This window comes from Amyelois transitella, chromosome 13 (assembly GCF_032362555.1).
Source record: "Amyelois transitella isolate CPQ chromosome 13, ilAmyTran1.1, whole genome shotgun sequence".
NCBI lineage: Eukaryota > Metazoa > Arthropoda > Insecta > Lepidoptera > Pyralidae > Amyelois > Amyelois transitella.
The window spans coordinates 1,666,538-1,945,748 of NC_083516.1; the positions used below are offsets into that span (position 1 = coordinate 1,666,538).

Here is a 279,211-nt window from a genome sequence, read left to right on the forward strand (position 1 = left end):
TGAGTTACGTTTTATCAAAAAATGGTGAAGTGACTTAATTAGTCGATTTCTGTGTGCGGGTCTTTTCTCAAAACCGCCATGAAACCAATCTTAAAATATGAGAAAAAATCTTCCATTTATTTCCTGACAGTCAAAAAAGACCTCCTGTCAAAATAAAATAATACACAAGAATGTAATTCATTGTAGTTTAATTATTTAAAAAATTAGGTACATTTTTACAATTGTATTTTGTGATAACAATCCGGAGTTTCAGACAACAGCACTATTCAGTCTCAACAGAAATGATTAACGCACATCTCTTACGTGACCTAACTTGGGAAGTATATTTAACATTCCGACTTTTTATATAAGAAATTTTGCCTATCTATTGTCACCATAGAAATCAGAATAACATATTGATACTATTCCGATTAGATTTCTGTAATTGTTACCAATTTATATACCTAAAGATACATGTGCACATCGACAACTATAAAAAAAGGAAGACTTCCAAAGAGAACCATCAAAGTGGCGTTTTATATTAGGGCATGTACAATTTAAAACAATCTACAAAAATGGTGATCAACGATCCTGTTAACTTTAAACACAAACATTTCTGTAACTATTCTCGAAAAAATGTAAACGCCTGATTTTTGTCAAAGTTGGCAAAAACAATTTTTCACTTAATATTACTTTACCGTACTGAATTTTACTCTATATCGAAAATTGCATACATGCACACTGTAATATACATATCCTTAACATGTGTAGACAGAGCCTTAGTTTTTAGGTCAAGTAATAATTTCCCATATCAACAACAACACATGACGTACAAACATATTGCCGAAACTCCACATTGCTTGCGTCTTTTTAACCTATATATTACAAGGGACTTGGTCTTTAGCCGATCTACATACTGGTCTTTTGCTTCGGGAAACAAACTTGTTTAGACTAGATCTAACACACTAAAAAGGGCCTTTGTTACAAACAATCAGGTTACCAGAAAAAAAAATTGGGGGACCTATACACAACAGGAAGCAGATAATTTTGACTAATTCATGTTAACCCATCATTTTGTTATAAAGGAACTTTTTGATTGAACTTACTCAAAGAAGACTTTATTTGATATTAAATAATGCTTAAAAGAAGTGTTATTACGTACCTCTAAACAAAATACAATAACAGCTCGTAACAAAGGCGAATAACATTCAATTTAACAAACAAAAACATCCGAAATCACGTTTCATTGGCGACTTAAAACAAAAGTATACAATTATCGTTCTCCGAAGCATTAACAAATTGTTCTGACAAGACACTTGGAAATGCAGGGACAGTCGCTTGGCGGGTCGCGACACAGACAGTTGGTCACTTTCGCAAATTGCCAATATTCAAAAAATATAATTTTTTTAAGGGATACGTACTTTTGCAAAAAGGCAAAGTGCAAGGAAACTCATATTGCAATCTACATTGTATGAAATTATATGATTATTCATATTCAAATTGAATAATTTGATATTATATATCACATAATGTGAAAACCTCTCTTTCGCGATGGGGAGGTAGAAACACATCTAAAATTGGGGCAAAATATGAAAGGAGTAATTAATGTTTCAGCTATTTTTGCGAAAATAAGGAACCGTGCCACAACCGCTTGACCTACATGCTACACACCAAACACTCAATCCTTGGAAGAATATGGTACAACGAAATTCGTGACAGAAACTCAGTGTTGCCACTAACAAAATAATATTAAATTCATTAAAATAGTCTCACAATTTGTCTTACATGAAACATTAGAAGATTGAATTATGACATCATGCTATGCTGTTAAATATAAAAAAAAATATTGTTCTAATGTTAAACTAGCGCTATCTGGTGGTAGAAATTTTCACAAATACCTTTATTTCCTGGACTATTATTGTTCTAGATGTATTGTAAGCTTGTAATAAAACGATAAGTAAACTAACATAATTTATAAGAAATCAACAATTTTAAACCTTTTCTGAGAAACTTTCACCTACTCATTTTTTATTTATTAGTGACAACACTGGACATGTCAATAAACAATATTAAAAAAAAACTTAAAAATACGCAACCAACTATCCTCGCATACATATTATTTACAATTCTTCACGTTACAAAAATAATAGCGAATGTACACCGTATGATATTTTAAACATTTGTGAAGTCTCAACAGCACGATATATTACTTAAATCTACAAAACATCACTATATGCATTGCCGGTTGCCGACATAAATATACAACATTATTAATTAATACTTACATAAATGCCAACTATAAGGACCTAATTCCTATTGGGAATCCACAACTGATGATTCCTTGAAATAAATACAGCCAATTCCACTTGTCTTTAGTTCTGCATTCACAGATTTCTAGGCATATTAACGTGTACGTTATTGGTAATGGGATAAAACATTTATTGCATTCCGTAATTTTACATACATACATAAACTCACGCCATTTTCCCGGAGGGGTAGGCAGAGACTACATCTTTACACTTGCCACGATCTCTGCATACTTCCTCCTTACTCGCTCGATAAATTGAATTCAAAACGGCAGATGCGGTTGTAAAACGAATCGCGGGTTCGGTAACTCAAGAGGTTAAGCCGTTAGTCCCGGGTGTAATCACAAGATGGCTGACGTAAACCTATGTCAGATGCCATTAGGCCGCCTGAAACATGACACCAGTGTTACACCACTTAGACACACGATTGTAGAGAACCCGGTGAAAGGTAATAAGAGGGTATAGATCCCTCGTGACTGTATACTTGAGCCAGAACGAGGATAGTTACCAAAAATGATCGTTCTCTTGAAATAACGTGATTATTCAGTTTTCTTTATATCCTTAACCTTTATATTATCTGTAAATATGGGACATATCTGTATCTACACAGCTTTTAAGGCGATTAGTTTATTTACCAATGTAACATTTTAAAATAGAAATCTATTTTATATGTGAATTAAAGATCTGTTAATGCACATAAAAAACTAGCCTTTATTATCCTCATAATAAAACCTGTGATTGCACGAATTATTAACTACACGATCATACATGAACCATGTTATTCGACATTACTAACATAAAATCACGCCTCTTCCCCAGAGGGGCAGGCAGAGACTACATCTATCCACGATCTCTGCATACTTATTTCGCTCCATCCTCATTCGTAACAGCAAATATTATGTTCGCTTGCCAAACGACTTGTTCTTACATGTCTAACTAATATATACATTTATATACATTTTTTTCTGCGACCGCAGATACTACTTCTATTTCCACTTTGGTTAATATAATTTTATAATTTTGGTACGCGTTTTGCACGTCATTCGGAAGATTGCCGTAATCGAGGCGGGCGTAGAAACATGGTTACATCAAGGTGTTGCCACATAAACAAATAATATTCCTGTCGTTCAGGAGTGTTGCCATTAAAATAATATTAACTACATAGTAGAAAGGGAATATAATAATGAGAAATAGGACCGCCTGTGTAGTATGTCAACGGCAGAAAAACCATTTGGTTTTGGCTTGTTTAAACAAACAGGTCAAATTTATCTACCATAAATTATACATTTTGAGCAAATAAATTATTTTTTGCAATTTATAATGGCATTTTATTAATTACTACATATGTATCTAATTATTTTAGATTCAATAATAATGATGAATTAAGCCTTTCGTTCGAGAATCGAAGTACCATTGTCAACTAGTTATATGTAGGTAACAAATAACGCTTATATTTTTTACTAGAAAATAATGTTAAAAAAGGAGAAAATAAATATTTTTAACACTTAAGCAATATTCTATTCAAATAGCTTTTTCTAAACAATTTAAACCTACTAATTCTTTCGATAGTTATTGCCATATCGGAAATTTTTGAACAAAAATGTCAATTTAAAATGTCTGCAGTGTAGTGCCTTTGAATGCGACTTCTCAGATTTGGTCTTTCATCCAGATAAGGTTATTATTCTAATTGGCCTGGGTCTTATTTAAATAAATTAACTATTTATTGCACTAAAAGAAAAGCAAATTCAGTCTTCTTATACTCGAATTAAATTCCAAGTAAATTTTCAAAATAAAAATAAACATGTGGTCTATACACCACATAAGATCATGTAGTGCGTCTGTCTTATTCAGTCTTTATGTTTTGTAGATCAAATTCAAAACCATTTTAGGTTCAATACTAGGTGAAAATAAAACTGTACCTTGAAATGGAGCCCAATTGGATCTTGATTTCACAGCCAATTGCTCGAAATTAGAGCAATTTAAAATAATTAATAATTCATTTATTTAAGCGTACTCCATAGGTTTTGATACCAAAAATGCTGAAGGAACCAAGATATTTCAAATAATACAAAGTTTATGTTTAAGAAGTATATATTAAATCGTCAGTCATTAAAGTGTTGACATTTAGCCGTCGACATTAAAAATACTCATTCGAAACTGTAAGTGCCGGCCCAAGGCAGGTTTAAAACATAGTGCGAGATGCAATCATGGCGCCCCTCTTCTAATTTTAATTTCATTTCTACATATTTACAATTATACGTGCACGTGCAAAAGGACTGGGAAGATCTCAATATTAATTTATTTCTAGTACATACATCGTTTAATTACACTTATCACGAAGCAAATTCACTAAACGTTTGGTAGGCACATGGAATGAGTTGTCTATGAATATTCCAAACGAACAGTTATATACATCTAGAACTTGAATTAACATATATTTAGAGCTCTAGTCACTGTTATCCACCCAAATCAAGCCGATCTTAGGTCTAATTTGTCAATTGAAACACCAATGAACTCTACTTAGGGCGTCCTTTGGCATTTGGCACCTCAGATTTGTCGTATGGTAGGGCCGGCCCCCTCAGTAACCGTTTCTACGCCGCCCCCGGACCATGTAACCCATACTTAATTAAATCACAAAGTCAATTGGTCTACTAAAGCACCGTTATGTCTCACAAATAGTACTGTTTCTTTCCACAGTAATAGTACATATGCTATTTCACTTGCCCCACTGTCTCCGGATTGGGCTCTGTCGGTTTGAACCCGCTCTCGGCCTTGTAGTTGTCCGTTTTGAAGTCGGGCTGGTCGTTTTTGAAGTTGGGGTCTTTCTCGTCGAAGTATTTGGGCTTGCCCTGCTGGTCCTGCTGCTCTCGCTGCTGCCGCCGGCGCTGCTTGGACCACAGCTCGTGGCAGTCCTGCCACGTCGGCAGCTCTGGGGCCGGCATTCTGTAAGCGCTCAATCAGTTTTCATCGAACATAGAGATCTTTTAAGCTTGGATTTGGTACCAGATGGGTCAGTAATGTAATACATATGTACATAAAAATCACGCCTCTTTCCCGGAGGGGTAGGCAGAGACTACATCTTTCCACTTGCCACGATCTCTGCATATTTCCTTCGCTTCATCCACATTCATAACTCTGATCATGCAAGCTCGGCGGTTTCATTATAATGTAACAATAAATTAACATCCAAATAAACTAACATCTTCAATTTGAAAACTCCCTTTACATAAATTCTCATAGGATAAAAACGTTAAATGCATGTGCATGACATGTAGGCTTCGTGTTGAGAAGAATTACGAAATGAACTGAAAACTTTCAAAGTCAATATAGCTATGTATGAAACTGTTCCCAGGCATATCTCTTGAAACCTTTAAGGCCTAGCCTAGATTAACATTTTTCCATGTGAAGCTATCAAACCCATGGCCTCAGAATGAAAAACTAAAAACTTACTGATCAGGCACAACATTCTTCAACCACGGACTCTTCAAAGCCTCCTCGGCCGTAATCCTCTTATCCGGATCCAACTCCAACATCCGATCCAGCAGATTCAAAGCCGGTGTGGGCATGAACGAGAACTGTTCCCGGACACAACGTTTGTGGAACCTCTTCGGCCTTAACGTGTGCCAGAGTGGCAGGTTGACCACGTTCGGCCAAACTCCAGGCACCGGTGTACCACACACTCGTGATATCATCTCCAGTTGCATCATTTCCACATTCGCCTGAAATAACAGTGTTCATGATTATTTTAACTACCAGTCTTGTCAAATGGTACTTTGTTAAAATATATGCATGCATATGGTCACGTCTTTATCCCTTGCGCGGGAGACAGAGCCAACAGTCTTGTAAAGACTGACACGCTCAGCTATTTGGCTTAATGATAGAATTGAGATTCAAAAAAGAATCCCAAGTTTGGAAGCTTATCCCTTAGTCGCCTTTTACGACATCCATGGAAAGATATGGAGTGGTCCTATTCTTTTTGTACTGGTGCCAGGAACCACACGGCACCATTGTTATTTTTAAAATGGATTTAACATCCACTGTTAAATTCTCTTTTCTTTTAGATATTTACGTATTATTTTGCACCGCCCAATGCTATATGCTCAGACAGAGCCCAAAGGCTCTGTCTACCCCGCAAGGGATATAGACGTGACCATATGTATGTATGCATGTGCAAATAACAAAAACTAACCTGGAACAGCGGATGCTTCAGAAACAGCTCACCCAGTATACAGCCCATGGACCACACGTCTACGGCTGGTCCGTAACGTTCTTCGCCTAACAACAATTCCGGTGGCCTGTACCACAGCGTGATCACTTTGTTTGTGTAAGGCCGTTGCCTGTCCTCGGCGGACCACAATCTCGCCAGACCAAAGTCACCGAGTTTCACTTCGCCCCTGAAATAAATAAATTTAAGTGTTATTGAACAGAGCTGATGTGGTGCGGAAAGTGACTTTAGTTTATAATTAGTAGTGTGAAAATGATTCTTCTTCATCCTTGCTTTAACACATACATAATATATAATCATGTCTACATCCCCTGCGAAGTAGACAGAGCCAACAATCTTGAAAAGACTGGTAGGCCACGTTTAGCTGTTTGGCTCAATGATACAATTGAGATTCAAATAATGACAGGTGGCTAGCCTATCGCCTAAAATAAGTGGTTACTTATAGTACTAGTTCATAAGCCTATTCCTTAGTCGACTTTTACACCACACCCATGGAAAATAGATGGATTGGTCCTATTCTTTACTATAGTCTAGGAGCCTGGGGTTGCCTTAGGGCCTTTTGACTATTGTAGTCTGAGTGAATTTTATTCAATGTAAACGTTACGAAAGGTTTTAATGAAGATTTTAAATAGCCTTAGAACTAAGCTGAAACTAGTTATCAACTAACTAACTCCTTATACATAAACTTGTACCGCTACAATGTTAGCAGATGAATATAAAATAGGCATTTTATATTCATCTGCTAACAAACTCGTTTATAACATTGATATTGAATTTTCAAAAAATTCTTACTCGACCAAAACATGTAAATGTACTATAGCATAGCAGCTGTTCACGCAGACGCATCGCTCACCCAAGTAGGAGAGAGACGGATGTCGAACGCTGCCGAACACGAAGGCCGATTGTGCCTCTTTGTCGCTCGTTCCGCGCTCTCGCTTGCACGTAAGCCTTACATGGAACGCCTCAGAGCGAGGTAACGCCGCATGAGTCATGCTTTATCGTGCGTGCAGCCAGCTCAATCGAATTTTAAGACGTTGTCGCGTCAAATTGATTCAATGTGGATGAAGCGAAGGAAATATGCAGAGATCGTGGCAAGTGGAAAGAGGTAGTCTCTGCCTACCCCTCCGGGAAAGAGGCGTGATTTTATGTATGTATGTATGTATGTCGCGTCAAAAACAATTACAAAACGGCACACGACTCACTTATTGTTCATAAGTATTGATTCAATGTGGATGAAGCGAAGGAAATATGCAGAGATCGTGGCAAGTGGAAAGAGGTAGTCTCTGCCTACCCCTCCGGGAAAGAGGCGTGATTTTATGTATGTATGTATGTATGTCGCGTCAAAAACAAATACAAAACCGCACACGACTCACTTATTGTTCATAAGTATATTACTACACTTGATGTCTCGATGCAAGAAGTTCTTCCTGTGACAGTAGGCGAGGCCGTCTAGCAACTGACGCATTATGGACGCGTTGTGAGACTCTGTGAAGTCCACCATCTTGGATTCCAGGAGCCCCATGAGATCGTGGTCCATGTACTCGAAGACTAGGTAGAACGAGCCCTTGTCCTGGAACGAACGTTATTAATTAAAACTAAAGCGATATTTGTCACAGATATCGTATAGAATAGACAATCGTGAGTGACATAAATAAAATATAAAAGAAATATATACGGGACATACTACACGGATTTAGTTAGCCTCGAAGTAAGTTAAGAAACTTGTGTTACGAGATACTTACTAAATGATACTATATTTTATTATAAATACTTACATAGATAAACATCCAAGACCCAGGCCAATCAGAGAAAGACTATAACTTTGTTTAGAAAAGTTTCTTTCGAACATTTAAAACAGGAACCAATTCTGTTCGCAACTTTCCGAAATAAGCACATCTATACTGACAAAACAAAGGGAGACTTTATAATATGTAGTGAAGTGACTGAAGTGACTGAATATGTAGAGTACTTACATACATATAATTATGTCTAAATCCCTTGCGTGGAAGACAGAGCCAACAGTCTTCAAGGCACTGAAAGATCATGTTAAGCTGCATGGCTTAATGATAGAATTGAGATAAAAGAAGAAACCAAACTTTTATACGCCTATCCCTTAGTCGCTTTTTACTACACCCATGGCAAAGATATTGAGTTGTCCTATTATTTTTTCTATTGTTGCCGGGAACCACACGGCACTTACTGATACGCACATAGTTTGTTTGTTATATCTTTATTGCACAAAAATTTACACAGTCACAAGAAACAATATAACTTACTTTCCTAAAGTCCATAGCGTCCTGCTTGTCCGTGACAATCTCCCGCAAGTTGACAATGTTCTTGTGGTTGAGCTGCCTCAGGATCTTGATCTCCCTCACCGCGGTGATGGGGAAGCCCTCCTTCTCGTTCTCCAGCCGGACCTTCTTCAGGGCAACCAGTTGGTCGGTGTTCTTGTCAAGAGCTTTGTACACCTGCCCGTATGTGCCCTCGCCGATTTGGATGATCACCTGAAAAATTTATACATACATACATAAAATCACGTCTATATCCCTTCCTTCCGGGGTTGACAGAGCCAACAGTCTTAAAAAAGACTGATAGGCCACGTTCAGCTGTTTGGTTTAAATGAGAGAATTGAGATTTAAATAGCGACAGGTTGCTAGCCCATCGCCTAAAAGAAGAATCTCAAATTTATAAGTCTTTCCCTTAGTCGCCTTTTACCATGGGAACGAGATGGAGTGGTCTTAATTTTTTTTATTGGTGCCGGGAACCACACCCTTCAAAATTTATCCTTATTAGTATTTATCACTATATAGTAAAAAGCAAAGTAGCTTCCCGGTTGTCCCTACGTCTCTATGTATAGTTAGATCTTTAAAACTAAACAACGGATTTAGATGCCGTTTCTTTTTGAAAGACAAAGTGATTCAAGAAGAAGGTTTATATGTATAAATGCTACTCGTGTGAAGCCGGGTCAGTTCACTAGTTGATAAAAAGCAACCAGTAAAATATTGCGTGTTGATGTACTTAATTAAACCAGAGATAACATCTTTCCACTTGCCACAATCCCTGCATACTTCTTTCGCTTCATCCACATTCATACAAGTAACTACATAAATTTTAATCCACTTTCCGACTCATTTGAATCTGTCAAACACCTATCCATGAATAGGTTGAACAGCCAAGGCGACGTATTGCATCCATACTATTATAAATGCTTAAGTGAATTTGCTAAGTTGTTTGTGACCTCTTCACAGTTAAACCACTGAACTGCACTGCATGAAACTGTGTGTGCGTGCAAACACATATAACGATGAATTCGTAGAAGGACATTTATTACCTTTCATCCTGGTAAAAATTAAGTTCCCGAAGGATTTGCGAAAAACCTATATTCTTTTGCCGGGTGGCCGCTTAATTCGTGCGTAAGAAGCTGCTGGTATAAGCTATAGTGTGAGTATGAAATTACCTGAAACCCGTCGACGCACTTCTCGCCCCAGTCCTTGGCGTGGTGCGCGGGCGTCGCCACGGGGACCACCTTCGACCCGCGCCGCTTCAGTATGCGGGGCCTCTTCAGTTTTGATCCCATCTGGTTATGAATGAATGGATGAATGATTTTTTTTATTATACTGTTTTTATTGTACTGGTAATGAAAGAATTAATGTTTTTTTTATAATTTCAAGTACTTAAGTATATATATATATATATATATATATATATATATATATATAATACGCCTCACGCAGTCTCACCAATACTGTGACATTCGGCTGCGGTTACGTCATAGATGCGAGATAGATTATCTCACGAAATGGCAAATTTTGTTACACACACATAGGTACAACGCCGCACAGCTTTGTAGTAGACGAATCTGTGACTTCTCTCCTAGAGGAAGATATAGTTATCTTCCTCTAGGAGAGAAGGTGTGGTTTGGTGTGCAGGGTCGATATACTCACGTTATTGGCCGAGGCGGCTCTGTTGCTGAACACGTGTGAGTATTGGTCTCGTCTCGACGCCGGCGGAGGAGTGGACGCTTCCAACTCATCGCCTGATAGCTCTTCAGATCCGGGAATCACTGGGGAAGAAATACATACATAAAAACACGCTCCTTTCACAGAGGGGTAGGCAGAGACTAAACCTTTCCACCTGCCACAATCACGGAGTACTTGTACCGCTTCATCCACATTCATAACTCTCTTCATGAAAAGCTCATCAGTTATACAGTCCGCTCATATTGTTTTATTAAATTTACACCAAGAAAGGAGACTTGGTCCTTCGAGCCGGATAAATTTGATGATTCGTGCGTTCGTCTAGGCCTTCCCACTCCAAAGTTCCCATTCAGTCTCGTATATTTGCTAAGTCAACCTGCTCTCATTCATCCTCTCCACATGAGCAAATCATCTAAGTATTCCCTTTTCTACTATCATCAATATATCTTAAGTAAGTATAGACATACCTGGAGGCATTGGAAGGTTCATTATGCCAGTCTTCTTTTTCTCCGGCTTCTTCACGGGGCTCGGGGACGGTGTGCTCAATGGACTCTCATTGGCAAGCGTTTTTAGATCCTCCACCTACAAAATAAAAGCAATTGAAAACCCTCAAGATAGAGTCAATAAAATTTATTAAACTCGCGAGGCCACCTTCAGGAGAATAGCTTAGTCAAAAATTAGAGATTCAACTAACGACAGGTTTCTATAATTCCAAGTAAAGTTAAGTAACATTTTATAAGTGTGTTGTAGTAAAACCGTTATGTTATCAGATTCCGAAATCTATTATTGAACTAACTCGTATAGGTAAAAATATGATTGGTGCGTAATCATATGCATTACATACTTTTGGCGTTCAAGAGAATAGGAACTTTCTTTTACTTGACGGATGTGCTATCACTCAAAATTTCAAAATAGATGGTAATAATTTGTTTCAATAATATAAGATCCATTAAATTTTGCTCTCATCTGTGAATAGAGTTCTAGATCTAGATTCATTGAAGGCTGTAAACATTGATCGAAGGTAAATAAAGTAAAACGTACATGTGTATTGGGCGGCATGGGTAATGTAGTGAGGCTCCTCTTGGGCGGAGGCGGCGGCGGCGGCTGCAACAAAAACATTGCTAGTATATTCACGTCCTTAACACGTTAGACAATAGAATTTAACAGATTCATTTCGAAATTGGATACAAGGTATCACTTATTGACGTCAACATAACTTTAATCTAATTATATCTATCTACTTCCGCTTAGCGTAGGAACAAACTACACTGCAGCATTTTCACCGGACGCCAATTTACAAATATAGGTTAAATCTAAATCGCGGACGAATGCATTGGTGTACATTAAAAAAAAACAATAGCAACAGAGCCAAATCTCCAAAACAATAAAAGCCTACATTCAGCTGCATAACTTAATTACAGAATTGAGAGCATGCAATGCTTGCAAGCCCATCATGTAAAAGATGAATCCTAAATTTACAACATTTCAACATTGAAAACGGAATTGAGATTCAAATAGTGACAAGTTGCAAGCTCATCATGTAAAAGATGAATCCTAAATTTGCAACATTTCAACATTGAAAAAGTACTCGGTATATGTTTTCATCTTTTTAAACAGAATAAGGTTCAGAACTGTTGATTAAAAATCAAAAACCATATATCAACCAACCTCAGCCCCGTTGCTCAGCTGCTTCTCTCCGTTAGTGTGGTCCGCACTGATGCTGGGCTCGGGCTCGTTCACACTGGATGGCATCGGAATGTCCAAAGTCACTTGGCTCTCAATCGGAACATCGCCGTTCTCTTTTGATGGCTGCAACAAAATATATATATTATTAAAAAAAAATAAGTGTAAAAGATAACCTCAATTTTTTTATATTATAAATATTTAAACCGAAACCGCCGAGCTTGCATGAAGAGAGTTATGAATGTGGATGAAGCGAAGGAAGTATGCAGAGATCGTGGCAAGTGGAAAGAGGTAGTCTCTGCCTACCCCTCCGGGAAAGAGGCGTGATTTTATGTATATATAAATATGTAAATTTTAATGTAAGTTTATATCTTATTAATTACTAGCTCTGTCCCGGCAAACGTTGTTTTGCCATATAAATAATCTTTAAGACATTTCTAGTTACAAAAAAATGTTAAGGGTGGACAACCCTTATCACTAAGGGGTATGAAAAATAGATGTTGGCCGATTCTCAGACCTACGCAATATGCTCAAAAAATTTCATGAGAATCGCCCATGCCGTTTCAGAGGAGTACGGGAACGAAAACGAGAATTCTATATATAAGATGTGCACAAGGCAATGCCTTTCTTTAGAAATGTAATGACAAGACTTTCTTTACAAATAATGACAGAATAATTCATGTCGTGAGCCTACTGGAAGAAATTTCTATAAATGGTGACCTTGTACTTAATTTCTCCTTAGTCTCAGTTCTAATCGTAATCATTTCCCTGATATACATAAATATATAAAAAAATAGATATTTAGAAAGAGGTGAGGTCAATAAAGTGCAAGTAAAGGTTTGTTTCTTTTGTTTGTATGAACATACTTAACTACTACTGAACATGTTCTGATATTTGGTCCTGATCTAAGTCAGATTGGGAGTTCCGAAATGACAAGTGAGCCAATTATATAAAAATCTATACAATCACCTGTGTAGACCTTTATGATTTTAATTAGTAACAAAATGTTAATTTGAAATAATCTATACAACATACATACATACAAATGGTCTCGTCTATATCCCTTGCGGGGTAGACAGAGCCAACAGTCTTGAAAAGACTGAATGGCCACGTTCAGCTATTTGGCTTAATGATAGAATTGAGATTCAAATAGTGACAGGTTGCTAGCCCATCGCCTAAAAAAAGAATCACAAGTTTGTAAGCCTATCCCTTAGTCGCCTTTTACGACATCCATTGGAAAGAGATGGAGTGGTCCTATTCTTTTTTGTATTGGTGCCGGGAACCACACGGCACTAACACACTATAATCTTAAAAATACCTGTGTGGTACTGTCTGCAGTAGCGTTTGAGAGCTCGTCAATGGTAAGCACCTCCTGGTTGTTGAGGGAAGTGCTGGAGTTGGCGCCCTGGGACTCCTCCTCTTTTTGGTTCAGGATCTCTTGTAATTTCTGCAAACAATTTTTTTATTTATATGAGAGGCGTTTTGTTTTATAATCTCTTGTAATTTTTGCAAAAATATGTTGGTATATAAGAGAAAAGAGTGAATTTTTTAAACATAAATCAACAATTTCGGTTACAAAGAGACAAAGTTCTGCCGAAACTACTGGACAGAGGAAATTTGGCTCATACGATCCTTGTACTGCAGTGTAGTTTGTTTCACTGCTTCTTCTACACATGCGCTTTGGAAGCGGTAGTAAATATAATTAGATTTAAGTGACGTGACGTCAATAAGTGATAACTTGTATCCAATGGTAAAAAATATTCTATTCTTAGGGCACATAGAGAACTGAAATTTGAAAAACACAGAAAATTTCCGAATTTTTAAAAATACTCTTTTAAAGGACAGGACACAGGAATCAGTCGCAAGTGGATAGATTAAGCTCTGCTGACCCTATATGGGAAAAAAGTATTAAGTACGATCAAGTGTATGCAAATACCTTGGCTCTCTTGTGCTTATCCTTGACAAGTTCCGCGAATAGGCTGGTATCGCTAATTTTCTCCTTGAAATCAAATTTACGCTGCAACACAGGCGTAGGCGGGCTCGGCGACTCGTGTTTTGGCCTGTCATTAATGAATAAGCATTATTTGTTTGAAAACAGCTATATTTTGGCTTACAGTTCTGATGAAAAATGCACTTGTTTGGAATAATACATTTTTTTTTAACTACATTAACGTCATACATACATACATACATATGATCACGTCTATATCCCTTGCGGGGTAGACAGAGCCAACAGTCTTGAAAAGACTGAATGGCCACGTTCAGCTATTTGGCTTAATGATAGAACCGAGATTCAAATAGTGACAGGTTGCTAGCCCATCGCCTAAAAGAGGAATCCTAAGTTTATAAGCCTATCCCTTAGTCGCCTTTTACGACATCCATGGGAAAGAGATGGAGTGGTCCTATTCTTTTTTGTAATAGTGCCGGGAACCACACGGCACTATTAACGTCATCTATTGGCAAATATATGTTTATATGTGGTAGATGTCGGCAAAATGAACTAACGCCATCTGTCGGCATAGAGGAGGGAAAACATCGTAGGGAAACCTGCATATTCAGGCAACTGAATGTGTAACCATGATCCAATATGAGTTAGACCTTCACAATTGCACATTCGAGCAACTGAATAGGTTAACATGATCTAATACGTAGTAAGGTTTCCCAGCCAAGGTGGCGGAGGTCCATAGGAGTCACTTCGTCCAAAAACCTGACTCACCCAATCCACACGGACGTAAAAGGACTTGGGCTTCTCTCCAGAGGGGTGAGGATTTTACAGGAACAAACGCCAGGAGGAAGAAGAAGCAATCTAATGGCATAGTTGCTGCGGTAATAGCATTTATTTTGTTAGTCTGGTGTGAGACATGACATAGATTCAAATCGCCTATTTGAAGACTGAAAAATATCGCTCCTTCGGTGCAAGAAAGTCACAACAACTCTTTTTAAAATTTTACAGGTGAATACTTTTAATTTTTTTCTCATGTATTTTTTCATTTCTGGATTACTATTTATAGTAGGTTTAACATCTTTGCAATATTAATTGAGATACTTTCGCAGATGTTTTTGTTGCCCCAAGTAAAGGTATGATTCAAAAACAATTTGGCATACTTAGTTCGTTTTTGCAATTTTGGCTATTTGTGACTTTGTTGCACCGAAGGTGCGTAATCATTTTCTATAACTACTCAAAATCCCTAAACAAATATAATCCTTCCTATAAATCTTTAAACCAATATTTAAAGGCTTTGAATCTCAAAGTGCAGCAGTCCGTTCGTGTACCCACCTGGGCCGCTCGCGCTCGTCGCGGTGTCGCGCGCGGTGCCGCGGCGGCGAGGCGGTGGAGCCGCGCCGCCGCCCGCGCGACACCGACCGCCGCCGCTTCAGCGAGCTGCGGCTGTGAGACCTGGACGAGTAGAGCTCAATGAAACACTTCAATCATAGACTTAAGAAAAAAACTGTACGGCAAAATGAAGAACCAATAGTATAATATGTATATCCACGATTTAGATTTCAGAGATCTATATTTGTAAATTGACGTCCGGTGAAAATGCTGCAGTGTAGTTTGTTCCGCCGCTTCTTCTACACATGCGCTTTGGAAGCGGTATACGATTAAGATTATAAATTAATTATTAATTTAAGATCTAAATCTAAAGATCTAAATTAATAAGATTTAAGTGATGTGACGTCAATAAGTGATACCGTGTATTCAATTTTGAAAATAAATCTATTCAATACAACCCTCACGCACACAATCTCACCAATAGTGTGACAGTCGGCCGCGATTACGTCAAAGATTATCTCACGGAATTGCGACTGTCACTCACACATGCGTACAACGCCACTATTACGATGCTTCACTTTTTTTAAGCTACACTCCGTCCGCCTTTTTTTCTACGTCTATGACTTCAATATACACGTGATAACCCTTCAAATGTAATATATGACTAACAAGTTAATAGACGATCGCAAGCGCAGTCTAGAACGACTGACATGATACAAAATTCTATCATTAAGCCAAACAGCTGAACACAGCCTATCAGTATTTTCAAGAAGTTGGTTCTGTGTTTACCGCGCAAGACGTGATTATTATGTATGTATGTATGTGTGTATAAATCTTAGCACAACTGTACCTATGTGAACCCCGGACCTCCCGATGCCTCTCCTTATCCCTACTTCGATGCCTACGACTGCGGCTCCGGCGGCGATGCGACCTCCGGGGGCTGTAGTCTCGGGCACGCACTTCGTGTATTGGCGAATCTGAAAACATTACATTGAATAATTACATCTGAATATTCAACATCAAATGCAGTTGAAATCATCATTGGAAGATTTAATAGAAAAGAATAGATTTATCTTCAATATTGGACACAAGGTATCACTTACTGACGTCACATCACATAAATCTGATTATATCTTATACCGTGTCCAAAGCGCATGTGTAGAAGAAGCGGCGAGCCAAACTACACTGCAGCATTTTCGCCAGTCATCAATTTACAAAATATAGATCTTTAATATCTAAATCACGGACAAATAACCAATGTTTACATTTTAAAAAAAATATTGGAAAAAAGTTTAAAATTAATGTTTTCAATACGAATATTATATCAAATAGTATACTAAGATAGGTATGTACAATTTTACATACTGTACACATACTGTAAGAATTCACATGCATTAAAGAGGCCGTGATGTTAAGCTCAAGCCACACATATTTAACATTAAGCCTCCATGCTATAATAGGCTTTCCTACAAAGCTCATTAATAACATACTTTTTGAATTTATTATACTTTACATTGAATAATTACATCTGAATATACAACATCAGTGATAGTTGAAAACGTCAATGGATGATTAAAATTTCATTGCAATCCGGTGAATAGCGATTGGCCAAATCTTTTATTACCCCCATAATACGGAAATTCCCTCCCCGCGTCCATTCCACGATGTTCACAACATCAGAATTTTCAAAGCATGTTTTCGCTCACAAGCGAGCCTCTGTTAGCAATGCAATTTACATACCACAAACTATAATACACAGACTATAATTTGTTATATTTATTTTTATGTACAATAATTACAAACAAACAGTTTACAGTTTTATCATAAAGCTGAACAGCTGAACGTGGCCTACCAGTCTCTTCAAGACTTTTGACTCTGTCTACCCCGCAAGGGATATAGACGTGACTATATGAATGAATCATTTTACTGACCTGACACCATAATAGGCGACTGCACCCTCTGCTCATGCCACGGCATGTAATCCGCCCTCCTACCACGCTCGTATTCCGGCTCGTTGTCGGAATCTATTGTGACCGTATCATGGTAGGGGGGGACCAATGGTGTGTGCGGAGTAGATGATTTCTGTCGCCTCCTGAAATTAATAATAAATTCAAATTTTTGATGTAATAAATCAGGTTGCTAGCCCATCGCCTTCATGACGAATCCCAAGTTTATAAGAATATCCCACAGTCGCCTTGTACGACATCCATGGGAAAGATATGGAGTGGTTCTATTATATTTCGGGTTCTATTATATTTCGTCCATGATTTAGATTTAAGAGATTTATATTTGTACATTGACGTCCGATGAAAATGCTGCAGTGTAGTTTGTTCCGCCGCTTCTTCTACACATGCGCTTTGGAAGCGGTAGTAGTTATAATTAGATTTAAGTGATGCGACGTCAATAAGTGATACCTTGTATCCAATTTTGAAAATAAATCTATTCTATTCTATAAAGTGCCAGAGAGTATGGATATTTATGAAAAAAAAAAAAACAAAATATAATTTTCAAAGTTTATCAAAACCTCTAAGTTCACCATAAAGAGGATAAAATTGTGGTTTTCTATGTTTATTTGTAATGCTTACACTCAACATCTACTGGAACAATTTTCCTCACATTCAGCACAGAGACATGCATAACAACAGAGAACAAAAAAGAAACATTGCTTATTTTGGAAATTCCCACGGGAGCAAAACCTCGCGTAGAAGCTAGTCTGTAATAATTGTCAAATCAAATTAACAATATAGTAGTTTAAGTGCCAAATATTATATACGCATTGCAAATATACAAACATAAAATAAAGCAAAAGATTGTGATAAAAACAAAATGATTGACCTATATGTGCCTATACATAAAACTGATAAGACCTTTTTAATTGTTATGCGCTTATAAGGGTAAAAAGCTACTCAACAACAGTGTTAGTTAATTTTTCATACAAATTTCTAATGTGTTTTTAGTAATCTGATGAGTAAGTTAATTTGTACCAAAAATAAATTTTTTATCATGATCTATGAAAGATAATCAATATCATTAAGAATATTAGAAAATTGAAGTAAAAATTGTATTCATGAATTTTCTGTAAATTTTCATAACAAATAGGTATAATAATTACCTAATATGTATAATAATTATTATAATATAATTATATATATATATAGTATAATTCTTTCAATAGATTCTTTTGTTAATAAGTTAATTTGATTGCTATCAGCTGTCCACACAATCGAAAACAATTAGGATTCTTTAATGGGAGTAGGTACTTTTGGTTATATTCATTATTAATGTACAGACAGCAAAAAAAAATTTAATTTGTGCAATATTGTTAGGTGTGAAATAAAAAAATACTCATTACAAAATAAATTTCCTATGCAAATTTCTAATTTATAGGACTTTGAATTTGTGATGTCAAAAATAATTTTGCTTATGCGGTTCTTTCTCAGTTTTGCAGAAACATGACGTCAAAGATTATCTTAAGACAGAAATAGGTGAAAGGCACTGGTATACCTAATTACCAATACATATGTAACATCAATATTTATCTGTCTAAATGTCATAATAATAATGTTTTTCTTTCTTATTGTTATGAATTTGAGAATATAGTAGTTTTTGTCAATCAAAAAGAAGTCTAACACTCACCTGACAGGTGATCTGTCCCGATGTGGCGAGAATGGGATGGGGTTGCGGTGCAAAGTCTCCGGGTGAGGCGCCCGGTGTCTCGGGGACAACTCATGGCGGGGCGGAGGCGTCGACGGCGACACCGGCGAGCAAGACCCGTTTGGCAGCGGGGATGATCCTTTCTCCCACTCACTGATAGGAACCCTCTGATATCTTTGAGGACTAGGCGGTCGCACCGGCGTCTCTGTGGGAATTATCTCATCTGGAGACACACTCTCCAAACTAGCAGACCTCGACTGGTGCTTAGACTTCTTCTTCCTCTTCTTTTTTTCTTTCTTCCTTTTCTCCTTCTTTTTCTTATATCGGTGCTTATCGAAGTCCGGGTCTGCCTCCACATACTCCAACCTTCGGCCGCGAGACGCCGACGCTTCCATCGTATACTCGTCTGGCCGATGGCTCATAGTTGTGACTGATATAGTATTATCTACAAATGTACGGATATGGTGAGACTTCCTCGTTCGGTCTAAGTCATCTGCAAAGTGCCGACTGATCGAGCTAGCCTCACTCTCAATTTCCCCAGCCTCTGGGGCAGAAAGAGCCTCCGAACTGACATCGGAATATTCAACCAGAGGTTTGACAGAATTAACAGTAGCATAAGATTGGTCATGACTACCACTTGGAGAACGGTACTTCTTGTGAGCCCGTTTCTTGTGCTTTTCCTTGTGGTGCTTTCCATGCCGTTTGTCGTAGCTTCGTTCCATGATTGATTAAGGGGGCGGGGCGCCCGCCCGTGTCCCCTCTTCACATTACATAAACTGAAACAAGATATGTGACGTAGAATTAAATTAGTATCAAAAAAAAAACTTAGAAAAATAAAAACGTATTACTACTTGTACGATGATTTTGCCGACTGTACCTATTGTGCTAAAAAAAACCTAAATTTTTAAATTGTTTCAATGAACCGAATTTCATATGTTATCAAAAATCAGCAATTAGGCAGGTACGACGACAAAAAAAGAATAAAATCTAAAAATAATCACACGAAGACATTTTACAGGCATTTCGTTTGATCACGTTAATATGATTCAGAAAGATAAATTCATGCACAACATAAGAAAAATTACAAAGCACTTACCTGAGATGTTAACGAACGTGCGCCGATCCCGAACACTCACAATAAATTTTATTTTGAATGAGAATTGTGTAAGCTAGATTTTAGGATTACTTTTCAGAGTAGGGCAGGATTTCTGCCAGGAATATTCAATAATCTTTGTTCTTTATATATCTTAGATTGTTATTTCGCTAATCATGATCATAAAGAGCGCATAATTCATGTAATTACATCGGATTATTTTATCAGGATTTCTAGAATGGCGATTTCAAGCAGGCAGCCATTTGCTTGCTTGCTATTTCATCATGATTGACATAGTGCTGTGCAACATTTCGATATTTATGATGACACAATATCGATTAACTGTACATCGATTTGTACTTATTTTACACTATATATATAATTATTATATTATAATATTAATGTGTGAGTCTTATTTTACACTATATATATATATATAATTATTATAATTATTTTATTTTATATTTTGTGTAGGTATAAATATATTTATTTAGTTTAAACCCACATTAAGTTCTCTATAAGACCCAATGGTTGACTGGTAGATAATGCTTCTAGCATTAAGTCCGCCAATTGTGCTATACATTTGTATTTTGTGCAATGAAGTTTAAATAAATAAATAATTATAAATTATATTATAGTAATTATATATACAGTGTAAAATAAGTTAGTACTTACTTATCTTTATTCATTTAGAGGAAAGTTAAACATGGAAGTTAGTGGAATAACATTAACACATTAATTTTCAATATTGTGGCCCCAAATTTAATAAATTCGGTACGTATAAAACAAACACACTCAATACTTAAAAATTTACTTACATTACATCATAAATACTAGTTAGATACTAGTTTCGGAACATAATCCTGGCTTATCGCATTATGATTTTAATCTAATTAAGAAAAAAATATCGACAGGTCGACCTTTCAAGTTAATCAAAAGTTTCGACTTGTTATCGATAGTAACTGGGATTTGGATGGAGTTAAGAGCATCACTTTACTTGGTCTGTTTTGCGTAAAAAAAAGAAAACAAACGACACACCGCGAATATTTAAATTGATAAATTAAAACCATTCCCGACAGAACAGTGATTCAAGCAAGACTGTGAGTCTTAATGACCTATAAAAGCTATACATTATTTCATTATAAAATAATTACAAATACCTACATGTGAATTTGCTTTTGCAATCTTTGATTTTCTTAATTCTCAAATATAACAATTCTACTTTAATGAAATGATGTGATTCGGAAGAAATGGAACGTAACTTAATATTAACAGCCGAGTTTGCCAGAAGTTATGTATAGAGTTACCCAAATTGCCAGGAGATTGTAAATTGTGTGTAGCAAATCAAATAAATGAATTATCTATCTATCAGATGATTCCTCAAGTATTTAATGTACCTTCACTTCATATTTTTATGAAAGGGGGCCGGCCAGATAAAGATAATCGTAGATGGCGCTCTTACCTTGTCATTTGTTGCTTGTTACTTGTTACAATGTCATTTGTTTTTAAGTAAGTAGTAGTGCAGTCGTTATAAGGGTTACGTGTTTTTTTTAAGGGTTTGACCACTGTTTACTGTGTTTTCTACTAGGCAAGTTCAAGAAATTAAAGGTGAACTGAAAAGATGAGGAGCTTTCATGCGAGGAAACAAGGCAGATCTAATAGATATGTAAAATGGTCTAACCTTTAATATAGTTTGGAATGTAATTTTAACCCTCACGCGCTTTAATTTTATTCAAAATATAATTATAACACTAGCCCCTGTAAATGGCCCGCGCGACGCCGTTTTTATTGCGCGTAAATCTTCCCTGTCCCGTTTCACAACGCAATAAAAAGCGAAAGAGCAATAGTTTTTCGCGCGATAAAAGCGGCATCGCGCGTGCCAAGCTACGGGGGCTGATGAAGTAGCTTATTGGCAGATCCACGCATAAGAAGTCGCTGGCAACAGCTAATAAGAAAAATGATCATTTCACCGCACAATAAAATTATATATGGTTTAATGGAAAATGGATACACCTAGCCATAGCAACACTGTAAGTTTTGCGTACGATTTGCGTCCCCTGTGTTCTGCCGTATTCGCTATGTTCATATATTTTGTTTTATGAAAAATTATATATAAATCTTAATATTTGCGCTCAAGTAACAAATAAGAGTAATAAGACCAAAGCGTTCTTTTTTCTTTAGATAATATGAGTGATTTTGTTAGTTATCAATTAATTAGTCACAATGACCCCTGAGTTCACGGCTGCAGCTTGCGCATCGTGATGTTACTCAATTTACCGAAATTCCAGGCATTCTAGACTTTCTTGTTTTATTTGGAAGCCTTTTCGCAGTTTCTCGAATGTAAAGGACTGAGCAGGTGAAGATTTAGCCTGCTTCTCGGTTATGATGAAGGAATTTGTGGCTTGCAATCTGCTCGCGGCGTGGTGACAGTGCTGTGACTTGTGAATCGTAAATATGTAAATAAACATGAATGATATAAGCGTGAAAATTGAGGAATCTCTGAAGGACCACCCGGTAGCTAAGGAAACCACGGTGGCTGAGTCAAATGGTGAAAATGAAGGGGATCCATTGGCAATAGATGAAAGCGATGCAGAGCCTGGTAAAGCTCCGTCAATAGAGCAGGCGCTAACGGAAAATAGCGAGGAAGTGAAAACCGCGGGAAACTGTGATGAAAATGCCAAAGAAGTGAGTTTAGAAGGGGAAAATGATGCTGAAGAAACATTGACACAGAGTGTAGAGAAAGTTCAAGGTAATGTATTGTGTAAATGAATGCCACTATTATTTGTATCAAAAAGTATAGCTCCAAACAAGTAACACCAACATTTTACTTTTAATTGCAACGGGTTGTTTATATTAAAACAGGAATCATAAATTTCACCATGAGCTGTTCAGAGAAGAGAGGTTAGGATGCTAATGAGACAAATTCTAGGAGGGCTATAAACAGCAGAAACAATAATTATTTAAGTATTTTTTAAAAATAAAAAATGTCATAATTAATATAAATATAAGTGTATGTATTTTCTTCACCTGGTGTTTTTACAGTGAGCTAAGTCAAAATGACTGGGAACATGGTCAAGTTATTAAATTCAAACAAAATTAAAATACATACATAAATACTAATAAGTTCCGGACAAATTACACATATAAAGTCATCCTTAAAGTTAAACAGCTGAATGTGGCCTATCAGTCTTACCATAAATTCTTACAATACTATATTTTCTTATTGAATATTGAATATATAGATAAAAAAAACTGATGTAGACTCAGACCAATTAGAAAATGTTTGTTTCACATAATGCCTTATTAGAACCTGGGACAGTGTGCCCCAGGCATGTGCACTACCGCTATGCCAAAGAGGCTTTCAATATGGGATGATGCAATCATGTTAACTTATATAGCTTATCTCATTTTTATTAATATAACACTTCCCATTTTAGATGAGCCATTAAATAATGATGACAGACCAACAAACACCCCTATAGCTGTTGAGATTGAAGACGAGATACCTCAAACAGCTGTTGATGAACTGCCAAAAATACAGAAGGATCCGGAGTCTGATCCCATCTCAGCTCCAGTTGAAGAAGCTTCTGAGGACATCGGAGTAGTACCAGAGTCTTTGCAAGATATACCTAAAGCAGTAACACATAAAGTAAGGATTAACTTATTAAATATTCCAGGAGAAAACCTGTGATCCTGTTGACTAAAAATGAACCCTGTTGGCATAGCACTGCATCCTAAAGGATTCATTACAATACTTCTTTGAGTAGTGGTCTTGCTGGTCTGGTAGTGAATAAAAAACATAGTGTGTACCTACCAGCTGCTTCTCTTCCATTACATACTGTGAAACTCTACTACAGTCTTTCCCAAAGTGGGCGATAACGCCCCCTTGTGGGCGCTGCAGGTCTCAAGGGTAAGAGACCCAGAAAGAAAATGGGGGTGTTGTGTAGAGGCGGGGGGGAGTGATTTGTTATTTTATTTAGCTAGGAGGCCTCTTAAACAACGACTTCAAGAGCTCTCGACTCACAACAACTGGTGAACATCAACTTATATGAATTAAAAGATTGCTCAAACTCAAATAGGAGAAAAAATGGGGGCGCTAAAAAAATATTTATTCTCAAAGTGGGCAGTAGACAAAATAAGTTTGGGACTCTCTGCTCTACTAGATATGACAATTATTAAGTAATATGAAATGACCTATAACAAAATGAATAAAAATTTTGAATTTTGACTCAATCAAGGGGAAGGCTTATAAATTGATGACCATTTCGCTCACATCTGGCATCTCAATGACTATGGAGCGTTTTGTTTAAATTTTTTGGATCTTTTCTATTGTTTCGTGTCAATTCTGTATTTTTTTTACTCACAATTGATTCCTCAAATTATTTTGATTTCGACGATGATGTTTATAATATTGAGCGAGATTTAGGTAATGAGGAACATGCATTATTTCTTAGCTTTTGTATTAACAATTCTTCTCAAAAACTACCACGATGTTGCCAAGGTAAAAAATGAGATGTTTAACTAAGACATGACTTAACTGGTTTTATGAATAACAAAATTAAAGAGTCTTAATCAACATTTTAGTTGAGAGGTTCTTAAGAGACTAATTAGGAAATTTTTATGAATAAGGCTGTAAGTCTTAAAGCTGAAAGTGATCTTTCAGTCTTTTCAAAACTGTTTGTGTTTACTGTCTACCCCGTAAGGCATAATGACGTGATTATATGTATGTTTGTTGAACTGTTCAGCTAATACTTTTTCAACTTGTGTTGAAAATAAGAAAAATTTGGAGTAGATTTAATATCATTCATTAGTCCATCATTTATTGAGTTGATGCCGGCATTGTTGAGACAGGGAAGCAAATTTTGTAAAATTATTTCGCAGCAAATTATTATGAGTCTTTGCCTCCGAAGAGACTACAACAAATCCATATGTTCTTTTCACATATTTTCTACGACATTTCATTCATTCTATTTTCAACCATCATCTTCACCACAGCCCCCAAAAGAGCCAAGCCCTCTCAAAGAGGTCCCAGTTCAAACATCCAGCGAAACTTCACCACCATTAAAAGAAAATACAGATGTAGAGATGATTGAAGATGCTTCGAAAGTTGCTCAGAACGCCAACTCCACGGTTCAGGAGAAAGAGACAGTCGTTAAGGAGAAAGAGGTCAAGTCGGCGCCTTCTCCTGTTAACGGGGATGTCATTAAGGTAATGTACCGTCTTCTTACTCCTGGCTTGAGTCCCGGATGCATTCTTACCACTCGGTAGAAAAGCCCCTGGGCTCCTTATATGTTTAAAGGCATACTCCGGTATGCCTTGGAATATAGATCCTGGATTGGATGAGTCGGAGGTTTTTAAACGAGGCGACTTCCATCTGACCACAACCTTTGCAGAGGAACCTAACCTAAATAATTGTGCAGGTAATGTGGTTACTTAGTTAGTATTCAAACTAACGTACATAACTACGAAAATAGTCATTGGTACACGGCCGAGGTTAGATTTGAACCTGTGCCTTTTATGCTTATCACGGTTTTAAACCAGGCACCATGCAGGTCGACCACCGTTGCTCTCAAAGTTTCCCTGCATTCAACTGTAATTACAAACATAATATTTATCAGGCTTTACAAAAACATGGGGGATGACATTTCTCTTCCTTCAGGCGTTCGTCCCGGTTACAGCCTCGCCTTTCTGAACATGAGCTTAGAGTGCGCCTGTTTGACCATGATATAGGATTTGGGTGAGTCAGGTTTTTACTTGAGACAACTTTTTTTATATAGCAACCTTTGCAGGGTCTATTTGCATAGTCCGTACTGGATCATGGTTTCTTTCCCCGTCAGTGTATTGGTAAGCAATAAAACTATGTATTTTTTCCCCCTGTTTAGGAGGAGCATCCCATAAAAAGACGTGCTAGCGAAGACGTAGAGACAGAGTCCCCTCTGAAGAGGCTCTGTCAAGAAGTAGAAAAGACATTTCCACAACATGACACCATGATAAATGACTACATACAAACCGCCACAAAAAATAACATTGACGAAATACAAAGGCATACAGAACAGCTTCTATCCGAGATACAGACTTTAAGAGAATTGGCACAGAAGAAAGAACACGAATGGAACAATATACTACATCTGAAGAAAGTGAAAGAAGAAATCCTACTAAGGCTATTGAGGCGGAAACAGGTGTTATCGTTCGAGAAAGCCGCTGATGTGAACGGAGCGGAGAGAACGGATCCGTTTGACTATTTGAATCAAGCCAAGAACTTGGCCATAGACAAGAGTGATGAGATCTCTGGGCTGGCGATCAAACAGCCCGGGTCCACGATGAGCCCCATGATGCAACAGACTCCGGTCATGCCGGTCACAACCCACTTCAATCCGATGGCCGGATTACCTCCTCCGTATGATAAAGCAGCTCATTTGCAAGCTATGCCCAAACCGGTGTTTCCACAGGCTATGATGTTACCTGGTCCAATGCAGAGTATACCAGGATTTCCGAGGGATATGAATGGGCAGTTGCCGGGTAGTTTTGGGATGCCGATGGGTAGGCAAGGTCCTACGAAGGATGTGAAGTCGATAATAGCGGACTATCGCCAAAGGAATCCCGACGTGACGCCCAGGAGAGGCAGGAGAATGAAGTCCATTCTCAATCCTAACATGATGAACCCACCGAGGCCAATAGCACCGAAAATTGACAGTTTAAATAGTTTGAACAATATGCTGTTGAATAACATGGATATGGTGAGTCTGTAATTGTCGTTTTTTTTTTTTTTAATTTAGTGTCCTATTTCTATAAAAACTATCGCTTTCCCGTTTCAAGTTAAAATAAAAAGTGAAACAGCTATAGTTTTTCGTGTGTCATGCACAGTTGATGTATTTCTAGGTACTAATTAGTTAATCATAAGATAATATATAGATAGATATTTAAGAAACTCCAATCCTGATACAGTATTACCAAGTCGGGTTGAAGTTGTGCAATTATATTTGCTTAAGTAGCCATTAATTACTCAGTTTAAACATACTAAAGACTTTCCATCTCCTAACAAGTGGTGGGACAGACTCTTGAGATACAGACTTACTTAAACTTAATATCCTGTCACGTAGGCATGGATCACTTAAGCTCCCAGAAATCAATAAACACCAATAATGTTTGTTACTTTTATTGTAAACTTTGTTCTATTAAAGATTTTTCTTTTTTTTAAACATGTACCTAATTTCTTGTGCTTTTTTCATTCGGGGCTTGTGAAAAGCTTATACTTATAAAAAAGGCGAACACAACCCGTTTCAATGTCACAACGTAATTGTTACATGAAATCGTCATTTGGCTGTGGTGAAGGACGTATTGCTTATATGTATGTTGGGTAGTATAGTTTTAGACGCACGTGAGACACGACGCGGCGCGACGCGACACGATGCGACGCGACTTTAGCACGCGTCGGTATTGATTGTTGCGTACGCTTACAGATAATGTAAAACTATAAACTTTCACATAAATAATCATGGTAATGATTAGCATTATATCAGTGATTGTCTTTACTTTAAAGAGCTTATGTACGTTCAACTTGCGTCGATTGTTTTAGTTATTATGTACTAGCTTTTGCGCAGGGCGTCGGTATCGTGGGAATTTCTAATAAAAAAAAAAAATAAAGCTTATTTCAGTCCTGAAGATCTATTCTATATCTATGCCAAATTTTGACTAATTCAGTCCAGTACTTTTTGAGTTAATTTGTTATAAACATACAAAAATAACATTCTTTTTATTATTAGTGTGGATTTATGTGAATTTATGACCACAAATTATTCTGATAGCAATAAAAAATAAAAACTAGCAAAATTGGTGGTATGGTCTTATCTTGACTACTGTTTGTCAAAAGAAAAACCTGTAGAAATACAATTTTTAATTTCAGAGCCAAAAGGCGATGTTAGAACGGCTACAGCAATTCCAGGCTGGCGGTCTACTCAACGGCGTTTCGTTTAAAGACGTGTTAGTCCAATACGCCAATATGCAACAAGGCCCCAGCCTTGTTCCCAATAGGCCCATGGAAATGAACCGGCCCGAACACCACATAAGGCCCGAAGGTCGCCGGCGACAAGAGAGGAACCTCGAAGAACCCCACGCTAGCACCACGAAGCAAGCGGAGAGAGTAGCCCCGTCAAGTCCAAGGCTACCCCCACCACCGCCTTATCCAGAAATTTCTCTCCTGCCAGTCACAACCAGCCAGGAAACCGCTACAACCTCACAGACTCAAAACTCCTTGCTCCACGGCATACTAACAAAGGTAACTTTCAAATTATCACTGGCCGTTTATAAAACATTCGATTTTTGAAGCTTCTAGAATCATATTCATTTATTGATATCTCTATCAGCTGTATTATTTAAGTACAATATTGCTTGCGCGCTGTTTGTCCTGCGCGAGCGTTGCGATCGCACCTATTATTTTAGAATTATGAGTGAGATGTGAATGACACTTTTATTTGTGTAATAAATTTGTGTGTAAAGGTCAATGAGTCATAGTCGTTCGCCCGCGTGCGACGGAACTGGAGGCTTATTCACGAACTTACACTTGGTACATGTCATATCTTCTACGACAATTTATAACTATAGGATAGGATTTGGATAGGGAGAGTCGGAAGATGAGACATATGCCTTATTGACGTTCGTGAATAATCCATGGCTGGTCGCAATCCTCAGTAGAAGAAACTTTGTGATTTATTATGTACCATACCGCCTTACACACCTTTTATGTATTTATTCGGTTTTAAGATGTTATACTGATGAATGTGACAAAAAGTAGCTGCATTTAAGGTTCGTTGCCCGTGTTGACAACGAACGTTTTAAAAAAAACATATTCTTTGGAAATTTTCAGCCAACAGAAATTTAGTCTGAATTTAATACCACTACTTGGATTACTGACATCGACTTTTATTCTGCCGCGCGGTGTCGTACACATGAGTAACGACCTTTACATTGCTCACGCGGGACACAGCGCATCTACTGCATTCCAAATTTGAAATAGCTTGAATGGGTGTTGCCAACCTTCCAGCAGGTGTCACCTGCGTCTCAGAGTTACTCGCCGACGTTGGCTAAACTGCTCACGTCACCGGAACGGAAACAGAGCGCGCCACCGTTGCCAACTTTCGGTCAGGCCAAGGTACCACCTCAATGTGTACGAAAGAAAACCCAATTGGTGTTCTAATTGGCCTCGATCAATCCAAATTCAAAATTTAGATTTAAGTTCTATTTTGTTTTTTAAATAGTTTGAGTTTTAATAAGGCCAAACGGCCAGTGTCTGAAATATAACAATTGAAACAGTTTTAACTATTTACAAAGCAAATTATGTTGAATATACAATTTGATTTGAACAAGTATATTTTACAAAGTGCAGAGAATGGCAATGCTCATTGCAAAATCAAATACGCCACCTCATAATCATGTTTACATATCACAAATAACATTCAAATTTACACAATGTATTATCGCGATAAGATTCTAAGGCAATGCTTCAATGATTACTAGAATGGGTGGGTTTCCTCATAATAGGGACAAGGCGTGAATATATAATAAAGTCATCTCAAATTAAGTACATACAAAAGCTATATTTTATAGGCAAATCACTCGAGTTAATAAAAAACGGATGGGTGTACTATTGGCGGTGAGTTTGGCGTTCTTCCCTGAGATTTTGTACTTAATTTGAAATCTGAGCTATTTAATATGTAGATATTATATAGTATAGTGGGAAATAGCATGGCTGTTTTGGGATCAAACGCTGCTTACGAGCTTGTTATATGCCTCTCACTTGCACTTGGGGACAAGCGGGAAATAAAGTCTGTATTATGCAATTTTAGTATCGAAAGAATTGTAATTCGTAAAGCTGGCGGCAAAATTTAGAGTTGTATAAGCATGTTGGCTTCCTTTTAAAGCAATATTTCTAAGTATATTATATATGCGGTTATATTTATAACAAAGAAAATAATTTAAAAAAAGAACACATACATTTTTACCGCCTGTTCCAGAAACAAAAAAATAATGCAATACATTATGTTCTTTGTATCGTATTTTTCTTATTTCTCGACTGCCAGTGTTAAAAAATTATATAACGTATGTATTGGTATTACGATTTGTGAATGTTGGCAGAACTGCGGCGAGATTACGATAACGCCAGTGCAGCCAACCCCACCGCCCGATTCCCAGCCGGAAAAACCGGAAGAAGTTGTGCAGTTGGTAAGTTTTAGTACAAAAATCAGAATTTATTTGCCAGAATACATATAATGTTGGTTGAAGTATTGAAGCGGAGATTGCTATTCAATGTGGATCGGGTTCCCCTTCAAAATTCTGACCTTATAGTCAGACGGAAGTCGCTTCGTGTAAAAACTTGACCTATCCAATCCAGGATCATGATTAAAAGGCGCACCCCGGGCTCCTCTCCAGAGAGGTGGACTATACTTCCCGTAAGATTATTGAAAAATCTCAATCTTTTGAATCTTTTGTATGTTGCGTTAAGTTCACGCGTGGGCTCCTCTCCAGAGAGGTGGACTATAGTTCCCGTGGGATTTGTGTAAAATCTTCAATCTTTTGAATTTTTTGTAAGTTGCGTTAAATTCGCGCGTGGGCCCTCTCCAGAAAGGTGGACTATTGTTCCCGTGGGATTTGTGTAAAATCTTCAATCTTTTGTATCTAATCTACTAAAGATTCGCTTGCTACAAAAGGTTGCGCTTAATTAGCTCTTGTAGGCGTAGCGTAAATACTAGTTGACCACACAATAAAAAAAATATGTACCTACCTATTTCATTTTAAAATACTTATAGCATTAACATTGACTGTTTACACTCTCACAGGTTAAAATAGGTGCATACTTATGGCAAGACTAAGTACATAATTAACTGGTTTTTTTATTCTCGCAGGATGATGAGGAGAGCGCTTCGTCCGCGTCAGAAGCGGACTCTCCGCCGGGCGCCGGGTCGGGGCGGCTGGTGATCGACGAGGCGGGCGCGGAGCCCGAGCGCGCGGACGCGCCGCTGTGCCAGGGCTGCAAGCGGCGCCACGCGCAGTTCGTGTGCGCCGGCTGCGCCAACCAGTGGTACTGCTCCAGGGACTGTCAGGTCGATACATATATTTACATATACCTACATACCTATACATATATATATATATATGTTACAGTTAAAACTAGTTTTTAGATAGAACGCGTTTTCCCTAGTTAGAACTAGTTTTTACTAAATGCCTTTGTTAAAACTAGAATTAACTAATGCTCTAAATTAAATATCAGTTAAAACTAGTTCTTACTAGACAACACGCGTTTTTCCGAAGAGAGCCAGTTAAAACTGTTCCGACCAAGGTCAAAAAGGTGTCTCTGCAAGAAAAATGGTTGCCTTTGTAACTCAAAGTGCTACGATAGTTTGTCTTGTAATAACAAGTAGATCCTCATCCTTTTTATAAATTTAAGATTGTTTAATTTTTATATTGTATGACGGAGTTGAGAGGAATGAATTGTGGTCAGCACTTTCTATGCATGGGGTAAGCAGTCTCTTAATACGAGCACTGAAATCCTTATATGAGGATTCGAGTGCTTGTGTCAGGATAAACCTTTCTCAATTTTAAACCACTCAGTGTGCGCTCGCACACTGAATGGTTAGGTGAAAAGACACTCATTCCTCTCAACTCTGTCAAACAATATAAAAATTAAACAATCTTAAATTTATACGGCCTCTGTGGCTCAGCGGTACTACGCTTGCTGTGACACCGGAGGTCCCGGGTTCGAATCCCGGTCAAGGCATGATGAGAAAAGAACTTTTTCTGATTGTCCTGGGTCTTGGATGTTTATCTATATAAGTATTTATTATAAAATATAGTATCGTTGAGTTAGTATCTCGTAACACAAGTTTCGAACTTACTTCGAGGCTAACTCAATCAGTGTAATTTGTCCCGTATATATTAATATTTATTTATTTATTTATGTATACACAACGTACATAGGGGAATCTTACGGTGAAGGAAAACATACTATGTACATACATACATATGGTCACGTCTATATCCCTTGCGGGGTAGACAGAGCCAACAGTCTTGAAAAGACTGATAAGCCACGTTCAGCTTTTTCGCTTGATGATAGTATTGAGATTCAAATAGTGACAGGTTGCTAGCCCATCGCCTATGAGAAGAATCCCAAGTTTATAAGCCTCTCCCTAAGTCACCTTTTACGGCATCCATGGTAATGGGATGGAGTGAGAATATCAATATTGCTATTACTTGCTGTCACCCATAGTTGGATATCATAGGTCCAGACTGGTTTGAATACAATTTTGTACACTGCCGTTTTTCTCTCATTTGAAAGTTGTGACATAAGTGACGTCACATCACTTAAATCGAATTATATCTACTACCACTTCCAAAGAATGTGTAGAAGAAGCGGCGGAACAAACTACACTGTAGTAATTAAATTCTAATCATTGATCTAAGTGACGTCACATCACTTAAATCTAATAATATCTACTACCGCTTTCAAAGCGCACGTGTAGGAGAAGCGGCAGAACAAACTACACTGTAGTAAATTAAATTCTAATCAATGCTTTTATTATTTTTACAGGTGGCGGCGTGGGACGAACATTCGGAAATGTGTTCCGGTTAATAAATAGTAAGTGCTATATTATGTATAGCATTGTTGACAAAGCTATATATACATATTGTAGTGTTATTGGCCTTATTTGGTAATGAATCTCTGAAGGCGACGTTCCTAAGGAAAAGGGCATTAGGGTCTATAGAAAAATGTACTTGAATCGTCGATAGATTGTAATGAAATAGTTTTTGACATTTAATAGTCTGTACCAGAGATGTTACAAAACTTTGACTCTGATGAGGCTGGACTTCACTACATAGTATAAAACAAAGAAGCTATTTTAGTCTGTTTGTCTGTATGCTTAAATCTTAAAAATTACGCAACGGATTTTGATGCGGTTTTTTGTAACAGGTAGAGTGATTCAAGAGGAAGGTTTTTATGTATAATAACATTTATAATTTTGCACCCGTGCGAAGCCGGGGCGGGTCGCTAGTTTAATATAATAACTTCTGGGCTTAGGTTTATAAACTTGGGATTCTTATTTAAGGCGATGGGCTAGCAACCTGTCACTATTTGAATCTCAATTCTATCATTAAGCCAAATAGCTGAACGTGGCCGTTCAGTCTTTTCAAGACTGCTGGCTCTGTCTGCCCCGCAAGGGATATAGACGTGACCATATGTATGTATGTATGAGCATAAATACAACCTAGGACTTAACATGGTCTGTTGCGCGGTTCCCCAGGCATCACACCAACCTAAAACCTTCCCTTTGGGTCGCTCTAGCCCGAATCATCACTCCACAGAACAGAGTTATTGGTGGAATAAATTGACAGCTTCTGTGGCGCAGCGGTAGTGCGCTTGTCTGTGATACCGGAGGTCCCGGGTTCGAATCCCGGCCAGGGCATGATGAGAAACGAACTTTCTCTGCATGGCCTGGGTCTTGGATTTTTATTTATATAAGTATTTATTATAAAATATAGCACCGTTGAGTTAGTATCTCGTAACACAAGTCTCGAACTTACTTCGAGGCTAACTCAATCTGTGTAATTTGTCCCGTATATATTTATTTATTAAGTGTTCCAACTATTTTCTGCCACCTTTTTTGTCCATGACTCCGAATCCGATAAAATGACCACCATAAACATCTCTGGTATAACAAATGACAAAAAATGTTCCATTTAATCTATTGACTCGATAAAGACGCATTTTTTTTACAGACATAACGCCCAGGGTTGATGGGGGTTTGGTCGGAATATTATATTTACTGAAAAGTTTGTGAGAAAAAGAGTTTTGAAGTTGTAAGTGACATGCTTCGCGGCAGATTGAAATGTTTACTGAAAAAATATGGCGCCGTTATATTTAATATTCCACTACATAGGTATGCCTTTTACCTTATTTTTTAATGTTTTCAAAGAATTTAACTTAAATAAATGAATGAATGAAATTTCTATTAATATTTTGACCAACACCTCCTGTGCGATGTTCCAAATTATTATTATTATTATTTTTTTTGCTGAAAAATATACTTAGTGAAAGCTGTGTCATAATGCCTACTTTTGTATTTTAGTCTTAAGTAAGATGCGAATTAATATTATATTTCGATATGGCAACTTTTAAGTTTATTTGAACCAGAACGTTCTACCAACATAAGATTTTCTGTCATTTTTTAAAAAATTAGTTCTGTGCGTTTTTTCATGCACACAAAATTGTTCCTATGTATAAAATACCTTATTTAGTATATTTTGTTTTTTTTTTTTTGACAAAGTACCGCATAATAATAAATATTTGTTTCCTGGTTGTGGAAAGACTTTGGTTATAATGACATCTTATAATTATAGTATGTTTTTTGACAGATTTAAAATGATAATATAATTTTATAGGTCCTGTAAATCTAAGTCTCAAACATCTGAATGTATTGTATGATCTTATCTTATCACGTAGAACAACGATATTTATTTTAAACCGATCAACATAAAATGTTTTGAATGTCGATATAATGTGGGTTTATTTAATCCACGTGTAACTCCTAAATGAATGTTTTTCGAAAATTACGTTATTTCGGCATTCTTATGGTGCACTCCTATTTTCGGTTGTATTTTTTTATTTTCGTGTTTTATTTTTATTTCTGTATCAACAAATTTCTCTAAGAAGATCATTTATTTTGTATCAACTGTGCTGTAGCAAAGAATAAGTTAAGGCAACAATTATGAGTGAGCTAAAAGTGAAAATATGTATGATAGTCTAAAAGTTCTGAATTACTTCTGAATAGAAAATTTTGCTTAGTAATTCCTCAGCAAAGTTATAAACTTTTTGATTTTTGAAGGGAAATTAATTTTAAATAAATTCAATTCATATTAAAACGCTCCATAACAAATAGTTACGCAAAATGTCATTCATGACGGCCTCTGTTGCGCAGCGGGAGTGCGCTTATCTGTGGTGAACCCGTGGGTGTGTGAGGTCCCAGATTCCAATCCAGGCCAGGGCATGATGAGACACGAATTTTTCTGATTGGCCTGTATCTTGTTTGTTTATCTATAAAATATAGTATCGTTGAGTTAGTATGTTGTAACGCAAGTCTCGAACTTCGAGGCTAAATTTCAATCTGTGTAATTTACAGTAAATATGTAATTTTTAACGTAAAAGATATGCTGGATCGTATTAACAAATTAGATAAGTGGCTCCTGGACTTATTTTTTTTTATTTAAACGAAATAATAAACTTTTATGATATTTTGCGTATTTGAAAGAACGTGAAAATTATATTCCTATTTATATTAATTTGTCCGAGTCGTGTACATAGAATGCATTGAGATTACCAAATATTTTCAGAATAATTCAGAACAGCGTGCCTGATGAGTGTATTATAAATATGCAAAACTATTGTATAAGTTATTTAATAGTAGGCATACATGAATATTGTAAAGTTATGATGGAGTATCATATAAATTATACATTGTAACTATATGTATCGGAATCAGATTATTTTGTATACTGACAGAGAACGCTTCGCTGGATTATTCAGGCACTGTCAAAGTGGTTAATTGTCATATTTACAAACATTGAAATTATTTAAATGAATATTTTGGTATACCTATACTTATGAAAGTCAATGTGCAATCTCAATGTCAATAAAGAATTATTACCGAGAACAATATAAAATTGATTTAAAAAATAAATAAATAACCTATTGGCTGACCCCCATTAAAATGTTTCATTCCTTTTTTTAATTGTATAAGGAAACTTACTATATTTGTATTCCCGTGGGGTTCTTACAATCTATTAATTGGCTACGTTTATTTATTAAAAAACATTTTGCACAAAAAAATGTACAAAAGGCGAACTTAATGCCGTTTGGCATATTGCATTAACTTATTTATGATGTTGTTTGATATTTTTATTTCTGAAAGATAGTATTTTAAGAAACTAATTTAATTACTTCAGAGATTGTAAAAAAATCAGCAGTGAATGCCTTGTGGCATTAAGTCCACGTTTTGTACAGTTAACGTGCATAAAGTTTAAATAATAAAATAAATATAGTTAGATAGATTGCTTAAAGAGCCGCATGAGACAAAATAGGTAGAAATTATGTTAATGCCAAGATAATTTTTGGTAACAAATATGCTTTAAACTTAACGGTACAGAAATAAAGTTTATTATTTATTATTATAAATTTGTACGGTTTCTTTTTTATCATTTTTATTATTATTAGGTCCTAAACAACTTAGACATTCATTATTTTAATGAAATGTTTGTAAATATGAACAAAAGAATAATGTCGATATCATGATAAGAATATATGATTTATTGTAAGAAATACTGACATAACCCATTATAAGGTTATCGAGTGAAGTGCCTGGTTGCAAGAAGGATTGTGGTTGTGACGACTTATTATAGTTTTTTTTTAAATACTTGGTTTGTGTATAACTTTCGCTCGCAGCTCCGGCCGCGTAAGTCGAAAATCGCGCTAATTTCCATTCCCGCGGGTATTTGAGGAATTCCTTAGTACCTATAATAAACCTAAATATAGTGACGTTTAAATCACCCGCGGGGTAGACAGATGCAATAGTCTCCAAAAGGCCGAAAGGTCGTGTGATTAAATGAATGTATAATTATTTTAATTAAAATAAAACACTATTCTCTAGTGCCGGGAACCACACGGCACGGCATATATAGATAATGTATCGTTTGAACAGTCAACAGCATATCAAGCTTCCAAAATTCACTGCAAATTCACCTCTATTAACGCGTGATTGAGTTATGTGCAGGATAACTTGATATGCGGCTGACTGTACACTGTTCATGGAAATATAACTTGGCATTTAACAAAAGCTTAAGACGGAAAAATTACTTTAAAAATTTTTCGTACCGATCCAGTCTGTTGGATGGCCAGAGCACGGCATGCGCGATGCAGTTTTTATCGCGCGATAAACTATCGCTGTTCCGTTTCACGTCACTATAAAAAAAGCGAAAAAGCGATAGTTTTTCGCGTGATAGAAAAAAATGGCGGGTGCCGTACTAAATGCGCGTTTACTTGCTGGGCGCGTTTGATCGAGTTAAACTCTCACTAAAACCCTCTGACATAGTTTTCACTTATATAAATATATTTTAATATACTATGTCCGAGATTTAGTAATATGATATAATTACAATAAAACAAATAGTTTCTCATCATAATAGAATAAAATCTATGGATAAGTTGCCACAATCAAATATATAAATTATATTTACTAAAGTAACACAAATATAAATACAGACATTCTACTTTTCTATACACACTGTGCCAAAATATCTGACCGTATGTACATAGTATTCTAACCACTACTCCCCCTCACCCCCTCTTAAGGGCCGTTACCGGCTGGTTATTTCACTAAATATTAATATGTTGACATCTGGACTTATTTACAATAATAACATACAATAACTAAGTGAATGTTGTGATTTTCAATAGTAAGAGTAATTTTCGGATACTCTTGTGACTTTTCCTTTTATTTATTCAATTTATTTTTGTGGCCTATCAATGTACACTCGACTTTATGTTTATGTAATTAAGGATGACATTAACGTTCATTGAAATGAACGAAATGTGGATATTGTAATAATAAAATGAAGTTTTTGTTTCTTGCTTTTAAATTAAGGCTGAAATACCTATCTAAACTGACTGAATGTCAAAACTGCAACAAATATATAATTTTTTTCTACAATTTAAATTACTTGAATATATGGTGAAAGGCACTGAATTTTTTGAGACTTTTCTAATAAAATAGACCTTATATGTACAGTCAACGGTATAACAATCCGCCCAAATTCACTGCGAATTCGTCTCTATTACTGCGTCAGACAGTTTCATTTAGTTAAGATTGTTATGCGGTTGACTTTATAAACGGACCTCTGTATAATATTATTTTGAAATCAAACTGGAAAGATATTACCGATATTTAGATATTTTTGAAATATACCGCCTAAACTATTTTTGTGCAGTCTCGTAGGCCATATTTTTCTCCTAACCTCAAACCCACGGCTGGGACCCTCGTGACGTCCGTCGCAACCTTTCTGCAAGGCTAGTCACGTTTTGTTACCTATATAACTGTTTATGTATTATGTAACTTATATGATGTTATATAAGAATGTATTAAAGCAGTACTGTCTTTGATTTGTGGTTTTTTCTTTAAATATTACTAGCGACCCGCCCCGGCTTCGCACGGGTGCAAAATTCGGAAAAAATTATACATAAAATCCTTCCTCTTGAATCACTCTACCTGTTACAAAAAATAGTAAATAAAGTAATAGTAGTAATCGCATATTTTCGATGGAGAATATATTCATACATATGTATAAATGTTATTATTCTCCATCGAAAATATACCGTCATTTCCCATTCCCACGAATGTACTGTAGCCCCCGTTGTGTGCCACGCGCGATGCCATTTTTATAGCGCGAAAAACGATCGCTGTTTCCCTTTTTCATAAGACGTGAAATGGGACAGCAATAGTTTATCGCGCGCAAAAATTCAATCCAATTCCAATTTTTTTTAAATTTATTTTTTAATAATATAATCTTTATAAATGTATCTTCTTCCTCCTGGCCTTAGTCCCGGTTGCATCCTCATCACTATGGTGAGGAGCCCGGGTGTGCCTTTGAAAATAGACCCTGGATTGGGTGAGGTAGAACACAAAGCATCTCCCATCTCATCCCCGCAATGGTTGCAGGTGTAAACCTAACCCGTATTGGATCGATCATGGTTACACATCCAGTTGCTTGAATGTGCAGATTTCCTCAGGGAAGAGGTAGGAGGAGGAGAAGATAAGAGCATCGGTAAGTATTCGATCTACTGTACATAACTTCGAAAATAGAATAAATAAAACTTCGCTTTTACAAGAAATAATTATAATTAGTCTCTTATACACAAAATAACATTGAACATATTAATCGTATAGTGTTTAAAACCTCGTTAAATCCTCTGAGAAATAATCAACGAACTGAACAAATGTGGTGATAATCTCTTAACGTCAACATGATTTATCGATGAAAAAATCATACAAAACAAGAATAAGGCACAAAATTCAAGTGGACTAGTCAAATTACAACAATTGTTACACACGACACACTGTCTTTAATTAAATCTTAATAACAAAAATATGGAAAGGCATTCTGCATGCATAATGTGGGTCTGAAGTTACAGCCAATCACTCAGAAAGCTTACAAAACAAATCAATATACTGAAAACCAAAATACATTTTTTTACAGCTTTTCTCTTTATAACATTAATTTGGAAGTAGGTATGTAAGTTACAAAATAAGACAAGTGTGTGTGCCATATATTTAACAAAACAACAAATAGAAACAGAAATACAGTAACATAGGTACATAATAATTTTACGACTAGATCTCACATAATGATCCGACGTAAGATTTATTTTATGAGGACTCCTAAGACCTAGACTTACTTACAAAATATGACTTCTGAAAACAAATAAGTACGAATTAATAAGAAAACTTACATAAAGTCAATGAAAAAAGTAAACAAACTGATGAATTATATGAAAACCGTAGAAAATATAAAAATGTGTTAAATTACTTCTTAAAAAATTTGGGTTTCTGTGGCAAAGTTTTCTGGTGGCTGGTTAAATTTTAGTTATGCCACACGTAAACTTTGCAATGTGCTGGAGCGAAGTACTTTACAAATATTTCCACACGTTTTTAACCTTTCTCACCTTTTCTAATATTTATTTATTCAATATAAGTATATAAATATAATTTGACAAAAGGTAACCAAGCGAATCGTTGATTACGAGAAGATTACAAGAAAGCAATTTTTAACTGATTTACAAGATGAAACGCAATATAACTGATTTTTTTGTAAATAAAGGTTAATCATACTCATTTGGTTCCCATAGACGTAGAAAAAAATATTTTATCGTATCTCTTATCTACCTCTAGGATTAAGCTCTCGTAAAAATAATTTACAATCATGTCCGAAAATCGGTGGGTTGAATATTTGGGCAGTTTATTTTATTTATATAGGTACTTAATTAACAATAAAAAATTACAAAGTTTATAGCACCTTCATAGACATTTACATAAATTGTACATCATTTACAAATATAATCTTAAATTATGAATATTGAGCAGTTCGAAAAATGTATAATATACGCATAAAATTAATTATAGTAATATATTTGTATAAAGTCAAAAAAATTAATCAAAAATAGACAAACTAGCTTTCTATAGAGAGGAAGCAAAAATATACAGGCTTTTATGTACTTTATATTATTTTAACCAACTACCATATGATTCTTTGAAAGCACGATTATATGCGTTAACAATTGTGAGCTTTTTTTGCATTTTCGTTTAATAGATTATTTATGTTCACATCACGTCGCGTCTTGATGCCCAACGGCGTAGACAAATTAAACTTGTGGCCTAGCGAAAAAAATTTATATTCTGGTAGTTTTAAAATTTTTAATTTATAGGTATAGCCGGGGCCAATCGAATTATGCACTTAATCTATATTTATATACTTTCTAAACTAAACTTACATTATATTATGTTACAACAGACGTTTTGGTTATTCTGACTATAATAATATCTGCACATATCAGAAAATAGGTCTTTATGTTTTGTCAATTTTTTTTAATCAATATTTACGTCTTCCTTTTTTATTGAGTAAATAATTATATCATTTCATTAAATTTAAATAGGCCCATTCCATTATTACTAGATATAGGTTCATAAAAGACGTTTATAAAAATATTATTTGATCTTCGGTTATTTTTTAGTCCGCAATATATTTTTATCAATATGACATCTACTGAGATCTTACAATTTGTGCTTAACTTACGAATATTGCAGGACTAGAATGTTGTAAAATTAAGAATAATGACATTAGAAATAAATTGAACTCGAATTATTGTTTAAAATTATCAATAGTCAGAATATTATTTGAAAACCACTATGTTTTAAATAATGTTAACTTCTTCATGACAAACATATACATTTAGAGATTTAGTCCCATGATTTAATTCAATTTCAAATAGTATTAATTGTATTTTCAATATTCAAAGTTGCATCTCCATTAGTCGACCGTAATCCACCGACGAACAAGATATATTTTTGGAATGCTCTTCAATAACAATTCGTCAGCAATCAACTTTACATCGAGGAGGAAGGAAAATTATTGTTTGGCCTATTTAAAAATAAAGAAACAGACATACAAAGCATACACATTTTCTTCTGAATCCGCAATATTTCAGTAGATATCAACATTACATTCCCCCACCCCAAGTCGTAAAAATCTTACTGAGTGAAAACATTAGGCGATGAACACACAACGCTACGGTCGTCTCTCTCATTTGACTATGAACACGACGTTGCTGTCCCTTTCTAGCTGTTCTTCTAATTGTACGGCGGTGAGCCCGCCCTGGCAACACAGCTCGTCTAGGCACACGAGGCCGTTGTAAGTGCGGACTAAGGGTTGACTATGTTCGCTTTGGACTGAGGCAGTGTCGTCGTTGTTCAGCGTTATGGGATACTGAAAAAGAAAAATATTTATGTCGTGTGTCCATGTATGTCGTGTAAGGTGACTAAGGGGTAGGCTTATAAACTTGAGGTTCTTCTTGTAGGCGATGGGCTAGCAACCTGTCACTATTTGAATCTCAATTCTATCATTAAGCCAAACAGCTGGACGTGACTAATCAGTCTTTTCAGAACTGTCGGTTCAATCTACCCCGTAAGGGATATAGACGTGATTATATGTATATATGTAGTAGGTTTTCCGTCCGTTCCGTTAACCACTCCCATTAGTTTGAATCATTTTATTTTAACTGAGTACCCAATGACATACATACCTACATACGGTCACATCTATATCCCTTGCGGGGTAAACAGAGCCAACAGTCTTGAAAAGACTGAATGGCCACGTTAATACACAACGACACCATATCATTATCATATTGTCATCGGAAAACCCACCTTATACACCCGCCTGATGAGCCCCTCCAGTACTCCGAAGAGGACCAGTTTCCTCTCGTTGATGGCCAGGTCCTGGGGCTTCATGCGCCTGCACAGGTCCCTCACCGTGCTGCCGTACGTCATGCCGGCGTACATGCGGAATATGTCGCTAACTCTCGGCTGCTGGCGAGCTGATATATGTATAGAAAAAATAATTTGTCAAGAACGTAGTAGTACCTACTAAGAGAGACAATAATTTGCATTAAAATTAAAATACATACATATAAGAAAAATAAAAAGTCAAGAACGTACATAGTTCTAAACGCGACAATAATTTGCATTGAAATATATACGTATAATCATGTCTATATCCCTTGTGGGGTAGACAGAGCCAACAGTCTTAAAAGACTGAATGGCCACGTTCAGCTATTTGGCTTAATGATAGAATTGAGATTCAACGAGTGTCAGGTTGTTAGCCCATCGCCTAAAAAAGAATCCCAAGTTTGTAAGCCTATCCCTTAGTCGTCTTTTACGAAATCCATGGGAAAGAGATGGAGTGGTCCTATTCTTTTATGTATTGGTGCCGGGAACCACACGGCACATATAGAAAAAATGTTTTGTCAAGAACGTAGTAGTACTAAGAGAGACAATAATTTGCATTGAAATATATACGTATAATAATGTCTATATCCCTTGCTGGGTAGACAGAGCCAACAGTCTTGAATAAGTCCACGTTCCGCTGATAGAATTGAGATTCAAATAGTGACAGGTTGCTAGCCCAACGCCAATAAGAATCCCAAGTTTATAAGCCTATCCCTTAATCGTCTTTAACGTCATCAATCAGAAGTGGCCTCGCAGTCTTTCAATACTGCTGCCTCTGTCTACCCCGTAAGGGATATAGACGTGATTATATGTATGTATTAAATAAATAATTAGTAACAAACCAACACATCGGTAGATGGATCGATGTTTTTTTGCGAATGATTAATTGTTATTCGATCATTTACTCGATTAGAAGCGATCGTGACTAAGTAGTTCATATAGTTATATTGCTCGGTAATGTGAGCAGAATGTACTTGTAGAAACATTTAGCAGAATGAATGAAGCGAAGGAAGTATGCAGAGATCGTGGCAAGTGGAAAGAGGTAGTCTCTGCCTACCCCTCCGGGAAAGAGGCGTGATTTTTATGTATGTATGTATGATTCATTAGTTTTGTGTGTTATATTGGCTATGGTGTGGTTGGTTGTCTTGTCACAAAAGATGTAAGCATACTACGTGCACAAACTAAATAGAGATAGCTATGTGTGGGCACTCATATAGCCATCTCACAGTGCATTTCCTTTTTTTTATGTGACTGAAATTGAATAATCAATAAGCAAAGGATATAAATAGTACATCCTTAATACAAGGTTTTTAAACATTACAAAAAAAGTTTTGAAAATTAATATGGGGTCAATGTACTTGACATATTTTGATAGGCATTAAAAAAAATTCAATTTCACAACATTCGCAGGGGAACTTAACGCTGAGCTTTTTAGGAAAGCCTATTAAAGCACGGAGGAATATATGAATGATAAACATGCGTGGCCCGAGCTTGACATTATGACCTCTTAAATGAATGTGATTTTTTGACATGGTATTGACATCATTTGTACAGTATCTTATTTTATCCATATATATTTGACAAAATATTCGTATTAAAATCTTTAGTTTTATACTCATTCACATTTTTTAATGTAGAATATGTGCATTCGTTTACGATATAGATTTAAGAGATCTAGTATATTTGTAAATTGACGTATGGTGCAAATGCTGCAGTGTTGTTTGTTCCGCTTTCTTTTACAAATGCGCTTTGGTAGCGGTAGTAGATATAATTAGATTTAAATAATGTGACGTCAATAAGTGTTACCTTGTATCCAATTTTGAAAACAACTAATTAAAACTATTCTATTCTTACTCATATTGAATCATGGTTACACAATAAGCTGCCTAAATGTACAGGTTTCGCTCAAACTAATATAGGTAATAAATAATAATAAATCTTTAGATACTACGTCGATGATGTATTGACAAGAAGATGAACTCACACGACCTAGCGCAGAATTCCACGCACTGCCGCTGAAGACCAGCGCACCTCGTCAGCTGCCTCAGCTTAGGAGTTGCGCTGTACACCTGAGACAATGTGGTTAAACAACTTGATTAAAATTATATAAGAGGAATTAAAATTGTAACATGAAGAGAGTTATGAATGGGGATGAAGCGAAGGAAGTATGCAGAGATCGTGGCAAGTGGAAAGATGTAGTCTCTGCGTGACCCCTCCGGGAATGAGGCGTGATTTTATGTATGTACGAGTATGTATGGAAAATTATATATCAGAAGTGGGACTAAATAAGGGAAGACATACAAAAATATCTATACATACATACATACATACATAAGGTCACGTCTATATCCCTTGCGGGGTAGACAGAGCCAATAGTCTAAAAAAAATATCTATAGTGGGATAAATGCTGCAGTGCTGCAGTTTGTTACCGCTTATTCTGCACTGACTGACGCTTTGAAATCTGCAGTTAACTTAGTGTTAAGTAATTTATTTGACGACAACCAATGTTGTGAAACCAAAAGATATATGACATTTATTAAGTGATATGAAGTATACCATAATAATATATAAAATTTTTGAATTTGAATTAGAATTTTGAATTTGATATAAAATTTACATCATTAAATTACATTATATATTATGACGTCTATATCCCGTTCGGGGTAGACAGAGCCAACATTTTTGAAAAGAACGAAAGGCCGCGTACAGCATTACGGCTTTATAATGGAATGGAAAAAGTTACATACAGAGAAAAATAATTAAAAAAATATTTGTTTATGTACATACATACACATAATCACGTCTATATGCCTTGAGGTACCCCCCTAATAGTCTAGCTAGAAAATACTGAAATTGACACTGTTGATTTTTATTTAAAGTAATAAAAGATACATGAGTCATATTTAAAATTAATATTAAAAATGACTGAGCTGAGAAGTAACCTTTACCTTTGTTTTAGGTCTTCTAAATGTAAAAAATGTTTTATGTTCAGATAACAATATAATATATAACAATGAGAACTAAACAACAATTCATAAATACAACATTTAATACAAACACTAAGGTTTGAATAGTGCCTACTTAAAAGCGAAAATTACTCAAAGCTTGTTAAGCCCACTAAATTTACAAGGATATCAGGATTAAAGGGTGTATTTATTATAAGGCCTATCTTATCCTTTTAAGAGATTAACCTTTCATTCTACAGTAAATAATTTTGGACACAGTGATAAATGTAGGTAGAATAGAATAGAGCCCACCCTTAATCTATATACTGCCTTGTAATAAAAATAAAAAGAGAAAATTTTTGTCTCTTTATCTGTTTTTTATATCTAGAAGTACTGAAGCAATTTACATAAAAAAATTAAACTAATAAATACTAACTAACTAAATAGAAGCGATTTACATAAACACTTTTTAAGTATTCACTCGGGAGGAAAACATTGAAAGTGTGTTTCATCAAAATCGTTCCATTAAATAGCAACATTTGAACTCAAATATATTTGACATAGTGGGCAAATTTCAAACGGACAAGTAAGTCTTTTTGTAATCCAAATAATAATTAAAATTCTAGCGTAAAAAAGAAGACGCGTGTCTTCTCCCGCGAAGTACCAACCTCGCAAATTAGCTTAATACTCAAAGTTCATTCATTCATATAGTCACGTCTATATCACTTGCGAGGTAGACAGAGCCAACAGCCTTGAAGAGGCTGAAAGGCCACGTTCAGCTGTTTGACTTTATGATAGAATTGAGATTCATATAGTGACAGGTTGCTAGCCCATCGCCTAAAATAAGAATCCTAATTTTATAAGCTTATCCCTTAGTCGCCTCTTACGATATCCATGGGAAATTGGATGGAGTGGTCCTATTATTTTTTATATTGGTCCCGGGAACCACACGGCCAAATACTCAAAGTAAATGTACAATACTCACAGCGCAGTATTGAAAGATAGGCACTAGAGTCACCACTCCATAGTAGACCAGGTTCTGCACGCATGCGCGAACTAGACTGATCTCCACGTCCGTCAGGGCCGCTATTTTGGCCACGTGATTGAATCCATCTATGTACGGGAGGATCTGAAACAATATAAAGAAAACTATAAGACATTTCTAGCTAGAACAGCTGAGCGAGGCCTTTCAGTCTTTGCAAGACTGTTGGCTCTGTCTACCCCGCAAAGGATAAAGACATGACTATATGTATGTATAAGACTAGTTTATGTTGATTTATTTTTATTTATATATTCTTTATTGTAACATTTACAATTTATAAAGTACGATAGGCGGAATCAATGCTAATAGCATTATCTAACAGTTATTTGGTTAAGCAGAGAACCTTTATGCGGGTAATTCATTTGTATTTTAATATGACAGTGTCAAATCATGATTTGACAATAAATATGTTTGTATACTATACTAGCTGTGCCCGCGACTTCGTTCGCGTGGAATAGTTATTTTGGGCATCATTGAAGGCCTCAAGGATGAATAATTTTCCTCGTTTTTTTCACATTTTCCATTATGTATACTTCGTTCCTAATAGTTGCAGCGTGATATTATATAGCCTAAAGCCTTCCCGATAAACGGTCTATTCAATTCGAAAATAATTTTTCAATTTGAACCAGTAGTTCCTGAGATTAGCGCGTTCAAACAAACAAACTCTTCAGCTTTATAATATTAGTATAGATTAAAATTGCTATCTACATAATTGTTTGGTCGTCTGCTGACCTCAATACTCCACTTAAGGTCCATGGCTATTTTGGGAGTGCGACGACCCAGCACAATGGTCCGGACTGGTCGGGTGGCAACCGGCCGTGCGACATAGTGTAATATTTAAACATACATACATATATACTTATATGTGACCGGGAAATAACAAGAACTAACTAATATATAACTTTCGTATGGATTATGAACGAGAAATGTATTGTGTATCTAGGTACATTTTATCAAATTGGTTTAAGTACATACCGAATTTACCCGTACACTATATATATAATAAATAGGCGTTGAGCTGGTTAACGAAGTTAAATTTACCTCAGAGTTACGAAAGTTTCATAGTAGCCATGACAAAAATAATAGGTCCAAGATGGTGGTGAATCTTGATCCATTACGGGGTAGACAGTCTCAAAAAAGACGGTGATTCAGTGTATTTGTTCGGTAAATATTGTCAAAATGGATTTACATAAAAAGGTACACATGACCCTTGTCATTTGTCACATAATATTAAAGCCTCGTTTTCACTAAGGGACATATGTTAAATTTTTGTTTGTTCCCACACACATATCACGTGTTTATTATTTCAATTTATACTTTACGAGATAGACAGAGCCAAGCCGTGTGGTTCCCGGCACCAATAAAATAAAAAAGAATAGGACTCTCGTTCCCATGGATGTTGTAAAAGGCGACTGAGGGATAGGCTAATAAACTTGGGATTCTTCTTTTAGGCGATGGGCTAGCAACCTGTTACTATTTGAATCTCAATTCTATCATTAAGCCAAACAGCTGAAAGTGGCTTATCAGTCAGTTCAAGACTGTTGGCTCCCGCAAGGGATATAGACGTGATTATATGTTTGTATGTACAGAGCCAAGTCACAAGGCGAGAGGTCACTTTGATAGAATGACTGACTGACATTTGATAGAATGACTGACTGACATATCAACTCACAGCTCAAACCGCTGGTTCTAGACTTGAAATTTAGCGTTTCGATTCTTTACGTGGTCTAGGTGTGCACCAAGAGAGGATTTCCCGAAATTAAATAATAATTAAAATATACGGGACAAATTACACAGATCGAGTTAGCCTCGAAGTAAGTTCGAAACTTGTGTTACGAGATACAACGATACTATATATTTTATAATTAATACTTATATAGATAAACATCCATGACTCAGGCCAATCGGAGAAAGTTCGTTTCTCATCATGCCCCGGCCGAGATTCGAACCCGGGGTCTCCGGTGTCACAGCACAGACAATCGCAGTACCGCTGCGCCACAGAGGCCGTCGAACAGAATTCCCGCGGGAACGGTTTACCGCGGGTGGACCCGCGCGCCTGCTGTAGTACATACATAAAATCACGCCTTTTTCCCGGAGGGGTAGGCAGAGACTACGTCTTTCCACTTGCCACGATCTCCGAATACTTCCTTCGCTTCATCCACATTCATAACTCTCTCCATGCAAGCTCCGGGTACTCTCGACCTGACCGTTTACCAGGACGTCCTTAATTTGATCAAGATACGTTCGTCTAGGTCTTCCCACTCCGACCTTTCCCTCCACACTCTCCTTGTATATCTGCTTAGTCAACCTGCTTACATTCACCCTCTCCACATGACCAAACCATCTTAACATGCCCTTTTCTATTCCTGTAACTACATCTTCTTTCACATCACAACATTCCCTTATCACACCTCTATCCCTACTGTTGTAACTAACATGTTGTAACAATGCCAGGATAACAATGTTGTCTATTTTAATCTCGTCTGTGGGTGTTCGCGTTACTGGAACCCATATCCAATGTCCATTTTAATACAATCAAAGCGGAAAACAATGTCAAACATTGGAGACGGCATTATTATACGTACATATTTATCTGTCTGTTCTTCAAAAGAATTCAGTTTGCAAATTGCAGTTTGTAATTCTAATGATATGAATTTATTCATATGGCGTTGAGATTGCCACCCCTGATTTATTACTAGCTATTTATAAATAATACATACATACATACATATAATCACGTCTATATCCCTTGCGGGGAAGACAGAGCCAACAGTCTTGGAAAGACTGTAAGGCCACGTTCAGCTGTTTGGCTTAATGATACAATTAAGATTCTGTAACTACATCTTTCACATCACAACATTCCCTTATCACACCTCTCTATCCCTAATGTTATAACTAACATGTAATGCCAGGATAACAATGTTGTCTATTTTAATCTCGGCTGTGGGTGTTTGCGTTACTGGTGGAACCCATATCCAATGTCCATTTTAATACAATCAAAGCGGAAAAATACTCGCAAAATACTATAATTAAACGGTCGTGATGGCATCAAAATAATCTTATCGAACGAACACTTCTCGTCTGCTTTCGATAAAGCGTATCATATAACATTCGTTATATTTCAATGCAAAAATAACATACACAAAGATACATTTTAATATCGAAATCATATTGTTTTTTTTTTTTGATAATATATTCATTCACATAATCACGTCTATATCCCTTGAGGGGTCCCCAGCAGTTTTGAACGATACTTTATTTTATAATAAATGCTTATACAGATAAACATCCAAGACCCAAAACAATCAGAAAAAGATCTTTTCTCATGATGCCCTGGTCGGGATTCGAACCCGGGACCTCCGGTGTCACTGACAAGCGTACTACCGTGCTGCGCCACAGGGTCCGTCAATTATTATTTATCAAAAAAATGTGCTGTGCCGTGTGGTTCCCGGCACCAATACAAAAAAGAATAGGACAACTCCATCTCTTTCCCATGGATGTCGCAAAAGGCGACTAAGGGATAGGCTTATAAATTTTATAAGCCCATCTCTTAGTCGCCTTGGTACAAATGGTTTCCATTTAATTTTGACAAATTAGAGAAATTATAATGTTCAAAAATGATCCGTTATAAAGCTTACCGACGCTCTAGCGCCACTTACACGCACGATAACGCGAAAACAAACAAATAAACTTACTTTCGCATTTTAATACCTATAAGTATTACATTAACCAGTTCAGGTACGAGAAGCATACATACATACATACATACATAAAATCACGCCTTTTTCCCGGAGGGGTAGGCGGAGACTACCTCATTCCACTTGCCACGATCTCTGCATACTACCTTCGCTTCATCCACATTCATAACTCTCTTCATGCAAGCTCGGCGGTGTCGGGTACTTTTGACCTGACCCTTTACGAGAAGCAATCAGAATTGATGTCAACAACGATCAATCAAATATAGGTACACGGTAAATAGCCAAAGGGCCGCCTATGTTGACCGATAATGTTTGACCAACCATAACACTAGGCCTACCGATGATGGCCATGCTAATACCAACCAATCATATTATGCCATTTTGTACGAACCCTACCCACCTTTCATGACGGTCAATGTTTGAACGATCGTAATCACTGCTCAACTTACAAGGAGTCCATACATACATATGTATAATCACGTTTATATCCCTCGCGGGGTAAACAGAGTCAACGGTCTCTAAAATACCAACAGGCGAAGTTACACAATTGAAAAGAGAACAGGACAACTCCAGATCGTTCCTATGGATGCCGTAATAAGGGATAGGCTTGTAAACTTTGGATTCTTCTTTTAGGCGATGGGCTAGCAACCTGTCACTATTTGAATCTAAATTCTATCATTAAGCCAAATAGCTGAACGTGGCCTGTCAAACTTTACAAGACTGTTGGCTCTGTCTACCCCACAAGGGATATAGACGTGACTAAATGGTATGTATGTACATTAAAGTAAAACTGCGTTGTTTAAACATGACTACATTATTTCTTCTTTATTTGACAAAAAACTCACGAACCAACTTTTTCAGTAGATTTTACGGTCGAGCATGCGCATAAAAAATGTTTGACAACAGGTTAATTTTTGACCCTTTTATGGGTCTAGCCAAATCATAACTGAACCGATGATGTTGTTAGTTTTTTTTTGTCATTGGTCTAGGATAATGATGATACTTTGTAATTGTGTCTAGTCCAGTCTAGACAGTGCAGAATACACTGTGCATTCGCGACACGTGCAGAACAAGGTCACTCGGGGAATTGATAACGTTGGTGACACTCCCCGTTGTATTAATAACGCTAATTAATCGTATTAAGTACTTACATTCATACGTACATACATACATAAAATCATATCGTCTATATACCTTGCGGGTTTATACAGCGCCAACAATGTTGAAAATTCAGATAGGCCACCTCTCTGGGGAGCCCAGGGTTTTCCTTTTGACCACGATGTTATGTTGACGTCAATAAGCGATAACATCCTATTTTGAAAACGGATTCTTCTATTTGACCATGCACTTTTACACGACGTGACTCCCGAGTGAGTCTGATCTTCGCAAACGTTCGATCATGGTAAATGCTGCACAAAATTAATGTACCTAATACTAACTACGCCAACCCTGGGAAAGAGACGGAGTGGTACTATTCTAAAGTGTCGGGAACCACACGGTTATTTGATAACACACGGTAACACTCCTTGCGGCTGTATACAGAAATAATAGTTTTGTTTTAACACACTAAAAATAATTTTAATTGCGCTTCTGGATCTGTCCATCCTGCAAGTGATATAGACGTGACTATATGTATGTATGTTACGTAGTCATGTGGGCATACTGCAGGCTCCCCCCCAGAGAGGTGAGGGCGAAGATGAACTACCGCCGGGACCACGATGGTATAAAAAATACATACATACATATAATCCCTTGCGGGGTAGACAGAGCCAACAGTCCCGTAAAGACTGATAGGCCACGTTCAGCTATTTGGCTTTATGATAGAATTGAGATTCAAATAGTGACAGGTTGCTAGCCTATCGCCTAAAAAAGAATCCCAAGTATGTAAGCCTACCCCTTAGTCGCCTTTTACGACATCCATGGGAAAGAGATGGAGCGGTCCGATTCTTTTTTGTAATGGTGCCGGGAACCACACGCACACTAAGAAAGAAAGAAAGAAAGAAAAAATCTTTATTTGGCGCAAAAGGTAACATTACATTGTTTATAATCATAGAAATAAAAATTACATGATGCGACCAAAAGGGTTTCCATTCAGCATGTGTATATGTAGGTATGATGAGGTTACACAATGCGTTGATTTTTCAGGAAAACCTAGTACGGATTAGGTTTTCGTTTTACCTTTTTTCTACAGAACCAAGCAAGAGTAGCCTTCTATTTCATAAAAAGGTACCTCCCTATGTATACTCGTACATATTTTTATAATTAAAATAGTCATTAACTAACTATAGCAATAAACAAATCTTGTGCAACACCAATAAATATGTGATGACGACTCACGAACACAGGAAAACAACGATAACGGGGGTTGAACGATAACCTTCTTTTTTACAGCTGGTTGAAAATAGCCAGCGCGGTGCTATGACCTTGAACTTCCACGTGTAGTGAATGTTAGTATGCGCAGGAGTGCACGTACCGTAAACAACACGATAATGTATGGAAATTCATTGCAATTAAGTCATTGTTACTTGATGAATAAGAGTTATGTTCGATATGTGCCGTGTAATTATATTTTGTACTAGAGGCCGCCCGCGACTTCGTCCGCTTGGAAACCCTATCATTACTTAACAATCAATCCCGCGGGAACTATGTGTTATTAAAAGTAGCTATGTGTTATTCTGGGTCTTCAGCGACCTACATACCAAATTTCATCGTAATCGGATTAGTAGTTTTTGCGTGAAAGAGTAACAAACATCCATACGGACATCTTAACATACTCACAAACTTTCGCATTTATAATATTAGTAGGATATAAGGACGTGATTTGCTCTAATGCATCAGATTTCATAAATAAAAATGATAAATGGAAACCTTGGGATTCCTCTTGTGGGCGATGTGCTAGTAACCCGTCACGATTCGAATCTCAGTCACATCATGGAGCCATACAATTAAGCGTGGCTCTTTTCAGGACTGTTGGCTCTGTCTACCCCAACAGGGACATAGATATGACTATTTTATTATATTAATGTATGTTTTTTTTATTTGCGCGAACCTATAACTGTCTCTCTGATCTATACTAAAATTATAAAGCTGAAGCTGTTTGAACGCGCTAATCTCAGGAACTACTAGTTGGAATTGAAAAATTATTTTTGCGTAATGAACGGGGAAAATTATTCATCCTTGGGGGCTTCAATGATGCCCAAAATAACTATTCCACGCGGACGGTGTCGCGGGCACAGCTAGTCATAGATAAAATAATTTTTAATCAAAAGCTTTCCCAATTTTTTTAGTGACCTTATCCTAGGGTGGGACGGCCCCAACATGGCTCTACAACGCTTAATCTTCTTCTAAAGAATTTTTTTTCCTATATGTCATGTGGTTAATTTAATAATTGTCTTATAAACAGAAAGAAGAAACCCGCTATTGGGCAAAAATGTAAATTTCTCATTTTACGAGTATAAATTTAAAACACGGAAACAGTTTCGCTGGCGCCAAAACAACGTAATACGTCACATCATCGCGAATTATTGACGTACACCGAAATAGACTGCGCAGACATTAAAAATTGAGCCGATTCGAACATTTCAATACATAAGCCAAAGTGCCGTGTGGTTCACTGATACAAAAAAAGAATAGGACCACTCCACCCCTTTCTCATGGATGTCGTAAAAGGCGACTTAGCGATAGGCTTATTATACTTGAGATTTCTCTTTTAGGCGATGGGCTAGAAAACTGTCACTATTTGAATCTCAATTCTATCATTAAGCCAAACAGCTGAATGTGGCCTATCAGTATTTTCAAGACTGTTGGCTCTGTCTACCCAGCGAGGGATGCATACATATACATATAATCACGTCTATATCTTTTACGAGGTAGACAGATGGAATTGAGATTGAATAGTGAAGGTTTCTAGCGTATTGCCTACCAGAGGAATCCCAAGTTTATAAGCCTTACCGCCTTTTACGACTTCCATGGGAAAATGAGTGGTTCTGTTCTAAAGTGCTGGAAACCACACGGCATATTGTATGCGAAAAAACGCAAGATCTATTTATATGTAGATCTGTGCTACCGAATGCAGTAATCAGAATAATTAGTAATTCGTAGTAATGACCACAACACATTGTAATTCTTTGGCGTCGACCTTGAGCCGCACGGAGACTAATGAATTAATTTGCATAACAAGAGATTCAGAAATTTTTATTGTTCAGCTACGTTTTATTAAGAATATTAAAAAAAAAAATTTAATAATTTTCTTTCACTAGCACTAGCACCCTGGGGTTTCGCTTCCTTGGAAATTTTAGTGATAAAAACACTTATTATGATATTCCAGGTTATATTCCTAGATTACATACAAAAATACATCAAAATCTGTCCAGTACTTTTTGCGTGGAAGAGTAACAAACACCATTCACATTGTAGCATCCACGAATCTCCTTTTAAACTTTCGCTATTATAAAAATAGTAGAAATTAAATGGAAAAAGTGTTTTATGTCAGTTTTTATGTATGCAAATTGCAGCTTTCGAAATTTAAACCTCAATCTCCAAAAAAAAAATGGTGACACACGAACAGCCACGACGGAACTAATAAGGGTTCCGATTTTGCCAATTAATTACGGCATCCGTGCCGTGTGCCGTGTGGTTCCCGTCACCATTACAAAAAAGGCTCCTCTTTTAGGCGATGGGCTAGCAACCTGTCACTATTTGAATCTCAATTCTATCACTAAGCCAAACAGCTGAGCGTGGCCTATCAGTCTTTTAAAGACTGGTGGCTCTGTCTACCCCGCTAGGGATATAGACGTGATCATATGTATGTATTACGGAATCCTAAAAAGACGTTCTGGCAAAAGGTCAGGTCAAGAGTGCCCGAAACCGACTAGGTTTCATGAAAACAGTTATGAATGTTGATGTGGCGAAAGAAGTGTGCAGGGATCGTTGCAAATGAGATGATGTGGTGCCTGCCTACCCCTAAGGGAAAGAGGCGTGATTTATGTATGTATGTATCCAAAAAAAACACATATAATACACTTTTTTTCTTTTTTAATTCCATAAGACTATAAGCGTTTCTAAGGTGTCAAGTTACACTGGACTTTTTTGATTATAATTCAAGGTTGAATTTATTGAATGGAACTATTCTGAAACGGTACATTAATTTAGGTTTTTTTACATATAATTATACCATTTTTTATAATGAGGAAGCTGCGGTTTGAGTAGTCATATGAAACTGACCTAGGTCACTTATTTATTTATTTCTATATGTATGTAACCATGGGAAAAACATCAAGAAATTTGACCAAAAAAGAACTTTGTACAAGCGCACTACGTTATTAATACGACTAGTCGTTAGCCGCTTTTTTGTTTATTTTTTACAAAATTGAAAAAATACATAAACTCACTTTTTTCCCGGAGGGTTAAGTGCAAAATTGTTAATACTATCTCAAAAACTACTTAACCGATTTTGTTGCCCCCATGAACTTAAAAATTATATTAACAGATATTTTATTTTTCATATTAAACTCGTATCGAACTATAATCCAAGTGTATAATATTCGAGAAATCTCGAATGAAATGATACGGGCGACCTTCGCGCAATTAACAATCGTTTCATTTGCATGCTTACTACAATTTAGGTCAACTGGTTAAATACATATAAATGTGTACAATTTTAGATTAAACAAGGCGAGACTCGCTTTTAATAGTTTAAAAATTTAATTTGGGCAAAATTTTCCTCCTTGGATAAGCTTATAAGCTTGGGGATTCCTCTTTAAGGCTCTGTCTACCCCGCAAGGGAAAAAGACGTGATTATATGTATGTATAGTAGCGACATCTCTACGCCATAAGACATAACAACCAATAACGCGACGCTATCAGTCAATAACAGCGAATAGTCTAAATCGCGCAAGCAAAGATTTCACGGATTGGAGCATATGAACAACCTTCGACACAACATCGTCGGAGCCGCCGCGGCTCCCCAGGCATAACACCTAGCCTGGCGGAAGATCTTCCCTTTTGGTGGCGGTCGAGCCTAATCATCGCTCCCGCTACAGTATAATTGCCCGGCCGGGGCATGATGAGAAAAGAACTTTTTCTAATTGGCTTGGATGTTTATTGTTTATGTATCTAAGTATTTATTATAAAATATAGTATCGTTGAGTTAGTATCTCGTAACACAAGTCTCGAACTTACTTCGAGGCTAACTCAATCTGTGTAATTTGTCCCGTAAAAAAATAATAATAAAAATAAAAAAAAATTGTCACAAAATACACACAAGACGCCATATTCCAATGAAATCATGTTATTTGCAACAAAATTTTAGTCAAAAACGCCCAACTCTGATTATCATTGTACCAATATACCAAAGAAGGAAGTGGGTTACAAGGTCTCCCGGGGCCCTCGCGAGCGCGCCACGGAGACCTCTTGTTACTAACCGAAAATGAAGTACATCTATACTAATATTATAACGCTAAAAGAGTTTGTTTGCTTGTTTGTTTGAACGCGCTAATCTCAGGAACTACTGGTTCGAATTGAAAAATTCTTTTTGTGTTGAATAGACCATTTATCGAGGAAGCCTTTAGGCTATATAACATCACGCTGCAACTATAAGGAGCGAAGAAATGATGGTAAATGTGAAAACCATCGAGGTAAATTATTCAGCCTTGTGGGCTTCACTGATGCCCAAAATAACTATTCCACGCGGACGAAGTTGCGGTTAAAGCTAGTACTTACACGCTTATTTTTAAAAGACTGGCCAAATTTGAGGAGCAGATTTCTTTGTTGAACATATATGTAACTGTGCCGTTTGGCATTCTCTACCAGTCGACCGAACAGAAACTTTAAGTTGGTGGTGCGATAAAGTGCACATGCATACTGCAAAATAAATACATTACAAACAAAAAATGCATAAATACATACAAGATACATAAAATAAATTATAAATACATACATACATAAAATATCAAATAAGGATGACCCATTATAGATCTGCCGAATGAAGAATCCATCTGTTCTCATTGTAATAATAAATAATAGGCCACCTTTCGTAACCGTAATAGTAGGTAACGAAGTGGTCGATTCTGTAAGCGCCCGTGACGAACGAACGGGAATTGTTTACGCGGTCGGTTGCAATAGACAGACAAACGGGCCGATGAACTGTTTATGACGGTGAAGTGATCGGCCGTATCGGAAACGGGAGCTTATTGTCAGGTTTTTTCGATCTTCGAAGCTATATCCTACTAATCATATTATAAATGCGAAAGTTTGTATGTTAGGATGTCAGTATGGTTGTTTGTTACACTTTCACGCAAAAACTACTGAACCGATTACGATGAAATTTGGTATGTAGGTAACTGAATACCCAGAATAACATATAGGCTGCGTTTTATCCCGTAGTTCCCGCGGGATTGATTCTACGCGGACGAAGTTGCGGGCGGCCTCTAGTATATATATTTATCACGTTTTTATCCTTTACAAGGATGACGGAGCCAACAGTCTCGAAATGGTCACATTCAGCTGAATGGATTATTCATGGAATTGAGATTCAGATAGGTTCCAGCCCATCCCCTTAACAAAGAATCCAAAGTTTTAATCAAAGATGATAAAGATAAAGGAGACTGAGGGAATGGCTTATAATTTGGAATGTTTATTTAAGTTTCTTGTAAAAACAAATAAACTGTCAGTCAAGTTGTCATTTTCCACCTGGATATCGGATTTATATAATGTAGCAAAGAAATTACCGGATAGTCCCCATCAATAGGTCGTATGATAAAACAGTAAATTAAAAAGAAATTTATGTGCTCACATTAATAAACTATATTATATACCACATAACACAAAGATTACATGTAATCTCTGTGTTTAAGTAGAATTGGAAAATATACTATAACTAAGTATTTAAAAATGACTCCAAATATAATTCAGCCACGCGAAGCGAACTTCAACTACTTAGTAAAAAAAAATTAGGTGGGTATATTCCTACAGGATTTCTGTTTCACATATGTAGGCAACCCTGCTAATGCTGGAGAGACACATACATACAAACATATGGTCACGTCTATATCCCTTGCGGGGCAGACAGAGCCAACAGTCTTGAAAAGACTGAATGGCCACGTTCAGCTATTTGGCTTAATGATAGAATTGAGATTCAAATAGTGACAGGTTGCTAAAATATCGCCTAAAAAACCACACGGCACTAAATCAGAACAAATGAAACAGAATCAAATGGAGAGAGATAGTAAATCAATAACCATAAAATCGGCAATACAACAAATAAAACAAATGAAAGCGTATTCAATAATGCGTCTTATTTATAGAATACACCATCGTAGCCAAATATTCCATTAGATTGCGAAATGTACTTTCAACGTATGTTATGTTTCAAACAAAACATAGTGACATTATTCGTATTTTTTTTGAGCAAACAAAAAAATTTCTTTTTAATTAAAATGTTTTTAGTTTTTTTTCCTGCCAACGAGCGGGAATTTAAAAATACTTGTCTTACGCCGCAAAATTGGACTTAGAAAACACATTTTTTTTTTTACAAAATTGTGAATATCTCAAAATTCACTTAACCGATTTCAATGCCATATAAACTTAAAATGTCCATTGCCAGATCCTACACACAATTTCATTAAGGGAACTATATTTTCTATCACCAAAATTTATATTTGTCATCAAGTTGTATCACCTAATAAATAGATCTATCGCCACGAAATATTTTCGTTCTCAGATGAACAAAAATTGTTCCCAGGTATGAATTATCAAATTAATGTTAATATATGTGTAAAATAAGAGATCGATAACCAATAAAATTATATTGAATTACATAAATATAAACTTCGTTCTTATAATAATAGTTTTGTTACTTAAATAATAGCTCTGTGCTCAGAATGGTAGATCTGTCACCAAATAAATCGATTATCGATCCCTGACTGCGACTCCTTTTTATTTGATATTTTGTCACCAATGCAGTAGTAACATTTTATTTCGTTCAGATATTAAATTAATAGTATTCGTTACCAATTTAATACATCAATTTATAATTTTAATGAAAAAATGATCAAAGGGGCGGAGACAAATTGGCGCGCTTTAAAAATTGACCAATCCGGCCTCAACGATGGGTAGTAGTTAACTATTGATTATTTTAACTTTAATTAAGTGTTTTATCTACTATTCTGCTAGCCATAAGCCAGCTATTTTAAACCAGCGCTGATTGTTTAGTGGTTATTATTTTTAAGAATAAATATTGATTATTTTAACTTTAATTAAGTGTTTTATCTACTATTCTGCTAGCCATAAGCCAGCTATTTTAAACCAGCGCTGATTGTTCAGTGGTAATTATTTTCAACAATAAATATTGATTATTTTAACTTTAATTGTTTTATTTACTACTCTGCTAAAAATTTTATTTAAATATAATTTATACTACCAGTGGAAATTTAGAACCTTGGGAGTCTAGTTAAGTAGCAGAATCTTTTGGTTGAAACGATGATGACAACCCTAATTTTTTATTTGAACTTAATGCAATTTTCTAGTAACATAATATGATTTATTGGTGATCTCTTTAAATTAGTTTGCTTAAATACTTATAAGGACACACCTATTATAATACATACAAAAACATTTATTTGGTACTAGACCTTATATCTCAGGATTTTAGGTGATTTATTGTGGAACTGATTTTGCATTGTTTGGTGACTACATTTTGGTGACAGATCTACTATGTTGAGGACAAACCCTATTATTTAAGAAACACAAAACTAATTAAATTGGTGATAGCTTAAATGATACCCTTTCATTAAAATCAGACCAAGAAGGCTTCGAAAGTTATCGCATTACAAACTTACTTTCGTATTTATATATATAACATTGGTTGGTATATTATGCAGTAAAAACCACTCCAGCAAAGTATATACTACATATACTATCAGAAGATTAGCTCTCCAGACCGTCTGTCGTTATAATTTTTGCCCAAACCTCTTATCAGTTTATCAATTTACATATTATATCAGTGCTTGAAGTATCACGTTTCCTCATTTACTTGTTTTTGATTAGATATAAACAGGTACTTCAGATACTAAATAGATATGGTAGGCGTTACATACTCGCATATAGCGAAATATTTAGACTTAGAGGGATCATTACTATATTTCTATCAAGGTATGGTCTAGTTACAAGTAAAATTTGTATGTTTTTCTTTTTGTAAAACACAAACATTAAATCAAGCCAGTTAAGCAGAATTTACGACTTTGAAACTTAAATTTCAAACAGACGAATTCGCGAGCAATAACTCGTCAACTACATACATATGTATATTTTTACATACATACATATGGCCACGTCTATATCCCTTGTGGGCTAGACAGAGCCAACAGTCTTGAAAAGACTGATGGGCCACGCTCAGCTATTTGGCTTAATGATAGAATTGAGATTCAAGTAGTGATAGGTTGCTAGCCCATCGCCTAAGAAGAATTTCAAGTTTGTAAGCCTATCCCTTAGTCGCCTTTTACGACATCCATGGGAAAGAGATGGAGTGGTCCTATTCTTTTTTGGATTGGTGCTGGGAACCACACGGCACATGTATATATTTAGTCGCGCAAATTCAGCTGTGATATTCATTAACTAAAATACTAGATTGTCAAACGGTAGTGATTGTGTCATGATGATGTACAATACAAACAGACGAACTCCGACGCAGGACATGAGGACCTTGACAAGGCGAGGCGCCGATCGTAATAAAAATAATCGCCCGTGATCGTTGCCAACTCCGATTTTGTGGCGTAAACCATAAGCTGTTGACTAATTCTGGGCCGTATAACATCAAATAATGTTTTTAGGGCACTTGTTTAGGTATAAGCAGCTATTAGTACATACATATGGTTAGCTATTAGTATATACACTGATTGGCCACGTTCAGCTATTTGGCTTAATGATAGAATTGAAATTTGAACGGTCATTTAGGTCTCGTCTAAATAAAAAAGAATTTTGGCTGTTCAAGATGTCTTATCGTCGTCTCGTCTTGGTGTCGATTGTCCTTTTTTTCACAAGTCTGTCAGTTGGTTTTAGTCATCTAAATTGTCAAGTCAAAGAGTCTCGTTTGTCCATGGAGGCTGAACAGCCGCTACAAGATTTAAATAGTGACAGGTTGATAACCCATCGCCTAAAAGAGAATTCCTAATTTGTAAGCCTATCCCTTAGTCGCCTTTTACGACATCCATGGGAAAGAGATGGAGTGGTCCTATTCTTTTTTGTATTGGTGCCGGGAACCACACGGCATAGCTATTAGTCATAAAGGTTTATCCATTCTTATTCAAAGGTTACATGGAATATATAGTCTTTTGTTATAAATGTTACATACGAGTATAATATATGTACATATAGGTTATGGATATAAATGTTAATTCGTTCTGTAAGTAATTTGTTGTTGGAATAACAAAGTGTAATTATGACACACAATACAACAGTATTTTATGAATTCATGCAGTCCACTTCATACAAAAATAAGATCTTAGTACCGCTCGTTTCATAATATTATTAATATTTAAGATTAGCATTAAACTGCTATAAGAGTACATAATTGATTCATAAGTTATTGTTTTTTCACAGAAAATAGACAAATTAATAATAAATTTTATTCTACCAAGAAAATAAAGTCATAACGGAAAAATACCAAACTATTCCGTACCGTATCTACGTAATAAAATAAGATTTGTTTTGCTTTACACGACACGAGCAGAACTGTGGCTAACCTTAAAACTATGTTAATAATAATGACAACAATGCACACGCGAACTTCTCGCTAAAACAATGACTAAAACTTGCAAATTATAGACAAGACTTGTTACTTAAAAAATAAGTTATTGTTACTCTTCCTATATACATATCTTCCCATAACTATATTTCTAAATTGACGTCGTGTGATAATGGTGCAGTGTAGTTTGTTCCGCTCATGCGCTTCGGAAGCGGTAGTAAATATAATTAGATTTGGGTGATGAGACGTTAATAAGTGAAACCATGTATTCAATTTTAAATATAAATCTTTTCTATTCTATTCTATTATCCGCTGCCGCCTATCACCTATGCTCCAGAAATAAAACCAGTGTGTTGACTTTTAGTGGCGCTAATGAACTGACCACTTTTGCTCTCTTAACACTCATCTACACTAATATTATAAAGCTCAAGAGTTTGTTTGTTTGTTTGTTTGAAAGCGCTAATCTCAGGATTTACTGGTTCGAATTGAAGAATTCTTTTTGCGTTGAATAGACCTTTTATCGAGGAAGGCTTTATATAACATCACGCTGCAACTATAAGGAGCAAAGAAATAATGGAAAATGTGAAAAAACGGGGAAACTTATTCATCCTTGAGGGCTTCAATGATGCCCAAAATAACTATTCCGCGCGGACGATGTCGCGGGCGGCCTCTAGTTATGTAATACATTGAAATAGACCATTACATGTGATAACGATCTCCTTATCAGCTTTATAATGTTAACAATAATGACGGGATTAGAACGACACGTGTTGTCATAGTAACGAAGATAGTAGATTCGTTGAGATTGCGCGATCACGCGTTGCGAAGAAATGCCAGTCAAATTGTTTTTGTTTGTTTAGTTCTGATGATGTAGTGCCAATGACCTCCTGAGACACTTTATAAGGCCGTTGCACACTAAGTTCATAAGAGAATTAACGGCCATGGATACAAGTAATGAAAGATCTTAATTAAATTAATACTTGTTGACTGCTTAGACTTGTGTGTGTATACATATAATAACGTCTCTATATCCCTTGCGGGGTAGACAGAGCCAACAGTCTTGAAAAGACTGATAGGGCCAGTTCAGATGTTTGGCTTAATGCTAGAATTGAGATTCAAATAGTGACAGATTGCTAGCCCAACGCCTAAAAAAGGAATCCCAAGTTTGTAAGCCTATCCCTGAATCGCCTTTTACAACATCCATGGGAAAGAGATGGAGTGGTCCTATTCTTTTTGTATTGGTTCCGGGAACCACACGGCAATAACATTATGTTCAGGTAAATATTGTAATTAATAAAGAGAAGTTGTTTACATCGTGTCGCGGCTGCGATTCAAGGAAAATGGCGCAAGTTCAAGGTATCGCACCATATAAACAAAAAAAAAACAAAACAAGTGTGACTCATTAAAGTGATTCTATTTTATAAACAGACAATTAATATTGGGGTAAATAGTTATAAACATATATGTAGCATGAGCTCTGTCTACCCCGCAAGGGATATAGACGTGACTATATGTATGTATCGATACTAATATTGTTTGTAATTTGTTTGTTTGTTTGAACGCGCTAATCTCAGCAACCACTGGTTCGAATTGAAAAATTATTTTTGTGTTAAATAGACCATTTAGTGAGGAAGGCTTTAGGCTACAACATCACGCTTCAACTATTAGGAGCGAAGAAATAATGGAATATGTGAAAAAAAGGGAAAAATTATTCAACCTTCAGAGCTTCAGAGATGCCATGATGAAAAAACTATTCCACGCGGATGGAGTCGCGGGCACAGGTAGTGTATATGTAGTATATGTAGTTAACAAATCAAGCCATTACTCTCTTTGGACAGAGGTTGGTGCGTGTATGACCAAGATTCTGCTTCAAGAATTAAGTCCGCCAATTGTGCTGTAAGTACATTTGTATTTTGTAAAATGTCATGTTTTCACACGAAGAGACACCCGTCTGACCTCCGCAACCTACGCAGGGGAAACTAACCCATATACTGTTATATAACAAGCTGAAAACATAGTCCATCCTTTTGTCAAAGTCAAGCAAGTCAACAATACCTATATGTATTGCATAATATCACGACATAGAAAACAAGAATGCAGATTTCTTAAATTAACATTTATAAGTGTCTGTTACAAACATAAAAAAAACATTTGCATAAAAATAAAAAATAAAGACAGTATGTCTTTACGAGTATTTTATGCGTGCACAGAATAGAATAGATAACATACATACATATGATCACGTCTATATCCCTAGCGGGGTAGACAGAGCCATCAGTCTTGAAAATACTGATAGGCCACGCTGAGCAGTTTGGCTTTGTGATAGACTTGAGATTCAAATAGTGACAGGTTGCTAGCCCATCGCCTAAAAGAGGAATCCCAAGTTTATAAGCCTAACCCTTAGCCGCCTTTTACGACATCCATGGGAAAGAGATGGAGTGGTCCTATTCTTTTTTGTAATGGTGCCGGGAACCACACGGCAAGTAGACTAGTAGAATAGATTTATTTTCAAAATTGGAAATATGAATCGTATCGAGTACATCCGAGCAACTCACAGGGAAACAAACAAGAAGGTAAATTCATTATAGCGTCATCAATATACAAATTACTTTGTGTACAAATTCTCAGACGTAACTATTTTCCATCGAATAGAAATAATACATTTTATTTCAAAATTGAAAACAAGGTATCACTCATTGACGTCACATCACTTGAATCAGATTATATCTACCTACTACCGCTTCCAAAGCGCATGTGTAGAAGAAGCGGCGGAACAAACTACGCTGCAGCATTTTTTTACAATATAGATCTCTTAAATCTAAATCGTGGACGAATGCACATTGTCTTTGCCACAAGTGTTGTTGTTGAAGGCGGTAAAGCATTCCATTAAAAGTTAAGCTTGGATATGGTAATAAACTGGGTGATGATCTTGGGACGAAGTACTCGTAAAACTGCACTTTGGTTTAACTTTAAATATGCACTGAAATAAACCGCTGAACTTATTGATACAATAGCTTTAAAACAATTTGATATGTACTAGACATAACATTGTAAAAAAGAATCAAATGCACACAAAAAATAATTATTCAATTATCCCCGTTTTTTTTTCACATTTTCCATTATTTCTTTGCTCCTTATAGTTACAGCGTGATGTTATACAGCCTAAAGCCTTCCTCGATAAATGGTATATTCAACGCAAAAATATTTATTTTAATAAAACCAGTAATTCATGAGATTAGCGCGTTCAAAAAAACAAACAAACTCTTCAACTTTATAATATTAGTATAGATAAAATAAATTAACATATTATTGTCAACAAACATTTAACGAAGTCTCATTACGAACACGGTACGAGGCCAATTTAACTTTTGCACTAATAAAGTGTAGAAATAAGAACAAGATGGAGTTTTATTGGCGTTCTAGATGTTACGAATAAATTTATTCAAAAGCCACCCACGTGCCACCAAATTGTTACGAATTCTCCGTTATATTGGAATCCGAGATTGACAATCCGTCAGTACAAAATATAGATAGTAAAGATAGATACATTTCATACACATATACATAAAATATAACTTAAAATAACATACGAGTATATAAACATAAATCCACGCCTTTTTTCCCCGGAGGGGAAGACAGAGACTACATGTTTCCACTTGCCACGATCTCTGCATACTTCCTTCACTCCATCCACATTCATAACTCTTCTCATGCAAGCTCGGTGGTTTCGGGTACTCTTGACCTGACCCTATGCCAGGACGTCCTTAATTTGATCAAGATACGTTAGTCTAGGCCTTCCCACTCCGACCTTTGACTTGATCACATTGACATCATAGATTTCAGGGCTTCAGATTTTGCAATTGTCAAGTGGCGGGTGAGAAATAACAAATTAAGTTGTTTTATTAGAATCATAGTCAACAAGTACCCAATTAAATTTTTTATATTTATTCTTTTAAATAAGGCATCATATCGTCATACAGACGATATATAATATACTAGCTGACCCGCGCAACTTCGTTTGCGTGTATCCCGCTACTTCGACAAATACAGTCAACGCACCAACACATATTGGATACTAATTTTCAATTCACAATAACTTCTCTTTCCCTTAACCGCGTTTAAAATATTAAAATGTTTTTTGGTTTCTGTGACTCTTCTTTGATCCCCTATCAGTTTTTGGAAAAAATATTTAAGTAATGTACAGATTTTTTTTGTAAATATCAATCCATAAATTACGGTTTTATATTTTAAAAAACTAATCTTACTAATAAGTGCGATTTAATACTACCTTAGAATACAATACCTACTATTATCTTACAATTATTGTTGTCGCGCTGAAAAGCACGTTTTATTTTTCTCAAAGAGCTGCGATAAATAAACGCGTAGTGCTAATGGGGAGCCGCTGTTTTTTTTTTTTTTTTTTGACTATGAGAACATAGTTTGCCTGAGGGGCATTTACTATTACAGCGGGACGTAGGGGAGCAAAAACCTGTCGGAGAAAATACTCTTTCTATTAGTGAAAACCGCATCAAAATCCGTTGCGTAGTTTTAAAGTTTTATGCATACGAAGGGACTACAGACAAAATGGGCGACTTTGTTTTATACTATGTAGTGATGATATATCTCATATAAACATAATAACAACACTTGATATAAGATGAATATATAAATGAGTGTACGATTAGCAGTCTTGGGTGCTTTAAAGTGACGTTAAAGTGAGCTTTAACTTTACATTTCAGACTGAGCATCCAGGCATTTCTATAAGTAGTTACACTATATTTAGTCTTGCATGTATATAACAAGAATGGAACGAAATACAGAGTCCGTTTTACGCAAGAAAGAAATTGTTTGAAAGGTAATCCCTCGGGAAAAAGGCATGATATTATGTATGTATGTAATCCCTAAGGTTGTCAGTAAGAAATAGGCTGAGTAAAGTTTTCGAAAAAAAAAAACCTACGTGTTGTTCTATTTTTCTTTGAAATTAAAACAGTAATATCATGGTATTCATTAAATTCTCTTAATGTAGCGTCTCACTTTTGTGTTGACAATTTACGGATCGGACATTGAGCATTAGTGGTGTGTCCCGCAAAATGTGTAATTTGTCTGGAAAGGCTCATCACTTTAACATTTCAAGTCTTCGTCAATTGAGTCTCATTCAATTAATTACGATCTGAACCTGATCTGTATGGATTCTTTTATTAATATGATGAAAAAAACTTTGAAATAAATGGGCAAATTTATACGGATAAAAAAGTTTTTCTTTTTTAAATTCAGTAAATTTCAAGTTTTTATTTCTCAGTGTTTTAAAAACTGTATACTTATTTATTACACACTACTAAAAAATGCTTATTATGTATTTTTTTTAATGATCTGGCTAACCGAAATGGTTCTTATTAAAATTTATATTAGATTACTCATGATCTATGTTCTTAACATACGAGTACATACATACCAAATCATGTCCAAATCCCATGCGGGGAACACAGAGCACGCAGTCTTGAAAAGACTAATAGGCCTCGGCTCAGCTCTCAGCTGTTTCGCTTAATAATAGAATGTACTAATCATTCACACATTTGTGTAATAAGGAATAAGGTACATACAATTACAAGGAAGAATAATGGATAGGAATTGGATTCTGAAGACTACAGTTCCGGGCAACGATAGCGCAGTCGGGACAAGAATCTATTGTTTTATATCTAGCACAGCAACAGATGAACCAAATAAACAACCTAGCGATTTAAAGGTCACAAAAGGTTATTCCTTGAGCCCGCAGTATTCGATTACATCTCGGAGCATTTGATCTTACATTTCGCCTCCGCCCTGTTACCATAGTCAAACGGAGAATCAATAGACAATATATTTTAATACAAGCTTTTGCGCGGGAATTCGCTCCCGTGGGAAAATCCAGATAAAGGAGCCAATGTTACTACTGAAGGTCTATTCTATTTTTGTGGCTTTCGTGCAAGTCAATTCTGCAGTCATAAAGACGTATGTTGAAGTCATAAAGACGATTGTAATATAGTATATTTATTTATTTATATAAAACTTTATTGCACAAAAAAAATGTGCAAAAGGCAGACTTAATGCCGTTTGGCATTCTCTACCAGTCAACCAGCTGACCAAACAGAAAAACTTTAAGTTTATATAAATGTAAGTTATAAACGAGAAAATTTATTTATAACGGACAGCTACAAGCGGGGTCGCAGGCTGAAACTAGTGTCAATTAAAAGATTATTGAAATTTAAACATTCAAAAGCCCTTAAAAATTCCTTAAATTTTATTTTTTTATGTAAGTCGGTGAAATTATAGCCAGAGGTGCGTGAAATATAAGAGCTTTCAAAATGGTAGAAATAATGGGATTTTGTCCCAAGAGCACTCTCAAAGAATAATAAAATTACCCATTTAATTCGTGTAACTTTGAATCTCAACGCAAAAATACGAAGTTTATAAATAAATTACTTTTCTATGACTCTCCTTTGTTGTGCGTTAATAAATTTTTGTCAATTTGTGTAAAAAGGAATGTAGCATGATTTTGAAATGAAGTTCACTAAGGCGCTGGACACATTGAAATGCGCAAATAGGTATGTCTCCTTCATCGCAAAAAAATATTGGTTTATAGAGGAAGTAAGTTATTTCCCCTTCACTGTTATATCACTGAACCGATCTTAATGAACTTTTACATAAGTACATAAAGAGTAAAGTAATACAGTTTACCTATTATAATGTGATTTGTGTGACTTTCATATCAAGGGAGCTAAATGGATAAAGTTATTAACATTTTCCGGATTCCAATATCTCATGGCTGACTAAAATAGAGTGTGTTGGTAACACAATGATGAAATAATAGGTGACCTTCGTTCTGTTTATATTCTGTTGATCTGACGGCCTGTGACGCAATGGTTGCGTCTTTGCCTCTAAAGAACAGGGTTCGATCTTTGGTCAGGTCACAATTAAAAGCTTTTCTGATTGGCCTGATCCTTGGCTGTTTATCTATGTAAGCACCCACTTATTAATTATATAAAAAATATTATATAAAGTCACTGGCGGTTATCTTCACTGCACTGCAACAAACTACAGTGCAACATTTTCACCGGACGTCAATTAGTCTCAGTAAAAGTTTATAAGTAGCTGTTGTAAACATCAAGACTTCACAGCGAAATTTACAACCACACACTGTTTATACATTTTGAGCCTAATGATATTTGCCTAATCATCATTTGAAGGAGCATCTGGTTTCTCTAAATCATGAGCGAAAAGAGAGCGTTAACTGGATTATTTTTCTTTCGTTTCAATAAACCAGACGAGGAAGCTTTTATGTTATTTTAGCATTTTTAAACAAAAAGTGGGTTCAACTGTCTGCGTATTGTGGTTTCGGCAGACAGATAGCTATTTGAAGCGGTTAATTGCTTTCAACCGTCTCGAAAAGTAGAGGTAATCAATTCGACTGTATATTTTTTATATAAGTATATTTATGTATGTATGTGTAGTTTTTATTTATGTATGTGTATGAATATTGGCCTATATCGACTCATTTTTTTAGTTATTGTAGATATACATACATTATTGTGATTATGCTCTTACGGTGAGGGAAAACATCGTGAGGAAAATAAGGAGGAAACCTGCACATTCAGGTATGAGTAACCATGATATGGACAAGATTCTCCCACGAGGGATTCGGAGGTCGGATCAGATGAAGTCGCGTAGAACTGGACTAGGTCCTCAATTAAATTACGTGGTGATAGAAGAAAAACGAGGGCGGTATGGGCCAAACGGACGAGGGACCGATTTTGATAAAATTTCGAATGGAGATAGTCCAATACCCGGATCAAGTAATATGCTACATTTTCACAGGTGAAAATGTTGTTAACAGCTAGTTCTTTTCATTTTAACATTTTTTTTACAAATAAATAACCCGCCCTATTCTCGGCAGTCGGGTAATGTCAAAATATTTTATCACTCCGGTCCAGAAATAAGCCGTGATACGCGGGTCAACGACCCGTTTATCGGCAATATGTTTTCCACGTCGCTCTATACATACGTTTAAAAATCGCTAATGTCTAGCTAAAACCGTCGCGCGAGACTAGAAAGTGTGCCCAGGCGCAGTTTCTTTCTTGTGCGTCTAAATAACCCCATTATACTCCCCGCATAACAGAACATTTTACAAAGAAAATTTTACATATTTTGTGAAGCAATGTCGCTTCTCGCGTCTGTCACTATGTCTGTATGTATGTATGGTAAGAAGATCTTTAAAACTACACGACGCAGTTTGTTACCGCTTCTTCAGCACTGACGCCTTGAAAGCGGCAGTAAACTTAGTTTTGAGTAATTTATTTGACGTCAACCAATGTTGTGAAACCAAAAGTTTTGACAATTATTAAGCGATATGAAGTATACTATAATAATGAATAACAATTTTGAATTTGACACGACGGATTTAATGCAGTTTTTAATAGAGTAAAAGCTTCACCCAGAGAAAAGATAAGAAGGCGGCGCTGATTTAATTTATAGCCTGTTCTGTTCTATTGTCAATATATCTACTACAGACTACTATGAAGGTTTATAATATTTACAACACATTTATGTTGTAAATATTATAAACCTTCATAAAAATACATAATATAAATCACATACCCAGGATGGAAATTACACCAATACTATAAGTTGGAGGTTATGAAAAAAGAAAATAAAGTTTAACAAGATTTTGAAAGCTATTTAGGGTTTACATTTATAGGTAGAATTGTACAATTTTTGTTTTAATATTATACCCGTCAGCCTATTGCTTTTCTATGCTTTAGAACCTCTCGTTATACTCTAAATAACGCAAATTATTTATCGATCGACTGTTATGTCACGTCAAATTAATACCATTTTACCAAACCAATGATCTGGGCATGTAGATTAACACAATACAATAAGCTCAACCGAGCGAGAATCACGCGACGATTTTTGCATAAAATTACAATAAATATGCCATATATGTATGTCCGTGCATCAAAACTTGCTTCAGCCGTTTTGGCGTGAAAACGGAATAAACACAAGCATTAGCATTTATAAATAGGAAAGTAGGTAAGATTGTTTATGGTAAAGTAATGGTTGAATGAATGTTTATCTATTGTAACAAAAATCTTTTTTGTAATTGATGCTTTGTGAAGACGGTGGAATGAAGTTTGTTCTGTCGGTTCTCTTATACTTTTTTACACTTTGGAAACGGTAGTTAACTTAATATATAAGCGTTTTCAATAAAATCTAAGTTTGAAGTCAATAAATGATATCTTGTATTCTTTGCTCATAATTAAAAAAAACTAAACTTATAGTAGTTTATTGAAACCTAGAATACAGAAACTAAAAACCTTTCAGACAAAGAAACCCTTTAAAAAAATTGAAGATGACGTTCTTTTCTTAAGCGAGGATCACTATTCGAATCTCAATCCATACAACTGCATATTGGCAACACCTTTTCAAAAGACTGTTGGCCCAGTTTAATACGTAAGAGACAAAAACGTGATTACTTAGTATTAATTGAAATCTCAATTCTATCATCGAGCCAAAAAGCTGAACGTGGCCTGTCAGTCTTTTCAAGACTGTTGGCTTTGTCTACCCCGCAAGGGATATAGACGTGACTATATGTATGTATGTTCAATGAAATCTCTTACGGGAGCGTACCTAGCCGCGAGTAATAGTATGTGTTGTTGCCCATACACTGCAACTGGCAGTTCATCGACCCTCCTTTATTGGCACAAGTGTTGCCAACATAAAAGAAGTTATAAAACATTTTTCACATTACGCGGCATTGTTTGTTTCACGGCCGCGGACTTGTTATCGGCTAGAGAGAACGTTCAGCTGAATTTTACCGGATTGAACCGGTTCCAAATGTTTCAGAACAAAATGTGCTTGAAATAAGCGTGTGCCTTTCTTTTCCTAGGATGTGGTTAAAGGCGACAAAGGGAAAGATTAATAAACGTGAGATTCTTCTTGTAGGCGTTAGGCTTAATAAGTTCTAGACAGTACCGTTTTCCGTGTACAAAGTCGCGGGACACAGCTAGCCCGAAATAATATTAAAAAGACAAATATAAATGTGTTTGTACCGAATAATCTGAAAAAGTACAGCAAATTTTAGTTTTCTTTATATTTTGGTTGACTGTAAGAAATCTCAATTGGGATAAGTCCGCCATTGTACATATTCTTCTTAATCCAAAGACCGTTTTGTAATTTGTTTTATATTTCTTTTTATGTGCAAAAAAGGGTTTACAAACAAACAAACAAACAAAATTTACACAGACATAAGTAGAAAAGTGTACCACTGGATGTATGGTGAAGGATGATTCATATTTTTAATGTAGACAATGTGCATTCGGCCACGATATATGTAGATTTACGAGATCTATATTTGTAAATTGACGCCCGGTAAAAATGCTACAGTGCAGTTTGTTCCGCCGCTTCTTCTACACATGCGCTTTGGAAGCGGTATTAAATATAATTAGATTTAAGTGATGTGACGTCAATAAGTGATACCTCGTATCCAATTTTGAAATAAAATCTATTCTATTCGATGGAAAATAGTTACGTCTGAGAATATGTACAGTACACAAAGTAATTTGTATATTGATGACGCTATAATGAATCTACCTTCTAGTTTGTTTCCCTGTGAGTCGCTCGGATGTACTCGCATAATTCACACGATTCATATTTCTTCAATATGCATTAGGATATTAATATGTACGAGTATACTGGCTTGCACGTGTAAACGTTGATTGTATGATGATTAATACAAGAACAATCTATACTAATATTGGTACACAAGGTAAAGATTATTTTTAAGTTTTTTTGACGAGCGTCGGTGGCCGAATCGGTAAGGTGCCAAGTTAAAAATGCGTGTGGCGCTAAAAGGCACATTCTTTAAAAAACAACTTGAAGGCCAAGTTTCTTCCTCCTGGCTCTAGTCCCGGTTGCATCTTCATTACTCTGGAGAGAAGCCCGGGGTATGCCTTTGACCATGGATCCTGGATTGGGCGAGTCAGATTTTTACACGAAGCGACTCCCATCTGATCTCCAGATCGATCGTGATTACACACATCCAGTTGCCTGAATGTGCAGGTTTTCACACAATGTTTTCCCTCGCCGTTAGAGCATCGGTTAGTATTCAAACTAATGTACATAACTTCGAAAATAATCATTGGTACATGGCCGTGGTGGGATCTAAAATCATCATCATTTCAGCCGTAGGACGTCCACTGCTGAATCAGCCTATGAATTAAATACCTAACTATTACTATTTAGGCTTCAATTACCTTCCGCCATTATAGATGCTAGGACACCAAGGTAAGTAACACTTACTAACACTTAAGATACACTTACTAGTGTGTGTAAGGTAGGTAAGTAAGTTTGTAAGCTTATCCCTTAGTCGCCTTTTACGACATCCATGGGAAAGAGATGGAGTGGTCCTATTCTTTTTTGTATTGGTGCCGGGAACCGCACTTAAGTGTCTTGTGTTTCTAGGCAAGTTCCTATCAAGTCTACATAGAGAAGTAAATTATCAATCCGCCCATACATGATCGAATTCGTTTAATTGAAGTTGACGCTGTTGAAGAAAATGCTGCAGTGCAGTTTGTTACCGCTTCTTCTGCACTGACGCCTTGGAAGCGGGAGTAAACTTAGTAACCAATGTTGTTAAACTATACGTTTTGACAATTATTAAGCGATATGAAGTATCCTATAATAATGAATAAAACTTTTGAATTTGAATTTAAATCAGTCTATGAAACTCAACAACTTTCCCCAACGGGCATAGCTACATACCAAAAAAAAAAAATATCTAATCAATCACTACGAGAGTACATCTTTTTCGGATTCCGATCCAATTTCCTTGATCCATTGTCCATGAAGCTGAACAACTTCAGCTTCATTCATGGACCGGTTCGATCTTACGCGATATGTAACTAACCCCCCTTTACGTCACGCCCTGTACCTATCTTCTTCTTCTTCTTCTTCTTCTCAGCATATTTTTGTCCACTGCTGAACGTATGCCTCTATACAATATAAATATCCAATTTCCTTGATCCATTGTCCATGAAGCTGAACAACTTCAGCTTCATTCATGGACTGATTCGATCTTGTGCGATATTTAACCCCCCTTTACGTCACGCCCTCAATGTACCTATACATATATCAATTACTTAATCAACCCTACCTGGTTGGTGGTGAGGTCCCACTGGTCGGCCACGAAGGAGTGTCTGCTGTACAGGAACACAGGCACCTGGTGGTCCTTCACGGGCGCAGGGTCCGTGTTCACCCTGACCACGGTCAGGTGGGTGGTGGTCGTGCCCACTGGTGGGGGAGAAAAAGCCAAGAATCAATATTATGTGTTGTGTGATTCCCGGCACCAGTACAAAAACAGAATAGTACCACTGCCATCTCTTTCCTATGGATGTCGTAAAAGGCGACTAAGGGATAGGCTTGCAAACTTGGGATTCTTTGTTTTAGGCGATGGGCTAGCAACCTGTCACTATTTGAATCTCAATTCTATCATTGAACCGAATAGCTGAGCGTGGCCTATCAGTTTTTTCAAGACTGTTTACTCTGTCTACCCCACAAGGGATATAGACGTGACCATATGTATGTATGTATGTAATCAATATTTATATACTTCAACTTGATCAGATATAGCTGTATAGTTGAATGATACATACGTACATACATATGTATAATCACATCTATCTCCCTTGCGGGGTAGACAGAGCCAAACAGTCATCACAAGACTGAAAGGCCACGCTCAGCCGTTTGGCTCAATATAATAATATGTCATTTGTTTTTATGCAATTCGTTATTATATTAAAGTATTTTTAAAACTAACACCGTTTACCATCATAAAAATGATTACGAACAAACTGATAAAATGATTATTGTCGACCAGACAGACCGTGTTCCCAAAATGTATAATAATTTAATAGATATCGTCTGTTTTGCTGATAACTTACTGATAGATAAATTGTTTTTATTATACATACATACATACATATAATCACGTCTATATCCCTTGCGGCAGCTGAGCGTGGCCTATCAGTCTTTTCAAGACTGGTGGCTCTGTCTTCCCCGTTAGGGATATAGACGTGATCATATGTATGTATGTATACAGTTGCCTGAATGTGCAGGTTTTCTTACGATGTTTTCATTTATTCTCGACCTTATAGACCTGCTATTCGGAATTAAAAGGAGTTATCGTTATTTGTTTACGCGGAGCACAAATACGAGTAAGGTTTTAATTATAAAACTTGAATAAAAACTTTTTTATAAAAATTGAATTTGTTTCACAGTAAGTACTTTAAAATAACATATAACTACAACGTTTATACATATAACGCCACGATTAATTACATTAATAGGCTGAACATATAAGTGGCCAACAGCAGGAAGTATTGTAGAATATCATGACGATTTGTATGCAAATAGTGTCGGACCGCGATTCTAAAAAGCAGGTTTTTCAATAGCAGTTTTATTTACAAAACTATAAAGTTACTATCTTATGATATGACCTTGCAAGTAGACGCCGTACAAATGAATCGTTTTTTGATGTTCGGCTTAGTTTAAAAGAACGACTCTTAATGGATACACAAAAATAGAAAGAGACGACTAAGGATAACCGTCAGGCCCGCCCCCGTAGTCGGGCACGAGCGACGCCGTTTTTATCGCGCGAAAAACTATCGCTGTCCCGTTTCAAGTCATAATAAAAAGCGAAACAGCGATAGTATACCATGCCTCGGGGATTTAGTTAAAAGCGAGCAGAGCTGAGAACGATAGCTAGTAAAGAGTAAAAAGACAATTAACTATCTATTTTCTTATATATGTGTGACCTGCGGGTTCACACGAGTCTGTCTATGCAGCAAACATATGATATAACGCACGTTGGCAACATAACATCACGCAATGATAAGAGATAAGAGGCTATTATGCTGATACGAGTATGTCTGAAGTCTGAACCCAGCGGGCAGGTATATTCTTAGATTGTAGGTACCTACCTTTTTTGTTGACGAAGGTGAAATTCTGGTTACAATAACTGGAGTATTTTTAATTAGTTAATTTAGACAGACGGGCAATAAAGTCTTAGTAATAGGGTCCCATTTTTACCTTTTGGGTACGGAACCCAAGAAATAGGGTCTTTTGAAGGTAAAGATAAGTAAAATTTACTGTTTGTTTACGTATCATATCATAATTACTAAACGAAAGAGGTTTTAATGTAAACCAGAGATATTAAAAAAAATCTTGCTGACGTTCCTTACATAAAGTCGGTTGTTCCCGCAATTTTAACTACAAAATCGTAAATAATTAATAAATAAATACTAATATATACGTGACAAATGACACAGATCAAGTTAGCCTCGATGTAATTGTTCTAACAATTCGATGATGAATGTAAGTGTTCGAAACTTGTGTTGAAACGAGATACCAACTCAACGATACTATATTTTATAATAAAAACTTAAATATTGATTAACTTCAAATACCCAGACCAATTGAAAAAAGTTCCGATTCCCATCGTGGCTTTGCCGGGATTCGAACCCGGGACCTCCAGTGCACAGACAAGCGCTCTACCGCTGCGCCACTGAGGCCGTCAAATTAAGTAAGTTTTTGTATTTTCTGTGCTAGAATATAATAAAATGATTTCAACAACCAGTTAAAACTATATCTTTGAACAAGAAACTGCCATATAATTTTAATTAATGTAAACAACGGTAGGTTAATAGCATTATCAATCTAGTTTTGTTTATCTCCCGTCTGGACATTTTGTCACGATAAGTGAGCCTGCTTTTAGTAGGTATTAAAAGGGATTGAAATTAATAATTTTTGAAATGGAGAAAGAAATGACAGCCCTATTTTGATTGGAGGAGAAAAAGTTTACATCAGATGGCAAGTGTGATAGTGATATTGAAAGGAGTGAACGCGGGGAACATGGTGAATGGAGCTTTGCATGCCTTTATGAGCAGTCAGAAACTTTCCAAAAAGGCTCGACTGGCTGTGCATAGGGGCGTGTTGGTCCCGACATTAATTATGACATAGTATGGCAAAAGAAGCACGAAAGCAGAATAAATGGGGTGGAAATGGGAGCGTTAAGGAGTATGATGGGTGTGAAATTGAGTGACCGGATAAGGAACAGCGTGATTAGGGAATGCTGTGAGGTGAAAGAAGATGAAGTTACAGGAATAGAAAAGGGTATGTTAAGATGGTTTAGTCATGTGGAGAGGATGAATGAAAGCAGGTTGACTAAGCAGATATACAAGTAGAATGTGGAGGGAAAGGTCGGAGAAGGAAGACCTAGACGAACGTATCTTGATCAAATTAAGGACGTCCTGGCAAAGGGTCAGGTCAATAGTACCCGAAACCGCCGGGGATGCATGAAAAGAGGTATGATTTTGGATGAAGCGAAGGAAGTATGCAGAGATTGTGGCAAGTAAAAAGATGTCTCTGCTGCCTGTGTGATGGGAACCCTTCCTAGGGATCAAAATTTAAAATTTATATAATAATATTTTTAGTCTGTTAATTAAAAATTCAAATTCTAAATTTTTATTCCTTATTATAGGATTTTGCTTAATAATAGTCAAATCTTTTGGTTTCACAACAATGGTTGACGTCAAATAAATTACTTAAAACAAAGTTTACTGCCGCTTTCAAGGCGTCAGTGCAGAAGAAGCGGTAAAAAACTGCACTGCAGCATTTTCTTCAACAACGTCATCTTCATAAATATCCAAACTAAGAATAGAATGTGGATGAGAGAATACATTGTTCAGATTAATTTATTTATATGAGATTTTGAGAATAAATAAAAAAAATATATAAAATTTAGAAAAGTTTTCTATTGTTATTATTAATTAATATTGGTTGTATTTTTAGTAATAGGTTAAGATTAGTAATGTCATTTTCTTAGTTCACAATCTGTAAACATTCTTTGTTGATGAAAATATAATTCTACTAATGTTTACCAGTAGCTCACTTATACCTGAGATTTAAAATCTCCGTGTTATCGTCACATTTGAGAATATTAATGAAACTCGATTGCGACACGTTCATTTAATGTCCATCCCCGTTTAAGTCTCTATTTACTAGTGATATAGAGATCATTATTCAACAACCGGCGTGTCTGTTCACATTGGTCTCCCGTACGTAGCAACAGCATTAGAAATAACTTTGTTATGTGTTTTATACGTGCCTTCGGTTAAAAATATGATTGTTCAAAACTGTGGATGTTTATTTACGCGTGAGTTTGCTAAGCCGATTTCGTTATTGTTACAAGTTTCAATAGAGTACCCACAGATGTTTTAAGAAGATTCGGTTAAGGATCCTTTGTTTACGGAAATACAATAAAACACAAATAACATTTACTGTGTTCAAAAAATATTTAAAATTCAAACATCGAAAAATGAGATTTTCATTTATTTACTAACTAGCTTTCACAAGCTGCTTCGCCTGCGCAAATTTAGCGCCATCTACAACACGTTTTGCGCAAATTCACACGGGAACTATAGTTTTTACCGGGATGAAAAGTACTCTATGTCCTTCTCCACAATTTTGTATTTTTATATATTATCACTACATCACTACATAGTATAAAACAAAGTCGGTATTTTAGTCTGTTTTTCTGTATGCTTAAATCTTTAAAATTACGCAACGGATGATGCGGTTTTTTGTAACAGGTAGAGTGATTCAAGAGGAAGGTTTTTATGTATAATAACATTTATAATTTTGCACCCGTGCGAAGCCGGGGCGGGTGGCTAGTATATTATATTTATATTATATTGTTGAACATTCAGTTGTCTAGAAAAAGCTTATTTCGCTAAAAACGTAGTCGAGCTAAGCCACTCCCGACAGGCAATGAATACACGTGTATGTATGTTTGTTTATAACATTAGATCTCGAAGCATCTTCATTAGAGTTAGCATCAAACTGCTTAGCACTCACAAACTTCGTGATTAGTGTTCCACAATCGATTTCAACACTTATTTCAAAAGCGAAAAGGCATAAAATAGAACAAAATATCTAACAATAGATCACATAATATGTAATGTATGTGAAGTCTGTACAAAAATGTTCAACATAGCAATATTTTAACTGCTATTTACATTGTATTGTATGTACAAGTTTTCCTTTTGTTCATAAATCAATATTGCAAATATTAAAAAGTAGATTTCGCCCGCGCCATATCACTCAAGTGAAAGAGGGAATACAATAAATCACGTCTTTAACCCATATTGGGTGGGCAGAGCCTGTAGTCTCGAAAAGTCTGAAAGGTGACCTTTCAGTTTTCAGGTTAGCTGTATGGCTTAATGTTATTGAGATTCAAACAGTGACAGGTTGTAAGGTCATAGACAAGAAGAACACCAAGTTTATTAGCCTACAGGCATTGACATATCACCATCGGGAACAGCTCTAGGCCCAGTTCTATGTAATAAAGATCTTAGACCAATAGCTTACGCAAGCAGACCGTTGAACAAAGCTGAACTTAACTACTTAACTACCCAGTCATTCAAAAGGAATTATTAGCGATAGTATGGAGCTTTAAATATTTAAGGCCCTATTTATACGGTATTTACTATAATGACTGACCACAAATCCTTAATTTATTTATTTGGTATGAAAGACCCGTCTAGTCGATTATTAAATTTTGACTACAACTGGAAGAATACGATAACAATGTTGTTTATATCAGAGGTAAAGATAATAGCGTAGCTGACGCACTGAGTAGGATCCCAACACACATCAATTATATACTTATAAATACGTCTTATACTACACTACACTTTCCCTTGACAGAGCCTCCTCACCAGTCAGCGTGCACATCCTGCGACTGTTGATGTCCTGCATGACCTGCCTCATCAGCCCGCTGAGCTGCTTCGCGTCCCCGGAGGTCGACTGCTTCGAGAGCCATTCAGTCTCCAGCTCCATCGATAACTAAAGAGAATTATTTATAATACTTTAAAATATATATATATATATATATATATATATATATATATATATATATATATATATATATATATTTTAAATTCATGCAAGCTCGGCGGTTTCGGGTACCTACTTTTGATTACATATATATATATATATATATATATATATGTAATCAAAAGTAGGTACCCGAAACCGCCGAGCTTGCATGAAGAGAGTTATGAATGTGGATGAAGCGAAGGAAATATGCAGAGATCGTGGCAAGTGGAAAGAGGTTGTCTCTGCCCACCCCTCCGGGAAAGAGGCGTGATTTTATGTGTGTATGTATGTATGTAAAAAATATATACATACATAAAATCACGCCTCTTTCCACTTGCCACGATCTCTGCAAACTTCCTTCGCTTCATCCACATTCATAACTCTCTTCATGCAAGCTCGGCGGTTTCGGGTACTCTTGACCTGACCATTTACCAGGACGTCCTTCATTTGATCAAGATACGTTCGTCTAGGTCTTCCCACTATATACTCTCATGTTAGCTTTATATGTGTGAATGGTAACCATTGTCTTATGATCTCGTTTTTTTTGTGTCAAATTTTACGTCCTCCAAAGGTAAGATTCGGGGCTCTAGAGGGCATTGTGGTGGAATGCCTGCGATGCCATGACACCCTAACTAAGGCAAGAAGGAGAGAGAGGAAGAGGAGAGGAAGAGAATGGCACGGAGGAGTTTTATTGGCACATTAGGTGCCAGGAGATCCACACTCTCCCGGGCCAAGACTCGGGGAGTCGGTTGTAAAAATGATTTCCCCTTCGATAACAAAAAAAGGTCTGCAGAAGCTGAGTACAGAGACCACTGAAAATAATTATAATGGGTTGATATCTTTTGAGTAAATTAGGTTGATAATGCAACCCACACTTCACTTCGACTGGACGGTTACTCGCTGGGGTAACCACTGGGCCGTTTTGTTTCAAAAAGACCTCTCATGTGAAAGAATATATAGAAAACATAAATCACGCCTCTTTCCCGGTAGGCAGAGACCACATCTGTCCACTTGCCACCATCCCTGCACACTTCTTTCGCTTCGTCCACATTCATAACTCTTTTCATTCAAGCTAGTCGGTTTCGAGTACTCTTGACCAAACCTTTTACTAGAACGTCTCCGACCAGCCAGTTCGTAATAATTCCATATATGTGAGAGGAATAATTGTATTCAGGTTAATGAAGTGACAAGATAGAGTTGCTACGACAAAGTAAACTAATTAGTTTTGTTTACGATGATACCAATATAAATATTGACGGCATTTTTAAGCACGTGATCCTATGGCATTTCATATTTGTTATACTCACGGTATTTTATTTACACTTGCCTTTGACAAACGATACTTTTTACATGGAAATGTTGACGTTAAATTACTTGAACTTTGAATATGGATGAAAGAAATGAAGTGCCTATGCAGAACGTTGCGACATTTAGGCACACGGTAATTTGGGGCCCCTTTGGATCAGGCAAGACCTTATGACGGCCTCTGTGGCGCAGCGGTAGTGCGCTTGTCTGTGTCACCGGAGGTCCCGGTTTCGAATCCCGGCCAGGGCATGATGAGAAACGAACTTTCTCTGATTGGCCTGGGTCTTGGATGTTTATCTATATACGTATTTATTATAAAATATAGTATCGTTGAGTTAGTATCTCGTAACACAAGTTTCGAACTTACTTCGAGGCTAACTCAATCTGTGTAATTTGTCCAAAAAAAAAGACCTTTTTTTTGATATGGTGGTTGGATATATATACCATGTGCCTTTCGTTATCAGATCGGACCATTTTAGATTGGTAGTGGCGTTTCTTATATACGGCAGACTTTTTGTCGGGGTGACCCTACAAATTTTGAAGAATTATTGGTCTCTTGAGTAGGAAGAAGGGAGCCCATGTATAGTAAGGACGGTAAAGACGAGGGATAATGGCAGGTTTTAGCTTACTTCTTCGGGATAGATACGTAAGAATGCGATCCTTTATAATACATAAAATCACGCGTCTTTCTCGGAGAGATAGACAGAGATTAAATCTTTCTACGTTTACGATCCCTGCATACTTCTTCCGCTTCATCCACATTCATAGAATAAAATAGAATAGATTTATTTTCTAAATTGGATACGGGGTATCACTTATTGACGTCACAACTTGGAATACATAGATATCCCTTGTGGGATACAAAGCCAACAGTCTTAAGAAGACCACATGACTATATGGCTTAACAATGGAGTAACTTTTAATACATACATACATATCATCACGTCTATATCCCACGAGGAAGACAGAGCCAACAGTTTTGAAAAGGCTGAACGGCCACGTTCAGTTGTTTGGCTTTTTGATAGAATTGAGATTCAAATAGTGACAGGTTGCTAGCCCATCGCCTAAAATAAGAATCCCAAGTTTAAAAACCAATCCCTTAGTGGCCTTTTACGACATTCGTGGGGAAGGGATGACTATTCTTTTTTCTATTGGTGCCGGGAACCACATGACACAATAACTATTAATACTTAATAATAACTTTTAATACTTACAATATATTCTGTCAGTTTCTTCACCAGAGGCTCCAGGTGCACTGTCCTGGCCCAGTCATCGCATACAAAGCACAGGTTGAAGTAGAACGCGTTCCTTGCGTACTTCTTATTGTCTATGCGCACTGGGAAGCCTAGGATTTTTGAGCCCAGTAATGTACTGCAAAAGAAAATAAAATAACAGTCCTTCTCATTTCTTTAGGTACTGTGCCGTGTGGTTTTCGGCACTTTAGAATTGAACTATTCCATATCTTTCCCATGGTTGTCGTAAAAGGCGACTAAGGGATAGGTTTATAAACTTGGGATTCCTCTTGTAATCTTAATTCAATCATTAAGCTAAACAGCTGAACGTGGCCTTTGAGTGTTTCCTTCCCGCAAGTCTTCTCCTTCCCCGCAAGGGATATAAATGTGGCTATATGTATGTATGTGAGGTACTCAAATAAAAGTCAATAATCTTGAACTGTTATTTGTACCTATATCTGGTAAGTGGCAGTATAAAAAGGAAATGATGATAAGGTACATTACATTTTATCTATCTTTATTTGTTTTGCACTATTTGGTAAATCTATACTTTAATATTATAAAGCTGAAGAGTTTGTTTGTTTGTTTGAATGCGCTAATCTCAGGAACTTCTGGTTTGAATTGAAAAATTATTTTGTGTTGAATAGATCATTTATCGAGGAAGACTTATGCTTTATAACATCACGTTGCAACTATTAGGAGCGAAAAAATAAAGGAAATTGTGAAAAAACAGGGAAAATTATTCATCCTTGAGGGCTCAATGATGCCCAAAATAACTATTCCACGCAGACAAAGTTGCTGGCACAGCTATATATAATATACCTATGTAACATGTATAAGAATTATAGATATAAATTTTTTTCAATAATTAAACTTATTGAAAAAAATTTATATCTATAATTCTTATAACTATATGTTTAAGTTTAATTTAGTTTCTTACATATCATATAATAAAATTTTATTTACGGCATATAAAATTACCACAAATTGGCTTACTTAGTGATACTGTAATTATGTAAAAAAAAAAATATATGTACTATTTAATTTTAATACAAAGATAAAGGAACAAAAAAATTACTAATAGTTTTCTTTAATCAGTGGGCTTTTTAAGGAACTTAGATATAAAAAATTATAATTATATCATGATTTAAAAAAAGACATTTTTTTAATATAGAGAAATCAATATCTATTTTCAATTAAAAGTTTCGCGCCCTTAACGATGTGCAAGAGTAGGTGTTTATATCATTTATTTTCCTTCCCGGTAATAAATAATGAAAAATCTTGAAAAATATGAATTCAACTACTACAAGGGGGGTAGTTCATTGAACTTACACAGTCAGAGTGCAGCGATGCAGTTGCACTTTCGGTATGATATAGTGACTGACCATGTCAAAAATATCTTTCGACACATGATCTTCGGGCACTTGGCAAGTTATCTTGGGCCCTTGCGTTGGATGGAATTCACACAAAAATATACAGCGAATCGGTCCTTCCTGTCCACAGCCCTCGTAATATTTCGAATTCGCATCCATCGTAAACAACAACTCAATTAAAACTTAATAACACTTCAACACATTTCTAACTTTTAAATCGGTCATTCTCAGTCACGGCACCATTTAAAAACAATACAAACGATTTGACACACTAACACGATTCAAATAGCGTAAATCGTAATAATCCTGCAAATATCCTTCCTTCTCAACATTTACGAATCGACTAATTTTTTGCAATAATTTTGTTTGTACACCTCCTACCTTTACTCAGGCAGGTTGACAATTATTTGACAGTGACATATCCTTAAAAGTGTTGCCAATATTATTTTCCACCATTAGGTTTTCTTTTATATTTTTGATTTATAATAATAAACCAATAACAATTCGGGGTATACCCTTTATTAACTGTGTAAATGAAATAAAGGAAGATTTGAAGTCCAGACACTAAGACATTAGACTGAAACATCAGAATATTTCTTTTAAAAATAAAACATTTGGCTTAATAAATTTAAGAAAATGGTAACACTGCAATCAGCTGTCCTGTATTATATCACGTCAAATTTGTAAACAAAAACAATAGATAACTTTTACAGTAACAAACATCACTGAATTGTGCTGTAAGCTGTAATAATCATGGTTTTATTTAAAATTCTTATTGGTGCAACAGGAAGTGTAGCAGCTATCAAAATACCTGTTTTATCTAAATTATTAATTGATTCCAAAGAACAGGGTTTTGATTTTGAGGTTAGTATCAGTAATACAAATTAAATTTTTTCTATGTGCATATTATGAGTACAACGTCTTAAATTTACACAATTATATAAACCCTTCCGGATAAAACTATTAAACCTTTTACTTGTTGCTAATTACAATTTGATTGCTCTCTTAGAAGACTGAACTAGATACAAGTTACAGGTGAGAATAATAATGACTGAAAATGCGAAGCATTTCTTCGAATTATCCGAACTTCCTCCTTTAGTGGATGTGTATGATGATGCTTCAGAATGGAATTCGTGGAAGGGCCGAGGAGACCCTGTATTACACATCGAACTTGGCAAGTGGGCTGATTTGATGGTGATTGCTCCTTTGGATGCTAACACTCTTGCGAAAATGGCACAGGTACCTAATGATTTTTTTCATACCATATTAAATAATTCTGATGTATATCTTACTTGCAAGACATTATAAACTAGAGGTTGTAAAATGCTCACAAACAGTTGTTAGTGTTTACCTTGGAATTCTGGAGATAATACCACTTTGAAAGATTGAGTCAATATTTATCACCAAGATTTTATTACATACATACATAGAATCACGCCTCTTTCCCGGAGGGGTAGGCAGAGACTACCTCTTTCCACTTGCCACAATCTCTGCATACTTCCTTCGCTTCATCCACATTCATACAAGCTCGGCGGTTTCGGGTACTTTTGACCTGGCCCTTTACCAGGACATCCTTAATTTGATCAAGATACGTTTGACCTTTCCCTCCACACTCTCCTTGTATATCTGCTTTATTAGCTCCTCTTATTTAAGATAAATGCTTTTATATTAAGTAAACACCTAGGTGAAAAGATAAAATGGAAAAAACACAAAAAGTATGAATGATGATAGAATGATGTTGCCGTAGCAAAACTATGTGCTTCCTGGCACTCTTCCATTGGATGTAATAAAAGGCGACAATAGAAAAGGCTAATAACATAGTATTATTTTCTTAGGTGATAGGCTAGCAACCTGACACAATTTGAATCTCGATTCTGTCATCAAGCTATAGACAAGATCAAGATATTTGAGATTGTTGACTTTGTCTACCTCATGAGAGATAAACACATAACTATATGTATGAATAATTTCTTACAGGGAATTTGCGACAACCTCCTCACATGTACAACTCGAGCATGGGACCTCTCCAAACCACTTCTCTTCTGCCCAGCAATGAACACAAGGATGTGGGAGCACCCTATTACCTCCAAACAGATTACCACTTTGAAGGAATGGGGTCATATAGAGATCCCTCCAATAGAGAAGACGTTGATGTGCGGAGACAAGGGAGTGGGGGCAATGGCTGAGGTCACGACTATTGTGGACAGGATAAAGACAGTTGTTAGTTCAAAATCATGATATTTGTGTGTTGTTTACGAAACTACTTAATTCCTAGATGCGGTTATGGGAAATTAAATTATTTGTATAAATATGTATGTGAAATGGAGATTGAAATGTGATAATTTATTGTAGTTGTTTTGTTATATTTTTTGTTATTATATAAAATAAATACTTATTTATACTTTTTTTCTTTTTTTGTGTACTAATTTAAATCTGCAGGAGGCCTATGGATTATTTTCCCATGGCAATTTCTGAGAAAAAAATACCTGTTGTTACATGAAGATCTATCATACATTTGTGTCAAAATCCGGCAAATTTGTGCAGTAGTTTTTTGGTATATATATATATATATAGTAACCAAAAGACTACTGCACATAATATATATATATATTTATTTATTTATTTATTCTTAAGATTGACTTAATTTTATATCTGTTTCTCACACATTACTTGTTTTCACAATTTTGTTGCATTTCAATGTATAAAAACGCAGAATTCTCACCTATTTCACATCCAGGGGGAAAAGAATCTATTTTCAGATACGAGAAATGAAAATCTTTGTAATGTATTATTTCTTTATTGCATCACTGAATACTGTTTCTAATGCTAGCGTACATGCAATACAAACAGAACTATATATAAACCAATTATAACTCTCATTACATCACATACAAATAACTATACAGAAAAACATTACAATAAATTTCTACTAAAACTTAGAAACAGCTTTCCAAATATAAAATTCAGGACATGTCCTATAAAGATATTAAAAACGGTTTAAAATACGGTCTAAAATTAAAGGTTTGTCATGCATATTTTATTTTATAAATATCTTGCCTTGTTTTTATTCTTCTTATATATTTGTTAATAGGTGTTTTGAATTTCAAAAGTACATATTTTAACAAACCGTTTGGGCACATTCTATATTTTGTATTTGGTTAGCAGTTAGAACCAGAAACGTAACTTGAAATGATTTGTCTCGTAAAACGTAACACTCGAATATTCAAACGCATTTGGCGTCCTCAATTCTCATTCCGTCTCCGTCTATTCGACTTAACGAGATAAAGATAAAAAAGCAGGCAGTGATAGTTCCATAGAATTCGGATTTATTATTTCAATTTTAGAGCTTGTAGGGATTTTTACAATTTATTAATTTTAATAGTTTTAATTGTAAATATGTACATCAAATAATAAATAAAATTATATTTTAGTAATAAACGGACAACCTATATCACCTCATACGCGGAACTCTTTCGTCCTGCCATAAATTCGGCGGACAAGTAAAATGAAAAAATGACAGTTTGACAAGTGTCAATCTTATTGCATTTCTAGGCCCGTTTATTGCTTTACGTTTAAATATTAATTTTCAGATTTCAGATTCAAATCTTTTATTTCATCCTATATCCATTTCCCTATTCTCTTACTCTGACTGCGCTTCACCTTCTATCAAGTAAGCTTTGAATCTATCGCTACATTGGTGACCCCGTTTTAACACGATGTCGCAATCAAAGAGTGAGAACAAAGGAGCCGGAGAGCCGCTTTCCTTGGATCGCGTAGGCGTAAGAGTACCTCCTTTTTATCCGTCGAAACCCAAGCTTTGGTTTGCTTCGCTGGAAAGCCAATTTGTTCTAGCTGGAGTTACGTCAGAGGCGACGAAATATCACTATGCAGTATCGCATCTAGAACCTCAGTACGTGGAGATCGTCGAAGATATCATCGAGGCGCCCGCTACGGCAGATAAGTATGAGACGCTTAAATCGGAGCTCGTAAAGAGGTTGTCAGCGTCCCGCGAAAAGCAGGTCCAGCAACTACTTCATCATGAAGAATTGGGAGATCACAAACCTTCGCAGTTCCTGCGGCGGTTAAGGGGATTAGCTGGTTCTGAGGTGCCAGACGATTTACTCAGAACTCTCTGGGCCAGCCGTTTACCCAACAGCGTACAACCCATCATTGCGTCGCAGGCTAGGATGAAACTCGACGAGGTCGCCGAGCTAGCTGATCAAGTGCTGGATGCAGTATCACCGAATTTGCAAGCAGCAGGAGTTTCCACAAAACACGATAGTGGGTCGAGTGAGATTGCTGCGTTAACACGACAACTCGAAGCGCTTGCTGACAAGGTCGACCGTATGTCGCGGTCAAAGTCAAGAACCAGGCAGTCTTCAAGTCGGCGAGGTCGCTCTACGTCAACAAGATCGCACTCGAATTACAGGAAGTTCCCGACATGCTGGTATCACTACAAGTTCGGTGATAAAGCAAAAAGTTGTGTCAAGCCGTGTGACTATACGGGAAATGCGTAAGGCAGTCGATAATGGCGACCGACGACTGCCCAAGTACCGGTCGCTTGTTTGTTACGGACAAACGGACGAAATTACAATTGTTAGTAGATACAGGTAGTGATTTGTGTGTATTTCCTCGCAAATTTTTAAAAGATTATCGTGCGAAAACAAATTTTGAATTGTGTGCCGCTAACGGGTCAATCATAAACACGTACGGTTTCTATCATTGCGTACTAAACCTAGGGCTGCGTCGTGACTTTGCTTGGCATTTTATTGTAGCCGACGTAACGAGGGCGATAATAGGCGTGGATTTCTTATCACATTACAATATTATAGTAGATGTCCGAAATCAACGCCTTATCGACGGTAACACTATGGTCGCGACCGTGGCTTCGCTTGCCTTTAGTAACGAAAGTATTTCTTCCGTGAAGGTGGTTTCTGGTAACTCTGTCTATCACAACATACTAGCAAAATTTCCCGAAATCACTCGCCCACATGGAATACATCGTACACTGCACCACAACACTGTCCATCACATCCGCACTACACCTGGGCCACCGGTCTCTTGCACTCCCCGTAGGCTTGCGCCTGATAAACTGAAAATTGCTAAATCGGAATTCGAGTCTATGTTACAGAATGGTACTTGTCGGCCTTCCGAATCAGCATGGGCTTCACCCCTTCATCTTGCGCCCAAGAAGGACAATGGGTGGCGTCCTTGTGGGGATTACCGCATGCTGAATGCCCGGACAATACCCGACAGATACCCCATTAAACACATTCATGATTTTTCCCACTCTTTATCAGGCTGCACCGTATTCTCTACCATTGATTTGGTGAAGGCCTACAACCAGATCCCGGTCAATCCAGACGACATAGCGAAGACAGCGATCACAACGCCGTTCGGTCTTTACGAATTTCCGTTCATGACGTTCGGACTTCGTAATGCCGGACAGACGTTTCAGCGATTTGTCGATGAGATGCTGCGGGGCCTTGATTTTACCTATGCATATCTGGACGATTTTCTGGTCTTCTCGAAGGATCAGAAGACCCACGAAGAGCACCTTCGTCAACTCTTCGAAAGACTCAAGCAGTACGGCATGGTCGTCAACACGGCGAAGTGTGTCTTTGGCGCGTCTGAGGTAACCTTTTTAGGCTATAGAATTTCAGGTAAAGGTACCACACCCCTACCTGAGAAGGTCGAAGCCATCACCAATTTCCCTGTCCCAAAGACGGTAAAGGAACTACGCCGCTTCTTGGGTATGGTGAACTTTTATCGTAGGTTTATTTCAGGCGCCGCTAAACAACAAGGTCCTCTAAACGCACTGCTGACAGGATCAGTGAAAGGTTCACACCCGGTACATATTACTGGTAAGTCACTTGAGGCTTTTGAAGCCTGCAAAGAAGGTCTATGTCAGGCCGCCTTGCTGGCTCATCCCAAGTGTGACGCAAGGTTGGCGCTTGTTACTGATGCGTCAGACAGAGCTATCGGTTCGGTGTTACAGCAACAGTCTGATGGTGAGTCCTGGGAGCCATTGGCATTTTTCTCTCGTGGGCTGAGTCCTTCCCAGCAGAAATACTCACCCTACGATCGAGAATTGCTCGCCATTTATGAGAGCATAAAATATTTTAGGCACATGCTCGAAGCTAGAACTTTTACGATCTACACCGACCACAAGCCCCTGACTTTTGCCTTCCAAAGTCGAAAGGAAAACTGCTCGCCAAGACAGTTCCGACACCTGGATCTGATTGCGCAGTTTACCACTGACATACGTCACATCTCTGGTAAGGACAACGTGGTAGCTGATACCCTCTCGCGAGTTGAGGAAATTTCCCAGCCAATCGATTCAGAACAGCTGGCTGCTGCTCAACGTTCTGATCCTGAGCTTAGGCAACTTGCAGAAGGTACGACTTCACTGTGCCTTAAGAAAGTCAAGATTCCAGGTTCCAACACAGAGCTGTTTTGTGACACCAGCACGCACATGGTTCGACCGTTTGTTCCCAAGCTGTTACGGAGAAGGGTGTTCGAGAGTCTACATTGTCTCAGCCACCCTGGTGCCAAGGCAACAGCCAGATTGGTCTCTGAACGTTATGTTTGGCCGGAGGTGAAAAAGGACTGTAGGAACTGGGTGAGAGCATGCATAGCGTGCCAACAGTCTAAGATCACGCGTCATACTAGTGCTCCTCTCAGCAACTTCAAACTTCCTTCAGCTCGCTTCAAATTCGTCCATATTGACCTGATCGGACCATTACCTTCATGCCAAGGTTACAAGTATTGTCTCACAGCCATTGATCGTTTTACGCGTTGGCCTGAGGCAATACCCTTAGAAGAAATTACGGCCGAGGCAGTTGCAAAAGCCTTACTCAGTGGCTGGATTTCTAGGTTTGGTTGCCCTGCTGATATCGTGACAGATCGTGGCAGACAGTTTGAATCAGCGTTATTCGGAAATCTTTCACGCATCGCTGGATTTACTCATCGCCGAACAACCGCCTATCATCCCGCCTGTAATGGCCTCGTGGAAAGATTCCATCGGCAGCTGAAATCTGCCATAATCTGCCACGGTAACACAAATTGGATCGAGTCTCTCCCTCTTGTATTGTTGGGTGTCCGCAGCGCGTTCAAGGACGACTTACGAACTACCTCAGCAGAAATGGTGTATGGCGAACCATTGCGTCTGCCAGGTGAATTTTTTGATTCTGTAACTGACTATCCCTTAGATTTGACGGAGTTCACTTCAAGACTTAGGGATATAGTCCAAAGCCTGAAGCCCACACCAGCCTCTCATCATGGCGGAAAACGTCCAACATTCGTTTTCAAGGAATTAACCACTTGCACTCACGTATTTTTGCGTGATTGCACGGTTGGTGGCGCCTTGAAACCTGCGTATTCCGGACCATATGAGGTACTTCAGCGAGATAATAAGGTATTCACTATCTTGGTTAGGGGTAAAAGAGTCACGGTATCGATAGACCGAGTCAAGCCGGCCTACATACTGTGTGACCCAGACACCACTCCACACATACCTTCAGATCACGCATCAGACAAACATACTTCACAAAAGCATGACAAACACGACACCGATACACGTCATGTACCACAGTCAGAGAATCAGAACCCACCTGATCGAGAAGTAAATACTAAAACTAGATCAGGTCGTAAGGTAAGATTCCCCGACTATTATCGCCCTTGACGGTCTCAAGGGGGGGCTGATGTAGGGATTTTTACAATTTATTAATTTTAATAGTTTTAATTGTAAATATGTACATCAAATAATAAATAAAATTATATTTTAGTAATAAACGGACAACCTATATCACCTCATACGCGGAACTCTTTCGTCCTGCCATAAATTCGGCGGACAAGTAAAATGAAAAAATGACAGTTTGACAAGTGTCAATCTTATTGCATTTCTAGGCCCGTTTATTGCTTTACGTTTAAATATTAATTTTCAGATTTCAGATTCAAATCTTTTATTTCATCCTATATCCATTTCCCTATTCTCTTACTCTGACTGCGCTTCACCTTCTATCAAGTAAGCTTTGAATCTATCGCTACAAGCTTAAATATTTAATTAGTTTCACTCAGACAACTTTATCGAAGATTCCAAATGTATTTGAATACACTAGCGTATGAACAATGCAATTTTACGCACTTATGTTCGAGACAAATTAGAACCCTGTCTTATAAATTAACTAGACTTATCGTACATACCGATTCATCCTAGAAATAATTAAATAAACAGGTATAACATTGGAGATTAACGTCAGTTTTGAATAGAAAAAATATTATTAAAATGAGTTTAATTATTCGACCATCGCAAAATTATAAATTCAATATATTAAATTACCTCTCATTTTTACTTACATTAAAGATAAGAAATAAATGATAAAAAAAACTTAAATTACCGCGTAATAGTACCAGTGTTTCAGACAAATCATAAATACATACTTACAAAACATACCATATCTTACTCAAGTATCTTGAGTGAATTATAAAAATACTATTTACATACTATATATGCGATTCTTACATGTTGGGATTTATGAAAACTGGCAAAGTAAAATATTTACAAATTAATTTGACCCATCAAGCGTCACTGACAACTATTCAACTTCCACTTTTGTTTATTTTTAATTTTATTGCACCATTAAATTGTCTTTTTACGACTACTATGTTTGAACTTCAATACGCGGTAATCAGTTTTAAAAACTATTTTAAGCGGTATTGATAATATTCTCATATTTAAATGATTACACTCTTACAAATGCTCAGAAGACTGATGATTTAAAAGCTAGTCAATGGCATTATGATAATAATAAAGAAGCACATATTTTATATAATATTTTTGACACTCACAGGCGCCGGTGACGCTTCAAAGGTAAACAGTGATTCATTTAATATAAATAATTAAAAACCACAAATAATAAACCATTTTTTGTTTGAACAATGAAATCATACATACAATATTAATTAAATTAACTTAAAATTACTGGAATTTTATTACATAAATTACTAGGACTACGCGTGTCATGGATACATTGTATAATTTTAATAATTATAACAAAAATCGTACAATCTTAGAACCATAAAGAGCTATCACACAAATATTGGTACGTATAAAATGCTAAATACGTGTAAATGCTTGTAATTATATATTTTATAAAAATTACTTCGGTCGGAGGTTTATATCGTATTTTCTAGAAAAAAATGTTGAAATACAGAATAACCCAAGTTAGTTAACATTTCACAATCATTTGTATAATTCAGTTAGTCGGTTTTTCGCGCAGAAAAAGACAGCATTATATTATGCTGTCTTGGTCACACAGTATATTAGCCAATCTCGTTACGTGATCATAGAAGGAAGGGCTGTTATTGACAGCCAGAAGCCACTATTGGATTCGTCATCTAAGATTGGAATGCACTATGAATGCTGAGCTAAAGCATCGTAAAATATTCGCAATGTAACGTCAAAAATTCTATTGATTCCTTATTTCAACAATCTTCCTTAATATTATAGATAAATATATAGAGTTATATACGTGTATATCATATTAAGGTCACTGATAATTTATCATCTAAATATTACGTGTAAAAAAATTACATATCGAAAAACTTGGGTAAAAAACTTGGTTAAAGGCCGTATGAACTAGCGGTACTAAAATGCCCAACCTAAATGCTTTGTCTCCCTCTAATACCAATAAGAGAAGAGGACAGCAATACGCTATGGACATTCGTATAAAACTATGAAGCCAAGCTTTTGTATACAAATTGAAAACTTTGTAAATTGTTCGTAACAAAATATTGCGTTCGTGTTGCGTTGGAATTGGATTTTATAAGCTTACAAAATACGACTTTTAGGCGTACATCGCACCATAAAAAATAGGCAAGACGGCGCACCAAAACTTTGTGCGTAAGTGTTTTAAAACCATTATTAAAGAAATATAATCACGAATCAGGCACATCATTCAAACGACGGCATCGTTCTGTTTATCGAACATGGCTCGCGTATACTTCGATATAACATCGTAAGTGGACTTGATTATCTCGCATCTCTCTTCCACCTCACACTCGCTAGGCGCTACTCTATACGTGGACATTTTAGGCTTCCTGTGCGCAGTAACATTGGCATCATCATTGAAAACGGACATTGGTTTCTTATATTTGTGCACCATTTCTAAATCTTTGCGTCGTTTCTCGCGCGCATTGATAGATTTCACTGCGTTTTGTACGGTCGTTTTGCAATCCAGTTCGCCACTGGATTGGTGTTCGTATCATACCTCAAGTTCTTCCAGCCCTTTGGAGAGACGGTGCGAGTTGATCCTGCGCCGGTGGGAGCGCCGCACGGCGTCCGCCCGCCGGTAGGGCTCCGAGCGGAGACCGTGCAGGATGTCCTCTAGGGCTCCGTTGTACACCTCGTCCTGGTGAAGCAGTTTCTTTTCGCCGACGGCTTGCGATTTCGTTTTTAACTCGTTGATTACAGCCTCCTGGAATTTTTAGGGTTTTTGTTAAAAAAAAAATTGTTAATTATACATATGAAAAATACTATGGAGATACGTGAACTATTTGTGATAGTTAAATGAGGTCTTGGATTTGTATAAAAAATATGTTTTGATTATACTACCTACTAAGAAATGTGGCTTCAGTTGAATAATTACCGGCAAAATAAAAAGGATTTATATCTAAGTAAATTACAGTAAGCACAGAAACAGTCAAAAGCAGACAAAAGCCTTATTACAGCATACACTGAGCTTATAAAGAATTGAAACCGAAATTAGTGTATTAAATTATTAGAAAATAAATTATACAATCAAAAATTGTTGTTTTTGAAGAAAAATGCACTAAAACTTTTAAAATACTCCAAAATTCACAGATTTAATTTTTTTTAGATTACTCTCAATAACATGATTGAAATAATATTCGATGGCAAGAGGTTTCTTTAATTTTGTTAAATATATAAAGTACATATTTTCTATTCCCAAAATAGATTTACAGCTAATAATTACAAAAAAAAATATTATATTGAGAATCTACTTTTTCGAAGCCGGGCAAAAAGCGATTAGCTTGCTACAGCCAAACAGAAAGATAATAAAAATATATTTTATTAGTAAGTATATAAACACATTCCCTGTTATAATTCCATGCATGGTGCAGCAAGGGAGAAATATATACACATTATTTTATACGAGTATACTTATTATAGTATTACAAATATAGAATATATACAAGTCCTTACAACTATGTATAAAAAAGGCGTGTTTAAACACTTTGTTATTGCATGCCTTTTCTACAATGACAAGTATACATTACAACGTTACTAATGCCTTTATTTTAATTCTTAATTCTAATATTTGTGGTCTCTAAATGTAAATAACACTAAGTCTCTGTGAAAACTGTTTTAAATTATACTTAATCTACAAACACTATAAATTAATTCTTTCTTGAATTATTTCTATATATAGTATCACACGCGAATGGCCTTACAATTTTTAACTAAGTTTGTAAATTGTTATAAAGATTTGTGCAGTTTTGGTGTGACATGCTCAAAATTCGTGTACGGATTATAAATCAACCTCCCAACAAAAGAGTGCGCTCACACAGAACCGAATGCCCAAACCCACCAATCACAGCGCTTCGTTCTTCGAGAACGCAACCTGATTGGTTGATTTCAGGACGAATCCGCTACTGTATCAACGTACCGTAGGTAACAATAACAATCCGGAATGAACCCCTGATTGGACCCAAGTCATGCGTCTATCTAAAGAAACCGTTAAACACACTAGGACTCGAAACACTGCATTTAATTTGTTATTATTAATAAATATTTTTATTTTATTTATTTCACTTCATCACTTTTTTATTATATTTATTATAATATTTTCAGTCTTATTTATCACATTACTACAAAAGACCCAAGCGTTTTTCGAATAATAAAGAAATAACTGATGGGGCTAGTTTTTACCTCATTACCTATTCAAGAAACGCTCATCTCAATTAATGATGGACCAAAAAAGCTCATTCTGTCAAGGATGTCATTAAAAATGGATCACAATCTCTCCAAAAATGTTGGTACACTTTTAAGAGTTTGGGTTTGTCAATACTGGTTGGTACCTGTTCAGTTGTGATATACTCAGAAAATGGTATGCAATGTTGGTTTACGCGTGATACGCGTTGACTGTTGTGGCATCAAATGATAAAGAAATATATACGCGGAAAATCACATAGATTGAGCCCCAAAGTAAGTCCGAGACTTGTGGGATACCAACTCATTGATACTATATTTCATAATAAACACATAAATAAATAGATTTTTCTTTAAATTGTGTCTAAAGAGGAGTCTTGGGATTCACTAGTAATTAATTTTTTTTTTCTAAATAATGCTGTAGATTTTAAAATCAATAGTGTTTCGAGTCTACTATCCTCTCACACACACACACACAACCATGTTAGTACACGCACACAGTGTAAAGGCCCCGTAACAACGTGTCAACGACTTACTCCTAGATTAGGGCTAGACATAGCCTAGATCGGGTCTAGACTGTGCCTCAACTGAGACAAGTGTTGCTGCAATAGGCCAGCGCTCACCGCCGCGTAGTTAAACCTCTGTGACAAATTTTACGGTGTTACCATCACCTCTACTTTCGTGTTTTATACGGCGATCATGGCAACACTTTATTGAGATTTAATAAGAAATGTTGAAAAAAAGAAACACGACTAATGAAAATCTAAATGTAGAGCAGATTTGTCAAGCAGTAAGAACAGAGTTATTAATACGGAGTTGTTATTATGTTTAACTGTTACAAAAAATATATCTAGCTTTTAAAAAATAACGGAGAACACAAATTGACTTATCCATGATACACGACAAAATCATTTTAAACCTAAAAAAAATTGAGCAAAGCGCTTTTATGTTGCCATATCGTCGCATAAAAATTACCATCACCAAATACCAATATATTTCCAATATGTAATGATGTCTAGCCTTTTTTTCTCAAAATACTATAAATACTTAAAAAAAATATATACACATTCTGAAATGCGTAACGCATGATCATCAAGTGTAATATAAACTTGTGTGTGAGTGATATATTAGAAAAATTGTACATTACAACATTATACCTTTACCAAAAAATAAGCCTTTAATAGGTAAGCTATATTAAGGAATTGGTCTCGACTGACTCTAAAGGCTTGCGTTTGGTCGATTACATAGTCCATTTCTTTAGGTACTAATATAATGATAAAATCTTGATACAAATTAAGGATGTCCTGGCAAAAGGTCAGGTCAAGAGTACCCGAAACCGCCGAGCTTGCATGAAGAGAGTTATGAATGTGGACGAAGCGAAACAGTTTGCAGAGTTCGTGGCAAGTGGAAAGATGTAGTCTCCGCCTACCCTTCCAGGATAGAGGCCTGGTTTAATGTATGTAATCTAGATACGTTTTATTTATTATTGAAAAATACCTTTTTGAAATAAATTTTGGTTTATTAGCAAGGCAATTATTTATGATTTCTGTTATTTAATTTAGTATTTTTAAATTTTTCAATAAAAAGCCGTATCAAGATTGCTTAACTTTATTTCAGTACCTAAAGGAATTGACTTTATGTATATATTTATTTGTTTTTATAAATTACCATCCTTGAGATAAATTTAATGTTAGAGTTAATTATTAATAATAATTTTAATATGACCATTTTTGGCGACAAAATTGGCACTTTTGGCATATTAAAGTTTAAAACACATTAGTAGAAAATGTTACAAATTTTCAGATCAAGTTCCGAGCCATTGGCTACAAAAGAGAATGCAGCAAAAAGACTACTAATAAGATAATAATAATAAAAAAAAACACTGCATCACTTCATTCACCATTGAAGCATAATACACAGAGCGGACAACTACACACTTTATGCAAATGTACAGACGTTTAAAAGAAAATTCCATTCTGTATTATAAAAAAAAAGATGACGTTTCCGTTTTAAAAAAAGAAACAGGTTTTTATCACCCGACTTGAAATGTAAGATGTTATGTTTGTAGGACGGACGTGTTGGTTTGGTGAATCCTCTACTGGGATCACAAAATTTGGAAATAGATTCTCAAATACACGGGAAAAAGTTCACGTAAACTACTTTAGTGAGCTGTTTTTCCAGAGACTCACAACCAGCGCATTTGTATTGAGATTAAACATGGCTGTGAATTTCAAGAATACATAAAATGTACTAAAACAATTTTTTTTTTTAACGAGACATTTTGATTGCGCGTAAATTGGATATATGCTTTTATGTGGCTGCATAATATACCTGTTGTTTCTTCTGCGTGAGTTTCGCCTTGTTGGGGTCGACAGAGTCCGCCATCTGCGATGCCTGCTCTAGTCGACGTCGTTGTTCGTTCTCCGTGTCCGCTTGCTGTAGACGCAAATTTTATTACATACATACATAAAATTACGTCTGTATCCCTTGCGGGGTAGACATGGCTAACAGTCTCGAAAAGATTAATGGGCCACGTTCAGCTGTTTGGATTAATTATGGAATTGGGATTCCAATAGTGACAGGTTGCCAGCCTATCGCCTAAAAGATGAATACCTACCAAGTTTATAAGCCTATCTTTTAGTCGCCTTTTACGATATCCATGGTAACGAGATGGAACGGTCCTATTCTTTTTTTTTATCATAACCGGAAACCAGACTGATTATAAAGGAATAAAGTTAATATAAAGTTTTCTTTGATCGAAATCACTTTGTGAAATATAAAATGAGTATCCTAAAAAAATATAGATGCCCTTAATTTGGTCTTCTTTTAGGATTGTCATGTGTTTTATCTTTGCCGTAAGGTGTAATAAAATAAAGACATTTCATAACTGACAGATATTTTTTTTTGTTTTTTATTTGACAGGTGAACTTTTGTTTTTATTTTCCTTTCATAAAAGAATTTGTACTCATTTAACCAAAAAAGTTCTTTGTTTTTATAAAAGAAGTAAATAAAATATAAAAAAAAAAACAAATACTTTTTCAATGAAATTATTATAAAAAATCACTTAACTTCAGTGGCATAGCCAATTTCCTATGGAAGAGTCTACAGTCCACCACCACAATCCAGGTCTACCTATGATACAATCCAGATACACACAAAAACTGGTCTTTATTGATTGCTAAAGGTAGGATCTTTCGACGACCTCTGTGGCGCAGCTGTAATACGCTTGTCTGTGACACCGGAGGTCCCGGGTTCGAATCCCGGTCACGGTATGATGAGTAACGAACTTTCTCTGATTGGTTTGGAGCTTGGATGTTTATCTATCTAAGTATCACTACATAGTATAAAACAAAGTCGCTATCTTAGTCTGTTTGTCTGTATGCCTAAATCTAAAATTACGCAACGGATTTTGATGCGGTTTTTTGTAACAGGCAGAGTGATTCAAGAGGAAGGTTTTTATGTATAATTTTTTCCGAATTTTGCACCCGTGCGAAGCCGGGGCGGGTCGCTAATTTATTATAAAATAGAGTATCGTTGAGTTAGTATCTCGTAACACAAGTCTCGAACTTACTTCGAGGCTAACTCAATCTGTGTAATTTGTCCCGTATATATTTATTATTATTTATTTATTATTACCTTGAACGCCCTCGTGAACCTGACGAGCAGCGAGAAGAAAGCGTTCGCGTCGCAGCCCCGAGGCGCCTCGCCGAAATACTCCACGCAGCTCGCGAACGAGTCCTGTAAACAAATCAGTTTATTTGTTACCTTTTTTTAAGGGACGACATGAGGATCTTTAAAAATATGTGTTTAAAATGTTATCTTCCTTTTAACAACAAAAAAAAAAATGGCGTCTTATACCGTGTTCAATTATGAAAGACGAACAACATTATTCAAATTAAGCACGCTTAGAGCAAACTTATTTTTTTTAACATTATCTACTTATCGTCGTCTCGTCGTTCTTTTGAGAGCAGCTCGGAGCGCCAACTATGACTACAATCCTGGATTTGTAAGTCTAGTATTTACAAGAAGCGACTCCCATCCATTTACTATATCGAATCAATCCTTGTTCCTGAACTTGCGCTCGCGCCGGACCAACTCCATTCTGCTTGCAGTCAGTCAGTCAGTGTCCCCCGTCACTGTATACACACCTGAGCATGCTTGGTCTCCGCCCGCAGCCGCCGCAGCTTGTCGGCGGCGTTGCTGAGGAAGTCCCGCAGCAGCAGCAGGTTGGTGGCGCGGTGCTGGTCTCGCAGCTCGCACTCGCGCCGCACCAGCTCCATTCCGCGCTCTAGTTCGCACACGTCTGCTACAACGTTCTCTAGGGAGACTGGAATTGACACGAATTAATCGATAAAGCGTGAATAAAAATAGAGCAATCCTGCAATAGAGATGATGAATGTGGAAAAAAGTATGCAGGAATCATGAGAAACGTGAAGATTTTACGAGTATATCTTCATATACTTCGCGTAATCTTTCTTAACCACACTATTAATAAAGAGAAAAAATTCATATTTTGATATGTTTGTAACGAATAAACTCAAAAACTTCTGACTGATTTTAATCTTCGGGACTGACACCTACTATTTTCTGAAATTTTTTTTCTTTCCTTCTTCGATAACTTTGAGCGCCATCAAACGTCTAAAAACGTCAGTCAACCGCATATGTTACAACTCTATGAGGCGGTAATAGAGGCGAATTTGCAGACAATTTCGGTAAGTTTATATGCTGTTGACTGTACGAGTAATTCTGGTATCTGACCAGTAACCAAAAGGTATCGCGATCGCCAGGACGATGACAGGGAAGGATAGAATTATTTAGACGCTACGATGGTACAAACAGACACGTCAAACAAACTAAAAATAATATAAATTCCTCACCTTGCGCAGCCTTATCAATATACAGCAACTCAGTATCAAAGTTCATCAGTTCTGGAAAGTTCTGCCGTATCGTCCCCACAATATAATGCAACAGCGACATTCTCTTATCAGTCGATTTGGTATCCATCAGCGTATCCAAAGACTGCAACTTGAAACCGTAGGCCGGCCCTCTTTTACTACTATTCAGGTAATTACCGAACGCCAAAATAATTTCCAGAACGTTCCTCAACTTCTGTGACGATTTCACTGATGAAGAACCGGATATAATCGCGTGTATTTGTGGCGTTATCAGATGTATATTGTCGAAGAAATTCCCCATGTAACTCATTATTGATAATTTCGCCGATATTCTTTCTACTTTTGCAAGTTGCATGAGGAATTTGTCTTCCTCTGTGAGTTGGTTGATATTCTTCTTCTCTGCTACGTATTCTTTGTAAGCTTTCTGCTCCGCCTCCGTGGGTACCATTCGCTGGAGGATTTCTACGCTTTCTAAAGGCAATTGTTTCAAGTCCAAGTTGTTGACGGCCGCTATCACTTTCTCGACGGGCGTGTCTAGTTTCCTTCTGGATATTGCTGTAAAAAATAAAGAAGAATTGGTAGAGATCATATTTAGAAGAGCATCGGTAGTGGGCGGTTAATATTTATTTATTTGATTAATTTTATGACCCACACCCAATGTCGCCAATACGGAACTAAATCATCAATCCATGAGAGTGGATGCCACTGACGTGAATTGACAAGACCAAATTACGGCTCGTTTTTGGCTCCAATTTGAAGCTTTCCTTCAGGTTCTCGGACACCAAAAATTACATTTGTTGCAAATCCTTGAATACTCACGTCATTATCATCATGCTTTTTTCGATCGCCAATAAACCATATATAGCACATAACAGAGGTTATTGTCAGATACTCACCAATATTCCTCAGCCTGGTGTGTTCCAACAACGACACAGTGTCGGGTTTCCTGAACCTCTTGCTCGGGAAGGAGGCCAGCGTGTCGGTGTCGCAGTCCACGCTGCCCGCGCCGCTAGCGCCGCCGATGCGGAACTTTTCCTCGAACTCTGCAAAGTTGATGCGCCGCCGGGGACGCTCTTCGTCTAACTCGTTGAATATCGTGCCTCGCACCTGAAATAACAGTAATTTTAGAGCACTTTTAAACAATTTGGTAACCTACAGGATAGGAAAGTGAATTATCGGTTTTACGTCGTCAGAGATGATGTTAGCTATATTGTTTTATTTCGTGATAAAATTCAAAATTTTTATTCATTATTATAGGATATTTTATATCGCTTAATAATTGTCAATTCTTTTGGTTTCACAACATTGGTTGACGTCAAATCAAATTACTTAAAACTAAGTTTACTGCCGCTTCCAAGGCGTCAGTGCAGAAGAAGCGGTAACAAGCTGCATTGATACTTGCATTATATATTTATATAGTTTGACCCCACATATAGCGATGATTCGACTGAGTGATATTGAGTAGGAGTTTATATTTGTGTTCCAATGCGTGAAACCTTTTTAGGCGATTTAGATTCTTCGTTGCTATTGGCCGTGCGCGTCACATTATTCGCTATAATTGACCCTTGGAGTGTGACATTACTGATGTCGCCACAATATTATTTCGCCTGAGATCCGATAAGTGATTGGAAAAGATAATAACATACATACATAAAATCACGCCTCTTTCCCGGAGGGGTAGGCAGAGACTACCTCTTTCCACTTGCCACGATCTCTGCATATTTCCTTTGCTTCATCCACATTCATAACTCTCTTCATGCAAGCTCGGCGGTTTCGGGTACTTTTGACCTGACCCTATGAACAACATTTTATATATATATATATGTTCAACTCACCTGATTAGGCTTCAAAGCGATCCAATTCAACGTGGGCAGCTTGTACTTGGTGTCGACTTTCCTTTTGATCGTCATCGCGTCGTGTTGGTGCGGCGGCGGCATCATGCCGGGTGCGGGGGGCGCGGGCGGCGGGGGGGCGAACGATCCTAGTGGAGGCGGGGGCGGCGCTGCGGGCGGCGCGGGCGCGGGGGGAGGCGGCGGCGGGGGGGCGGGGGCCAGGGACGGGGCGGGGGCCGGCGGGGCGGGGGGCTGCGGAGGGGGGGACGGCGTGTGGTGCCCGTTGGGGAGGCCGTTGCCGTTGGTGGCGCCGTTTCCGTTGCACAACGCGTGTGTGGAGATTGCGCCCACTAGAAAGAATATAAATAGTTTTCTAATTCATTGCGATTGGAATGGTAGTCACGTCTATATCCCTTGCGGGGAAGAGAAGGTCAACAATGCTGGAAGTACTTAAAAAAGGGCATTATCAGTTATTATACCTCTTTAAAATTACAAATGTAAAAATACAAAAATGGACTTTATATAATTGACTGACATATCAATGCATACTCCAAACCGCTGGGTTCGAAATGTCATGTAAATTACTTATAAGGTCTGGTGACAACAAAATTCAAGTCCTAAAAACTAAAAGATTTCTCTCAATTATAAAGGTACTCAGTTCTCATAGTTCAGCACCAGTCTCCACTCAGTCCAGAAAATGAATATAACACTTACTTGAAGCACCTCTGGGCAGTGACTTGGTGAGCGACTCCAACTCCTGAACCTTGGACTCCAACATCGACTGTCGGTTGCGGGAGTCTTGCTGAGCGCGCCGTAACGTCGAAACCTGACCAATACATACTCATAAAGATTTAAAACATAAACATAAAGTGATAAGAAATACTATAAATTAACTTTTTTTTATGTCATAATACATTTGCAACAAAAGACGACCTTATCACCAACAGCGATCTCAGGGTCAGGTCACGAGTACCCAAAACCGCCGAGCTTTCATGAAGAGAGTTATGAATGTGGACGAAGCGAAGGAAGTATGCAGTGATCGTGGCAAGTGGAAAGATGTAGTCTCTGCTGCCTACCCCTCCGGGAAAAAGGCGTCATTTTACCTATACTAATATTATAAAGCTGAAGAGTTTGTTTGAACTACTGGTCCGAATTAAAAAATTATCGAGGAAGGCTATAGGTTATATAAAAACACGCTGCAACTATAACGAGCAAAGAAATAATGGAAATGTGAAATAAAACGGGGAAAATTATTATCATCCTTGAGGTCTTCAATGGTGCCCATAATAACTATTCTATTATTAACTTGGTATTCATATTTTAGTCGATGGGCTAGCAACCTGTCACTATTTGAATCTCAATTCTATCATAAAACCAAACAGCTGAACGTGGCCTATCAGTTTTAACAAGACTGTTAGCTCTGTCTACCCCGCAAGGGATATAGACGTGATTATATGTATGAACATGTACGACGGCCTCTGTGGCGCAGCGGTAGTATGCTTGTCTGTGACACCGGAGGTCCCGGGTTCGAATCCCAGCCAGGGCATGATGAGAAAAGAACTTTTTCTGATTGGCCTGGGGGTCTTGGAGGTTTATCTATATAAGTATTTATTATAAAATACAGTAGCCGTTGAGTTAGTCTCTCGTAACACAAGTCTCGAACTTACTTCGAGGCTAACTCAATCTGTGTAATTTGTCCCGTATATATATATATATATATTTTAAAAAATATGTGTAGCATGCGCGCGCGCACCTCCTCGGCGACCTGGCGGCGCGCCTCGGCCAGCTGGTCGCGCTCGCGGCGCGCGGCCGCCAGCTCGGCCTCCAGCGAGCCCAGCTTGGCCATCGCCTCGCGCTCCAGCGCCGCCATCCGCTCGTGCGCCTGCAACACCACATTGCGTTCGTTCATTTGTGACTAAGTTAAAAAAATGGCATCTTTGCTTGGGCGATTAAGAGCGAGTCATAACAGCATCCTGAAAACTGTAGCGAATAGACCGGATGCACCAATAATGGACCACCTTGCGCGGGGGACTATGCCGATAGCTGTATATGGCCAAATATGTAGCCGAGTTTTCAACGGCACCCCGGTGTACAGTTGTTCTTTTTTTATTGGGTACCTTTTAAAATTTCATTTTTGCATATGTTTTACTAACACTGTCTCTAAGATTTCTGTATTACTAACAAAGTGGATCATGATATCTGAATAATAAATAAATTAAAAATTATTAAATTAAATTAGTGCCGTGTAGTTCCCGGAAGCGATATAAAAAAATGGTCCATTCCATCTCTTTTTCATCTATTTCATTCCCATGGATGTCGTTAAAGGCGACTAAGGGATAGGCTTAACTTGGGATTCTTAATTTAGACGTTGGACTAGCAACCTGTCAATTCTCAACTCTATCATTAAGCCTAACAGCCTTTCAAAACTGTTGGATATAGAGAAGTGTTTATATGAATAACTTTTTTGCATTAAACAATATACGTATATGCCGCATGGCTCCCGATAGTTCAGAATAGGTCAACTTAATTTATTGCAAATTTCGTAAGACAAGTCTAATAAGATGTTTGACTAAGACCAGTCATCTATTTTTACAATCACGATCAAGTTTCTCTTTTACTGAGTCGAAGATGATATTTTTTTATGGCCGTCTTGCGAATGATTTTCAGGAAGTCACATCAGAAACCAATATCTACCTTATTGGGTTTCTAAGAAGGCCTGACCTGATAAATTTGTTACAATTTTATGTGCACTAAAATGTATTCTGTCTATAGACATATATGCCGTGTGGTTCCCGGCACCAATAGAAAAAACAATAGGACCACTCCATCTCTTTCCCATGGATGTCGTAAAAGACGACATAGGGATAGGCTTAAATACTTGGGATTCCTGTTTTAGAAAGAGCCCATTAATATAAGCCCATAGCGGCTTACCAACAAACCAAACAGCTTGAAACGTGGCCTTTCAGTCTTTTGATGACTGCTAGCTCTGTCCACCCCGCAAGGGATATAGAAGTGATTAAATGTCATGTCATGTCTATATAGACACAGATTTGATCATAATACTGACATGTCCGAGCTCGTCCTCCAGCTCGTTGACTTTCTCCAGCGCCGCAGTCTTGGTCTCGCTGTCCTCCATCAGCGTGGCGACGTCGAACACATTGTCTAAGTACGCGGAGATTTGCACCTGTCAAACAAAATATATACCTAATCATCAAACAATTTGTAAGTTTCTCGCCTGGAAACTTCTATAATTAAAACCGTTCTTAAAAAAAAAAAAAATTATTTGCCACAATAGAACACAGTTTACAATAAAATTTCCTTATATGACATCTTTCACTGATCTCATAATAAAAACCTGTCACTATTTTGATATCAATTCTATCATGAAGTCATACAGCTGAATGTGGTTGGTCAGTATTTTCGATACTGTTCTGTCTACGCCGTATGGAAAAAAGCCGTGATTATATTATGGTCCGAATACGGTCAACCAATCGCTCTTCTCTGAGTAACGTCCATTAGTTTCATTGTTAACAGATGCGAGAAATAATGAAATCACGAGGGAATCTGCACATTAAGACAATAACAATGGTAAGCTGTTAGATAATGCTATTAGCATTAAGTCCACCTATTATACAAATTCAAATTGTAACAAAAAATAATAAATAAGTGTTAGTACAGTGCCGAGTGGTTCCCGGCACCATTACAAAAAAGAATAGGACCACTCCATCTATTTCCCACGGATGTCGTAAAAGGCGACTAAGGGATAGGCTAGCAACCTGTCACTATTTGAATCTCAATTCTATCACTAAGCCAAACAGCTGAGCGTAGCCTATCAGTCTTTTCATGACTGGTAGCTCTGTCTAGCCCGCTAGGGATAAAGACGTGATCATATGTATGTAATAATAAATAAATAAAAATATTAAGACAAAGATGTGTACACATCATCTTATATGGGTAAATTACCTGTAGATCTTCGCTCTCACAATGCCTCAGTCTCTCGAGGTACTCGTCAAGCTTGAGCGCTGTGAACTCGTATTGAAGGTGAACCCTGAAGTTCATATCTTCAACGGAATGCACGATGATGTTCACGAACTGCATACACGCCACCTGGTGGAGAAAACATTAAAAATATAAATGTAATACTTAATAAATATATACGTGACAAATTACACAGATTGAGTTAGCGTCGAAGTGCACATGCGCTTTGGAAGCGGTAGTAGTTATAATTAGATTTAAGTGATGTGACGTCAATAAGTGATACCTTGTATCCAATTTTGAAAATAAATCTATTCTATTCTATTCTATTCTAGTAAGTTCGAAACTTGTATTACGAGATACTAACCCAAAGATACTATATAATATAAAAAATACTTTTACATAGGTCTTCTTTAAGTAAGATATAGCCGGGAAATACTAAAACAAGTTGATGATGGAACAAAATAAAAAGACACTAAGAACAAAAAAAAAATAGACACTCACCATAAACTCGATGTGGAAGGTGTCATAATTCATGAAGTACTCCATCAGCGTGTGGAACCTCCTCGGCTCCCCCACCACCTCCTTAAAGTTGTCGAACGCGGACAATATGATCTGATGGCCGCCCTTCACCAGGCATATCGCTGCCAGTAGCTCTAGGACCAGGGCTTTTGTTCTTAGGGAATGGTGCACCAGGGATAAGGCAATGCTGTTGATCGCTTCCCGATGTTGGATCACCATGTTGAAGCCGTACTGGACAGAAGAGAAGAATATAAGATGGCAATATAGTAAATAAACATATAGGGGACAAATAACACAGATTGAGTTAGCATCGAAGTTCGAAAGTTCGAAACTGGTGTTACGAGATACTAACTCAACGATACTATATTTTTTTGATAAATACTCATTATTTAATTTATGTTAGTGTTTCGCATCTTTTACCAAACATATTTACATGTTTCTCTGATTTAATAAATGAGAAACAGATTTGTACTGGAGTTTCTCACTTATCTTTACTAGTTTCTCACGTTGCAAAATGTGTATGGGTTCTAACTTGTTATTTATTATATAAATATATGACTTTATTAATGTCACAGGGCTTCGAAAGCTCGAAAGCAATATAGTTTCTCTTACTTGCAAACTTTCTTTACAATGCCTTACTTTTTGATTAATGCGTGTGGGCGCATAAAGGCACGAAGAAAACTTTTTTAAATTCACTCACCTTATTGTTCATAATAGCTCTCATACACATAATGCACACGTGTATATCGTCGGTGGAGGCGCCCATGTTGAGTCTGGCGGCGTGTCTAGTTCTCCGTCTGGCCACGGCGGGGCTGGCAGCACTGTCCTCGGTGTCGGAAGATCTCGCTCGCCTTCTCCATGAGGCGTTTAGGGTAGCAGAGGGGTCTGGTGTTGCGCTGCAGTCGGAAGTCGTTGTGTTCGCAACTGAAAATAAAGAATAAATTGTATTAGTCGGGACTCTTCACTCATCTATCTTTATCTTTCAGAATCAGAATACCTCTAAAAATGGATGAAACATACTTAGCGGAAATAGTTTCAATTAATTTCTCAGTTAAATAATTGTGTGATCCGATATGATATGTACGATTACTGTAAATTTGATATTTTCCGACTAATCTATCACTGTGCACAGCCAAATAACCACGCGTAAAAAACTGAAATTTTAGCATCAGAAATTTAGGAAAGAGCTATGAGAAGATTTTTAAAACAGAATTTTTGAAGAATTTTACAAACGTGATTCTTTTGGCTTCGGCTTATGTATAACTAAGTTTATAATCATAATCATTAGCAATATTTGCAAATACCTTGGTTGATACCATCACTGGACTGGCTCCTGGCAAGCGCTATCCTCTGCTCGTGCCGCATCATGCTCAACCTGAAGCTCAGGTAGTCGATCAGCACGTCCAGACCCTGGTTCTGTTCGTTGAGAAACTCGCGGACCCATCTGTAGGACGTTAACTTTTTTTGTTAGACTATGGGTTGGTTTTAAATGAAATAGCAGAGACAGTGGTAAGTGTAAGTGCAATATCCAAGAAATAGGCGTTATTATGTCTATGTGTGTAGTTATTTGTTTACATTATTAAAAAAGATAAATGATTGTGTTTCTCATAAGTTGAAGTCATCTATACTAATATTATAAAGCTGAAGAGTTTGTTTTGTTTGTTTGTTTGTTTGTTTAAACGCGCTAATCTCAGAAACTACTGAACCGATTTGAATAATTCTTTCACTGTTAGATAGTCTATTTATCGAGGAAGGCTATAGGCTACATTTTATCCCGGATTTCCTACGGGAAACGTCAACAATGCAGGTGAAAGTTGAATGAGTCGGCTATCTGCGAGCTTTCCACGCGAACGCTGCGCAAACCAACAAAGATATAGTAAAACAATGTACTAAAGATGTGAAGTACTCATTTTTTGTCACAAAAAAGTCCGCGAGAGCATATATCTATCTCTTAAGGTTTACTTACAATAACCACTTTTATGTTCATTTTTTAAGATTATTTTTTCATTACAAACATAAGTTATTTTGAAACCAAATTTCTTTAATTCAGTATTAATCCTTATCCAAATAAATATGTTTATTACTTTCGGCTTTTCATGTAGACTAAAATTGCCATTTACAGTATATAAATCAAACGAATAGGTTTTGAGATATAGTCGTTATAAGCAATTTGCAGCGAAACATTTAATCCAAGCGAACCAGCGTTCTTTCTAATACGCGTGACCGCCTACTCCATCTCTTTCCCACGGATGTCGTAAAAGGCGACTAAGGGATTGGCACATAAACTTGGGATTCTTCTTTTAGGCGATGGGCTAGCAACCTGTCACTATTTGAATCTCAATTCTATCATTAAGCTAAACAGCTGAACGTGGCCTATCGGTCTTTGCAAGACTGTTGGCTCTGTCTTCCCCGCCAGGGATATAGACGTGATAATATGTATGTATGTATGTATTTATTGTACAGATATACATATCTTTCTAGCACAGCCGTCTGTCAGGTACAATTTATAGGGAAGTCAAGTCGTGCCTTTGACCACAACCCTGAACTGCGCAAGTCAGATTTTGTACACAAAACGACGTCTGATTCTGATCTCATTTATAGCGAAACTTTAAAATCCATCCATCCTATAAATAATATATATCTATACTAATATTATAAAGCTGAAGAGTTTGTTTGTTTGAACGCGCTAATCTCAGGAACTTCTGATTCGAATTGAAAAATTATTTTTGCGTCAAATATACCATTTATAGAGGAAGGCTTTAGGCTATATAACATCACGCTGCAACTATATCTAAGGAGCAAAGAAATAATGGAAAATGTGAAAAAAACGGGGAAAATTATGCAATGATGCCCATAATAACTATTCCACGCGGACGAAGTCGCGGGTACAGCTAGTTCATTATAATTATAGGAAACACAATTACAGGATGTGAAACGCGAGACAAAAAAAGAAAAACTAAAATGAAAATAAAAAATGCAATAATAACTTTATAAGAGACTAATACTGTGAATAATAACATACATACATACATAAAATAATTATTTAAAAGAAAGAGTGAGAAATTATGAGAAGCATAGGAAAAAAACTGAGAAACAGACAAATTAACATGCAAACTTTTTTTTATATTCGTTTTCTCTGCTTAAATTTAGACTGAAGTGCCTGATATATATAATGTTTTCATTAGCACATAAATATTACGAGATCAATGACTAAAGTGTATTGTTCTCACCCTTAGCTGTAGATTTCTAAGCTCGCTTTACATACCCCGGAGCTTTTAAGGCCGGCTGCCTAGTTAATTTCAATTCACAACAAATATAATATTTAAAAACTTAAAAAAGACAGTGCACTTACTCTATGTGATTGGTTCGCAGGGAGATCTCCAAGTCCCTGAGGACTTGGGTCGATGTGGAATCGCCCACCATTTTTCGTTTCTGTAATGATAAAAAATATCTCATTAGGTAGGTGCCGTGTAGTTCCCGGCAAAAATAGAAAAAAGAATAGGTACTCCATCTCTTTCCCATGGATGCCGTAAAAGGCGACTAAGGGATAGGCTTACAAATTTGGGATTCTTTTTTAGGCGATGGGCTAGCAACCTGTCGCTATTTGAATCTCGATTATATCATTATGCCAAACAGCTGAACATGGTCTTTCAGTCTTTTCAAGACTGTTGGCTCTGTCTACTCTGCAAGGGAAGTAGACGTGATGATATGTATGTATTTATGTATCTCATTAGGTACACCTGGTGTATTTGTTTTAAGTAAGATATTTTATAGTTATGCTGACAGACGTTCTGAGCCAGATAGTCGCCAAGAAACTTGTACACACAGTTAATATAAAACTATATAAAGGAATTCTAAACGCTATAAAGGAAATAATACGATGCTACGGCGGTATTATAAAACCTATTGCAAAATCGACAATTACTTCTTAATGTGTTAATTACGAGGCGCTATTTAATTATCCAAGGTTATTTTACGACGTGACTCATAAAGTGTGACCTGACCTTCCAATTGCGAATAAAAAGGGCTCGATTGCTGGTAATGATAACAAATTGAGACGTAATAATTCTCATCATAATCGAGGTTGCTATCGGTGTGTTTTAATTCGGCAAGGTTATTTTTTTGTGCAGCTTATGGCATTGGTAAAATGAGTGTTGTAAAGTCTAAATATAGCAAAGGGTTAATGGTTACATTTCACTTCACTTTAGTGTGAATGCAGACCATAAACTCAAAGATTTTTTTTCTTTTTTTTTAGTACCCAAAACTGACGAGATTACATGAAGGGAATTGTGATTGTGTATGAAGTGAAAGATATATGCAAAGATGTAATGATGGCAAATGGAAAGATGTCGCTGCCTATCCCTCAGGGAAAGAGGCGAGATTTTGTGTATAAGTATACGTATGATGATAAATATGATGATTACCTTAATGATAAAAACATCTGGCTCGAGCTTGGCACAGGAACCTCGTAATTAATTGTAGTTTAATTTGAACTTAAATCAAAATTTCAGTACACTCTGTACATAAATCTTTTTAAAATTGGCAATCCATAATATATATATATATATATATATATATATATTTTTCTTTTTTCAATATTAAATCTCATAAATATATAAATCTCCCGTGAACAATGTATTCTCCCGTCCACATTCTATTCTAAGTATAATTTAATATTGTGAAGTTGACGTTGTTGATGAAAATGCTGCAGTGCAGTTTGTTACCGCTTCTTCTGCACTGACGCCTTGGAAGCGGCAGTAAACTTAGTTTTTAAGTAATTTATTTGACGTCAACCAAGTTGTTAAACCATACGACAATTATTAAGCGATATAATAATATCCTATAATAATGAATAAAAATTTTGAATTTTGAATTTGAATTTTTTAGAAGATTATTATTTTGAATATAGGTATTTACTGTATACAACTACTTTACCCAAACAAAGTGAGTTGTTTATATTTTTACAACAATTAAAATAATTGTTTTTATCATCTTCAGAATCATACAAGACATAATGATACACGGACACGGAACACTACAGTAGAAAGACTTACAGGAAGCTGACACGCTAATATTAGCTAAGAGTGTATAATTTAAACGCGAGTGAAGTCGGGGCGGGGCGCCTGTATGCCTTTATCCGGTAAACACGTGCAATAAAGACAATAAGAGAATAAAAACATCCGATTACATGTTTTCCTCTATTTATTTATGTACCTCATCTATGCCATTGTACCGGATAACCTGTTTTTACTGAATTTATTATTTAGTCTATTTTCTGCTTCGCCACGGGTAGAATGGGATGAACTGCCTGCGTCTATTATCTCGGACAAGAACTGTGCGCGAAAATTCAAAAGAAGAATAAATGGGTATCTCTCCGATCCCCGATATGGTGAGATGGAAGACCGCAATGCCTAATCCAATATTAAAAAAAAGGGACAACATATGTATTTCGTTCACATTCCTTGATTTGTGGAGCAGATTAAATTAAAATTGAATTATATTTTTGTTTAATTTTTAGTATGTTAGAAATTTTTGTGCATGTCATCTAACATGCTTGCGTGCATGCTTCTTTCCTTAAATCGTCAGCCTTACTGACATATTATCATGTCTGTGTTACACAGGTTTATTTACCTGAAAAAACCTCATACGAACTTCTATAAAACCCACCCAAAATCATTGCAATTTATAACACACTCATTCACACACATAATCACGTCTTTATCCCTAGTGGGTTATACAGAGTCAGCAGTCTTGAAAGACTGACAGGCCACGTTTAGCTTAGGCTTAATGATAGAAGAAATAGTGACAGATTGCTAACACGTCGCCTACATGAAGGATCCCAAGTTGGTAAGCCTATCACTTAGACGCTTTTAACAACACATGTGGGCACGAGATGGAGTGATCCTATTCTTTTTTATTGGTGCCGGGAACCACACGTTACTTGTAATATTTGCTTAATATCTACCTTAATACATATTCTCACGAAACAATCTTAGCTTCTTTCACATCACCATATTCCCCTACCACGCTGCTCCTTATCCTATCATTCAATCCCAATTCTATTCCGATCTCATCTTCTTCTTCCTTCTGACTATAGTCCCGGTTGCATCCTCACCACTCTGGAGAGAAGCCCGGGGTAAGCCTTTGATCATGCATCCTGGATTGAGTGAGTCAGGTTTTTACACGAAGCGCCTCCCGTCTGACCTCCGCATTCCAATCTCATCTATATTTATTTATTTTATTTTTAATTTATGATTATTGTTATTTGCAATTTTATTATCATTTTATATAGATACTAGCTGTCCCGGCAAACGTTGTTTTGCCATATTAATAATTTTATAAGTAATGTCTAGTTAAAAAAATGTTAAGGGTGGACAACCCTTAACACTTAGGGGTATGAAAAATAGATGTTAGCCGATTCTCAGACCTATTGAATATGCAGGCAAAATTTGGTTAAAATCGGTAAAGCCGTTTCGGAGGAGTACGGAGACAAACATTGTGACAAGAGAATTTTATATATAAGATACAATCTTATTTTATTTTAAACATTTTTGTAACTATGGATCTCTGTGTCTGCAATAAAGATATATTATTATTATACTAATATTATAAAGCTGAGGGGTTTGTTTGTTTGAACGCGCTAATCTCAAGAACTACTGGTTCGAATTGAAAAATAATTTTTGCGTTGAATAGACCATCCATCGAGGAAGGCTTTAGGCTATATAACATAACGCTGCAACTATTAGGAGCAAAGAAATAATGGAAAAAGTGCAAAAAAACGGGGTGAATTATTCATCCTTAAGGGCTTCAATGATGCCCAAAATAACTATTCCACGCCGACGTAATCGCGGGCACAGCTAGTATTTACATACAACTAAAAAATGTAACATCCTCCAACACGAGAAACTAGAGCGAGACAGACAAATGAATCCGCCCACAGCTTCAATTTCATCAGTAATTACAGGTGGGCGGTAATCGTCAGTTATGTGGTTACTGCATTCGTCACTAACACACCTCGGGCCGATTACCATCTCAAATGGACATGTCATTACTATTAAGATGATGAATACGCTATTAAATCAAGTAACTTTTAACTTATTTAAATAGAAAAATACATAAAAAACTCGTATCAATAAAGTATGACTTAAGTTTAATCTATGATATGTGTAATATATGGTACCCGGCAGTAAAGAAAAGGACCACTTCAAAACTTCCCATGGATGTCAAAGGCGACTAAGGGATAGGCTAATAACTGCTGGCAATCTGTCACTATTTTAATCTCAATTCCATTGAAAAGCCATACAGCTGAACGTGGCCTTTCGGTTTTTTCGAGACTGATGGTTCTGTCTACCCCGCAAGGGATATAGACGTGATAATATGTATGTATATGTAATATAGTCGAAGAACGAAATTCATTCAGCTGCAGCTGTCTCAGATTATATCGCAGCTTCCGTTCGAAGTTAGTTTAAAACCAAACAACAAAATTGACTTTCCAAAATTTCCCACCGCTCTGCGGATCATCGACCTATATATTTCTTTTGTTACCATCCCGCGTAGTTTTTGGACAGTATGTGAGTGACGAGCCACCATTTTCCTGTTCAAACAATACTATCCAGCCAGGTTAACGTGTCCCACAAAACGGTACCATAGTTCACAACCTGCGCGCCGCGTGTACCGTTACCATAGACGTCAATGTATTAGACTTTATAAGTGCTTAAAGTTGCACTAACATAAGGAATGATTCTCATTAGAGCGCGGAAGGGATTTGAAATGTTACATAGATTATGTATGTGACGCCAGATAACCTGGGAAGAAGGTTGGGACAAAGAAAGAGGATTGTGTATGAAACAATTTATATTGCACATTGCATTATCCGGGCCGCTCAAAACCACATCGAGATCACTCATCCTACTATCAAAGCTTTAGAAGCAAGTTTAATATTTTTAAAAATCGCTTCCTTATTAAGGATGGAACAAAAATGACAGCTCAAATGCATGATTGGTAGACCTAAACGTCAATGTGTAACGTGTATGTAAAAGCGTGAGACTAAGACATCAGTGCGAGTAACGTAGTACGTGGTCAGAGCACGTAGGTCAAGTTGTACATTCCAGGTAAAAGATATAAGTAACAACCGTACACATCCAATACGAACTGTAAGAAATATCTTGTAGTGTTATCCAAATTCAATTCAAATTCAAAATTTTTATTCATTACTATAGGATACTATATATCGCTTAATAATTGTCAAAACGTATGGTTTAACAACATTGGTTGACGTCAAATAAATTACTTAAAAACTAAGTTTACTGCCGCTTCCAAGGCGTCAGTGCAGAAGAAGCGGTAACAAACTGCAGCATTTTCTTCAACAACGTCAACTTCACAATATTAATTATACTTAGAATAGAATAGAAATAAATATCCCTTCAAGATATTTCTGATCGTGATTGTATAAGAATTATCTTTATATGTGTATGTAAGCCCTTCTGGCAAATAGGCGACCAATACTGGAAGAGTTTCTTCACCTGGTGCACCTTCTCCTTCAAGTAATCATTAGTTTGCCGAAGTACCAGCCCCCTTTTGGGGAGGGTATTCTTTTTCTGTCTCTTAAAGGGATTCTGTGTTCGTTTTGAAGTGCGTTCCGTTCTGTTCGTTGAAGAGGACGATAGCCTCAGGGGGGTTAAATGCTAAGGTAGTTTGTACTTGTAGATTGTAGCTTTTTGGCAAACACGAATATATTAGATATAATAACTTAAATTTGATATTGAAATGTAAAATGACGTGAAAAAGTGTTTGCAACGGTCTATTTTCTGAATAAAAAATTTGATTTTGTAAATGAGAACTAGTTTCAAAAGACACGGAACAAGAGATTCAGTATCCAGTGTGATATTAGTCTCTTTGAGATCTCCGTCCATTTATTAATATTATAAATGTTAATGTACTTTTTTACGATTGTAATTTACACAGGGTTTAACAATACCTTTCTATAGTTAACATTTCGACATCGCAAATCGGGCAGAACTTTAGCGATACAACTGTCGAAATGCGGGCGTGGCAATATGAAAAGCTTTTTCATATTCGCAATGAGTAATTTTTATGAAATGTTATTAATTCGATTCACCATCAACCCTCTTGTGGTTAATAGTCTCGTTTGGTTCCTCACCACATTCGAGGAGCCCGAGGTCCAGCTATGAACTGAGTAAATCTGGTTTCTGATCTGAGTAAAGCGGCTCCCGTCTGACTTCCGGAAACTTTGCAGAAGAAAGGTTAGATTATCATTTAAATAAATATATATATTTCTAAAACCAAGCAAACCAAAAAATATGAAACTGTACCTGAAACTGTTACCAATAACAAAACACCTAACCAAAACAATGAAATTCAGGCATCAAAACTAACAGGGCATTCGCACGCTGCACGTTTGTCCGTACGTACGCATGATCGCATCACAATAGATAGTGATGTAACAGAGTTACTCGATAAGTTCAATCACCGACCTGTATGAGTCATCGCGTGAGATCATATGGTTGCGCGATTCGTCTCGATTCGATTGTGGCACGATTATTGTATCGTTTGGGTAAATATTGACTGCAGGTGCTTCAGACTGCACTAGATATGGTTACATTTTGAAGAAAGCGGAATGTACTATATTGGTAATGATTAATAAACCGAATTTTGTCAATTTTATGGAATTATATGGGTGTGATAACCATGCCCTGAATTGAAATTTGCCCAAGTAGGAACTAGGAATAAACAAACAAGAGATCTATAATTAAAATGTCTACTGAAAGAGATGCTTAAAAGGTATCAAAATATTTTTCGTTCATTTGCCAATCGAATCATCAATCCATCATTTGGATTAACTTGATAAAGCGAATACAATTATATTGTGATATAACACAGAAACATTTCGATTACTACTTATACAAAAATAACAAATCATTCAACATCAGGTGTACTGTAGCTTATACATTTGCCGAAAAGCATTGATCGTTTTTAATTACACTCAACATCAGATTTTTTTGTGGATAACCAAACAGGTTTACTAATGGTTTAGCTATTACTTGCGATTATTTAGCCCAGTCAAAACACGTTGAAGTCGATTGATACAACACTTTTAATCAACTAGAATTAACGTTACTTGTATTACTAACGGGACTATGTCAAAGTTTTATCGAAGTATTAGCGTATGAGAAAAAGAAATTTGGTGTTCGTTATCATCCGTTATGGTACTTACTACTTATGATTTTGGAATTTTGAACATTCGTTTAAACTAACTGTACTTTAAATAATATGTCTTGTCACGTCTCATGAATATTTAATTACCGAAAATGCTGGTGAAGCAGAACGAAACTCGTAATATATTTTATTGGTGTTTTTTCTTCAGGTTTTATTATTTCTTTTTAAGGCCTGAACAGACCTATTCTCAGCTTTTGTCAGTGAGAAAAAATCCTTACGTTTGCCTTGAAATTGTAGATTGTATTTCATAAATCAAATTCAAACTTTGATCAATCTCATATATGTACATATTTTGATCAATACATTCATTTCTACTATTATTTAATTAACCACATGCATCATTTGACCTCACGCTACCCTGGTTATAGATACATACGTATATCACGCCTTTATCCTTATTAACGGGGTGGACAGGGACTACAGGTAGGAAACGACAGAAAGGCGACATTCAGTTGGATGACTTGGATAAAAGTGATATTCAGATATTGACAGGTTGCTTAACCCTAAAATGAGAATCTAAAATGAGAATACCAAGTTCAAGACCATTCCTCATGACTGACTTTCCAATGAGCTCGCAAATGGAAGCACCTGACACACACTATGTTTTTTTTACTACCAGACGAGCATGGAGTCTTGCAATAGGCAGATAAATAAAACTCGGACAATTATAACAGGTACATACATACATACATATGGTCACGTCTATATCACTTGCGGGGTAGACAGAGCCAACAGTCTTGAAAAGACTAAATGGCCACGTTCAGCTATTTGGCTTAACGATAGAATTGGGATGCAACTAGTGACAGGTTGCTAGCCTATCGCCTAAAAAAGAATCCCAACTTTGTAAGCCTATCCCTTAGTCGCCTTTTACGACATCCATGGGAAAGAGATGAAGTGGTCCTATTCTTTTTTGTATTGGTGCCGGGAACCACACGGCACATAATGGGTACCACTAGCTAAATCCAGACATACAGCCACATCTGTACATCACCACGACAGAGATGACAACGATAACCCGTCTCATTACTTCGCAAACGGTGGGCGTGCCTACACGCTTGACCTCTGGTACTAATGAAAATTCACATTCACTGTTCTTACAACCAAGAGTCATGCTCTTAGATGTGAAATCTTTAGGTTCTGTATGGTTGTTTGTATTCGTTTTTCATTTTACCCTTCCTCTTTTTATATTACCTCTTTTCCGAAGTGGTAGGCAGACATTTCAACTTTCCACTTGCTGCCTGCATCCTTATTATTTAACTACATCGCTATCACATTCATAACTCTCTTCATGAGTCTTGACGTGAATTTTTGTCAGGACGGAACCTTGTTGATAAAGGGAAAGTCTAGGTCTTTTCCCTTCTAACGCGACCGTTCAAACCCTCCTTATACACCAACCTGCTATCATTCATCTTCTCCACACGACCATCTACCTTCACAACTATATACTCTTAATAACAAGTAGTTAAGTAACATTATTATAATGGAAAATTAAGTTCAAATATTTACCCGCGGCGGTTAGAAATTATTTAGCCTTGGGCCACCACTGGTGTGGTGTGTTTGGTCAATAAAGAATACTTCAATTCAACATGACGAGACGGTTAAATAAACCAAACGAAAGAGAGAATGCTACTACTTCGCCCACATGATCAATAACATCATTTTGTGGGAGGAGAATTAAATTTCCATAACCAAGGAAAACTAAAAAACGTGGGCGAATCCTCTGTATTGTTAAATTTATGCCAGTTTTTGAAAAATGGTTACATTGGAGGTGGATTTTCTCTTCTGAGACATCTATTACTTTCCTTTCGTTTACTGAAAAGATTATTCATGTCAACTTTACCCAAACGTCACAGCTTTGTACAAAACCTGCTTTATTATTTTTAAAAAGCGCATCCCATTACCTCCAGAGTGATGCGTATGAAATCGGAATTGACGCCAGGAGAAAGAAGATATTATCGTTGAGTATTCCATAATAAAGTCTCACATACATATAATCACGTCTGTATCCCTTGCGGGTAGACAGAAATAACAGTCTTGCAAAGACTGATAGGCCTCGTTCAGCTATTTAGCTTTAAGATAGAATTGAGATTCAAATAGTGACAGGTTGCTAGCCCATCGCCTAAAAAAGAATCCCAAGTATGTAAGCCTATCCCTTAGTCGCCTTTTACGACATCCTTGGGAAAGAGGTGGAGTGGTCTCATTCTTTTTTGTATTGGTGCCGGGAACCACACGGCTCGTAAAAATAAATTGTTAAAAACTTACTCTATGACTTCTGGAGGCCTTTGGGTCGAGGTAGGTCCGCAGCTTGTTGAGGTAGTGGGCCGGGGAGTCCTTCGCCTGCACCATGTCCTGGTCGCAGATGATCTCCCACTTCTTCTCCAGGTCGTAGTTCCGAAGAAGCTTCGCTTTGTCCGGCGGCAAATCCATTGAGGCCTGATGGAGAAAAACAGGTATTAAACACTACTATTAAAAAAAAAAGAGGATAGCACAGCTATTAACGAAATACCAGTAAGGCTTGTGTAGTTTGCTAGAATAACACTAGAACATCCAGAACACATAAATTCATATTCATAAATGTAATCAAATTAATGTGAGAGTAACGGTAATTTTTCCTTCAAAGTCTTGAATGATAATTTAAGTCTTATTATATTTAGAAAGGCAACTTTGTCCGCAGTATAGCTGTATCCATAACAATATATTAAACGCGATCATAAATATCCAAGACCCGTATTTAGAAATTCTGTCTTTTAAAAGTGTTCCCGAACAAATAAGGACAATTTTATAGCTTCCTCGCTGGACATAACGATCGTGGTACATAAGTATCATTAGAATACATTAGTAAGTAACGCATGGTCATATTATATGCGGAGCTTAATCAAGAATACAATAGAATGTTCGTTACCATCATAGACTTCAGAATAATAAAGTCTAGAAGTGATAATTACTGGTAAATGTATTGTCGAAAACTGGGGGTAATCACCGCCATCATTTACCATAACATATTTGACATGTTCACAACTGCGTTGAAAATTGCGTGCGTTGCCATACCGCGACACATCATTCCTATAGATTTAAGATCCATATTTGTAAAGTGACGTCTAAGTCGAAAATGAGAAATGTGAAAATAAAATAGTGTAGTTTATACCACCGTCTAAACATGCGCTTTGGAAGTGGCAGTAGATTTAATTACAAGTTGTGTTTACATTATTAAGTGATGCCTTGGATCCTTTTTTAAATCCTTGATCCTTTGTTTTAATGTGGCATTTCTATTGTCATATTTGATTCCGATTTCTATGGTTGTCGTAGTGATTATTCAAACACTGGAGTCCTGACGCGTATCTGAACAAGAATCGCAGCCTACGCTAGACCAGTTTCCAGCTTGGGCCGTGTACTGATGGCGGTAACGGTACACAAATCTGCCGTCTTGTAACACTGGGCTTCATAGAAGTTCGTGTTTTGTCTTAGAGAAATAATATAAAATCTATTTGTTGTAACATAAGCTCCTTGCAAAACAACCTTCGTGACCTAGGCACATTTATTTATTTTTAAATTCGACTAAGCCTGAAACGTATAACAGGTTTACTTAATGCTAAAATTTAATAATATCAAATGAAATTAATTATAACATGTTGTTACATACGCATACAAATGCTTGTTAGTTAATACCTATGAATTAATTTAACATTAGGTCGTAAAGTTTTAATTACATATATTTTATCTGGTACTGCGCATTACGCCATCATTATACGATATATTTTTATGAATACTTCACTTTATGCTTTAATTTTCACATAAAATGTGAAATGTAATAGTAACTTGCCGACAAGTTAATTTCTAAGCTGGCGGAACTTCTCGTTCAGTCAAGTCCAGCTTATTAAATTGTTGGCGGTTATGAGATTTTACGAGATATTAAATTTGTTGCAGAAAACCCAAGAAAATAATGTTCTTCCATGTTAGTTACATTAAAATGTACATTAAATTACATTAAATTTTGATTTATTATTTATTTATAGCAATTTGAAGCTTTTTTTTTTCATTTCTTTACCCAGATCACAAAAACTCAGCTCTCGCTCATCTCTAGACTATGATAGAATCTTTATTTGCTTTTGATAAGGGTTTACAAAAGGTTTACTTTCCCAGTCGCACCCTTCGCTACTATGCCTCCTGTTATAGGGTCCGCTTTCCGACTTTTGATTTCTACTTCTTCCAGTCTACAGTATAATCAGTTCTTAGACCAGATCACAAAATCTAATAATGGACTAGTGTCGTTACCTGTAGGCACTCATTGGTCATCAAAAGTTCAAATATTCACTCAATCACTTATTAAAGATGCAAGAATGCACAAAAACACGAGTGGGCGCAACCCCCCAATTAGTAATGGTCGATCAGGCAAATCCAATATTTGCAGTTAGCTGTAGGTCGTTAACCTGATGATGAGTAGTTTTTACTTCATACGCATCATGTGGTACATTATAGAGGCTACCGGCGAACTTGATTTGTTAGATTAGAATCACTCATTTCCTTTGTTAATTGGTTTTGTGTGGTAGATATATCCGTACTTACAACCAGATTTATTTTTTATCGTTATATTTCATAAACGTTTTGCAAATCAGGCTTTTTATGTTAATAACATCTAAGAATTTAATTACACGTCTATGATATAGATTGGCATTGTTTTAGACCAGAGTTCTTTACAGAATGACTTACAACATCCTACAGGCGAAAACATTGGTCGTAAGAAGCTGAAAGTTCGCTTATAATGAGTAGGATATATCTTTAAATTCTAATGGAGACGGAAATAAAACGAAATTTAGTTTTTTGCGAGTAAAGTTAAATGTAAAATAACCAAAAATTATTCTCTATTTAAATCACAATATGTATTTTAAAGGTGTTCTCCTGCAATTTAGACCACGCAAGAAGCGCAGGAGTGGGATCACGCCTCAGCGTTATAATTGAGGTGACCATCATGTGCCGATCTATGTTAATGCGGGCTCCATTACAAAGCACTTCTGCGACCTGAATACCACCTTATACATCAACATCATCCTTATTGATATTAACACAAGAACCGTAATTTCAAATGTACTTACTTAGGACATGCAACTTGTTAACACAAAGTTTAATCGGAGACAGTTCAGTAGAAGTATTGGAAGTGTTGATAACATTATCTTGAACGTTAGGTAGAGTTTTCAAGACATTTCTTTCTTTATCAGACAAAAAAAATAGGTATCATTTTAATTAAAATGATAATAAATATATAAATGAGGACACTGATTGACTGACATATCCAAAACTGCTAGGTTTGAAATTTGGCATGTAAATAAGGTCTAGAAAAGAGGATTTTTAACTCTGTTTAGATTAGTTTTAAATAAATGAAGTAATTTAATGCCGGCCAACGTAAGAAAACAACATATTCAAGTCGGTTCCTGCTAACTATAGATGGCAATAGAATTCAAATGGTCTCTTCAGTGTTGTCTGTTCAGTTTTTCTGGACTCGCTATGGTCTTAATTGAGTTTAACTTTTTACGAGCGGAAATTCTTAGACTTGTCAAAGAGAAGAATCTGGTTGAAAAAATCTTTGAGATTCATCATAAAAGGCTTCAGAATAGAAAAATGAAAAAAATAAATTGTGAACAGCTGTTGTGTAAGTTAATTTGCTAATTATGTGGCTTTAGGATTATGATCAGAGGACAGCGCATTATTTATTCCTAAATTGATACAGATTAGTGTCGCATGAGTCAAGTTGAATTTTATCAATGTATCTTCATCTCTTTCATCATTATACTTCACACTTCTTTCTATTAGAACAAGGTTCCTCGTGGCTATAGAGTTAACCCAATTCGTTGAAAACAATAGCGTGACGATCAATTTGCTATTGACATCACCGCTTAATTGCCATTCTGTGCGGATAACTAGTTTGGCCTCAGTCAACAAGGCCATTGAAAATAATATGAAAGGATTTATCATTAATTGTATTAAGGACTAACGACACGGCACAGCTTCGCACAGATAATATTTATACATATAAACCTTCATCTATCTTTTAAAAAAACTGCATCAAAATCTGTAGTGTAGTTTTAAAAATCTAAGCATATATACATTCATACAGAGGGGCATATGCGGGAAGCGACTTTATTTTATACTTTGTAGTGATAGCGACGTTACAGACATTTTATACAATTGGCGATTTGTTGGTTTCATGCTCATTTTTGCAAAAGTTTATATTATTAGTCTTCAAAGTATCACATATTTTACAATGTTTCACAGTGCATTTACAAGGTAGACGAAGCTCTCTGAGCTGAGGGTCCATTTCGTGATATAAAATTTAACCTGATGCGCCACTGATGTCTTCAAATTCTTGCTCATCGTAATTCTGTTCTTCTTGTTAACCATACGTTGTTCACAACACAAGACGATGTGTATGACAAATGGTTTCAGTTTGAGATACGACCCGGAGTCAATTGTTATCAATTCTACTTTGATTGGAAGCGACACGCGATTTGAGAAATTTGAAGAGATTATTTTTACTTGTAAAGTGGAAAGAAAGGACTTTCGTAAAGTTGTGGTGAGTAGAATGATTTTTTTATTTAATTAAATATATAATATTTTTTTTTTTTAATTATTGAGCGATAATTGGAGCGCGTAATTAGATTACAAAGAAGAGCGCACAACACGAGAACTAATCTTTAGATAAATGTAAAAGGGTAAAAAAAGTAAAAATACTTAATGTAACTTTTACAAAAACTCGATTCTTTGGTATTTTGCGCCACTATTGTGCTCCAAATTAGTACTCCAATTCAGTTATCGTGAGAAGTTTTCAACTTAAAATAATTATTAATCAGACAGATAAAAGCGAAAAAAATTACTTACAAATTATCTTGCGGCCTAAATTCAAGATGGACAATATAATTTGTCATCGTCAAGTGACTATGCACGATTCTCATGCATACGTTAACATCTTGGACTTAAAAACTTGTTCATAATTGAATGACTATTCTCATGTTAAAATGTATAAGTGGTGCCCGAATATTGTTTAGTAATTGTACTAATTGGTAAAATTTGGAGTGGGTGATAAGAACTTTATATAGAACTCAAAAAATTCTTATATTTTTAGGAACAAACGATAAATAGAAAAGAGAACGATAACGTTAATAGCACAGACAACAATTTTCTAAAAGATGGCTTGTTATGCAACGGTGAGGCTTTAGACTGTTCCTCGTTACATGCGACGGACAGAAGAAATGTCCAGGTTCCAATGTTCCAATAGAAATAGGAATTATTCAATCAAATTTCCACGACATCTTAAATTCTTGGAAATATTAATATTAATTTACAGCAAGCAACATACATGCCGATCATACAAAAGAGACCACAACTATCACCAGCCTACAGTATTCTCGTACAACCGTGAATAATTATCTACTTTCTAATTTGATATCGATCTACCTCTGTCACAAACACCTAATTACCTGAACATTCATAACACGTATTGGAACATGTTCTATGTGATTAAACATTTCTTTATGAAGACTCCGATTGTTTTTTTTTTTTCAGATGACACCCGGACATTCGTATTTTACGACGACCGGTCAAAGCCTCACCGCCGTACCACAAGCCATCTTCATTTAATTTTATGATCGTATTTACGAGATACGTCGAACTCAAAACATGGTCACAGACACTCGTTTCTCTGATTTAGTTCTGATTTGTTTTGAGATTCACTATAATACAGCACTTGTAACTCGTACCCATCTTTTTATCTTCTAAAGTTATAAAAGAGGTCTATATTGACTGACTGACATCAAAAAAGATCATCACACAGCCCAACCTTGAAATTTGGCATTTAAGTCCTTATGTGTGTCCCTGCTGGAATCCTCTAGATAGATAATTGAAATAAATAAATAGATAATTCAACGATTAACTTATGGATCTAGAATCTAGATCCATCTAGATTATCTATTAAGAGGATCGGTTAAAACCAATCTCGGAAGTTCAAAATTAAATTCTAACAAAAACATAATGTATTACGTCAAATAACCCTCACACATAGCAGCTGAGTCACGGCCAAAGATATTTCTGTTGTAGCGGTGTGAATGAATTCCCGAGTTAATCGAACAAAAACTATATTTAGCGCTAGTGATGCTCTATCTAACATCTTCGACTTATCGAGTTATCGATGAATGTTCAATGAGGTACAAATTGCAGGTCGAGATCCAAGATAGAGGCCCTTCGTCATGATTGTTATCAGGGAGAAGCTTTTCATTCAAGACAGTTTTTATTCCGCAAATTATGGATAGTAAGATACTATATATTGGACATAAGAGATGGAGTAAGCACACTTTTGATTCTAAAAAATCTCTCGGTATTAAAATCTACACATATTACATGTATAGGTAATAAATGATTTTGTTTACAATTGTGATCTTAATATTTGTCCTCCTAACGCCTGTTCACTCTGCGAATAATCCTTAAATTTATGTTACATTCACGCAAACAAGTAAATCGTGTCATCAACGATGATTCACATAACAATGCAATGAGGAAACACGGCACGATCTGAATGATAATTAGACGTCAATAGCTATGTTTCAATGTCAAACAACACTTTGCAATGGCCGAAGTTCGTATTCCACTTGTGTCACGGCCAAATGACCATTCACGGCGACGCCCATTCAGAAAGACTAAACATCCTGTGGCAAAGGGGGTATGAATTGATTGAAAACTGATACAAAAAGGACAATGGATAGTAAAGTAAACAATTTTTTTTTATTCGGGAACGGTATTTTAAAACTAGTTAATATTAGAGATATAGCGCCGAAAGTATTCTTACAAAAACTAGCATATCTGCTATCATAATATGAGAAGAGGCAAGCTATCATATTTCATACACGGTTGATTGCACAAAAGTTATAAATAGCTCGGATTAATTGTATTGTATGTCAAGAACAATAAACTGTATCCTTTAAGTAAACAATAGCTTCTATTTACGACATTCGTCACGGATCATTAAAATATTGATGATGAAATGTGATAGATCATGAGAAAGATCAACGGCGGAAGTCACTTATATATTTGACTTGACACAAATATTAACCTAATGATGTCAAGTACCAATAATTACTACGGTTGGTTGGGAAAGATCTGTCGTGAACCGAAATAAATCAAGCAAGTTCATTCATGAAACAATCGAGTGATAAACATTTAGATTTTATCGATAAAGAATTTAGATAATAGGTAATGAACAGATTTTTTTGGTTATCATATTAGTACTAACAATAGTTAGTTCAATTTCCATATTAAATCACAATTTAAACGCTATACTAGGGTGGTCTAAAAACTTTGGGATTCACGTTAATGTAAAAAAGTGTCAGGCGGTTGTAGTGGGCAGTGCCTATCAAATAAATAATTTAGACCTCAATAGTACGCCACCTCTGATGTTCGACAGCACTCCGATACCTTTTAGTCCGACTGTCAAAGACCTCGGTCTTCTTATTGATTCAAACCTTTGCTGGAACCCATATGTCGTTGAGCTCAGTCGAAAGGTCTACGGATCCCTACATTACCTGCAACGTCTTAAACATTTTCTTCCCGTCAAAACTAAGGTAATGCTGGCACAAACACTTGTTATACCCATTATTGATTATGCTGATGTGTGTTGTTTGGATCTAACTGAAGAACAACTTAATAAGCTTGAACGTCTTCTCAATAACTGCATCAGATTTATTTTCTGTCTTCGTAAGTATGACCATGTCTCTGAATTCCGTTCTCAGCTTAAGTGGCTGCCCATCCGACAACGTAGGAATCTTCATATTCTTTGTCAACTTTATAATATTCTTAATAATCCCCTAGCTCCAGATTATCTTAGATCCGAATTTCAACTTTTAAGTTCCACCCATGAAAGAATCCTACGTTCCTCTAACAGGTTGACCCTTGCAACACCTTTTCACCGTACAGGTTTCTATTCAAATTCTTTCGCTGCTACAGCTGTCAGACTTTGGAATGCACTTCCCGATTCCGTTCAAGCTTCTCTGAGCCGCGCCAGTTTTAAGTCGCACGTGGTCCAGTTGTTTCTGACCCAGTCATGAGAGAGTAAATAATCTCTGTATGTAATCTGCTGCAAATGTATATATGTATATATATATTTATATATGTATGTATGTGTAGTGTAGTTTATGGGTATATATATGTATATATTAAGTATAGGTTTATAGTATAAATGGTATAGTAAGTATGTTTATTATAAATTTTTATTATCACCCACACAAAGGTTCTCTGCTTAACCCAATGGTAGACTGTTAGATAATGCTATTAGCATTAAGTCCGCCTATTGTACTTTACAAATTGTAATTGTTACAATAAAGAATAAATAAATAAAAATAAATAAATAGTTTGAATCGTCTATACAAACTGAACTTGTTGCTGAGCGATGTTAGAAAAGTGTTAGTTATCGATTTAAATAATTTACTAATGCACTTAACTGTGGTGTCTTAGTAATAAGAGTAGAAATTAAAAAGCTGGTTTATTAAATTCAAGAAATTTACAAGATAGATTGATCCACCCAAAAATTACTACTACTGAACCGATTACCATGAAATTTGGTAAGTAGGTAGCTGAAGAACCAAAATAACACATAGGCTACTTTTTATCCCAGAGTTCCCGCGGGATTGATAGGGTTTCCATGCGGACGAAGTCGCGGGCGGCCTCTAGTAAAGAATAACATGGTACAGTTACCACAGAATTTATCAGATCGAGAAAGCAAGGTTATGGGCGAAAAGACATGTCCACTAGTGGGCGTGATTAACATGACAGCTATTGACGTTAAGAAAGTGATCCATTAGATATAGGTGCTTCGAAATCAATACGAAATGTCACTAATGAAACAGATTGCTATAGTGATATTTTTAGGTTTCGTTACTTATAAAGATTAGGATGGGTTACTTTGAGATGAGATTGTAGACGATGACAGGAATAATGACGTAGAATGCAACTGGGAACACGCACAGATTGATAAGAGAAGATATTTGATGGTGAGACTTAAGATGAAAAGCACGTATTAGAAAAAAAATATTTTTAATAATAGATCAAATGCCGACATATAATGTTAAATGCAAAGATACAACCCCAACACTACAGTAATCGTTGAATGATTCAGTGCGGCAAAAAAAATATACAATCTCCGTAGTCGAATATAGAGCGTGACCTTCAACAGGGCCGAATGATCCTGACGGACGATCTGATAAATACCAACTTGAATATGTAAGCTCGGACATGGTTTTATCAAATTAAAGTCATTTCTGTGGAATCACTGCTAAAGATACATATGAACATGAAATCACGCCTTTTTCCTTTTTTGGTGGTCAGAGATACATCTTTCCATTTGCCAAGATCTCTGCATACTTCTTACGCTTCATCCACATTAATTATTCATTCGGGTACTTTTAATCTTTTGCCAGGACGTCTTTCTCCGAATTTGATCAAGGTACGTTCGTCGAGGCTGTCCAATTCTTTCCATCCACACTCTCCTTGAATATTTGCTTAGTCAACCTGCTTTAATTCATCCTCTCCACATGACCAAACCATCAGTTTTATGATCTTGTTTAATACAAATCACTCATAATTAACCTCTGTTGATACAAATCGAGATTTCCTTTCAATATCATTATTATTTCAATGGATTTTTAATCTTTCCGTTAGCATATTTATAACTTGAATTATAACACTCTCATAATATTTCACACGAATACCCATATTGATTGTAATAAGATACCAGTGCGAATGGTCGATAGTTTGAAATAATTTCTCAGAACAGCATGGTGGGCATTTTATTGCTTTTGCATGATTTTCTGATTGGCTTCATTTGAAAATTAAACTACTCTACGTCTAGTACAAACTTACTAACAACTACAAACGATATTAAAATACGCAAACAAGTTTAAAAAATATATTTAAAATAAAATTTATGAAATCGTTGATAGCTTGCGTAAACTTATGTAGGAAGCAAACTTGTCACTGAAACTTATGTTACTGAACAAAAAATAAAATATCAGCACAACTGAATCATGATCACTTTTGAAAAATATAAAAATAAATCTTTGCTGCGAGTCTGTAGTTGTAAGTCGAATTAAGAATCATCATAAAAATCTGTTTTGTCGATCTAAACGTAAATTCCCCTAGATAGATCATTATGTTTTTATTGCTGTAGCATGAACATATAAATACTAGGTGCATTAACTCGCGTGACAAACGCAATATCTGATTAATCTGAGGCGAAAACGAAGACACCTAGTTATTATTGCTGATGATAAATTAAGTTATTTACAATTAAGTATTTCTCGTCACAGTCATGTGCATGTCGACAGATTTAAACCGGATTAATATAGTCAAAGATTATAAATAGATTTCTAGATACAGCGCTCATCTTCTTTTCATTTAATTTAACAAGAAAATATTAGACTTCCTGGTATTTGTCCCGGTTTGCTTTCACCATGGAGACGAACCTGAAGGTTGCCTGTGACCAAGATCCAGGAGAAGATTAGTCAGATATTTGCAGCAAGGAACTCAACGAGATGTGCGTGCGTGAAGTTTTACCACCACACGCCAAGTACCACACGGTATTTCAAATCAACAATCAAAATTATTAATATCCTTCATACAAGATCCGTTGTAAATTTACCCCTTTCAAAATCACTTCAAAAATAGAATCATCTTTCATTCATCCATAACTTTCCATAACGTCTTTATAAACAGCGAGGCGTAGTTGTACTTAAGTTCCACACTGGAAATAGTCCACAACAAAGTATAGTGACTCATGTGGTCCCGAAATAGAATGTATCCTCAGATGATGGCATCCTTTGTTTATTGTAGGGAACAGATGACTGTCCCCGAGTAAGTCCGAATCAGTTTATATTTCGTTGGTATTTCACTGTCATTGTCTTGATAGATTTTTCTTTTAAAATGTATGTACATAATGTGCAAAAATTGCATCAAATAATTGGACAGTAAAATATTGGAAGGTTCATACCATTTTTACTAAATAGTAATTTATGAATCATCAGAATTATGTCCAAAAAATGCAGGTTTTGCAGTTTTTTGCCAAAATCAATGGGCCATTTAGTCATAACTCGTATAATTTCAAGTCACTTATTCTGCGCCATAAAACCATAAATTAACTTTGAGTTACATGACACAGTAATGGCCCATATGCTGTCTCAAGTGTGGGCCAGACATTACACCAGGTAAGGTACCAGGATCGCATGACGCGGCGGGCGGTCGTGACACTAGAGCAATGATCTTGATGTGTTCGATACCCTTGTGTTAAATACTATGCCGAACCCGAAAAAATATAAAAAGTGGGATAAGGTAGCAAAGTGTGGGAACTATAATGAACCTGTAGCGCAGTCTACGATAAACACCGTAAATGGACCTTAATAGTTAAAACGTATCAATATCCACCTTATAATTTCTCTAAAGCTTGACTGCAGAGAATGCTAATAGAATTAGGTTCACATAGACCTTGCTAATCTCTAAGATCTCCATAATAAACGGTCCTTTGTAAACACAAGCAAACCTTGATTAATATCAGCCAGCCTGCCGCCTTTCTAAATGTCACGGGCAAGGCATGTTTCAGTACACTCGACAGCAACTCTTATCATGCATAGACCCTAAGTCGCCGTTGTAGTTGCCAAATCGTGTTGAATTCCAGTTGGTTGATGTCATGTTAGCTGTACAAAGTTTTCGCATACCAGGGTCACATGACGCTGTGGGCGGTCGTGAGTCGTGTGGATTCACCGTGACTGTGGCCGCCTGGTTCATGGGTCACATGGTATGCTAGAAATTAATGTAGAACTTACTTACAAGCTTCAGATATGTATCTTAGCATTGGTTGTCAAAAGTACATAAATAAATATTGATGTAATCGTTGGCTCTGTGGAAAATTAATTCTTCTTTATTACATATAGATAACAGGTATATATTTTTGTTGCTAACGAATAAATAAAAAAAACCTGCAGTGATTTTAATGATATTTCGGCACCTTCAAGAGTCAGAGATACTTTTTCAGGGAATTTTCACGGAATTGAATTGCCTAGGCATTAGTTAGTTTTATATATTTTTATGAGCTCAATATCGTTGCGTTTCCAAACAAATTTTCCGGATGTACATATATTACATGATAACAAACGGGCATTGTTCGTTCTGCGTAAACAAAATTACAAAAATGTACGATAACATCAATAACAGTCAAACATTGGTTATTTTAAGTCCAAACTACAGCGCATTATGTCAAATTATGGAAGTTAATGGAAATTAGTTTAAACTACAAAGATATATAATGTGTTTTGTTATCGTAAGTAAAATTAATTAACTAGTTCCTGTATTGTTTGCCGGTTGACTGGAAGAGATCCCTTCATGGGATAAGTCCGCCATTACAAATGATTTATTTATTTATAACTATGTATAGTTCTTGTAACTGTGTAAGTTTCTGTGTAATAAAGATATTACAAACAAACATAAAAGTAACTAAATATTGTTAATATCATAATCAAAAACAACAAGACCACTGAACATTCTCATTCTATCAATAATAGATTGCGAACAGCGAACCATAAAAGTGTACTGCCAAAAAGGGTACTGAATGTAAAAAAGTGAAAAATTGCTTTGAGTCATGCAGATCGCAGTAATGACGTGGAGGCCCCCAGGGCAGCAATCTCGGACCAGACAACAATACGGGAGGACATCCGCTTAAAGAGCTTATTATTAGTAAGTGAGCAATACTTTTATAACATAAAAACAAATATATTCATAGAATTCATCCTGGTCCGGAATTGAAGTAGAAAAAACATAGTGTGTGCTAATTGCATCTCTTTCCGTGCAGATTGTAAAAGTCAGTCAAGGAAAAGGATTATAAACTTGGGAATCTTTTAGGTGTTAAGTAAGAAACCTGTCACTATACCAATTATATTACTAAAGCCTTCCAACTCAACTTTTGTTAAGTTCGAGAGACTATTGGCATTGTCTACCCTATAAGGGATAAAGTTGTAATATATATTCATGATTTTACGTCAAAACCGACTAAATTGCAGATTTGTTATTACAAATACTTAAAATAACTTGAATTGAAGTGTGTCATCAAAACAATACATTGCATTATCTCATCTAACCATGGCAGGAGAATACAATACACTTAATATGAAATGCAATAAATATTTCTAATAGAAAACAACTTAATGCATTGCATTATTCATTGTTTAGATGTGAAAGCTATTCAGCCTTAGGGAAAGAAAATCCTTTCATGCGTAGACAATAAAGTTTACATTTATAGTGGACTAGCTCTTGCCCGCCGTTTCGCCCGCGCAAATTTCGGGCCACCTACAAAAAGGGCCGAATTTAGCGACAACTACACGCGTGAATATGACCACATAAGGAACCTACACCTATGGACTTGGAGACAAGACCAGTTCGTTTCATTCACACATTCTGTGATTACAGCCATGAAAACAGATTTACACAACGCATTACAAATGGGGATTGCACAGAGCAATTCAGATAATGATCTCCTGAAATAATAAATGCACTACCACGTGATGGTGGATCCGCTTCGCTGGCCGCCGGAACCGTGGTCGCCTGGGTTTATAGGTCTTCCACCTAACATGGCATATTGCCAGATAAGTAACAAGTGGGTTAATTCACGAACTTTGGTAAGTTATATGTTAAGGTTCTATCGGAACCTAAAAAAGAGAGGAGGTAGAACAAATGCCTTATCTACGATCGTGCTTGTTTGTTCATATTGGTCTTCAACGTCTCAGGTTGATCACAACGTAGGAAGCAGTAATGAAGATTGGAGACTCATTGTTTGCTTACCAGAAATTACAGAAAGAATGCTCACTAGAGCCCGCCGTATTCAGGGATAGACCGGAGCGGAGGCACGACATATTGATCCAAATTTTATCGAAATAGTTCCAATAGTGTTAAGTTGTGTGTTTTCGTAATAAACAAAAATTATATTTGTCCAAACAGACACAAATGAAGCAACAGATAAATAAGTGAAAAAAGAAAGTGTGAGACCATTAGGAATAAAAGAAATAAGTAATCAAAGAGTACTCTGTGGCGGAAGTTCGGGAGACCGGCACATATGCCACGGTCGTAGGTTCGACGCCCGGGCTTGCGCACAAAAAACTTAATGGCCGTTTGTTTGTCATATCACATCGCCTGAACGTTCATGTTGGATGGTATAACTCACGTATGGCCATATCGAGGTGATGATTTATTTCTAACCAGTTCTCTAGTCGATATTCACACAGTGAGTTCGAAAACAGAACACGAAGACACGTTTAATGTCTTTGCCCTTAAGGGGCCAATACTCATAAAACTAAAGACACGAAAAGACACTATAATCCAATTCCAGTTCAAAGTTTTAATGATGACAATGGAACTATAGGTGTATAGGAATTTGTATGTGGTTTAATCAGCGTCAATGAGTGGTAATGCAATGGCAATAATGCAGTACCTACACATCGCCTAAAAGAAGTATTCTAATTTTTTTACGGGAATCTAATAGCGACAGCCTTTAAAATGCCCCTGGTATAATACACATTCTTCAACAGCGTCATCCTAGAACATCATCAGGCACAATACTGGCTACGAGTGCAGCCGTTTTGAGAGCATCTTCACTCACAGTCGCAATCAAATTCATAATAATCTATGTCAACAAAATATCTAATGTGGGCGTCGAGACGACAATAGCTCCATTATGTCCATACCCGGGCACCGAACCCGCTCCCACATGGTCGGCGTTATTCTTCTTTTAGGAGATGGGCAAGCAACGTGTCGCTATTTGTATCTCAATTCTATGATTAAGCCAAACAGCTGAGCGTGGCCAATCTGTCTTTTCAGGACTGTTGGCTGTGTCTACTCCGCAAGGGATATAGACATGAATATATGTATGTATAAATTGTTATGAAAACAAAACATTTGTATTTTTGTTTGTAACGAACACCAGTAAAGTCGGAAAGTAGATACGGAATGGTTTTTGGTGAAATTTTGCAAAGATAGACAGACCTTCAGAGCATAGAATAATTATATTTCTGGAAACTCATACAGAAGCGAAACTGAGAATGAAGTCTAGTACATTATGAAGAATGAATGGCAAAATAAATGTTGCCGAGAGAAATTTCGGAGCAAGAAATTAGGAAAAAAAAGAAAAGTAAAACAAGAAATTGAAAGTTTGCTATTGAACCATGGAAATGGTGGTTTGATTACCAAAAAAGTCATAGAAAGTATGATGAACGTTTGACCTACAATCAACGTTCAATTAAACTAGCTAATAGTTACATTTCCACGTCCACATAAGTTCGGTTCAAGACTTTAAATATAATCACAGAATTTTAATCAACTTCAACAAAAAAATCATCTTCCTTCATGACACTCTCAATCTAATGAACATTCAACATATACCTTATACTGATTGCATAGATCAAGATCATTTGTTCCATAATTTGTAAACAGTACCCTAAAACTGCAGTTTCGTCCTTTTATAAGCGTTGCGGCAAAACCCAGCATTTAACAAAAGGTCGAAAAATATCGAGCGGCTGAAATCAGGTTACCCGGCTAATCCTAATGAGGCGAAACGGACGATATTTTGTTAACACAATAGTTTAGTAGAATTTTTGGAAGTTATATATTTGTCAAATGATCAACATAAAAAGAATACGTTTTGTGTTCTCTCTAATGTATTCAGAGTTGTTGCTTGGATTCAAAGCGAGAGTAACCTATAGTTCCCGAGGGATTTCTACGTGTGAGACGACGCTCCTGGTAAAAGCTGGTTTAACATAAAAGTCAGTCACTCGATTATGCCAAATTTCTCTGATGTGAATAAATGTGCTCGATAGCAATTGAACGATGAAAACGTTGTTTTAACGGTGTAGGTATAGCAATATGTTAACGCTTGTGTTTCAGTCATAAATTATGCTGTTTCAGCAACCGTTTCAGGACATTGCACTCTCTATTACATTCGTAAGTACATTCACCGCTATTGTGATTAGTCAGCTCAGCCGTATATTTGTGAAGCTTACCTGAAACAAACATAGAAATTAGAATTAGTTTTAAAATGCTTTTCTATTTATTTTTAGGTCATGCGAAAGCTAATTCGATAGCTTTGTCAGAGACTCAAAAACCCTAGAACATTTACCCAGTTTCCATTAAAAACACTATCCCACCACCGGACCACAATCCATGACTCTACCAACCCTCCAGTTATCAGCGCCGAATCATGGGAGGAGTGCTTTGCTCTCGCGTATGCTTTTTCTGACAGCGCACCCTTCCTCGATTCCCTACTTTATCTCTTCAGTGCCATTTATTTCTGTACTAGCTATTGTCCGCGACGTCGTTCGCCTACAATCTCTATATTTAAAAGTTGAACACCTGTATTGATTCCTTAAATAGGTGGGGGTAGGGTAGTGGTGGTCTTCCCGTGATGCGAGTTCAAACATACAGACAGACAGAACTTCTAAAAATAATATTTTTGGCTTCTGTTGGCCATATATAGATGCCCCATATCGATAATTTGGAAATATTTATGGTCATTTATAATTTTATTTAATGTGTGGATATGGACGGATTACACCTTAACCTTGGTAGCTTCTACGGCTCCATATTTTAACCATGCCATCGCCGAACGGAGAAGAACGAAGAAGACCAGGGATAAGTATATTTACATAACACATAATAAAGACTTGACATGGTCATATTCTACTCTGCGTAGACCACAGGACCATGTGATAATATCATTACCTACAGCTATAAATATTGCAAATGATGTCACCTCATTAAAATAAACCACATCATTTACTAATGATGTGGTCTCTACCTGTGTGTTTGGTCATAACATACTTGTTATGACCAAACACACAGGTAGAGGCCGATTTATAATAAAACAAATTTATTTTACATTGTTTGTTCAATTCAATATCCATGGTTATTTTCCGTCTTCTACATACAGTCGTCTACAAATTATCTCATAATCGTAAATGTCCTCTAGGAAAAACCTCACTCAAAAACATTTCACAATTATAGATTTTAAGCAGTGTGTTTGATCTTCCTGAAGATAGTCTAGATTCCTAATAAAATGCGTATTAGAAATAAAGATTGACCCATGAGATTGACCTACATTCTCACTTACTCTAACTTCGTATGTCGATCATATAGAGAGTTATTCTTTTAATCACGTCTATATCTAGGGAAATAGACGGCGAGGTTGACAGAGCCATCAGTCTTGAAAAGACTATAAAGGCACGTTCAGCTGTTAGGCTTAATAATAGAATTGAGGTTGAAATTGTGTGTTTGCCTAAAAGAAGAATCCCAAGTTTATAATCCTATCCCTTAGTCGCCTTTTACGACAACCATGGCAAAGAGGTGCACAGGACCTATTCTTTTTATATTGTTGCCGGGAATCACACGGCACTACACGGCATAGAAAGTGAAAAGTGTCAAAGAATAGTTATTGCATTTTAGTATTCGTTGCTCTTTGTGGAATGTTTCACAATCTCAATGAAATACTGCCAGCACCAGACCTCGCGTTGTCTTATGAAATACTATACGGTAAACAGATACACGTGACCAATCGTCATACGAGTATTAGACATAATGACATCCAAACATAGTATTCGAATCTATGAAATAACGTGCTATATCACTTGAATACTTATCTAAATTCATTAAAAATATGCCTCTTTGAATTCCAAGTTGATAAGGTGTTTAGAAAACAATTAATGTTTCGAAATAATAAGACATTGATTTCTCTAATCAATAAGTGGAAAACTAGAAGAGTATACTAGCTACTTCATAGTATACTAGCGACCTTCCCCGGCTTCGCAAGGGTAGCATTTATACATATAAAGCTCCTCTTGAATCTATATCTATTTAAAAAAAAACTGCATCAAAATCCATTGTGTAGTTTTAAAAACCTAAGCATACATACTGATATAGGGACAGACGCGGGGAGCGACTTTGCTTTATAATATGTAGCGAAAACAAAGTAAGCTGTATGTCCCTATCTATATGCTTAAATCTTGAAAATTGAGATTCAAATATTGACAGGTTGCTAGCCTATCGCTTAAAAGAAGAATCCCAAGTTAATAAACCAATCCCTTAGTTGCCTTTTACGACATCCGTTGGGAAGAGATGGAGTAGTCCTTTTTTCTATTGGTGCCGGGAACCACACGATACATTATAGTAGTGCTGTTCTATTTATTGTTAACCACTGGAAAGACCACCCGCGCATCTACTACCACTACAGTAGACTGAAACAATTGATTCGTCAGTTGTCGACTCACGTTGGTTGGTCCTTGTCACAGGATTTTAGCGTTTTTTCCAAAACTGCGCTTAGGTTTGTTATGCTTTAAAAAAGGTTATGCTTTTTTTGTCTAACTGTCCCTGAGAATGTCGCACTAGTTGATAAGGCAATGAGACCTATCATGATTTTAATTATTAAAAATATTAAATTAAAATAACGAGTTCAGAAAACAGAGGTGAAATCTGACAACGAATGCAAAAAATACAATTCGATCGATACAGTCTAATAAAAATATGGTAACACGGATAAGATATCCGCTACCGCTTATCTCTCAGACCGACATATGAGGTCGTCGGCCTCTGGAGTGGTCGAGCCTGAAACCGAGCTTTCAGCGGCACGCGCCGGTCCTGGTCAAGAGTCTACAATTCTTCATTCAGGTAGGCACATGCCATTAACTTGGTTACAAGTTATGTAACAGTTTGGCTATAGAAGTTATTGTAGGCAAAATTTAGTTTTTCATCAATCGGATTCCACACAATAAATTGACACAACAGATTTTATACAAATTGTATTCAATATCTGCTATCTGTGGTAGTAACCACAGAGAGCAGATATTCCTATATATATATATATATATATATAATGATTTGTTACTAAAAGAGCCTTAAATATGGAAGAGTAAAGTTTAAGACTAAGGGGAAGACCGAAAAAGAGATGGATGGACAGCGTAAAGGATAGTATGAGTAGAAAGAGAGTGATCAGTGAGAGGGCATGTGACAGAAGTAATTGGAAAAAACTAACATACTGTATCGACCCCACGTAAAAAGGGGGGAAAGGTAACGACAAAGAAGAATGATTTTAAGACAAATAAGTTCAGTTAATTCGGCAAAACGTGATACAGTTTCTACTTCAAAATTTCAAGTAATTCTGAGGGTTCTGACCTGTAAAAATGTTGTGTATTGTAAAAACAAATAAATTGAATTATAATCTACAGCCGGCCGGTAATTCAGCCGGTGCCTTTCCCGCGATTACGATAAGGTATAACGAAGTAAACGAGATAAACTGCAATAACCGGTCTCGCAATCATGGCTCCAATACTCAGTATGCTAAGTGTAAAATAATCTATATTATGCGCATACTGGATTATGTTAATGCCCTTGTAAATAAACATACCTTGAGGTCGATTGATTTTAATCAAAAATTAAAAAATGTTCACTCCATCTCTTTACCATGGATGTCGTAAAAGGCGACTCCTGGATAGGTTTATAAATTTGGAATTCTTGCTGAACGTGGCCTGTCAGTCTTTAAATACTGCTGGCTCTGTCTACCCCGCAAGGAATATAGTGAAGATATTAATGTTTTAAAATTGGTTTGATTTGAAAGTTTTGTTTGTTTACATTGCACAATTTATAAAACAGTGCATTTCAATTCACTGTGATGGGAATTTAAACAGATACAAGAGCGATATAAGAGTTAACAATTTAACATCAATGTAATTTTTTTTTTATTAAAATTTCGATTAAACCCTAATTGTAATCAGGTTGTGGGACGTTAGAGACTTGATATTCTTTAAACTTTATCTATGGCAATGCCAGTAAACCTTACAATAGAAAAACCCATAATCATTAATTGAAGGATTATTATAATTTTTTTTTATTTTTTAACATATATTCGTAAAATAAAAATCAACTAAGGGTTACTTGAGCACGGCTCTCCCCTTGACTCGAGCACAAGAGGCTATAACTGTAACGTAACGACCTAAGGAGGCCTTTGATGCATATCATTGTTATTGTATGGTATAAAGAAAATGAAGAAAACTATTTTTACATAACATAACATATAATCGCGACTTTATCCCTAGCGGGGTAGGTAGAGCCAACAGTCTTCAAAAGACTGAAAGGCCACGTTCAGCAAGAATTCCAAGTTTACAAACCAATCCAGTAGTCGCCTTTTACGACATCCTTGGTAAAGAGATAGAGTGAACATTTTTTAAATTTTAAATAAAATCGATCGACCTCAAGGTATGCTAAGCAATTCCCAAACTTAAAACTAAGTTGACAACTACGGAACAACAATTATGGGACATTCCAAACATCACTTAATAATTTTTCGTATCTTTTGGTTTAACAGCATTGGTTGAAATCGAATAACTTAAATTCAAACTAAGTTTATTATTAAGTTCTCCATTATATTACTACAAAGATTTCTCGCCCCAAGCGGCTTCTTGAATCCCGCAAGGCAGGAAGGATGCACGTGTTCGGACTGCACAAACAACGCATACTTTGCATATGCATAGTATGCATTTTGGTACTCATGAATCAAACTAATTTGAAATTATCGGCATTTGAAGACGATATATATAAGATATATCATTCAGGATCATTATGACGTTCCTCTTGCCAGATTTAAATGTTGCATACTTCTGGCGTTTATAGGCCTTACAAACTTGGGATTCTTTTTTTTAGGCGATGGGCTAGCAACCTGTCTCTATTTGAATCTCAATTCTATCATTAAGCCAAATTGCTGAACGTGGCCATTCAGTCTTTTCAAGACTGTTGGCTCTGACTACCCTGCAAGGGTCATAGACGTGACACATTGTATGTATGTATGTTCTGGCGTTTATCCCATGCTATCTCCACGTCACCCATGACATGTGACCACAATCCAGAAGTGGAAAATAGAAGCAACTTCCGTCTGAGCGGTATTCAGGAGCATTGACAGGACAAATATCATATTTCCCCACCGTATCTGACTCTGAAGTACACCAATGAGAAAGATAGAGAAAGATGTCTAGTTAGGGTTCGTCAATAACTTCTCCATGACTTTTTTAACTGAGAACATAATTCTAGTTTAGTTCATGGTAGTTGCCCTTATTGAAACTGCACTAGTAAGACTAAAAGCATATCCCGAGCTATTGAAGAAATCACATGAGAATGTAATCAAAATGAGTATTTTTTCCCGATTGCATTACTTTTATACACACTATTCTACCTATACACTTCTACTTCAATCACATAATTAAGTGATTGAAGAACGTATTATCTTATAAATAAACAAACAAGATAACGTTGAGCCACACCCGCCCTGTTAATGAATGCCCGTAATGTCTCTCGTTGGTATTCACAGAAGATAGGACAGAATATTAATATAGCAGAGCCCATTGCACACAAACATATATTCAATATGTTATGAATATTCATTTAATATGGCCACTACAATAGAGCTTGAAGATTTCGTTATTGAACACCCAAGAAAATACACGCGCGTTGTAACGCGAGGTAAACTGAAAGAGTCACTTCTGACTTATTTACTTGGATTTATTTTCAAAGCGATAGGCTAGTAACCTGTCACTAATCGAAATCTCAATTCTATTGTAAGATTTATAAGCTACCAAGCACAACATGGCCTTCGAGTCTTGTGACTACCCCGCAAATAAAGATGCGTGTGTGTGTGCAACTGTTCAGCGTTCTAACATCAAATTAATATATTTTATAGTTCGTGAAACTTGGAGCAATAGAAGAACTTCGTACTAGGTTCGTAGATGTCGTTCGTGTAGTGTTTGGACGACAATTCTTAAAACGCCTTTGAGTTTCCTTTTTCTTAAGGAGAGTTAATCATGCAACACTGATGAAGTCTCATACTTTATTGTATACATCGAACATCCTCACTTGTTCCGAAAATGTTTAGCCTGCAATTTACAAATCATCTAAGTACACTAACAATATTATGACTAAGGTTTTTTCAAGAAAATATTCTAGTGAAAGTTGTTTCATTCGGATGAGAATTACGATCAGATTTATGTATAAGGGCATAATGTCACTCGTGTTTACAGCGGTTCACGATCGTGCCTCAACGAGCTATTACAATCCACGGAGATTGTCTACGATTGTATTTCGATTATATGCAGATTGTCTGTGTAACTCTCGTTCTGAGGCGTGCTGCAAAGCGCCATTGAAATTTTTGATGTATTGCTGGGAGTCTGTGGCTTGCAGAAATACTGATTCATAATTAATGCGGATAAATTCTATATTTATATTAGTGCTTTCCTTTTATACCCGTTTTCTTCCAGATGATACGTTTATTTATGCGATAATTTTTTCGACTCCAGCTAATTATTTCTACAAAATCAAACGTTATCGAAACTGCGTCAAACACTACGTGTGTGGCTGAAGTGTTTTCTATCAACAGTTCCCAGAAAAATATAGTGTTTATGACCACCGGTATCGATTCACCGGCTGTAACTCAACGAAACGGATTTAGAATCGTTTAAATACTCTATGAATAAAAGGCTTGTTTCAATGGAACTGCGAGTTTATCTGCGTAATTCCACACGCATGAACATGAGTAATCTATACTAATATTATAAAGCTGAAGAGTTTGTTTGTTTGAACGCGCTAATCTCAGGAACTACTGGTTCGAATTGATTTTTTTTTTTGTGTTGAACAGACCATTTATCTAGGAAGGCTTTAGGCTATATAACATCACGCTGCAACTTTTAGGAGCGAAGAAACGGGGATTGGATAGTATTTGTTATACGAGTAAAAAAAATTAATAATACAATCTTCACAATTGATCTAACTAAATAACAATACTTGCGTGACATACAATATTTTGTCAACAGTTAACCGCAATGTTATTACTTTGATTATTGCATGCTAGCAAAGCAGTTCATTATACTTTGGCATGTTCTATCGGTCAAGAAGTTTAATAGCTTTCTAAGACTGTATCCTTGCCTGTTAATTATCCTTTGTCTCCAGTACATAACGCAGTGACTCAGTGGTTGCAAAACGCCCGACTACATCGTTTTGTTCGTTACGAATATCTACTATATCAGTATAGCATATTGTATTGTTTGTATGTTGTCTATCAAGAAGCTAAATCAATAAGATAAAGATTGCATGCATGGCGCCGTCGCTACATCACAAGCACGATCTTGTTTATATTTATTGTCACTTTTATCTTCAATCTATACTTTGTCATCTGTGGATTCATTTCAAACAGAAGTAGAGGTAATTTTCGCAACCGTAAGATATAATTGAACTGATTATTTCTGTATTTAATTTTTTTTGTTATCCTTCTCATTCATCGTAAATAACACTGTGTTTGGAAAATAATAATAAAAGTATATTGTTATATCTGTCTACTGTACTATTTATTGATGTGGGCCTGTGACTGTCTGTTACATTCTTCTTCTGTTAAGAAGTTAACTTTATCCATTCTGTTTTTATCACCATTAATTTGTTTGACTGGATACAAAATTGGTATAAATTGCATTGTATTTTATATTATATCACCGTGTCCTGTCATAATTGACATTCAACATGGTTACTGTGTCGTGAAACGAATTTGTCAGTTTATTTTCGTCTGAAACGATTGTTGACTCAGATGCTGATACATGAAACACTCAATGCGTCAATCTTGTTAAACTGTTATTAGTAATAGGCTAATATCCGAATGTTTCATTCGATTTCAGCTGCTTTACTCATTTGTAATCGATTGACTAACGACGATAATGTGTTTTCCGAGAAGCGGGACTAACAGTTTATTGCCAAGGGAAATACTGCTCTTGTTTGTTCATCGCTATGTTGTTTTGGATCACGATCGATATTAGAGTCAACAGACTGCTATGGGTGGAGAAAAACATGTCGCAATGTAGATCACGACCAGTCAAAGATGAAAGAGAGATGTTAATACAATTGAAATTAAGAACAATATGGGACCTTCCAGCAGTGCGTGAAATGCGAGCTAGCGAAACGACATCCTGCTTAGGGCCAATCAGTTCGAAAGCGATGCAGTTATTTGCAATTTCAATGATTTATATGTAGTATGCAAAGGAAACTTGCATTTCCGCCATGATGGATTACCGGAAATTTGTTTATTTTGAACTAGCTTTCGACAGCGAACTTCTTACGCGTGGAACCCTTATTAATGACAGATTCTAAGCAGTGTTATAGCAGTAATTAAGGTAAGTTTTGAAATATGGCTTCCACCAAAGATTTGAAAAAGATAGCATATTTTAGCTTTTGCATTTTTGCGTACAGACATACAAGAAGCGACAAAAATCAAAGCTTCTTTTGGTATTTTAAATTTGCAAGGGTTAAATAATAGGGAACCAGCAATATATAAGCACAAAGCATCCGTCACAAAAAACTTAGGTTACCCAGTGAAATATTCTCCACAAGTAAATGCAACGACGAATATTACAATACTAACCTATTATGCCGACATATGTATATCTAGCTGACATGACAAAACGTAAGATTGCGTGTACGCTAAACAGGCTTGCGAAAGTAGCAAGTGACATCAATTACAACCATCATGCTATACATTAGTTTATAATGCTATGTGACGTAATTGTTACAAATAACAATGAATATTTTGCGGTGCGGAGTGGTGCAATGCATCATATTGTACTGCTGTACTTACATACGACAACACAATATCTTTCAAGAAATTGCCGTGTAGATCCCGTCATTTTAGAATAGGCCCACTCCGTTTCTATACCCTGGATGACGTAAAAGGCGACGAAAGAATAGGCTCATAAACTTGGGATTCTTCTATTAGGCGATTGACTAGCAACATGTCACTATTAGAATCTCAATACCTTTTCGAGACTGTTGGTTCTATCTTCCCCGTAAGGGATAAAGACGTGATTTTATTAATGTATGCATGTAGGATGCTGACTGACATATCAAAGCACAGCAAAGTCCAAATCGCTGGGTTAAGGCTGGACTAAAGGAGAATTTTCCTTTGGGAAAAAATCTGGAAGAGATTTTTTCATTATACATAGCCGAAACCACGGGAGCATTCTAGTTCATTGTAATTCAATTGTTATGAAGACATTAGGGTACGTGCGTGATATAGTGACATGATGTTGTCGGCTGTTCTAGTTAAATTTCGCAGTTTTACTTTCTGCACCAAGGTTGTCAGTGGTGTTAAGAGCCGTAACTGATACCTCCACCTCGTATTTCGTTGGAGACGATGACTCAATTGGTGTTACACTTTTGCCGTTAAGAGATTTCAATGGTGAAACAATGTGGGCTATTGGAACACAATGATATCATTATTATGCTCTTTATTTTTAACACATTCCCGAATGTATTTTCAGTGTTTGTCTTCAAAGTATGGGATGCTCTTAAGATACGTACGAAATACTTCATATGTATCTTAATTCTGGCAGTAGGTAAGCCAAATAGCTGATCGTGGCCTATCAGTATTTTCAAGGCTGTTGGCTCTGTCTACCTCGCAAGTGATATAGACGTGATTATGTGTATGTGTGTGTGTGTAATACTTTACAGGTTATGAAAAGACAAGGATTTTTTTCTTGGTAACAACAATAGCTTTTATCCATCAGTACTTATTTTTCTACAACCTGAAGTAGTCTAGGAGATCCTGCGAAATATCAAAAGCCTAAAAGAACTACCAATAATAACCATTGTACAGAATAAACGATGAAGTGAGACGATTCGGCCCCTAGTTCTGTCGGTGACAGATGTCATCAGTTTGATTACAGTTTAAAAATAAAAACATTTCAAGAGGAGGGTGCTATTGTTGGTCGTAATTTGGTAGGGTTGTTGAGAAAATTGATCTCTATTAAGATACAGCAGCAATAGTATATTGAAAACCTTATCCAGATTAGTTTATGTAGCAAGATGTAGCAGTCCATAATTGGTAGGTTAAAATAATCGAAAAGTAATTATAAGGTATAATATTGTGTAGAATAGAAACACCAAGACTAAAAAAAATTGATTACAACTGAATAAAACCTTAATATTTTTAACACAACATTATTCTGCATTAGGGCAGTTCAAACAAACACACAGAACAAAGAGACTTTTCAAATTCAAACATGGAACAAAACGCATGGCGGCCACATGTGGATGCTCTGTGATGTCACTGGCGCAGTCAGCTGGCCGGCGCATCATCGGCTGCATTGCATACATTATTAAAATTATACGTTCTGTTTCAAGAAATCATTTTTAAAACTTTGGTTCATAGCTAGTCGTTCGTAGCGATATATACCTAGCGAACACTTAAATTTTTTAAACACTTAAATTGCAAATATCTCAAGAACTGTTTAACCCATTTTGATGCCCCACGATTTTCAAAATTTTATTCACAGATCCTATATCTTAAATTTAACAAAATCAAACCAAAACGGTTTAAAAGTTAGCGCATTAAAAACATACCTTCAAAAAAATATTTTTCTACCCAAGGCGATTGGTAGAATTAGATGTGACTAAAATTTATCAACCCAAAATAAGTGGGTACTGTAACATCTTTCCATTCAATGTAATTTAGTTACTTCAAATATACGAATTATATCATTCACTCCAAAAGACAGACGGCATTAAAAAAGGTTTTTGTGACATTTTCTTTACGATATGACACGAATGTGCAGTCAGCGTAACAGAAAACATTGTAGGAGTGCCATAGGGGGCGATAATCGGACCAACGGAAAATATGACTTAGAATACGATTATTCACAAAAACAAAAATATAGGGCCACAGGAAATTGTCGAAATAAAAAGTAACTTAGAAGAATTAATCCTTGAAAATCGAGTCAATGCGAAGACAGTTAAAGTAAAAGGAACCCTTATATGGGTGTTCTGTTCGGGTTGTAGTAATATTGAATAGTAATGATATTGCTTGAAACTTGCAACAGGTCTTTTGAATTATACTGCTTACATTTCAAAAGATCTGTTGGATTTTGCAAACAAAAAAACAACAAATCAATAATTATAGATCAAAAACAGAAGTCTCGGAAAAGTTCTTGTAGGTCGACGATTTCGATCATATGAATGAGTGTCAATGATGACACTAATACTATTTCTTTATAAACATAGAATAAAAATGTAGACAGAAAAGCACACGATACGTTGAAAGTGTTAAGCAATAGACACAAAATCATAATACTATTAAATGGTCACTATGAAGTAAAAAATGTATCCACTTGTCTCAAGACATGAATCAGTGGATGAAGTAATTGCCAACAGTGCAAGTACTAACATTCCATATACGCACCGCAATTAGTCGCAGACAGCCGATTCTGACTGCTAATGAGCCGGCACTAATTTGTGGGTTAGTTGATACTGGGTGGGGTAGAAACCATAGTGAAAACTGTAACGCGTTCATCATTGTAGTATGAGGAATGACAGCATATGATGCAGAGAAAACTAATGCGAAGAATAGAAATAAAAAAAAAGTTTAAATGTGAAACAAATATGGTACTTAATCATTAGGAAATTTACCAAAACTAGAGTTCATTATGTGATAATGTAAGCTTGTTTCACCAGCTACCGAAAAAATCCCTGTCCCTATCCCTGTCCCGTTTCACATCATAATAAACAGTGAAATAGCGATAGTTTTTGCAGTTTGCAGGCAGATTCATTTAAGTATGATGGTCTAAGAGACTATATGAATCAGTGAACGAAAAAATTTTCAAACAACAATCTTCGACATTACGTAAAACTATATGATATCATTTTTTGACCATAACGTCATCGCAAAGCAAAAAAAAGGCCATTCATTGTTTCTCTGAACTAAGAATATATTGAACATTGACATCATAAAAAAGCAGTAACTGATAATTTAGAGACGACGAATTTGAAATAGCGTTTCTCCTTTGCCTAAACTTTAAAAAAAAATTGGATTAAAAAAAATAAAATTTCTATCTCACACAGTGGACGAAAGCTAGCAGAACGAAGTGAAAAGATTGCACTTCTTTTTTCCTCAAGGGAATGCAAAATTGTTGATAACTGACATGATGATGTAAACTGTCGTTTTGTTTGATTCAATATAGCGGGTATTTACATAATATGGCAGTATTGTTCCGAGGAACATTGGTTTAACTATATTCTCACACTGTCCATGCGAGCCAATAGCAGAGTCATTACATAAAGGATTCCCGTTATTTAGAGTAGGAGTAATCTCTTATTCAAGAAAAGTAAATTAAAGAAAAGCTTTTATACACTGAATTAAACTAAATCATGATTATAATTGAATGTTCTTAAACTTTTGACGACCCCCAATGGCGCAGCGATAATACGCTTGTCTGTGACATTAGAAGTCTCGGGTTCGAATTCCGCTCAGGCAGGGCATGATTAGAAACTAAATTTCTCTGATTGATCTGAGTCTAGGATGTTGTATTTAAAAAAAAAAGGACCAGTAGTAAAAAGCTTAGTCACACGACCTTTCAGTGTTAAATCGGCTAAAACATCTAAATACTTGCACTTCACTTGGCATTCACCTTAATTTCACCAGGGATGCCACCACCAGCACGATGTCATAAGTATTCCCACATTTGTCAGGTTACATAAGTGTTGCTTGTGAATGGAACACCGCGTCACGTCTACTTACGGGTTAAGGTCGGCGTCATGCAGGTGTCATGTTTAATTGCTTATCCAACGTCAAGATACACCGAGGTAAACTCCGTCACGTTTTATAACAAGACTTAATCATGTCTATATCCCTTGCAGTAGGGGTAGACAGAGCCGACAGTCATCAAAGGACTGAAAGGCCATGTTTGGCTTAATCATATAATTGAGACTCAAATAGTGACAAGGTTGCAAGCCCATCGTCTTAAAGAATCTCAAGTTTTTAATCATATCCCGTAATAGTCGTATTCATTTTTCTATTGGTGCCACACGGCACGTTTTTTAATAAGTTCAAAATAACAATTTTGAAAATCGCTACAACTAAGGTCAGGTAACATCGTAACAGTAGATATAGGTATTTGCGTGTGCAACTTGTGAATATAATCAAATTCCTAATATAGGATCGTGGTCATAGGCGTTCCTTGGATTGGACTCCAGACAGGTGAGGTCGCCACCAGGACTAACGCTAGCAGGATGATGTTTTGGATTTAGAATAAAATCTGCCTATGAAGACAGTCTGGGAGCTGGGATTTTATTTAGGGTTAGTGAGGTTAAGTGAAAACAGACAAAATGAAAGCTGTTACGGACGTGAAGTTTTTTTTCAATAAATTTATTGGCAAATAGGTTTCCTGTTTTATTTGATAGCTTCTACTTCTATCGTCGTGGGACTTCCTTTCAAACACGAAGTGTTATCTTATCACGAATCCGGTATTTATATTTACAATAAATTCACGAATGCATTCATTTTCTTATTTGCATTGATATTTTTCTAAACTTTTAGATGTTCCGTATTTGTTAGTGATCTTATGTTCATCAAATTCACAAAACAAACCCTTAGTTATGTGGACTGTGGGTCTTTGTTTATCAAAATAGATATATAAATCGCAGGAACAAAATTTTTCAATTTGTCAGTTTTAGAATTAAATATATATGGCAGATAAAAACAGATCATCAAAATTCCCACGCTGTAACCCAATAGGTACATTTACTTGCGTACGCGCACACTCCGTGACGGCCTAGGACGGTCGAAGGCCGTACTAGTATGGTGACATGCATCATATCAATTATTACAATCAAGGAATTGGTGGTTCACGGAAATATAGCGCTATAGTTGTTACATTACTTGGCATCTTTTTAATGATTGAAGGTACACCCCAGATGATGTTATCTTAAATGAAAACTAGCGTCGTATGCCTTAAATCATGCCTCCACAAGGGGTAGGCAGAGACTACATCTCTACACTTCCAAGGACCCCCGTATCTTTTATGAAACTTTGTACGTCGAAATACCAGAGTAAAATAGCGCAATTAAAAGGTTCATTTTAATTGTTTTCTTCTTGAGGCATGTCATCATGTCATTTCAATGTCAAGTTTATGTGTTCTGTTTTGATCACATCGTTGCATAACTATCAATAAAATGCTATTATTTATTGCTGCAGTAAAGTGATGGTAAGAGTAGATAATAATTATTATAAAAGATTTTACGCTACTGTACCTTTCTTCCAAAGTAATTAGTATTAATGTAACAAAAAAAATAATTTATCATCATCCTGTTGGCTTTGGTCTTGGTTGCATCTCCTCCACTCAAAAGAAGAGCCCACGACCACGAATGTCCGAACGAGAGGCACCATGCACAGGCCACACTCCTCGATTGGGTCCAGTTGAACTCAGGTTTTTACAATAACCGACCCTCGCCCGACCGTCGCAATCTTTGCAGGTGAAGCTAACCCATTTTGGATTATGGTGACATCCAATTGCATGAACGTACAGGCGATGTTTTCCTTCACCATTAGAACAGCGCAATACATCTTTCCACTTGTCACGATCCCTGCATACTTCTTTCGCTTCAGAGCAATAATGACCATTATTGCTTACGTATTTACGTTCACCGGTAGTTGTTGTCACTTTTTTTTTATAATATTTGACAGTCGGTTAACCACAGTTATTGCAGCACGAGCCGTAGTTTGTTTGTTGCTATTGTGGTCACAGGGCGTGAAGAGAAAATGCTCAACAATGAAGTTCCCCGATATTTAGATATTATAGTTTCCTTTCTTACTATTATTATGTAATGGGTAATTCTTAGAAAAACAAAAGTAGATAATGTAATCGAATGCGTAGATAATAGTCTGTAATCAAAAGTAAAACGAAGACCATTCTTAAATAAAACAGCCTTAGATATAAGAACCTGGCCGGCTGGTGATAATGTTGATGTTAGCACAACACAATTAAGTTAACGGAACTGCGTTTACATCTCAAGGCGCAAATTCTACCACTTTTAACAAGTAGTTTAAAATATAGTATTTTTTGGCGAGTAACTACTTCAACTTCTATCTAAAGAATAGTTCAAATCACACTTCAAGGTTTATCTAAAACCAAATCTAGCCAATTTGGACCTGCAAAATGGCTGTGATTGTGAGTACAAAGAACGGGGTATACACAAGGCCGGTTATAATGATGTTGACGCAGTTTTATGCAGGAAACGCCGAATGAGATCGATTACGACACCAAGTGGGGCAGTCAATACGAAGTGTGCGAATCTGAACACGCTGTATAAAAATAGCGAATTCATGGAGATCTGTGAAATATAAAGAAATTAAGTAATACTGTGTATTTCTTATCTAAATGGACTGAGAAATGTAGAAATATACGTTCGTCGATTCCATTGAGACAGAGCAATAGGTTAGGCACACCATCAACAGTATTTTGATTTCTGAGAGGATTAGTTCGCTCTGGTAAGACTAAAGTTAAAAAGCCAAAAAGATTTCCACACAAAAATTGACCTGTTTTTAATTAAATATCATCTTAAGATTAAAATATTAAACACAAGGGGCCAAATTGATTCTTACATTAGTGTAAGAAACAACACTGCCCTTACAATAAGGAACTACATACTTAGCATAGCAATAAATTTCTGATAACTATTGCACTAAATTCGTTAATAATTGAGCGTGAAATTCCACATGAGGAAGTTACAGAGCCAGCCATGGATTCATTCTTTACAATGAGCAAAATTTTGAGAAACATATCACAAACAATTGTTTCTAGGATGCTGTCTGCAATCTCTTTACCATGTTCACTAGACTTATTATGGTGAATATAGGCAAATAAAAAGGGCTGTAAGCACTTAAAATGAAAAATTCCATTACTTTCTGTTGCCGAGGGGCATTTCGGGAAATCCTCTTTTAGTTGCTTCTTAGTCCACATAAGGAATTTTCACGTCAATTCCAATTTCTAGCCCCGCTGTGCGTTTATCGTCAGCCAGTTTCCTCTTTCAGAAATGTTTATATTTTTATAATTGATTAAGTTCGCTATAGATACCTACTATACAATTTCCGGTCACGCTGAAATTCCCAAAGGAAATATATCTGGGAAAGCGTTCCACGAATTCAATTGCACATATTTCGAATCCGTGTGAAATGCAATAAAGCTTTGATTGTCGGCAGCTGGTATTTATTTAATCTGTGGTCGCGTTCGATACGGACTAATTGATGGCCCATCAGACACATTACCATTTTACCGTTCATAGTGGCACGTATTCAAATTGAATTGATCGATTCTATTCACCCTTACTGTCGGATTAGGTAGGATAACGTCTATAATGGCTCATTCAAAATAGTTTTTCAATTCTTATAGCCTCTGATTTTCTGTCTGGATAATATAAAGGTTAATAAAGCGAACTTACTAGGAACCTGTCACTATATGGCCATCAAGACTCTCTGTCTACCTCTTAAGGGATAAAGCCGTGATTTATTTATGTAAACAACATTTAAAGCGATAGAAACAACAGCCTTTAGTTTGTCAGTCAGTTCAAATTTAATGGGTCTTACCTTGCATACGCAATCAACTTTGCCTACATGCCCAAAGGCGTAAATCCGTCAGCGGATCAATCATTTGTCACAGTTGGATTCTTGCCATTATTGTCATGAGAAACTTACATACTAAGACATTATTAGTAAGTAGTCTTCACTGTACTTAGAACACTGTACAAAGTGGTAAAGAATTATTAGTAGGTAGGTAGCCGTGTAGTTCCAGGCACAAATATCGATTTTTTTGGAGTGTTATTATACATGACACTGATCATGATACATCAGTACTTGAAAGCGTAACTGATACAAAACTATACAGAATCAACGCACAAAAACGCATGTGTAAGCGCATCATGAGCATACAGCAATAGCATTCTGCATGCGTGCCGATGACCAGTACCATCAACATCAGATATGCTCCAGTGCGGCGCACTGCCGGTTACCAATCACATAGAGAAGCTAAGAACAGAATGTTTCTGCCATCATTAGTTAAATATATACCATACATAAAATCAAGCCTTTTTCCCGGAGGGGTAGGCAGAGACTACATCTTTCCACAGTTCTTTCACTTCATAGATGCATACATAAAATCACGCCTCTTTCCCGGAGGGGCAGGCAGCGTCTGCATCTTTGCACTTGCCACGATCCTTGCATAATTCTTTCGCTTCATCCACATTCATAACTCCCTTAATGCAACCTCGGCGGTTTCTATACTGATAGGTAATAATAAACTAGTCGACTGACACGGTGTGAATTTGGGCACTCTTGTATAAAGAGATGGTATCCGCTTATCCACTCAATGTTCGAAGAATGATTTTCTATCTGTAAGCGGACCTACGTCACCTACAACACACCATGGAACGCGGTTTTTACTGCCATCGATACAATCTTAACTCGGCTTATTATTAAAAAAAAAACACCGCATTTGTATTGTTTGCTGATGATTTAGACGCGGACAACTGTTGAAAAAACCATTAGATTGTTTTTTTTTTTTTACTATTCTCGGTATGTAGTGTTTCAATAACGTTTAGTCCAATCACGTATTTTTGTACTCATTTAAAATACTCATTTTGGCTGCTGTGATGCGAATTTATTTTTCTTGGAACTTATTACACACACATTATCATTATCAACAGCCCTCCATGACCATAAGCCTTCTATCTACGGAAACCTTCGCGTCCCTGAGCTAACGCAATTCAGTTCTTACCAACGCTGTTCTTAATGATCGACCTATGCATAATAGACATAGATAGACTCTACATCTTTCTACTTTTTAAATCTTTCTTCTCGGCCTTATACTTACAAAATATACTTTTACGCGCACTAATACCGATACATATGTTTTGGTGTCTTGACAAGCTTTATCGAGTTCCCTGATTATAGCAATACATTTGTTTGCGATACCACAGATTACACATATATAATAATGTTAACCCAGCCCCACCATAACCGCAAGTGGACAAGAAAAATGTAAACGAGTGTGTCCGGACAACTCGCGTGTTCCGAGGCGCGGAGGAATGCACAAATGATTAATAGAAAACCTGTAAGCGACGCGCGCGGAGATTACAGAGTATAAGCTGGGTATTATGATGTTGTTTATTTACTCTAAGCTCGATACGGCATAACATGAGTATCTCTTGAAAGGTTCATCTTGCTACTTCTAAATTGTACTTGTTTCTCCACATGGACGGTCTAAAAGTGCCTTCGACTATTGTGACTTTACCCCGACTCGACCCCGTAAGAAAATAAGATGTTATATTTCGTACGTGTACTATAACATGAGTATTTCATGAAAGGTTCATCTTGCTACTTCAAAATTGTACTTGTTTCTCCAAGTGAACGGTCTAAATGGGCCTTCGACTTTTGTGGCTTTTCGACCCCGTAAGAAATTAAGATGTTATATGTTCGTACTGTACGTGTTCTCGTGAGGTGTACTCGAACGAATTTTTTTTTTCTTAACACATACCATTCTTCTTTGGTAAGAAAACAACATGAACTCCGCGGACAGGTTTTTAACTGAACATGGCCTTTCAGTCTTTTAGAGACTGTTGGATTTGTCTACCTCGTTAGGGGTAAAGACGTAATATGTACGTAAGAACACGTTTTGATGACATTCCAATTTCCCACAGAACCGGTCCTAGTTCAATTTCGACACAACTACAGCTAACTCACATCAATTTATACCATCAAATGTGCTTAAATAAGCAATAAACATTATCCGATGATGCAATAGAAAATGCAAGAATAATAAATCTTTAGATATTATGAAATGTTTTAGTGTTTGAGGTAAGTGACTGATTGCAAGGGTTAAGTGTAAAAAGATACCAAAAATTTGGTCGAGTTCGTACAGACCTACCATGCGTGTGAGTTGGCGCATTACTCCCTAAACATAACACGCGACAGCTTCGCGGTATCTGATGATGCAAGCGCCACTTGCCTTTATTGCTGTCAAGGCCCTAGGTGACCGCGCGACCAGGTCATCCTTACATGACTCATGTTGGTGTAATTTACTCAATAAAGTTGATTGAGAGCGCAAGCCAGACATATTAAGCTACAAAAGATAGTAGTCTGAAAAAAATTGTTTTTTTTTTGCCAAAACATCGGAAAAACGGGTTAGCACCCATGTACTCATTTAAAATGGGTAATCTTATTTATTTATTTATGTACACAAAATTATATACAGAAGCATTTATTACAGTAATTCTAGTACAAAGGTGCTACTTATTTCAAAAGAAATCTCTTCCAGTAGACCCATGAGAGGAAAGATGAATTTTGGAGATTAATCTTACTTTTGTTTGCGACTTTGTACGCAAAAAGTTTTATTTTATCGGTTCCCGTAAATAAAGTAGGTAAATATCCTCTTTTTGCCCTCATACACGCCATTTACCGCTCCATAAAACTCCCCAACGAACTAAATGTACTTACATGGTACAATTATCAGTTCCTTTAACCAGTAATTTTGGCAATGCGTTTGTCTGTTGTAATCAGGACAGAACTAAAACACAAGGTTCGCGATCGGGATGCATTCTCATAAGACACAAAGCCAGCTAAGCTAATTTCTGAACAGGTCATTCTTGACACACTGGGGAGTCACATGCTCATTTAAATACTAATAAGGTACACCTCAGGCCCCGCTCGTAGGTCACACAGTCTAGTACCTACACGTAGGAATTCCAGACCAGGTCATGCGTGATTCAGTTTAGTCCCATAATTTCCTCATTTAAATAGAGTGCTACAAACGCAGCTCGTGAGCCCCGGTAAGTTATATTGTGTGTCATCTGTTTTTTTAAACTTCTATCATTCATATAATTATGTCTAATCTCTTACGAGGTTGACAAAGCCAACAGTCATGAAAACACTGAAAGGCCACGTTCAGCTGTATGGCTTAACATGGAATTGAGACTCAAATAGTGACTGCTAAATAGGATGCAAGCCAATCGCCAAAAAGAAGAATTCCAAGTTAATTCAAAGTTTATAGAAAGACCTTTCTCGTTACAACTACCCCTATTAAATGGTCGTTTGACGTCACCGGACAGATAGTGGCTCTTCGATAACAGCTGGTCGTTGGAACCGAAATAGCTCGTCAATGGGACTCTGTAATGCGATAAACTCGATAATGTGGTCTCTATGTAGCATCTACAGGCTTATTTTAAAATACACACACCCCACCCACAAAATACTTTTATCTAGATAAAATACTACGTCTTTATTCCTTACGGGGAAGATAGAGCCAACAGACTCGAAAAGACTCAAAGGCCGCGTTAAGTTGAAAGATAGAGACATGTTGCTAGTACATTTCCTAAAAAAGAGTCCCAAATTTAAGCATTTCCTTGACTTTAAAAAAGTCTTTAAGCAATTAGAAAACATACTGTGTCCCACAGAGAAAGGAACATAGCGCTAGCTCAATCAATGTGATAAGTTCTAATTATTTATTTTTGTTATTGAAATATAAGCTGCAATAAATATGTCAATTTTTTTTATTATAATTTGAGTGTGCTTGACCTCAATCTGCTCAGTGGAAAGCAAAATGAGGACTAAGGTGGTTCGTGCAAGCTCAAAAAGGGCCTATTCACTCTTGCCCTGAAAAATACCCAAGTTGTATATATATATGGGGAAGAGAGACACGGAGAGAGAATTCCAATTTACAGTGGTTATAAACACATATAAAAGTTGTATCCTATCACTTACCCTGCATACTTTATTCACATATTATGTGTGAACAGTAATTTTAATATGTTTCCTCTGCAAACTAATTGACTGCATGTATATATTTACAGGATAATCATTTATGTTGAATACAAAACCAGTTTGACATTGAATCACAGCATAAATATTCAATTAAATATGGAGGATTTGATGATAAAACTTATCACATTTTTACTACTAATGACATCATTTATTTGATTCCTTTATAATATTAATATGAATGGAGTTTTAAGTTTATTATTATACAAAAAATTTATATTATAATATGCAATATTTACTAAGTAATATTTTTTTATTATATTAAAAAAAATCTGTTGTGCTATTTGTTCCCTAAAATGGTATTGATGCCCACAATATGTAAATCAGATGTTTATTAGGTCAATATTGTTTCAGATCAATATGATTTGTAAGGTAAATTATATCTGGAGACATTATTATATAGTCAATTGTAATTTTTTGGACTAAATGACTTTAAATGCACTCTTCATGTTATCTGATCTTTCGCCAATCAAAAACTCCTCTGTCCATGGAAAGGGTAAAAGACAGAATTGGTATTCAGAAATGCATAGTCGGCCCTACACATCTCAAAGAAAAATCCTGAGTTTATCAGCTCTTCCTTTGATTGACTGAAATCTGTGGAGGAAGAGAAGCAGAAGGAAGCAATTATAGAATAAAAAATATTCTGAGTAAAGAGTGCAACTAAATGATGTTGTGTACATCAATACAAACGTACATAGTAATTAGTCACATTAAGAAAAAGACTACAAGTACCAAGATTAATTAAAAATACATTACTCATATATTGGTTATTTCCTACAGCAGTTTCAGGTGAGTAAACAAGGAAAAATGTCAATAGTATATGTTTAAATAAAAAATGTAGCAAGTCGGACCTATAAAGTTTTTACTATGAAACATTTAATCTTATCAACAATTACAAATGAAAACAAAATAGATAATTGAAGAGGATGCCGAGTTATCTATTTGTTTCATATGTCAATGAAACTTTGATAAGTTCATGTTGTAATAGGAAACTGAGAAACGGATATGCAATTTCAGAGCAATAATTTAATGGGAACTATGATCCGGGTAAAAATTACAACATTTCCAGTCACTAAAGTGTGTAATTTTAATGTAGGTATGTGATGTGACTTATCTTTGTAATATGCTAGTTTATGACAAATTAGAATAGTCCAAATTTAGTATTTGGCTATGTATTTATAAGTTGGTACAGTTCAAAGTTCAACATTGAAGCCAGTGTATAGCCATAAAAACATACTCAATCTATTATGAATACCTCACATTAGCCGCATTTGTGGAATTAAGTAAAAGATTCATGCTTAAATTCAGAATATCGACGCCTTGGGATGTTCAAGGTGCAGAGTAAACAAGAACCTAGTGTTTGTAAACAAAGAAACCGGCGAATTTGTACATTCCCACTCACCAGGACTTTGACGAAGCGGCTTTCCAGCTCATCCCGGTCAGGCATGGGAGGCTTCGTACGGGTCCGGGTCGACGGCTGCCGTACATGGTGGCTCTTCACCGACGCGACCGGTCCATCCAACATTGTCTGATCCCTTGACGTTATCAAACCCATTATACGAACTTGAACGGCACTATTGTGATCACATATTCAATTAAGTCATTTTATCACAGACAAGATCACTAATATTAGAACAATTTTTAACTCAACAGGTTTAAGTTCACATTAGAAACACAAAGCTCGCGAGAACGAGTTTAACAAATTTAACGTGCAACAACAACGAAGCAGAGGAAGCGGACTGCAATGAAGTTTTCGCGCGCCACGCCACATCGAGTGACAACCAAATGACAGCTTCGTGGCAGCTCTAGTGATGTGCTTTGCACTAGATTCTTCATTCTCCTGGCTTTTAGTTTTGGCTCTCACTACTCTGGAGAGAAACCCAGAGAATGCCTTTGACCATGGACCACGAATAGAGTGAGTCAGGTTTTTACACGAAGCGACCCCTATCTGATCTCCGTAACCTTTGCAGGTAAACCTAACCCGTATTGGATCGATCATGATTACACATCCAGTTCCCTGATTGTGCAGGTTTCCTCACGATAATTACCCTCATGGTGAGAGCATCGGTTAGTATTCAAACATAACTTTTGATAATAGTTATTGGTACATGGCCGAAGCCGAATCATTCGAACCTGTGCCTTCCTGCGCATCACGCGTTTTAAGCGGACACCTTACCGATTCGCTCTAATTATTCACTTCTCCCCGTAACCAATTACGCCAGTATCTGAGCATAACTTATCTAACAATAAACAAACAAATAAGTACCTTGGTTATAATCTTGACGAGATTAACAATATATTGCCTCAATGTTGTTCAGTATAAAAGCTTAATTTTGCGGCATTGATCTTTATATTACTATTTTTTAGTGGAATTAAAATTATTGAACCTTTTTTTTACCTGAAACTTACCAGGAACTACGTAGACCAATCAATGAGACCGCTGCGGTTCTTTATGAACACTAAATAGTTGTCATTAAGGTAATTTTATAATAATGCGCTATTTTCAAATATTTTGTAAATAATTATTATTATTACGAAATAGCATTATGTGCAATATTTCTGGTCAAGCTTTATTTGTTATTTTCCAATCCAATCTAAGCCGTTTTTCTCTCAACAATAAAAAAAATGGCAGCTGTCGATAACAGCATAAACAAAACACAACTACAACACTTAACAGCTATGTCAGCATCGTGAAGTTGACAATAGAAGTTTGATAAGCTCGTAGCCAATCAGATTTTAGGAGCGTTGGAGTGTCTACTTTTTAAGAGGGAAATCAAAAACCATTTGTTTGCCTATTATAATATTTTTGTAATGAACCCCTATGTATCTTACATTATTTAATATGTACGCTGGCTCTTCTATTTTTTATTCTTATTAAGTACTTAGGTATAACAGTATATAATTATAAAAAAGTACAGTTTATGAAATTATTTTGAAACTCGCTAAAGCTCCCGAGTATTTTGGGAAACCATTTTATAAAATGGACACTATACAGTAACGGGATATATACCAAACCTTCACCTCTAGGAACAACTTAATGGGACGATGTGTGTGTGAGTCACTGTAGGTAGAGTATAGCAATGAATACGTATTATATCCCTTACGAGTTAGACAAAGCCAACAGACTGAAAGGCCGTCATATCAGGAATCCCATGGGGAGGGGAAGGATACCCTAATGTCGTAGCGTAGGTTTACTTCAGTGGGAAAAGCAAATAAAACATTTATGTAGTTATATAATTTTATTGGTTTATGTAGGTACAAAATAATAGCAGAAACGAGTAGGTTATTGCCCGTATCCGATTAAAATAATATTCTATACAGATACACCAATTTTGTTAGCACCATTTTTTTTTACATTTTGTTGACATTTTTATAAAAACATACCATTACCTTACACTACGAATGCATAACGAAAAGTTCATGGTCTTTTAACTTTCTCCACATATAAAACTAACATCTAGGTATATAATAATGCTTTTAATCTGATATATATTGATCACACAACAGTCTATTACTAAATGAACTTAAATTATTAACTGACAAGTATACATTTCAATCCCTAGATTGAAGAGGTTGAAAAAATACACAAGACAATTTGGTCCAGCTTCAACAAATGAACATTATTTCTTTGTTAATAATTTAAATAAATGAAATCTCCACATCAGTACAGTCTTTGGTTAGGACAGAAAAGACATATTGGAAGATATATTATTACTTAAATTTATAATATCACAAGCATTTACACTGAAACAATTCACTTTTGCAAATCAGTCAATACGAATACATTGAAATTGCAATTACGCACAATTTAACAATGATTGATGGTAAATAAGTAAGTATATTTAGTAAAATAAATAACTTTATTAACCTCAATACCAGAGTGCATTAATATGATTTAAATTTTTAATATATTTAATGGTGTGCCGATGTACAAAGCAAAAATAGTACCAAGTAATCCTAGGTTATATGACAAGCAAAAAATAGGAGTTACTAAAGATGGCAAAACCAAGTTAGACAATTCGACAAAGGATACAATGCACGAAGTACTATGCGAAGCTCGTACAGTAATGTACATCGTTAATTTGTCCTAACTACATATGATACACGTACATTTTAATACTTTTAAGGCATATCTCGCTTCCACTTAATCCACCTTAAGCTAGATTTCTAATACCAAATTTTAGTCAAAATTTCATAAGTTCGCAAAAGTGTCATTTAAAGACAAATTTTTTACAACTTAACAAGTATGAAATTTAATCTAATCTAATAAAATCTAAGGCACAATAATGAGCTTATGGCAGCTTAATGCCTAAAATACGTATTAAGGACAGTAAGACATCTTTTCTGTACATTTAACACAGTACTATGAAGTTGAAATCAAAGTTTAGACATTGAAATGAAAACATAAGAAATGCTTGTAACCTTTGTATAGTTATTTAATTATAACCTTCTGTTCACCTATTACATACAACATTACTACCCTTTCTCACGGTTGCACAGTTCTCGTGTTAAAAATACCATTATAGACTTAATCAGCGCTTCTTATTAGATAACCATTTGTAGGATTTCTTATTAAATTTCATAAAATCTATCATTTAAAATAAACATCAACATAAATATAATTGTTTTGGATGTAAATAACATACTTTTTTATAATGAAGCAAGCATATATATTTATTTGTTACAATTAATGATATATCTCTCTAGGTATTTAGACGACATTATTATCATTTTCAGTCCTTAAATATTCTGGTATGTAGTTATTTCACCTAGTTTATAAAATTGTTTTATGATAGTCGCCTTTAAATGGGATTTAAGTGGTTTCCCACAGGATCTCAAAGGAAAAACACCATATTTTTTTAACAAAATTAATCAACGATCCCGAGACCCGATCAGAATCGGTAAAATATTGAAAAGGGGATCTTGTACAAAGTTAGCTTCTCGAGTCTTATAAATGGTTACGAGTAGTTCTACTTAGAAGAAGGGTAGTAATACAAAACAGCGCATCCAGGTAGTTGCCAGCGCGAAGCATGTAACTCTATGAGTTGCAGCAGGGTGCGGCGGATGGACGGCGCCGCGTTCGTGTTGAGGAACGCGTCTCTCACCGACGACAGGAGCCGCTCGAGATCGCCGGGCAATTGCGATTCTAGGTCGCGACCGATGTAGGTGAGCACGAAGAATAAGTTCTCCGTCTGAAAATATCATTGATCAGAGTTCAGACATAGAAAAAAATTACGACAGCGTCATTTCAGTGCTTTTGGGATTCCTTGTTGACTAGGGTTTAATGTGTGAAGTATGAAAAGGTTTTGGAGTTTTCGCTTCATATAATAACTTGCTCCAGGATTTTGTTTCCATGTTTCAGGAGCAAGAGACACATCTTAAGTGATTATATAACATTTTTTTTAATAAATATAAATACATACGGAACAAATTACACAGATTAAGTTAACCTCGAAGTAGGTTCGAAACTTGTGTCACGAAATAATAACTCAACTGTATTATATTAAATTAAAAAAATACTTCTATAGATAAACATTCAACACCCACGCCAAACACAAAAAAACCCTTTCTTACCAAGCCCTGGCCTACCGCTGCAGCACAAAGGCCCTCAAAAATGGCAGATAGTAAAACCGGCCCACGTCCCAAGAAGAAGAACACAAAAAGCTGCAATCGATGGATGGATCAATAAATCACTCACATCGCTGGCCGAGGGTACCGGCTGCCGGATGCAGTCCTCGCAGCACTTGCAGATGAGCGCGAGCAGCACGTGCGAGGGCTGCGCGGCGCCGCGCCGCTGGATGGCGCGCCGCCGCAGCTGGCAGTACATCTCCAGCAGGAACGACAGGAACGCCATGAGCCGGGGCCGCCCGCCGCCCACTATCGCGCCGAGCAGCTGGAACCACGTGGATAAATGTCATCAAATATACAAGAGGATCTAAAACACGATAGTCACGTCTATATACCATGCGGGGTAAGCAGAGCCAACGGTCTTGAAAAGGCTGAAAGGCCACGTTCAGCTGTATGGCTTAATGATGGAAATGGAATTCGAATAGTGACAGGTTGCTACCCCATCGCCCAAGAGGAATCCAAAGATTTACACATTACTGCATGATAAACGTACCGCCGAAACTGCTGGACGTGTATGTTTATTAGGAAATGCAAAGAGACGTTAAAAGTGGATATTCCGAAAAATCCTACGCTGCTACGTCACCAGTAGCCCGAATATATAGTCACAAAACTGTGGAGAAACTAACTCCAACCAAATTCTACGAAGAAACCACAATAATAATCGTTTTGAATTCAATTTGAATCTCCCCAACATGGTACCGCAAAATATAGACAGACAAAATCTCAAAGAATGACCCCAAAGTCCCAGCAGATTTCTTTCAACCGGAGTCAAGTCTGCAATATCAAACCCAACTTTGCCTACAAACATAAGCACATTATTCATGTCTCGAATTCGCTCACCTTCTCCCGATCATGGTACCACTGCTGACACGTGTTCAGCAGCGACTCCAAGAAAGTCTCTGTCTGTTCCCGCTCCACCACGGCAATACAACGTCTGGCCGCTGGTAACGCGTAACGTGGAGATTCCACGGCGCGGGATACCAGGTGGCCCACAGCGTCCATTAGAGTACGCGCTGTAACGGCGTTTGGATCTGAAAATTTACAATAAGACATGATCGTTTCTGATATTGCTGACTGACAGACATCACGTTACGTAGACGAAGCCGCAGGTAAAAGCAAGTTACATACATACATGATTCCTAACGTAGTAGACGCTAGCCTATGGGCTAGGTTTTTAAGGTGATATGTCACCTTAAAAATATATATAAGTAAAAAGCATTTAAATAATTCTTTATTAACGACATCAATAAAGAGGATGTTCTTAATTCGACAGTATGTATTTACTATTCGATGACTTCCTCTGAAACGATCATAGATCATTTGTAGGAATACGAAATATTTATGACAATGAGAATTGGAGACAGAGTTACGTTCATAGGGTTTAAAATTATCTGATTATCATAGCCAAATATTGTACTGGCTAGGCTTAATAAACAACATATATAGCATGATAATATAGCATGGCATAAAGCTATCATAACTTACCTTCAAGAGCCTTATCGATACACTCCTGTATATCAGGCGGGAAGTTACCCAAATCGCCGGCATCTGCCGCCAGCCCCAATGCCGCCATGCCGCTAGCCAACGTGTCCGCAGACGTCAGAGACTTGGACCTCTTCAACCCTGGTGTGAACAACTGAGGACGAATGCTCTTCCCGTTGCCATTGATGAGGGAAGAAGGAGGAGATTTCTTCTTCTCCGACATGTTCTGCGGTTGTAGCTTGAAATGTACGCGAGGACCCTGGAAATAAAAATGAAGATGATGGACGGACATTAATACCAATGAAGTCACCTTCCACGGTGTTACAAAATTCCATGGGGTGTCAGTTGGTTTCTTGTATTATATCTTTTAAATCAGGTGCTTCTAATCTCGGAAAATTCGTTACTTTAACTTATCCATTTACCTACCAAAGTTATGTCACCTCTTCTTCAACTGAATTATAAACAAAAATGTACCTACTCGTACATACATTCACTTGACACTGAATGGTTTCGAGCGCAGAACAAGAATCACTCCACCTCTTATTACCAAAGATTACCAAAGGATGTCGCAAAAGACATAAAAGGTATGGGAGTAAGAACTTTCATCTATTGAGAAAACCCTTGATCGAAGTTGTTAAAATTGTCACTAAAGTCAGGACTGGAGTCGCAATGTGTAATATGTGAACTGACCGTGGTCATAGGCGTTAGCGAACATCAGGCTCATGAGGAGAAACTAATTCCAGGAGGATGCTAACAAGTACAAGAATAATACTGGTTTAGTGTGTTTAACCCAAGTTATTCTACATCCTATAGTTCTTATACCCATCGCATTCTGTGCTGGCTCGTTCTCATGATCATGGCACTAGATGGCAGCACAGAGCGCGAGTGCTGGAGTCCCACTATCGCGTACCCGAGCAGAGACTTCCTATACAAATGTATAGACAGATGAACTTTCCACTACGAACTAGGTATTAGATATTCAGACCAGATGTTGAGCTAAATTCTCCAGCAGTTCTCTATGGTCCGTGTGGTTCCCGGCACCAATACAAAAAAGAATAGGACCACTCCATCTCTTTCCCATGGATGTCGTAAAAGGCGACTAAAGGATAGGCTTACAAACTTGAGATTCTTTTTTAGGCGATGGGCTAGCAATCTGTCACTATTTGAATCTCAATTCTATCATTAAGCCAAATAGCTGAACGTGGCCATTCAGTCCTTTCAAGACTCTGTCTACCCCGCAAGGCATATAGACGTGAACATATGTATGTATGTAGTTCTCTATACTCACCGCTTGCTGTGCCGGCTCGCACGTGTTGACCATGGCGCTGGATGGCAGCACCGGGCGGTAGTGGGGCGGCACCTGCGCGTGCAGCACTGCAGAACGCGAGTGCTGGAGCCCCACACTCGCGTACCCGAGCCCCATCGCCGACCTGTAATGTCACCCAATGTTGGTATATTTGTTAAACCTTCATGGTTTCAATATCAATAACGAACACCCTGGCCATTGTATATTGTGTCAAGTAGATTAAAAATAAGAACTACTTCTTATTCTCTTCTGTCATCTGCTGTGTCTTGTCTTATGTGTATCTAAGATTTTATCTTAATAAAATAAACTAACGTACTCACTGCACTCTCTGCTTTCACTTATTCTAAAAATATTATAGTTTAATCTATCTTTCTGGCGTTAGTCCTTGAGTCTGTCTTAGGAGGAGTTCAATTTTAAGGGTTCATTATCCTAGTAGGTAGGCACCTACCTGCATACATTTAAGGATGGTCGGTAGAACCTAGCTTCTCATGAAAGATTACGTGTAAGGCACACGGTGTTGGTTATTTTGGCGTGACATTTTAATACAATAGGTACGGTCTTACAAGGTGTTGTGTAACGGAATGTCAAGCACGAATTTGATGGCTCATTAGTCCAATTTGTAAAAAAAATCTTGGAGTGACAGGTTTCGTGGAAAAAATTACTCTAGCAGCGCGCCAATTTTAATTGTTTGTTGTGCAATAAACGTGGTTTTATTACTATCAAGCATATATACAATGGTTATGCAGTGAATGTTGATTATAACCGAGAAATTTAAGGAATAATATAAATTAAATTAAATTTACTGTCCACAGTCCAACCAAACAAAACTGTGTCTATAATCCAACCAACATACAATTGTATCGTCCATAAAACTGAATACAATAGCGGCACGTCGCAATATTCGCGTGCGCAAGCTTCATGATCATAAATTTAAAGTAATCAATGCATGAATGCTCCTCACATACGCATGGCCTGTTAAGGAGGTGGAGTGTGATGTGTGCAATGAATGCATAGGGTTATAGGCAAAATATCGGAAGACGATGCTATCAGGAAGAACGAAGACATTTATTGGAACAATTCATTCATTCATATAATCATATCCCTAACGGGGTAGACAGAGCCAGCAGTCTTGAAAGACTGACAGACCAAGTTCAGCTAATTTAAGCTTAATTATATAATTGAGATTCAAATAGTGATAGATTGTCAGCCCATCGCCTAAAAAAAGAATCCCAAGTTTTTAAGCATATCCCTTAGTCGCCTTTAACGACATTCATGGGAAAGAGATGAAGTGGTCTATTTTTATATTGGTGCCGGGAACTACACGGCACTATATTAGAACAATAATTAAGTTTATCTCATCCTCTTCGTCATATCATTTTCGTAGTACTGCATCCAGTATCCAAGTATATTAATGGTCAATGCAAGTTTCCTTATTTCTCTAATAGTACGTTTATTATACGTGTTATTAAGAAAAATTAATTTCGACGCAGTACCTAATAACATTTAAAATGTAGTTTGTTTACAACCAAATTTCCGGATATCTCGAATCCGACCGTTGCCAAGACTGAAAATCGTAATCAAGCATTTTAGGTAGGTACCTATATCTATATTCACCCTTAGCGTTTATTTAAGTCAAATTTTATTAGACCAGTGTAGTGTGTCACTTAATAAGCTCAACATATCACTAGTTATTTCGAGTATAGGTGTTAGTTGTTGCTCCACACTCTACAAATTTTGAAATTGTTACTTTTGCAATAATTCGGTGATGGGCTAGCGATGAGTCACTTATTGAATATCAATTCAAATTCAAAATTTTTATTAATTATTATAGGATACTTCATATCCCTTTATAATTGTCAAACGTTTAGTTTTTCAACATTGGTTGACGTCAAATAAATTACTTAAAACTAAGTTTACTGCCGCTTCCAAGGCATCAGTGCACAAGAAGCGGTAACAAACTGCAATGCAGCATTTTCTTCTCTGCAGCAATTCCATCCTCAAGCTGTCCAACAGATCGTGATCAATCACTTTTTGCGAGACTGTTGGCTCTGCCTATCCCGTAAGGGATAAGGACGTGATTATATGTGATGTACATATACATACAATATTTGTACGAGTAATACTTGTTTGTACTTCTACAGTACAATGTACAGTGGGCTACTTGCCCAGGGGAGACCGGAGCTAAAAATTGAGGACAAGTGGAATGTCCTGTGCACTTTACAAATTATGTTGTTGCATGACTCAGATCTACAGTGGGTTTTGTCAATTGTTCACATGAGAGCCCAAAATAAAAAAAAAGAATAGGACCACTCCATCTCTTTCCCATGGATGTCGTAAAAGGCGACTAAGAGATAGGCTTATAAACTTGGGATTCTTCTTTTAGGCGATGGGCTAGCAACCTGTCACTATTTCAATCACAATTCTATCTTAAAGGCAAATAGCTGAACGTGGCCTATCAGTCTTTTCAATACTGTTGGCTCTGTCTACCCCGCAAAGGATATAGACGTGGTTATATGTGTATGTATATCCCAAAAAGTTTCGGACATATTAACGGAGACTCTGTGAAAGGATTCAGACCCCATTCACGAAAAGGCGATTTGGTCCCGAACTAAATGATCCAGAATGGCCACTAAAAGGGTTTTTTATTAATCTGGGACTACAGCAAAGCAGTAACTACATATATAGGTCACGATCATTGTTTTTGCTTATTAAAAATATTTTAAGTTGATATTTGAAATTGTTTATATGTATGTTTATATTTGTGCCGTGTGGTTCCCGGTACCAATAGAAAAAGGACCACTCGCCCCCGCAAAGGATATAGACGTGATTATTTGTATGTATGTACCTACATCTAAAAAGTTAATTAATCATTCTAATTGCCTAGGTACCCACTTAGTATTTACTTTAATTTAGCGAATCCTCATAATAAGTTAAGATTTTGAAATAAAATATCATCAAAACTGGCAATCTCAATAAAATATATTATAAGCAGTACATCATATTTAAGATCGATCCAGATGGTGTATATATTGGCATGGAATATATCCACTTTAAGATTACATTTAATGTTGTCTATCAATCAGGAAATCATTCTGGGCCAGATTTACGTCGATTCTATCGGCTGCCAACTGACTGGGCAATTTTATAGGTGTTATAATTTAAACAGCCTTTAAAATATTAGCTGAAGTGACCACCAATTTGAAATCAAAATATTTATCACGTCCAATTATTACTCTCCTCATCAATAGGTGTTATATCAGGAAGTTTGTAAATCGATGATAATAACCAGTTCTTAGGTAGTGATACTACGAGTAGTAATACTATATGTAAGTTGAAATAAAATGATGACAACGTAAATGTTCTACAAATCAAAGTCAGTTCAATCGAAGAATTTAATTGTTTTACAAATAAGAAGTATTTGTACTGAAACCTTTTTTGATTTTGAACTTAAGCCTCAAAACCTCTCTTCTTGCGTAATACGTGATGCATAAAATCTCCGAAAATATCCCGCGAACAATAAAGGAGGACCGCGGGAGTGCGTTAGGGTTCACCAGACTGCGATTCCGCCCACACACTCATTTCAAAGCATGTAGTTACAGTACAGACAGACAACAGCGCATCAACCTTCTCAAATTCATTACAATGCTTATTAGCATTGCAATGAATTTGAGAAGGTTGATCCGAGAGTCGATGCAGTACATTTTCATATGCTGTTGATTGTACATAAATATCAAACTGTCTACAAGCGAACCTGAAATATGAACGATGACATTGATGTTGATGCTAATTGTGAACCCGATGCGACTGAACTCTTGGTACGAGAATAGATCGCAGTACATGTATGACGAGGAAGGAGCAAATCTACTCTAAATATAACACTAGAGAGTACTGCAAAATACAAACATTTAAAGGTATGCTTGATATTTTTAAGTGCATTAAGTACTTTTCTAATAAGAAAAGCAATCCAGATTGATACATAAATTTACTGTTTAGGTATAATTATTTCCAAAGTAAAGTTTAACCCCTTAATTCGCAATATGTACAGAATTTCAGTAACCTGTTCGGAACATAGTATGATATGATTCAGAGAATGAAACCAACACCGTGCATTTTTTGTTTTAAGTCGATTAAAGTATAATATTCCTCATATGTAAAATGCACCTGCAAATAACATTCCCATCATACCTACACGATGGGTAGACACGCTGTCTGACAACAAACTTCTCAAATTCATTGAGCTTTAGTGATTTTATTACTACGATATAGTAGACGTGAGTGTGTTTCCCTTTTTCTGACTTAACTAAGTACCGATTGATATTCGAATCCTCAGCATAACCTGTGGAATGTTTGTCAGCCTGTATTCTATTTTTCTATTTCATTGCATCATTTAATCATAAAACTTAACAGCAAAATTGAGCTTCAGTTTTATCTATAAGTGCGAGAAGGCATCTTCTATTTCATTCAGGATGACCTGAAGGTCAAAGCCACGTAATGCTATAGAACAAAGCAGTTTTCTGTCTGACTGATGTAAACATTCAGACTAAATTATAGACGAAACCTTAATGAATTTTTTTGGATAGTAATTGATAATTTCTCGGCAAAAATGCAAAGAAATACGATAGAGAGAATCATTTGTTTATGTCAGATGATCCAGCATCCAACGGTGTGCTAGTAATTAGTGAAAATGTTAAACCTACGGACGAATGAAGTCACAGTTTATTTAATTCATAGTATGACCTTGGTGGAGTAATAACACCAGTGACAATACAGAAGTTTTTATGGATGACTCAAAGACTAGTGACCAAAACATCTTTATGAATATTTTTTTCCACAAAAGCAGATCTTAGGAGTCTTGTTATCGTGGACTTCACAAATAGTAGATTTAATATTTTGGTGATATTATTTACATATGTGAATATTGTAAAGAAATGCGACGTAGCGCAACTAAATGATGAAGTAGGCATATTTTCCAACCGATTAAACGTGTCAGTTAATGTGTACATCCACGTGTTGATGGATGGCTTGATAGTCGACTAATGAGGCCGTGCGTGATGGACCCTTAGAAAGTCTTGTGTCAGTGGAAATTAGCGTAGTGAAGACGTAAATCAAAGAAATGAAATAAGCACCGGTCTCTATCACATTTGCAGGTTGTGCTTGTGTATACAAAAATCTTTACTTTTGTTGTTTCTTTGTTACAGAATTTGTCATGTTGATGTTCTTGTAAAATCCACTTACATATCCGAAGTGGAGTATCTCCCTCGAACCATTTTGGAAGCACAAACAATCCGTTCAGACTAGAAACAACCAGGTGCCTAGTTAAGCGCTATCACAGTTGTCATCTCACTGTTTTATTGAGTTCAGATAAAGTTGCCAGTGTTTATTCGGCCCACAATAAAATTTATCACAATCTCACAGAGCGTGCCTCAAATCCCAGTGCAAACTTGGCAATGTTGCCGACAAATTACGCTTCATTTCTCTCATAGCATCGGGATTTATTAATAGAATCCAGAAACCGGCAACATGCGGGTGAGCAGATGAGAATAAGTGAACGTCTGGGTGGGAATCACTCAGATTGTCGAGAATAGTCAAAAAGCGTTTGGCCAAGTTGGTGAGTTTCGTTCGATGGCGTTCGCAATTCGCAATGTTTATATTCGAATTGCGTCGAGTCGTCGGGACTCCGCGCGTGTCCCGGTGCGCGCGCGGACTGCGGGGGCCACGCCACTTCGTGTCCGTCGGCCCGTTTAGGCTTGCGCGGGCGTCACCACGTCACGGCAGTCAAGAACAAAGTGATAACATAAACTGTACGATTGATACTACTCCACATCAGCGCGTCTTCCTACCTACGCGACGGAAGCAGCGGTCGCACATTATCACTAGATTTTCGTTCAGCCATCATTGGATGGCAGCCAACGACGTCGATTGCAGTTACGTTAGTAGTATTGCTCTTGATGAGAAACAAACTTCTCCACAAGGTCAGAGAGATGTAAAAATGTTCAAAGCTAAGATAATCTCATAAACTCATCCAGCAGTGTACCTAATGTCCATTAAATGTAGTTTCAGCATCGTCAATAGCTTAGCAAAATTAGCATTGAAGACATGTTAAGCGGTACCTACGAAACATGTGAAATTAAATTAACCGGAAGTAAATATCTGCAAAATGCAAAATCTGCTAATGCTGAAAAATATATTTAAGACTATCTACTGATATATTTAAATCTGAAACACATCCCAATGATGACGATGCAATGACGAGTCTTATAACTCATAGACATGAGACACATATTGCATCACACATCATTAAAAACAATTGCCGGCCTCTTTTTCATTTACATCTAGTTTCTAGACTTCCAATTTACGCTGTCTATGCAAAAAATGCCTGAAAGAACCAGAGTTATCAAGCCCAAGGTTCTTTCAGGTACTATTGCTTTTTATCTGTCTAATAAAGTTTGGTGTTCAGATCTGCAAATATATCTAATTTTGTGGATGATTTGCACGCGCTTGTTGCTATCTTTCTCCACTATTCGGCTAAAATCGAAATTAAAAAAAAAACTACACCTTTCTACTTCTCTCGAGCTAAGTATTTTCCCGAAATTTCCGCAACATAGGAAACTAGCTGGATTATACCCGCCGCACTTCCGTACTCGACTATTAAACTTCCGTACAGAATTCATATGTACACACACCACAGTCATATTTAGACAAAGCCAGGGTATACAGAACCAACAGTCTTGAAAAGTCACGTTCAGCTGTATGGCTTTATGATGAAATTGGGATTCAAATAGTTACATGTTGCTATCCCATCTTCTACAAAAGGATCCCGAAATTTATTAGTTTCCAAGGAAAATTTCTCTTATTTAATCACCTAAGAAACGGTAGATGTTTTTCAGATCTTGCGATTTTAGCTATGCGTTGATATGTCGGTTAGTCAGTGTCCTCTTTAAAAGAGAATTTACTCTTTAAAAAATATTATGGTATTAAGACTACTAAGGGACATTCAAGAATGAAAGATTAAATTATTGCTACCTTAACTTGAAGCAGATGGATGCAAAACACGCAAAAAATTTCAGCAAATAAAAAAAATTTATATCGAGACTTAGGATACTATTAATCTATACTAATAATATAAAGCTGAAGAGTTTGTTTGTTTGAACGCGCTAATCTCATTAACTACTTGTTCTTGGAATCTACTCTTTTAAGCAATATTTCTTGTTCAGAGCTGCAAAATCAAAATCGTATCTCACCTATTATGAAGGTCGACAGGCTTCGCCATGGTGAACTCCTTCGCGTGGACGTTCAGCTTGTTCGCCGACGAGTTCTGACCGCCGGCAGTCGTCGCCGTCGCCGTGGTCGCCGACACGCCTTCTGTGCGGACACCTGGTGGTCAACGTCGGTGATCAAGAGAAGAGGACAGGACAGAGTGGGTTAGTCGGAAAGATGTGCGTGAAGAGTTAGCCGTGTGGGTGTTGGTGGTTGGTTGGCAGTTAGACAAAAAAAGGTTCCATTGATAATGAATCAATGTATGTATCACGTATTTGCCCTTAATGGGTGGACAGAGGAAGCAGACTCGGCAAGAAACGCTTAATGGTGGATTTATATTCAGATAGCGACAGCTACCCCATCGCTTAAAACTAGAATCTCAAGTTCGAGACAGATATCACACAGATTGAGCGTTTATAACTAGTTCCTAGGTTAGTTTGAAACTATAGTAATTTTTGTTACGGAATTGTAGATCAGAAACTAAGACCAATAAATAACAGGACGAAGAGTTTCGGAAAACGACTTCTTGTGTGTCCTGACTGATAACGCGCATCGATAAAGAATCTTTCTAATTCTTGGCTACTCTTTCGCATAGTAAAGAACGTCCCTTAGTCAAAAACAATCTCATAAGATTTGCACATGAACGAAAAAAAAATTGATGCCACGCATATTAACTTAGGGGGACAATAATTACACTGTTTATATTGTAAATATAATTGTAGCTACAATACATGATAGATTAGCCATCAGCAATTAAGAAATATAAAACACTAGAGGCCGTGTCGTAAAAGGCGACTAAGGGATCGGCTTATAAACTTAGGATTCCTCTTTTAGGCGATGGGCTAGCAACCTGTCACTATTTGAATCTCGGTTCTATCATTAAGCCAAATAGCTGAACGTGGCCATTCAGTCTTTTCAAGACTGTTGGCTCTGTGTACCCCGCAAGGGATATAGACGTGATCATATGTATGTATGTATGTAGAGGCCGCCCGCGACTTCGTCCGCATGGAAAACCTATCAATTCCGCGGGAACTCCGGGATAAATAATAGCCTATATGTAATTGTCTTCAGCTACCTACATATCAAATTTCATCGAAATCGGTTTCGTAGTTTTTGAGTGAAAGAGTAACAAAAATCCATACTGACATACTCACAAACTTTCACATTTATAATCCATACATACATACATAAAATCCCGGGTAGTCCCTGCCTACCCCTCCGGGTAAGAGGCGTCTCTTACCCGGAGGGGTAGGCAGGGAGTACCTCTTTCTACTTGCCACGATCTCTGCACACTTCCTTCGCTTCATCCACATTCATAACTCTCTAACATTTATAATATTAGTAGAATTTTCTCCGCCTGCAGACTGAAATGACTATAGATATAGTCCAATTATTCTAACACTGCATGCACTAACGCCAAAGTAAAACCACAGTTTCTGTTCAATGCGCTTCAGCAATATTTCGATATTTCACGTATAGGTATTCTACATATTTCTCGTTATGTGCAATCGTGGTAGTGGCAGGCGATTTGCGTGTGGACGCATTCAAATGAAGTACTTTCGCGGATCGATACTAACTTGTGATCGATAGTTTTAAGTTTATCAGTCAGTTTGTATAAAAAGGACATTCGTAACGTAATAACGTAAGAAAGTCTGGTTTTCGTCAGTTTTCTATACAAAGAGGAAGTCCGTTTTCGTCAGAAAAAAACAAACCCTAACTTTATTCAGACGAAAAAGAAGTCTGACCAAAGTTTCGTAAATTCCGTCGGGAAATCATATTTAGCATCACACAAATCTATTTTAAATCACATTGACGGAATGATTGTTATGTTTTCACTAGTGTGTGAACATGATACTAATCATAAGTCGAATAATTTTGATCTCTTTTTTCAACTTTGATCGGGACTTTGATATCATCAGAATTCTCAGAAATTCTAGGAAAGCGTCAATTTTGTCATAGATCAGTGTTACATTTTATCAAAATCAGTCCCGTATTTATTTTGAGTTTGTTTGTTAAAAACAAAATATAAATCTTTCCCCTTAACTACTATCTGAAAGTTCAGATAACGAACCTGAAGATTCAGTAACTGATGGAGTTGTAATTACAGCTGTTTCAGCTACGGATACCGGTGTCACGGCCTTCTCTGGGGCAACCACCGGTACCGGAGTCACGGCCGCAGGAGAAACAGACACCGACACCTGAGCCACCGGGGCCACCGCCACCGGCTGGCTTAGCGACTGCTTCACAATACACCTCGACATTATCCTTGTGGCACAATACAATGATCACATCGAATAAAAACAAAGAAAAGGAACAAACCACGAACAAACACAACGCGCCGCAACAAACATGAGACTGTTGACGCGTTCCAAATATGAAGTTTTGTTTATTTTTAATTTTGGCGCCACATTTCGCTATGACGCTTGCCAACCAAACACTTCCACATGCGACACAGATAATGAATACGATTTTAATCGATGAATATGAAATGAATCGATTAGTGATAATTGTCTTACCTGGAGGTCTGTATATTTCCAGAGTAGGTTTTCCTTTAGCATTAGTTAAAATCATACTCCGCCGTTTCCCATTGTTTGGAAACTGTAACAAAGATCATATGTTTGTTATCCAAGCGCTTTTTATGAAACATCTAGCTAATGAACTGTCACGATTTATTTTCAGCAGATTATGAAGCTGAAGTCTCTACATCATCGCTTAATATAAAACATTCAATGTATGAATAATGAATTTACTAATGTCTCAACGAAATTCTAGTATTTCGCAGCTAGTTCATAAAGGTACTTAATGGACATTCGAGACTTTTATGATTTTATTTTTTTAGGTAATACTACGAAACTTCTTAGGTACGAGTAGGTATGTAGTTATAGATGCACATAATGGAAAATCTAGGCTTGCAGTTTATTAGCAGTGATGATGTAAAACATGAGTCTAGGTAAGTTAGCCTATTGAGTTGTAGACTCAGGCCGAGTTAACACGTAATGCTAGGTAAATAAACCAAGGTTATTCAAATAAAGGTAGTTTTTAAAGATGGTATATTACTGCATATAAAATTATTAAAATCATTGCCTATTATTAAATCTTATACTTGCAAATTTCAGACGACTGCGAAGTTTATTATTATACGCCACGAAAAAACTCGTAATATCGCTACATTTTGTCTAAATATTACAATATTAGGACTACTAACGGACTTATAAGAACAAAAGATAAAATTATTGCTACCTTACCTTCAAGCAGATGGATGTCAAACGCGCGAAAAATTTCAGCAAAGAAAAAAATAGATATCGTGACTAAGGATAATATTAATTCTACATAAATTTATAGAGCGTTCCATTTTAGTATAATATTTTCATTAAAAAATCGGCTTATTAATAAAATCAAAATATCACGATTTCGAAACCGTGCAAGGCTGTATCAATTCAAGTGTAGACATGCGTGGGCGCTAGATTGTAGATTGTGCAGTGCGCCTACATATCTGTTACAATCGTATCTATTGAAATGCATAATTATTAATACACTATATTAACTATAATTAATCGTATTATAATGCCATAATTCACTCTTATTTATTCGAATTCGGCCACCTATTGCAACTTGCCATTTTTATTTTATAATTAATTGATGTCAAAAGATATCCTTACAATGTTTACTTACTTAACTGTTTATTTTCCTACTATTGTTATATGCACAGGTACATTTTGGACCAGCTATTGCTAAAGAATTTAGTTCCGTAAAGTAATAGTTAAAAACTTTATTATGATTAGGCTTATTATGTTTTACTAGAAACCCAAAACGGAAAAGATAGCTGCTCTTCTTAACCCGTGGTGCGTCCCAATCCCTCACTCAATAACTAACTACATAATTAACTAGACGCTAGTTGCTGAGCTAAGGAAGCGCCATGGGTTAAGGAGGTTAAATCCGTTAACTGGAGAAAACTTCGGTGTCGTATACCTCGGTTTACCATTCGCACCTCCCAGCGCTATTCACGAAATGTGCATTCTATTATTCTACGGTTTAGGTAAATGTATGATTTAAATGACATAGAAATTCACCTGGTTATGATGATGCATGTTGTGGTGCGACTGCGGGCGTATGAAACTGCGTTCCCGCATGATGACGCCAGGCGAGGCGAAGTCCTGCATCCTGTAGCTCCTCTGCAGCTCGTTACCAACGCCAATTTGTGTCTGCATCTTGCTTGGTAGCGATGTATCAATATAATCACAACAATCAGCCCTCACTAACTCCGCTTTAATTATGGTAAGTTATATTATATCTGTGCTCCGAATTGTCTACTCTGGTACCGGATTTTGTAGAATACTTTTTTTAAATTTGAATTGTTAATTGTTCTCTTTTGTCTGAGCTTTTCAACAGTTTTAAACTCACGATTTATCTCTTTGGTAATTAGTGCACTCTGGCATTCATATAATATCTTCCAAGAAAATTAATTTATTAATTAAAATTAAAGAAATCAGAATTAACAAAATAAATACACTAGATGAATGACTAGTATTAAAGTTGCTTTTACAAAATGTCAAACTTATTATATTATCTAGTGTTAAATTTTTTGTCAATTATACACCTTTGAAATATAAATAAAAAATCTATCTAAATCGGGCAATATAATTAAAATGCGAGTAAACAAAGCTTTATTTATATAAATTAATAATCACAATATAGATTGTGACGTCACAAGAGATCACTCTACCAATTTATATATGCATATATAAATTTTATGTACAATTAAACCCGTCTGTCGTGGCCACTGATAGAGGGTGTTATTTTTCGAAGTTTTCGTTTTTTTTTATACGACTAAAGTACAAGAGCAGTGCAGGATTTATAGTGCCTGACAGCCACCGAGCGATTTAAAGTTATTCGAGGGGCCGAGGAATCAGGTTTCTTCAGCTCCAATCTCGAGTCGTTTCGTCGTGGGGTTATTTGAACCCAATCTGCAACAAAACCGATTAAATTTTAATCTTGTCTCCTTAACTTTGGCATCCGAAAAGCTTAACTCATGCCTAACATTTGAGAGAAATTCATTCAGAGGTTTCACATTGTAAAATTTTTGGTAACAATATATGTATTTTTCAAATTATTCGGGTGTAATTTCTATCCGTCCTTACCTCGAGAGGTAGAAAACAAGTCTGATTTTTTTTGTTTGATTCTGGCGCACAATGAATAATAATGGCAAGATTTTAATTCAATTCCGGACAAACGACTATTATCTATAAAGTTTGGATTTACAAGATCTAAATTGGTGTTATAATGTAGGTGATGGTGACTCACCGCTCTCTCGTCGTGCGTCTGTCGTTTGATCGTGCTCTGCACTCGAGACTCGTTCACTTTTCTCGTATTTATTTCTCTGAAACAATGAAACATAAACGTTGACAGATAAAATGAATAAAGGAAATAATGTTTATTATGAAACACATAAAGAGAGTTATGAATGTGGACGAAAGGAATACAGGAATAGTGGCAAGTGGAGAGATGTAGACTCTGCATATCCCTTCCAACGATAAATGGTGTGTTTTATGTTCCTATATAATATTCTTAAAAGGAATAGGTTCATTTCTGACTTAGAACTTCAGAAATTCTTTTCCCATTCTGCCTCGATGTAAGTACGTTGTTCTTATATCATAAAACTGATGATTAAACAATAATTTTAATAAAATACTACACATATTTTTATGAATTCTTGGCTAAAACTTGAGTCGCTCGCCCTTATGCGAAAAATTTACAGGGGTTTACACATTTTTTGGGGTCGTGGCCCTTTTTCTTCTGGGATGGGGACTTAATTGAACCAAACTCTTGACGGTGAAATTTAAAATTACTAAGTAGAGATAGAACGTACACTTTAATGTTAGGTACTCAATAAGCCTGCCAAAATTAACATTAATTTAGTACATCGACCTTGTTGATAAGAGCCACGCAAACATGCAGGCAGGATACCTACATTAATTTAGAAAACACGACGTGTGCTGCACTTTCTAAGATACAATGAGTAGGTAGGTCTGTACGGCTACGTAGCTGATTTTAGGATTTTCAACCGAGTTACTACCTAAGCTAAGTGCTAAGAGTAAGCACTCAGTAAGGATAGTGCCGACACATTACAAATGTTATGTGAATAAAAAGAACGGTGTTGAAAAACTTAATAAACAATGACAGTAAAAAAGCAGTATTATTATTAACTTCATATAACAAATTTAAATTGTTCTGATGTTTGAAATTTCCCATAATAATAAATGTAAAAATTTTATTTGGATTTCAAGTTTTGTGAATAGACCACCTGATATAGAACCAAATCGTCCAGCAGGATCTCCTAGTCGGTCCCCCCAGTGGGTCCCAGTAAACTCATCTGATCATCAGAATCCCTTTGATATAAGTAGAACCTAAGCATAAAAACCGCCGCATATAGGTCGAATAGGTTAGACATGGAAGAGGCAAATTTCTAATAGACACTGATGTTGAGAAGAATATCCCAGCTTTTAACATTTGTCTGCAACTCCACACCTTACGAGTATAACACACAAATTCCTGTGTATGTCGTAGGAGGAGAGTCAAGGACATGTATCACAAACATTCCTCAGGCACTGAATCTTACCACGCCTTCCTTGCTCTGTGGCCTTGACAGATGACGAAGGTCTGAATTCTATTTTAAACCGACGGATATTTTCGATTGGATCACAGATTCGATTCAACGCTACCTTTTGGAGGGACCTTGTCATATTTTTTGCGCATCAAATTGTCCTTCTCATGACTGTATAAATCATCTGATTCACAATCCCAACGTTTTTAAAGTACCTATCTACTATATTGTGTAAAAATCGCGGTCATCCAACCATATACCTAACTTCTAATAATAAAAATATGAAAGTGTTAGTTTATTCGTCTTTCACATCAAAACCATTGAATCGATCACGGTGAAATTTTGCAAAAGTACATAATAGTGTTGATGAAGGAGAAGTACAGGGACGTTTTCACGCAGGCGATAACTAGAACGAAGCCGCGGACAAAAGCTAGTAGTCTATAGAGGTAAGAACGCAAGCGGCATAGCGGTATCAAAAGGATGATGATATTAACCCAAGCAACATTAGGCTCTATAAATATATCTCACTAAGGCCTTTTATCGCCAGACAATGATATAGTAGGCTTATAATGGTCACCATTGGGACTGCTTGTACTATAAACGTTTTTTACAAAGCAGTTCGGTTCTGTAAATAAGCTCTTAAAAAGGCTTACAGGAAAACACGAAAGAATATTTAAAGTATTGTCCTTTTACCTTTATCTTAAGATATAGGTAGCTATAGATTTAAAAACACGGAAAGAAGTCTAGGTAGGCGTTTCTTCATGACATCATGTATTATATATGAACATATGTATGTGTCCACACTTGCGTAATAAACACATTGAAATAGCTCATATGTGTGTTTTAATGTAGTTTTGTCTTTATTCCCTTGGAATAGAGATGGTTTTTGTTAGGCTTTATGTGACCAGAACAACTATGTACACATTGACTGGGTTCTAGGTCATAGCGAGCCTTTGTTTTCCTTTGACTTTGGCTAGACTGTTTATTGTTCTGTATTGATAATGATTTCGTAATAGTTTTGTACATATATCAATAAGGATTCCTATCAAATTTTATATCCAAACGAAGAAGACAGAGCTACTCGTAGGGGCAAATAACGCCACTGATGGATGATAAAGAATAGGCCTAGAGACCATAGCATACCTAAATAAAAAAAATCTATTCAACGTTAACACAACAAAAAGTATGGCAAACATTTTAACTGTATAATAAAATAATACATTTAGGCCCACCAATGAAATACATATATGAAACAGACAAACAGAGTTATTTAAAATTAAAAATATATGTATACCTACCTAAATTACTGAAATACATAGGATAGCTTCTAAGTACCAATATTAGCAATCTAGTCACATATCAAATTGATACAAAATTAAAATATGCGCAAGCGGCGGTCCTTCTTAGTGACTCATGCGCAAACGCAACGCAACAGAAATCGATGAGCCGTGAACACTTATGATCAGTCGCTTGTTGCTTCGATATATCCAAAACAGATATATTCATAACATTCATGTATGTTTTCTTTTATATGAAAATTATTTACAAAACTATTATTAGTTTTACTACTTGGATTTGGTATGCCACGTGACGGTGGGCTTCTTACATTTATGTCCCTTTCTTGTCCGAGTCGAAGTTTATTGGAATTATTTGGTGGGATTATGTACATACTTGCTATCTCACTAGAGAATTAACAAACCGAATAAATGAATAAAATGTATACCTAAAGCGTTACATTATTTGCATAACAACTTTGACATCTCCTCCCACACTGGGAAAGAATCCTTGTTCTGCTGAACTCCAATTATCAGGGTTTTACACCCACTATAAGGCCTGCCCAATGAAAGCTAGATATTGCGTTTCAACTATAAATTAAAACGAGTCTAGATTCAGAAGAATAAAACTGTATATATAACTAGCTTCCGTAGCCGTTATTTTGATTCTGTAAAGTTTTGTCCAAATTAGTTCGTAAGATCATCAAAAAGTACCAAACAACGTAATAAGTGATATTGGTACCAAAATTGGAGCTTATTTGGAAATATTCGGCTGAAAGGGTCAGAAAAACGTCGTTCAGATCTTTCACGCCTCAGACTAAAGTAAATTGAAAAATATTTCTCAATCTCGCCGCTTTCATGTTTGACTTGAAGGCTTAAACTATGAAAGTCGATAAGTTAATTCGTATATCCGAAAATTCTGGCACGCAAGACAATCGCAAACGTGCTGCTTGCCTTACTCGCACTATGCTATAATAGACCTAAGTATAGAAGTATAGTGCTGGTGACTCATGGGCATTTAACAAAAAACGCTTGCCTTTGTAACGCAAAAAATTACTTGAAGCGTAGATCACTTACTCGAGTGAAAAGATAATTGCTTTTATATCACTTCAAGATAGTTACGTCAAATAAAAATGGAGTATTAAATGAGTTAGGTATTCCTACGGGTTAGTATACAAGTAATGCATATCTCTTGCCGGTAAACTGTATGCAACCTGGCAGTCCTTTTCCGGCTGCGGCTTCTATACGACCCGGAAGAAAATAAGGAATGGAGAAAGCAGTGACCTCCGTGACACACTAGATTTAGCAGGTTAACCTGATTGGATTTGTATTGCGCAAATTGGAACAGGGTAACACATTTAGTTGCCTTAATATGCAGGTTCCTTCCGATATTTTCCATTGTAAGTATAAAGAGTATTATAAGACACTGAGATGATTTGCTACTAAATTCTGTCGATAATAAGCAAAGCAAGTGGTGCAAGTAAACAAGACGTTGCAACAAGATTTGAGCCATCATGGCCGCCGCCGTGCCCAATTCGCGCCTTTTTTGCAACCCACACAATACGCCGACGCGACGGCGGCGTGCTACGTGATCTTTACTAATCAAAGACTCACCAAACTACCCAATACTGGACGATACTATCATTACAACAACTATTGCTCGTTGTCTTTGAGTAAGCAATAGATTTATTTAATGTAATGAAGCAAACTATAGTGTACACTTGAGGAGTCGTTTCACCGTTATTGATTGTTAACGTCAGTACGAAGGAATACCAAAGTGTTGACTAGACCTCATAGAAAACTGCATTTAGCATTCTGCCAGATCGGTTCGATTTCAAGTCAGCAACATGCAGATGTTTTTTGAAAATTTTCATTAGTTTTTCTTCTGAGGGTTTATATAATTTATTTGTGGTAAATAACACATTGTACAAATAGACATTTTAAGTCAACAATTCATATTCATACATAGTCAGTTTATCTAACTTATCAAAGTAACTTAAATTTGGTCCTTCGACGATCCACGTATCGAAGGACCATATTGCGTTACATTCCAAGATTCCCAAACCAAATCATGTGTGCTTTTTATTTCAGTAACGTACCGCTTTTCATCTATGTCTTGTTTTCTTATGCTTTTTTATACAGTCATTTATAAGGGTGCATTTCATTTTATAAAGTCGTAATCTATAATTTTGTGTGTTTAATGGTTTTCTTCGTTTCTGATTATTTTGAATTCTCTTTTACTGAAGGCTATCCAATAATGAAATTATACGATGTATTTATGTTTCATAGATTTAAAACCATCGGATGACTACAAACATCAAATTACTGTACTGGTGGCAGACACACAAGGTGAGTGACCTGGCTCAATAGCCCGAGTCCATTCGTTGCTCGGTAGGTATCTCTCATTACCTAACGCTAAATTGCAATTTCGTGATGAATCGTGTACGAAACTAAGTGGTATTATTTTCGTATAAATATGGACATTTTATAAAGACAAACAAAATTTAAAAATACTTTGTTCCATCTAATAGAACCGCCTATGAGAGTTGCGGCAGCTTACTGAAAATACATAAAAAATATCTTAAATAGTTCACTTAGGCAATCTGACCGACCAAAAATGTTTTTTTTTAATCATACGTATCTCTAGCATTTTAAGTATTGTTTTTTTGTTTACCTGGTACGGATCCCTTATCTTTAAGCCAACTGTCAATCTGGATATAACTAATAAGGGAAATCTCTCAAAAAGTCTTCAATCCAATAAATGCTTAAAGTGTAAATTCTAATTCTTTATCCTTACTTTTAAGTCTTGTGCAATTAACAAATTTATAAAATAAAGAGTAAACACTAAAACTAACAACTTAATTAACGATACATATTTGGCGGGAAGTCAGTGAAAGTTATTACTTTATTTAGTCGCTAGTTATAATTTTCTACAAAAATCGCATAATATTTTAGTGTTAAATTAAAAGTGACAGTGACTGCAAAATATTCGGAATATTTTCTGAAATAAAGTGATCATGCTTAAATAGAAAAAATCTTTGATAGTTGCGTAAAAGGCTAGTTGTGTCACACAGGGACTTAAGTTAAACATGTATCTACATCTTCAAGTTAACTTAGCATGACACACTGATAGCCATGACTTTCCAGTGTAGAACTTTCCAGCGTGTCTGCCTCCTAGATGTAACGCCAAAAGGTAAGTTACTAAAACCTATACAGGGTGTCACTATAATGAGCGGGTTAAATGGCGCAGTTATCCGATCCTGGCAAAGCTACTTTTTCCTGGATTAGGTACTTGCCACTCTTAACGGAAGCAAAAAAAAAATAACTATAATTACAATAGAGGTGATAGTTCCCACACATTCATGCAACGATAATAATCCCACCCAAACATTATTATATTATTGTTATGGCGGTATTTCCGGAAAATGGCGTCACCGGCTGCCTCGTTCAAATTTCATTGCTGTCATGTTCTACGCCAACTATTTGAGTTGAGACGAACATCACTTTTTTTTAAAGAAAATAAACAGGTTTTGCTCTTAACTTGGGATTGAGCATATCAATACTTTCTATTTCTGTTTTTCCATTCTTTGAAATGAGCCCTACGTCTCTTATATCATTATCATATTTAAGGTTCTGGGTCCAGTCGATCCTGCGTTGTTTTCTCGTTCAACCATAATAACTGCATAATAATTAAGTATTTAACGTTTGTCATCGATTGCGCTTTAAATTCAGAAGAACCAGAAGTGAAGAGCCGGGCAAAAGACCCATTTAAATTTATTTAGGTATTTGCGGATGTCTATTACCTAGTCTTTAAAAATGGCGCGTAATTACAAGTTAGTAAGCATATCCCAATTTTGTAGGATGACTACTGGTTAGGATGAACCTGATTGTAGACGAATTCAACCTATATAAATATTGAAACGTTGATAAAGCGTAGAGATAGGTGGTGGAAATCCACGATAGGAAATGACGTGATATGAAAATAGAAAATTCAACGTTTTAAGAACCGAAACTGCGGAAATATCTGAGCTTAAGATACACGCGCACAATAATTAAAAATTATTTACTTTAACAGGCTAGACTTATGGGTGTTAGTTAGCGTGTTAGAAGATGAAGAAATTTGTTTTTGTTTACTGGAAGAAGAGTGAGAAGGAGTCGCTACTGTAAAGTCTGCAATATTTATAAATTGTACGTTATTTCCTGTACTAATTCTTACTATTTTTTTAGAGTGTAAGTGCTGTACTGTAAATGGGTTTCTAAATGGATTATTCTTCAAAGCTGCTGTGGTAAACTAAACACATCACGAGATATACAGATGTCCGAGTGAGTTCCGACACGGCACGAGACGGTACGGCGCAGTATGAATTGTCGGTATTTAGGCCATCAGAGCGCCGACTACACACAAGAAAATCTATTTTTTATCTCGACAGCAATTAGTAGAAGTCGGCATTTGGGCTCCTCGGCCCACCAAACAATGCATCTTGCACTTTCCAAATGCTTATTTGACTTTGCGAAACCCACATACAGTTACATGATTACACGCATAGGCCCAATTGATCGAATAACATTGTTAAATTATTTTTCACGCGGGAAATGCTGAGCGCTCTCCCTCTATGCAGTACGAAAATACGTTCCCTAAATATAGCTCCGGTGACATTTTTGATAGGATTAATCTTTTATTGGTATAACTGAGTGCTCTTACCAGAATCGTGCGCTCGCATGGTACGTCGTTGGCGAATGCGTGTTTATTTCACTGAATTTATTTCGTACGCGACGCGTGCGCAGACTCCGGTCGTGTGGCGCCCGCCCGGGCGGTGTGCCTACTGACGCGGCCGTGCTCGCTGTTAGCGTTGCGCTGGCGCAGCGGCCCGTTTTTGCTTGGATACAAGAGTGGGTTATGTTTTTGCTCGTAGCTGTTTCCTTTATCTCTATTTTAACAGATGCATCTTGAAAAGAGATCATTAGATCGAGTTTAATACCATTTTTAGGATTCCAGACTGATGAACAAGACAAAAGTCCTCCCAGAAAAAAAAAGGTGTTCTACATTTGACATAACCGAAAAGATAGCTCGAAGTATTCATCTGTTTTGCCATTTCTTCGATACAAATGTCTTTATATCGCGTCGAAATTACCTCATGTGTATCTTACAGTCATTACGCTTGTAACTGTGTTGGCCACAACAAAAGAAGTGCAATGCAAATGGGATCAATGAAGCGTTGTGTGTCAGTCTCTCGTTGGTACATCATTTGAATAAGCAACTCTTGTAATTGAAGCTAGCTTCTTATTTAATCACATCACTTAGAAAGTTATTTATTTATAAAATGCGTATATTAAAAAATTGAACATAAAGATATAACATGATCTCATGACAATTATATCTTGTTTAAATTACCTAAGAATTATACGGGCAATAAAAGTTATCCCCAATTCCTTCTAAATAAACATGAATAAAACAATACATGTGTTCGGAATGTGTCTATTCTATAAAATTAACTAGTATACATATAAAATAAATTAACTAACAAACGGAACATAAGTTTAATTAATCTAATTTTGTAACTTTGGCGGTGCAACTTTATCGACAGAGCAACTTTTTTACGACTCAAAGTCCGCCGCATTTTACTCTGTTCTAATAAATGGGTGACAGATTTACATGCGGTTTTCGACATGAGACAGTGGAGCATGAGAAAGGCAAGTACATTAGGTGCATATAAATTATGTTAATATAATTCTCATGGGTATAAAGTACTATGGATATTATAATTTACATTGCATGTAGTACATACTTCATTTGAGAAAAACAGTTACAAACTTAAATCCGTATTTCTCATTATTATTTTTTTATATTTTCTTAATATTCCATCTTGTGAATAAAATATTATTTATTTTTATTTGTCACTTTAGCCGCACGCTATGGGAGCTAATTTAGATGAGGTATGTAGAGCAAATGGCTGTAAAATATAGCACCTTGGTTCAATGTAAGATCGGGATATTGCACTTAATTTGAATGCACCTTATATAAATGATTATTCTCTACTATCTAAGACGGTTGAATCTTAAGTTTCAAATAATTCTGCAAGTATTTTTTTTTAAATTTACTTAAAAAATACTAAAAATTAATCACTACTTAAACGAAAATTCCAAAATGTATTTGATGATTCATGAATGAAAGCTTCAAAGCTTTTAAATAATTACATTACATTCTTCTTGCAGTATACAATAATTTAATACAAAATAGTATGTTATTCACTATTATATTAGTTATATTCAAGTACATTTTGATTTTCACGTATACATTTACAAATCTTATTTATTTAGCGATCTACATCAAACAACATTATTCACAAGAATTTGAAATTAAAGTAACCCATTACTTTAGGTTAAACTAAACATATTTACATCTTCCGAATTTGCTATTAATCATGTTAAAACATACATCAGACCCTTTTCCCGGAGGGGAAGTCAGGGAAAACATCTTGTCATTCGCCACAAACTCGCACTCCGGGTTTATGAATGTATGTACAGTCAAACGCAGAAATCATTATTCATAGTCACTCATAGTAAGTTAATTCATATATGTTATTAGGGCCCTGGGCTCGGGGGAAGTGACTTACGTGCAATACAAACACGCGAAAGTTTAAAATCAGTTACAAAAACATCATCAATGAAATAGGGCGCAAGCAAGTGGCCAATACAAGTCCAGTATTACCACTTTTAAAAGTTACACCGATATACCTGCGCAGTAGTAAAATTTTTGTACGGCGCGAAAATATTTGAGCGGTTGAGCCAATCAGAGCGTACCGTTTGAATCCGCGAGTTGAACGTTACGCATTGAACTACTATTTTGATCGAGATAGCAGGAAACATTTTATTTCTTGGATTTTAAGTCACATTGTGCTTGTTATAAGGTCTTTATTTTATTGTTTAAAGTCGGTTTAATTCGGAGGTAGGTTGTGCTATTTTGCGCCGTTGAATATTGCCGAGGCGACTTCTAAAAGTGGCAATACTAAAGTGACGGGAAGAAAAGCATATATTTCGCGATCAACTTTATTTCTATCTACATTTTCATAATTTACTCAGTCCTTCTGTTATATATTTTTTACATTTGTAATCTAGAATATACGTACATTACATTAGCCTCTGTGCAGGGAAAATATTTTAAGTAACACTTGCAAGAAAAAACAATATCAGTGAGATAAAAAAATAAATTCTGAACCGGTTTTCGTAAATTACTACTCTTATTTAATAGTACTACTCGGAAAACTTCATTTTGTCAAGTACGTTAATAATTTAAAGAAGTGCGATATTTCCAAGTTTTAGAATATTTAGTAGTATGACTGTCATGTCATGTATGAGATGTCAAGTTATCATTACTCTTCTTAAAAATGCAACCATTTTATGGACTGTTTTCTCACACTTATAGTAAGATCCTGCTGTCACAGAGTTCAAAGTTATATTTTGAGGACTATAGGAATTGTAGATTACATGGTGATAAGTCTACGAATATCTCATTTATATCACATCACCTTGGTCTCCACATGGCGACGCTGCCAGTAAGTATATTACTACACAACAAATCAAGTCTGAAAAATAATCTCATGGCTTTTCATCATGTCTTGTCTTCAGTGTTTAATTTCTTATACTATTCGCAGTACCAATGATGTACAAGACTTGAGTTCTTAAATTCAAATTTTGGTGATTCGAAGTTCCGTTTTCAGGTCTCTATGAACCCTTGAGTGATAATTATTTTACCTGATGCTTGATTGATGAAGCTTCAAGTTTAGATGCTAAGTGAAGGCAAGCCACATTAAAATCAAACAAGTCTCCAATTATAGACGCTCAAATGCACAGCACTAGAACATAACATGGCTTTGGTTCACAGCCTTCACTCATTTGTATATCCATTTTATGGAGTCCTCGAGTGAACTCGACCGAAATCAGCCGCACATTGCACTACACTTCAGATGTTTCACACATGTTTAACACATTATACACAGCACTAGTCACGTGTGTGAGGCGGAGCCGTCACTAGTCGATGACGATTGGGTCGTCGGCGGCCGACAATCATTTGTTGGGCGAAGTGAGGCCCAGGGCGGCTGACAGCAGACGCACCACGTTCTTCTGTTCGGTGGATTCGTTCTCTGTAAATAAGAAGATTAAAATCATATATTGAGAGATCTGATAAGAAAAAGGCGAGTATAAATGGAATATTTGATCATATTGGAGACTTGTCAAAGGGAGTGGTTAGGTTGGAAGTAAAAGATAACTTTATTTATGTACTTAATATTATATAATAAATTTTTATTCAATAAGCATAATATAATAAAATACATAAGTTACTTATAATAATGAAGTGCAAAATATAGTTTTTATCCTTTATTAGGTGGTGGGGTAGACAGAAAAAGAAAGGCCTTGAAAAGTCTGATAGGCCACGTTCACACATTAGTCGCCTTTTACGACATCCATGGAAAAGAGATGGAATAATCCTATTCTTTTTCTTTTTGTGCACCACACGGCACAGGTTTTATTAGCCTTTTCCAATCTTCACGGGAAGAGAAGCAGCTGGCACGCACTATGTTTTTTCTTCAATTAGCACTTTAAAATAGGAACACGGCATGAAAGATAAAAACTTTTAATCTACATACCATCCTCTCCAGTGACGTGTTTCTCCAAGTTGAGTTTCTCCTGGGCGACTTGATAAATGCCCTCCTCAATGGTCCCTGAACTGAGAAGTCTGTAAATTGTGACCGGTCGTGTTTGACCCATTCGGTGACACCTGTAAATAGACATTTGAGATTTAGTTTTTGCCAACAGAGGGCGTTAATAGCTTTGTGTGGTTTCATAGAGTAAGGAATGCGTGCAGACGGTCCAATCCACTTTTTGCTTAAATTTTTTTTTATTTAGTATGTATGTTTAGTAAATGGGCTAGGGGTGAATGAAGGTAGGACTTAACTGATTTTATACTTTCGCGTTGCATTATACTATTTATAAATAATACCGTAATACGGCCACGACACATAATATGGGCTTTTTTAACGTGTATTGTGACGTTAGTTTGCCTGTTTATGACTTTGCGGTCGAAGAACATTCTGCCGTGTAGACGGAGCAGTAGCCCGCTGGTTTTCACCCGCTCGGCTTCTGCACTGACGCCTTGGAAGCGGCAGTAAACTTAGTTTTAAGTAATTTATTTGACGTCAACCAATGTTGTGAAACCAAAAGACAATTATTAAGCGATATGAAGTATCCTATAGTAATGAATAAAATTTTTGAATTTGAATTTGATTCGAAACGTCCAAAAGAAAATAAAGGCATGTTATTTATTTAATTCCTGAAATTCTCGCGGAATATCCCTTTCCGCGAGATTCAGATTTTACAAACAATCTTCGAAATTATCACGTAGAAAATTAATATTGTGAATGTTTATCTATATAAGTATTTATTATAAAACATAGTATCGTTGAGTATCTCGTAACACATGTCTCGAACTTACTTCGAGGCTAACTCAATCTGTGTAACTTGTCCCGTATATATATATATATATTCAATATTCATTTATATTTTATACCTATCTTCCGCCTGCTTGTCGTTGTAAGGGTTGAAGTCTATGTCGTGGATGATGACGGTGTCCGCGGCAGTCAGGTTGATGCCGAGCCCGCCCGCGCGCGTCGACAGCAGGAACACGAAGATGTCTTCCGTGTTATACTGGTCTATTAGCTCTTGTCTGAAAATAAAAGGACAAATATGTAAGATTATAATAATCTTTTGCAACTGTCCAAACTTTTTTCTATTGGTAAGCGAAGGTTCCTTGATCTCACGTCACGTGAGGTCACGAGTACCCTAAACGAATGGTTGATGAAGCAAATGAAGTATTCACGTTCAACATTGCAAGTGGAAGATGTAGTGATGTGAAAGATACATGATGTGTAGTTGCAATGAAGTTAAAAGTGTACTGACCGGTCATTGACAGCGGTGCTGCCATCTAGTCTCAAGTAACGGTATTTCCTGAGCGCGAGGTAGGGCTCCAAGATGTCCAGCATCATGGTGAACTGGCTGAACACGAGCACTCGGTGCCCGTCCGCTTTCAATCTTGGCAGCATCTCGTCAAGCTTCTTGAATTTGCCCGAGTCTAAGATGAAGTTTTCTGGTAGACCGAAGGTGCTGATGCACTGGAAATAGGAATATAAATCGTCGTTGTATAGTTACGCTCTCCTTGTTAAAACATACATAATTATCACGTCTATATGCTTTGCAGGGTAGACACAGTTAAAAGACTTAATAAAACCGAAAGGCCGTATTCTGTAGTGACAAGCTGTAATTTTAGACCCTAGGCTTTTAGGTCCAGCTTGGAACATGAAGCTGAAAATACTTATTCTTTCAGTCGCTTGTAATGATATTCAAAGGGAAAGAGAGGATTGATCCACAAAGCACACAGATTACAAGTGAAGGAAAAAATAACTTACATTATGGTTAAGCGTGAGCTGGTGTATTTGGAAGTCTGAGAGGCACATGAGGTCTTCATAAACGTATTGTTCATTCTTCTCTTTGTAAGTCTGATCTCTGGCTAAACGTGTCGCCATTTTTCTGACCTGACAACATATTTTGCTGTTAGTACAATTTGATTGTCAAAATATACTGTCCTTTTATCTTTAAAGAACATACAAGTACAGACGTCCTAAATTATACAAAAACTTCTTAAAATATAGCTTTAATGACAGAAGGACACTTATTTAATTACGATATAGTAGCGATAAGATAAAAAATAAAAAGTATGAATTTAAAAAACATACTTTAATCATCATAAATAGAATACTCGTTTTAACTTAACTCCAGCAGTTTTGTCCGTCAGTCAGTAGCGTTATAATTAATTTGTAACATACCTGTTCCTCTTGGTAGTAGTACCGGAGCAAAGCCGGGTGGTTGGCCAGCTTGCGCATATCCATCATCATGGACATGCCACTCTGCTCTGTCGTTGCGTGGACCTGGAAAAAAAAAAGGCCATCATGAAACTCCTTCATACATACATATGGTCACATCTATATCCCTTGCGGAGTAGACAGAGCCAACAGTCTTGAAAAGACTGAATGGCCACGTTCAGCTATTTGGCTTAATGATAGGATTGAGATTCAAAAAGTGACAGGTTGCTAGCGCATCGCCTAAAAACAGAATCCCAAGTTTGTAAGTCTATTCCCTTAGTCGCCTTTTACGACATCCATGGGAAAGAGATGGAGTGGTCCTATTCTTTTTTGTATTGATGCCGGGAACCACACGGCAGACTCCTTCATCACATTTTGTTTAAAATTCTGTTTGTTATTCTGTTCGGTGCCATTGTCGGATTCTGGACCAAAAGGTCTCGGGTTCGATGGCAGGTCAAGGGAAAAATAACTCTTTTTGACTGGCCTGGGTCGTGGATGCTCATCTATATATGAATTTATTAGCTGCGCCCGCGACTTCGTCCGCGTGGAATAGTTATTTTGGGCATCATTAAAGCCCTCAAGGAAGAATAATATTCCCCTATTTTTATTTCACATTTTCCATTATTTCTTCGCTCCAAATAGTTGCAGCGTGATGATAAATAGCCTAAAGCCTTCCTCGATAAATGGTCTATTAAACACAAAAAAAATTCAATTCGAACCATAGTTCCTGACGCATTCAAACAAACAAACTATTCAGCTTTATAATATTAGTATATATTATAAAAACGTAGTATAATTGAGTTAATAATCTCGTAACACAAGTCACGAACTTAGTTCGAGGCCCACTCAATCTGTGTATTTTGTCTTTAAAAAAATTGGCTTTTACATAGCATAGTTTAATTTTCAAAATTGGATATAACTTATCACTTAATGACGTCATATGTTACCAAACATCATTCGAAAACACTTACCAATCCATCCTTGGCCTGGAAGCCAGCAATCAGCGCCTTATACAACTGCTGTTGTCTATCGGACATCGGACACGGGACCGTTTGGTTGGTCTTCTTGGGCAGGTCTTGTAAGACATCCCTCTTCAGTCTTCTCAGGACGAACGGCTTCATAATTCTCTTGGCCTGAGTGATCTGAGTCTTCTCGAACGCCGGCTCCTCGTCTTCCGCTTTGTCGTCGGCTTTTTTTTGGTTCGTTGTCTTTGATTTCTGTAAATAAAATTATAATTAAAAGATAAGTTTGCCGTGTGGTTGGTTCCTGGCACTAAAAGACAAAAGAATACGACCACTCCATCTGTTACTCATGGATGTCGTAAAAGGCGACTATATAATTGGGATTAACTTTAAGGCGATGGGCTAGCAACCTAACACTATTTGAATCTGAATTCTATCATTAAGCCAAACAGCTGAGCGTGGCCTATCAGTCTTTTCAAGACTGTTGGCTCTGTCTACCCCGCAGTAAATATAGACGTGACCATATGTATGTATGTATGTAGATACCTTGTGGCGACTTCGCTTATGTCACACACCATGAGCCAATCAGAATGAGAATATGACGTGTACTGTACTCGGTCGCGTCGCGGTAGATTTCAAACGTGTGCAATGCAAATCACGTTTTTTTAGACACGTGTCATTCACGAATTTTGACAAGGCATTTGTTTCTCTCCTTTTCTATCATTTCAGATAACCAAAGAGATAGAAAGAGATAATAGATAAGACAAGACATAGGTCTTTTTCTCTCCTGGTTTAACTACTTGTTTAACTTACAGCATTCTTCTGGAACAAGCTCTTCAGATCGTCCGTCTTTCCGGAGAACATGTGTGGCATCACGAAGCAGAGAAGGGACATAAGTTCTAGAAGATTGTTCTGCAGAGGCGTGCCGGTAAGTAGGAGGCGATGTTTGGACTGGAATTAGAAAATATATATATAAATAAAATATTTGTAACCTTTACACATGTACGTCACGACATAGAAACATATAATCAAGCCTATATCCCTTGCGGGGTAGACAGAGCCAACAGTCTTGCAAAGACTGACAGGCCACGTTCAGCTATTTGGCTTTAAGATAAAATTGAGATTCAAATAGTGACAGGTTGCTAGCCCATCGCCTAAAAATGAATCCCATGTTTATAAGTCTATCACTTAGTCGCCTTTTGCGACATCCATGGAAAAGAGATGGAGTGGTCCTATTCTTTTTTGTATTGGTGTCAGGAACCACACGGCACCAATGTATGTACGTCATCAGGCATGTACGTCACTACTTTGCCACTAATACAATCCGTCTATTATAAACTAAAAGTACCCGCGACTTCGTCCGCGTGGAATAGTTATAATGGGCATCATTGAAGCCCTCAAGGATGAATAATTTTCCCCGTTTTCTTCACATTTTCCATTATCTCTTTGCTCCTTATAGTTGCAGCGTAATGTTATATAGCCTAAAGCCTTCCTCCATAAAGGGTCTATTCGACGCAAAAATAATTTTTCAATTCAGACCAGTAGTTTTTGAGGTTAGCGCGTTCAAACAAACAAACAAACTCTTCAGCTTTATAATATTAGTATAGATTAAATCTCACCTTAATTTTAAGCAAATTGTCGTATCTCTGCGTGGACATGTTCTTGAGCATATGAGCTTCGTCATAAATGACGTAGTGCATCGGCGTTATACGGAACATCTTGCGCTCCTCTGGACAACTGCTAACCATCGTGTATCTGAAAATAAATACATATGTACTATCATAGTAAGAACAAAGCCATAAAAACGTGCGACGCCGTTATTATCGCGCGATAAACTATCGCCGTTCCGTTACACGTCATAAGAAAAAGCGAAACCCCACCACGCACCGCTGGTAAAGCAAAATTAACGTAGACTATATCCCTTGCGGGGTAGACAGAGCCAACAGACTTGAAAAGACTAATATGCCACATTCAGCTATTTGGCTAAATTATAGAATTGTGATTCAAATAGTGACAGGTTGCTAGCCCATTGATTAAAAGAATTTATTTATAAGCCTATCCCTTAGTCGCCTTTTACGACATCCATGGGAAAGAGGTGGAGTGGTCCTATTCTTTTTTTATTGGTGCCGGGAACCACACGGCACTTAAGACGGCACGGTAAGACTTGATCGAGAAAGAAATATAATAAAATAAAACTCACGTGGTCAGAACTACGTCATAGTTGCTAAGATTCTTAGAGTACTCGATCCTTAACTGTCTGCGCTCTTCGGGGTGGCCGTAGTACTTGCTCACGCGCAGTGAGGGGCACCAACGAGACAATTCGCCGCTCCAATTGTCTAAAAATAATTAAAATCATATATAGACGTGACCATATACACATATGGTCACGTCTATATCCCTTGTGGGGCAGACAGAGCCAACAGTCTCGAAGACTGATCGGCCTCGGATTCAGCTATTTGGCCTAATGATAGAATTGAGATCTAAATAGTTACAGGTTGCTAGCCCATCGCCTAAAAAAAAAAATCTCAAGATTGTAAGCCTATCCCTTAGTCGCCTTTTACGACATCCATGGGAAAGAGATGGAGTGGTCCTATTCTTTTTTGTATTGGTGCCGGGAATCATGATTGTTTATTTGCAAAAACACCGCATGATATCATTCTGGAGAGGAGCCCAGGGTGCGCCTTTTGACCAAGTCAGCATTTTACACGAATCAACTCCCATCTGACCTCCGCAACCTCTGCAGGGGGAACCTAATTCATATCGGATCATGGTTACACATCTAGTTGTCTAAATGTGCAGGTTTTCTCAAGAAATTTGCCCTAACTGTAAGATCATCTGTTAGTTCTTAAACAAATGTACGTAACTCTGAAAAGAGTCATTGGTGTAATGAATGGTGGGTTTGAATGAACCTGTTTCTCCTAATCTCTACTGATACCACTGATACTCTTCCGTAGCTAACAAAGTGTTAAACGTTTATACTTTACTCACCTAATGTAGAAGCCGGTACCACAATAAGATGTGTGCCTCTAGCCTGCTGGGTCTCCTTCAGATGGGCAAGGAAAGCGATCACTTGCACAGTCTTCCCGAGCCCCATCTCGTCTGCCAGAATGCCCGAGACCCCTTGCTTGTGGAGCACCGCGAGCCAATTGAGCCCGACCAGCTGGTACGGGGCTAGAGTTAAACTGGAAATGATAAATCACAGGTTATAACAAGTTGGATGAGATGATACACAACTTTGATAAGATATGCCTCATCAGGAGGGCTTATTCACAAACTTGATAGGACACAATGTCTCCCCTCTGTGCCAAAGAATAGGGCCACTCCATTTGTTCCCATGGATGTTGTAAAAGTCGACTAAGGAATAGGCTTATAAACTTGGTATTCTTTATTTAGTCTTTTCAAGACTATTGGCTCTGTCTACCCCGCAGGGGATATAGACGTGATTATTTAGTCTTTTCAAGACTATTGGCTCTGTCTACCCCGCAGGGGATATAGACGTGACTATATGTATGTATAGAAAATAAACAGCTACTGTGGAAAGATGTAGTTAACGTTCACACATTCCTCACCTCGAATCCAATATGGCCGGCTGTTTCAATCTCCCCGCGCCGGCCGCCACAGCAGCCTCCAGCTGCTGAGCCAAGCCCACGCACTTCTTCATCAGACGCTGGATGTTGTTCCTCGTCGACAACAACTCTTGGGTAGAGTTCAATAGCTCCGTGCTTAGTGATTTGTTGCTGTTGAATTTTTCTACCTGAAGATTAAGAGGTTTTTTTTTAGATATTAGATTTGAGTGCGCTTGACCTCAATCTGCCTGGTAATAAGCGAGATGAGGCCTAAAGTGGTGCACGCAGGCTGAAATAGTGCTTATTCACTCTCGCCCTGAAAATCCCCAAGTTTTTTCTATCGGGGAAGAGAGATGCGTGGAAGGGAACTTACTTCCAAATCAAAGTGGTTCTCCTGATAAAATATTTGGCGAATCACAAGGTGCGAAGGGTGGGGATATCGACAATGTATGCTTTGAAAATATGTTTGCACCAGGAAGATCCTCCTGTTTCTCACGACTTTTTTTCGAATGCTGGCACGATGAAATACTTTTTTTGTAACTCAGGAAAAAAAGTAATTGGTATATTTGATCTCAGTGGGATTATTTATAACCCAGCAATTTTAAGTACTTCCTCCTGTAGTTAATGCTAGTAATATCTTCCTACCTCTTTGGAAACGAGCCGAAAGTGATCTTTTTTTGATGATCATGATTTTGGATTGACTAAGTGACAAGTTTACATTAAGACCCATCTCACTTTACCTCCACAATTTTTACTCACTAATGAAAGATATACACATACTGATAGTAACTAGAATTATTCTTACCATATCAAGCCAACCCTTGAACGGCCTCAAAGACATGATGGCCTCGGCCTTCTTCTGCGAACATCCGCTGAGCAGAGACAGTTCGTTCATGTTGCTAGTGTTAAGAAACTCGAACACTTTCCGCTTGTCACCTATTAGGTCGTCAGTTATTTCGTTGTCCGAATCGTCACTGGAAAAAACAAATCTCTTTACACAACATACATCCATATAATCACACCTTGCGGGGTAGACAGAGCCCACAGTCATATAACACAGCCTTCAACCAAAATGTGTCATAATAAAAAGCAGACGGCAATAGTTTTTCACGCGATCATAACGGCTCGCGCACACCATGATTTATAACACAATACTGATCCTTACCTGTCATAAACCCTATCATCCTTCCCTTTCTTGACTCCATAATCATCGTCTTCACTTCCACTACTACCTCTCCTCGCCCTGCCTCCACTAGCATTCAATGACCTCTTCACCACAATAGGTCTACCAGCTGAAGGGCCGCTGATCACCCTGATGGGCATGCCATTGCTTTGCCCCGAGAAGCCAGGACGGGGACCGGAGTAGGCTTTATAAGTGGTTTTGTCATTGCTCTCCGGATCATGTTTGAGGAGCTCATCCCTGGCGCGTTCTTCGCTCCAACCGTGCTTGTGTAGTACAGTTTTCACGAACTGAAAAACAAATTAGATCTGATGTAACCTGAATAGAATAATGAGTCAGATTAGTCAACGAGAGGCGCTCCATTTCATGGGTTAATGAAACTTATTTAAGGTATTTGAGATGTCAGACTTTTGAGACATTTTTTGATGAGGTGCTGTTGCATTTGATGAAAACAACATTGTTCTTTTACTCATATAATATAATTACCAAAGGTGGCAAATCCGGGAACATTTCCAGCATGTTCTTGAACCTCCTCTCTCGTACTGCAGTAGTTATCTCAGGTTGCTGCTGAGCAGTACCCTGGGCCTGAGTCACTGGCCTCTGAATCTGAATAGCTGGCTTCTTCGGTGGTGTGGGCGCATCATCAGAATCAGAGTCCTGTAGCCGGATCCGTTTGTACACAATAGGGCCATTGCGGTTAATTACTTGCGGGCCAGATCGGTTCACTGGTGATGGAGCTGGCATCCTTATGGTTTCTGAAAAAATAACTTCTTATCAAATCTTCTTTTTTCATAGATATACAGTCTATGAATAAAACATTTGTGTACATATTTTTTTTCTTACTCTTAAAATGACACCGGATAATTGATCTGTTTGCTACTTTATAAAGGTTGACTGTTAGAGAATGTTATTAGCATTATGTCCACTTATTGTACCTTTAAGGCTCAATATAGTTTTTTAATAAATAAAAGACTAACTACCCAAAACAGTCACTGTACTCTGCTGGGAGTAGTATCCTATACTCAGACTATCACCAACAAATCTGCTTATAGCCAAAACAGCTAATTAAAGAATTTTAGACCCATACCGCTCTAATTCATCTTTCCTCTCATGGGTCTACTGGAAAAGATTTCTTTTGAAATAAGTAGCACCTTTGTAGTAGAATTACTGTAATAAATGCTCCTGTATATAATTTTGTGTACTTACATAGATAAATTAATAAATAAGAGCTCATTGCAGAATAAACTGAGAAAACAATATAAGTTAATCATAGCAACAACAGCTTTGAATGAGAATAACAGATTTCCCTGTTTGTGGTTAAGACAATGGACATTCATTCATAATCTATATTTGTAAATTGACATCAAGTAAAATGCTGCAATGTAGTTTATTCTGCCGTTTTTTCTACACTTATGCTTTGGAAAAAGTAATAAGTAATTAACTTATATTATGTCTGCAATACCTTGTATCCTGATTTGAAAATAAATCTCTTTTTAAAAATAATTAGCAGAAACTACAGAGAGACAGAATCTTGGACGATACTGGCATAAAATTATGCCTTATATCTTAACAAAAACTTAGGGATAAGTACACAAACATTCAACTTTGTGACAGCTGTGTGTTTTAGCCAAAATGATGTAAAAATTATGAAAACTGTTGAAATTAGCTGTTTCACACATAAAATTCCTTCAACAAGATAATGAAAAGGAGCTAAGTATTATATCCATTTCCCCCAAATCGCGTAACTTTATGGTTAAGTATAAATTTCGCTTACTCAGGAATACGTGAGAATAACCATGAGATTGCGAAAAAACATATTACAACTTGAAGACATTACAACCATTTACAACAGAATACATTGTCTGTGGAAAATATAGGACTGTATTTAGAAAACGAGTGCAGAAAATACCACAAAAAGGGAACCTTGAACATTGGGGGTCACTGATCATGGGCATATCCTCGTGGTTGTATTCGTATTGTATGTCATCGACACGTGTCATTAATCGATATAAGAAACTTACATATAAAGAAATAATAAGTATACTCACGGGAACCCGAAGGGTTGTTCGTGACAACCACACCGCTAGAACCATCGGCGGTTGGTTTCCTTTGAAATCTGTACTGTCTCAAGTAACTTATAACACTGGGACTATTACCGTCCGACATCTTGACACAAAATATGATAAGTCAATTAACGGTAGAAACAATAATCTGTTATAAAAGTTTTTAAGACCAATATTTCAAAAGTTTCACGAGAAAATTAACCATTTAAAGGAGCAACCTACGAAATCAACAGCACAGCCATTTTTCTCCGCGAGACTGAAAGAAAAAGTAGGAAAAGCCGGTTACACCCAATCAGATTTGAGCTTATTTTGACACAAGAAATTGAAGGCCAATAGAAATGTTGCAGGAAGCATTTACAAACAATAGAATAGTTAACAGAAATAAACCGACCAATTAAGTAAACGTAAAATTACGATTTAGTGATGTTCTTCGATAATAAATGTTCATAATCCTACGTCATTTTGAACAAAGACGAAGGTAATGTGATGTCTTTTTTAAATATTTTTTTGATGACATATGTTTTGATGGAAAACATTGTTAACGCGATAACTCTTAAACCGCTACGAGGATTTTGATGGAATTTAGGTTATGTACTGCCAATAGAATTTAAAAAGTTACGTACGGCAATAAAATTGGTTAATTAGTTTTAAGATACCTACATAATTTTTTGAAAAGTATATTCACGAGGTCTAACTTCGCTGCGCACGAAATGGTGTTTATTAATTTAAAAATAAAAATATCTGTGTGTGTGTTTGTGGCTTCATCACGTGAAAACGATTGCTTCGATTTCATAACGCCTTTTTCAGATATGTTTTTCTTAGTCCATTTTTTTATAGAGATTGTAAGTCAACAGACTTCATTTTACTCTGGAGGTCTCGGGCAACAGCTAATGACCTATTAGAAAAATTACTTAACGATGAATGACTTATCGATTTTAAATTGTTAATTTAATTAATAAGTTTAGCCACTTCACTAAAATTTACTCCTGTGTCCTGTCGTGCTGCGGTGCGGCCTGCCACACTGCTGCTGTCAGATTAATAGGTGCGGCCATGTTGATCTATAGTGAATAAAATCGAGTTATTTTGCTTTTAGGGATTTATAATTGACACAATATGCCCAAATGCGACCTAAAAACGAGATACATCCCAGCAACATTCGCCTGGACTTTATTGTTGGGCACGACATCCCTATTTTTTTATTATCCGTGAGTATTTAACAGCTTTGATTGATACAAATTCACATTTTTGGTTTGACAACTTTCACACAAGATTGTAGGATTGTTTCTATTAATATCTTGAAGATGTACCTTTGCCCTGAAAGTCTGTGTTAAGCATAAACCCCTTATAAGTTTTAAGACATGTGTACAATGCTGTTCACTTTGTTTGTCTTCAGTGTTCATTATTCTGTCATACTTATTGCAAATTTATCATTGACACTTTATTAAACTTGTGTGCAGCATACAATACAGTTGTCGGACCATTATTTGTTCTCATGAATATGTTTATTTGATTATTATAATAGATGGTATGGCATGTGAAACTTTAAATATAGTTGGTGTACATTTGAGATTTGTCAGTGCATTACATGGTGGCAAAATATATATCTAATTATGTTAATTGATATTTAATTAAAGTTGCAAACTATTCATTCCATAATGTTACATTATATTTTAACAGTTAATTTAGAATGTCTTATAGATGCCACAGGTCAGTGTTTATCAATGGGGAATTATTACAAATTCTTATGATATGGTCCTGTTTGCAGTCTGCCTGTAGTTTATGCATATAATGTGTCTTATCTGAAACATATTTATGATGAATAAATGTGCTGTCATAATTTGTGTACCAGCGTGACATATACTTGACCATTGGAGCATAAATATTATGGTCTATTTTGGGTCTATTATACAATATTACGCAGAAAGTAATATTTTAAAAGCATGGAATCATTATAAGGAAGATAAAAGATTATTAGTTCTGAGAAATTAAAAAAAAACATTGCTTAATCCTCATGTCTATATTCCTTGTGGGGTTGACAGTGCCTACCATCTTGGAAAGACTGAAAGGTCATATTAAGCTGTATGGCTTAATTATGAAATTGAGATTCAAATAGTGACAGGTTGCTTGCCTATGGCCAGCAAGAGAAATCCCAACATGTAAGCCTTAGTCACCTTTTACGACATCCATAGGAAAGATTTGGAGGGGTTCTATTCTAAAGTGCCGGAAACCATATGACAATATTTTACAATGATTGTTGTTGGTTTAAGTTTAGTACTTATACATTCTTAGTTTACTGACTGGTGAAGCATTGTGTGATAAGGTTCTGACTCACATCTGGGTGTGAATCAGTCAGATAATGTTTTTGTGAGCATTATTTCCAAATAAACATTGGAAACTAGACATTTCTAGCATTGGTAGGATTTATACATATAAACCTTATTATATATATTATAATATTATATGTATAAATGCGACAAATGAACCACTTTTTAAAAAAAAAAAACTATAACTGCCTCAAAATTTGTTGCTTAGTTTTAAAGATCTAACCATACATACAGACATGGGGAATGACGCAGGAAGCGACTATGGTTTATACTATGTAGTGATACATTCCCATTCCTCTGAATGCTGGTCATTATATGAGGTTGCTGTCCAAATAAAACATAACATTTTTCTTTTTTGTATTGGTGCCGTGTGGTTCCTGGCACCAATACAAAAAAGAATAGGACCACTCCATCTCATTCCCATGGATGTCGTAAAAGGCGTCTGAGGGATAGGCTTACAAACTTGGGATTCCTTTTTAGGCCAAGGGCTAGCAACCTGTCACTATTTGAATCTCAATCCTATCATTAAGCCAAATAGCTGAACGTGGCCATTCAGTCTTTTCAAGACTATTGGCTCTGTCTACCCCACAAGGGATATTGACGTGACTATATGTATGTACATTTTTCTGCGATGTATTGCAAAATATTGCATACAAAAATATTATATAAAAATTTTTATATGTTTTATATTTTCAGATGTCAATATTACCTGTACAAGTACCCATGGGTGCCTGCGTATCAAGGGGTGGTCACGTTTTTTGTTTTGGCCAATTTCACACTGGCCACTTTCATGGACCCGGGAGTCATACCGAAAGGTGAGTGGTTTTCTATACTACATACATACATATAAGTGCTGTGTGGTTTCCGGCACCAATAAAAAAAAGAATAAGACCACTCCATCTCGTTCCCATGGATGTCGAAAAAAGGCGACTAAGGGATAGGCTTATAAACTTGGGATTCTTCTTTTAGGCGATGGGTTAGCAAAACGTGGCCTATCAGTCTTTTCAAGACTGTTGGCTCTGTCTACCCCGTAAGGGATAAAGACGTGATCATATGTATGTATTTATGTACATACAAATAATCAAGTTGGCTTATAAACTTGATTATTTGTATGTACATATCCCTTGGTCGCCTTTAACGACATCCATGAGAAAGAGATGGAGTGTTCCTATTCTTTTTTCCTATTGGTGCCGGGAACCACACGGCACTTATATACTTTTTCCGATCAATCTAAAAATCAATAGTTTCCTCACCTTAACTCCACTGAAATGCTACCCCACGGCTTACATATTCTGTCATAAAAAACAATATATGAAAAAAAATATATTGTTTAATTATTTCTTAACTAGAGGCCGACCGCGACTTCGTATGCGTGGAATCATTCCCGTGGGAACTCCGGGATAAAAAGTACATGGGTCTTCAGCTACCAAATTTCATCGCAATCGGTTCAGTAGTTTTTGCGTGAAAGAGTCACAAACATTCGTACTCACATCCTAACATGCTCACAAACTTTCACATTTGTAATATTAGGAGGATTATTAAAAAAAACTTATAAAATTTAAATTTGCAAAAAAATATATAAAAGCATATGCAGTATTTTTACCTATTTTATATGTATTTTCTTTTTGCGATCATATTATAATGCTATGCATAGTAGGGGGTGGGGGGACTTCATCTAAACATGAAAGTGAAAAAAAGCACCCTGTTGATGTCGCAGTAAGCATTAAAATCTTCCGCATTTGATTTTCATACAGACGGGCGAATTCGCGATGAAAATGCTGCAGTGTAGTTTGTTCCGCCGCTTCTTCTACACATGCGCGCATTGGAAGCGGTAGTAGTTATAATTAGATTTAAGTGATGCGACGTCAATAAGTGATACCTTGTATCCAATTTTGAAAATAAATCTATACTATTTTATTATCCAAGTTAGATCTGCTTTCGAAGCACGACACGCGTGACGCCGTTATTATCGCGCGAAAAACTATCGCTGTCCCGTTTCACGTCATAATATAAAGCGAAACGGCGATAGTGCCATTTTAAGGCCCCGGCTGTTAAAGTTAATCAAAGTCAACCAAAATCCATTAGGCAAAGTAACTTCGTTGACATTCGCTGGTCGATACCGACATTGGAATATTAGATAGTTGGGATGCTATCTCTTATCAGGGGCGAAGGTAATTGTATGATTGAGTAACTAATTGATGCCGAGAGCTTTTACCGGATTTAACGCTGAGCGGTGTCTATCTCATTAGTGCTTGTTATGTTTTTATTGCAACCTTAAAATGTCTAGTTAATTGATTTACTAACTGTAGGTAACGTTTAATTGTGTACGTGAAAATTTTAGTTTGTCTTTGACCTCAGATCTTAAACTAGCTACTTTAGTTTAAAATTTAATAAAATGGGAGGCTCGGTTTGTTTTGTCGAGTAACGCACCAGCAAACAGACAGACAAACATTATATCAAGTAGATTTTTAATGTCCATATTTCCCTTCGAAATCACTACATAGTATAAAGCATAGTCGCTTCCCGCGTCTCTCTCTATGTCTGTATGTGCGTATGCTTAAATCTTTAAAACTGCACAACCGATTCTGATGCAGTTTTTTTTTAATAGATAAGAGAAAGGTTTATAAATGCTACCCGTGCGAAGCAGGGGCGGGTCGCTAGTAGAATATAATTATCATCTTTTGATCATTAAATTCAGGATTTTGTGTACATCTGACTTTATTCACACATTCGTGAAGAAGTGACTTATTTTGTCTACTGTACTGTCACCTATACTTAGAATTGTAATTAAACAGCAACAACTTTTTTTCACCCTGTATATTTTATAAGCTATATATTATATATAGCTTATAAGCTATATATTATTTTATAGCTTTTAAAACGATACGAGCCTGTTTGTGTACAGGTGCGAAACGGATTGGTACTCAAACCAATTATTACGGCTGACTGTACACGGGAAACGAGAGGTGACGACTTGACCGGTTTCATAGTCCGTCGCGTTTCGATTCATCTCTCGGCGTCCCCATTTGCTTTATCATTTGGCCATATGGCCGAGGAATAAGTGATATAATTATTCCTCTTAGCGTTAGTCCCGGTTGCATCCTCGCCACTCTGGTGAGGAGCACGGTGTATGCCTTTGGCCATGGATCCTGGATTGGGTGAGTTAGGTTTTTACACGAAGCGACTCCAATCTGAACTTGTAGAGGAACCTAACCCGTATTAGATGATCATGGTTACACATCCAGGTTCCTGAATGTGCACGTTTCCTCACGATGTTTTCCTTCACCGTAAGAGAATCGGTTAGTTTTCAAACGAATGTACATAACTGTTAAAATTGTCAGGGCCGGGGTGGGATTTGAACCTGTGTCTTTTATGCGCAACACTCATTTTAACCGGGCAACTTACCGATTCGACCACCAATGCTAATAGTAATATACTTACCTACAGAACGAAAGAAGTATTCAGGGATCGTGGCGAGTTGTTATCTACCTACCCCTCCGGGTAAGAGGCGAGATTTTATGGGTGTAGAGAACGAACCGATATCTACTGTTCCCATGAGAATTTAGGGAAATCCTATCTTAGGGCACCTTTAGACCACATAAGCAACATTCAATACCAAATTTAAATTTTATAAACCCAGAAGTTTGGACTCCCAACACCCCCATCATCACTCCCACCCACATAACGCCACTCTTTTTATTGGCGGACAATATATAAATCTATACAACAATCAACCTATATTGGTGTTTGTTTATATATCTTCGCTATCAGTTTTATATTCAGATCAAGATTTGACATAATTATTGATAAATCTAATCATGATAGCTTAATCATACATGGCAATTTCAATCAATTGATAATTAATTTACAAAAATTAAATGACAGGCTTATTAACAAATGGATTGAACACAGACAGTATATTCAGATGAATATTACTTAATTCCATAGAATCTTGAATAATATAAAATTATAGAAGTGGCATATTTAATCTTAATTATGAGTTTTAAAAGCCAAATTACAAGCACACAGAAAACTATGTGTACCTAAGTACATACGTTGCAATAAGACGGCACGTTGATTCTATAGGTTCAAGTACATTTCTTTTGTTTTATATTATTACGATTTCTATGCGTATTTCGAATTTTAATAACTGTTTTCGACGGTACAAAGTCCAAATTAATGCGTTTTCCTAAGCCACATCCCATAGGGACAACTAGATTAGTGCTGTGTATCTTAGAATTAACTGTTGTCAGATGGTGTGTTAGATCAAAGTTTGTTAAGCCAGCTTTCGACACGAAACAAGCTCTATTGTGAATAAAATAGGGTGTTATTTAGCACGGCTCCCGGTGAAGGTTCATACTCGAAGTTTTAATTAGCTTATCGAATCCCCCGCGTCTATAAACTTGTTGGTGGCATGCAACATGTGTTTGGTAGTCGGTTTTTTATCAATCTTAACTGTAATTGGAAGAGGTTTAATAATTGCTCCCCGTGGGAATTTCCAGAAAAAGCCTATTTTACTCTAAGTCTAAATTTCTATGTCCAAATATCGTCAAAACCCCAAAAAAATATGTTTTGTCCCTTTATTGGCTACTTTGGTTGGTCGTTTCGCTAAATTACGCTCTAAATTGTTTCAGCGGTATTTCAGTTTTTTTGGTACAAACATAAACACAAATCTTTTCTTTATATATATATATGTATTGATGATCGAATTCCAGCTCCACCTGACGAGGACCGGGAGGACGACTTCAGAGCGCCCCTCTACCGCAGCGTGGACATAAACGGCATCACGGTGCGAATGAAATGGTGCGTCACGTGCAAGTTCTACAGGCCGCCGCGATGTAGTCACTGTTCCGTATGCAACCACTGTATAGAAGTGAGTATATTTATTTATTTATTTATTTATTAGGTACACAAAACAGTTTAACAACAAAACTTAACCCTTCATTGCATGATTTTTCCTATTTTTTTAAAATAAATTAGGTTGATGTAATTAATGCTCTAGATTAAAGGAAAAATATTAAAAAAAATCCTAGTATAAATAGGAATTTGAATTATTTAAAAAACAGTGATGAAAATTTACATCATTATGCATTGTTACATATATAGCTCTGTACTAAATAAGTCAAAAGATATTGTTTACTTATTCTCCTTTATTCTAAATAATAATTTAAAAAAGAATTTTTTTTTCAAGCACTAATTAACTCCACAATGATTACACGAAATTGTGGAATAGCCTTTACATTTGGGAAATTTACACCGAAGTGACCTTTCTTTTTTTTTTATTGTTATTCTTCTTCTAGTAGACTGGTACTAGGGTTTTGTTGTATACGCAATAGTCATTTATAAAGTAACCAGCAACAACAAATTTAAAGTTTACAGTTTTTGAGTACCTTTTTTTCTTCACTAAATGTTATGATTGAAATTTCCATCATCATGCAAAGAAGGGTTAATATAAAGATGGCCATATAGAAACATGGCCAGTTGTAAAACCAAAAATAAAGTGTACTCAGCATGATTAACATTATAGTACTTGCTTAGTAAAATGTGAGGACAGAAATATATGTGCCGTACATGACGACCGTACGATGGTACATGACCGGCTCTGCCTTCCTTAACCATCTTGGTAAGATAAAAAGTTATTGCTTTTGCTCTTTGGTTTTCGCCACTTTAAAATATGACCTTGACTAAAGAAAAATTAATTGTCTATGTCCTCTATGGTCACTTTAAAATATGATTATTGCATTATAACCACAAACTCATATTTACCACAAAGTCTCCTAGCGGTTGTGTTGGTTGTTTCCTGCTGAGGAGGAGTCTTTGATTAAGATGTAGGAGTGGAAAATGCCAAGAAAATACACGGAGCGGCGGCGCCACGATTGATTGTGATCCTGTCAACTAATGACAGAAAAGCCTTTGCAAAAATACACGGCAAGGTAAAAAAGTAGTCCTATAAAGAAATGCCACTGCGCTTTTATATGAAAACTGAATTTGTTGTGTTTTTAAGTCACACCACCACTCTTTGTTCTCTGGAATTTTATTGGGTACTTAGTTTTTACGTACATTACACACATTAATATGGAAACGTGTGTATCCCTTGCAGGTTAGACAGAGCCAGTAGACTTGGAACAGGCCAAATTCACCTTTTTGGCTTGATGATAGAATTTAATAAGAAATATTGACACGACGCTAGCCCATCGCGCTCAAGAAGACTCCCAAGTTTATAAGCCTTTACATACAATGAAGCAATTAATGATTAATTTCATTCTCTCTTGCAATTTTCAGACGTTTGACCACCACTGCCCGTGGGTGAACAATTGCATCGGGCGCCGCAACTACAGATTCTTCTTCTTCTTCCTCATATCTCTCAGTATACACATGCTGAGTATATTCGGCTTCAGTTTGTACTACATCATGAATATAAACAAGACGTTCACGCAAGTGGAGCCGATATTGTCGTATCCTTTAAAAAACAAACGTCACGGAATGTGGACGAAGCGAAAGTAGTATGCAGGGATCGTAGCAAGCGGAAAGATGTATTTTCTGACTACCCCTCCGGGAAAGATGCGTTATTTTTGTATGCATGCATGAATTGTGTTTGTTGCTTTACTATTGTGTATTCTGAAGTGAGTGATTGCCGTGTGGTTCCGGGCACCAATAGAAAATGGCACCAAAAGAATAGGACCACTTACTAGGATGAAGGAATTGGTAGCTTAAAAAAGAATGTGTGTAAGAACTATGCAAATCTCTTCTTTTGATAGGCCAAAAAAATATCAATCGACATATATGAAATCATAGTATTTATAATATTTTTTACAAAATCCTTAACCCGACTACCGACAGAATGGTAATAATGGGCATAATCGGCCTCCTGGCCATTCCCATATTCGGGCTGACCGGGTTCCACATGGTGCTTGTGTCCCGGGGCCGCACCACCAACGAGCAGGTGACGGGCAAGTTCACGGGCGGCTACAACCCCTTCTCCAGGGGCTGCTGGAACAACTGCTGTTACACGCAGTTCGGGCCTCAGTATCCTAGGTGAGTTTTTGTAGAAAAACGCCAGCTAATTGAAGGTTGACGAATGAAGACACCCCCAAAATCGGCATAACTAGCTATGACCTTGAACCTTTATCGAGACATCATTATTTCTTTGTTTATCACATCTCTAGTTCTACATTTTTAAATGTAGACAATGTGCATTCGTCCATGATTTAGATTTAAGAGATCTATATTTGTATATTGACGTCCGATGAAAATGCTGCAGTGTAGTTTGTTCCGCCGCTTCTTCTACACATGCGCTTTGGAAGCGGCAGTAGTTATAATTAGATTTAAGTGATGTGACGTCAATAAGTGATACCTTGTTTCCAATTTTGAAAATAAATCTATTCTATTCTATCTTCCCTTTTCTCAATCGCCAAGTTTTTAGTATTAAATCTGTAATCACCACTAAAGTAGATTTATTGGTCCACAGTTTAAAGAAACCAAGAAAGCTTCTATATGTCGCAGAGATCAGTTGACCGTTTGCTATACAGGATAAAATGAATGTGAAATGTTAGTACAAGTGCATTGTCATAATTGTTTCATCCTTTATAGCGATGGTTGTAGACTTGTTGTTTGTATTGATAAAATTCGAACATGTAGCTTTAGAATAAGGTAGTGTTTTAAGTATAACGAAACGTTTATACCTATATGTATTTTATTACGTTTTATTTTAACTTTTAGTTGTTGTCATTATCATCTCTCTGAACTCGATTAAATGATTGTTTTGCAAAACCATCGTTCCCCTGAGACGTTTGGTGGTCGGTCAAAAGCGTAGAACTATCCTGTATGAAAAAAAAGTATGGTACTTACATTGTTATGTGGTTTTGTTGTTGAAAGGTCAAAGCGGTTTTGTGTGAAACCCTGACTTTGCCAATCCATTATGGTTAAAAGGTACTCCGGACTCCTCTCCAGAGAGTTGAGAATGTAACCGGCTTTAACGCCAGGAGGAAGAATAAGACATAGTATCCGTTTGTAACCGCGTTTCACTGATCATATAGGAGTCTTAATTATTAAAATTTTGTCAACAGTCTAGTCAAACCGTCGAAATACATCTACAAGGGCAAGAAACGGCGGGAAATGCCCCACGGAATGCTCTCGGCGTCGGCTATATCCACCATAGCGACGGAGACGCAGCAGGTAAAGACGTACACGGCTGACAACGGCGCGGCGCACCGGCCCGCGGTGGCGGGGCCGCACGCGCACTACAACAAGGTGAGAGCCAGACGCTTGAAGCTGATTGGACGCTTGTTTTAACGTTTAACCCGTACCTACTTGAAAGATCTTTTTGGTTTCTAAAATACAAGTAAAAATATGGAGGTCTTCAGAATGATGAATATAATGATGTTTAAAAATATATATGTAACTAGAGGACGCTTACAAGAGGAGCTCCGCCCCCGTAAAATAAAAAAATCCCGTTTTTTTCCGTTTCCGCGATAGTTTCGAATAACCCTCTCTTAGTGCTCATCTACACTACCCGAAGAACCTACATGACAAATTTCAGCTTTCTACGCCCAGTAGTTTCTGCCATTCGCTCCATAACGGAAGAATATAAAAAGATTTAGGTAAAAGTGGTGGGATGTTAATAACTATATATCCCACTGCTGCCACCTTAAAACCAGCTGACCTAATTCTCTGGGCTGTTACATAATGTAAGTAATTCATTCCTTTATTAAGTTTTGTTCGGTGTAATGTTAAAACAAGTGTCCTTTTATCACTAAGGATAATTTATACCCAAATTAAATGGACGAAAATATATAGGAAAACGGGTTTACTACTTTTTGTATTTTTACACGTATTTAGTAAAAAGTCTTTGCAAATAAATAAGCCTGAAGTTCAAGGATCTTCTCGACGGTCTCGCATGCGTCAGATTCATATGCTTTTCACTGTACAGGCTGCATAGAAAAATATACTGCTTCGATACATTGAGTATTATATACTGATAACTGTACCATTTGTACATACAATACGCAGAAAATAATTTGAAACAAATAGCGGTCTTTAAAATGTTCCTATAGGTATACTTACATCTGGTCCTAGTTTTCCCAAAATTTTAGTGCCATTAATTTTGCTTAATCCAAATTATTTCGTTTCATAAAATGTATAGCTATTCGGTGTGGCCATTAGATTAGACATAGCCAGCCACATTTAACCATTCTATACATGTATAGTAAAAAAATAGCTTGATCGTACTCATACGCATAAGAGATCTCATTTAGTTATCACGCTTTTAGAGCAAACGAATACATACCTTCAATTCACTGTCATAAGTTCTATTTTCGCACTTGCACTTTTATGTACTTATTGGGTGATTATGTGAATTGAAGACATGGATGTGTCTGGCTCTCTAATTTTTCTATTTCTACGTATGTTGTGAAAATTTCAGGTTTTTATAGATATATTGTTTTATTATGTACTATATTATACGTAGTTAATTCTTTACTTTGATTAGGTACTTGCTACTTATATTCTTTGACCTTTTTATGTCTGATTTTTTCCAATAAAATTAAAACTTGAAAATAATTGTATAGTTGAGCATTCTTTTAATATTGTTAACACTGATTAAATTATGTTAATATCGCTAAATATGCACGGTTTTATATACACTGTAAAAATATTATGTTCAAAAAACATCCGCGGCTCGACCCCCATAAAAAGTAGCCCATGTCGTTTACTGAACTTAATAGGCTAACTTACATAGAGAGACTTACAAGCAATAGTGTACCTAAGCGTGAAACGTACTAAACAAACTTACATTCGAATTTATACTATTAGTAAGGATTGGAAAAGTAAATCATCATTAATCTTATATATAAAATTCTCGTGTCACAATGTTCTTTCCCGTACTCCTCCGAAACGGCTTAACTGATTCACATGAAATTTTGTGAGCATGAAATATTGAGAATTGGCCGACATCTATTTTTCATACCCCTTAGTGATAAGGGTTGTCCACCCTTAACATATTTCTTTAACTAGACATTACTTAAAAAATATTAATATGGCAAAACAACGTTTGCCGGGACAGCTAGTCATTTATAAAAATAATGATAAAAAGCGAAACAGCGATAGTTTTTCGCACGATAAAACCGGCGTTTCGCGTGCCATTCTACAGGGGCAGTTTAATTTTAACCCCCGACGGAAAAAGAGAGGCGATATAAATACCTTTTCTGTGTAGTCAATGAAAACAAATATTTACTCTTATAACCATAGACACACTAGTAGGTATACCTCTTCCCCCAGCTATCCCCCGGGCGGGAGGAGCACGAGGGCGACATGGAGGGCCCCGGGGCTTCCCAGAGCGCGGACTGCGAGCCCACGCCGCCGCTCATCCAGCGCCGGGGCTCCTCCGCGAACCTGTTCCCCCCGGCGGAGCCCCACCACCACCTGCCGCCGAGGCCGCATAATTATCCGCGTTTAAGTCCGCTTTCAAGGAATACAAGGTTAGTTCTACATTTTTCTTTTTGTTTTTGGTATTTTTTTCTTTTTGCCCTACGTTTGCTTAAGCTTATGAAACCATGGAAATAAAAAAAAACGTTTTTTTTTCATTTCATGTATATATATAACTTACCCAATGTGTATACGTTTACTACGTCGTTTTCATAGTCGCAACCTGGGTTTCTTGTTATTGTTCTGGCGCTACAAAACTTTTGGTCCTTCAGGCCTGATATTTACTTTAATCATATTTAGTCCACTGACCTGTAACACAACGCTATTAACCAAATCGACCGGTGACTGAAATATATTTTTTATTATGTTTCAGTCACACTGGCAACTCGGTGCCGTCTGGCTACCGAGTGGTCATCGAACCGCTGCGGTACGACTCGGGCTCCAACGGCGCCAGGCCTTCGCCCACAATGCAGCAGAGGATCAAGGCGGTAGGAGTACCCACGCCTTTGGCAATTAGCAGTCCCGTAAGGAGGTATGTTCGAAGCTGATGATATTGAGGTTTTAGAATGGTAACTGAAAGATTACAGATTTGTGATTGAATACCATAGATTTTTCAATATCATAGATATAACTATGAAAAAATATTGACAATATATTTCACCAAAATACTTTTAAGAAAATAAAAATACCAGTTACATTAATTATATATTTCGTCTACCGTTAAAGCTTATACTGTAACAATTGATTGCAATTTTAACTTAGATTAATAGAAGTAGGACATACCGCAAAACAATGCAGTTATGCATATTTTGCATAGATAATTATCTAATAATGTAGTAATTAAATGTTCTTTTAATACTTTTATATATATATAAAAAATAAAATAAATAAATATTGCCTATAAAAAAAAAATATATTATTTTTTGGAGTAAAACTCCCGCAAAGTAATGTTTCAGTTACACTAATTGTTTAATGTTATTCATGAAATGTTTCACATATTAATAAAATAAATATCAATAAACGTTGGGTGTTACACTTCTCAACTTTACACTCTGCTTACATGTTATTAGCTACAAAATTTATTGAAGACGAATTGGCGATAGATACCAAAGAAGAAATGTTCCTATATGTATAGGTATTTATATTGATTTCCCATCGTATCATGGCCTGTTCCTATCATGACTAACAAACCAATTAACCATTGTCCCCTACCTACACCAAAATGCATTGCTTCTATGTTTTTTTTTAACTGGAGTGTTTATTTGCATGTAAAATGGTTTGCGTACTCACAAATGTTTAGCAGTGACTCCAGACACTATGTGTTTCTTTCTCGTCATTGTTGTATAATTTTTGCTTCAATGAATGTTACGAGATTTGCTTTCATTTCCATTCACTTAGTTTTTTACACAGGATAGTTAACAACTAATTACAAATTTACATAAAACTGACTTGATGAGAAATTGTATTGTTATGCTTTGAATTGCTGGCAAATCTATTGTACCATTCTTGAGGTCGTACAAGTCAACTTGTAATAAATAAATAAAATGCTGCCTTTGAACTGAGCTCGGCATTACTTACCTACATTATAAACATATTAAAAATAAGACAAGTAGCTCAGTTTCAATGCGTTATCATTAACAAAAATCATCCTTATTCTTCTTCGTCGGCCTTCTTTTTCCAATTGAAATAAGATTTGTCTGTCCTTGTCAATTTGCTCTAACTTTCATTTATGTAATTTCCTTTAGGCCGCTTGCCTAATTTATTCTCATTAAAAATATTCTAGCAAATGTATAGATTTCGTAAAAATCAGTCAAAAATGTGAAGAATGGCATGTCTGACACAAAACTAATATTTATTTCTGTCTGGCATTTTATCTTAACACACCCGTGTGATAATAAATAAATTATTCGGTATTGTAAAATGAGGCAATACAGTACGACCACAAACATAATAAATCCAAGATAGAATACATTCAGGGATTTCACAAAATGCTTGTACATTACATGAATATGAAGTTTTGAGTTATGGGTGTAGATACAATAACAATGGCGTTTATTTAGCAAACATTGGGCTTTGAATTAATAAAGGTATTGAATACTATGTGTTAGTGTAATAAAAATATTTTGTTGTATAGTTCTTTTTAAGGTATTTAGATGATGTATTAACTAAAGCAAAAGTCATATATACGATTTTAATTTGAAGAAAAAGTTTCGGTTTCTATATAATGTAACATGATTTCTTTTGCTTTGACCAGAACTTATGTGTGTTGTCGTACTGTACCCTGGATTCAGTATATAAATATGATCGTTTACCGCTTACCACGCGGCAGGTGGACCTAACGCATAGAGCCGACGTGTCGACGGTAACTCGTAATGTTTGGATTTTGTGTGTTTGTTTTTACTAGCTTTGAATTGGTGGAATTTTAGTATATTATATCGCTAATATTGTAAACATCATGGCCTTCGGATTACCAGCGTATTTAATTTTGCTTTATTTTACTTACTTGCTTTGTTACCTGTTAAAAATCCAAATTATTTCTTTTCTTGAGACACATTTTGTTTAGATGAGTGGAATTAAAACAAACTCTTTTAAAATTTTGCCAACATTATTGTACAACAAGAAATAATAATATTCTTTAGTATCATCTTGTCAAGTCATAATGGCTATTATATTAGGGGCACTCTGTTGTTTACCAATATTTAGTTACAGCGATATTTTAGTCCTTTTCTTCATAGAGATGCAAGAATCTATTGGGACCTATCACAGGTGATCCATTCTCTTTACAGCTGAACATGTTATAAAAAATACACTATACACAATATCTTACTAACATGTCATTGTATTTTTCAAGCATATTAACTGATGGGAACGCAAGTTATTGTAAGAATGAATATCATAGAAGACAGCTTATTATTCAAAATTCCATCAATTCATGGCACTTTGTACATAGGATTTGAGTCGTGTGGCTGCACTTTATTGGGTTGATTTGCTAAGTCATCAGGTCGTTTGACAGGTAAAAAGCAAAACGATTTGTACAAGTTAAGCACGTATATTTTGAGGGTAGATTCGCTCAATACTCAATATTCAAATTTGGGCCTCAATTCGGCGAGAATATAACGTATAACGATAGATTCTCAATGTAATAGCATTCATATTGTTTTTATTTTAACAATAATTTGTTATGAGCTTATACCACTAAGCTAAACTTTTCCACTGAGACTGTCGACATTTTATTATTACATATTTTTTATTTTTTTAATTGGCGCCGTCATGCGAATGCGAAATATTAAATATGAAAAATGGAACAGACCCTTAAAATATTTGTACTTGTACGGACATTTTATTTAGTATTCAAGGATCACATTTATGGAGCTCAGCATTAAACTACAATGCCTTTTGTGCTTCTATTATTATTTTCTTTTCTTTTCAAGTACAAACAGCATTGTTTACTATTTTTTAGCATGTTGTGGTATTATTAGTAAATCATTATTTCTTGGTACATTATAAGTTCTATTTAAATCCCTGACTTATTCTGTGTCACATTTAAATATTGTAATATATATTTTTTTATTTTATTTGCAAGCTGTTGTCACAAATTGGACCGAAGGCGTAACGCGACTCACTATACAATGGCGGGTAACGGCTATCATCCCTTGTCTATGGTCGAATTATGATCACAGACTAAAGTTTAATCGGTAAAGGGAACGAGTCCAATGTTTTCTCAGTCCTTATCACTTACCATTTTTTCGAACTCTTTTATACTGTGGTCACTTTCATAAATTGTTTATTATTTTATATAAATTTTGGCTGTAATAAAATGGCTACTATTGTAAGTAGATTGTTTAACGCACTCCAATATTTAAATGCACCACAATTGATTCTATTATTATTTTCGTCGTAATTTTTGTATACGAATTGCTTGTTGGTATATGTTTTAATCTACTACATGTATACAAGATTCGTATCGGCCATTGTAAGTGTTCTCGCCTACGTTTCAGGTTGTATTGCATGAATGACGAAATGAGTTTATTTCAAAAGAGTTTAGAGCTGTACTTTTGGTATTTTTTTTTTTACGAGTCCGATTTTATAATAAGAAGATGAGATCGGATGACGTGCGTGGTGGTTTTTGGCGTCTTTCTTTTTTTATGATGAATAAGACTCACGGAGTATCTAAGTATTACTCGCTACAGGGCTGTAATAAAAAAGGCTCACTTAACGCCTTCAAGTAATAATTGTTAAAAGCGCAATATGTCTTATTCTTTTCATATTTTATTACTGTTGATTGTTTTAAAGACCATTTAATCAAGTGATGCTACCTACTAGAATGAATGAAAAAGTCGAACTAAGAATTAAATGTTTGATAAATATGTAATTTTGACTGATAAATTGCTTTCGATTCCGGATTAGAATAATCCGGAAGTTAAAGATTGATGAGGAGTTTCGGAAATAACGCACGGTCTTACTAGATGATTGCTGATTCAGCCGTATAAAAAAAGAAAAAGCTTAAACTCATCGAATAAATCGACTGCAATTATTACATTCTTAATTTTACTGCCTATTAACCCATTAACCGCCGCAGTTGTATATATTCAACAAATTCAGTTTGTGTCCTTAGCGCCACAGTTGTATATATACAACAAAATTTCTGTTGTTAGTTGTAACGCATCCAGAAAGTAAATTATAAATAATAAATTATGGTATTAAGGTTAAGTTCAAAATAAGACTGTCTTATTCCTTACTACTTCCTTTTATCACTTGAGGTATGAGTAAAATTTCAAATAAAGAAACATGTGAAAGCAATCCGCATCATCAAAAAATTTTGTATGAATGCACAGCCACAGTTGCATAAATCCAACAGCAGTGATGTACCCAATCGATTATCCATATTACTATACCTCCCATACTTAACGCAAGATATATTGTAAATTAATGAAATATCAATAAAAAAATAATATTTTGTTTACTTAAAACCGAAAAATGTATGTCTACAAACTGCGCTTTAAAGAAAAACAAAGTAAATTTACAAATCGTTCATTTTTGGTTATTACTAAAACAAGCTAAGTGTACAACACTAGCCCATCTCATATTATCTTAACCGACCAACGCCGTAGTTGCATATATTCAACCGCCAGTGACGTCACAAACGAGCAATCTGTGATGATAGTGAGGGTAATTGTACGATAATTAATAATAGTAGGTTTTTCCATTTTGCCACAAATCAATTTGTATAAAATTAGAGCTGTTTCACTAATGAAATCAATCATTGTCAGTATAAATAAAACTAAAACTTTTTACCAATGTTACCTAAGTAAATTAAATAATTATTAACTTTTATATAAAAAAACAATTTAGTATTAACTAATCGTTACAATACACGTAGAGTCGTAGATATACTTAAAGACAGCTATAATTTTAACTTCCAATAAGATTACTTATCGAAAAGCTGGTACTGGCAATCACTAGCAACTTCACCGTTTCTCCATTAATTAAGCGCCGCAGTTGAATATATACAACCATAGGGATGGGGTAAATCGATATTTAATAGATTTTTATATTATTTTTAGTCTATGGTATAGTATTGTTTATGTATTATTTTGTATCGAAGTATTTTTCACAGGTGATAAATTTAGCATTCAAATCATTATAATGCCTTTAAAATCTTATAATTCAGTCTTTAAAATGTTTTATTTCATATTTAATCTATATAATTATTTATTCTCATATTGTTTTATCGAAATGATGTGTCACAACTCTAAAGTTTTGGCATAAATAATAGTGTTGGCGCTAGGGGCACATTTTATTGCCGTGCATCATGGCGGCTAAAAGGTTAATTGTAAGTCTCTCTGGCCACGTGTTCATTTACTTGTATTTGCTATTTATTTACATTCTCATTTCGTCAGATATATTATTGCAATAAGCTTGCTGTGGTAGTTAGTAGTGTGTATTATAGTGTAACATATTGTATAGTGAGGCATGTGGCGTTGGCATGCTCCCCGCAACCGTAGCAGGCGACCGCCGCCGACGGACCCGATCGCCAAACGTTCAGAACTAGCACTCATAACTCACTACTACTCATTTTAAGTATTTCTTTTAAAAGTTTTTTCAATAACGGTTCTGAACGCGAGCGTCCGAGGGCGGCGTCGCCGATGGCGCGATCGCACGTGCAAACGCTTCGCCCCGCAGCTCCCTTCTCCTTCTGTCCGTAGGCCGTACGATAACGATAGCGAGGGCTCGGACGAGCTCGCGCGATTAAACCCCTGACGAGCCCGCCGCGCACAGGTCCAACCCCGGCACGCCCACGCAGCCGCGCCGCCCGGACTTCATCGGCGTCGGCGGCCGCTCCTCGCCGCAGCGCCGCTTCCTGTCCGAGGGCGAGCTGCTCCGCGCCGAGCCGCCCGCGCCGCACCGCCCCACCGCCGACGACATCAGGGAACTCGCCGCCTCCCCGCAGCGGGGCAACTACATGTGGGCGGAGCGGGCTCAGCACGCGCCGCCGCGAGGGGGCGTCCCCGTGTTCCCACCCCAGCCCTCCCCTCTCCCCCGGAGACGCCCCCCCATCGCCCCCCAACCTCCTCGCCCATCGAGACCCTTGTCCTTCGTCCGCGCGCTAGAAGTACAGGACCAGTTGGAGGCGCGCGCCCCCCCGCAGGAGCCCCCCGACCGCGCCTCTGTCTACGACTGCAACTACGAGATATCGGTGTGAGACGGGCGCGCCGCGGCCCGGCCGACAGTATTGCGGTGACCGCGCGGGCGTTCCCGCGTGACCGGACGCCCGCGGCCGCCGGGACCCCGCCCCCGCGACCGGCCCGTCGGAGTGGTCGATTGAACTCGATTGCTCTGAGACGTGACGTTTTTTTTACCCCGACTCGTTCGTGTTGAACGATCCCGACGAGCGGACCACGTGATTCCAAAGAAAGTTTGTTATGTTTGTTTAAAAATTATGACGCACAATACTATGGAGATGTCCGATTGATTGATACCTATACAGTGTGAATTATGGAGTATCCTTGTAATTATAGATAAAAGCATTTTGTATCCTCATGCCATAGTGCGAGTCCGTTATGGAAGTGATTGTGTAACGTTATGACGTAGTGTTAAACCTTGAGACTCGGGTTATTGCTCGTAAGTTGTAATTAGAGTTTTATAATGTATGTATATTTGTGAGTAATTCGTGTCGTTAATTATATTTAACTGTGAATTTGTTGAAAGAGAGTGTACATAGGCCCCCCGGTGTTGTGATTCCGAGTTGACATTATAATATAGAATTAAAAAATGTATCAGCACTCGAGTGTCTCAATTATTGTAAAAAAAAAACAAAGATATATTTATAAAATATTTTCCTGGAGCTGTTGTATGGTACTTGGAGGACTATTATTTGACCGACCGTTTGACGGCCTCTGTGGCGCAGCGGTAGCGCGCTTGTCTGTGACACCAGGGGTCCCGGGTTCGAATCCCGGCCAGGGCATGATGAGAAACGAACTTTCTCCGATTGGCCTGGGTCTTGGATGTTTATCTATATAAGTATTTATTATAAAATATAGTATCGTTGAGTTAGTATCTCGTAACACAAGTCTCGAACTTACTTCGAGGCTAACTCAATCAGTGTAATTTGTCCCGTATATATTAAAATTAAAACCGTTAAGGAATTGACTTTTAAGTTTCGAAATATACAAAAAAAAATTAAGTCAGGGTTTGAAAAATATTTTGCTTAGGTCAATAGTTATTGAAAGGGGATTATTGAAAATTGTGCCAAATATATAGTAGACAGCTATAATGTTGCAACGTGAATTTATTCTCTATAAATCCTCGACAAAAGGCGCGTCCTTGACGCTTTGATTTTTATGACGACAGAAGTTGGACTTCCGTTATCTTAGAAAGGCCCGCGCATATCTTTATAATCGTGCTCAATTTCAAATTTAGAATATAACAATTTTCTAGAAAAGTTTGATAAATAAATTGCGATGGTTATGTATGTTGCAATGCTCCAAGAAAATTATGCATTAACGTATTATTCACTCATTATTTGAATATACATAATTATAATATGATTGTTTGTGATAAATATTTTCTATATAAATATATGTTATGAATAGATCTCATCACTTCGATTGTTCACGACATTGGTACTTAGGTTTCTCGTGTTATATCGAGATTACATATGAAAATATTTATAAAAATGTCACTTAGGAATGCAGCAGTTGAGATTATCTGTACATACATAATAATTTATGTATGTACAGATAATCTCAACTGCTGCATAATTGTTTATTTACACGATTTGTAACAAACATTTTAATGTATATAGAACATATCAAGCGATGGATGAATGTCGTGTGGATAACATACATAGTTACTCCAATCTGTTATCATGAGGATATAATATGAATAATGCAATAAGCTGGATCTCAATCACAGCACAGTCTGTGTGCCCTATGAATAAGTTAAATAAGAAATTTTAAAGGAATAATATTTGAAAAGTTCCAGAATTATAATTAATAAGTACTTGGTTTCCTTATTCTTTATTTGAAAAGAATTATAAAAATAAAAAACCTATCTTTTATTTAGATTTTTGGGATCCGCAAATTACCGCGTTTAGGTGATTCTTTCCATGCTGTCGAAAGATTTGGCAAAGTTTTAACGCCAAATTGATGACTATTGTTACGTACGAGTGACTAACTAAAATAAGACTAATCTCACGAAGGCACGAAATCGCTTGATATGTTTAACTGTACATAGTTGTCACTATATATTAAGATTTGCATGTAAATACTTACCATAAAATAAAAACAACACTAAGGACAATTTTGTATAGTACGTGTAATAGTTTGTTGTGGGTGTATGTATATTTTATTTTCAAGTATTTATTTTAGTTAAGTAACATAAATAAATTCTGCAACAGTATTTTTCCTTTGCAGACGACAGACATATCAGCGGTGTTTCTTTTTCAGTTTTACGATAACCATGTAAAAAATTTTTTTTTAAATTAAACTGGCATATTAATTTTTTTTTCTCGATTTTTTTATTAAATTAAAAAGAAATGAAACAAATTTGTAATAATGAAGAATTTTTTTTGAGAGCTAAATTTTCTTTTTTAAGAAATGTTGCCAGTTACAGCTAATACGGCCTATTGTTGAAGGTTTATTATAGAATGTTGCTGAATTTCTCGTTTTCTCACATTCCGCAAAAGAAAAGTCGAAACTTGCTGGATCTGTCATTTACAGAATTTTGTTTAGAAGTGTAATTTTATGTTTTGGTACGCCTAAAATGAAAGCGTTGCTTTGGTAAAAATTTGAAAATTGATATGAGCACCTTTTTTTATAATTTTAAAATGTGACTTGCATTAGTGCGCATTCTTACAAAATGATACAATGTACTTAAAAACTACACATTGAAACGACATTGTTGCATATTAAATGCTTATACTAAATGTAAAAATTCGGGATTATGAAAAGTGAAAAATCCCTTTATTCCTATGAGACAAGCAATAAGAAAATATTTTTTAACAATTGATCAAAAATATGTCTTGATGTTTTCAATTGTGTACTAATCAGTTTTCGAAACAATCTTTTATTAAAAATTGTTCGTATTGTGTTTGTGTTTTCAATTTATTAGTCTAAATTGGCGATGAAAAATACCTAAATTTATTTAACAAATTTATATTAGTATAAAAAGTTTTAACAGAAAAACAAAACTGTAAAACCTAGTCCAGGAATATTCGTTAATAGTCAATTCAGACAAATGTTGCGATTTTAAATGAAAGAAATGATCCCAGGATTGGAATAACGCAATAGATTCACGAGACCGACGAATTATTTTTTTCACGAATCACGAACAAATAAATCACGAATTATATTTTTATAACAATGGTCGTCTCGTATTTTTGTCTGCCTCTTTAAATTTATGCATCGCGTATATTTAAAGATGTTAATAAAAAAAGTTGATAATAAATATAGGATCCTGTTCGGATTTCGGTATAAGTATTGCAGACGAATATGTAAAGCAAAGAACAGTTTCAAAATGTTAAGACAGTGTGCCTATATTTCTTTTTCTTAAATTGACCTGATGATAATCATAGATTTCATCATAATTATTTGAAATCACTGACGGAAATATGAATTCATTCAAAGTTTTTTGAATGCCTTGACTTCGGTTCTTGTAGTTTTTCGAATTCTCGTAATTTCTGGACTGGTAATGTGTAGCAGTCACTAATGACTTTATGTTCAACTAACAATCTAAGGATACTAAAAATATAAGTATTTCCATTAATATAGACTACGACATTCAAGAATTAAGATGAAAATGTTGTGTCTATAATCATAACTGTAACTACTACAGTTATTTCATGCCGACTGTACTTTATCCAATTTTGTATGGATCGAATATTTAGCAGCACATTTGTTTTTATATAGAATGTTAATCTCCTCAGAGATCGTCAACCTACCTGTATGTATGTGACAGTCTTTTATTTTTGTATTTTGATAAAATTTGTGTAAATAATTTTCTTATTTTATTGATATTAAACTCAATTAATCGAGCGTTGATATTTAATTTATTCAACACTTACCTGAAGTAGATTTTGTGATGCGCAGTAGCAATTTAGAATAAAAAAGTTTCTGTCAAAAGAGTAATTTAGTTCAACTTACGTGCCGCAACAACAGCAAGAATAGGATCTGTTCTTTTTATGAAATGTGGATGAGATAAGTAGTTTCGCAATAAATAGCGAGTAACGCTTTGAATTCACTGCAAAAAGTAAAAAATAAAGGTTCTGGGTGGGGTCAGTGAACATAGAATAAAGTGTTCGAGTTGTGAAGTAGAAAAGTTGAAATGGGCGACTGCCATCTGACCATCCTGATCCCGTTACCAGTGCAACCTGACCCAGTTTATATCATAGTTAAACATAGCAGAAACTGCTGGAATTAAAACTACTTACAATGTTTCCTAACCAAGTCCTAAGTTAAAAAAATCTCCCAAAGACATTCAATTTATCATCGAACAGTAGTACACTTCCGGATCATACCGTTGATGATACCCTAGTCTTCACGCCTTTAAGCATCGACAGACGAATTTTTTTGAACAACTATTGGCTGCTGTAAAACGTCTGGAATAACATTTTAACGTCATTCTTGGCTTCTTGTTACTCATAGGCGCGTAGCCCGTACGCAGCTAAATCTACTGGGAATGGGCATATACTTGGTATCGATATTTGGATACGATCTATGACAAAAGAATTGTCCTAAATATGTTAGCACCTTTATACTATGTTGCCCAGTGAAAAAACATGTTTTGACAGCTGTCAATCAACCTTCTGTCACATCTGGCAACCCTGTGTCTTTTTTTGTCAAGAGGCAAAACGAATGTGAGTTTTGTGAATTATTACAAAAATATCTGCAAAAATCTTTATAGAAAACGCCACTAAAATTAAAAATACGTTGTGTTTATTAATGTTCGTAAATCCCTTCTCTGTTCCTTATGTGTATTTTTGTGGAAAACTGCAAAAATACAGATCAAAATACGAAATTAATATTGTGATGTTCACACAGTTCTCAGTGCTTGTTTATTAGTTTTAGTAACTATTCGTTGTTAAATTTAACATTAATTGCGTGGCAGCAGTGCATTTAACTCCAAATAAACAAATCTGTGCAGACAAATATTACCTTTAGAGAGGTTAAGTTTACATCAAAATATTGTTTTTGAAGGTTACTTTCCTTCCGCAGATCCATCGAAGATGGGTAAAATAATGAAACCAGGGAGAGTGGTGCTGGTCCTGAGCGGCCGGTACGCGGGCCGTAAAGCGATTGTAGTCAAAAACTACGATGAGGGCACATCCGACAAGCCATACGGACATGCTTTCGTCACCGGCATCGACAGATATCCACGCAAGGTCCACAAAAGAATGGGCAAAAACAAAATTCACCAGCGCTCCAAGATAAAGCCTTTTGTGAAAGTAAGATATGTTGTTGTTGTTATGTTATAAATTTCACAGCTAATTTCAGTCAGGTTTTTTAATATTGGTAAAAATAAAATACTCTCATCAATATTCAACAAAAGAACTCGAGTTACAATACCAAAAAGCATTATTTAAAAGGTGGATTTATCATATTATTAGATCTTAGATTGTTTTCAAATCTATAGGCTGATAATTATAAAATACTCCACCTTTCTGAATATCTCAACTAAGCGTTTAACTTGTGTGTATACATACATTCATACTTAAAATCACGCCTCTTTCCCGGAGGGGTAGGCAGAGACTACCTCTTTCCACTTGCCACTATATCTGCATACATCCTTCGCTTCATCCACGTTCATAACTCTCTTCATGCAAGCTCGGCGGTTTTGGGTACTTTTGACCTGACCCTATACCAACTTTAACTTGTGTATGCCGATATCAACTGTAATTCTATAGTGAATTGACATGGCTTTAGCTTTAGACTGTTAGCCCTGTCTACCCTGTATGGGATAAAGACGTGGCTATACATGTGTGTTTTATCTACGTCGAGTTCTATCATTTCTCCATCACAGAACAGAAAAAAAATATTAAGATTTTATGTGCTTTTTTTGTGTGACATTGACCATGCACAAAGACTTTAAATGCTGTTATATATATATGGCATGGTAGTAGAAATTTTTCTCTCTTACTCTATGGTTAGAAATTGCCCTGATAATTTTTTGGAAGACCTCTGCCAAGCAGTGTATTTTAAATGGCTGAAGGCTGTCACTTCCATGTTTTTGTGTACATTCACATTTCCATCTTATGATTTTGTAATCATTGTGTTTGAAAGAAATTTGGTTTTGAAAGGTACACCTTTCGGTATATTATATCATTTTTTATATTTCAGCTCGTCAACTACAATCACCTGATGCCCACTCGCTACTCAGTTGACTTCAGCTTTGAAAAGTTCAGCGTGAAGGACTTGAAGGACCCAGCTAAGCGCAAGAAGCTCCGTTTCAACACACGAGTGCGCTTCGAAGAGAGGTACAAGAGCGGGAAGAACAAGTGGTTCTTCCAAAAGCTTAGGTTCTAAGGTGTAATTTTAAAAATAAACATTACTTGTGTAATGAATGTTTTTGTTTTATTTTTTATAATACACACTAGATTGTGGTCACAGGCTGGGGAGGCAACCAGGATTAAACGCAAACATGATGAATTTGTGAGCCAAAATAACTTAAGGAAATATAGAAATAGAGAATTTTAGAAACTAAAAAATTAAAGCTGATCTTGCTATTACTATCTGGGGAATCGGCTGTAACCCCACCAAAAAATTAAAAAAGCAAAAATGAGGTACCATCCTTTTCTCAAGATAATTTCTGCAATTCTCCCAGAATAAAAAGTTGAAAAGAAATATCCAAACAGTTCAACTAAAGAACTACTGGTAGGACTAGATGGAATAATTGGTATAGTTGTAGTAGATTGAATAAAAGAAGATTAAGAATGAGTAATAAAACAAAATATAGGTAATAATTATAGCTTTATTTTGTAATAAATTATTTGTAAGCAGTCTAGGTACTTAATTATTTCAGAATAACATTATTTATATAAAAAGTAGATTATATTACTTAAAAAGTACATGAAAGAAAAAAAAATGCATAAAACTCAGAGGATTAACTGAACAAGCCAATTCATTTCTCCAGCAAAAAGGTACCTACATAATCATAGTCTTTTCAATGGTATGTACCTATCCATTTTAAACTTTGAGAGTTAACTAGTAAATACTGTATCCAAAGACGCAACTTTATTGTATTTGTAACAAACATACAAATCACTTCTATATCCCTTGCAGGGTAGACAAAGCCAACATGTCTTGAAAAGACTGATGGGCCACGTTCAGCTGTGTGACTTAAAGTTGAGATCCAAATAGCGACAGATTGCTAGTCTATCCGAAAAGAAGAATCTTTAAGTTTATAAGCCTATTTCTTAGCCGCCTTTTACTTTGTCTCTTGTTTGTCCCGTACATATTTATTTATTAATTCCTCTTTAACTACTACTAAATTAAAATTTACATACCTAGCAAAGTGAAGGAATAGATAAGATAAAATTTGTAGTAAACCTAAAAAGGGTTCATCGGATGAAGCTATTCGCAGCGGGCGAAATCGAGGGGATCGATATAATTCAAAACCTTTTCTGAAAGCATTTTCTCTTATATAGTTTATCTAAGACTGGTTTCATAGTCATGCCATTGAACGGAGCGTAAACTTGTAAAAAGCAAATGTAGCAATAGTAAGTCGATTAGTGGAATAATCTTTACATAAGGTCTTCATTAGGTAGTCTAATTGATACCATACATATTATCACGTCTATATCCCTTTTGGGGCAGACAGAGCCAACAGTCTTGAAAAGACTGAAAGATCACACGTTTCGAATGCAGATTCAAATAGAACTAGCCCTTTGTCATCCGAGTGCAATTATAAACATAAAAGAAAAAAAATCCACCTTATACATATATCAACACACTATTACTGCATTCATCTCTTAAAGAATTCACGTACAAACTGTTTAGGCTCTCAAAGTGAATAATGCTGGCAACATATACAACTACGATTTAACATTCTGACTGATCTGTGTAACCCGCTCGTCCAACTTTTTGATTTCTCTCTGTAGGCTATCGACGTTGTGTGCGAACACTTCTTGAACACCTTGCAGCAGCTCCTTGTTGTTCTGGACGCCGCTGGCTATCGTGCTCTGCAGTGTTTCCAGCTCGGTCAGGGATTTGCCGAAATTGCTCGCTGAAATATTAATAAAAAAACAATATCAATTTTTTTTGTTTTGTGAAGTGTACGAAACTTAATAACACTAATCGCTTACTCGTGGAGGTAGTAAAAGGCGATTATGGAATTAATTACTAATAATTTAATACAAGTTCCGATGCTGGTCTGGAAGGGACGAATGCTGTTTCCCTCTTATAGTTTCCCTCTTAGTCATACGTTATAAAAGTCGATTAAGGGAAAGGGATGAAGACGTGTACTGTACTGTGAGACAGTTGGCAACACTGAATTGCCTTATTGGCGGACCCTGACCGTTCTTCGGGTGAAAAATCAGGTGATTATAATTAAGTGCCGTGTGGTTTCGGCACCAATACAAAAAAGAATAGGACCACTCCAATTTCTTTCCCATGGATGTCGTAAAAGGCGACTAAGGGATAGGTTTATAAACTTGGGATTCTTTTTTTGGCGATGGGCTAGCAACCTGTCACTATTTGAATCTCAATTCTATCATTAAGCCAAATAGCTGAACGTGGCCATTCAGTCTTTTCAAGACTGTTGGCCCTGTCTACCCCGCAAGGGATATAGACGTGATCATATGTATGTATGTATGTATGTATTATAATAAAGATAGAACAATACCTTGATTATGTAACGCTTCCAACGCCTCCATACGCTCTAAAATCTCCGAATGTGATATTCCGTCTATTTGTTTGAACAATTTGTGTAACTCGTTGACCTGAAAAGATATTTTTTTATATTTTAGCTACTGGTCAAAAAACTATGTATAGTTGGTGTCGCTTAAAGTCCCGAAATACGGAGAAATAACGACCGATATTCTATGCGAAACGAAAATTCCCGATTTTCATAAAATTTAAAAAGTAGCCTTATGTCCTTTAGAAAAGATCTGAACCATTTGTTAGAAGTTTCATCAGTATGCGGATGGGATTAGAATTTTTTTACATTCAATATTTATGAGAAGCAGCTTACCTTTGCATCCAACTCGGGGTCTGAAGGTCTGACGGCGGCCTTCAGAGCGTCCACGTTGGCCAGCAGCCCCGCCACGCGCGCCTCCGCGGCCGCCATGTCCGCGGCGCGCAGCAGCGACGCCTGCGCAGCCAATGTGGACGCCGCGCCGCACAGCGTGGCCTGGAGACGGGGAGGTTCTCATTTCAAATATTTTTAGTGCCGTGTGGTTGTCGGCACTTTACAACAGGACCACTCACTCTCATTCGCGTGAATGTCGAAAAGGCGACTAAGGGAACAAACATATTAAATCTAGTGCAATGACTTATGCTGGACTGGTACCGAAGTAAAAAACATAGCGTTTGCCAGCTCCTCTCCATTCCATCTAGATTGTAAAGTCGATCAAATAAAAAGCTAATAAACTTAAGATTCTTTAAGATGATGGGCTAGCAACAGTAACCTGTAACTTTTCGAAAGTAAGTTCCATCATTAAGCCATACAGCTGATCATGGCCTTTCATTCTCTTCAAGTCTGTTGGCACTGTCTACCGCGTAAGGGATAAGACGTGATTATATTTATGTATGTCTGAGTGTGAAAATTCATTAAAATCGGTTTGATTGTGTCTAAGTGTAAAAATTCATTAAAATCGGTCTGATGGTTGTTGAGTATTTTTATAGCCCCCACCTGACCAGTAGCCGCCTGCAGTCTTCTGAACGACTCCTCATCTCTCACACCAGCCGCCTGTTCCAATTTGTGTAACCTTGGAAAATAGTAAAAAAAAAACATTTATAGAAGACTCAGAAAAATTTAATAACAGAATAAAGGGGCATACATGTGAATGAAGCGTAAGAATCAGAAATATGCATATATATATATATATATATATAGATATAGATATATATAGATATATATATATCTATATCTATGTATAAGCCATACATATACCATTATATATCATAATAATTATGTAAATTCTATCATAAGCCAAACAGATGAACGTGGCCTATCAAGTCTTTTCAAGACTATTGGCTTTGTCTATCCTGCAAGGGATACAGACGTGATTATAAATGCCGTCCTCAGGAAACCCTCTTTCAAACAGAAACAAAATTCGCCGACTTTATAATATGTAGTGATAGTAATATATTTATAGTAATTATATATTAGTAGGATTCTATACTAGCCCCGTTACATAATACGTGCGACGCCGTTTTTATCATAAGTGTAATATGTATACAAATTTCACTTCATAATAAAAAGCGAAACAGCTATAGTTTTTTGCGCTATTAATAATAGAATAATAAATAGTATAATGTAATCATTACATTCGCTTTTCGCGCTATATATAATTTATACATTACTGTAATGTATAAATTATATATAGCCCGTGTCATTTACCTGTGTTCAAGTTGTGCTATCCTGGTTGTCTGCGCGAGATTCACCTCAGGTTTGAGTTTCAGATGCGTGGTCACCATATTACCCTGCTTTCGGCTTGTGGCAGCTAAGTATTCCCTGAAAAATATATTATTCCATTACATTAATCAATCAGAGTATGTAGCAATCGGGCTATTTGTTTGACATACTTTATCAATATTAACTCTCACTTTCTGTACATGTTCAAGATGAGCAACCTTAATTAAAAAAGCAACCTTCAAATTGTGATTGTCTAAAATCTGCCTCTTATTAATTAGCTTGTCATAAACGAGATGGTATGTAAAAAGGAATTAAAGAATAATTTTTTACATATTTGCGTTTTGCTATCATTTTTGGATATTTGTGAAATGGAGGGTGTATTCTTGAGTTGAAAAAATATGAAGATGGTTCAATAAACATCAAATGTATTAAATAATAATCCTTTAAGCATGTTTTTTCGATTGACCTTAAAGGTTTCAAAGATTTGTGTTGTAGATATTCATTGCCATCAATTTATATTTCAAAACAGACAAGTAAATAGATTTGTAAAAAAATATGCAATAAACAAACAGATTTTGTAAAGATATCTTTTTTTTATTCTTGTACATTTTTTGTAATAGTAGTGCAACATACTTAAGTTTCTCAGCTTTGGGGTCAATCAGCTCTCCTTCTTCCAGCTTCAGTTCCTCCACCAGCTTTTTTGTGGAGTTTATTTGCGCTGCTAACTTTTCAAATTCATCCTGCAATGTAGAAAAATAATTATCTGTGTCTACTGCTTCATCCTGCCTCCGTTGCATGTCACGCGCGATGCAGTTTTTATCGCGCAAAATATCATCACAGTTCCATTTTACGTCAAAATATAAAGCGAAACAGCAATATTTTCTTTGTGCAACACAATGTTGCGTGTGGCATACTACAGGGCTTGGCTTTACTCACATTAACATCCTCACCTCTCTGGAGAGGAGCTTTTAGTGCCTTTGACCATGGTCTCAGATTGAGTTAGTCATGAAGAAACTCAGGCCTGACTTACTCAGCCTTTGCAGAGCGACCTAATCCACATTAGATTATGGTTACACATTTTGTTGCCATTTTGTGCAGGTTTAATTTTATACCTTTTCACTTTCAGAAGCCTTGTTCTGCTGGTCTGTAACTTGCTCCAGAAGTTCAGAGAACTCGCACCTCAGGCGGTTGTACTTTTCCATGAGAGTCTCGGGTTCCCCCTCTGCTGCCAGCTCCCATTCTCCAGACCTGTAGCATAATAACAAACTACATTGGAAAATGTAACATAAGCAAATGCTTGTAAAATTTGGATTCTACTTTTAGGGTCATTATTATGTACGAATCTCATTTCCATCACTGTGCCTCTAAATGAATCTGACCTTTGAGTAATTTTTTTACTGTTTCTGTCTACACGGTAAGATCAAATTTTTGGTCTCACAAAACATCAAAATGATAAGTGTTATTTGACCTCTCCTGCATTATTTATAGTAATTTGTTTTTAAAATTAACTATTACCTGTACCCGATCCTAGTTTTCCGGCTTAGTCTATCCGAAAAGTCGACGTTACCAGTCAAAAACTTCCCTTTGAACTTATTGAAGGAATCCTTTACAGAAAGATGTAATTGTTCAATGCATTCGTTTTCCTCCTCTTCGAAGGTGTCTGGCTGGTCAGCCTCAGGTAAGTCGCCAGTTTCATACACATCGGGCTGGTCGTATGCCTGGAAAAATTGAAGTTTATTGCAGGAGTCGCCACGAAAAATCAATAATTTTTAAATTACCTTAGATTTAACCTGATACGTACTATTCCGGGCAGATTCTCGTATTTCGGATCGGCCATCGCAACTGTGGTTTAAAATATTATTTAATTATTTGTAAAATAAGTTTTTATTTTATTTGGGCGAAATGACGTCAGTCAAGAATTATTTTACGGAATTTGAATTGAAAGATCTTGGAATGACAGACGTCGTTTTGACAAAAAGAATAAGGCATAGGTACTGCACTTACTCAGACACAGACAGCTGAAGAAAATAAAATATCGAAATAAATCGAAAGAAATTTCAGAATTAAAATTGAAGTAAACTGATGTTTTCTAATTAGAAATAAGTAGGTAGAGGTAGACTTAAATTTTTTTTCTGAGAAGTAAAAAAACGTTAGGGCCTTCCGCATGCTCCGTTGGGTTATGTGGCATGCGGGGCTGCCACAGCACGATGTTGCATGTGGCAAAGATGAAAAAAGGTTTTGAAACATATGACAAATCTCACAGGCTGCCCAAGGGGGCTGGCGCCGCTGGCGGCGCGAGTGACAGCACCACGGTCAAGGCAACTATTCGGGAGGTGCGATATTGGGATACGGATATCTGAGAGCAACATCTCTTTCAAACTATTGCTTGCAAAATAATCACTTTTTGGTAGAAGACATATTGCTTGGAAGAGATTGTGGAATTTACAATTTAAAAAATAGATGATATAAAAGAGATGGCGAAATTCATAGGAACTGCGAAAGATACAAATTGTATCCCAAATATTCGAGTACACAAGAATTTGTGCAATGGATGACCAGACTTGTATATGTATAAGCTGGCCAAGCTAATATTTCAGTGAGATTTCATCCATTATAAAAAAAAATTATTTGACGCGGCTGCGGTAGCTTGCGCACTGAGATTTGTGCGATTTTTTTTCTCTCGCACGTCGCATCGCTGGTTGGTCGCCGGTCGCCCGCCGGTGCCCGTGGCATGGCTGGTCCCTCCCTATATAGTAATTCTGTTGTTTCAGTCGTCGGTCGCTTTGCCGTAAGAACCGAATTTTCGACTCGGCGAATGTCCCGAATGTGGCTAGGGCGTCACGGTCGCGAGGATTTGCCTCTCAGTTGTCCCTCACAGAAATAGACACAATCTGGTACAATGGCCAACTCGGAACAACAATGGTCGTCACTAAAATTGTCAGCAATTTTGTACTGAACAAAAATGACATCTGTCATAAATATCATATTTACACACGTCATCCTTGACTTTTGTATCCATGAGTCACGTATAATTTTGCTCGTCTGACTGTCTTGTTTCACCATAAATTCGTCAGAAAGAAGTTAATATATTAGCGGCTTTGATCATTTATTCAATAGTACAAAAACACAAATAGCGAGAATGAGTCTACAGTGGACAATAATTGCGGCGTTTCTATACGCAGAGATTGCGGTAGTACTCCTTTTGGCTTTGCCGATTGCGAGCCCTACGAGATGGCAGAAGTTCTTCAAGTCGAAGTTTCTAGCTTACGTAAGTAATCAAGCGACTATTTACTTCATGGTGCTGGTCGGTGTGTTGATATTATGTCTGCTGGATGCTATTCGTGAGATGCAAAAGTATTCAAGCATCGAGGCCACAGATCACCAGCATTTGGATGCGGAAATGCAAGGAAACATGCGCTTGTTCCGTGCCCAGCGTAATTTCTACATTTCTGGTTTCGCATTGTTCCTTCTTATTGTGATTCGTCGGATGGTGCAGATGATTTCCGAGCTGGCGACGTTGTTGGCCCAGTGCGAAGCGAATTTCAGACAAGCGCAAAGCGCTACCGTTGCCGCCAAGTCATTGATTAGTCAACAAGGTGCTGGAGATGAAAAAGCCAAAAAGGAGGTTGATGAACTCAAGAGCAAAATTGAATTGTTGGAAAAAGAGTTGATTAGAGAAAAGAAGGATAAGGAAGCAGTTAAATCTCAAGCTGAAAGTCTGAACAAGGAGTATGACCGCCTCGCTGAAGAGCACAGCAAGTTGCAGAAGAAAATAACTGTTGCTGGTGGGGACAAGAAAGATGAATAAAAGTTATGAAATATTTTATGTTCAAAAAAAGATAGTCACTGGCAATCAAGAATGGTTGTCATACTTTTATGATATTGGAGAATGCTTAGCTTACTCATCTAGCATTTCATGTAAACATTTAAAATCCTTGCATTTGAAATTTATGTACTTATCTATTTGGATATAATAATTAATTGTGTCAACATCTTATCAATATTCACAAGCTAATAACATCAAATATGATAACAAACGGACCTCTTATTGAGTGTTTGTAGTGTATCCAAGGTTATGTGGTAATCATGGGTATTTAAGTCCACATTTGTAAAGCTAATTACCTGCTATGGAGGCCTTAGATTATAATAAAATCTTTTTTTTGTCCAACTAATCACATTAGTGCTGTTATATTTATCTAAATATTTAATTTCTTAAGGCAAGCAAATATTCTTATACCATGTTTAGTGATAGAGTGAGGTCAGAGTATTCTGAATTATTAGACTGAGAGTGTTTTGTGAAGATTGTAAATTTTTATAGTAGTTACTACATTCAGATTTTTGCATCCAAAATTTTCATTCAATATTAATGTCTTGTTATAAAATCAAGCTTAAAAAAATAGTATACTTATTATATGTTATTGAAAATCAGTAGGTTTCATAATTACGAAAAAAGAGAATTTTCTCCTATAAAGGAAAGTGGGTGGGATTTGAACCCAGTAATTTTGTTTTATATTTTTATTCTCAAAAACATCCACTATGGCTATATGTCTATTGTCCTTCAATTGTTTTTTGTATAAGGCAAGTCTATGCAAATCAAGCAGCCTCATGAGGCTCTTGCTGTGAAAAACAGATATCTTGAGTGATTAAGATTATTAGCATTAAGCTTGCTTGAATTAATAAGTTAATCAAGGATTTTGAGAATTTATTTCCCGTTTCTCTCAACATCTTAGTTAACCATAAGTGAGAGAGGGATGATGACATATTCCTTTGTCAATGTTTGACCTGCCTCTATGATAAGTGGATTGTATATTTCTCATTGTTACCTTGTTTGTGTCTTTGCACAGTAAACTACAAAACACTGCATTTGCTTCATTTTTTTTTATGATCTGCTGGCAAAACACCTTTTCTAAGAATCTAATTATAGATGTTAGATCACTGTTTGAGCTAGCAAAGATGAGTATAATTCAAGGACTCATTTCCCAAGTTGTTTGCCTATATCACTTTTTAATGTTCATTATATAGATTTGTAGGTATATTTTGTTCTTTAATAGCCCAATAACCAACCAAAATCACTTCTGAGTTACAAAGTTTAAAATTTATGAGATCTTTCGTCCAAGCTATGCAGATAAACATATGTTATTAATAGAATTTTATACCCGCAGCTTCGATTCTGTAGAAATCCCCGTGTTACTTCTGAAGGTCTAGTCTTATCTTTGTGCCTTCTTCAGAATTGATCCATTAGTTTTTTTAGTTTATTTGTTATAAACAAAATTACAAAAGATTATTCATACACTTGAATAAAATGTGAAGAATCTTTTGACACTAAGGGAAATTACATCTTCAATAGGTATGGAGTGGAGTGAATTCTTGACAGTGATATAAATAAGTCTTATTTTATCATACTTATTTATAATATACCTATGTTAAGTCTTTAAGAATGTCATTTGTCTTGTAATTTATTCATTACGTTGTTTATATATTCAACTTGTGTTTGGGTATGTGGGTAGGAGTATTCCTTGTTTACACGAACTTAGGGACTAAGCGCGTTGTTCTGAAAATGTGAGTTAGGAGGTAATGTTTCATTCTCAATGGTGTTGTTCAGAATCGAGCATTTTTGAAGTATTTTAAATGCTTTAGCATTATAGAAGTTGCGAGGGACGAGCTCACCATTTGAGTAATGTTCATAATGTTGATAATTTGATTTGGTGAGCTGTGAGTTTTCATAAATGCCACCTAGCAATGAGTGAAGTGTTACAATCTAATAAATTTAAGTCATAGATTCGTTTTTGATAGTGTATGCAAAGAGAGAACTAAGTTCGTGTCAACAAGGGTTTTCGGTTATGATTCTAACATTTAATTTTATACTTTGGCGGAGTGTTTAATATACTATGTTTGTATTTATATGTTGTTTTATTATTGACCTTGCAACATCAGCGGTCAGAGATTGATAAAAGATTTCTAATAACATATTTCCTTAATCTCACGTTCACGTTGGTAGCTTTTTTTGGCACGTGGTCCTAGGCGTAATCGGTGACCGACATGATTCCAGTAGCACTGGAATGACCGTGCTGGACTGGAAAAGTTGACCGCCAATCCAATTTTTGCACTGGATTGCTTACTGGATCCAGTGTATTCCAGTGACATAGTACTTTTTTCCAAATTCAATCCAGGGTTGGATTTTATCGCTGGACTGGAATAATGTATACCTTATCTGATATGGAATAGGCGATTTTGCAAAGTTGTGGAGGTCAGACGAGAGTCGCATCGTGTTTAAAACATGATTTACCCACAAGTAGTAGATATGTCACCAATAAGACTTAAATCCAAGTACGCCTACAGCTGGAAACTGGAGCGTGGAGAGTGAAAAGTCGAAGGGCGGACCCCGGGGCCGGAAACACTTCTGTGGAGGGTGCAACTGGGAACACGCAGAGATGAGAGAGAGCGTGAGGAGAAAGAGTGCAGATGGACCCTAGCACCTCCTCTAAAGGGTGCAACCGGGAAAATTATTGAGATGAAAACGTTTTATTTTACAACGACCATGTTACTTTTTCTACTTATACATATCAGTGTTATCTCGATCACTGTTAAGTGATTAAATTGATAACCCTGCACGTAGTGGTTAGGTACACTTAAATTAGGTCGTAGTAAAATTTCACATTATATATAGTCATACTTATGTAGGAAATTATGCATCCATGATTTAGATTTAAGAGATCTATATTTGTATATTGACGTCCGATGAAAATGCTGCAGTGTAGTTTGTTCCGCCGCTTCTTCTACACATGCGCTTTGGAAGCGGTAGTAGTTATAATTAGATTTAAGTGATGTGACGTCAATAAGTGATACCTTTTATCCAACTTTGAAAATAAATCTATACTATTCTATTGTAAGAGTACAGTAGGTACACATAATCGTGTGTTGGTACGTCGAGAGAATCATGGTACAACTTATTGGGTCTAGTGGGATAGACAGCTAAGGATATTCGTGAGGATACATTCAGGATAAGTAGGTACTTAGGTAGGTATTACTCATTTTTATGGCTTTAATATATTATGTAGGTATATCAGATTTTTTTTATGTGTTCAGTTTAATATTTAGAATATAGGATATCTTTAGAATATTAAACAAAGGCCAGGCTATTTTAAGAGTATAAAGGGGTCAGACCTTTCTTTTAAACAATAATTTCTTTATTTCTTTTGTCGATGAATTTTCATAAAACAGCTTATAAACTGAATAAAAAAATTTAGCTTTGATCTTGAGTATAAATATTTTAGGTCCATAGGTCCCACGCCTCTTTTCCTCGACCAGATAAAAATTTGAAAAGCGAAATCTGACTAGCGCCCGACTGTTGCCCGCGATTGTGTTCACCGTAATAGTATGTATTGCTTCTTAGAGGGGTGGGGGTAGAATTTATTATGTACTTAGGTAGGTACCAGTTTTTAAGTTGAACCAACCGTAACGTTTAGACGTTAGAAGGCTTAGGCCTTCAAATCGGAGAGATACCTGCTCTTTTTCGCATGATGCGAGTACAAACATACAGACAGACAGAATTTAGAATAAATCGATCAAGTACAGTCAATCAGTTACTATTTTATTATCTGTATGGATTACGAAGTACCTATCATTTATAATATTTTAAGTTATTAAGATATTTTAAGGTAATAGACAAACATATGTCTATTTTGTGTAAAAAGTAGGTACCTAGGGGTTCAACAGGGAAGATACAAGATTAGGTAGAATTAAAACCTGATTTTTATGTTTATTTTTTATTAAAAAAAAAATTATGTAGGTACCTATTTGTAACATTGAATTTTCAAATTAAGAAGATAACTAGGTAAGAATCAGATTTTTGTCCGGGTAGGCATTATGTATTTAGGTATTCTCCTATATTTACGGATTATTTAGTAGAAGATGCGATGCAATTGCATGCAATTCGAACCAGTAGTTCCTGAGATTACCACGTTCAAACAAACAAACTCTTCAGCTTTATAATATAAGTATAGATTATTTTATTTCTTATTATGTGGGTAGAACACAGAGGTTGCAATTTAAAGTTCGTCTCTAATGTGCGATTGGTATCGATCATTCTCGATGAAACCCAGGCTATCCCAGAAGGACCTTTGGCCGAAGTCGGAGCTGGTCTTCATCTCGAAGGTGGTCGGGGAGGATATCTCCATGTAATCCAGTTCAGGAGAACCAGGTTTTACTGGTCTCCATTCCGGGGCGCCGTTGCTTAGCTTGGCAACTCTGAAAATAAAATCGTTTTATTAGTGGGTAGGTACAATTATTTTTTAGCCGTGTGGTTCCCGGAACTTTAGAATTGGACCACTCCATATCTTTCCCATGGTTGTCGTAAAAGGCGACTAAGGAAAATGCTAATAAACTCCCAAGTTTATTAGCATTTGGAATGGAATTTGGAATCCCAATTCTTTTTGTAGGCGATGGGCTGGCAACCTGTCACTCATTTAGTTGAACGCGGCCTTTCAGTCTTTTCAAGACTGTTGGCTCCGTCTACCTCACAATATGGGATAATAATATAGTCGTGACCATATGTATGTAGAAAGAAGGTAAAGAAAACATAAGACGTCTAGGCAATACGGCCGCGTTAGACTACGTCCAGAATACGGACTGATAATGTGTATTGTGACGGTAGGTGGCGTGTTAACAACTTGGAGGTAAAAGAACATTCTACCGCACAGAAGAAGCAGTAGCCCGTTGGTTTTCAGTCGCTCAGTGACAACGGATCATTGTAACATGATTCGAAACGTCCTACATAAAATAAAGGCACGTTGCGTGCGCGTTTAATAACTGCTTTATTTGTAAACTAGCGACTTCGTCCGCGTGGAATAGTTATTTTGGGCATCATTGAAGCCCTTAAGGATGAATATTTTTTCCCCTTTTTTTACACATTTTCCATTATTTCTTTGCTCCTTATAGTTGCAGCGTGATGTTATATAGCCTAAAGCCTTCCTCGATAAATGGTCTATTCAACGCAGAGGAATTTTTAAATTCGAACCAGTAGTTCCTGAGATGCGACCAGACAACTCACCCAGTGGCAGCGTAGTTATAGACCATGTCAATCAGAACGTTACGGATCTTCTTGTCCTCAGCTGTGTCCAGGCCCACTCCTGGGAAGCTGAACAGGTGCATGATGTCATCAGCGTGGCTGACACCTGATGCGGAATAAATGCTATAAGAATAAGTGTTTGTCTGGGAAGGCATCAGATATATATTCTGTGATTACGGAAACCCTGTGATGACCCCAGGCCCCGAACCTTAAGACTAGGCTCCCTCTGAACAAATTAAAGTATCCGATTAATTTGTGGGTGAATTTTCATTCTATTATTTGTTAATCATGCTCCTGGAATTCAATGGTATCTGACGGCAGAAAATAATATGGGAGCTGTACTGATGGGTAGAAGTAAGAATAGATTATTTTCGTATAATATTCTATCCAGTTGCACCATCTCTATTAAGCTTCGAACCCAGGGGTCTGGGTCCGTATTTCTATATTTTACACTTAGTCCAACTCTCGGTATCTTCAGACACTTAACCTGAAGAAAAAAGTAAACTGACCATAATCGTTGTCATTCCTCGCCATCATCGCTGAAAGGCTGGTGGAGCTGCGATGCGAGTATCGGTACACGTGGACCGGCTGCCCTGACCTGACCGCGTGAATCTGGGCCAGTCTGCCCACGTCCGCAACGAATAGACGGTCACCTAGAGCCTGAGGAAAATGGTTTCAACATACATACATACATATGGTCACGTCTATATCCCTCGAGCCAACAGTCTTTAAAAGACTGATAGGCCACGCTCAGCTATTTGGCTTAAAATGGTTTCAATTAATTGTTAAATCCTTGGAATACCCTTTTCTGTGTGTGTTAGTCAGTACCTACTGCCTATACCCTCCCATACCCAGACTATCAACGTATCTGCGGTCCATGAGACCAAAATATATTCATGTTGCTTGATGTGTGGTTCCCGGCACCAATAGAAAAAGAATAGGACCACTCCATCTCGCTCCCATGGATATCGCAAAAGGCGACTGAGGGGTAGGCTTATAAACTTGGAATTCTTCTTTTAGGCGATGGGCTAGCAACCTGTCACTATTTGAATCTCAATTCTACCTTAAAGCCAAATAGCTGAACGTAGCCTATCAGTCTTTTCGAGACTGTTGGCTCTGTCTACCCCCCAAGGGATATAGACGTGATTATATGTATGTAAGCTTGAAGGAAAACTGTAGAAGCCTCTTGACGAATGAAGACGGAAATTAGGACGCTCCATTGTCAAATGGAACAGCTCTGACGGTAGTTATTTACCTACATCATTGAAATCGCAATAATATATGAAAAAATCTTTGATCATTTAGCCTTGATACGTATTCTAGTCGTGAACGCTTCGTCTTTTTTGACTGCCATAACCTCGCGACAATAGAAAAAAGACAAACTTATAAAAGATGATTACTTGAACCAAACGGCTGAAGGTAGCCTGCGAGACCGGCTGCCCACCCAAGTAATGCTGCTTGATCTTCCTGGCCACGGCAGGTCGTGAGGCCAAGGGTAAGGTGTCGTTGTATTCGAAGATATTGCTGGCGAGCAGGTCCCATCGGGCTTCCAAGTCCTGGAGAAGACTGGGGTCGGTTTGGTAAGCTGCGAAAAAATTAGATTTCTTCTGCTCCAGGAAAAAATGCTAAATTTATGTCAGGTAATTACTAATTCCAACTTCCTAACTTAAATAATAGCGTCTTCGTATACAGGGTAGACAAATCCAACATTTTTCAAAACAATGAAAGACCATAGCTATAATTAAGAGTCTGGAGAAGAACATGGAGTACCTACTTTTAATGTCGTTAAAAACAATAGTTGTAACTGTAACTGGTATTTGCGAAAACCCTGTATTATTTTGTAGGTAGTGCTAAATTCGCGCGTGTATTATAATACTGATATAATTATAAGCTAGATCAAATGATGCTTAGTTACAGAAAAAGGTAATTTCACTTAATAAGTATGTTTTGATAACCAATTATGCTTATAGGTAAACATCAAAGAAAGTCTTCATTAGGTTCACTATAGATTATTGAAGCCAAATATAATATTAAATTAGAGAAAGTAATTATAATAGTTCCTCGAAAAACCATGTCTTGTTGATATTGGAAAAAACGTCCAAAAATTATTACGATACAACTCGTTATAAATAATGAGCTCCCAGTAAAATCAAACATTCTTGGTATCCACCTCATTTCTTCTTAGCAATTTGTGCTTGTATGTTTGAAATACAAAAGAAACGTAAAAAGATCTGCTACGAGTAAGAAGTTTATAATGTGGTTTTCGTAAAAACAGATTTTATTCTCTTGTAATACCTACTTATAATGACATTTTGGCGCCACTCGCGCGCTGCTGTTGGAGTAGGATAGCAGTTTTTAAATATAGAATGTATTGGCGATTCTAAGTTCGATTTTTAAACAAAAAACACAGATTTCTTTTGTTTTTTTTACCTACATACAAAAATCCTAAACCAAGGTCATCCAGGTACTCAATATTAAACGGATGGAGTTCAGTGTAGTGTGGATTTCAACGCTGCGGTGAACTCTACGACTCTTCAACTGTATGAAATGAGCAGGACACGAAGCATCTCCGATGCAGGGTAGACTGATAACGCTTCCAGCGTTGCCCAGAACTTTGATGACCTAGATTTACAACCTAGATAAATTTCTAAGGCATAATCCTGACCTTGATCAGTCTCAGAACCACACTACACATACATACATAAATCACGCCTTTTTCCCTGAGGGCTAGGTCGAGATTACATCTTTCCACTTGCCACGATCTCTGCATACTTCATCTGCTTCATCCACATTCATAACTCTCTTCATGCAATCTCGGCGGTTTCGGGTACTCTTGATCCTTTACAAGGAAGTTCTTAATTTCATCAAGATACGTTCGTCTAGGCCTAGGCCTTCCCACCCCGACCTTTCCCTCCACACTCTCCTTGTATATCCCTCGTTTAATGACGGCCTCTGTGGCTCAGCGGTAGTACGCTTGTCGGTGACACCGGAGGTCCCGGGTTCGAATCCCGGTCAAGGCATGATGAGAAAAGAACTTTTTCTGATTGTCCTGGGTCTTGGATGTTTATCTATATAAGTATTTATTATAAAATATAGTATCGTTGAGTTAGTATCTCGTAACACAAGTTTCGAACTTACTTCGAGGCTAACTCAATCAGTGTAATTTGTCCCGTATATATTTATTATTATTATTATTAATCCTTAACTAATATTATAAATGCGAAAGTTTGTTTGTCTTTTATGCTTTCACAGCTAAACCGGCCTATTCGAATGAAATTTGGTATGCATTCAGTTACTACCGCGTCCTAACATGCCATACGGCATTTTGAAAATTCCCGCGGGATCCATACATAACGGTAGTTTTCATTTACCGCGCATAGATCCGCTGGCTTAGGAATACACTCCTGTCGTTTCTGTTTTGAGTTTATGGTACAAAGACAGAAGGAACGGTTAGTTTCCTAAACTATATTGGTTACGACATAAAGAAATATGCTTTCGGAAGTAGAAAGATGTAGTCTCTTCATAGAAATATGCTTCCTCTTCAAAGAAATATGCTTTCGGATGTAAAAAGATGAAGTCTCTCATAATCACCCCAATTTCCTGGAGGGGTACAGGAAATTGGGGTGACTATGTTTTTAAAAATGCTTTTACCTGCAGCGGGATATAGTCCTTCTTCGGAAGTGACAGACGTGATAAGCGGAACCCGGTGCATGGAACCCGCTTGGGCAGCATGGTATGGGTACTGGGCCAAGAATGGGTCCCTCACTGTGGTAGGTTCAGCTGTCGGCGTGAACGGTGTGAACATGTGGACTTTCCATTCCTGAAAAGTGGTTCAATGATACGATTCATACATATAATCACGTCTTCATCTCATACAGGAAAGACAGAGCAAACAGTCTCGCAAAGACTGAAGGGAACGTTCAGGTGTATGGAAGGCCGCGTTCAGCTTAATGGTGGAATTGAGATTCAAATTAATAGTGGCAGATTTCTATCCTATCGCTTAAAGAACAATCACAAGATTACTTGTGATTCTTCTTTTGGGTGATAGGTATACATCTTCTTTAGGTGATAGGATATACAATTGATTGAACCGTGGTAGCTCGCACTTGATTCATATATTCCTTCAGTCGTCTTTCACGACATCCGTGGAAAAGTGATGTAGTGGTTTATGCGAAGCGGCTTCGAGAAAGTCAATGCAATATGAAACAAATAATTTTACCACAGAATGATTAGACAGACAAGCTTGCATGGTAAGCTTGCTCTGCATAGTCTTCCGGGAAAAAGACGTGATTTTATTTTATGTAAAACAGATTGACTAAGAGTAGTAATTACATCTCTAGTCTCGTATTTTTCCAAAGAGGAAAAAAGGAAAAGAATAATCCAAAAGTCTAGGTACTTATTTAGTTTAAAAAGAAAGTCGGGTGATTTTGTCAAAAAGACTTTTCAATTGTCTGTGTCATTCGCAAGTTGAGTTCGTAAGATTATTCATATAGTCTAAGGTATTATTATTGTTAACGAGGTACTTCTTAACCCCTGGATTTATAACAGTTTCAAGTTTTCTCAACCTATCTACAGCGGCCTCTTGTGAAACGTCGGTAATAATGTCACAAACTTTAGATAAGTGTATACTAAAGATTTCCACGACCACCACAGAGAAACCAGCGCACCCATATTTGGATCTCATGAGGAACTACACGAAGGCTCACCAAGAAAAATGCAAGACCATAGAGGTGGATACTAAGAAGGTTCTACGCCCGACGGAGGTATTTTGCACTGGTTCCAAATATGAAGGTGGCTGGGATGTGTTGGGAATGAATGGGACAGGAACATATACGTACACGAATGGAGTAATTTATGAGGGGGAATTTGATGATGGTGTGTTCCATGGCACTGGACAGCTGAAATACCCTACTGGGGAAATTCTGATGGGTAAATTCCGTAACGGAAGGGTACTCGAACGTATGCTGGTCTTCGCTGACGGGTTACACTATACGGACGCAGATTGGATGTACTGCCTAAAGCCTGATAGAAGATTCATGATCGAATACGAGAACGGAGTGATGCCAGCTGGTAAGTCGTACCTGACTGCTGAACAGCCCACTAGAAGGATTCCAGAAGGGTGTTACGACTCAGGTGATGGCTTCTACGAGCCTAATGCTAGAGCCGTGTACGCAGAGGCGACACTTGATACTGTTTTGAGACATTTATCTGACAAAGAACACGATTGGACTGTCGCAAACTGTCGATCTGATAAAAATGATGAAATAGGCCCTCGGAAGGAGCTTTATGAGGAGTGGGTTGAGCCCGAGCTGTCTCCAGCCCCGATGCAACTGCCTGCAGGTGTGTCCGTGGAATATCTCGGATCCGAGGAATCATCGGGAACGTTTAGCGATTGGTCTTGGGAATGTGATTACCAGTTCACATCAACGATGATCTTTGGAAATGCCTAATAGAAAGTCAAGTTAAGGGAGGTATTACAGAATAAGTAAATGTGGAAAATGTATCGTCTAACAAGCATTAAATATATAGTTATTCGTAGCTTCTATATCCACTTAAACCAAGAAGTATCTTCATTTTATTTGACGTAGCATGATGCTGTTGTTTATTTTCGACTAAGAATGGATTCTTTAGTTTATATTGTTCCTCGTTCGTGGTCTTTGCTTTTAAATATCTTGAAGCTATATCTCAGTATTCTATTAGGGATCAATACGTGTTATTAGATATGTAATCTTTATTATAATTTATTCGAATAATACTTGATTATTTCTTTTATTTTTTTTCTCGTTATTTCAGAATTGCATTCTTAGTTGTAGGCTCAGCCCAGGGTATGCATATAATAAGTGACAACATACATGCTGTATTAGTTTAATGCTCTTATGGAGGATGCCTTCACATCAGGCAACAGGATGGGTAACCAAGAACGAATATGGGTTTGGTTCCCCTGCAAAAGTGGCGGACGCCAGACGGGAATCACTTCGTGTAAAAAAACTGACTTATCTAATCCAGGATTAGGGTAAAAAATGCGAACTCCGTGTTCCTCTTCAGTAGAACGTATTCTCATCTCACCAAAATTAGGTTGTTTGTTGTGGTAGAGACTACTAGGAGTGGGATATACGTGGCTTCCCCGGGGTACAGAGGGGACTACTGCCTTTTGGCTACTAGCTACCCGCTTTTATTTTTTCAAATTCCTACGCCCTGAGAAAAATAATTTCAGTACTTACAAACATCTCGACTTGCGCGTTGACGATCACCTCTCCAGGCCTGTACCTCAGACAGTCCACCATCTCCCGACTGCTGGTGGTGGGACAGCCAACGATGGCGGCTAAGGCCCGGGCCTTCTGCGCGGGTTTCACGGAGTGCACCCAGGACGAGAATGAGGAACCGCTGAAGGCTATGCCTCGGGCGAAGGTACCTGGGGATTAATGGATGACATTTTTTATATGGGACGATTAAAAATCTAAAGTATCGTGTTCATACTTTATACTATACTAGAGGACACCTGTGGTTTCGCCCGCGTAAAACGAAAATCATCATAATTCCCGTTCCAGCGAAAATTTCGGGATCTCGTCTCTTAGAGCACCCCTATAAAGAACCTACACGCCAAATAGACCCAACGGTTTGGACTGTCCGTTTATATGTTAGTAGCAAATTCACTTTCTTCTTTTATATATTTAGATGTCATCATCTGTTTATGTTTATCTTTATTGCAGTCTCCTATCTGGAGTTCGGGGTGCGCCTGTGACGTGCCCAGATTTGGTAGTCAGGTTATTACACGAAGCTCTTCCCGTCCGACTTCTGTCACTTTTGCAGGGGACCCTAACCCATATCGGATGATTGTAATAGTAAGACATCCAGTTGACTGAATGTGCAGATTTCCTTATGCTGTTTTCCCCTAACCGTAAACGGTTAAGTATAAATACATAATGAGATATTCATAATTTTACGTTACAATCTCTGACGAAATATTCATTTAAAGCATAGTTATTATATATTATTAATTACAACAATTGTTTCTGTTATTTTTATGTTATAACAGATAAAGATATCTATCTAGTAAACGTTTTATTCCTGTCCTAATGTATTAGAATAATTCATTTATTCAAACTTAACGTAGTAACCTACTTTAAGGACGATGCACTCCTTGAAAGATTTGCAAATGTGTAATTATATTCAGTTGTTATAGTCTCATAATCTGCGACTACAAGGTTTATTTGTTATGTTTATGTTTTAAGATACGTGGTTGTTTGCTTGCTAGCATTGTCACAATGATGTAGATATAGAATAAAACATATTTATTTAGTGCAACCGAGTAAATATAGAATTGAATGTAGGCGTTTTACGAAATTAAAATGTTCACAGTAACGTTTATAAGGAAAATTATAAGATTAAACGTGGAATAATCCCAAAGATTTCGAAATAAGAATAAGGAAAACCTTTTATATATTTCATATTCTGTTTAACATAAATATTCAAGTAAAATAAAAAGCTTTTGAATGGCTTAAGGTAAGAATTAAAATAAGTAACTTGCGGGGTAGATAGAGCCAACAGTCATCAAAGACTAAAAGGCCACGTTCAGCTGTTTGGCTTAATGATAGAATTGAGATTAAAATAGTGACAGGTTGCTAGGCCATCGCCTAAAATTAAAATAAGCAGTGAAATAAATGGGAAAAATATATTGGTTATTATTATTGACATAAATCGATATCCGACATTATAAGGTGTGATATGACTTTTTGCTGTATAACTATTTAAGTATAATTTCATTTCGAATTTGACCAATTTTGAAAAACAAAAAAACATTCCACCGACTTTTTTATTCATTTAATTGCCTTTTTTAATCTACTTACGTACCTGCTTGTATTTCACAAACTGTTAAACGAAAGTTAGTTCTACGAGAGGGGAGACTTTTACACGAAAAGGCTTTGACGCTACAACTCCGAAACCAACCGACCAATTAAAAAGGATTACGGCCAATTTGCAAGCGTTGTTGCTCCAGCGGAATTTTATTTGCACACGTTCCTTTTCACACATTTCAGAGAAATATTCTTCATTATCCTATGCAGGAAGTCGTTTTCTTTTTTTGTAGGCATTGAGCGTATTGCGAGAAGTCTTTTCACGAGTCTGAGCAATTTTCCTTTGATACTCTTAAATTCAAAATACAGAAACGGTTAAGTAGCCGAGTTGTATGGAAACTGAGGGCGACCTTCTTTCAAATTTTTAGCGTACTAAGCCGTGTGATAAAAGGAAAGTAGGAATCATTAATCATTGCATTGTATCTTTCTGGTAAAGATATGCAATTGTGTATTTTAAAAGCATTTATCACCGTTATAGTTCAAACATCATTTAAAATACCAAGAAAGAAACCATTTCCTTTTAGGCAGTAAGATTTTTTAACAAAATTTTGGAGTTAAGTTACCTACTTACTTAATAACTTTGCATGAATTGCATTAAATTAAAATAAACAAAAGATTATCTACGTAATATATCTGAGTAAACTGATAATATTTATAAGCTTTTTATAAGAGGTAATTTTTTAAAGGAAGCAACTAAACCTACGCGTAACCTACAAACATGATTAATTTAAAAGTTGTATGTAAACAACTTCCTCCCACTTTATAATTTTGAAAGAAGATGAAATTGGAATACCTACTTATAGATTTTCGTGCCTTACCTACAAGCTTGTATAAAAAAAAATATTTCCCGCCGTATTGAAAGTTGAAAGGCATCCGTTTCAGAATAGAACGTGATTGGATGTTGTGAGTGTGACATGATTTGAAATTGGAATGCAGGATGCAGAATTAGGGCTGTCAAAAAGCCGCGGGAAACCCGGAATTGTTCCGATATTTTGGAAATTATTACGCGTACAGTAAACAAACAACTGTTTAGACAGTGTGGCGACATCTCTACGCCACTCGTCACAACATCAAATCACACAACAACTGTCAATCATCTCGAAGAAATCGACGCGCTCAGCCAATAGCAGCGAAGAACCCAAATCGCGATTTCAGAGATTTCAAGGATTGGAGCTATATATACAACGTCCGACTCAACATCGTCGGAGCCGCGGTTCCCCAGGCATAACACCTAGCCTGGCGGAAGATCTTCCCTTTGGTGGCGGTCGAGCCGAATCATCGCTCCTGCTACAACAGCACACCCTAAATGGATGTGCTTGTAAACCTTTAATTATAATAAATTATGTACTTACCTTATAATGTAAAGACTGAATTTGATTAATCTAACTACTTGTCTTAAATTAAGTATCCGTTAACCCGTTTCAAAAGAAAATAAAAAAAAACCTATTGTAAAATTATTGTTTTGCGTGTTGATAATGTCCTCACGACACTTTTTTATTGAAATTCTTACTCTCCTTCTATTTCTTTTCCACATATTATTGTGTTTCTGTAAAATATATATTTAATATTCAGTAATTAACTTTTTCAAAAACATAAAAAGGAATACTATTTTATTTAAATAAACCTTTTTTTTTTGCTCACCCTACGAACTGCCACTGCAAATACTTGACGCAATTTAAGATTTATTTCTTTGTTGAAACAGATTATGTATCTAGTAGTAGCATAAATGAAATGTAATCATAGGCAGACTAATCGATCCATTCCGGGTTAGGTTTACCTGCAAAGGTTGCAGAGGTCAGATGGTATTCGCTTCGTGTAAAAACCTGACTCACCCAATCCAGGGTCTATGATCAAAGGTATACTCCTGGCTCTCCCTTTTAGAGTGATAAGGATGCAAACGGGACTAAAGCCAGTAGGAAGATGGCCCGTGGCGTGGCAGGATATTACCCCTACATACAAACATTGAATTTTATATTATACAATATTTGTGAAAGTATAACTATCGATATTGGTTTCTGAAATTCTACAACACATACCTTTAGACATCGGTGACAGATAATGGTAGTTGACACTAGCGCCGCCCGCGGAGCAGCCGGTAAGCGTCACGCTGTCAGGGTTCCCGCCAAACATCATGATGTTGTTCTGGACCCATCGGAGGGCGAAAGACTGGTCCTTCAGCCCGGCGTTGCCCGGAGCGAACTCGTCCCCGGTGCTCAGGAAACCTTAGGACATTTGGAATGTCGATATTTCAATTTACTCATTTCAGTATTCCAAAACAAAAAAAGGAAGATAAAATAAATGAAGTCTGCCAGACGAAACAAGATCAAAATAAGTTTTTTTTGGTAAAGTAAAGTAAAAGTAAAAGTCAAATTTTCAAATTTTACTTTTACTTTCAATTCAATGCTTTTATTACATTGCTTTTAATGCAATTTATTTTATTGTCATAAATTAGTTAATCACATCACATTTACGGATGTGAAAAATCGATTAATTTAATCGCTGGAAGTTTCAAACCCATCACTAGTGGATGTTACATAACAAACAACCTGGAAGCAAAGGAAATGACAATGAAAATACTTCGGATATTTAACCAAAATTAAAAAAAATATATATTTGTTATTTTTATTCGTCAATTATTATAAATATTAATAACTCGTTAACTAATTTAGCTAAGTTAACTAATATGAGTAGGTAGTTTTAAATAAGGAATACAAAAATATGAAAAAAAAAATCTGAACTTCGAAAAGCGAATATGGCTTCCGTTAGTATGTAGCTATGTACTTTGTGGTTACCTCGGCTGGAAACCTCTGGTGGTAACCGCGGGACCCAACAATAAACATTCGAAAATCAACCGGCTGTAATATTTTAATTAAGTTTCCCGCGAAACATGCGAGCAATTTACAAAATAGATTTTAGTTCGCTCAAAGGCTTTTGCTAAATGAAAAAACGAGAAATACTATGAATGTGACCATGTTTGGCTTCATTAGAGTTACAAATTATGCCTTTGATGTTTCAATTTAGCTATGGAAAGCTAACTTGCCATACACGTTATATGGAAATAGGTATGATTTTAATCAAAATGTACTTAATGTGAATACATTTTTTAGTTAAGCATCCACCGGTCTCTGTGGCGCAGGGGTTGTCTGTGAGTTAGTAGGTCCCGGGTTCGAAGCCCGTTCAGGAAATGTTGAGAAACGAGCTTTCTCTGATTGACCTGGGTTTGGGATGTTTATCCATATAAGTTTAATATTATAAAAAAGACCGGAGTGGGAAGACCTAGACGAACGTATCTTGATCAAATTAGGGACGTACTGGTAAATGGTCAGGTCAAAAGTACCCGAAACCGCCGAGCTTGCATGAAGAGAGTTATGAATGTGGATGAAGCGAAGGAAGTATGCAGAGATCGTGGCAAGTGGAACGAGGTAGTCTCTGCCTACCCCTCCGGGAAAAAGGCGTGATTTTATGTATGTATGTATTATAAAAAATGGTTTCGTTGGGTTTGTATCTCGTAACACAAGTCTCGAACTTACTTCGAGGCTAGCCCAATCTGTGTAATCGGTCCAGTATATTTACATATATTTACTAGCTGTGCCCAAGACTTCGTCCGCGTGGAATAGTTATTTCGGCCATCATTGAAGCCCTCAAGGATGAATAATTTTCCCCGTTTTTTCACATTTACCATTATTTCTTTGCTCCTAATAGTTGCAGCGTGATGTTATATAGCCTAAAGCATTCCTCGATAAATGGTCTATTCAACGCAAAATTTTTCAATTCGAACCAGTAGTTCCTGAGATAAGCGCGTTCAAACAAACAAACTATTGCACCATAAGAGTAAAACATACAAAACAGCAAAAAAGTAGATAGAGATACAAAGGCGGACTTAACGCTAATGCAATCTCTTCCAGTCAACCTTTGGGTACTATGCTTATGATGATGATACTATGATAATGGATGGATGATGCTTACCCAAAGGTCCCAATCTGTAGTTGAAAGTCACCACCACCAATTCCTTGTCCATGAGTTTTTCCGGGCCGTAAATTCCACCTTCCCCGTACATGTAAGCGCCTCCGTGAATGAACACCAAGACTGGCAGGTTCGCTCCAGGTGTCAACTTTGGAGTGTACACATTGATGAAGAGGCAGTTCTCATCCCCTGAAATTTGAAAAAAAATCTTCAAAAAAAACTTAAGTTGCGTGTAGGTACATTTTTTTATGAACTAATGTCACTGGAATAAAATGGTGTGTTTTTTTTTGGTAAAATTACGCAAATTGATTTAGCCTCGAAGTAAGCTCGAGACTTGTGTTACGAGATACTAACTCATCGATACTATATTTATAATAAATAGGTACTTAGATAGATAAACATCCAAGACCCAGACCAATCAGAGAAAGTTCGTTTCTGATCATGCCCTGACCGGGATTCGAACCCGAGACCTCCGGTGTCACAGACAAGCGTATTACCGCTGCGCCACAGAGGCAGAGTTCTTGGATTTGAACAACGAAGTTAAGAAAGCGCGGTAAGGCAACTAAATCAATCATTTTAGTCTTTTTCCCGGCAGATCTGCTTTGCAATTTCTGGAACGGACCGGGGGATTAATTTAAATTATATGGAATCTAAAGAAAGAAAGAAAAAAAGATTTTTTCTTTCTTTCTTTCTGACATTTGTAGGCTTATAGGCAAGAAGCAGAACACTGATTAAAACCAAATGTAATACCCTTTGTTTTTACAAATTAAAATATATTGATTGAATAGCTGTGACCGCAACTTCGTTTGCGTGTAGTTTGAGATAAGTTTCTTTTTACGTAATAATTTCAAGTTACTCGTAATACCTGAAGATCTGTTTTTGATTATCTTTCTTTGGAAACATGACCGTTTACCGGGATAAAATGTATCTAAGATGTTACGCCGGTATGTAAGGTACCATCATACCAAATTTCATGTAAATCGGTCCAGTGGATTTTGCGTGATGCGTTTTCGGAAAGACAGATAGACAGAGATGAAAATTAAAAACTGCTGATTCGTCATCTGTGTCGAAAACTAAGTATATTCCACTAAGAATTATTTTTCAATATTAAATATACAAATTTTTTTTTTCTTCAATTTAATTATAAGTATTGAGTATATGACCACAAGCTCTGGACAGAAATTTGATCTAAACAATAGTTTCAAATGTTTAATATACATTTTTTTTTCTTCAATTTAATTATAAGTATTGAGTTTAATATTGATGATTGATATTGATTTTATATCATGATATGACCACGATCTCTGGACATACATTTGACCTAAACAATCGTATTATTCTTCCTAAAACATAACATATTATCACGTCTATAACCTTTGCGGGGTAGCCAGAATCAACGGTCATCAAAAAACTCAAAGGCCACGTTCAGCAGCCCGGTTTTAGGTGCAAGAAAATTGTGACAGGTTAATTCTTAAAATTCTTCTTCCACTAAATTAATCTGGGTTACATCTTCACCTCTCTGGACTGGAGGGAAGCCTTGGGTTATGCCTTTCGATCCTAAATTGGGTAAGTCAGATTACTTCGAAACCACTTAAAACTATCGCATTATACTCGTACATAGGATAATTTGATTAAAGCTACGCATTCAGATGTTCAAATTCAAATTCAAAAATTTTATTCGTTATTGTAGGATACTTCATATCGCTTAATAATTGTCAAAACTTTTGGTTTCACAACATTGGTTGACGTCAAATAAATTACTTAAAACTAAGTTTACTGCCGCTTACAAGGCGTCAGCGCAGAAGAAGCGGTCACAAACTGCGTTCTTGTTAGCAAGTATTCTCACGATGTTTTTAATCACAGTAAAAGCATCGGTTAATGTAGGTACCTATACAATAATAAAAGTCATTGGTGCATAGCAGACTGCACTGGAACGTCGACGTGTTTACGATTCACAACATAAAATAAATTAAAACAATATATTTAAATAAACACATAAAAAGCTTCTATTGGAACACATTGCCACAATAAAAGCCCCAATCTGAGGGAAAAAAATTATAATTCAAATTGAAATAGTCGCTTCAACCCTTGAGTTCAGGGAATAAGCTACAAAATCAGTCATATATAATATAAAAATAATAATATAATCCTTTATTTTCCTCCACAATAACAATACCTTTACATGTAAAACAACCGTACGCTTAAAGAGCCATTTCACAAAAATCGTCACGAACTCGTCACTGATATGTACATAATGATAACGACTCATTCTCGTAGTGGTAGGCCGAGTATACCATCTCCCAATTCGCTACGATCTACCATGTATTATTAGCTTGCTTGGCTTGGTTAGGATTTTTTTTCCTACTATTATTTCTTTAGCAATGGGTTTTATTTGCAATCGTTGGAGTGCTCCTTTTTGTGCCGGGAACCAAACGGCAAGTAAAAAATATATTTATTTTATTTTCAAAATAAATATTTTTTTACTTTTATATCACCACCAACAAATTTTCCATAGTTCCGTTATCACGACCTTTGTTATTTCGACTATTTAATTACATAAGTACATACACATAATCACGTCTACATCCCTATTAAAATACACTTATTAATTATCAACAAAATATTGTTTGTCAACATACCCCGAGTGACCCAACCTTGCGCTGGAAACTGATAGCCCATTAGTAAATCTTACATAACACTATCAAAGTTTTGATAACAAGACGCAAGTTTAATTAAGTGCCAATAATTAATCTTTCTTAGTCTCGTCAAGAAAGTCGTTGGTCGAATCGGTAAGGTGCGAAGAGGTTGGATGGGAGTCTTCTTTGTCGTTACCTTTTCCAACTTTCTGCGTGGGGTCGGCACAGTAGTTTTGTTCCAATCACTTCTGTCATCTCACTGGTGTGAAATTGAGTGACCGGATAAGGAACAGCGTGATAAGGGAATGTTGTGATGTGAAAGAAGATGTAGTTACAGGAATAGAAAAGGGTATGTTGAGATGGTTTGGTCATGTGGAGAGGATGAATGTAAGCAGGTTGACTAAGCAGATATACAAGGAGAGTGTGGAGGGAAAGGTCGGAGTGGGAAGACCCAGACGAACGTATCTTGATCAAATTAAGGACGTCCTGGTAAAGGGTCAGGTCAAGAGTACCTGAAACCGCCGAGCTTGCATGAAGAGAGTTATGAATGTGGATGCATGGAAGCGAAGTATGCAGAGATCGTGGCAAGTGGAAAGAGGTAGTCTCTGCCTACCCCTCCAGGAAAGAGGCGTGATTTTATGTACATATGTATGTATGTATCTCACTGGTCACTCCCATTCTCCTCATACTATCCTTTACGCCGTCCATCCATCTCTTTTTTGGTCATCCCCTATTTCTTAAACCTTACACTTCCATATTTAAGGCTCTTTTAGTAACATGACCTGCCTCTCTTCTTACGATGTGTCCCTACCAACCCAGCTTATTAACATTCATCTTTTCATTAATTGGCGCTACTTTCATACTTCCTCTTATATACTCATTACGTATTCTATCCATTTTTGTCACATCCATCTTAACATTCGCATCTCACTTGCATGCAGTTTCCTTTCATCATTCATGCGCCGTCATGCGGCGACCATCCATTTAAATCCCATGTCGGCCATGTACCAATGACTGTTTTCGAAGTTATTTACATTAGTTTGAATAATACCCGATGCCGTGTGGTTCCCGGCACCAGTACAAAAACAGAATAAGCTTACAAACTTGGGATTTGAATCTCAATTCTATGATTAAGCCAAATAGCTAGCGTGGCCTGTCAGTCTTTTCATGACTGTTGGCTCTGTCTACCCCACAAGGGATATAGACGTGACCATATGTGATTGTGATGTGACCCGGCACCAGCCGGGAACCACACGGCACTTTTATGTTTACTGATTCGCAACAGTCGCATTATTACACCAATGATTTTAGTTATTGAAAAACTTAATTAATAAAAACCGAAACAAAAAGTAGTAATTATGCCTATTGTGTTAATTTACCTTGAATTTTACTAACAAACGGGTCGTACTGCAGACACGGCGAGAGAGGCCTAGAGGCATCCCAGCTCCCCACCCAGGGCTTCATTTGTTGTGGTTCCTATAAAAAAAAAAAAAATTTTTAAAGTATCTACTCATTTTTTATTTTGAAGGAGGAAATCTGAACATTCAGACCACTGGATGTGTAACCATGATCCAATATTGCCCTCGTTTGAGTGGGTATTTTTTGTTCAAAAGAATCATTAAGGTTATCCATAAAGTGACCATACGTCCCGCTTTCGGCGGGATTGTCCCGCTTTCAGGCTGTCTGTCCCGCTGTCCCCAGCGAGTCCCGCTTTTACAAACAAACCAAATTTTTATACTTATTTTATATCAACATTGCACTCAAATCTCGCTGACAAGAACAGTCAGTCAAAAATACTACATGTACAGACAAAATATTTCTTCTGTTTTATTATATGTACTTATATGTAGATAATTATTCATAATTAACTTATATACTAAGTATATAGTATATTTTTTTATTAACTTATGTACAAAATTCCGTAAGCGTCCCTCTCTGACGCAAAAAAAAAATGGTCGCGTTAGTTATCCATCAGATGTTGTAGTTTTTAAAATCATTTATGTATTGCCCAGAGTAAAAATCTTCATTCGAATACGTCTAGTAGTTCCGGAGATTAGCGTGCACAAACAACCAGATAGTTCTTTTTTCAAATTCTTACTCTTATACTGTTTTTTTAATCGGCTAATTTTGTTTTTATGTATGTATTTCTTTTTGCTCAATATTGATAACGCTAGTTACTAACACTTAAAATTTTCACAAAATATTTACTAGTATATTACCTTCCCATACAACAAACACAATTTTAAGCTACTGATCCAATTGAAAAAATTTATTTGTGTTGAATAGACCATTTATCGAGGAAGGCTTTAGGCTATATAACATCACGCTGCAACTTTTAGGAGCGAAGAAATAATGGAAAATGTGAAACAAAAACGGGGTAATTTATTTATCCTTGAGGGCTTCAATTATGCCCAAAAATAAGTATTCTACGCGGACGGAGTCGCGGGCACAGCTAGTTGACAATATAACAGTATGCATCGTTTATCACTGCACCAGCAAATTAAACGTTACTTTGGCATTTGAAATTAATTAGACTGTACTCTGTAATTGTTGGCAGTTACATCGAATGTACAGTCAGCAGCATACCATTAGATCTGTCTTCGTATTTCCTTAATCGGCCTTTAAAAGATCCACAAGACATGTTTTTTAACTATGTAACTAAACCTTATAGTATCCACTTGTTTAGAAATGAACTATTTGTCAATGTTGTAAATCTTATCTTTGCCTTTCCGTACATCAACGACAGTAATAATAAATACCTAATACGTATTTAGTTAAGTAGGTATGTATATACATTTAATTTTATTCTTATTTAATTTTATTTTTATTTGTCAGTTTGTACAGTGTTCTTGTTGTCCTGAAACTTAATATTATATATAAAATGTGCTCGGGCCCATGGGGTCATTTGGGAGGCGTTCATGGGGCCGAAGCCAACATGAAGAGGCCCTTTGATACCCTTTTTTTCTAAAGTGAGATGGCTGCAGCTGTGAAGATCTGTCCCTTGATTAACCATTTGGATACACCAACGGACAGCCCTCCACAGCTGCCAAACTATTGCCAGGAAGGGATTTACTTAGTCTGGGTTATGCGGATGGGATGCTAGTGGATTGTATTACTGGGCTATGGAGTGAGATACGGACATCTGCCTCGAAAATCTCTCACGTAATTTTGATTAGGCAGATGGTGACTCGCTGCTCATTGGCTATACAGCAGCCTGTGGGCACCCTAAATAAGCCACCATGCGGCGGCCAGGGCGCAACACGTTAAAAGCAGCTATAGGATGCCGAGATTTGCGGTTCCGGTTTCACGAGCACGAGGTATGACTCCGTGCTGGTTTCCCCGCTATTACGCCATTACGTACAATACACTTCCATCCTGGAGCATAGGATCTGCTCTTGCGACTTCACTCTGGCCGTCCGAGGCAAGCCAGAGGCGGGGAAAGTGTCACTGTGTGTATGTGTGTGTATAGCGCATGTCTGTGTGTTCCCCAAGAGGTAGGGTCCGTGGTGTCGCCACTCACCAACGGCTCCGCCACAAGCCGCCCCGCGGTGGATGACTGCACTGGGAAGGAAACCCTTCCACAGAGGGCGATGGGGTCGTCACGTCCCAACGCCTTCATTGTTATTATTATTAATCATAAACAACAAAGACCCTTTATTGTCTATGACTTAGTGTAGGAATTGTTTATAGTTTTAAAACAGAGATAATAAGTCAGACTGTATTCACTGAAATCTGAATTAATATTGAATATGTAATTCAAACCGCTGGGTCGAGAGATTTCAATGCTCGTTTTCGATTCTTATGTTATTTTCTTTACTCGTATGAGAGAATGAAATTACAGAATTACCACGGGAATTTAAATTAAATGAAATGTGCCGTGTGGTTCGCGGCACCAATAGAAAAAAAAGAATAGAACCACTCCATCTCTTTCCCATGGATGTCGTAACAGTCGACTAAGTGATAGACTTTAATACTGTTGGCTCTGTCTACCCCGTAAGGGATATAGATGTGATTTTATGAATGTATTAAAATAACGTTCCTTATCGTTTTACCGCAGCGTATTGGCGGGCTTATTGTAGTTTAAATAAAATGTGGTTGCTACTGTAAATTGTTTCAAAAGTGCTTTTCAATTTCGTCTGTCGTCTGACCGTCCCAAACGCGAACAGGCCACATCGCTAATTAGTACATAACAGATACACTGCCATTTGCACGAATCGTTGAACAGAAAGCTAGATACAACGTTTCATCAAATCGACATGTTTGCCGGTTGAAATTAAAACAGTAAAGTTTGGTTATTATATTCTGTGACAATAAAATGTTAAATATAATTAATTACAGAATATTTCAAATTTTATTGTGAGTTTTACATTATTTGTTTACTAGGTTAGGTAGGCTACTGGTTCTTGCGGTACATGACTTAAGATTTGTGGCCTTCAATCATATACAATGGACCCTCGATAATCCGGCCCCCCCCCTGTAGTCCGACATGTCTTTGAATATGTATATGACAATCTTCGCTAATGTAGATCATGCAGGTTTGAACACAAACCAAATAGATACGGTTTGAACAGGTTACAACTTGTACGCATAAGTGTATTGTTTTACTTATTATGTATATGTATTTTGTAGGATTACAAGGTAGTCTTTTGTAAAAAAACCGGATTATAGGGGGTCTTAGATAGTGCTCTATAATCCGACAAATTCGATAGTCCGACACTGCATAATGTTTGTCGGATAACCGGAGGTCGACTATGTATATAGAAGTTTAATTGTGTTCTTATTTTTAGATGTAGGTATCCTAATATCACGATATTTAGCATTAGCCATCTGGTTTGAGATGTATCAAATGGCAATCAAACCAGAAGGCTACCTCAATTATTTAAATATAGATGTGTCATAAAATACAATTTAATTTAATATAATATAATATATATCTGTATATGAATATTAATAGATATAGAATAAACCGTTTGTGTCATCACATTACAAAAAAACACTAGTAACCTGGATTGAAGATGCATGAAATAGCACACAAACCAGGAAGCTAAAGAAAATTCTTTTTCTACACTAGTGAAACAAACTTAAAGCTATAACAAATAAAAAAAAAATAAAAAAATATCACTTTATTTTTTTAACATAGAAGTTCCTATGTCACGACGGCAAATATAACGTATCACGTATGATTCGAGCAAAAATATTAGAAAGGAAATATCAGACAATTAAATAGACCTTCTACGAGTAAATACTACCTACAGCGCCATAGCGACAAAAAATATTTCCTGAATTCGTAAATGAATTCATAAAAAAACCGGTCATGCACCGAAATTATTAATACGTACCTACTCTATAATCTATAATTAACTAAATAATCGCGCCACAGATAATATCACTTCTATATTTTGATGTGTAAACATGAGGTTATAACATCTTCATTAGGTACGTTCGAAATTCAAAGGTTAAGTTTTTACCATCTGTAAGTTGTCATCACAATTGGGATGTTTTATTTTATGATGCAAATAAAAACAGTTTGGTGATAATTTAATAATAATATTATCTTCCTGGTGTTTGTCCCGGTTGCGTCCTAGTCCCGGGGTTCGTTTGATGTCTGAATGGTCATATAGTAAGTAGGTTATCTATTGCTTTCAAGAAGCGACCAGGGCACCCACGGAATATCAGCGCTGTCTGTGTAGCATATTGTTTACAGAGAGCATTATGTGTGTTCCACACATAGTGTTTCACACACCTGATTAAATAGGTACTCTGAATACATATATCCACACGTGCCGTGTAGTTTCCGGCACCATTCGAAAAAAAAAAAAAGAATAGGACTAAGGGATAGGCTTATAAACTTGGGATTCTTTTTAGGCGATGGGTTAGCAACCTGTCACTATTTGAATCTCAATTCTATCATTAAGGCAAATAGCTGAAAATGGCCATTCAGTGTTTGCAAGACTGTTGGCTCTGTCTTCCCCGCAAGGGATATAGACGTGACCACAGGCCATTTAAGATTAATGAAATAACTCTTATTAAGACATGTTCTCATGTTATGTCATAGAGCTACGAACTTACCCTAAATCTGTACTTTCCAACCGGCGGCCGTGCATAAGGAACTCCTTGAAAGCTGGCGTATGTTCGACCATTCGTTGATATCTTCCATGCTCCACGCAGTATCCCTTGGGAAACCCTCACTATAGGATCAGATCCTTGGCCGAATGCATAATTAATGAAGAAAAACAACAGAAATATTCTAAAGCCGGCCATTTTAAAAATAGAATTCGTTTCCAAACGCAGCGTGCGCCTGCGCCGCTCTCGGATAACTTACTGTCGCAGTTTGTTTGTTTCGGCCGGCCGGTTTTTATATAGATAAGTATATTTGTAATGTAGTTATGATGACAGATACTCGAACCTTCAATGATTATAGTTACTTAGATAAAAACTATTGTGAATATTTTTACCTTTGTACAACTTCGGTGTGAGTATATAATTACTATATACTTACAGTATTTTTAATTTTGCGATAAATATTTTTTTTTGTAGTTGGCGCTTAATACGTCGCTTTTTGTTTGTTGTGCTTTGTCGCTTTTTAATTATATAATTATATTCATGTAGGTTGACGGCCTCTGTGGCGCAGCGGTAGTACGCTTGTCTGTGACACCGGAGGTCCCGGGTTCAAATCCCAGCCAGGGCTTGATGAGAAAATAACTTTTTCTGATTGACCTGGGTCTTGGATGTTTATCTATATAAGTATTTATTATAAAATATAGTATCGTTGAGTTAGTATCTCGTAACACAAGTCTCGAACTTACTTAACTCAATCAGTGTAATTTATCCCGTAAAATAATAATAAAAAAATAATAATAAATAATAATGTAGGTGGCGCTAAATACGTCGCTTTTTGTTTGTTGTGCTATGTCGCTTTTTAATTATATAATTATATTCATGTATGTAGGTGGCGCTAAATACGTCGCTTTTCGTATGTTGTGCTTTTTTTCGCTTTTTAATTATATAATTACACTCATAATAATTACAAAACAAATAACGTAAAGTGATTTGTACGTATGGGAGAGTCTCGACTGCCCAAGTGTCTAAATCAGGAGCTAATTATGTTAGACCCTAAATCAGGTTTGCGCCTGAAGGCACCGAGACAGTAAATGAATACTAATGTGCTTCTATTACTTTGTCTTATTGTATTTATCTTATTACTGAAAATTGTAGCATATATGTCATTCTAATATATATGAGCTATGATTCTGTTTCATAAAAATCCGTTCATTAGATTTGCCAAAAAAAGAAAACAATTAAATAGTATACATACTCACCAACATTCGCAATACTATGATCACAAAGATTTAGCTAGCCCCAAAAGTAAGATCCTATGATAAAGTCTAGACAGACAGAGCTAAGTAGGTTACCCTACTAGTCTACCTAGTTTTGAAAAGACTGAAAGGCCACGTTCAGCTGTATGGCTTGATGATGGAACTGAGATTCAAATTGTGACAGGTTGCTAGCCCATCTCCTACAATTAGAATCTCAGGTTAATTAGCCTTTCCTATATACGCCTTTTACGACAGTCGTCACATTCTAAAGTGTCAGGAATCAAACGGTGTCTGATATTTATGTATAATAAATTCCCAAGGGTCAAATTTCCGACCGAAGATATAGTTCACAGTAGTAGCCGGTTACATGAAATTGGCCGACATCCAAATTGCTGAGATACGAGGTGCAAACAAAACAGACACCTAAGCGATCTTCTGAACTACTGAACATTAATTTGTTTTGGTTATTTAAGACCTATTGTTGTATACGACTCTTGGTTACTTAGATGTTATAAAAACAAGTCAAATCAAAGCTTTGTTGCCTTTGGATTAAGTGAAAATCCTTCTTTAGCGGTTATATTGATCATCTTAATGACTATCTGTATGAAATCTGTTCAGCGGTTTCAACTTTGCCGTATATAGTTAGAAACAGATTAAAGATAATCCCGCGAAATTCCTTTGTTAATTCAATTATTCGTCGTCATCTCTGTACAGGTTGTGTGCCTCTCTGGAGAGACCGGGGCCCGTTCTGATCACGATTCGGACCAAAGGCTTGGCATAATGCAGCGACATCTTTGCTCACGGCTCGAGACGAAATTATTTGTCAATAGAGCGTTGTCGTCGAGGGAAAATAGAAGGCATTTTACCGCGCGGTAGATCGTCAACGTCATTTATCTATATCATATATCGCCAGTCCATTAATCAGTGCAGTAGAATGACTTCGAACAGAGAAAAATTGCGAAGCAGTTTCGTCTGTCTCCTTCACTTTCATGACAGCATGACGACTACGACAAATCCGTCAAGATTGTATCGATGTAAAAAAAAATATCCCTTGGTAAGTCTAGGGAATATGATATTCCCGTGGGAATGGAAATACTGAATTATCTAATAATCTCCCAAAAAAAAAAAACAATCTATAGAATTTCAAACTTAATTAACTAGAATTCATTGGACATTTTTCGGGAGAGGAATTTTTGTTCACAATTATAAAATGATGTCGTTCATAATTAAACTCTCCCTTACCCGACCGTTTATTTTTAGTTGCCAGGAAGCCGTCGTTCCCTTTTACCAATGATCAGAAATGGGAAAGATGTGCGCTATTTTTTATTTTTATATATTATACAGAAAAGGTAAGTCCTGTCAGTTATCTGTTGCAAAACATAAACAAAAAAGAAATCAAGTTTCAAACAAAGTTTTAAAATTGAGAATCAAAGAAACGAAAAGAAAACACATTACATTCTTACCTACTAACATAAAGTGTACAACTAAAACTAAAAACTAGGGAGAAACTGCAAAAATTTAGATTTATCATATGAACTAGCTGTGCCCGCAACTTCGTCCGCGTGGAATAGTTATTTTGGGCATCATTGAAGCCGCCCTCAAGATCGAATAATTTTCACCGTTTTTTTCACATTTTCCATTATTTCTTCGCTCCTTATAGTTGCAGCGTGATGTTACTCGTATATAGCCTAAAGCTTTCCTTGATAAATTGTCTATTCAACGCAAAAAAATTTCAATTCGATCCAGTAGTTCCTGAGATTAGCGCGTTCAAATAAACAAACTCTTCAGCTTTATAATATTAGTATAGATTAAAGAGTTCATAATGGCCCTTTTAAAGGCATTTTTATAATCATTGTTTCGCCTTACGTTTGCTTTGAAAGACATTGTTAATTAAAATTCTCAAACAGCCTTCTCTCCACTTTCTACCTTTAGTAGACCTACCCCCCTCGGACTCTCGGATCTCTGAAGGAATCATGTTTGAAATGTTTGTGTTATAAGAACTGATCTTTCTTAATTTTTCATCTGTGACAACCTTTCTTTGACATCAGTTAGCAACGTGCGAGTTCGCGTGACCGTTCTGCCATTTCTCTGCAATTATTTCTAAACGACGTAAAGATATTGTTTTATCAAATTAATTGATAAAGGTTCAAAGGGCGATGTACCTACTTGGTTAAATGAACATTGTTCCCACTGAAGGAAATTTTTGAGTACTCTCCGATTTATGTCAAGGTACGTTACTTTGGTCGGCAAACTTACGTTCGTCTTTTGAACGTTAAATCTATATTAATATTATAAAGCTAAAGAGTTTGTTTGTTTGTTTGAACGCGCTAATCTCAGGAACTATTGGTACAAATTGAAAAATTATTTTTGTGTTGAATAGGCCATTTATTGGGGAAGGCTTTTAGGCTATATAACATCACGCTTCAACTATTAGGAGCGAAGAAATAATGGAAAATGTGAAAAAAAAACGGGAAAAATTATTCCCCCTTGAGGGCTTCAATGATGCCCAAAATAACTATTCAACGCGGACGGAGTTATGGATATCGTTAGAGACGACTACTGGAATAAGGAACATATTAACAGAGCCACAAGAGTTACTAGACTTAGGGTCAAAGGCATCGATGTCGTAAAAGGTGACTGAAGGAAAAGTTGCCCATCCATCTAGTGCAAGTTACCATGCTAGCCTAGTAAGTCTAAACATAGTGTGTGCCGTCTGGTTATCTTTCCCTGCATATTATAAAATCTTTCGAGGTAAAATGCTTTTAAATTTGGGCTTCTTTTAGGCGATGGCTCTGTCTTCCTCGTAAAGAATTAAAACGTGATTATATTGTATATGCACTGTACTTTAATAGAGTGCTGTTTCATTTATACTCTTTTAAGGGTTTTCAAGATAGGTACCTACATCAAAATTAATTATTCAATTTGGCAAGAGCCTCGGGCAGGGCTCTGGGAAAATACTGTTTTACGACATTGTAAATATTGCATTTATAATGGCCGTAAAGGGTTTTTGATATGTTGGCAAAGTAATTACGGGGCAATTATGATTATCTTTACATTACTAAGTAGGATGTTACAATATTGTTTTTGTCTTTAATTAATATGTGGTTTATGACTGCTTGGAAGCTATATCGTTACTTGATGGATTTTAATCAACGGATAGGGTAATAAATATGGGATTCTTCTATATCAAGATATGTGGTTTCCGGGTACTTTAGAATAGAACAACTCCAATTCTTTACCATGGCTTTTGTAAAAGGCGACTAAGGAAGAGGCTTATTAACTTAGGATCCTGCATTTAGGCGATGGGCCAGAAACCGTCACTATTTGAATCTCAATACCATCATTAAGCCATACAGCTGAACGTGGCCTATAAGTGGGATGGACGGGATAAAGACGACTTAGGCGCTTTATTTGGGCTAAATAGATAATTCATATAATCACGTTTACATCCCTTGTGGGATAGACAGAGCTAGCAGTCTTGGAAGAGTGATGAATTAAGATTCAAATAGTGACAGGTTGCTAGCCCATCGCCTAAAAGAAGAATTCCAAGTTTACCTATAAGCCTGTCATTTAGTCGCCTTTTACGACATCCATGGGAACGAGATGTAGTGGTCGTATTCTTTTTTATATTGGTGCCGGGAACTTCACGGCACATAAATGGAAAAAGACATGATTATTATGTTCCAAGTATGAATGTAATATTTTTAGTTAAAAGCGACGGTGGTTGAATTGGTAAGTTGTCCGGTTAAAAAGCGTGTTACGCATAATATCACCGGTTCGAATCCCATTGAGGCCATGTAACAATGACTATTTTCAAAGTTAATGTACGATCGCGTTCATATCTGCAGTCATAGTTTTAAAATTCTTACGGGTTAAAATAGCGTGCACTGTGGTTCCACTAGATACACACACACATGCATATTTAAAAAGAATAAATATTCCATCAAATGAATACGGTCTTTAATACCAATGATTACTAAGTAAAACAGTTTATTATTCTATGACATATAACATAACAAAACAGAAAGAGACGGTAATCAACGATGGCCGAACTGGGCCCGATAATTGTCGATCGAGATATCGTCGTCTCTCATTATTTGCATAAGATTTGCCTATAGAGGGAAGCCTGCGACTGCCAGACTTATGTCATTTCAATAAAGTTGAAAGTTTGTCTGCATACGACCCTAACATAGGTAGTGGTTCCTTTGAAAGTTATTGGGTAGCAATTTTATTACTTCGTGTGTGCAAGTGAGATCTCAAATATATTAGATAATCTCGCTTGCTCACACTCGCTTGTTCTAGTTACTAGCGGATTTCGAAGTTATTCAAGGAATTTTTGTCTATAAAAAAAAATTATTGTTACTGACAATTTTTAATGTTTCAAGGTGTCATTTGAACTAAGTAACTGACTGACTAATTAACTAATTGATATCTAAGAATTACAATACCCGTGTCTTCAAACACGGAAATCAGCAAGAAATATTAAACAAGAGGGAGCAAAATAAAACATTCAATAATTAAAATTAGTAAATTTTATTGAAACAGTTTACCTATAGTTTTGTTTACATATTGATGATTATATAAAGGTATACATACAGCATATTACACTTATTTACTTCTCATTTACTTATCTCCTGTTATTAAGGTTACAGCTTAATTATTCGTTTTCATAAAGAAAAGATATTGAAGCTGTCCTTAAAATACTATCTAAGTAGTAGTTTTAATATAAACTGGCAGAACCTTTCACGCACTATATGGACTCGATGCACAGGGTAGTTGTCTTGCACAAATGATATTGTTGGCATATCATCAATCGGATAAATACACCGCACAGTTGGTAACATGGGTTCTTCCAGCACTTGCACATAATGAGCAGCTGTAGCGCGTCCTGCTATCCACACCTGTTCTCCAGGTCCAGCAGCTCTCATCCAGCCCCACATATTTACAGATATGCGTCCAGACTCCATATTTGGCACAATATTTTTTTCTTCATACCGAGTTGCATTTCTTCGCCATAAATGAAGCCTACCGTGTTGCGATGACGTAAACGAACTTTTCGTCCGTAAATATCGCTTTGTTCAAGTCAAAATCCAAATACTGCCGAGCTAATTCTAAATGGTTTTGCTTATTTATTTTGGATAAATACGGCTTTCTTGCTGGCTGTCTGTGGAATAGTCCCTCACGGTGCAAACTCGACGAACAGTAACCACTGATGTGTCGAACTGTTCCGCAAATGTTCAGGTCGGTATGAAGCCATTATTTTCGTACTGTTCCACCATGGATCTCCGCTGTGTGGCGTGTCGCTGTGTTGATTAGCGGACGACGGCCGATGCGCGGTCGACTTTTTACACTACCCTCTTCTCGATTGCGCGCTACCCAACGCTTCACCGCTTGTTGTTTATTGTGTTATTTGTGTGAATGTGTGAGTGACAGCGGTGACTGCAAGCTATAAAGTTTTGCGAACTATGACTGCAATTATGAACGCGACCGTACATTAGTTTGATGACTAACCGATACTCTTATGGTGGAGGAAAACATCGTGAGGAAACCTGCACATTCAGGCCATAAGATGTGTGACCATATGATCCAATACGGGTTGGGTTCCCCTGTTAAGGTTGCGGAGGTCAGACGGGGCTCGCTTCGTGTAAAAACCTGACCCACCCAAAGCAGGATACATGGTCAAGGGTTTACCCCGGGCTCCTCTCCAGAGTGGTGAGGATGCAACCGGGACTACTGCCATGAAGGAGAAATAAACAGTCGAATTTCGTTAACTCAAATGTCAAGGAAAATGCTAAAAATTTCGAGATAACGAGTTTTCGACTTAGGTATAAAGAATTTCGAGATACAAAGGATTTCATTGCTAAAAATTTCGACTTAGAACTTAGGCGCTTAGAAATAATATTTTTCTTAAGTTTAATACACATACTAGCTGTGCCCGCGACTTCGTCCGCGTGGAATAGTTATTTTGGGCATCATTGAAGCCCTCAAGGATGAATAATTTTCCTCATTTTTTTTCACATTCTCCATTATTTCTTCGCTCCTTAAAGTTGCAGCGTGATGTTGTATAGCCTTAAGCCTTCCTCGATAAATGGTCTCACAACACTTAACACTCAACACAAAAAGAATTTTTCAATAGGAACCAGTAGTTCCTGAGATTAGCGCGTTCAAACAAACAAACTTTTCAGCTTTATAATATTAGTATAGATTTACATCCGGTTATAGTTAAAAAGCTGTTGTTTCGGTTTCATATTGCCAATAAAACTAAGTGGTAAATGTGTAAGATGTAAGTGTGCTATAAAGTTGTAAAAGATTAATAGCAGTAATTAATGTAAGGTAATGTAACTTATTGTTATGATATCTTGTAAAATTCTGAAAGTGTAGCTGAAAGCTGCTTAGAAAATACTCCCTTCCTATATTTAAATATGATTTTTTGGGATTATCTACATACATAAGTACATTATACTCACATATATATTCTTAACGGGGTAGACAGAGCCTGAAAAGCCACGTTTAGCTGTGTCGCTTAATGATGGAATTGAGATTCAAATAGTGACAGGTTGCTAGCTCATTGTCTACAAAAAGAATCCCAAGTTTATTAGCCTTTCCTTAGTTGCCTTTAACGATTTTAACGAATTCCTGAAAATTTCCACGAAAATGAGGATCCAGGGAAAAACAGATATCACATGGAAAATAAAACAGTGAAAAGGCAATTTTATAACCTAAAAAATACACGGGCAATTTCAAATGTCAGATGAAACTTCAGAAAACGCTGATAACTTTATACCTAGTTAATATGGCTTTGACTCGCCATCCCGTTTTTGCGAACGTAAAAGCTTTGCATTTGCTTGACATGAGGCAAGCAAAAACCTATTTTCGTGTCTGTGCTATGTAGGGTGTAAATATTAGATAGGATATTGATTTAAGTATTATGAAATGCGGCCGCCCAAGTAATACCACGGTCCAGCGGTGTTTATGGTTTATGTCATGTATGAAAAGATGATGAACATATTGTTGAATGCCTTCAGGGACACAATTCATTGACGAAAACAAGGTTGCTATACATCCTATACATTATCTGTAACTGTGGAGACCCTGCGTAACAAGAGGCAGCTGCGTTGCCTAACGTCAGTATTGCTCCAGCATTCCAGTCAGGCGCTTGTGTGATCGTTACGTAAAATTTTTGTATTTCGTCTGCGCGAAAAAGCAATTTTAAATGAATGCTTAATTAATTTACTAAGTTTATGATATAACGTTGAAAAGTGTTCTGTTCTAGTTCGTTAAAAACAGTTTTTTGTGACAATAAATCCATGTGAGAAAGTACTTAGGCTTTCGTCTAAATTTAAAGATTACAAATGGATTACTATGAAGTGTGAAAGAATATCAAAATAAGTAAAATTTGTGGTGATATATTGGTATACAGAGACGTTAGAAGAAGATTTAGGGAACTGAATGTGAATCTACCGGCTTGTAAGTAAGGTACCTATATTATTCTAAATTATATCTTATGCCTTTTATATTTATGTATGTGTTAATTCTAGGTAGTTGTGAAAATAAAATGTTCATGTAATCTTATTTCTTTTTAATTTTCTAATTGTTTTTATTAGGTTCTCCTAGACAAAAAAAAATGTTTATACGAAATGTTTTTCAAAGTCAGATGATTCAGAATAATGACATACATACTTACATACCTATCATAGAAACCTAAATTATATATACTTACTCATTTGTTATTTTGGATGCCTTATCTTGAAGAAATCCCTTCATGAGATAAGTATTGTTAATTTCTCTTTTTATTCTGTAATTGATATATGCCATAGATACAAACAAATACCTATGTAGATAAATCATCACGGAAATAATCGGTATTATGTGGCAGCGTTTTAAATATATGTATGCCATAGATACAAACAAATATGTAGATAGGTATATCATCACGGAAATAATCGGTTTTATGTGGCAGCGTTTTAACAATTAAAGTCCAATTCAAGACTGCATTAATGATTACCTATGCATATTACTAATATTATAAAGCTGAAGAATTTGTTTGTTTGAACGCGCTAATCTCAGGAACTACTGTTTCGATAAATGGTCTATTCAATTAATAGACCATTTATCGAGGAAGGCTTTAGGCTATTTATCATCACGCTGCAACTATTAGGAGCGAAGAAATAATGGCAAATGTGAAAAAAACGGGAAAAAATATTCATCCTTGATCATTGAAGCTCATTGATGCCTAAAATAACTATTACACGCGGACGAAGTCGCGGGCACAGCTAGATTATTTTATAAAAAGAAAAGTATTGTTTTAGTTTCTTTGTTTATTATACCGATTTTTATTATACTTGGCACAGAGACAGAAAAATATTTTGGAGTAACTTAGATATTTTCAGATGAAAATTTCCACGGGAACGAAGTCCAGTGCAAAATGCACATAACCTATTACTGTTCGCCCCCTTACTTCTTTTACTGCCTTCTTTACAAACACAAACAATAAACAAGTCACGATCGGGTCAATGGCAAGTTGATTTCATTCGGAAAGTGTTGATCAATGAATTTCGTTGTTGTAGCCCGAACCTAAAAATAAACAGAGCCTTCGGCGTTTTGTAGTAGTTTTGTAGTAGGTACCTAGGGCATGCGCTACGCCGTTTTCATCGCGCGTAAAACTATCGCTGTCCCTGATAGCTTTGAGCGCGATAAAAACGGTGTCGCGCGTGCCATGCTGCGGGGACTGTGGTCTTACAGTGAAAATATATATATCCAGTGTAAGTCGTTATATATATACATACATTGTTTAATGGTAAAATGTTGAATGTGGGTTGTAACTTGAAATAAATGAAGAAAAACTGCGCATAAGGTTGATAAAACACTGAACTTGTATTATAAGGACTCATTGACATAAATATATGTACATTAAATTACAGAACTCGGATGATCTTTAGGTTATTATAATATTCTAAACTAAAAGTAACAAAAAACAAACGTTCCCGCGATGTATTCTTTTTTTCATAATATTTTATAGGTGGCCAGTTCTAAACTATTTATTTATTGCAAAGAGGTTGACTGACTATGTATTTTCAAACATACATATTTACGTCTGTATCCCTTAAAGTCAACAGTCTTGAAAACATTGAAAGGAAACGTTCATCTGTAGGTATAGCTTAATTATGGAACTGAGATTCAAATAAAGACAAGTTAGCTCATCGCCTACAAGAAGAATGCTAATATTAACCTTTAATTTTAAACACAAACAAACACACTTTCTCAACAATCAATGCATTACAGGCCTGATGAGCATTTTCTTATGACGTGTAAAAATTCCAAGAACTTGATAACCTGATGCAGCACCATGATGGTCCAACTTAACAATAGGAAATATAAAAAATTACACCTTAACAAATGCCCTTCAACCACGCGAGCGAAGTCGTGGGTATCGGCTTGTTAATAATATACATACGTCACAGACAGAGCCAACACTCTTGAAAAGACTGATAGGCCACGCTCAGCTACTTGATTTAATGATAGAATTGAGATTCAAATAGTGACAGGTTGCTAGCCCATGGCTTAAAAAAAGAATCCCAAGTTTGTAAGCCTATCCCTTAGTCGCCTTTTACGACATCCATAGGAAAGAGATGGAGTGGTCCTATTATTTTTTGTACTGGTGCCGGGAACCACACGGCACATTATTAGTATATTAGTATATCTATAGATAAAACATTATCTCAGATTATTCCAGACAAAATTGTATTTACATAGCTTTTTAATTAGATAGATTACGTAGGTCGTCTTGTAAAGTTTCTACGCACCCAAAAGTCTGTAGTTTGAATTTTTTATGAGATAACCCCAAAATGTAGAGAGATAGCTCTCTACAGGTTTAACATTTATGGCGTCAAAAAATTTTAAACTAAAATTCACCTATTTGTCATGTTCTTACTTATTTATATTGTTTGAAGACCTTGTCATCATCCCTATTCCTTTGTAAGCTAAGTCCTAGGCTAATGCTATCTGTTACTACTTACCTCTCTATAGTTACATAATTTCAACTGCAGATTCCAAGAAATGTCTGTGACAGACAGGCCATCGATAAATCGTATTATTTCCTACCAGAATTGGTGATCGTCACATTCTAATTATAATGAAATTTCTACGTTATTTGCCAGCAAAGCCTTATTTTGAAGTACATATTATTAATAAAATTTTATCTCAAAATTTCTATTTTTGTCTTACAATTTCAGATTCAAAAAACAAATTTGCATAATCTGATCTTGCTTAACCATTGGTCATAAACTGATAAAAGTTAATATTTCAACTTGAAACGTAGGTAATAAAATTTCAATCTTCTTGACATTTTGGGGTTATCTCATAAAAAATTCAAACTACAGACTTTTGGGTGCGTAGAAACTTTATAAGACGACCTACGTTTAGTGATAAAGCCTTTTGCTGCTATGATTTTAATATATCGACGGTTGAAAGGCTAATTGTGTCAAGCGACATTTTTTGCGATATTGAGTTATATACATATTTGGAATCTGCGAATTTTTCTCCATCGTTTGAGCTCACTCTCATATTTTTCTGAGCATTTTTTTGGCGCTTGACACAACCGCAAAAAAGGGTCTCATTTTGGCGGTCATTGATCTAAACGACAAAGATTTGGGTAAATTTGTGGATCTGCCACTTAAACCTTTTTGACTTTTATCATAATTTTTGTGTCAAGGCGTATGGATTACATTGCATCATACTATTTTGAAAATCAAAGGCGATTGCGCCAATTTGCCTTTTCGCTTTTTATATAATATGGTCGCTTGACCCATTTTGATTTCTAAGATAATATTGAAGTACGTCGCTTAGCCGTTTTTGTTTTCCATCGCCCCACACACGCACGTCGTTTGACACATTTTGTTGCACGATGTAGGTAGTTATCGTGTTGTGTGCGCTACCGAGGCATGTTTCGCTCGCGCTCGCGCGCGTCTGCGGCGTCAGTCAAACGCCGGCGGTTAACGAAGTTGTACATACATACATACATAAAATCACGCCTCTTTCCCGGAGGGGTAGGCAGAGACTACCTCTTTCCACTTGCCACGATCTCTGCATACTTCCTTCGCTTTATCCACATTCATAACTCTCTATATGCATGCTCCTTTATTTTCTATTCCTGTAACTACATCTTCTTTCAAATCACAACATGTCCTTACCACGCTGTTCCTTATCCGGATCACTCAATTTCACACCCATCATACTCCTTAACGCTCTCATTTCCACTGCATTTATTCTGCTTTCGTGCTTCTTTTGCCATACCCAACTTTCACTCCCATACATTAATGTCGGAACCAACACGCCCCTATGCACAGCCAGTCGAGCCTTTTTGGATAGTTTCTGACTGCTCATAAAGGCATGCAAAGCTCCATTCACCATGTTCCCTGCGTTCACTCTCCTTTCAATATCACTAACACACTTGCCATCTGATGTAAACTTTGATCCTAGATATACAAACTCTTTCACTTGCTCAACTTTTTCTCCTCCAATCAAAATATTACATGCTGTCATTTCTTTCTACATAGATACATACATTAAATCACGCCTCTTTCCCGGAGAGGTAGGCAGAGACTACCTCTTTCCACTTGCCACGATCTCTGCATACTTCCTTCGCTTCATCCACATTCATAACTCTCTTCATGCATGCTCGGCGGTTTCGGGTACTTTTGACCTGAACCTTTACCAGGACGTCCTTAATTTGATCAAAATACGTTCGTCTAGGTCTTCCCCCTCCGATCTTTCCCTCCACACTCTCCTTGTATATCTGCTTAGTCAACCTGTTTTCATTCATCCTCTCCTCATGACCGGACCATCGCAACATACCTTTTTCTATTCCTGTAAATACTTCTTCTTTCACATCACAACATTCCCTTATCACGCTGTTCCTTATCCGGTCACTCAATTTCACACCTGACTGCTCATAAAGGCATGCAAAGCTCCATTCACCATGTTCCCCGCGTTCACTCTCCTTTCAATATCTTTATCACACTTGCCATCTGATGTAAACTTTGATCCTAGATATACAAACTCTTTCACTTGCTCAACTTTTTCTCCTCCAATCAAAATATTACATGCTATCATTTCTTTCTCCATTTCAAAAACCAGTGTTTTAGTTTTACTTACGTTCACTCCCATTCCGTTCTCTTTTAAAGCTTCATGCATACAGTTTACCATCTGCTGTAACTCCTCCGCTGATGACGCCAGTATAACCTGATCGTCGGCATAGAGCAGACATTTGACGAGTAACTCATTCATCCTTAATCCACTTTCAGACTCTTTCAAATCTGTCAAACAACTATCCATAAATAGGTTGAACAGCCACGGTGACGCAACACATCCTTGCCTAACGCCTTTCTCAATCTTAAACCACTCAGTGTGCGCTCCGTTTATCCTGACACAAGCACTCGAATCCTCATATAAGGATTTCTTTTTTGTTTTATTTAAAAATAACCGTTATTTAATTCCTAAAAAATTATTGTATTGATGACAAGAACCTAAAGTCATGATCACCTTTCTATTGGCATGCCGTTTGTTTCAATTGCTCAATTTTCTTTTTGTATTATTTTGTCTTTTAAACTGAAATATCAATTTAGTGTTGAAAATTACATGGCATTTAAATCATTTTCAATTATTTTGTATTACGTGGGATGGGCGCTTGAACCATTTTGCTGTCCAGTTATTTGTTCACTTCAAGCATTTGACTCATTTTGCTGTCAAGTTATTTGTTCATTTCAAGCATTTAACTCATTTTGCCTTTCCCTGGAAAAGTGTCATTTTGATGTAAGCGCCATTTAATTACTGAAATATTGCTAAATAGTAACAGAAATAATGGTTTTACGTACTTTTTAACCTTATAAATATACTGTATTAATTTTATCAAAATCGGTCAAGCCATTTTTTAACAGCGAATTTTTTTCCAAAAATTAAAACTTTGAACCGCTTTTTCTCAGCTTTCACAAAATGGCGCTTACCACAATTAGCCTTTCAACCGTCGATATGATAGTGAATTTGTTATTATGTTGTATAAGTATTCATTCAAAATTAGATGCCACATACAAAAAGCAATGAAGCAAACGCCACTTACAAAAGAATACAGGTTTTTTGCCAATCCCACGGAAACTATTGTTTTTAGAAGAAGAAGAGGGTACCCCATATCCTTCTTCAGATTTTAATTATATTTACGTTGAATTTGAAGAAGATTAATTCGATAAATATTTCAGTAGATTACCCATGACGAGGCAACATACAAACAAATAAACTTACTTTCGCATTTATAATATGAGCTGGATTGGAATTTTGGACTCTGAATCATCATCCTCTTGGCTTTAGTCTCCGCTGCGTCCTATGACGATCCTGGGTCCCAATAGTCCCATTGAGTTGTCCCACAGTGGGGGTGGGACAAGTGAGACGATTTTGACCCAATTATCTCAGGTACTCGTGACACTTACCAGGTTTTTATACGACGCAACTCCCGTCTGACCTCCCTCCATTCTCCCGATTGGGATAAGTCCGCCATTGTACATATTCTTCTATATCCAATGTTCTATTTTAGGATTATAAACTCGGGATTCTTTTTTGGGCGATGGGTTAGCAACCTGTCACTATTTGAATCTCAATTCTATCATTAGGTAAGCCAAATAGCTGAACATGGCCATTCAGTCTTTTCATGACTGCTGGCCCTGTCTACCCCGCGAGGGATATAGACGTGACCATATGTATGTATGTTCTATATTTGTTACATTTCTTTTTATGTGCAATAAAGTGTTTACAAACAAATCTCCTTTGCAGGGAAATGTAATTCTTATTGGATTATGGTTACACATCCAGTCGCCTGAATGTTCAGGTTTTCTCACGATTTCTCTCACTGTATGACGGGTAGGGTTCAAACTAATATAGGTACATAATTCAGAGAAGATTCATTGGTACATGGCCGAGGTTTGAACCTGTGTCACTGCGAAGCGACTACTGCCTGACGGAACTTAAATGTACACATAAGATTAATGTGCCTAGTCGCATTCTACGACATCCTAGGAGTAATAATACTAGAAGTGCCGTGTGGCTCCCGGCACCAATACAAAAAATAATAGGACCACTCCATCTCTTTCCCATGGATGTCGTAAAAGGCGACTAAGGGATAGGCCTATAAAATTGCGATCCTTTTTTTAGGCGATGGCCTAGCAACCTGTCACTATTTGGATCTCAATACCATCATTAAGCCGAGTAGCTGAATGTGGCCATTAAGTCTTTTCGGGACTGTTGGCTCTGTCTACCCCGTAAGGGATATAGACGTGACTATATGTATGTATGTATGTAAGTTCCGGGAACCACAAAGCACGATTTTGTATACCTATTTAGAGTTATAAATAGTATCGAGTGCCAATTTATGCTACAAACAGATCGTATTAAAGCGATAACGTCTCATCAAACCGTTGTCACGCTTATCAATTGTTTCCATAATTATCGGCACTTTGATGTAAGCCTGTAATTTTACTCCGAAACAGAAATTACCTAAAAGTTTATTATGTTGAGATATATTTAGGTTTATCCGATAGTTACATACATACATGTAGTCACTTCTATATCCGTAGCGGGGTAGACAGAGCTAACATTCTTAGAAAGACTGAAAGGTCACGTTCAGTATGGTTTTATGATTCAAATAGTGACAGGTTGCTAGCTCATCGCCTACAAGACGAATCCCAAGTTGAAAAGCTTATCCCTTAGTCGCTTTTTACGACATCTATGAGAAAGTTATGGAGTGGTTCTATTCTAAAGTAGGTAAAACCACACGGCACATCCGATAATAGAACTATTTAACACCCACTTAATTTCTCTGCTTAGCCCGACGGGTCTGACAGATAATGTTTTCAGCATTAAGTCCTCCCTTTGTATAGAACATTGTTTGTACAATGAAGTTTAAATAAATAAAAACATTGTAGCGGGAGCGATGATTCGGCTCGACCGCCACCAAAGGGAAGATCTTCCGCCAGGCTAGGTGTTATGCCTGGGGAACCGCGGCTCCGACGATGTTGTGTCGGAGGTTGTATATATAGCTCCAATCCGTGAAATCTCTGAAATCGCGATTTGGGTTCTTCGCTGCTATTGGCTGAGCGCGTCAATTTCTTCGAGATGATTGACATTAGTTGTTTGATTTGATGTTTGTGGCGAATGGCGTAGAGATGTCGCCACAGTACTCCCCCCCAAGACCGGAGGTCTGAAGTCTTGATCTTGCTGTGCAATCTGTGCTTCAGTAGCTTGCAAGTGCCAGTTGTCTTCCAGTGAGTCGGAAGTTGCTCGAAGTCCTAGTGAGTCAGGAGTGAGCCGTTGCGTTGCTCGTAGTCTGCGGTGAGTCGAGACAGTAGAGAGCAAGGTGCGACTTGTTGGCGCCGGTAGATATCGTGCAGAGCTGCCACGCTGGAGAGAAGAGCGGCCGTCGAAGAGATCCAGGCGTGGGCTGCGGTAGATACGTTGGTCGCTGAAGTCGAAGAGAGTGAGTGCGGGTGGAGACAGGACCAGGAAGCTCGGTGAGTCGGCTGCGATGGACCTGCTGCGATACCCAGCTGCTGGCTTGCTGTGAGACTGCTTGCAGAGTGAGGAGTGATGCTGAGGATTGGAGTTGATGATGATGGAGAAGGTTGCTTCCGATCACGTCGGGGTCACCAATGTAGCGGGAGCGATGATTCGGCTCGACCGCCACCAAAGGGAAGATCTTCCGCCAGGCTAGGTGTTATGCCTGGGGAACCGCGGCTCCGACGATGTTGTGTCGGAGGTTGTATATATAGCTCCAATCCGTGAAATCTCTGAAATCGCGATTTGGGTTCTTCGCTGCTATTGGCTGAGCGCGTCAATTTCTTCGAGATGATTGACATTAGTTGTTTGATTTGATGTTTGTGGCGAATGGCGTAGAGATGTCGCCACAACATTTTCATGCCTGCGCAATTTTGTTCAAGGTCCTTATAAATTCTATTCAAACAAGAGTTACTGAATCATCAATGCCCAGCCTTAACCATAAAAGCTACAAACTTAAAATTTGGACAAAAGCTTTTAACATTACAAAATTTCATTAAAAACATTTTAAAACTACATTACATATACATATATATGGTCACGTCTACATCCCCTGCGGGTTAGACAGAGCCAACAGTCTTGAAAAGACTGAATGACCACGTTCAGCTATTTGGCTTAATGATAGAATCGAGATTCAAATAGTGACAGGATGCTAGCCCATCGCCTAAAAAAAGAATCCTAAGTTTGTAAGCCTATCCGTGTGGTTCCCGGCAAGAATACAAAAAAGAATAGGACCACTCTCCATCTCTCTCCCATGGATGACGTAAAATGCGACTAAGGGATATGCTATAAAACTACAAATCTCTTTATTGCGGAAACATAGGTAGATTAAACACATTACTATCGATTTATTTATTCATTTTCTTACATTTACCTTTACAGACGAAATCTAATGCAATAGTATAACATTATTATAACATGTTATCCATAATGCTCTCTCGAAATTCGTACGTAATTGAGAGCAAAGAGCTTGCTATTACAAGATGGCGGCGTGACTGCGTCTGTGACCGTCGTTATAACAGAAAATAATTAATATTCAGAACTTTATTAGACTAAGACGATTGTACCTTGACCAAATCTAGGACGTACTGGTGAATAATTAGGTCAAGTGTACCCTTTATTGCATGAACAGATGTAATAAAAGTACCTAAATAAAAATGTGGATGAGAGAAAACAATGTATACTCTCGTCAACTTTTCTATTCTAAGTTTGAATAATTGTGAAGTTGAGGTTATTGAAGAAAATGCTGCAGTGCAGTTTGTTACCGCTTCTTCTGCACTGACGCTTTGGAAGCGGCAGTAAACTTAGTTGTGTTAAGTGATTTATTTGAAGTTAACCAATGTTGTTAAGCCAAAAGGTATGACAATTAATGAGTGATATTGAAATGTCCTATTTTATGAATTAAAATACCTATTTAATTTGAATAAAAGAAGTAAGATTTGGGAATCAAGGCAATGCAATGGTGCTCGTAATACGATAAAAACATATCTGTAGATTTTGTACTTCAGAATTCAGGAAAAATTATAAAATAGCATTTACATTTATGTAGAACAAAACATATTATTGTAAGCCTACTTATGTGTATCACAAAAAATTAAAACTTGCCGTTTTAAGTCCATATCAATATCACACGTTTATCCCTTATGGGGTAGACAGAGGTAACTTAGAACGGCTCGGAGGCCGCGTTCGGTGAGATGTTTTTCATTTAAGAATTCCCATAACTATTGAACAAAATACAATAACTTGTCATAAACAAAAACTCAATTTCATTTCTCTTTGACGCGGGTCACTTTGTATTTGGTGTCAGACAAACAAATAAACTATATCCTACTAATATAATAAATGCGAAAGTTTTGAGTACCTCCTATGTCAGATGTCAGTATGGATGTTTGTTACTCTTTCACGCGAAAACTACTGAACCGATTACGATGAAATTTGGTATGTAGGTAGCTGAAGACCCAGAATAACATTTAGGCTACTTTTCATCCCGGAGTTCCCGCGGGATTGATTCCACGCGGACGAAGTCACGGGCGGCCTCTAGTATTATACATATATTTTGTACACGGTCGTCTCAAATTGAAGTTTTATTTATTTCAGATTAAAACCTCTTAGTATTTTTTGACAATCAGCCGACTGTACAGTGCCCTATGTATGTATTATTTCCACGTGATATTCTACTCGTGTACTTAATAACTTAACAAATATTGTTTAGAACAATTTGCGTACAAGTTGTAAACTTTTGAATTTATAATATGTATAAGTAGGTAGGTAGATAGGCTAACAAACTTGGAATTCATCGTTAGGCGATGGGCTGGTAACCTTTGATTATTTGAATCTTAATTTCATCATTAAGTCATACAGGTATTTGAGTTTGAGTTTATGTTCTTTCTGTATTTGCGAGACTGTTGGCTTTGTCTACATGGGAAGGGAAGGGGATAAAGACGTGATAATATGTCTGTATAAGTAGGTAGTAGGATATCTTAATAGCGGGTTACTAGTCGATTTGCACGAAAAATAGCGTCCGCCTACGCCTCGTAAGCGTGTAAATAGTCAAACCCTTTGTGTTAATCTAAAAATGTTTAATCCAAATCCATTTTTGCTTGAAAGAGTAATAAACATACAAACTTTTGGGTTTATAATAATATGGAGCCGTGTGGTTCCCGGCACCAAAACAAAAAAGAATAGGAGAACTCCATCTCGTTCTCATGGATGTGGTAAAAGGCAACTAAGGGATAGGCTTGCGATTCTCCTTTTAGGCGATAGGCTAGCAACCTGCCACTATTTGAATCTCAGTTTTATCATTAAGCCAAACAGTTGAACGTGGCCTATCCGTCTTTTCAAGACTGTCGGCTCAGTCTACCCCGCAAGGGTACAGACGTGCTTATATGTATACATGTCATTCAAAGAACTAACTTGTACATACATATATGAAGAGAAATGCGTAAAATACATTGAATTTCCAGTGATTTTAAGTATTTCCCGCTGAAAATTATCAGTATCGCGTCAACCATCTTCAAATACAATAAAATAAATACCTAAATATTTTGAGTTTGAGTTGGAAAACACATGAAATGTGTCAATGTGTACAAAATTCCCTGTTTACTCCATTAAGAATAGACGTGACGAATTGTATGTTTGCATAGTTACACATACGTTGGATTTTCGACCTTATCCCGTTGTTAAACGAATAATAACTCTTTGAGAATAAGGATGCCGATAGATGGAATAAATCGCACCATTCATCAAATACTTTGATCTATATTTAGAACTACCGTGGAAGTAGTCTTGTAAATATTTTACATAGATGTAATAATGGGAATATTACTAATATTACAAATGTAAAAGTTTGTATGTATGTTTGTTACCTTTAACGCAAATACTACTAACCGATTACGATGAAATTCGGTATGTAGATGAAGACCCAGAATAACACATAGGTTACTTTTTATCCTGGAGAGATTGATTGCGTTATGATAGGGTTTACACGCGGACGAAGTCGCGGGTGGCATCTAGTGTGCAATAAACTCGGGATCTTTATTGTAGTCGATGGGCTGACAACCTTTCATTAGTTGAATCTCAATTTAGCATTAATACTTAGCCATACAGCTGAACGTGGCCTTTTCAGTATTTGCGACACTGTTGGCTCTGTCTACCACGTAAGGTATAAAGACGTGATTATATGTTTGTATAAGTAGATAGTAGATGTTTTAATGGTGTCCGCCCACGCCACGCACCCTCTAAATTTGAGGTTATAAACACATTTAATGTGGTTGAACACACCGAATATTATGTAGTAATGTGCGGTAATCGAAAATACTAAGGGAACATTTATATGAATTTAGGGCGAATGAAAACCAAAGTAATTAACCTTTATTCGAGTATTTAGAAAATAATATAAAAAAATATAAACGAACACAGCTTTAAAACCATATCCATATCCTATATTATAGAGAAAATGTGTATTCATATAAATAAACTTAAAATTCTTTTCAAGGTACATTGACTAACCTAAACATGTCACCGGAAATCTGTATAATCTATACAAAAAGGCGTGACGACTTTATTTTTTTGGTATTCATTGATTTAGGTAAACAACAACTTAAATATTGGTGAAGTATAGCATCAGTAAACAAAAAAGATATAACGGAGTACCTTATTATTTGGGCGAGTCGAAAACGCCTTTTACAAAACGCTACTTGACTATGACGTCACAGCTGAGTTTCTTGTTCGCGTCACGAACCTTTTTTTGGCAGCTACATTAATTATTGCGTTTATGGATACGATGTCTTAATAAAAGTTGATCCATATTTTTTTATTCACTGATAGCATGGTTATTTTTAATATTAATTTATTATGATAAGAAAAAAAACTAAAATTTTACGTAATTTATTGAATTACATGTATTCTATCATGTTCATAACTAATATTGTTTTAAAATCATGTATAAAATGATGGAATACATACATTTCCGGTAACATAATAATAAAACTGCCGGGCGTAAGAGATCTTGCAGAGAACTACTATTAACCTACATTCTGTAAGGATTTATTGCATAAGAAGTCGCGGGCCTGAGCTAGTGGTTCAATTATTTAAAAAGAATGTTGTCTACGATGATCGTCGTTCTACTTTATATCGAATCCAAAGAATTTCATTAGCTCCGCGACACAACGCGGCAATGCTGTCCCGAACAGCTATTCCCGAAGGTTGATATAACGTATCTTGCCTCTCTTTCTATCACTGAGGTTAACTGAAGGGATTGAAAGGGAAAGGGAGCTAAGAAATGCTCTGTCAAGGTCAGGGAGAAGCCCCGCGAATTGTCTATGAGAACATGTGACATTAACAGGAGCTTATTTAGAAAATAATGTGGACGATTAATTTTGAAGCCTCCATGCTGATGTGGTAGCGAAGAAAAGATATAGTGTGTTGCAGCTGTTTCTCTTCCCACGCTGATAGGAAAAGTCAATCAGGGGTAAATAATAAGGCTAATAAGTTTGGGATTCTTTTACGCGATG

The 279,211-nt window shown here is 36.6% G+C and overlaps 12 protein-coding genes across 21 annotated transcripts; 5 read left to right on the forward strand and 7 right to left on the reverse strand.

Annotated features, from left to right (window-relative positions):
• Positions 1-1,901: 1,901 nt before the first annotated feature.
• LOC106139035 (cyclin-dependent kinase 12) lies at positions 1,902-20,478 on the reverse strand. Of its 2 annotated transcripts, XM_060947166.1 has the most exons (18): positions 20,195-20,478; positions 19,733-19,874; positions 19,081-19,543; positions 17,376-17,536; positions 16,295-16,421; positions 15,448-15,567; positions 14,107-14,230; positions 13,489-13,617; positions 12,156-12,296; positions 11,529-11,591; positions 10,955-11,069; positions 10,455-10,573; positions 9,968-10,087; positions 8,787-9,014; positions 7,884-8,080; positions 6,475-6,679; positions 5,736-6,004; positions 1,902-5,228 (listed from the first exon to the last, which is right to left on the reverse strand). In XM_060947166.1, exons 2-18 carry the CDS (start codon positions 19,818-19,820, stop codon positions 4,997-4,999), a joined length of 2,901 nt encoding a protein of 966 aa, XP_060803149.1. In that variant the 5' UTR covers positions 19,821-19,874; positions 20,195-20,478; the 3' UTR covers positions 1,902-4,996. The 2 variants fall into 2 exon arrangements, with proteins under 2 accessions (XP_060803149.1, XP_060803148.1); XM_060947165.1 differs by having other exon boundaries at positions 19,081-19,874.
• A 1,759-nt stretch (positions 20,479-22,237) lies between these two features.
• Positions 22,238-35,080, forward strand: LOC106139033 (uncharacterized). 2 transcript variants are annotated; one of them, XM_060947113.1, is made up of 9 exons: positions 22,238-22,940; positions 23,629-23,840; positions 25,187-25,399; positions 26,074-26,928; positions 28,095-28,466; positions 29,232-29,339; positions 30,323-30,409; positions 31,090-31,287; positions 32,772-35,080. In XM_060947113.1, the coding sequence occupies exons 1-9, from the start codon at positions 22,658-22,660 to the stop codon at positions 32,811-32,813; spliced, it is 2,370 nt and encodes a 789-aa protein (XP_060803096.1). In that variant the 5' UTR covers positions 22,238-22,657; the 3' UTR covers positions 32,814-35,080. The 2 variants fall into 2 exon arrangements, with proteins under 2 accessions (XP_060803096.1, XP_060803097.1); XM_060947114.1 differs by lacking the exon at positions 29,232-29,339.
• A 4,032-nt stretch (positions 35,081-39,112) lies between these two features.
• LOC106139036 (GATOR complex protein NPRL2) lies at positions 39,113-83,978 on the reverse strand. The gene is made up of 8 exons (XM_060947115.1): positions 83,553-83,978; positions 82,203-82,359; positions 79,524-79,650; positions 73,901-74,037; positions 46,219-46,362; positions 44,273-44,357; positions 42,208-42,377; positions 39,113-41,767 (listed from the first exon to the last, which is right to left on the reverse strand). The coding sequence occupies exons 1-8, from the start codon at positions 83,750-83,752 to the stop codon at positions 41,585-41,587; spliced, it is 1,203 nt and encodes a 400-aa protein (XP_060803098.1). The 5' UTR covers positions 83,753-83,978; the 3' UTR covers positions 39,113-41,584.
• A 273-nt stretch (positions 83,979-84,251) lies between these two features.
• LOC132902392 (phosphopantothenoylcysteine decarboxylase) lies at positions 84,252-85,963 on the forward strand. Of its 2 annotated transcripts, none has more exons than XM_060947333.1 (3): positions 84,252-84,457; positions 84,623-84,832; positions 85,571-85,963. In XM_060947333.1, the coding sequence occupies exons 1-3, from the start codon at positions 84,347-84,349 to the stop codon at positions 85,829-85,831; spliced, it is 582 nt and encodes a 193-aa protein (XP_060803316.1). In that variant the 5' UTR covers positions 84,252-84,346; the 3' UTR covers positions 85,832-85,963. The 2 variants fall into 2 exon arrangements, with proteins under 2 accessions (XP_060803316.1, XP_060803317.1); XM_060947334.1 differs by having other exon boundaries at positions 84,629-84,832; positions 85,571-85,961.
• Positions 85,964-92,826: 6,863 nt separating this feature from the next.
• On the reverse strand, positions 92,827-157,475 carry LOC106139859 (formin-like protein). 2 transcript variants are annotated; one of them, XM_060947198.1, is made up of 18 exons: positions 157,122-157,475; positions 119,269-119,439; positions 110,123-110,202; positions 108,075-108,214; positions 107,471-107,694; positions 106,753-107,001; positions 106,237-106,380; positions 105,341-105,457; positions 104,027-104,155; positions 102,988-103,099; positions 102,277-102,623; positions 101,338-101,548; positions 100,424-100,996; positions 99,695-99,873; positions 99,183-99,284; positions 97,878-97,982; positions 96,083-96,187; positions 93,934-94,071 (listed from the first exon to the last, which is right to left on the reverse strand). In XM_060947198.1, exons 1-17 carry the CDS (start codon positions 157,272-157,274, stop codon positions 96,107-96,109), a joined length of 3,117 nt encoding a protein of 1,038 aa, XP_060803181.1. In that variant the 5' UTR covers positions 157,275-157,475; the 3' UTR covers positions 93,934-94,071; positions 96,083-96,106. The 2 variants fall into 2 exon arrangements, with proteins under 2 accessions (XP_060803180.1, XP_060803181.1); XM_060947197.1 differs by lacking the exon at positions 96,083-96,187 and having other exon boundaries at positions 92,827-94,071.
• A 1,464-nt stretch (positions 157,476-158,939) lies between these two features.
• LOC106140262 (CBP80/20-dependent translation initiation factor) lies at positions 158,940-184,127 on the reverse strand. 4 transcript variants are annotated; one of them, XM_060947161.1, is made up of 11 exons: positions 183,970-184,127; positions 176,694-176,769; positions 176,149-176,356; positions 175,463-175,839; positions 173,909-173,990; positions 171,377-171,509; positions 164,118-164,259; positions 162,833-163,088; positions 162,188-162,378; positions 161,418-161,612; positions 158,940-160,911 (listed from the first exon to the last, which is right to left on the reverse strand). In XM_060947161.1, exons 4-11 carry the CDS (start codon positions 175,598-175,600, stop codon positions 160,690-160,692), a joined length of 1,359 nt encoding a protein of 452 aa, XP_060803144.1. In that variant the 5' UTR covers positions 175,601-175,839; positions 176,149-176,356; positions 176,694-176,769; positions 183,970-184,127; the 3' UTR covers positions 158,940-160,689. The 4 variants fall into 4 exon arrangements, with proteins under 4 accessions (XP_060803144.1, XP_060803145.1, XP_060803147.1 ...); XM_060947162.1 differs by having other exon boundaries at positions 175,463-175,608; positions 175,642-176,356; XM_060947164.1 differs by having other exon boundaries at positions 171,377-171,494; positions 175,463-176,356.
• Positions 184,128-184,727: 600 nt separating this feature from the next.
• Positions 184,728-198,196, reverse strand: LOC106139598 (SWI/SNF-related matrix-associated actin-dependent regulator of chromatin subfamily A containing DEAD/H box 1 homolog). The gene is made up of 16 exons (XM_060947358.1): positions 197,937-198,196; positions 196,375-196,643; positions 195,874-196,178; positions 195,514-195,682; positions 194,712-194,896; positions 194,131-194,324; positions 193,343-193,478; positions 192,762-192,897; positions 191,956-192,093; positions 191,152-191,397; positions 190,145-190,246; positions 189,728-189,853; positions 189,222-189,433; positions 188,833-188,988; positions 187,913-188,043; positions 184,728-187,408 (listed from the first exon to the last, which is right to left on the reverse strand). The coding sequence occupies exons 1-16, from the start codon at positions 198,052-198,054 to the stop codon at positions 187,332-187,334; spliced, it is 2,700 nt and encodes an 899-aa protein (XP_060803341.1). The 5' UTR covers positions 198,055-198,196; the 3' UTR covers positions 184,728-187,331.
• Positions 198,197-198,961: 765 nt separating this feature from the next.
• On the forward strand, positions 198,962-221,232 carry LOC106139597 (palmitoyltransferase ZDHHC8). 2 transcript variants are annotated; one of them, XM_060947155.1, is made up of 9 exons: positions 198,962-199,156; positions 200,972-201,090; positions 204,991-205,148; positions 206,558-206,730; positions 207,116-207,310; positions 208,342-208,525; positions 210,551-210,750; positions 211,071-211,229; positions 216,977-221,232. In XM_060947155.1, exons 1-9 carry the CDS (start codon positions 199,065-199,067, stop codon positions 217,398-217,400), a joined length of 1,704 nt encoding a protein of 567 aa, XP_060803138.1. In that variant the 5' UTR covers positions 198,962-199,064; the 3' UTR covers positions 217,401-221,232. The 2 variants fall into 2 exon arrangements, with proteins under 2 accessions (XP_060803138.1, XP_060803139.1); XM_060947156.1 differs by having other exon boundaries at positions 216,904-217,119.
• A 687-nt stretch (positions 221,233-221,919) lies between these two features.
• Positions 221,920-223,757, forward strand: LOC106139502 (large ribosomal subunit protein eL27). 2 transcript variants are annotated; one of them, XM_013340962.2, is made up of 3 exons: positions 221,920-222,053; positions 222,412-222,641; positions 223,534-223,757. In XM_013340962.2, exons 2-3 carry the CDS (start codon positions 222,423-222,425, stop codon positions 223,717-223,719), a joined length of 405 nt encoding a protein of 134 aa, XP_013196416.1. In that variant the 5' UTR covers positions 221,920-222,053; positions 222,412-222,422; the 3' UTR covers positions 223,720-223,757. The 2 variants fall into 2 exon arrangements, with proteins under 2 accessions (XP_013196416.1, XP_013196417.1); XM_013340963.2 differs by having other exon boundaries at positions 222,021-222,140.
• Positions 223,758-224,146: 389 nt separating this feature from the next.
• On the reverse strand, positions 224,147-229,729 carry LOC106139504 (dynactin subunit 2). Its single transcript, XM_060947498.1, has 9 exons — positions 229,572-229,729; positions 229,286-229,488; positions 228,883-229,018; positions 228,404-228,510; positions 227,756-227,869; positions 227,045-227,120; positions 226,385-226,543; positions 226,037-226,133; positions 224,147-225,418 (listed from the first exon to the last, which is right to left on the reverse strand). The coding sequence occupies exons 1-9, from the start codon at positions 229,605-229,607 to the stop codon at positions 225,228-225,230; spliced, it is 1,119 nt and encodes a 372-aa protein (XP_060803481.1). The 5' UTR covers positions 229,608-229,729; the 3' UTR covers positions 224,147-225,227.
• Positions 229,730-230,750: 1,021 nt separating this feature from the next.
• Positions 230,751-233,671, forward strand: LOC106139505 (B-cell receptor-associated protein 31). The gene has a single exon (XM_013340967.2). The coding sequence runs from the start codon at positions 230,910-230,912 to the stop codon at positions 231,576-231,578; it is 669 nt and encodes a 222-aa protein (XP_013196421.1). The 5' UTR covers positions 230,751-230,909; the 3' UTR covers positions 231,579-233,671.
• Positions 233,672-235,541: 1,870 nt separating this feature from the next.
• LOC106139503 (carboxylic ester hydrolase) lies at positions 235,542-257,626 on the reverse strand. The gene is made up of 10 exons (XM_060947261.1): positions 257,359-257,626; positions 252,669-252,765; positions 248,657-248,842; positions 246,727-246,912; positions 243,059-243,249; positions 240,489-240,657; positions 238,238-238,422; positions 237,347-237,497; positions 236,820-236,943; positions 235,542-236,017 (listed from the first exon to the last, which is right to left on the reverse strand). The coding sequence occupies exons 1-10, from the start codon at positions 257,548-257,550 to the stop codon at positions 235,819-235,821; spliced, it is 1,680 nt and encodes a 559-aa protein (XP_060803244.1). The 5' UTR covers positions 257,551-257,626; the 3' UTR covers positions 235,542-235,818.
• Positions 257,627-279,211: the final 21,585 nt, after the last annotated feature.

Excerpts from the sequence above, each read along its gene's own strand:
- LOC106139035 (XM_060947165.1), bottom strand. The coding sequence starts at position 19,820 with ATGGAACGAAGCTACGACAAACGGCATGGAAAGCACCACAAGGAAAAG. Across the intron at positions 15,568-16,294 it reads GAGGTCCGGGGTTCACATAG|GTCTCACAGCCGCAGCTCGC; the intron begins GTACAGTTGTGC and ends CTACTCGTCCAG. Across the intron at positions 9,015-9,967 it reads AGTGCGTCGACGGGTTTCAG|GTGATCATCCAAATCGGCGA; the intron begins GTAATTTCATAC and ends TAAATTTTTCAG.
- LOC106139033 (XM_060947113.1), top strand. The coding sequence starts at position 22,658 with ATGAATGATATAAGCGTGAAAATTGAGGAATCTCTGAAGGACCACCCG. Across the intron at positions 22,941-23,628 it reads GAGTGTAGAGAAAGTTCAAG|ATGAGCCATTAAATAATGAT; the intron begins GTAATGTATTGT and ends TTCCCATTTTAG. Across the intron at positions 28,467-29,231 it reads TCCACGGCATACTAACAAAG|CAGGTGTCACCTGCGTCTCA; the intron begins GTAACTTTCAAA and ends CCAACCTTCCAG.
- LOC106139036 (XM_060947115.1), bottom strand. The coding sequence starts at position 83,752 with ATGGATGCGAATTCGAAATATTACGAGGGCTGTGGACAGGAAGGACCG. Across the intron at positions 74,038-79,523 it reads CAGGATGTGCACGCTGACTG|TGGGCACGACCACCACCCAC; the intron begins GTGAGGAGGCTC and ends CTCCCCCACCAG. Across the intron at positions 41,768-42,207 it reads TCATCAGGCGGGTGTATAAG|TATCCCATAACGCTGAACAA; the intron begins GTGGGTTTTCCG and ends TTTCTTTTTCAG.
- LOC132902392 (XM_060947333.1), top strand. The coding sequence starts at position 84,347 with ATGGTTTTATTTAAAATTCTTATTGGTGCAACAGGAAGTGTAGCAGCT. Across the intron at positions 84,458-84,622 it reads AACAGGGTTTTGATTTTGAG|TTACAGGTGAGAATAATAAT; the intron begins GTTAGTATCAGT and ends ACTAGATACAAG. Across the intron at positions 84,833-85,570 it reads CTCTTGCGAAAATGGCACAG|GGAATTTGCGACAACCTCCT; the intron begins GTACCTAATGAT and ends AATTTCTTACAG.
- LOC106139859 (XM_060947197.1), bottom strand. The coding sequence starts at position 157,274 with ATGGGTTTGATAACGTCAAGGGATCAGACAATGTTGGATGGACCGGTC. Across the intron at positions 107,002-107,470 it reads GAGCTATTATGAACAATAAG|TACGGCTTCAACATGGTGAT; the intron begins GTGAGTGAATTT and ends TCTTCTGTCCAG. Across the intron at positions 102,624-102,987 it reads ACTGCCCAGAGGTGCTTCAA|TGGGCGCAATCTCCACACAC; the intron begins GTAAGTGTTATA and ends TATTCTTTCTAG.
- LOC106140262 (XM_060947161.1), bottom strand. The coding sequence starts at position 175,600 with ATGCAGACACAAATTGGCGTTGGTAACGAGCTGCAGAGGAGCTACAGG. Across the intron at positions 173,991-175,462 it reads ACATGCATCATCATAACCAG|TTTCCAAACAATGGGAAACG; the intron begins GTGAATTTCTAT and ends TCTTTGTTACAG. Across the intron at positions 171,510-173,908 it reads GGAAATATACAGACCTCCAG|GTGTCCGCACAGAAGGCGTG; the intron begins GTAAGACAATTA and ends GTTGACCACCAG.
- LOC106139598 (XM_060947358.1), bottom strand. The coding sequence starts at position 198,054 with ATGTCGGACGGTAATAGTCCCAGTGTTATAAGTTACTTGAGACAGTAC. Across the intron at positions 196,179-196,374 it reads TCCCGGATTTGCCACCTTTG|TTCGTGAAAACTGTACTACA; the intron begins GTAATTATATTA and ends TTTGTTTTTCAG. Across the intron at positions 190,247-191,151 it reads TCCAGGCCAAGGATGGATTG|GTCCACGCAACGACAGAGCA; the intron begins GTAAGTGTTTTC and ends TTTTTTTTCCAG.
- LOC106139597 (XM_060947155.1), top strand. The coding sequence starts at position 199,065 with ATGCCCAAATGCGACCTAAAAACGAGATACATCCCAGCAACATTCGCC. Across the intron at positions 207,311-208,341 it reads TTCGGGCCTCAGTATCCTAG|TCTAGTCAAACCGTCGAAAT; the intron begins GTGAGTTTTTGT and ends TTTTGTCAACAG. Across the intron at positions 210,751-211,070 it reads CCGCTTTCAAGGAATACAAG|TCACACTGGCAACTCGGTGC; the intron begins GTTAGTTCTACA and ends ATTATGTTTCAG.
- LOC106139502 (XM_013340962.2), top strand. The coding sequence starts at position 222,423 with ATGGGTAAAATAATGAAACCAGGGAGAGTGGTGCTGGTCCTGAGCGGC. Across the intron at positions 222,642-223,533 it reads AGATAAAGCCTTTTGTGAAA|CTCGTCAACTACAATCACCT; the intron begins GTAAGATATGTT and ends TTTATATTTCAG.
- LOC106139504 (XM_060947498.1), bottom strand. The coding sequence starts at position 229,607 with ATGGCCGATCCGAAATACGAGAATCTGCCCGGAATA. Across the intron at positions 229,019-229,285 it reads AAAACTAGGATCGGGTACAG|GTCTGGAGAATGGGAGCTGG; the intron begins GTAATAGTTAAT and ends ATTATGCTACAG. Across the intron at positions 227,121-227,755 it reads ATAGCACAACTTGAACACAG|GTTACACAAATTGGAACAGG; the intron begins GTAAATGACACG and ends CTATTTTCCAAG.
- LOC106139505 (XM_013340967.2), top strand. The coding sequence starts at position 230,910 with ATGAGTCTACAGTGGACAATAATTGCGGCGTTTCTATACGCAGAGATT.
- LOC106139503 (XM_060947261.1), bottom strand. The coding sequence starts at position 257,550 with ATGGCCGGCTTTAGAATATTTCTGTTGTTTTTCTTCATTAATTATGCA. Across the intron at positions 240,658-243,058 it reads ACGCGCAAGTCGAGATGTTT|GAATGGAAAGTCCACATGTT; the intron begins GTAAGTACTGAA and ends ACCACTTTTCAG. Across the intron at positions 236,944-237,346 it reads GAGGAATGACAACGATTATG|GTGTCAGCCACGCTGATGAC; the intron begins GTCAGTTTACTT and ends ATTCCGCATCAG.